Here is a 288,358-nt window from a genome sequence, read left to right on the forward strand (position 1 = left end):
GCTGCCACATATTCTGCTTCAGTTGTAGACTGGGAAATACAACTCTGCTTCTTACTCATCCATGATACTAATCTTCCACCAAGAAAGAACGCTCCACCGGTTGTGCTCTTTTGGTTGTCCACATTACCTGCCCAATCAGCATCGGTATACACTTTGAGATTGAAGTCACCATTATATGGATACCACAATCCATAGTCAACTATTCCTTTCAGATATCTAAGAATCCTCTTGACTGCTACCAAGTCAGATTCTCTAGGACATTTCTGAAAATGAGCTACTATGCCCACTGCATGAGCAATATCTGGTCTTCTATGCACCACATATTACAGCATACCGATCATTGACCGTTACTCCTTCTCATTCACCAATGCTGAATCATCTTCCTTTGTCAGTTTACAACTGGTCACCATCGATGTACCAACTGGTTTGCTCTCCTCCATGTCAAAAGTCTTCAATACCTCTTTAACATACTTGGACTGAGTAATAAGGATACCCTCTTTCATTTGTTGAATCTGTAGACCAATGAAGAATTTTATCTCCCCAATCAGAGACATCTCAAACTCTTTCTTCATCACATCTAGAAATGCATGGCTCATTTCATCATCTCCTCTAAAGATTATGTCATCTACAAACACTTCATAGATCAGAATCTGATCACCTTCTGATTTCAAGTAGATGTTGCTATCTTCACTTGTTCTCTCAAATCCAATCTTCACAAGATGAGAGTGTAAGCATTCATACCAAGCCCTTGGTGCTTTTTTTAATCCATATAGGGCCTTGTGTAATCTACACACCAGGTCACTATCTTCTGATAGGGAAAATCCATCCGGTTTCTCTATATATACTTCCTCTTCAAGGATTCCATTAAAAAATGCAGACTTCACATCCATCTGATAGACCTTAAATCCCTTAAATGCTGCGAATGCAAGTAGCATTTGTACACCTTCTAGTCTAGCCATAGGAGCAAAGGTTTCTCCATAGTCTTCTCCCTCCTCCTGAGTGTATCCCTTGCATACAAGCCTAGCCTTATTCCTTATAACTATACCTTCTTCACTCAGTTTATTTCTGAAGACCCATTTGGTACCAATGACATTCTTGTGTTCAGGTCTGGGTACCAAAGACCATGTTGCATTGTTTTCAATCTGGTCTAGGTCCTCTTCCATTGCCTTATTCCAATCTTCATATGTAAGCACCTCTTTAATATTCTTAGGCTCCAATTCTGAGATCATGCAATAGTTCTCCTTCACCTTTCTTCTCATGAGTATCCTTGCATCTTTATCTCCTATGATATGCTTTGGATCATGATGTAATTTCACATATCTAGGAATGAATCTAGCTGGTTCTTCTTACTTTTCCTCTTCTCCTTCTTCTCCTTCTTCTCCTTCTCCTTCTTCTCCTACCGCATCTTCTACTAGTACAAGAACACTGATATCTTTGCTTGTTTCTTTTGTAACTAGTTCCCAGAAAGCTATTCCCGGTTCACCTTCCACTTGCTCGCTGCTAGTTCCCTCAGATTTCTTAGGGGATTCATCAACCTTGACATTGATGCTCTCAACAATCTTCCAAGTTCTATTATTATAGCACTTGAGGGATTTTCTCTTAGTGGAATATCCTAAAAATATTCCTTCATCACATTTAGGATCAAATTTGCTCAAATGCTCACCTCTCTTGATATATCACTTACTCTCAAATACCTTAAAGTAACTCATAGTGGGAGTCTTCCTGGTCCAATACTCATAAGGTTTTTTATCTTTTCCGTTCTTGATATGTACCTGGTTCAATGTATAGATTGCAGTGCTCACCACTTCTCTCAAAAAAGTGTGAGCAACCTTTCCTTGGATTAGCATTGTTCTCATCGCTTCAACTACAGTCTTGTTATTCCTTTCTGCTATACCATTCTATTGTGGTGTCCTAGGGGCAGACAATTGCCTCTTGATGTCGTTCTCTTCACAGTACTTGTTGAATTCATCAGAAGTGAATTCTCCTCCTTGATTAGTTCTTACGCACTTTATCCTTTGGCCACTTTCCTTTTCTACTAATGCTCTGAAGGCTTTGAATTTTTTAAATGCTTCAGACTTGTCTTTCAAGAATGTGACCCACATCATTCTTGAGCAGTCATTGGTAAGAATCATAAAATACCTATCTCCCTGAATACTTCTAGTTTTCATAGGACCACACAAATCAGTATGCACAAGATCAAGTAAATTCTCTGCTGAAAAAGACTTACCTTTAAAAGTTGAGGAAGACATCTTCCCAAGTTGACATTCTCTGCACAAAGAATTCTCAGGTTTGTTCAGCAAAGGCAATCCTCTTACCACCTTGATCTTATCGGCTTTAACAATATTGTCAAAGTTCATAAGACAAAGTCTCTTATGCCATATCCAACTATCATCAAACTTAGCCATCAGACACTGACTAATCTTGGCATTCAACTGAAATAGATTACCTCTAGTCTTCTTACCGGTGGCAATAAGTTCACCACTCTTTCCAATTATACTGCAGATTCCACCTTTGAACTTTAGAGTGAGTCCTTTGTCATTCAGCTGAGCAACACTTAAAAGGTTATGCTTCAAGCCTTCTACCCAGTAAACATCATTTGTACTTCTTTTTCCATTCAGTGAGATGGATCCTTTGCCTTTTACCAAGCATGGTGCATCATTGCCAAATCTGACAACACCTCCATCATAATCTTCTAGAGATAGAAACTTTCTCCTATCACCAGTCATGTGTGAGAACAACCACTATTCAATTATCCACTCATTAGAATTGTCAATGCGAGACACAAGTGCTTTCTTGTCAGACACTTCTTCCTTCACAGCTACAAATACTATGTCTTCATTTTCTTCATCCTCAGATTCTTCATTAGTAACACCTTCATCCACAACAACAAGACATTTTCTTCTATTTCCTCCTTTATACTTTCTAAACCTCTCCGGTTTATCCTTATTATCACTGTTAGGACAATTAACAACTATATGTCCTATCTTGTTGTAGGAGAAACATTTTAAAGGAAGCTTACCTCTATATTTACCAGTTCCTTTCGGAAGTCTTTTAGTAAGAAGAGCTTCAAACTCCATCAAAATCTCTTCATCATCCATATCTCTGCATTATTTGGATTCATAACTGGTACTAGTTTCTTTTCCTTTTCTGGATGGTGTAACAGATGCTCTAAAGGCTGAATCAGTCTTCTGAACACTGGCATCATAGTTATTCAACTCATATGCAGTCAACTTTGCAATGATAGAGTCTAAGGATACCTTGGTTTTATCAATAGACCTTAGTTCCTGGATAGCATCAACTCTGATTGCATAGATTGGTAACAATGATCTCAAGACTTTACTAAGAATGGTGGCATCCTCAATTGTTCCACCAATGTTTTTGATATCTCCAACCACAGTCTTAATCCTAATGCCATATTGTTGAATGGTCTCTCCTTCAACCATCTTCAAATTTTCCTCTAAGGCTCTCTTCCTTATCTTTCTTTACATACTCAGCACCACCATAAATGGTTTCCAGTGCATCCCATACATCCTTAGGAGTTTCCTTGTCTTGTACATCAATAAACTCAATATCTGATAGGCTACTGATAAGGGCTTCCATGACTTGCCCATTTTCTTGAATCTCTCTCTTCTGATCATTGGTCAGAGTGCCAGTGGGAATCACATAGGCATTCTCAACATAGCTCCAGTGTTGAGCACCCATACTCTTGATGTAAATCTTCATTTTGTCCTTCCATATCTTGAAGTTATCTCTATTGAACTTAGGACCTTCCCTCTTCATCATTACAACAGGATCTTTTACCTCAAGCGGTTAAGCTTATATCACCAAGGACCTAGAGTTGCTCTGATACCAATTGATGAATAATGATGAACAAAAAATACCCTAATCGGTACTGATGGGGGGGGGGGGTGAATCAGTATAGACAAAAACTTTCTCAACAACTTATCAAGTTAAAACAGTACCAACCGGTTGTCTTCATCACTGAACTTAACCATGGCAATACTGGTTAAACAAAGTAAGACTTCAAACAACATAAACTGATAAGTCTGATCACTTCAAATATATTAAATACTTGATAACAAATTCACCCATAAACATATGCATGTGGTATACCAGTAATACCATAACCTATTAGCTCTGCATGCATAATCACTCAAACACAAAATACTTAATCATCGCATGAAAAATGCACAACTCATGACACATAGATTTTTCATGTGGAAACCCAAATGGGAAAAACCATGGTGGGGATGAATACCCACAAGCTTTTTTTGAACTCTTTTGAAGCTTGCTCTGTTAGGAGTCTCGTCCGGTTAAAGACTTTACAATATGGTTATGTTAGGAACTGATCCTGTTAAAGATCACCCGGTTAAGGGATGGTTGTATACACTATTAAAGGTTGAAACCCTGTTAAAGGTTACCTCACTAGAGGATTTGAAGAACTCAATGATCTTGAGTCACCCGGTTAAAGGATTTACAATAAGCCTATTAAAGCTACCTGGTAAAGGGATTTTCCAACTGTTGAAATGGTTAGAAGACAACAGGTAAAACTCTGATCTGATAACAACACTACATGCCAAGACAGATCCTTTTCATTTCCTCTCTTCTACAATCACACTCTGCAACTTTCCTCTTACTGGTCTAGCAAGTATCTCATCACTCAGATACACACACAACATTTTCCAATAACAAACAATAACAAACATTATCGACCTTATAGACAACAATTAGGTCAGTAGCATAAACCCTAAACCCTAAGCATTTAGGTTTACAATATAAGCGGTCCAATCCTAACCGTCCAAACACTTTGCATAGAGCAATACAATATCAAACAGATCAGAAGACAATCTGCATCAGTCATTCTTCACCGCATATGGGGATCAGTAACCCATCACGCTCTCTTCTCATACCACCAAGAAGAATGTTCATTCCCAAGGTAGACTTTTAATGCAATCGATCTTCACATGCAAGATCCTCAAGGAAATCCTTCATGCACACAAAACTGACGTGGCACATCAATTTCACCCTCATCTCTTAGCTAACTCATCAAAGAATGTCTTTGGTTGCATTGCACAAGATGGATTGCCAAACCAGAAACTCTAGAGCTGAGACTACCAACTGATAGTCACACTTAGTGAAACCCCAACACCGGTTCACTACATATCTTCATACCGGTTCACCATCTTCTTCCAATCTGCATATCAGTTCATTTTAACTTATTGACATCAATGACAACATACATTATCATCATATCATCATGCTGGTTCATTATATGCTAACAATATCCAACAATCACAAGCCTTAAATCAAAATGCACCTTTACACTCTTCAATATTTATGGGTTGGTCAAAACAAAGGATAAAAAACATCTGTGGGATGTTCTGATGGTATTTTTTGAGAATACAAATGGGAAATTCATAGTGGTTGGTGATTTTAACACTATTCTAAAAATTTAGAGGATAAAAATGGTGGATTGGGAAGGATTACTAAGACCCAAAGAGACTTTAGGAAATTTGTTGTGACCAATGGCCTAACAAACATTGTTTCAAAAAATAGGAAATGCACATAGAATAATCGAAGAGAAGGATTTATGAATATTGCAGAGAGATTGGATGAGTTCTTAGTTTTAGATGAATGGATGATGGACACAAATATCCCAATGACCCAAATACTGAGCTTCCCTATATCTGACCATTACTTGGTAGAATTAATGATTGAAGAAGAATTCCCTCCTCTGAAATGTCAATTTTGTTTCAAAAAGATATGGTTTAGAAGTTTGGATCTAATGGATAATCTAGAAAAATGGTTGATAGAATCAAACATATATGAGGGATCTAAAATGTTTATCTTTTGCAAATGAATGCAATTCATAAATCAAAGATCAAAATCTAGAATAAAGAAACCTTCAAGAACATCTTTACCAAGAAGGAAAAACTAGAAAAACAAATAAACTATCTCAGCGAAAAATTAATAAATCAAGGCATGATGAGAGAATAATACTTGGAAGAAAAGAAACTTATGGTCGAATATGGAGAAACCTCAGCAAGAGAAGAGTGTTACTAGAGGACAAAGTCTAGAGAAACATGGCTGGCAAAGGGAGACCATAATAGAAGTTTCTTTCATAACTCAACAAAGATGAAGAGGGGATGGAATAGATTTTCCCAAATCAGACTACTTGATGGGCAATTGGTAACTAACCCGCAGGCTATTCAAATGTGAGGAGTAGAATTTTTCAAAAACCTCTTAGGAGGGAACAATGTGGTAGAACAAATAAATATGAAAATCATGAATGATTTATAAAGGAAAGTATTAGAGGAATGTTGGCAATAATAATGCAGGAAAATCGAGAGGGGGGGTGGTGAATTAGTTTTCACCAAACTTAAACAAATTAACCTTAACTTTAGATCTTATCAAGAACAACAATAGCAAAGATAAACACCACATCAACAACACACATAACACACAAATTTTTGACGTGGAAAACTTGGTTAAGGGAAAAACATGGTGGGACCTACCCACAATAATATGATACTCTACAGTAGTATGTGAAAATATTACAATGGAGAATGCACATGCATTCAAGCACACTGCCTAGAGATCACTGCTCAAAAATGAAAAAAAAAGGGCTCCAACCCTGGGAACACACTGTCTTACAAAGATCGGACAACAATTAGGATTACATGAACTAAAAGAATAGCATCTCCAAATGCCTGATCACAATTTTAGTTAAGAACATTGTCTACACAACAACACTTCTTTGTTTTTCTCTTCTACCAAAAGATCAATTCTCTTATTCGCACATAAAATACTCTCAAAGATCACAGACACAACCGTAGACATAGAACTTACATTATTACAATAGTTATTTATACAAATCATCAACCTTAGCCTCAAGGTCGGCTCAATACATAAGACCTAATTACAAAATTACATCACACAATAAAAAAATCCATATGCGGACACATACAATGTTGAGAAGGACATATCATGGACCCAAATCAAATCTTTGAACATGTAACACCACCAAATATCATGCGAAGATCATCCGCAACACGCAAAAACCATTAGGTCGGCTAGAAAGTTGTATAACATGAAGAATACCACTAGACCAATAAAATATTCAATAACACGCACCACAATCAATGCGGAGCACAAAAACACATAGAACACAATCGAAGAACATCAACAGGAAATGTGAATTTCTTCGCAATAACCGCAACAAATCGGATATGTTGGCAATTGATACTCATTCGGTGATTTCAGATGACGTTCGGTAGTTGCATATTTTTCTAGGGTTGTCATTGATGGTAACTCTTCTTGATGATTCAATCCGGCAGTCATGATTCATTTTATTCAGAAGTTGGAGTTAAATGATAGGCAGTTAACTAGTAAAACATGGTATTTCAGTAATGTTTTGGTTTGGAATGATTTTCATTGATTGTGGTGTTTTTGGTGATTGTTTTTCTGATCTCGGTGATTGGGAAGACCATTAGGAAGAGTGTGATTATAATATTTTGGTTCGGTGCCATGTTTTGTTCAAGATTGAAGCTGACTTGGAGCTACACGTTACACTTCTCGAAGCCAACTTGAAGAATATTGCTTTTGTGTTAAGACCAGATATATAAGATAGGTTTGGCGATTGATTTTCGGTGTGTTAGAATTATGGTGATCCATTTTGGTGTGATTAAGAGTAGTTTCACATGCACACTTTGCTTTCAGACTGGTTGGTAGCCGACTGAGACAAAAATAGAGTATTCAGTAGAGAGAAGATAGTCAGAGATTCAGTGCTTAACTAAAACTCATTCTTGCATAGTCAGATGCTAATCGAGAGTTCAATTCATTGTATTTTCTCATTATAATCAAATTGTAAGTCAGTGAGACTTCCCTGAAGGTTGCAGCCTTCCAAGAAATTGTAATTGAGATGTGAGCTCTAGGCAGTGATCTTGAATGTGATGAATACTAACAGGGGGGGGGGGGGGGTGAATTAGTATTCCAAAAAAAACTAAACTCAAACACTTAAACAGTTTAGTAGTAAACCGGTATAATAGATTTACTAACCAACCAGTTAAAACAAATACAAACCAAACAACAAATAAGGAATTCACCCTCAAGAGCACAATCACCATAACACAAGAGGTTTTGATGTGGAAACCCAAATGGGAAAAACCACGGTGAGCTAAAACTCACAAGTAACTATCTACAGAATAGAAATTAGACCAGTTAAGATCATACAATGTTCTTCACCAGAACAGATCCTGTTAGGAATCTCGATCTCTATTAGGAGATAAGTCCAATTAAAGACTACCTTGTGAGAGGATTTTAGAGCCACAGTTGTGAACCACCTTGTTAGAGGATTTACAAAGGCTTTGCCAGGCCTACCCGGTTAAGGGTTTCAGACTTGTCGAAGATGTGAGTAATCAACAAGTGAGTGATCTAAATACTAGCACAGTATGCTTGGTTAGATCCTTGATAGCTCATTGTTAATGCATTTCAGCATTACTTTAGTCTTCAATATCTCCACACTCTACTTCTTCACATAGACCAAATCTTCTCTTCTATGATTGCACATACAAAAACCTCATCAACCACCTAAAACCCTAATGACTTCTAAAACCCTAGACATGATATCCTTATAAAGGAATCTGATTTCATGTCGGTCCAATAGGATTACATTGCAAGTTCCTAGGTTTAGTGCATCTAGACACATTTGGTAACATGACACAAAATCACCGCCAAAGTGTAAGTGGATGATAACTCATCACAAAAATACCGGTTGGTAACTCATCACAGAGTAATATCGGTTCATACATTTACCGATTACCGATTGTCAAAAATGAAGACTGGGAAAAATGATAAATGTCGCTTTAGTTCCTTCGTACCACTTGAGATCCTCGAACTGCCTAAGGACTTCATACCGCTTTGGGTCTTCATACCGCTTGAGATCGGTAAACACTTTTTGCAAAACACTGATAGTCTAAAGACTATAATTCATAATACCTATTGGAACAAATACCGGCTGAGCATAACTCATACATACAAAAAGTGATCTCAAAGAAAGTGTGTATCCATCAATGACAATCACAACATCATCATCAAAAATGCCAACAATCTCCCCCTTTGGCATTGATGGCAACACTTAGGAAAATTTTGACATCTAAGTGTTTTACAACAAAAATATGCCATAATCAAAATTACTCCCCCAAAGAATATACACTATCCCTTTTTGTAGAAAATACAATGTATACTACTCCCTTAAAGAAATAACATGGAAGTATACATAGCATTCACCAAAATTTTAAATACAAAATACTACTCCCCCTTTGCCAACAATGACAAAGTGTTGCAGAATAACCCCTGTTTCTCATTATTATTAATATAATAAATGTTAATGACAATAATAAGTGAAACTTATCAAAAATTGATTTAAAATCTTGCATAAAGGTCTTCATGGATAAATACCATGACTCAAGTAATGAGGTAGCCACCTCACTTTCTGTTTGCATCTGGGATACTTGTTCTTCCATGGCATCAATTATGCTCATCTCTTGAGTGACCATTAAGGCATCTAGATTGAGATAGCATTTCTGAAGTATTTGCAATTTGGGTAGTAGAACCAGTTGAAGTTCCTACAAATCTTTGGTCCAGTTGCTAATCTCCAACTCTATTATGGCAGGCTGGAGCTGAAACCAATGAACAGTTTTCCCATATGTAGTGAAGGAATCATAGGGCATATTAAAGGTGCTCATATATGCCTGCAAATCAGATTGCAGTTTTTCCTTATGTGCAAGCAAAACATCACAAAATAGATGGGGTTGGATTATCTTACTGAGCAGTAGTTTTCCCTCATCCATAGCATCTCTTATGTCCTTCTGTTCTTTCTGAAGTTCAGACCGGAGCTCGTTCAGTTTCTTCACTAAGGCAGTGTTTAGTGCCTTTTGATGCTTCTTCTATGCATTAGCTTTAGCAACCTCTTCCAGGCATTGTACCTACTCCTCCACAATTGTACATAGAAGTTTATTTGGGCCAGAGAGGAATCAGTACTGGTGAGGTTAGTACTAGGAATCAAGCTGGTAAGAGTTTCAACCGCAGTTTGAATAACATCTTGCTCCTTAATGCTTCCAGTCACTCTTGCGCAAGCTTAATTCTTTGGAGCAGCTCTGATTCATTTGTAGATTGGAGGTCAATAGGACTGGTGATGTAAGCCAGTTTGGCTTGACCACCAGTTTCCTTTGGGGTCTCCACTTGTGTGCTCTTTACCGCTTCCTTCTTGTCTTCGGCTCTTTGCTTTTCCCCTTCTGCCCCCTTTTACTCCTCTTCTTCTTTCTTTTTCTTCTCTTCTTCCTTCTTTCTATCTTCTTCTTTTTGCTTCTCTTCTTCTTTCTTCTTCTCCTCTTCCTGTTTCTTCTTCTCCTCTTCCTATTTCCTCTTCTCCTCTTCCTGTTTCTTTTTCTCCTCTTCCTATTTCTTTTTCTCATCTTCCTGTTTCCTCTTCTCCTCTTCCTATTTCTTCTTCTCTCCTTCCTATTTCTTCTTCACCTCCTCTATCTTCTTCTCCTCTTCTTTCTTCTTCTCCTCTTCTTCTTGTTTCCTCTTCTCTTCATTTTTCTTTTTCTTTTCCTCTTTCTCTGCTTGCTTGTTGTCAGCCTTTTCTTTGTCTTGTTTCTGCTTCTCTGCCTTTTCTTTATCCTATTTTTCCTTGTCTACTCTCTTTTTATCAGCCTTTTCCTTTGTTGCATCTGGACTGACATCTTCACCATCTAGAGCATCAATGTCAATAGTGTACATTTGTTCAGTAACCAGTTCTCCTTCACTGTCATATACCTCATCCGGTTTTCCGATTTTCCGGTTCTTGTTCAGCCTTCTTGTTGGCTTTAGACACTTCGTGCAACCTCAGAGCAGCTTTGGCATGGGAGTGTGTATCTTTCACCACTTCAGAAAATTTGCCTTCCAATAACAAGAGTCTTCTTCTTCTCATGAAGAAGAGACCTTTGTACTTATCCATGATTTCATAAAGCTCATAATTTGACACATCAAGAAAATACTATGCAAAGATTTCCTCTCTTATTTCCTATTCTTTTTCAATGGCAGTGCACCATTTATTATTTAAAGAATTGTATAAAGAATCCAGTGTCACGGATCTAATTTATGATGGTGACTGGTCATTAATACATAGATATTGAATAACTTCCTGTTCAACTTCCTCCTTTTCATTATTATTAAAATCATCAAAATGATCTATTAAATCACTTAGCACTTTTCTCCTAACATTCTTGATAGTCCTTTGACAATGTGTCAATGGTTTCTAAGAGGAAATGTCTATATTTATTGGTGCTGACGATGCCGATTCATTGTTGGTTGTCTTTTCTTTCTTCCTTGTTTGCCTAGTCTTTTTAGGCTGCACTTCAGGTTCTATATCATCAGAATCTGGTGAGTTGCTCTTAGTCTTCTGCTTTCTTTCAAAAACCTTGGCGAGTGAAACTTTCAGTTTCTTCTTGGCCGGTGACCGCTTGGTCACTTTAGGACTTGCTGAGGTAACCGGTGTCAATACCGATGGCACTACCTTTCCCTTCATCACTGAAGGTTCTTCAATCGGTGTTACCCTTTCCAAGTAGGTGTCGGTTCTCTTCTTCTTTGGATCATGAGGCGAGGCAAGTAGGGTAGAGGATACCCATCTAGCATGTCATACATCACCTCATATCCCATGGGTTCAACTTTTTCCTTTCTAGGCTCAATTGCCTCCATTATGCACTCATCTACTCTGATGGTAAAGCAGATGTCTTCTTCATACTTCTTAACAATATCGCCAGATATCCTCATCCTCTAGATCATCTCCCATTTGAATTCATCAAAGTATTTTTTCAAGACTTCAGGATAACTGGTTCCCACTTCTTGAAGACTTTCTCTGATTTGTTTGGTAACCGGTTGATCAGTAGACCATTGAATATCACCGAATCCTATAAAACAGCCTTGAAAGTAGAAAAACAAACCTACCAACAGTTGTCCAAATTTAAATCTTAAGGCATTGTCCTGTTTCATAGACTTCAAATTCACCAGAAGTTGCCTCTTCATATAGGTGCATAGATCAAATGAGGCATCTTCCATGATCATTCTGTAGGCGACATTTACCACAGCAACAAAGACAGAGTTAATTCTACTAGCATAGAACATCCGGTATCCGATCACTATGCAGGCATACTTGACCAAATCATCCTTGATGGTGTTGATGGTCATTCCCCGTTGGTCGCTCATAGAACTGGTGAGCTTGGTCATTTCAGTCTTGATGACTTTTCTTAGGGCTGACACTTCACCATTGTTTGAGAAATCGGTGACAACATGAATAGCTTCAGGCGTAATCTCATGTGTCCTCTTGAGATACATTTTGTCTCCATGCACTCTACTCAGGATGATGTAGATGTGATCTTTTGTGAATTATTCAAGAAAATAAACCGCATTGTGAAGTTTCTTCCTTTCCAGGATGCTGTATTCAGGTTTGATCTTTTTGTCATCCCCATAGAACAGACCTAGCTAGGAATGGATCACTAGAGATCCTAGGTCTTCCAATTTACAATCAATGTACCCTAAAATATCATCTTCCACTATGACTCCAGCGGGTATCTGGGATAGGGCATTGTATTTCATCTTTCGTTGGATAAAATCTGTTGAATCAATAGGTGCACTAGGACTGGAGTGCGATGCAGAAACCATGATTGATAAACAAGAATTTCGATAAATACTATTAGAATTTCAAAATTTAGGGTTTGTCAATACATCGTATACTTCACCACTTCGAATGTTTGAATACCTCTTAGTGTTCTTCACTGATAGGTTTCAAGTACCTCATAATTCTTCTGCTAGATTTGAATTCACTCTGAATCGCAAGTCGAATCACCTTTGGTCACTCTGCACTTGAAAATTTCTTCACTCGCAAATTGATAAGTGAAAATGACTTGAAAATCCCTTTTAAGAAAATTCTTCACCTACCATAATAAATGCTCCACCATTAGGTTATAAACCCTAATTTTGCCTTTTACCATTTTGGGTCTTCTGTCGATTGACAGGTAACACATACCGGTTAAGGTCTTTTACCGATGTAAACTGGGGGTTCGAAACATTTCACCGATTTGTTCCCCCTAAGATTTTCTGAATCTTAGTTTGCTGGTTCAGAGACTTCCACACTAGGTGCAGAAACCGGTTCTTCCTGTGATACTTCTTCAGATTTCTTCTTCCATGTTGTCTTCATATCCTCTTGAATAGTTTCAACATCAATCTTTCCTTTCGGAGTGACCGGTATATCATCTGATATGTTCTTTCTCATCCTGCAGATTCTAGTTGTGTGACCCGGTTTGTTGCAGTGATAGCATACCATTCCAGGTGCTCTCCATGGTCCATTGTTCATGTTTCCATTCTTCCTTCTGCATGTTGCAATAGTGTGACCTCTACCATGATAGATCATATAGGTTGCTCTCCAACCAGTTGTCACTTCATAGCCACCACCACTTGACTGATGGTCATAGGCATTATACCGGTTTGGATTCCGGTTCGCAGAGGATTCAGGAAAAACTCCTTGACTTGTTTGAGGATATCTTCTAGTGTTGTGCACAACATACCTGCATTCAAATGCTCTATGCTCAAACTTTTTGCATGCATAACAGTTTCCATTGAATCTATTGGATCTAGACTTATTGTTTAGAAAATAAGTAAAATTATTGTAAGCCTTATTTCTACACACATTAGCAGTATGTCCTTCCTTGAGACAATTAAAGAAAACAGGTTTAAACTTTTTCTTACCTTTATCCTTTGGTGCCAGTTTCTTCTTTGATGCTCCATCTTTTATTCCAGAGGTCTCACCTTCCTCATAACCAGAAAAACCAAGTCCAGTGTTATTCTTTACCGGTTTTGCTGATTCAAGCTTTTGTTCTAGCTTAACAGTACTCTTATTGAATTTGGAAAGTATTTCCTTTGACTTAGTGAGTTCCTTGGAAATAGAAGCATTGGATTCCTTCAAGGTTGAATTATCAGAGATAGCCATGTTTAGTTCACCTTGTATTTCTTTTTTTTCCATTTTACTCTTTTGGAGACGAGGGGTAAGTGAACTGTGTAGATAGGAATCTGGAAATCATCAAAGCAATAGCAAATTGGACTAGTTCAATCACGAAAACTAAAATGCAATGATAACAATCCTAAAAAAATTCAATGAAAACATGAAAACAAGACATTCAATATGAAATCTAAGCAAACCAAATGTAGATGTCTCCTTCATGTGGCTCCATTGTCCTTCTTTCTCCTTCAAATTGCTTTGTTTTGTGGATATCACCTACAAGTGCATACGCATGAGATGAAAGCAAGATTGACAAGATAACATGACAACATAAGGGTACTAGAAGCGTGATTGATTCGACCAGGGGCTTTGATTGAAGAAATTCATCCAATTTATAGACAAATTGGAGAAAAGACAAGATTAGCATGAAGAGATTTGAAAGGAAATTTCAAATCAAGAATGACAAATTATGACAAATTGACACTTTCTATGCAAAATTGATTGATTGGCAAATTATGACAAAATTGACAAAGTTGCTATGTCAAAATTGATTGATTGTCAATTATGACAAATTATGACAAATTTGCTATGTCATTCCCATGAAATTAGGAGAAAATTGAAAATTGGATGAATTAGAAATTAGGAATTAGGAAAATTAGAAAATGAGGAAATTAGGAATTAAGTGAATTAATTAACAATCTTTCATTTATTAATTTAATTCACAAAAGAGGGAGGAATTAGTTAGCCAATTAAATGAACATTTAATTGCGATGAGAAGACTTAGGATAAATAAACTATTTAACCTAGAGGGAGAAGTGACAAACAAGGTTAAATGAATAAATCATGAAACCCTAGAAGATGAATTAGAAATGCAAGGATGACAATTAGGTCTTGATGTAAGATAATTGATGTCGATTCGATTTGATCATGATTCTAACTGACAAAGGACCAATGTTGATAAATGATTTGATTGATAAATGCACCAATTGATGAGGAACAATGACAAACTGATCCAAATTGACATGATTGAGAAGGACGACGATCGATGTCAATTTGATCGCAAAATGACAAGATTGAAAATGACAACGATCGATGACAAATCGATCGCAAAACAACAAGATTGAAAATGACAACAATTGATGACAAATCGATCGCAAGATGACAAGATTGAAGACAATTTGATCGAAGGACAAGGATCGATGATGAATCGATCGCAAGATGACAAGATTGAAAAGAGGACAAAACCCTAATTAGGATTGACAATGTCCAAAATATGCCAAATGAGCACGCACATTGATGTGCCAGGATAAGATCGACCAAAATCATGACTGAAGATTGTTATCGACAAGACCATGCTTTTGAGTGCTTTTGAGTTGATTTGCAGGTGAAAAACCCAAGAAATAGGGTAATTCAGGGCTTTCTGGGCACTTCTGCGCCTGTGTAGGAGAGTTTTGCACCTGTGTCAAGCAATCTGCACCTATGTCAAGGACTTTTGCGCCTATGTCAAAGGGATCTGCGCCTATGTTACTGCATTCTACGCCTGTGTTACTGCATTCTGCACCTGTGTGAGACATTCTGTGCCTGTGTAAGGCCAGAAACAGAGGTAAAAAGTAGTGTTTTTACTTGCAAATTGCTTTGTTTTGCATTCTATTTCTTCTTTTTGGTTTTTCTTTGGTACTGATTCTCTATGCAGCACCTTGGCATTACGCATGGAGAAGACAAAAATGAAACTACTAACACATTTTATGCAGGTTCGCTAGTCAAAGACTAAACAAATTAAACTTCTGACTTGGTGATTTTGCAGGTTGCCTTATACTCCAACTAAACTTTGTGTTTGTAATTCATAATTAGGCACCTAGTATGATTGCTAAGTAGGATGGAATGAACATTTGTTTGCTTTGATTGTTGAGTTTGACATTGGAGTAGGAGAGTATGCTCTCATCCTTCTTAGGGTGATCAGAAATCCAGATCTTTGATACCATTCTCATGGCTCAGATTGTTTGTTACCTTTAGAGGGCCTGCCTTCCCGACCATTTGCTTTCTTTTGCAAGCAAGTGACAATCGTGAGAAGGGAATGACCCAAAGTGAGCACAGCCAGAGTACCCTGGCATTCTAACTCACTATAAATAAATACCTGATGGGCGAAAGCTTTGAAGGAAGGGTTACGTGGGAATTGCAGTTACTTGGGAAGTGATGACCCTTGAACTCTTTCTCATATCAACATCTAAGTAGGACCTCATGGTCTAAATCATGCTTGCACGACTACATTTGTTTGGTATCTTGGTGGGTTTAATGTCTCAATCACGCTTGTGTGACACCAAGGAGTAACGCTTAACATAAATCCTTACTAAACACCTTGTATTTAGAGGCCAAAAATCCTTCTAGTTGCTTGAGAAGGACAAGTTTGGATACTTGGAAGAGATACTAAGTTTGCCATGGGGAGATTTCCATGGGGACTGATGCTTGGCTGCCCTAAGAAGTGAGTGTCGTGGAGGGGAGCCCGTGGGGTCAAGCATCTATGTATTCTCCTTGAATCTCATAATGAGTCTACCTCTCAAGTACCTACTATCCTTGCCTACCATAAGAAATGTGTGAATGAGCATGATTGTCTTAAGTCTAAGTTAAAATATCTTGTCTTCTTTACTTGTCAAAAGTTGAGTTGTGTCTCATTTCAAAAACAACACAAATTGATTCAAAACAAGGTTAAACACAAGAGTATTTCATTCAACAAAGTTCAAAACACCTTCAAACATGGTTGTCAAACATTTTTCAAAATCTTGTCTCAACATTCATGTCACTTAGATTTAGGTTCATCCTAGGTTTGCATTTTGCAAATTCATTGTCAATTACCAAGGTTAAGTTTCACCTAGGTCATACTCCTTTGCATATCAATAAGGGTCATCCATTTTGCATGTGTCCTCTTGCATTAGAGTAATACCATTTCATAATTCAAACTTAGGTTGACATTGTCATACATTTGCATTTGCATACCCTAGGTTTCTTCATTAATCTTAGGTCATTATCATATCATATTAAGGTCACTTGCATAGTAATTGTCCCATAGCATATAGTGTCAAAACTAGGTTTTGTCATACTTGAGTAATCCAAATCTTTGATAAACCCTAAGTCATTGTTAGGAGGTCTAGACCTTATCAAACCTTTTCTCTTTTTGTCATCAATGTCATTTGGTCAAACCTAGCTTAGTATCCAAGCATATAGGGGAGACATTGTCATTTTGTCCTTTTTTCACTCGGTCCTTTTGTCCTTTGAGGTCTAGACATCATTTCAATTTCCTAAGGGTCTCTTTTTAGATTTGCATCCCTAAAGGTTTGTCAAAATCTCGAAAAGCAACAAAAAAACATAGGTTGCACTCTTGCCATAGATTGCATTTTCATCTATTTAGTTTGCATTTAGTTGCATATCATATATCATCCTTGAAAAATTCCAAAAAAATATTGCATTCGCATAGTGACATGCCTGTTGAGACAAGGTCAAAATCTAAGAAGATGGGCAAACCAACGTATCAACCCATTGACAACATATCAAGTTCACAATTTCAAACTAGTCAAATAGTACAGATTCAAGGTTCATCAAACACATCATTACCACCATATGGAATGGTTCAACTTGGACCACCTCCATTATATGAACCAGTGTTTGTACCCATGAAACCAGGACATGGGAGTGTTCCACCAACACCAAGGGGAAATGCACCTTTTGATTGGAATCAACTGAACCTACAACATGATATTCAAACTCAAACATTATATGAGGAACAAACTCTTTCACAAGGATTTGGTTCAGATCAAGGCATTCAACAAGAAACAAATCCAAATATTTTACCAAATTCTTCATCAGATTCTGATGCCTCTGATGATGTTGATATGTTCCTTCAAGATCCAAAGTTGACGAAAAAGATGGATAAATTCTTGAACAAGGTCTTTAAGATGTTCCCACAAAAATATCTTGACATGATGAGTAATGTGACCTCCTCAAGTGAGCAAATCAATGTGCAAAAACAACAAGGTGGTGAGCTGTTAAGTTTCTCCCTGCATCCAAATGAAGAACATGTGCAACAAGAAACTCAACCTACCTTGATGAGTAAATGTGCTTCAAAGGCATTGACAGTGACTATTCCTCAATAGTCACCATTTGAGACAATAAATAATCCATTATTTAACACAACACCTATAACACAAGATCAAATGAGGACCACACAAATATTGACAGCTGTCCCTCAACAAGAAGTGGTTCCTCACATGCATAAAATTGGATCAAACTCTAATATGCAAGAAAGCTTCACAACTGGAATGCCTGATCTCACCAATGTCCAAAATAATTCCACAATGCAACAAAGTTCCTATGTCCCACTAAGTTCAATATATTTGCCAAACACTCAAGTACCTGTTATGCAGACTATTGTGACAGATCCGTCGATAATGGCAACACAAAGAGCTACAGATAGTGGTTTGCACCAACAACAAATGTTGCAACAATTGAGTAATACACAAAAGATACAATCAAATGTGCAAACAAACAATGCACAACAACAACAATGCTGCATTCGACAACAAGTTGTAGTGCCCTCTACACCATTACAAGTTAATGCAAACTTGCAACCATCACAATGGATTGGACAAACAACACAGCAAGTCAATGCAAGTGCCATACCCCATCTTAAGGAGAAACAACAAAAACCACCCAAACAAAGTTTTTTGCAAATGATGGGATTCACACCGCGACAACAATTGGCACAAAGTCAGCAAATTCTGATTCATCAGCATCAACAACAACATGTGCCTCAATATGTGCCAAGACAAACAAGTTATCATACTTCACAACCGCAATTGATGCCTGTGCAATATCAACAACACCCTCAATTGCAATATCAACCTAGGATACAAACGATGATTCCACCACAAGAAGCACAGCAACAAGGTCAATATCAAGGCATGGCACAACCACAACAACAAGAGGTGTAACAAGAACATTATATGCCGAAGACACCAAAGATGGCAATTTCAGAGCATCAACAACCGATCGGAAACACGATGTATCAACAAAGAGTACCCACCAGGATTAATGATGGACCTCCAAAATCTGACACAATTGTGCCACAGCTTGAGAAGTTGCAATGACAAGTCGACGCATTAGAAACCAAAGGAACAAAGAAGTTGTACACAGATCAAGATTTATGTCCTAATCCATTTGACAAGAGCTTATACATGCCTCCCTTCCCTAAGCATTTTGAGGCACCTAATTTTGAGAAATATAAAGGGAATGACAATCCAAAAGATCACATTCGAGCATTTTTTGCGGCATGTACCAAAGTGAGTTATGAGGAAACATATTTAATGCGCTTATTTGCATGAAGTCTCACGGGACAAGCCATGGATTGGTATTCACATCTGCCAGGAAATATAAAGACTTGGTCAGAATTAGCTCAAAAGTTTATATCTCACTTTGCATTCAACATTGACAGTGATGTGACCATGTCAGATTTATGCAACACCAAGCAAAAGCAAGGTGAACCATTAGTGACTTTCTTGCAACGATGGCAAAGCTTGTATTGTCGTTCTTCCCTAGATATACTTGAAGAACAACAAGTGAACTTGTTTATTCATAATTTGGTCCCAGAAATGATGTATGAACTCAAATTGAAAAATCCCAGTACTATTGAGAAACTCATTAAGAAAGGGATGAACATTGAAACTACTCTTGTAGCTAAAGGAATCATTAAGCTCAACAAAGACAGTGACAACACAAACAATTCTGGGGACCGAAATAGATTTTGGTACAAAAACAAGAATGTCACTAATGATGGAGTTGTTGATGCAAGAGCAGTGAATGCAAATCAACCCTCGCTCACAATAAAGAAATTGAGTGCTCCTCATATGTCAACTATGGAACAAAATCAAACACCAGCGAGCAATGTTACTCAACAGCCGCCATATCAACAATACACTCAACAATATAATCAACAACAAGGTCAACAACAAAACCAGCAATGAAGACCTTTCCAATCAAGGGATGGGCCTCCTCGACAATTTACGCCATTGGGGGATCCTATTGAATCAGTAATGAAACAATTAATACAAGCAAAATTTATCAAGTTACCAGATATCAAGGCAGAACCATTAGTAAAGCCGCATTGGTGGAATGATAATGCATATTGTGAATACCATCGGTCAAAAGGACATAAAACTGCATCATGTTTTCAATTGAAACATATGATTCAAGACTTGTTAGAGCAAGGAGTAATTGAGGTAGATCCGCCCAACGTGACCTCTAACACTGATCACACAATTTTCAAAACTCTTTTGCTTGATCATGACAAGGGTAAAGCGTCTTCTTCAAACTCTACCCAAATAACAAATTATGCAAATACTGGTTATAACAATGTCGTCAATTGTTTTCGAGCATCAAATGAGTATGTTTCCACCCTAAGAATAAAGGGACAAGATCCTTCTTGTGCAGCCACCACTCGTCGATCCAAAATAGTCCTAAAAGGAGCTCCTGCAGTTCCTCCCAAACCAACTCCTGCAAGTCAATATAATCTCCCGGATCATCTGGGAAAGACACCTGCACAAATATCGATCCTTGAGTTGTTGAAAATGTCCCCTATGCATTGCGCAGTCCTAGATAAAGCTTTAATTGAGTCCACTGTCTCGACAGACATTGATGTTTACCAGTTTCATGCCCGAATAGGACATCTAGTTGTTTCCCAACACGTTGCATTTTCTTATAATGATATTTCACCTGATAAGCTCCCTCATAATGATCCTTTACATCTTGAAGTCTTTGTCCATAATTGCAAAATCCGATGAGTCTTGATTGATGGCGGAGCAGGTCTTAACATCTGCACCTTGAGAGTGGTCATTGGTCTTGGTTATACAGAAAATGATATTGATTCTTCCAGAAGAATAACAATCAAAGCATATGATGATGCTGAGCGCCCATCTAAAGGGATAATTACATTGCCTATCAGAGTTGGTCCAGTAACAGAAAACACTTTCCTGTAGGTCCTAGACCTCGATCTCCCTTACAATATGATTCTTGGCCGCCCGTGGATCCACGCAATGAAAGCAGTTCCATCGACTTATCATCAATGTTTAAAATATCCTTACAATGGAACTGAGATAACAATTCCAGGAGATCCTAATCCATTTCAATTTTGTGCTACTCTAAAGGACTCCCCACAGCAGCAAGTCCCAGTCAATAGAGAGGCCAAATCACATAGTTATGTGGATCCTAATGAATTGTTAGAAGCTGTCAAAGGTAAACTGAAGATACAGGACCAAGGATGCAGAGAGTATTCAATGGCTCAAACATTCCTCATTGGGAATTTACCAATATCTCCAAAATCACATGGCAAACCACATTTGTTACAAAAGGAACCTAAGATAGTCATTCAGTATTAGCCCCCCACTACATTTACAAGATGGGGTGAACTTGACAAAGAAACCTTGGATGACGATGTCATAGATTGGCTTTATAAGGATCCGACTGAGACCCCACCTGTCAGGTTTCCGGTGGAATGGTATGGAAAAGGATTTACTATGTTGCAGAAGAAAGGATATGACGGCTGCAGTGGCTTAGGCCCTAACAAGAAAGGATGGCTAGAACCTATTATACACAAGATGCGACCTCCAACTTTAGGGTTAGGTTTTGTACCATTGCAAATTGGACCCTCATCTACCAAAGTGACCACGCGTGGAAAGGGGTGTGACTCTGATGATGAAACAACACCTGAGGATACCCGACCTGAAACTGATTCCAATAAATGGGAGTGGAGTTCTTTTTCTTCTAGCTCCTATGCCCTTGACAATGTTTTCCTCGACCCTGATGATTTGCCCATGGAAGACAAACATGAAATAACTCCCCCTCCAAAAACATGTCCTAATGCTTGGATAGAGTCATTCTAGGACCCAAGCTCTGAATCAGATGTGAGCAGTTTGGATAGTGATACCATGGATGTTCACATCTTTACCATTTTGGCCCTCTCTCTCCTTAAAACCGATGATGACATACCCCTCATTTATCCCCATCTTATCCAACATGACCAACAAGAACCACTCACATTGGACTATTTTCAAAATGACGAAGCAATCACAGAATTCCTTGGACTACGGGAAGGCATACCACAAGGTGATCATAAGGCAGGATTTGTTATTGATCTAGATTCCACAACATATTTTGGGGAGTCAACTCCATCTTCAAGTCATCAAAATGAAAAAAGGAAAGAAAAAGTACAAAATCAAAAAGATAGGTCTTTGAGTGAAAACCGTAAGGCACTCTCTGATTATACAAAAGTAAAAATAAAAGACGTACCTACGGGTGAAAACCTCTCTGAGGTGCCCAAAGGTGGAACAGTGGACATACCCCTATCAAGTCAAGATAAATCAACATTGCTTGTGGAAATTACTGAGGAAATCAATTTGGGTACACTTGACAGCCCTAAGGTCATTGATTTCGCTGCTTCTTTATCAAAACAGGAAAAGATAGATTTTGTCAATTTCTTTCTTGAGAAAAAGATTAGCTTTTCGTGGTCCTATGCAGATATGCCTGACCTTGATCCAAAATTAGTCCTTCATCACTTGCCATTAAAAGTAGATGCCAAGCCTGTGAAATAGAAACTCAGAAAGATGCATCCCCAGGTGGCTCTTTTGGTCAAGGTAGAACTGAAAAATATACTAGATGTGGGCTTTATTAGACCCATTGATTATGCAGGCTGGATTTCAAATTTAGTACCAGTTAGCAAGGTAACTGGGGGCATCAGAATCTGTATGGATTTTAGGGATCTCAATAAAGTGTGCCCTAAAGATGATTTTCCACTACCAAATATAGACATCATAGTTGACATGACTGTTGGATATGAGATGCTCTCATTGATGGATGGTTTCTCTGGCTATAACCAAATTCGCATTGCTCTTGAAGACCAACATAAGACTGCATTCACCTGTGCTTGGGGTACCTATTGTTGGAATGTGATGCCCTTTGGTCTTAAAAATGCTGGCGCAACATATCAAAGAGTGATGATGACAATTTTCCATGATTTCATGCATACTTTGATGGAAGACTATGTTGATGACTTATTATGCAAATCTGTCACAAGAGATAGTCATGTAGCCATCTTGGGCCCAATCTTTGACCGAATGGAGACCTACAAGCTCAGACTCAATCCAAAGAAGTGTGTCTTTGGTGTCACAGCCGGCAAATTACTAGGGTACATTGTTTCTCACAGAGGCATTGAAGTTGACCCTGCCAAGGTTAAAGCAATAATGGATATGCCTCCTCCTGCTAATCTCCATCAGCTAAGAAGTCTGCAAGGAAAGCTACAGTCAATCCGCCGCTTTATAGCTCAATTGGCAGACAAATGTCATCCATTCCAGTATTTATTGCATAAAGGAGTCGCTTTTAAATGGACTGAGCAATGTCAATCAACATTTCAAGCTCTCAAGGATTATTTGCTGTCGCCGCCTATTCTAATGCCTCCTATAGAAGGAAAGCCATTTATATTGTATATTTCTACCACTGAGATGACACTAGGAGTTCTCTTGGCCCAACAGGATGAGAATGGTAAAGAGCGAGCTATTTATTATATCAGTCAGACACTAGTGGGCTATGAGTTGAATTATTCAACTATTGAAAGGGCATGTTTAGCAGTAGTCTTTGCAACATAGAAGCTTCGACATTATATGTTAAGTCATCAGACATTGCTAGTTGCAAAAATTGATCCCTTGAAATACTTGCTTAGTAGGGCAGCTTTGATAGGTCGCCTAGCAAAGTGGGTGATGATCCTCAGTGAATTTGATATTGAGTACATGGAGTGAAAGGCAATAAAAGGACAAGTCATAGTAGATCAACTTGCAGAGGCTCCCATTTATGATGATCATCCCATGTTGACTGATTTTCCGGATGAATCAGTCTTTGCTTTTACATCTTCTAATGAATGGAAGTTATACTTTGATGGATCCCATACCAAGTTTGGGTTCGGAGCAGGTATATTGTTTGTCACCCCTCAAGGTGATGCTATTCCAAAATCCTATAGAATAACTTTCCATTGTACTAATAACATTGCAGAGTATGAAGCTCTGGTCACAGGACTCCGTGTAGCGGTCCACTGGAACATCACACATTTACAAGCCTATGGAGATTCTCAGTTAGTCATCCGTCAGGTGAATGATGACTACGAAACAAAAGATGAAAAGCTTATTCCCTACAAGCACATGGTAGATTTCTTCAAGACAAAATTCACGGCTATCCATTTCAGTCAAGTTCCAAGAATTCAAAACAAGTCGGCAGATGCAATGGCTACGATTGCTTCCATGTTAAATATGCCCCACAATATGGACAAATGTGAATTTTTGGTCGAACAGTTGCTTGTCCCTTCTTTTGAAATTCTGACAGCAGATGTGATGTGTGTTCTTGTTGGCCCTAACTCCTCGTGGTACAATGACGTCTATCAATATTTAAAATCCCAAACCTTACCACCTAACCTTTCCACTAACCAACGCCGAGCCTTCATCCGACAGACATCCAAATATGTCATCATTGCCGACACCCTTTACTGTCGTTCCTTTGACCATACCCTCCTCAGGTGTTTGGATTCTGACGAAGCACAAACGGCTTTACACGAGGTTCACAATGGTATATGTGGGGGCCATTTCAATGGTTTGAGCTTAGCCAAAAATTTGATTCGTGCTGGGTATTATTGGCCCACTCTGGAAAAGGATGTTCATGATTTTGTTAAGAAGTGCTACAAATGCCAGATCCATGGGAACTACATTCATGCACCAACCCAAGCGCTTCATTCTGTCATATCTCCGTGGCCCTTTTCTCAATGGGGATTGGATCTTATTGGCAAGATTCACCTGACATCTGCAAATGGACACAAGTTCATCATTACAGCCACAGAGTATTTTACAAAGTGGATCGAGGCTATCCCCATGACCTATATCACTGGTGTGCAAATTTCAAAATTCTTACTGAATTATATCATATGCCGATATGGGGTTCCCCTTGCCATAGTCATAGATAATGGTCATCCCTTCAAGAATAAAGATGTCAAGGAACTCTGTGCAAAGTTTCATATCCAACACCATTTTTCCAGTCCATACTATCCACAGGGTAATGGTCAAGCCGAAGCATCAAATAAAACCATTATCAAGATCCTGAAAAAGGTTGTCAATGACGCTGGTTGAGATTGGCATGTACAGTTGAATCCAGCACTGTGGGCTTATCGCACTTCTATCCGCACACCTACTAGAGCAACACCTTATTCTTTGGTGTATGGTGCGGAAGCCATTTTACCCTTGGAAGTGGAGATTCCTTCTTTGTGTGTTTCCTTGCAACATCTAATTGATGATGAAATGCACAGAGTCTCTCGGTTGCATCAGCTTGAGATGTTAGATGAGAAGCGTCAGACAACTTTGACACATTTGCAAGCATATCAAAACCGTCTCCGTCGCTCTTATAATAAGAAGGTCAAAGGGTGACACTTTGAAGTGGGAGATCTGGTTTTAAAGGCAAACCCCAAGAATGCACAATCTACTGATGTCATCAATGGCAAGTTTGAACCTAATTGGGTTGGGCCTTTCATAGTGACTGTAGCCTATGGCTCGAGGGCATATCAGCTTGCCACTCCAGAAGGTGAACCTTTGTCTGATCTTGTCAATAGCATGCACCTTCGCAAGTACTGGGTATAATTTTGTATCAGCACTTTTTCAAATATGATCCTGAAAAAATACAAAAAAATCAAAAAGCTCAAAAAAAAATACAAAAAAAGTGAAAAAAGAGAAACAAAGAAAAAGAACAAAAAAGTAAAGAAAAATGATTCGCCCTCTAGTGAAAACCTGGAAAATAGGTGCTTTGGGCAAGTACCATGGTGAAAACCTGGCAATCAGGTGCCATGTGTAACGAGATCATTGCTCCATCATCTGTCATGACCTCTAGCTATGCTATCAGGTCTATATTTGTCATGACCCCATGTTCTGTTCCAGGCCTGTGATTGGTCAACATCATTGTCTTGCATACTCTGGTTTCTTGTGCATATGTTTCAGTCCTGGTATGTCTCTCCGATGTGCATTGGGTGCGTTCCCCTTGTCATGATCAATCACTGGAACTTAAAAAAATTGAAAAATGTCCTGAAATAATCCAAAAAAAAAAATTGAAAAATGTCCTGAAATAATCCAAAAAAAAAAACATTGAAAAATGTCCTGAAATAATCCAAAAACATTGAAAAATGTCCTGAAATAATCCAAAAAAAACATTGAAAAATGTCCTGAAAAAATCATAAACATTGAAAAATGTCCTGAAATAAATCCCTAAAAAGTCAAATAGAGTCCTGAAAAAATGAACACAAAAAAATTGTAAAAACTCGAAAAGCTAAAAAATATATCCCCTTTGTGCATAAGATAGATCACTGAGCATCCCTCCAATGACACACAATCACACACTGCGCTTTACTGTAAATCATGCATTAACAGATGAACTTTTTCAATCAAACCAGACATTCAAACTGATCAACATTGCCTTATCAATCAAACATCAACATCAATATCATTTGTCCTTGTCACTACTATCATGGGTCTTATACAGGGTGTGGTATACTTGAAACTAGACTGTGTCTTGTCTTAGACGGGGTACCGCATGTCCTGAAACCAGACAGCATGATCGTCCTATCAACACTTTCAACTTTTGACAATGAAGATCAAGATGTTTGTTTGACTTGTTGGAATTAGCGAGTCTTATCATTTATTGATTTATCTTCAATCATGTTCCTATGTTGCTTGATGATGTCACTAAGTGATTTAGAGTGACTGGGATGGTTCATGGTCCCTTTTTTTGTGGTGTTTGCTATTTGTGGAATGTTTGTCACAAACTGGGGCAACTATATCATTGGGTGTCTGTGATAAGTACATTTGCTTTGTGAACGCCGCACATACCTCGACCCTTGATGTATGCACCCTAGGATGCTTCACTCATTCCTTGTGTGCGATGTGTCTGTCTTTTGCAAAAAGGGTTGCATTTTAGCTCTGGCCTTCAATGACATGATACTCTACATCCGGTTTGCTACATTAAATAAAGGTTCTCACCTACAAAGTGCATTGGTGAAAGCAAGTTTTTCTTCGTCTCTACCTGTCCTCTGTCTAATTTCTTCCTACTAACATTTCTTCCGTCAGTTTGGGTAGTCAATTCGGTCTAGTGCTGTGATCTCCAAAAACATAAGCAGCATCCTGAATTCATTGATTAGTACATTTGCATTATATCAAGCATTTTATCCATTTCATATTATAAATCCATAAAAAAAAAACACATCAAAATATATCCATACATGTTCCACAATGGTACATAAATAGTGCATAAGCCATCCATACATGGAAAGTAAACATAAGCCATAACACATTGCATCCCATCATATAGCTGCATATCATATCATATATCAAAATAATATCGGAGTACAAAATTAGACTATCTGTCCTCAGTATGGCCCACAGGCTGAATACATAATGTTAAACTACATATGTCTCTGTCATAAGGAGCACATGCCTCTGTCACTGGGTGCTCCCTCTGTCCTCCTCATCCCTGCCATGTCTCAAGGATGATGTCCCTCCTATCCCAGGTCCTGGCTGTGATGGTCTCATAGGTCCACTCACTCCCATGCTGCTCACTGACCTCCGAGAACGTGCCCTGCTCTCTGTCCTTGATCATGCCTAATATGATGCTGCTCTCTGCTCTAGTGGAACTGCACTCTCATATAGTGTCCTCCAATGGCATATCTCCTCTCCGGTCTCTAACAACATCTATGCCATCTCATGTGCACTGGCATCCCTAATCAACCCAATATACTCAGTGACTCTCTGTTCTTCTCGCTATGCCTGGGCTATTGTTGTATCTCAAGCCGCTGTAAGTCTGGCTATCTCTGCTCTGAACTGATCATGCTCTATCCTCAAGATGGCATTCTGTCTCTCTAATGTCGCAATGTGATCATGCTGACTTGCTATGGTAGCCCTGAACATCTCCATCTCCTCTATGCTAGCTATCTCCGGCTCTATGGGTATATCCTGCAATGACTCCTGATCGGCTGAATCTAACTCATAATTGTCATCCCCCTCATCATCTCTGTCCTCATCATCCCCCTCATCCTCATCACCATCCTCATCATCTCCCTCCTCCTCTCCTGTGAGTGGGAAGTCCTCTTGTCTCCTCAGTACCAGAATATCAGGATCTATCAATGGCATTAGCTGTCGTTGTGCAAACCATCGCTCATACTCCTCTGTCGTCCTGACGTCCACCACATCTGATCTCCAATCCCACTATCTCTGCTATAGCTGTGTGAAGTCAGCATATGCTATGTGTGGCTGAATCATCCTCCCCCACTGACTCGTCTCTTTGTGAGATCGGGCAAAGTGTGCAGTCCCTCTCGGTACATCCTATCTCTCTCCAAATTTTCGTCTGACTCTCTTCGATAGGTACATCAGAGAGTGATTCACTAGTCGCCCAATCAGGTATCTCTCCTATCTGCAATACGATATCTCATCACTATCATCTGACCATCCAGGGCAATCAAGATATGGCCTCCATGTGAACTCTCTCAATCTGTCTAGCTCATGTCGCTAATGCAGTATGTATCCGAAAGGACCCTGTCTCAGTGCTCCCCCATAGCAGTACACATATGGTTGATGTGGTAATACCTATCTCTCTGCAATCGATCGACATATGGCTATGTGCTCAAATGCCCATACCTGTAGCAGTGTGACTCCATAGCTCAAAGTTTGCACTCCCTGATATGCTATCTGATGCAACTGAAAATATAGCATAGCAAGCATGCATGGTCCCCATGCGTACACAGTCCCCTCTGTCACCATCCGCTCTAGCACTCTTCCCCATCCAATAGGGAATCCATGTCCTCATCTGTCCCCTGCTAATAAGCATGCTATAACCAAGGCTATCACCACATATCGTCGATCGTACTCTGATGCCATGGTCTCCTAGCCAATCTCCCTCTCTACGATATCTAGACCATCTACATCGCACTCAAATAATCTACACAAAGTGTCTCTCCCTATCACTGGGTCATACTCTATCATCTCTCCATGAATCAGAATGCGGAGGATACACCATACATCCTCTAGTGTCACCGTCGCCTCTCCGGTCGCCAGATGGAAAGAGGAAATCTCTGAATGCCATCGCTCTGCCAATGCGGTTAGTAGTCCTATGTTTGCCGTAATCTTGGGCATGAATGTGATATAGTATATTCCAAGTCCTGCTAATGTATCTCTGTCCGTGCTCCTGAGTCTATGTCGTAACATGAAGCAGTCTGGTCGGTTCTCCCGCGTGATCAATGGATACTGTCGACTCTGCATCACAATTGGGGCACATTTTGTCAGTTTTAGGGTTTTCTCCTATGGGCTGCATTTCCTTGTTTCATGTCCAAATCAGGGTGTTTCTAATCTATTTTGACCTATCCTACCCTTATCCCCCCTTTTCGGATCATTCACATGTTGTTTTTGACCAAAATTGAGTTCCCAAGGCACAACTACGCCTGTGTGTTGTATCCTGCGCCTGTGTTGCATCAACTTGCGCCTGTGTACCCTACACAAGCATAGGATACCCTACACAAGTGTAGGATGCACCCACATAGGTGCAAAAGTCCTTTTCTCCATTCCCTGTGGGCCCCGCAATGTCCCGCAAGCAAGCCAAATTCATGAAATTGACAATATGGGTTTTTGAGATACATACCACTGCTCCCACATCATCCAGTCATCTATAGGTGTGTACATGTTCCCCAAGGTGATCTGCCATTGGAATGTTCGCCATCTCTATGCAAGGGTCCTTTTCCAGAGCAACAAATCCTCCACTTTGGCTAGTGCAAATGAGCTCTTTTCACTCTCTTTGTCTCATTTATAGATCTTTGTCAGTGCATAGATGGACGTGCACTCTCTCCATCTTATGCTGGTCATGGTCTTTTGTACCTTCAATTGCTTGTCATTTGTGTATCTGATCCCCGATTTTCAGTCTGTTTGCTCCTATCATTTTCTATCATTCTTATCGATAAATTAGCCTCTTTTCTGGATGTTTCTGGCCAATTCCTCGAGGGGGCATGCATATGTCATCGTTATTGTCTAGGGCATTGCATATGTCATCATTATTGTCTGGGGCATTTTCATTATTGTTCTTTGAAACAATGCTTAGAATCACATTGTCTCAAAGAGGGGCAAAATGTAGATGTCTCAAAATGGTCAATGCTTGCAGAGTCATACTTTAACATTTGCGCATTACCTTATTTTAGGGTTTTTGCGTCGCATTAACATTTCTTCTATGTTGTGCACTTGGTCTTTATCATTTGCGAGCATCGAGTCTCTCTTCTGCATTCTTCATCTGTCTCGCTTTCGAATTTGGTCTTCTCGATAACAATCTTCAGCCATGATTTTGGTCAATCTTATCCTGACGCATCAATGTGCATGCTCATTTGGCATATTTTGGACATCGTCAATCCTAATTAGGGTTTTGTCCTCTTTTCAATCTTGTCATCTTGCGATCGATTTGTCATTGATCCTTGTCCTTCGATCAAATTGTCATCAATCTTGTCGTCTTGCAATCAATTTGTCATCGATTGTTGTCATTTTCAATCTTGTCGTTTTGCGATCGATTTGTCATCGATCGTTGTCATTTTCAATCTTGTCATTTTGCGATCAATTTGACATCGATCGTCGTCCTTCTCAATCATGTCAATTTGGATCAATTTGTCATTGTTCCTCATCAATTAGCGCATTTATCAATCAAATCATTTATCAACATTGGTCCTTTGTCAATCAGAATCATGATCAAATCGAATCGACATCAATTATCTTACATCAAGACCTAATTGTCATCCTTGCATTTCTAATTCATCTTCTAGGGTTTCATGATTTATTCATTTAACCTTGTTTGTCATTTCTCCCTCTAGGTTAAATAGTTTATTTATCCTAAGTCTTCTCATCGCAATTAATTGTTCATTTAATTGGCTAACTAATTCCTCCCTCTTTTGTGAATTAAATTAATAAATGAAAGATTGTTAATTAATTCACCTAATTCCTAATTTCCTCATTTTCTAATTTTCCTAATTCCTAATTTCTAATTCATCTAATTTTCAATTTTCTCCTATATTTCTCCTAATTTCATGGGAATGACATAGTAAATTTGTCATAATTTGTCATAATTGACTATCAATCAATTTTTACATAGCAACTTTGTCAATTTTGTCATAATTTGCCAATCAATCAATTTTGCATAGAAAGTGTCAATTTGTCATAATTTGTCATATTTGTCATTCTTGATTTGAAATTTCCTTTCAAATCTCTTCATGCTAATCTTGTCTTTTCTCCAATTTGTCTATAAATTGGATGAATTTCTTCAATCAAAGCCCCTGGTCGAATCAATCATGCTTCTAGTACCCTTATGCTGTCATGTTATCTTGTCAATCTTGCTTTCATCTCATGTGTATGCACTTGTAGGTGAGATCCACAAAACAAAGCAATTTGAAGGAGAAAGAAGGACAATGGAGCCACATGAAGGAGACATCTGCATTTGGTTTGCTTAGATTTCATATTGAATGTCTTGTTTTCATGCTTTTATTGAATGTTTTTAGGATTGTTATCATTGCAATTTGAGTTTTCATATTTAGGAATGTTTAAAATTATAGAAAAATTGGCTCTGATACCAATTGATGAATACTAAGAGGGGGGTGAATTAGTATTCCAAAAAATACTGAACTCAAACACTTAAATAGTTTAGCAGTAAACCGGTATAACAGATTTACTAACATACCAATTAAAATAAATGCAAACCAAACAACAAATAAGGCATTCACCCACAAGAGCACAATCACCATAACACAAGAGGTTTTGACATGGAAACCCAAATGGGAAAAACCACGGTGAGCTGAAACTCACAAGTAACTATCTACAGAATAGAAACCCGACCGGTTAAGGTCATACAATGTTCTTCACCAGAACAGATCTTGTTAGGAATCTTGATCTTTGTTAGGAGATAAGTCCAATTAAAGACTACCTTGTGAGAGGATTTTAGATCCATAGTTGTGAACCACCTTGTTAGAGGATTTACAAAGGCTTTGCCAGGCCTACCCGGTTAAGGGTTTCAGACTTGTCGAAGATGTGAGTAATCAACAAGTGAGTGATCTAAATACTAGCACAGTATGCTTGGTTAGATCCTTGATAGCTCATTGTTAATGCATTTCAGCATTACTTCAGTCTTCAATATCTCCACACTTTACTTCTTCACACAGACCAAATCTTCTCTTCTATAATCACACATACATAAACCTCATCAACCACCTAAAACCCTAATGACTTCTAAAACCCTAGACATGATGTCCTTATAAAGAAATCTGATTTCACGTCGGTCCAATAGGATTACATTGCAAGTTCCTAGGTTCAGTGTATCTAGACACATTTGGTAACATGACACAAAATCATTGCCAAAGTGTCGGTGGATGATAACTCTTCACAAAAATACCAGTTGGTAACTCATCACAGAGTAATACCAGTTCATACATTTACCGATTACTGGTTGTCAAAAATGAAGACTGGGGAAAATGATAACTGCCACTTTAGTTCCTTCGTACCGCTTGAGATCCTCAAACTGCTTGAGGACTTCATAACACTTTGGGTCTTCATACCGCTTGAGATCGGTAAACACTTTATGCAAAACATCGATAGTCTAAAGACTATAATTCATAATAGCGGTTGGAACAAATATCAGTTGAGCATAACTCATACATACAAAAAGTGATCTCAAAGCAAGTGTGTGTGCATCAATGACAATCACAACATCATCATCAAAAATGCCAACAGAATGCAAGTGAATTCCCTATCTATGTAATATGTATGTACTCTTGGTCATAGTATATGAATATTGTGGGTTCTAGCCCCACCGCGGTTTTTCCCTTTCTGGGTTTCCACGTAAAAATTCTGATGTTGTGGATTTGTGTATTCTTTGTTGCATGTTTATGTTCTTTTCTATTATGTATTGCTAACTGGTGGATAAAGAATAAGTTTGAGGATTTGAATTTTGGTAGATCACTGATTTACCCCCCCCCCTCAATGATCCCTGATTCTAACAATTGGTATCAGATCCTAGTTCCTCTAAGGAAGCTTAACCACTTGAGGAAGATCCGGGAGATTGATTCAATGGATTTAGGTTTTTCAGAGACAACTCAATGTAGAACTTGAGGAACTTGATGCAACTAGAAGTGAGGTTTGTACCTTGAAGAAGAACCTAAATGTTGTTGATGAATCCATTAGTGAGCTAAAGGATCAAGCAAGTGTCTATAGAGAAAAGAGGAAGGAATTAATGGACAAATTGAAGGAGAAATAAGATCAAATCATGGAATACCAGGACAAAGTTGATGAACTTAATAAGCTTGAGAGAGAATGCTTATTTGAAGAATGAGATGCAATCCATTGCGATGAGACTGACTAAGAAGATTGAGGACTGAAAGAAGAATGAAGATAATCTAGCACAATAATTGAAGGAAAGAGATGATGAATAATTCAGGCTTACCTATGAGAATTATCATTTGAGGCTTGAGTTGACACAATCAAGGAACAATGGTCAAGAACTTGAAAGATAGGTTGCTACCTTGAGGGATGAACTTGCTATTGTGAATGAATACAAAGACAAATTCAAAGTTAGTTCAACAAGGGTTGATGAGATGGTGGAGAGTCAGAGACATGGAAAGGATATGCAAGGTTTAGGATTTGAGAAAGGTGAATCCTCTAGATCTGGACAAGGGAATGCTAAACCTGATCAGAAGAAGAGAAAGAATCCTCTGGTAAGATAACCTAATTCTCATAAATTCAATGATAGATGTTTTACTTGCAACAAGGTTGGTCATATGGTGAATCAGTGTATAAGTAGGATGAATAATGGAATGATGAACAATAACAATATGAATAATGTTCCTACCTTTATCGGTCAGTGTTTCATATGCAATAACTTTGGACACGAGTCAATTGTGTGTAGACAAATAATGAATAATTTTTCAGAACAGATGATGTTATTCTCGTGGAATGTTTGGACATATTACTAAATAGTGCAATGCAAGACAAAATCAGATGAACTTCAGACCTATGAAGAATAATGTTGTTTGCCGAGCATACAACAAAACTGGTCACATTGCAAAATACTACAAAAGAAAGAACACTGCTCTGGTAGACAAGAACAAATCAAATGAAAAGGGAAAGGCAAAAGTAAATGAGATCAGATATCAACATAAGAAGGCGTGGGTAAAGAAGGATGAATCTAAGGCATAAAATATATCTGTACCTTAATTTGGTGCAAAATATTCAACCGGTAACTAGGGCTTTATGCCTTAGGGGGAGATTTTCATGCATATCCTAAGAACCCCCTCTTTAGTGGCCTACAATTGATTCCAAAAGATTGCAGAAGGATTGAATCATATGTGCAGATGATACCTGAAGGTTCTTGAAGGATCTTGTGCTCCAGTATGAAATTTCATGAAGATCGTGATAACCGGTTGTTGCATTTACTACAGTGAAAAGTTAGGTTTTCAAAGGATAAAAGTGCATTTCAAGACTTCATTTGTCACAATGCGATCACGAGAGTAAGAGAAGAGCTAAGAGAAAAGCAACTTGGTGATCTCAACAACAATTTCAGTAACTTCTAAGTGAATTTTAGCACCCAGTTTTAAAGCAAGGTATCTATCAGTTCAAATTTTTCAGTTTTTCACAAACCCTAGGATTCAAAATGGCTTCAGTTTCTGGTATTGCGACTCCTCTAGTGGTTAAATTAAGGATCATATGGTCTTCAAGAAACATCCATTCAAATTGATTGAGGATGATCTGAAAGATGCATTCTCATCCATGCCCTATGGGGTGCTTCACAATGAAGATATCATGGCCTACATTCACTGTGACCTTGATGAGCTTGGGAATGCAGTTTGGGAATGCAGATATGTTGGACCTATACAACAACCATTTGGCCAATGGTTTGGGAAATCTCAAACCTGAATATAAGGTGTTGTAGGATAAGATTTTCCTGTAGTTCATACATTTTCCATTGTTTGATGAGGCAGAATGGATTCACTACATCCTTAGTTGCGTGCATGATGAGTTTATATGGCTTGATAGGCCTCACAAAATCACCAAGTAAGCAATCCATGATGTAACTGGTTTAGCTGAAACCAGTGATGTGCCCAGTCTGAGAAAGGTATCAAATGACACTACCATAGCTACCATTGGATCCAAATTTGGTAGCAGAGCCATGACTATAAATGACATTTTGGAGAATGATGTGAAGTTTGCTTCAATGGTAGTCAGATACAAGGTTTATCAGTCTAGCTGGTACAACTCTATCTCTGGTACTGCTATCTACTCTACCTACTAGATGCTCAAAGATGATAAGAGGTATGATCTATGCACTGCACTTCTGAATGAATTATTGAGCAATCTAAAGAAAATTAAGCAAGATAAAAAGAATACTTTAAAATATGGCACACTCCTTATTTTCCTGGCACTGTACTTCCTGAATGAGATACCCAGTATCAATGGTAAGGTCCAATGGGCCTATGATAGACCGGTGGCCATGAAGATCAAGGAAGGCCTATGGGGAATTGGTGATGCAACCATGAGGATATTTGTCCTTTGGGGATATTTTAAAACCTTCTAAGCAACAATTAAAAATAGGGAGAGGATTTTGAAGGATGTAGTTGAGAAATATGAGCAAACCATTTGCTTCATGGTTGATAAAGATAAATGTCTGATGGAAGCAGTGGAGACCTAGATAATCTAGATCATGCCCATGGGGTATGAAGTTGACTCTGCTACACTTGAGGCATATGCACAACACCTTCTGAGTCAACCAGTGGATCCCAAGGAAGGGAGATTTGGCACATTTAAGGAAAAAGACCTTACTTTACATATGTAGTTCACTGCTCCTACCCAGAAGAGAAAAGTCACTAAGATGGCAGAAGAAGTAGCCACTCAAAAGGGTTTCACCAAAGAGGAGGTGAAGAAAGCAAGAGAAAAATATGCTCAAAAGGAGGCCAAAGAGGAAACCAAGAAGCCCTAGGTTGATCTAGTTCCCTCCAAGGAAAAACCTAAGGCAACTAAGTCTACTCCTGCTCTGGTGGTACAACCTGCAAAACCAAGCCCATTCAAAAAGAGTGTCTTGAAGCAGAAAGAAAAACCCAAAAGAACCTATGTTGCAATATCTCTAGTGGCCTCAAAAATTGAATCTGATGAAGAGGTAGGAAGAGCTAAGAAAAAGGGAGAATTTGTCAGACTGGTGAGAAAGCCTCAATCCGGTGAAGCACAACAAAGAAAAAAGACTAAGTCAGATCCTGCTCCTACTAAAAGACCCCAAAGAGGCAGACAGATCAAAAGTCAACTTGACCAAGACCTTGAATCTGGCAATATAGAAGGTAAGTACATAATCGTTCCTCGACTATCAATAGATCAGTTGATAGATGAAATATTAATGGATGGAAATTTGAAGAATCTTGAAGCAAATTTTGAAAATTTTGATGATGGTGACCAAAGGAAGGTTGAGGAAGAAGTAGTATTATACCTATATAACTTTAGTAAGACATTAATTGAATTAGGAAAGCTCATTCCAAAGGACTTGTATAGCTTAATAAATGCTAGAAAAATGAATGCAAGCAAACATGTCAGAGAAAAGAAGGAGAGAGAGCTAGTAAATAGATGTACCTGTATAACTCATAGTGAAGTTAATAGGTTAATTGAAGAAGCAAATAAAAACAAATTCAGAAGCAAAAACATAATCAATAGATTAATGATTGGGAATGTTGAGGAGGTAAGGAAAGAGACGGAGGAAATACGGAAATAGATTATTCAGAATGGCCCTTTCTACAAAGATGCATTTAGACCATCTCAACTGGAAGATAAGCAAGGTGATTATGGAAGTTAGAAGGTTGAGACTCGGTCTGAAGATCAACCGAAAGACCAAAGAAATACCATAATTGATATTGAGACCGATGACAATCCTTCAGTGATAGATAGCTCTGCAGTCCCTATGATTCAACAGACTGATATTGGGGACAAGGGCAAGAAGAAGGATGTTGTGTCAGGGGAAGTTGAGGTAAATGAGGTGGAAAAAGGTAAAGGCATAGTTGATCTAGCAATGGCCACTTCTCTAGTTATAGGGATCCCACCTTAGATTTTGATCAATCTTGATGGCTCAATTGATCTTAGGAAAATATATCTTGTCGAGAAGCTAATGCTTGTTTCTATAGTGCAAGATCAAGCCAGTCAAGATCTGGTAAAATCAGAAAATGAAGACAAAAAGCTAATTTTGATGTCCATAGATATTTTATAGAAGGTGGCTTCCAATGTAAATTTAGATTCGAATAACAGCCCCTTTGGTAAATTATTACAATTGATTAACAGTGTAAATAACAATTTTGATTCCTTGGAAAAGACAGCTACTTAGAAAGTTTTGGATAGGTTTAAGGAAGTTAGAAAATAAACATTTCTAAAAATGATTGAAGATGATAGGGTAACGTTGAATAAGAACTTGTAGACTATTTCTGACAAATTATCAGAAGCCTATAAACTGTATAAATCTTGTCTTATTTTTCCCAAATTCACTACTGATATTGATAAACAAATAAGTGGTTGCTAGGGAAAGCTTGACAGTATCTCACAATCTTTTGACCCTAATGTAATATTAACCAAAAGTATTAAAGGACAAATTATAGCCTTAAATGATCAGATCTCAAGCCTTCAAGTGAATAAGGAGAAAGTTTTGAGGAAAGTGGGTGAACTTTGGAACCTGATTGTCATTTGGTTAGATACGATGCTAAGTATTAAGGTAGACTATATGAAGGAAATGGCCCAACATGTACCATCAGATTTGAGAGAATTAAAAACTCATGCTATAGTATTTAATGCATATATCACAATTTTTGATAATCTAAAGAGTGGGTGGGATACTCACCTGGGATTTTTGAAGACTACTTATGCTGAGCTCTTCAAGTATTTGTAAAATGTTTGTCATCTATATATCAATTTTGGGCAACACCCCATCTTTGGCATTATTGTCAAAGGGGGAGAGATGAGTTGAAAAATGTACAGACTAATTGTGTATAGAGTGTACAGTTCGGTGATGCAAATTTTTGGATTGTTGATCTAAGGGGGACTCTTATAATTATTTTATTCTTTCATCTGGTATACAAGTTTTAACACTTAGTCATTTTTTACAAGTGTTTCCATCAATGCCAAAGGGGGAGATTGTTGGCAATTAACACTCATCTGGTGATTTCAGATGATGTCCAGTAGTTGCTAATTTGTCTAGGGTTGTCATTGATGGAAAATCTTCTTGATGATTCAATCTAGCAGTTGTGATTCATCTTATCTAGAAGTTGGAGTTAACTGGTAGGCAATTAACCGATTAATTAGGGTATTTCAGTAATGTTTTGGTTCGTAATGATTTCCAATGATTGTGGTGTTTTTGGTGATTGGGAAGACCCTTAGGAAGCATGTGATTATAATATTTTTGTCCGGTGCTATGTTTTGTTCAAGATTGAAGCCAACTTGGAGCTACATATTACACTTCTTGAAGTTGACTTGAAGGAGATTGCTCTTGTGTTAAGACAGGATATATAAGATCAATTTGACAATTAATTTTTGGTGTGTTAGAATTATGGTGATCCATTTTGGTGCGATTAAGTGCAGTTTCACATGCGTACTTTGCTTCCAGACCATCTGGTAGTTGAATGAGTCAGAAATAGAGTATTCAATAGAGTGAAGATAGTTAGAGATTCAGTGCTTAACTAGAACTCATTCTTGCATAGTCAGATGTTAATCAAGAGTTAAATTTATTGTATTTTCTCATTATAATAAAATTGTAAGTCAGTGAGACTTTCCTGAAGGTTGTACCCTTCCAAGAAATTGTAATTGAGTAGTGAGATCTAGGCAGTGAGCCTGAATGAAAGTGCATTCCCCATCTATGTAATATTTATGTACTCCTGGCCATAGTATATGAATATTATGGGTTCCAGCCCCACCGTGGTTTTTCCCTTTCTGCGTTTCCATGTAAAAATTCTAGTGTTGTGGATTTGTGTATTCTTTGTTTCATGTTTATGTTCTTTTCTGTTATGCATTTCTAACTAGTGGATAAAGAATAATTTTGAGGATTTGACTTCCGGTAGATCATTGATTTACCCCCCCTCTAAGTGATCCCTGATTCTAACATGATAACAAGAATCATCATCATTTCATCACTGAAGCTCAAGAAGGCCAACAACAAACTAAAAGATATGCTTGTGAAGTTCCAAATCATGAACCATCCAAACTGAGGACACACATAAACATCCCAAACACTCTCCAAAATCTGCACAGCATAAAGAATCAATTCCAGAGCAATACAAATAAAAAATCATAACTCTGTAATACATAACCAACATAAAAACCAATCATCACACTGGATCACATAACTCATTCAAATCACCTTTTAGAACACTAAAACTCATACTGAATCAACTAGAGATAAGTATCTCAAAACCCATTAATCTGTATCAACACATCTGCAACCAAACCAGCTCAACTCTCTACAATACTGAAGCACAAGAACACGAGAATATGTTGACATCAATGACAACAACACATTCCAACAACTCTAATATCCAATAAGGAAAACAATAAATTCCTATTCAACCTAGTCATATTAGAGGAGGTACATAAAGTCACTTTCCAACTTGGCCCAAACAAAGTTCCAGGTCCAGACAAATTTACGACACTATTTTTCCAAAAATGCTGGCAATTCATGACATCAAACATTGTGGCAGTGGTGGAGGAATCATGAAAGAATAGGAAAACATTAAGATATATAAACAATACAAAGATCGGTTTGATCCCAAAAGGTAGTGAATGTTCATCCTTTGTAGATTACAAGTTGATTTCATTGTGCAATACAATTTATAAAATCATAACAAAGGTAGTGGTGAATAGACTATAGATCATACTTCCCAAAATAATTACACAAGAACAAAGTGGTTTCATACCTAATCGGAATATTAAAGAAGACAACATTATAACACATGAGGTACTCCATTAAATAAAGAAATTCAACCTCAGAGGTATGTTACTAAAGCTAGATATAAGAAAAGCATATGGTAAAGTAATGTGGTACTTCTTGATGAAAGTTATGATGCAATTAGGCTTCTCCAAAGAATGGGTGGAATGGGTTTTTGAATGCATTTCTAGTGTAAAATATTCTATCATAATAAATGGGGTTCCACGTGAACTTTTTGAAGAAGCATCAAGAATAAGACAAGGTGATACACTTTTGCCCTTTCTCTTCATTATTATGGCAGATACATTGAGTCATATGATTAAGGTGATGACAATGAATGGACATTGGAAAGGAATCAAAATCATAAATGGAATGGATCCATTCACTCATCAACTTTTTGTTGATGGAAGACTACTTTTCAGTGATGCAACTAAAATAAAAGAAAAAATGATAAAGGGAGTCTTGAAAGAATATACCAAAGTGTTTGAGAAAATTAACAATGAAAATAAATCGATAATATTTTGGTTTAATACAAGCAATGCAATGCCGAGGCGAATTAGAGATATACTAAAATTCACAGTAGGAAAATTGTTGGCCACATGTTTGGGGATTCTGCTTTTCAATAGAGCAACAAGAGATGCACTATGGAAAGACACCGTAGATAAGTATGAAAGGAAAACAAAATGTTGGAAAGGGAGGTGGTTAACAATGGTAGGAAGAATAACAATGTTAAAATTGGTTATCGCTGCTATCCCAATCTATATGTTGTCATGTATAGAAATCACGCATAGTATGGCAAAGAAACTTACAACCATTAAAAGAAGGTTCCTATGGGAGGGAGGAAATGAAAAAAAAGGAATTCCTTTAGTGGCTTTGGAAGAAGTGATAAAATCAAAAGATTATGGTGGAGTGGGAATAAGAGATATTCAAAGATAAAACAAAGTTTTGTGAGACAAGTTAATCTAGAAAATGTATAGAAATCCAAAGGCCTTATGGTGTAGAATACTCCAATGCAAATACTTAAACAACATAGATGCATCAAGAATCTTAATAGTTGCAGATATGTCTAATGGTTCATCTATTTGAAATTTTATGAGAAAATGCGAACCATTAATAACAAATCATCTCACATGGAAGATATCTAATGGCACCTATGCATCCTTTTGGAGGGGCTCCTGGAATGGGTATGTTCCCTTATAAAAAATTGATGGGTTACAAGAGGCTTGAATCCTAACAAAGACTATATATGGTAAAAAGGTCAAAGATCATATGGAGATAGACTAGAATGGGGAAAAACCCAGTTTTGTATGGAATTTTTTTGAAATGTTAAGAGATGACATGAGATTGCGCCTCCAACAGGAATCGAAAAACAAAAAAATATTCCTAGGCATAGAGGAAGACACAATAATTTGGTGTGCGACTAAGACAGGGGAATACTCAACAAGACTGGGATACAAATTATCTACATTGGATATTGGCAGGTGCACATGGCTGACAAAACTATGTTTGAGTAAACATATACTTGTTAATGTGAGGATCCAGTTAACACTGAGAGGGGGGGTGAGTAAGTGTTAATAATAAATTGTAAACTTTCACCAGTCTGAACAATACTTAACAAAATAGTTCATAACCAGTACTGGTAGTTGATCTAACAATTACTTAATGTAGATTTACCAAAACATTACCAGTAGCAACTTAAGTGTTCATCATAAAGTAAAGACGTTAAATGCATAATTCATCAATCCATCCACAACATGAACACAAGGATTTTTCACGTGGAAACCCAAATGGAAAAAACCACGGTGGGAATTGGTACTCACAAAATATACACTCTTTCGGAATGCACCCTGTTAAGAGCTTTACAGCAATGCCCGGTTAAGAGAAGACCTTGTTAGGAGTCACCCAGTCAAGGGATTTTACAACTTAGCTCTATTACGAGCTTTAGCCTGTTAGGAGTACCTTTTCTAGAGGATTTAAACTCAAGTTGTTGAGCTACCTGGTTAAGGGATTTTAACAATCAGGTCTGTTAAGACCTACCCGATTAAGGAATTTTAATTGTTGCTACAACTATTAGGAAACAACAGATAAATGATCTAATCAATGCACTTCTTTCTAATACAGATCCTTGTCAGCTGCAATCTACTTCACTCATGCATACATCTCTATCTAGTTCAAAAAACACACTTCTTTGATCACCGACACACTTAACCTTCTCAAACTTGACCTAAAGAGACTTTACAATTAGGTCAATTATAACATACTAACCTACAATGAATCTACATCGTCGATCATATCATATCATTACAAATCATTACAGATCAATAGACAGATCATTACAACAAATTACAAGACAATTACAGCCATTCAATGATCATAACTCATCATCGCATATCGATCTAATAAGTTGTCAAACCCTTATCACATTCTGCTAAGCACTTCACTACTTCCCAAGAAATTTGATCCTTGTACGCGCCAAAAAAACATCTTATCTCTTCACATGGATTTTAACACATCACCATCAACTTATGAAAATGAAAAGAATCACCGCCAAACCGTAAATCATCATCGGTCAAAGATCTTGATACCGGTTCTCAAACCCTAGCTGATTATACAATAGTAAATTACAAACATGACTTCTGGTTTTGCAAACATGATGTTGTTCATGTCATAGACTCGTTATGATGTGATAAGCACACATTTTAAACCACAACACCTAACTAAACATGGATCTCTACCGCAATCATCTCCTTCTTGATGGTATGATGAAAGAATAAGTATCCGGTAGATTATTGAGAGGGGGGGTGAATCAGTAAACTGAAAAACTGATACAAACTCCCAAACTCAAAATAAACTTATCAATCAAATAACTCTGTCAAGATAATATCTCAAATATTACCAACATCAACCAATATTAAACGGTTTGACTGTTATGAAAACTTAACAGTAAACAACTTCAATCTTGTAAACATCAACAATCCTTAATCATATGTCAACATATTCATCTTTCAATGCTTCCAGTTATCATGCCTTATCAGAATAGTTAAGTAGTTAATCAAATCAACAAATAAGATCATAACCACAAAAGCATTCACCACTTGACACAAATATTTATACGTGGAAAACCCAAATAGGTAAAAACCACAATGAGATGAGACTCACAAGGATAGCTATCTGAACTCTTCTCAAGTTCGCCTTGTTAGGAGCCAAGCCTGTTAAAGCTTTACAATAAGTCATGTTAAGAATTGATTCTGTTAGGAATCACCCGGTTAGAGGATTTACAAATATGCCATGATGAAAAGCACAATACCTTGTTAGGAGTAACCTCGGTAGCAGATTTGAGAATCCAAACTAATGGACCACCGTGTTAGAGGATTTAAACAGTAACCAATCTTGTTAGAGTTTACCCTATTAGGGGATTTCAATTTTGTTGAAATTGTTAGAAAACAATAGATTTTCTTGATCTGTTTGAATAGAACTACATCTTCTTGATCAAATGCTTCTTAACCTTCAATCTGCCTATACTCAAACTGCAGATCCATCCACTAGTTAGGCAACCTCACACTCAACTAGTTTCTGCCAATCTTGCCAACTTTGCCAACACTTAACAAAATAATATCATCAACCTTAAATACAAATCAACTAGGTTGGTAACACAACAAAAATCTAAATCTCATCATCAAGATTACAAACAAGTTGGTACAATCTTGACCGTTAGAAATCATAACAATCTCTTCACATTTAACAAGAAAATTCCAACTGCTCCATAATCACCGCTTCATCAGACTTGTAACTCATCATGCACTATGCATTTGAAGCAATCCAGTTTTCTCCTTTCCAAGACAACAAACATGCCAAAATAACTTGAACTTATCTTCATAGAATGACCACACGTGTCACTGTCATTACCGCTCAAAATTAAATCTTAAACCAACAAACTTTGATCGGTTAGGGTTTATCACAAACAATTGGTAGGGTTTACCTGTTACAAAACATAGAAAGGTTTAACCCTTTACATCAGTTCAACTTACAAACTACCATATACTGGTTTACAACATCTTCCACAAAGTTTTTCATACCGGTTACAAGACAATAGCAATAACAACAATAAGATCAACAATATCATGAATACCATTCACCGATGCAATTGACATAAATGACAACATATCATCAATGCAATCTATATGCAAAATGCCAACAATCTCCCCCTTTGCCATTGTTGGGAATATAAATATCAACGCCTCTGATTTGTTGTTGTGGATAGTGAATAGGAATCCTAGTTTACATACCAAGTATTCACCATGCTCTGTCTGTCATCATCCTGTCACTGGTTTACCTAATCAGACACATAATTCTTCTCCCCCTTTGATAGCAATGCCAAATGGAAAGTAAAATATGTAATTCCAAATTCTCACTGTGTATCAACAACATACTGCAACTTGATACTCCCCCTGTGGAATACATCCACTTCCACATCAATCCATGTAAGATTTTGTAGGTAACTCAGGGACTGATGCAATCAGCATCATGTTCAACTAACCTCATGAAGGGGTACAACCCCTAGTTGTCTTCTAAGACACTCAAATATAGTCTTAGGTAGAGGTTTGGTAAAAATATCTACAAGTTGCTCCTTGGTAGAAGCATTCTCTAAGATAACATCTTTACATTGAAATTTTTCCCTCAAAAAGTGATACTTCAATTTAATGTGCTTAGTCCTTGCATGAAAACATGATTCTTAGAGATATTTATGGCACTTGTATTATCACATAAAATATTTATAGGTTCTGAGATATTCATCTTAAAATCATCCAAAATGTGCCTCATCCAAATAGCTTGTGTGCAATTCATATAAGCTACAACATACTTAGCTTCCGCAGTAGATTGTGAAGTACAACTCAGCTTCTTACTACTCCATGAAACTAGCATTCCTCCTAGAAAGAATGCTCCACTGGTAGTATTCTTTTGGTCATCAACATTTTCTGCCCAATCAACATTTGTGTACACCTTCAAATCAAAATTTCCTCCATATGGATACCATAACCCTAATCAACTATACCTTTCAGATATCTAAAAATTCTCTTGGTTGCTATTAGATGTGCTTCCTTTGGATTCTTTTGGAATCTAGAAACTATACCAACTACATGGGCAATATCCAGTCGATTGTGAACAACATAGTGTAATTTGCCAATCATTGACTTGTATTCCTTTTCATCTACAGACTTAGATGCATCTTCCTTGGACAATTTACAACCTGTAACCATTGGAGTTCCAACTGGTTTACAGTCACTCATGCCAAAAGTCTTCAAAACTTCTTTCACATACTTAGATTGAGTAATGAAAATACCATTCTTCATCTGTTGTATCTGCAAGCCTATGAAATTTTTTATTTCCCCTACTAATGACATCTCAAAATCATTCTTGATTTCATCTACAAAATTGTTGCTCATGACATCATTACCTCCAAATATAATGTCATCAACAAATACTTCACTGACCAGTATTTCATTTCATTCAGACTTGAGGTAAATGTTGTTGTCATCAATGGTTCTTGTAAAGCCTATTTTCATCAGATGTGTATGAAGCCTTTCATATCATGCTCTGGGTGCCTGCTTTAATCCATACAAATCTTTTTGCAATCTGCATACCATGTCTTCTTTATTTGTCAATGCATAACCATCAGGCTACTCTATATAAACTTCTTCTTCCACTATCCCATTCAAAAATGCAGACTTAACATCCATCTGGTATACCTTGAATTTCTTGTGAGCTGCAAATGCAAGTAATGTTCTTATTCCTTCCAGTCTTGCTATTGGTGAAAATTTTTCTCCATAATCCTCTCCTTCTTCTTGCGCATAACCTTTGCAAACTAATCTTGCCTTGTTGCGAACTAGAACACCATCTTCATTTAACTTGTTTCTGAACACCCATTTAGTACCTATGACATTCTTGTTTACCGGTCAGGGTACCAGGGTCCAAGTGTTGTTCTTCTCAATCTAGTCCAATTCTTCTTCCATTACCTTTACCCAATGATCATCACCAAATGCCTCCTTAGCACTTCTTGGTTCAATGGTGGAGATCATGCAAGAGTTCTCTCTAACTCTTCTTTTAGTAGGTACTCCAGCATCCTTATCCCCAATAATCTTCTCAGGACTGTTATTTAGTCTCACATATCTGGGAATAACATGATCATTCTCTTTAGGTTCAGCTTCTTCATCATCTTCTTTCTTTGCATTTATCTATTCCAGTTGAACAAGTACATCAGGATTTGCCTTACCGGTTTCAGATTTAACTATTTCAGGTTCTAAAAGAAAAATCCAAGGATCTTCATCCTTTTTTTCTAAATTGGTTCCTTCTAAAATTTTAGGACATTCATCTACACGAATGTCAACACTCTCAACAATTCTTTGAGTCCAGTTGTTGAAGCATTTGTAGGCCTTACTCTTGGTGGAATAGCCAATAAATATGCCTTCATCACTCTTCACTTCAAACTTTCTATTGTAATCACCTCTTTTAATAAAATATTTACTACCAAATATCTTAAAATAACTAACATCAGGTGACCTCCCATACCAATACTCATAAGGTGTCTTGTCCTTACCTTTTTTCACCAGAACCCGGTTCATAGTGTAGATTGTTGCACTTACAGCTTCTCTCCAAAATGTTTTCACCACACCTCCTTGTATCAACATAGTTATAGAAGCTTCAACCATTGACCGGCTGTTCCTCTCTTCTATACTATTCTGTTGTGGTGTCCTTGGTGCAGAAAGTTGCCACTTGATACCATTCTCATCACAATACTTAGTGAATTCTGCATAAGTGAATTCACCACCTTGATCTATTCTTAGACATTTAATCTTTTTTCCACTATCTTTCTCAATTAAGGCTCTGAATGCCTTGAATTTACCAAAAGATTCATTCTTATCTTTCAAGAATGTGACCCACATCATCCTTGAACAATCATCAGCGAAGATCATGAAATATCTATCACCTGAAATGCTTCTAGTTCTTATTGGTCCACATAGATCTGTATGAACCAAATCTAAAAAGTTCTCCACTGAGAAGGACTTGCTCTTTAAAGTTGAAGAAGTCATCTTTCCTAACTGACATTCTTTACAAAGAGCATTAATCAGTTTGTCTATCTGAGGTAGACCTCTTACTATCTTAGACTTACTCACTTTAACAATATTGTCAAAATTTATATAACAAAATCTCCTATGCCAAAGCCATATATCATCTATATTTGCAATCAAATAGTTGCTAACTTTAGGATTAAGATGAAATAGATTACCTCTAGTCTGTTTTCCGGTTGCAATCAATTCACCTTTGTTTTCAAAGATTTTGCACATGCCATTTCTAAATTCCAGTGGGTATCCTTTGTCATTCAGTTGTGCCACACTCATAAGATTATGCTTAATACCTTCAACCCAATAGACATCATCAGCACTGCTCTTCCCATTAAGAGAAATAACTCCCTTACCTTTAACCATACAGGGTGAGTCATTGCCAAATCTGACAACACTCCCATCAAATTCCTTTAAGGAAAGAAATTTGCTCCAATCACTGGTCATGTGATGTGAACAACCACTATCAATGATCCAATCATCAGAGTTATCCATCCTAGACATTAATGCCTTCTGGTCTGATTTCTCTTCCTTAATAGCCACAAACACAATATCTTCACTAGCATCATCATTAGATTCATCATCAGTAATACCACAATCAATAGCTACAAGACAATCTCTCTTGCCTTTACCCTTATACTTCTTGAATTTGTCTCTCTTGTGTTCATTTTCACTATTAGGGCAATTGGTTGCTATATGACCAATCTTATTGCAAGCAAAACATTTCAACAATATCTTACCTCTGTATTTATTAGTGCCTCTAGGCAGTCATTTTGCCAACAATGCTTCAAGCTCCATTAAATTGTCTTCATCATCAGCATCTCTGCTAGATCTGGATTCATAGCTATGGTCGGTATCTCTACTTCTTCTCACAGATGGGTTAGAGACATAAGCTCTAAATACAGATTCTGATTTCTATACACTACCATCATAGCCATTTAGTTCAAAAGCAGTAAGTTTGCCAATGATAGAGTCAAGAGTTACCTTTGTTTTGTCAATGAATTTCAGCTCCTGAATAGCTGCAACTCGAATAGCATAGATTGGTAGCAGGGTTCTCAGTACCTTACTGATCACTATGGCATCTTCCACTTTCCCTCTTGCACTCTTTATTTCACCAACTATCTCTTTAATCCTTTGACCATACTGCTGGATATTCTTGCCTTCAAACATTCTCATGTCATCAAACTTTCCTCTTAAACTCTACTCTTTAGCAATCTTAACATGTTCATCACTGCTATAAATCTCTTCAAGTTTTTTCCATACTTCATATGCAGTTTCAAGACCATGAACATCTCCATATTCAACATCAAATAGGGAACTTATAATAGCCTCTAATGCTTGATGATTCTCTTGTTGTTCTTTCTTCTGATCATCAATCAAAGTACTAGTAGGTGCAACATATTGAGTTTCTACATGCTCCCAATACTGACTACCAAGACTTTTGATGTAAATCTTCATTCTGTCACTCCATATCCTATAGTTATCTGTGTTGAACTTCAGACCTTCCTTCTTCATAATGATCTACAAGATATTTTACTCAAGCTATTAGGCTTTAGGTTAAAGAGGACTTGAGATGCTCTGATACCAATTGATGGTATGATGAAAGAATAAGTATCTGGTAGATTACTGAGAGGGGGGGGGTGAATCAGTAAACTGAAAAACTAATACAAACTCCCTAACTCAAAATAAACTCATCAATCAAATAACTCTATCAAGATAATATCTCAAAGATTACCAACATCAACCAATATCAACTGGTTTGACTGTTATGACAACTTAACAATAAACAACTTCAATCTTGTAAACATCAACAATGCTTAATTATGTGTCAACATATTCATCTCTCAATTCTTCTAGTTATCATGCCTTATCAGAATAGTTAAGTAGTTAATCAAATCAACAAATAAGATCATAACCACAAAAGTATTCACCACTTGACACAAATGTTTATACGTGGAAAACCCAAATAGGTAAAAACCATGGTGAGATGAGACTCGCAAGGATACCTATCTGAAATATTCTGAAGTTCGCCTTATTAGGAGCCAAGCCTGTTAAAGCTTTACAATAAGTATTGTTAAGAACTGATTTTGTTAGGAATCACCCGGTTAGAGGATTTACAAATATGCCTTGATGAAAAGCACAATACCTTGTTAGGAGTAACCTCAGTAGAGGATTTGAGAATCCAAACTAATGGACCACCTTGTTAGAGGATTTAAATAGTAACCAAGCTTGTTAGAGCTTACCCTGTTAGGGGATTTCAATTTTGTTGTAATTGTTAGAAAACAACAGGTTTTCTTGATCTGTCTGAATAGCACTATATCTGCTTGATCAGATCCTTCTTAAGCTTCAATATGCCTTTACTCAAACTGTAGATCCATCCACTGGTTAGGCAACCTCACACTCAACTGGTTTATGCCAATCTTGCCAACTTTGCCAACACTTAACAAAACAATATCATCGACCTTAAATACAAATCAACTGGGTCGATAACACAACAAAAACCTAAATCTCATCATCAAGATTAAAAACAAGTAGGTACAATCTTGACCATTATAAATCATAACAATCTCTTCACATTTAACAAGAAAATTCCAACCGCTCCATAATCACCACTTCTTTAGACTTGTAACCCATCACGCGCTATGCATTTAATGCAATCCACTTTGCTCCTTTCCAAGACAACAAATGTGCCAAAATAACTTGAACTTATCTTCATACAATGACCACATGTGTCACTATCATTACCGCTCAACATTAAATCTTAAACCAACAAATTTTGATCGGTTAGGGTTTATCACAAACAATTGGGAGGGTTTACTAGTTACAAAATATAGAAAGGTTTAACCCTTTACACCAGTTCAACTTACAAACTACCATATACTGATTTACAACATCTTCCATAAAGTTTATCATACTAGTTACAAGACAATAGCAATAACAACAATAACATTAGCAATATCATGAATACAATTCACTAGTTCAATTGACATCAATGACAATATATCATTAATGCAATCTATATGCAAAATGTCAACACTCCTGTGTTCCTTCTTACTGGTTCACTGTCACTTGACAGTTTTTCTTTCCAACTCAATCTAATTCAATCCATTATTGGTTAGACTTAACTAGTAGAGTTAGATGACGTACCAATCATAAAAAAATATGGACAAATATGGTTGTCATCAATGACAACACAAATAATTGATCATCAAGCAACATATCATAAATATATCATCACCAACAGTTCATCAATATATCATTACCAATAGTTCTTTACCGATATACCATCATCTCCATCAGTTATGCCAACATGCCAACAATACTACCCAAAGAAGGTATCTTTGCATGGCTGATTATGCAAAACTGAGCTCTCACAGGTGATAGGATGGAAAAAATAGGATTCTCTCAAGCAATTTGATGTTCCCTTTGTAAAGAGAATATAGAAACAATAGATCATTTGTTTATTCAAAGTTCCTATGCGAACACAATATGAAAGAGTTTCAAAAAACATTGGGCTGGGAAGGTCCCCTCCCTAATACCATAAAGGATATTTTTCATAGCTAGCCCATTCTAAAACATAGCTCATTATGGGGAGGCTTATGGCTAGTTGTCCCGACAATAGTGCTATGGTTTATATGGAGAGAACAAAATGCAAGTATCTTTAAAGAAATAAAAATAAACATAGACACAGTTATAGCGAAGACAAATTAGGTTATTAGAACACCTTAACCAGGTTGTTGTGAAAGAAAAGTGAAAATACTATACCACATGGGATGATAAAATAATAATGAACTAGAAACGTCTCATTATTCCAAAAGGTGACTTTGTAAAGCATAAGATGGATCATTCAAAGGTGAAATGGGAATTGCCCCCGCTGAAAGATTAAAGTTAAATTTTGGTGGAACATCGCAAATGAACCCTGGCTAGTCAGGTTGTGGTTTCATAATCCAAAACCATAGTGGTAAAGCATTTTGGCTAGGGGTCATTAAGGATTCAGATGGGAGCAATAACTAGGCTAAATTTTGTGCTCTATACAAAGGTGTTAAATGGTGTTGCAGTGAGAACATCAAAGAGATTGAAATAGAGGGGGGTTCACTTATTATTGTTAATGCAATGATAGAAAATAAAGAAATAAGATGAAAATTATAGTTATGGATGACAACTATAAGGCAAATTTTGAATGACTTAAACTACTATTACATACATCGTGTATATCAAGAGACGAACATTGCCATTGATTTTCTGTCAAAAATGGCAATTCAAGAGACAAAGTATGTCATAACATCAAATTCGAATCGATGAAACGATATATGGGAGATACTTGAGGAAGACAAAGGTGCTATTCTGCCGACAGTTTGAATGATGGCAGAGAAAGAGGAGAATTTCATAATATATCCTACACAATTTGAAGGCTCTACAATTTGTGGTGTCTATTCGTATTTTTCTGCATACTCAGATGTAATCTCTTTTTTGATATCAATAAAAGGGAGCCACCCCCTTGGTATAAACTTACCAAAAAATGTATATATGTGTGTGTATACATATATATATATGTATATATGTACATATATCTATGTATATATGTGTGTGTGTAGATAAACACACACAGACACATATGTATGTTTATGTACATATATAGTATATATAGGGATGTTATGTATTATGAGTGAGTATCGCATCCACAAATTGACACAAGTATAAGAGATGTTTATGAGACATTTGTGGGAAGTGGAGAAGGATACTGCATAAGCCAACTTTCTTGTGTTTAAAATGTACAAATGATTTAATTATTCTCTATTTAATGATACTTTTTCAAAAAAAAAATTTGGTAATTCAAATGAAAGGTAAGTGGCCTATCTCATTGTCTTCGAATGTGTCATGGTTAAAATACTTCATTGGTGAAGCAACCACCAAGGAATTGAGCTCACATGCCTTGTGCTTTCGTTGGGCTATTGATCTTGCAGGTTTGATCAAATGAAGTGTGGGATGAGGTCCATTGTTTGTGGCTTCATGGCTTCATAGCTTCGGGTCAAAAACATTTCATGTGGAACTAAAGGGTATGTCGTGTTAGCATCACCGGTCACATTAAAAAGTTTACCAGGCATAGTTTCTTTTTTTAAAAAGTGGCCTATCTCATTGTATCATATTTAGAAATATATTCACATAAGTGTAATGTCTTTGTTATGAAAACTAGTGACATTACAAACTATTACAATCCATTACATATGACTAGGACCAACTATTGTTATAGAGGTCAAACCCCGTATCAACATAACTTACAGAAGGACTATAGATAAAATGAATAATATATAAAAAATGTAATATATTTAAAAATATATTTACATAAATGTGAAGTCTATGTTAGAAAAAATAATAACATTACAAACTATTACAATTCATTGCATGTGACTAGGACCAATTGTTATGATAAAGAAAAAACCCTATATCAACATAACTTATGTAAGAACTATAAATAAAATGGATAATATTTAAAAAGCTCTAAAGATACATTCACTACTTATAGACAATTTCAAGAGATCAATGAGAGAAAATAATTTATCTTACAATACACTTGTAGGATAGATATAAACCAAAAAAATAAAAATTAGATATTATTTGTATTGAAGAAGGATGAGTTATAAACCTATTCACTTGCTTCATGAACCCTACTCTATGCCATAGAATTTTGATTACCTTCATATCCTTAACAACATTATATTCTCTTAACATGATGAAACCATGACCTTATCACAAAGTGCCATAACCTACAACTAGGGTTTTTAAGGGCCCTCTAGCCTCTTCAAGAAATTCTACATGTTGGCCTCCCTGACCAATTCTATCAACCTTGATTCTATCCCTCACATTATTTTCATTGAGGCCAACTACCTAAACTCAAAACTAGAGAATGGGAGGGACATAATTTACATGAATGATAATTTTTATCAATCCTCCATGTCATGCCACAAATTCTCTCAAATGTTGTAGTAACCTAATTTCTTCATGATTTATTTGTTACTTGTGATAAAGAAGACATTGGAGGCAAACATTGAGGTTGTCTCCATATTGACCTGATGGTGAATTGCACTTTTGATATACTTTCTTGAGGACCTCTTGAATCATCTCCATTATATCTCATCCCTAGAAGAAAAATAACTTTTTCATTCTTGATTCTTTTATCTCACCTAAAAAGGTCACCTATCTTAGGATTTACTAAAGTTATATGACTCCATTGTTGCCCAAGTTGATTAGCACCTTGGTTATAGAAATGAAAAACTGTGACGCAATAACATAAAGGTTAGCAACATCTAACATGACTTCTCTAGAACTCAAGTTAAAATACCATGCATGTGTTTACCAAAGTGATATGACTCTATTGTTTCTCAAGTTGATTATGTTGGATTTATGAGGATATTATTGGATAAGTGCTGCAAATATGTGCTTATGAGATATCTTTGAGTGTTTGAGAAATGTGTTGTCATTCATGTCAACATATTTTCTTTGTCTAGTACAGTAATGCAGTGAAGTTCAGTTAGTTGGTTTATGTTGTATATTGATGATTAGTGTTTGTAGATTAAAGGTTTTGTAGAGTGATATCTCTAGTTGGTTCAGTGCAAGTGTCAGATGTCTGCTTGAATTTTTGAGTGATTTATGAGTATCTATGTTCTGGCCAGTTTTTCTATTGTTCAGTATTGTGAGTGTTCGGTATTTTGATCTACATTTCTTCACATTGTAATATCTTGATTTGCGGATTTGGAATTATGTTTGGAAAATTGATGTGTGTCCTCAATTCAAGTGGTTCATGTTTCAGAGCTCCATAAGTGATTTTTCCAAGTTGATAGTCAGTTCAGTTAACGTTCTTGAAGTTTGGTATGATGATAACGATGATTTTAGTAATTTGAGTTGGTGTGGATGTTGTTGTGGTAATTCATGATTCTTGTGGTTGTTTCTAGATTGTGTGTTATTTGTGTTGATGGTCCTCATTGATCAGTGAGCGTTTTATTGATGATTTTCTTTGGTCCGGTGGTGTTCTCCATGTTCTTGGTTGACATGATGTTTGTAGCATGTTGCAGATATTTGATGCATATTCTTGGAGGTGTTTCATATTCAAGGTGGTGATTTGAGTCCATGCTATGTCTTAGCCAACATTGTTTTGGTTCACGTGTGATATTGTAGCATGTATGGTTATATTGTTGCAATTAGGAGATATGTGCCGAGTCGACCTTACGATATTGATCCAAGGTTGATGTCATGTATAAATTAATGTAACATCTTTGTAATTGAGTGTGTCATTGATGAGTGTGTGTGCAAATAATGTATTAATCATTCAAAAGTAGAGAAAAAGTGTGGAGAAGTGTGGGAGATGTTATGTGCTTAACCAAAACTATAGCCAGGCATTAAGGATGCTATTTCTCCGTTCATGATTTTGTGGAAGTGATCTGAATCTGTTTGTAAGGCAATGAGCCTTCCCAAGGTTGTTTCCCTTTGTTGTTTTTCAGCAGTGAGCTCTAGGCAGTGTGCTTGAATGCATGTGCATTACCCATTATAATATTTCATATACTTCTAACAGAGTATCAACATATTGTGGGTAGGTTCCCACCATGGGTTTTCCCTTGATTGGGTTTTCCACGTCAAAAATATTGGTGTTATGTGTGTTCATGTTGTGTTGTTGATTTATGCTTTCATTGTTAATTATCAAATCTAAGATTAAAGTAAGTTGTTATAAAATTTGGAGACAATGGATTCACCCCCCCTCCCCCTCTCAATTGTCTACCCTCTTTTCATCAATTGGTATTAGAGTTAGTTCTTCCAGAGAAGTTTAACAGCTTGAGGTGATCTGGGATGGCCACTTACAAGAAGGAGAGTTCCAGATTTGATGGAATAAATTATTCTCCTTGGAATAACCAAGAGGTGTCACTTGAGATGCATTGGTGACGATTGCTAGAAACTTACTAAAGAGAAATATACTGTTCTTAAAAATGGTCCTTCAACTCCAACTGAGATTAAGGAAGTGGAATACAATATCAGGGCTAAGGAAGCATTTTTGAGTTCTCTAATTGATTCAAAAATCATAAATGTGATAGAACTGCAAACTTCTCATGAGATCTAGAAGAAGTTGGAAACCTTATATGAAGGAGATGTTGGCATTTTTTATGTTTATGATGTGATTGTCATTGATGGACACACACTTGCATTGAGATCTTCTTTATATGTATGAGCTTAAACTCAACCGGAATATGTTGCAACCGGTATGTTGTATTATAGTCGTTAGACTATTGAAGTTTCGTAGAATGTGTTTACCTGTCTGAAGCGGCATGTTAACCCCAAGTGGTTCAAGGATCTCAAGCGGTACGAAGGATAAAAGTGATAGAACACATACTTCCCAGTCTTCATTTTGTCAAACCAGCAATCGGCATTTTGCTTGAACTGGCATTTTGTATGAACCAGTAATACTTTGTGATGAGTTACCAACCGGCATTTTGTGATGAGTTACCATCCACTGATTTTTGACGATGCCGACACTTTAACAGTGCTTTTTGTGTCGTGTTACCAAGTATGTCCAGGTTCATTGAACCTAGGGAAGTGGATTGTAATCCTATTGGACTGACATGAAATTAGATTCCTTTATAAGGACATCATGTCTAGGGTTTTAGGTTGTTGTTGTGAAAGTTAATGTTGTTGCTAGGGTTTAAGGTGATTGAGGAGTTGGAGAGAATATGAATGTGTAGAAGATTGAAGTAATGCTGGAATGCATTAGGAATGAGCTATCAAGGATCTAATCAAGCAATCTATGCTATTAGCTAGATCAATCACTTGTTGATTACTCACATCTTTGACAAGTCTGTAGCCCTTAGCTGGGTAGGCCCAAAAGCCTTTTGTAAATCCTCTAACAAGGTGGTTCACATTTGTGGATCTAAAATCCTCTAGCAAGGTAGTCTTTAATTGGACTTATCTCCTAACAGAGATTGAGATTCCTAACAGGATCTGTTCTAGAAAAGAACATTGTAAGACCTTAACCAATCTGACCTTAACTGGTCTGGTTCCTATTCTGCAAATAGTTACTTGTGAGTTCCATCTCACCATGGTTTTTCCCGTTTGGGTTTCCACGTCAAAATCTCTTGTGTTATGGTGTTTTTGCTTCTATGGGTGAATGCATTATTAGCTATTTGGTTTGCATGTGTGTTAACTGGTTTGGTTGCCAAATTATTTTACCGGTTTACTGTTAGTCTTGCAAAGTGTTTAAGTGAAAATATTTTTGGCATACTAATTCACCCCCCCCCTCTTAGTATTCATCAATTGGTATCAGAGCCAACCTTTCTATAAGTTTAACCACTTGGAAAGAGATATGGGGGAATACACATTGAGGGAACTTACTCATCAGCTCACTCAGTCTGAGCAAGCCTATGATGATCTTATGGTCAAATACAAGGCATCTCAAGCAAAAATGAGAGAACATGCAGAAAAGCTGATGGAGCTATCTGAAAATAGTTCCTCTGATGAAGCGAACATGGAAGCCCTGATTCAAGAAGTAGAAAAGCTGAATGAATCCAATTCCAACCTGATAAAAGAATTGGAAGGATTGGCTATTCGAATGTGCCAAGAACTTGAGAACCGGAGGAAAGCTGAAGATCTGGTCAAAGACAAGGATCATGAAATCTCCAAGCTAAAACAAGAGATCAGTGCCCTAACTGCTCAACTCCATGCGAGCAAAGTGGAAAAGGAAGACATGCAAGGAGAACTAAACATTGCCATCTCTGAGAATGAAAACTTGATGGAAACAAATGTTGCTATTTCCAAAGAACTCTCTGAGTCAAAGGAAATACTTGCTAAGTTCAACAAGAGTACTGTCAAGCTAGAGAAAAAGCTTGAATCTGCCAAACTGGCAAAGAATACCAATGGACTTGGCTATTCTAGTCATGAGGAAGGTGAGACCTCTGGTACAAATGCTGGAACATCAAAGGATAAAGGTAAGAAAAAGTTTAAACCTATTTGCTTTAACTATCTTAAAGAAGGACATACTGCAAATGTGTGTAGGAGTAAGGCTTACAACAATTTTCCTTATTTCCTAAATGATAAGCCTAAATCCTATAGATTCAATGGTAACTATTATGCATGCAACAAGTATGGACATAGAGCATCTGAATGTAGGTCAGTTATGAACAACATTGGTAGATATCCTCAGAGGACCCAAGGTGTTGGTCCTGAACCTTTTATGAACCAAAATCTCAACCGGTCTAGTGCCTTCAATCATCAGCCAAGAAGAGGTGGCTATCAAGCGACAACCAGATGGAGAGCATATTGTATGGTTTGTCATGGTCATGGTCACACTACTGCAACATGCAGAAGGAAGAACAACAACATGAATAATGGACCTTGGAGAGCACCTGGATTGGTTTGCTATCACTGCAACAAACTGGGTCACATTGCCAGATTCTGTAGATCAAGAAAGAACATATCTGATGATATACCGGTCACTCCAAAAGGAAACATTGATGTTGACACTGTTCAAGCGGACATGAACAAAACCTGGAAGAAGAAACCAACGGTGTTACAAGAGGAACCGGTTTCTACACCTAGTGTGGAAATCACGGAACCGACAAACTAAGCTTCAAACAAGCTTAGGGGGAGCAAACAATGAAATGTTTCGAACCCCTGGTTTACACCAGTAAAAGACCTTAACCGGTATGCGATACCTGTCAATAGGCAGAAGACCAAAAATAGTAAAAGGCAAATTAGGGTTTATGCCCTAATGGTGGAGCATTAATTGCGGTAGGTGAGGAATATGTTTAAAAGGATTTTTCAAATCATTTCTCACTATCAGTTTTTGAAGCGAAGGAGGTTTTCGAGTGCAGAGCGATGACAAAGTGATTTGTGCTACTATTCTGAGAATTTAAGAAACCTTGAAGGAGATTCAAATTCAAATTGCAAACGGTTAAGTGAAGAACGCAAAGCGGTGATTCTGCAACCGACGGAGTGCGAGGTGGAGAAGAATCTGAAAGCCCTAAATTCATGTTTTTCGAAAGGTATTTTTTGAGTTTTCAGTTTCTATCATGGCTTCTGCATCCCATACTAGCTCTAGTACATCTGTAGATTTAGCAAGCTTTATTCAACGCAAGTCTAGATGTAATGCCCTATCACAAGTTCCAACTAGTGTGATAGTAGAAGAGGGAATCTCAGATTACATAGATTGTAAAATAGAAGACCTAGGGTCTCTAGCAATTCACTCGAAGCTAGGTTTGTTCTGTGGACAAGATAAAAAGATCAAACCAGAGTATAATATCTTGGAGAAGAAGAAGCTCCACAATGCTGTTTATTTCCTAGAGGATTTCACAGATGATCACATTAGGATCACTCTGAGCAGAGTTCATGGTGACAAGATGTACTTGGAAAGAACGCATGATATAACACCACAAGTAATTCATGCCGTCACCGGTTTCTGCAATACAGGAGAAGTGTCAGCCCTAAGGATGGTAAGAAAAACTGAAATGTCCAAGCTCACCAGTTCAGTGAGCGACTCACGAGGTATCACCATCAATTCTATCAAGGACGATCTGGTGAAATATGCATCTATGGTGATTGGATACCAGACATTCTCAGCTAGGAGAATTAACTTTGTATCTGTTGCAGTGGTAAATGCTTCTTATCAGATGATTAAGGAGGATGCATCATTTGACCTATGCACCGAGATGCAAAGGCAACTCCTATTGAATCTGAAATCAATCAAATAGGATAATGCATTGAGGTTCAAGTTTGAACAACTACTGGTTGGGCTATTCTTTTACTTCCAAAGCTATTTTCTAGGAGTAGGCGATGTCCAGTGGTCTACTGACCAACTGTTAACCAAGCAAATCAAGGAAAGCATTCAAGTAGTTGGAACCAGTTACCCTGAAGTTCTGAACAAGTACTTTGATGAGTTCAGACGCAAAATGAGTCAGAGGGTGAGACAATATCAGGTGATATTGTCAAGAAATATGAAGATGATATCTGTTTCACCATTAAAGTGGATCAATGCATAATGGAGGTTGTTGAGCCCAGATAGGAGGAAGTGGAGCCTATGGACTATGAGGTAATGAATGATATGCTGGAAGGATATGCCTCTACCCTTATTGCCTCACCGCTTGATCTAAAGGCAAAAAGAACCGACACCTACCTAGAAAGGATAACACCGGTTGAGGAACCCTCAACAAAGAAAGGAAAAGAACCTTCAGTGAAGAAGGCAAAAGAAGTGCCTTCAGCATCGACACCAGCTACTATAGCCAATCTTGCAGTGACCAAGTAGTCACCAGATAAAAAGAAACCTGAAGTGGCACCTGATAAAGTGTTCAAGAGAAAGAGGAAGACATGGAATACCTCTCCAGACTCTGAAGAAACTGTGTTTGAGGAAAAACCAAAGAAGACACGTCAAGCAAAGAAAAAGACAAAGAATGAACCGGCATCATCGGCATCGGTAAATATTGACATCTCCTCCTACAAACCTTTGACACATTGTCAAAGAACTATCAAAAACATTAAGAGAAAAGTGTTGAATGATTTGATTGATTGTTTTGATGACTTTAATGATGATGAAAAGGAAGTGGTTGAAAAAGAAATAATTCAGTATTTATGTGTTAATGACCGGTCACCTTCAGAAATTAGATCTGAGACATCAGATTCTTTGTATAAATCCTTATACAATAAATGGCCCATTGCCATAGAGTAGGAATAGGAAATGAGAGAAAAAGTGTTTGCTGAACATTTTCCTGATGTATCAAATTCAGAACTGTTTGAAGTAATGAATAAATACAAAGGCCTCTTCTTCATGAGAAGAAGAAGACTCCTATTACTTGAAGGGAAGGAAAAAGAAGTGCTCAAGAATACACACACCCTTGCTCTAGAAGATCTGAAAATGCATCAAGTGGTTGAAGCCAACTGGAAGGCTGAGCAAGAACCGGTAATAACAAAACCGGATGAAGCAGGTAAAGCCTTTCTGGCAAAAAGTTCTTAGGGCTTTAATGAAATATTTGACTGTGGATGGTAGATTTATGAAAATTTATAACTATCATTTTGCTATCCTGAACCATTTCCATCATGGGGCTAAAATATCCTTGCCCTTCTATTTAGCATCCTCTCTAAATGAGAGCCTTGTCGACTATGCTAAAAAGCCAAAGTCCTATCCTTTAGCTCACCAGGGTCTCATTCTGATAATATATGAACATATTAAGGCTAAGGCTAGGGCAACCAAGGATGATCCTTTGATCATTAATGCACATATATCTAAGAGAGGCATAGACTCTGACTCGAATGGGGATTAGCCCAGCACCCCTACCCATAAAAAAAGGAAAGCTGAAACAGAGCATGAAGAATAGGAGGTTCATTGTGATGAAGAAGAGGAAAAGGATAAGGACACTGATACTGAAATGGAGGTAAACAAGGAGGAGAACTATGGTAAAGGGGAGGAAGGGGGTAATTCAAAGAACCCTCACTCTAACCCTAAGGGTTCAGAAAGTGAGAATGAGGCTCTAAAGCCTAAGGAGTATGACAACCCTAATGCTGAGGAGACTGAACAGAGCAAGGACTCTGTGGATACCATCCTGGACACCCCCCGCAACTGCACTCTTGAATTCTTCAATTTCCAGAAATGGGTTTTTGAAAACATCACCAATATGCAGAGTAAGCAAAGGGAGCTGGAAGATAAGATCAATAAGCTGATTAAGATGTCTGATTTTGGGAAACAGATTGAGGATACAGAAAATAGTGAAGCGGAGGAGGAGATGGAGATGGAGGACTAGCTGGAGAAAGATCTAATAAAAGGGGACCTGAAACATTTGGAGGATGTTATTAGAACTATGAAAGAACATGTGGAGGAGGACAAAGACAATGACAATATCCAGATTGCCTGTAATGAGAGGGCATTGAAAAGCCTTATGAACCACAACCTCCAGGTCCTTAAAGTTTCTTCCTAGAATATGAATGCGCTGGTGGATCATTTGGAAAAGAAAAATCAGGAGAAGAACCTGGTAATTATAGAAGATGCTCCAACTTCCAGCCCTACCCATCAAAACCCTAGGCGTAGAACTAGGTAGACTACTGCTGAGAAGGACACCAAAATGAAAGAGAGTCAGATTGGATAGGAAAACAACGACCTGAGGGAAGCGGCCAAGGCGATGATGCTCTTGGTATAGAATGCTGAGGAAACTATGAAAAGTTTTTAACTTTCTTGTAATGCTGGGCTTGGGGTCAATTTCTTGCTGGCCTCTTGCTGTCCTTTTCTTTGTTGCTGGTTTTTTTGCAGCTGTCTTGTTTTGTTTCCTTCTTGAATATCTTTTGGATGTAATCGGGTTTCGGGTCCCTTAAAACCTGTTTTTACTTAATCAAAAACAAAACCGGATGAAGCATTTGATGATGAAGGAAACCCAGTTGTTGAACCTATCGACACTATTGATGTCGATGCTCTGGATGGAGAAGAAGTTACTCAGGTTACACCATCAGAAGTTATAGGATGGGAGAAGCAGGCAGAAAAGGAAGTAAAGCTAAAGGAAACAAAGGACAAAAAGGAGGAAGTGAAGAAGAAAGATGAAGAGGAGAAGAAGAAGAAAGATGAAGAGGAGAAGAAGAAGAAGGATGAAGCGGAGAAGAAGAAAAAGGAAGAAGATGAGGAGAAATGGAAACAGGAAGAAAAGAGAAAAGAATAAGAAAAGAAAAGAAAAGAAGAGGAAGAAGAGAAAAAGAAACAAGAAGATGCAAGGAAAAAGAAAGAGGATGAGGATGAGAAAAAGAGCAAGGAAGAAGAGAAGCGAAAGGAAGTAGTAAAGAAGAAGGAAGAGGAAGATAAGGAAGAGGAGAAGTGGAAGGAAATAGAGAAAAGGAAGAAGGAAGAGGAAAAGAGAAGAGAAGCGACAAAGAAGAAAACAGAGGAGGACAAGGCAGGAGAAGCGTCAAAGAGCACGCAGATGGAGACACCTAAGGCATTCGGTAGTCAAGCCAAACCGGCTGACCTTACCAGTCCTATTGACCTCCAGTCTACAAGTGAAATTGAGCTACTGCAGAGCATCAAGGTTGCTCAAGAATGCCTTGAGGTTTTAAGGAGGAAGAAGGAGGAAGATGTGATCCAAGTTGCGGTGGACACTCTTACCGGTTTGTTACCTGGTACAAACCTCCCCAGTACCGACTCATCATTGGCACAACTAAAGCTCCTATGCATAGTAGTAGATGATCAAGTGCAGAGATTAGAAGAGGTAGCAGAGGCAAATGCTAAGAAAGAGCATCAAAAGGCTCTAAATATTGCTCTGGTGAAGAAGTTAAATGGGCTCCAGACTGAACTCCAAAAAGCACAAAAGGATATAAGGGATGCTCTCAATGAGGGGAATCTTCTACTCAACAAGATTTTCCAACCCCATCTATTCTATGATGATGTGCTTGCATAGAAGCAAAAGCTTCAATATGATTTGCAGTTGTATATGAGTACCTTCAAGCTGCCATACGACTCTTTTACAACTTATGGGCAAACCTTTCACCGGTTTCACATCCAGACAACAAAAATGGAGCATGAGATCATCACTCGGTCTCGATATTTGTAGGAGCTACAACTGGTTCTACTACCACGTCTGCAAATTATTTAGAAGTGCTATCTAAATCTGGATGCCTTAATAGTGACATAGGAGATGAGCACAATTGACGCCATGGAAGAATAGGTCTCCCAGATGCAGACAGAGAAAGAAGTAGCCACCTCCCTACTTGAGTCTTGGTCTTTAACTATGAAACAATTCTTGTAAGACTTTAAATCTGTTTTTGACAAGTTTTATTCCTTATTGTCATAAACTTTTATTATTTTAATACCAAATGAAAACAGGGGTTGTTCAGTTGTACTTTGTCATTGTTGGCAAAGGGGGAGAAGTATTCTAAGAGGGAGAAGCATCTGGTATTTAAAATTTTGATCTATGCTCTGATATCTCTATGTGCAAAATAGTCATACATTGTATTGTTAAAGGGATAGTGTATATGCTTAGGGGGAGCAATTTTGCTAATGGCATGATTTTGTTGTAAAACACTTAGATGTCAAAATTTTATTTCCCTAAGTGTTGCCATCAATGCCAAAGGGGGAGATTCTTGGCATTTTTGATGTTTATGATGTGATTGTCATTGATGGACACACACTTGCATTGAGATCTTCTTTATATGTATGAGCTTAAGCTCAACCGGAATATGTTGCAACCAGTATGTTGTATTATAGTCCTTAGACTATTGAAGTTTTGCAGAATGTGTTTACTGGTCTGAAGCGGCATGTTAACCCCAAGTGGTTCAAGGATCTCAAGTGGTACGAAGGATCAAAGTGACAGAACACATACTTCCCAGTCTTCATTTTGTCAAACCGGCAACCGGCATTTTGCTTGAACCGACATTTTGTATGAACCAGTAATACTCTGTGATGAGTTACCAACTGGCATTTTGTGATGAGTTACCATCCACCGATTGTTTGACGGTGTCGATACTTTAATGGTGCTTTTTGTGTCGTGTTACCAAGTATGTCCAGGTTCATTGAACCTAGGGAATTGGATTGTAATCCTATTGGACCGACATGAAATCGGATTCCTTTATAAGGACATCATGTCTGAGGTTTTAGGTTGTTGTTGTGAAAGTTAATGTTGTTTCTAGGGTTTAAGGTGGTTGAGGAGTTGGAGAGAATATGAATGTGTAGAAGACTGAAGTAATGCTGGAATGCATTAGGAATGAGCTATCAAGGATCTAATCAAGAAATCTATGCTATTAGCTAGATCAATCACTTGTTGATTACTAACATCTTTGACAAGTCTGTAGCCCTTAACCAGGTAGGCCCAAAAGCCTTTTGTAAATCCTCTAACAAGGTGGTTCACATCTGTGGATCTAAAATCCTCTAGCAAGGTAGTCTTTAATCGGAGTTATCTCCTAACAGAGATTGAGATTCCTAACAGGATCTGTTCTGGAAAAGAACATTGTAAGACCTTAACTGGTCTGGTTCCTGTTCTGCAGATAGTTACTTGTGAGATCCATCTCACCGTGGTTTTTCCCATTTGGGTTTCCACGTCAAAATCTCTCGTGTTATGGTGTTTGTGCTTCTGTGGGTGAATGCATTATTAGATATTTGGTTTGCATGTGTGTTAACCAGTTTGGCTGCCAAACTGTTTTACCGGTTTACTGTTAGTCTTGCAAAGTGTTTAAGTGCAAATATTTTTGGCATACTAATTCACCCCCCAATTAGTATTCATCAGGAGATGGCTATGAGAAGATTGTTAAATTTCAAAGTCTGAAAGGAAAGTATGAGATGTTGAGGATGGGCGAAGATGAGAACATTAACTCTTTTATGTAGAAGGTAAATGAACTTGTGTGCAATATCAGATGTGCGAGTGGAAAGTTGGAAGAATTAGAGATAGTTGCTAAAGTGCTCAGATCCTTTTCTGCATCCTACAAACATAAAGTTGTTGCTATTGAGGAGATTTGGACCATGACTAATGTGACTAGAGACATGTTGATTGGTAAGCTATCAACCTTTGAATTAAATGATTTTGGTGATTCCCTCCTAAGACAGAATCTGCAGTCCAAGCCACTATTTTTCAGAAAAGACAAGCAAAGATTTGATCTAGGTGAAAGTTCTTCAAGGAGGATATCTAGATATGAGAAAGAGATGAAGGAAATTGAAGAGAGAGATATTGAGGAGCTTGAAGTGCTGATTTCAAGGAGATTACCCAAGGGAGCTGGTAAGTATGAAGGAAAGTTACCTCTTAAATGTTTCTCACGTAATAAGATAGGACATTTTGTTTCAAGTTGTCCGGAAAGAGTTCCTAAGAAAACCTACAAGCCTAAATTTCAGAAGAGATGTTATTATGTTGTTGATGAAGGTGTGAAAAATGATAAATCTGATAAAGGAAATTCAAGTGATAATGAATGGTATTTATTGCTATCAAGGAAGATGATCCAATGCCTACTAATTCTACTAGCTGCATTAATGTGGAAAGAGATTTGGATGCACAAGTTCAAGAAAAAGATGAATGGGTGATTGACAACAAATGCTCTCATCATATGACAGGTGATAATAAAAAGTTTGCAAGCTTGGAAAAGTATGATGGTGGTGTTGTTAGGTTTGGTGATGACAAAGATAGTATAGTTTATGGTAGAGGTTCTATTTCTCTTGATGGTAAGCATAATACTGATGATTTCTTGTATGTAGAAGGCCTAAAGTATAATCTTCTGAGTGTTGGACAAATGGTTGACAAGGGATATGATCTTCAATTCAAGAATGAGAAGTTTAGAATCTTTGAGTAGTTCCAGAAATGAGATTACATTAGGTACAAAGAAAAAAGGTAATATCTTTCACTTGAATGTTGTTGGTAAAAGTTGTTTGATTGCTCAAATTGATGAAGGATGTGTCATGTAAATTTTGATAGCATGATTAAGATAAGTTTTACTCAAGCAGTAAGAGATCTTTCTAAATTGATGAAGCCTACTAACTCTATATACAAAGAATGTCAATTGGGGAAGCAAACCAGAGTTTCTTTCAAAAGTAAAAACCATTTTTCTAATGGATTATTGGATCTTGTGCATACTAATTTGAGTGGTCCTTCTAGAGTTAGAAGTTTGCAAGGAGATAGATATTTCATGTTGCTAATTGATGATTATTCAAGGATGATGTGGGTTACTTTATAAGGGAAAAGTCTGAATCTTTAGAGAAATTCAATATTTTCAAAGCTATGGTTGAGACAGAGACAAGATTGAAGCTGAAGCATCTAAGATCTGATAGAGGGTGAATTAATCTCCGACGAGTTCAATACATTATGTGAAGAGCATAGGACAAAGAGACATTTACCTACTCCGAGAACCCCTCAACAAAATGGAGTTGCGAAAAGGAAAAAAAGAACCATTCAGGAAGTTGCTAGAACAATGATGTTTGACATAAATGTTTTGCATGTCTATTGGAGAGAAGTTGTGAGTACTGTTGTTTACACTCTTAACCGAGTGCATATCAAAGGTGATACTGGTAAGACTCCTTATGAATTATGGTTTGGTCATACCCCTACCTTTTAATATTTCAGAATTTTTGGAAGTAAATGCTATATCAAAAGGGATGAAGATTTAGGGAAGTTTGATGCTAGATGTGATGAAGGAATATTTCTTGGTTATTCTACTAAAAGAAAGGCCTAGCAATGCTATAATAAGAGACTAAGGAAGATAGTTGAGAGCGATAATGCCAAATTTGATGAAGGTATGGAGAGACAACCTAGATCCTTTGGATATGATTCTGATGATCATAGTGACAACTCTAAGCAAGTTTTGACCTAGAACCAAGTTCAGATTGTTCCGGTGAATCCAGTGACTCAAGGAGAAGCAAATAGTGCAATGCAAAAGAAAGAGCACAAGAGTTTGAAAATCAAGAAAACCCTAAGACTCCTAGGTATGTAAGATTAAATCATTCAAAAAATCAGATAATAGGTGATAAAAATAAAGGCGTTCAGACTAGGAGAAGAATTGCAGAAGATCAAGTTGAGTATCATTTGATTTCTAAGATTGAACCTAAAGATGTGAGTGAAGCATGTAAAGATGAACATTGGGTGAAAGTGATGGAAGAAGAATTGAATTAGATTGAAAAAAAAATACATTGATTCTGGTACCCAAACCGAAAGACCAAAATGTAATTAGAACCAAATGGGTTTTTAAGAATATATTGAATGAGCAAGGTGAAGTTGTTAGAAACAAAGCAAAACTTGCTTGAAAAGGATATTTACAGATGGGAGGAATTGATTTCGAGGAGACTTTTGCTTTGGTGATTTCAAAGTCTATCGGATGGATTTCAAGTCAATATTTCAAAGTCTATCGGATGGATGTCAAGTCAACATTTCTAAATGGTGAGTTGGAAGAAGTGTGCATTAAGCAATCGGATGGATTTCAATTGACTAATGAAAAAGATACGGTTTGTCAGTTGAAGAAAGATTTGTATGGATTGAAGCAAACCCCCAGAGCTTGGTATGCCAAATTGGACAAGTATCTGTTGAAGCTAGAATTCAACAAAGGTATTACTGATAGTAATCTATATTTCAAGAATGATCATGATAATATTTTGATTGTTGAAGTTTTTGTTGATGACATTATTTTTGGAGGGAATGATAGTTTGTGTGCAAGAATCTTGTTGATGAAATGCAGAATGAATTTGAGATGCCTATAATTGGTGAGATGAAATTCTTTTTGGGATTGCAAATTAATCAATTAGATTAAGGTACCTTCATATCTCAGTTAAAGTATGTGAAGGAATTGTTAAAGAAGTTTGGATTAGAAGATTCAAAGCCAGTTGGTACCCCTATGGTGACCAAATGCAATTTGACTAAGGATTATGATTCCCCTAAAGCAAATCAGACCAGATACAGATGTACGATTGGTGGATTGTTATATTTGACTCAAACTAGACCAGATATCATAAATGTTGTTTGTCATGTTGCTAGATTTCAAGTTCATCCTAAGGAATCTCAAGTTGTTGTTGTTAAAATAATCTTTAGATATTTGAAAGGAACTATTGATTTTGGTTTATGGTACCCTAAAGATAATGATTTTACTTTGAGTTCTTTTATTGATGCTAATTGAGCAGGAGATGTTGATGACCAAAAGAGTACCAGCGGTGGTGCATTTTTATTGGGTAAGAGATTGGTTTCATGGTTGAGTAAGAAGTATACTTCCATTTCTTTATCTACTGAAAAGGCAGAGTATATTGTTGTTGCCAATAATTGTACTTAGGTGGTTTGGATGAAGTAGGTGCTGAAGGATATCAGAATTGTGTATGATGAGCCTATTGCTATTTACTAAGATAGTTCAAGTGCTATTAACATTTCTAAGAATCAGGTGTTGAATTCAAAGACTAAGCATATATTTATCAAGTTTCATTTCTGAGAGAGAAGGTAAATGAGAAAGAAATAAGATTGGAATATGTATCCACAAAGGAATAGATTGCAGATATTTTCATGAAGCCTTTGCCTAAGGATACTTTTGAGTATCTTTGAGGGAAGTTAGGTGTGATTGCCATTCTTGATCATATCTAAGGTGCATTGGTATGCATCAGTCGAGTGTATTTCACAGTCATATCTTGTGATCTAGATTGATGTGGTAACAACTACTCAGAGAGAGTAGTCTAATGTTTAGATTTGTGAGATTCTGTGTTTGCAAATATGTGTCTTTGTCATCGATATCAAAAGGAGAGAGATTCATGTGAAAAATTGTGTAATGATTTTTGTAGATGAGAATATTTGTATTGGGAGAGAGCTATTTGAGAGAGTTGTTAATTTCTTTGACATTGATTGTTTTTCACATCATATGTTGCCAACAATGCCAAAGGGAGAGATTGTTGGATTTATGACGATATTGTTAGATAAGTGTTGCAAATATGTGCTTATGAGATATCTTTGAGTGTTTGATAAATGTGTTGTCATTGATGCCAACATATTTTCTCTTTCTAGTTCAACAATGCAGTGAAGTTCAATTAGTTGGTTTATGTTGTATATTGATGATCAGTGTTTGCGAATTAAAGAGTTTGTCGAGTGATATCTCTAGTTGATTCAGTACAAGTATCAGAGGTCCACAAGAATTTTTGAGTGGGTTATGAGTATTTGTGTTGTGGCCATTTTTTATGTTGTTCAGTATTGTGTGTTTAGTATTTTGATCTACATTGCAATATCTTGATTTGTGGATTTGAAATTATGTTTGGGACGTTGATGTGTGTCCTCAATTCAAGTGGTTCGTGGTTTGGAGCTTTGCAAGTTATTTTTCCAGGTTGACAGTCAATTCAATTAATGTTCTTGAAGTTCGGTATGATGAAAAAGATGATTCTAGTAATTTGAGTTGGTGTGGATGTTGTTGTGGTAGTTCATGATGTTTGTGGATGTTTCTATATCATGTGTTATTTGTTTTGATGGTCTGCATTGATCGGTGAGTGCATTATTGATGTTTTTCTTTGGTTCGGTGGTGTTCTCCTTGTTCTTGGATGACATTATGCTTGTAGCGTGTTGCAGATATTTGATGCATAATTCTTGGAGGTATTTCAAATTCAAGGTGGTGATTTAGGTCCATGCTATGTCTTAACTGACATTGTTTTGGTCCACATGTGATATTGTAGCTTGTATGGTTATATTTTTATATTTAGGAGATATGTGTTGAGCTGACCTTGATGATATTGATCCAAGGATGATGTCATGTATAAATTAATGTAACATCTTTGTAATTGAGTGTGATGTGGATGAGTGTGTGTGCAAATAATGTATTAACTATTCGGAAGCAGAGAAAAAGTGTGGGAGATGTTATGTGCTTAACTGGAACTGTAACCAAGCATTGAAGATGCTATTTCTTAGTTCATGATTTTCCGAAAGTGATCCAAATTTGTTTGTAAGGCAGTGAGCCTTCCCAGGGTTGTTGTTTTTTGTTGTATTTGAGTAGTGAGCTCTAAGTAGTGTGCATGAATGCATGTGCATTTCTCATTGTAATATTCATATACTTCTAATAGAGTATCATCATATTGGGGGTAGGTTTCCACCATGGTGTTTTCCTTGACTGGGTTTTCCACATCAAAAATCTTGGTGTTATGTATGTTCATGTTGTGTTGTTGATTTATGCTTTCACTGTTAATTATCAAATTTGAAATTAAAGTTGCTATAAAATTTGGAGACAGCTGATTCACCCCCCCTATCAATTGTTTGCCTTATTTTCATCAGATTAGCACCTTGATTATAGGAATGAAAAATGGTGAAGCAATAGCATAAAGGTTAGCAACATCTAACATGACTTCTTTGGACCTCAAGTTAAAATACCATGAATGTGTTTACCAAACTGATATGACTCCATTGTTGCCCAAGTTGATCAACACCTTGATTATAGAAATGACAAATAGTGAAGCACTAACGTAAAGGTTAGCAACATCTAACATGACTTCTCTAGACCTCAAGTTAAAATACCATGCATGTGAGGAGTAGTCAACATCGAGTGAGAAGTGGTTGAGGGAAAAATTGTTTAATTCTCAAAGATGAAACTAATACCTAAATTAATCAACACCCCTATCCCAAATCTCATTAAACCGAGACCACATTTTAACATATCACTAATGATGAGATCATTAATTCCATCAATGCCTTGATTGAACAATAAATATACTACCTTATAACATTCTCAATAAAAATAAGAGATTGTGAAATAGGGTAAATAATCCAATCTGCGATACACCTTTTGTAGGATATTATTGTATTTCCAATTAGAAGAGTGCCTCTTGTGGATGCATATGATTATAACATGCAAATCGCCTTCTATCTATATATTTCTAACACTACATCCATTTACTAATATGATACCAAAACAAAATGCTTCTACCTTCACATCATTATTACTACCTCATTGGAGATTCTTGTAGGTTTCTTTTATCAATTTCCTCTAAGAATCCCTTATTATACAGTCAACCCCTAACATGCCCAAACTATCATTGGAAGCACCATCCAAGTCCAATTTAAGTCCTCCTACTTGAGGTGGTATTCATTTGATTTGGTCTCTATCAATAGAGTGATGGTTAAATTCATGATACCCAAGAATGAGATGATGCTTTGCTAATTTTTCATCGTAAGAATTTCTCCTCATAGACTTTGTCAATTATTCTTCTACAAATATGCTTAAATTGCACTACTAATATTACTAGTTAAATGATCATCTAGGAAAGTTCTTAATATTCTAGTAACATCAATATATGCTTGAGAGCACTTCTAGTTGAAATTGCATAGAGAATTTTATACCAATATTTTATATCATAGAGTGTGATTCTAAACATTGATATAAATTCTTTAGATAGTTTCAACCAAAAGTACTCTTAAACCCTATTATAATCTATACACTTATAATATCTATGATAATAATTTTGTTGTCATTTTATGATCAAATATAAATCAAATCATATAAATCATAATCTACCAACTATTTTGATCATAAAATTGATAACCATATTAAAATAATAATTATTATTATTTTTTTAAAATCTGTTTTAATTACAACTTACATTCATCTGTCTCAAAGCTTAGCTAATCAAGTTTATTACCCAAGATCATTTATTAAACCTAAATTAATGTGGAGATGAGTTCTATTTCATTCATTCATTTATTAAATCTTTTATGCAAGATCCAAAAAGAAAGATCAAATAATCATGATGGTGACCGTCCGTTCACTTTTGATCTTTTATGCTTAATCGTAAATACTAACCATAAGCAATATATTTTTCACAATATTATTGTTAAATATCACTTGTACAATACCATATTTATATCAAATATGCACTTATCAAATTCTCATATTATATTAAATAATTAATGTTGTAATATCAATAATCATAAGCATGATACATAATGAGTCATGCATGGTTCATGTATGTGTGGTGATGGCGATTGATAGAGAGTTATATTATAGACAAAACAGTTATTTTATGTATCCCTAAGATCTGGTAAGAGATTAAGTCAAAGAAAGAACACAATATAATATTATGTTGTTGGCTTTCTTGTCGGCCATTTCTTTTGCTTCAATTAAATGAAGTCAAAGGAAGAACGCCCTATAAATAATAATAAAGATAAATTGAAATCTAATATTGAGTAGATGGAAACATACAAATATTATTAATTTATACACTAAGCAAAAGATAGGTGATGATTAATTTTGTTAGCACGATGAGGTGTGCATGCTATCACGTCGTCACAAAAGGTGAAGATTGCACACCTACTGTTTTTTTGTTTGTTTGGGATTTAGTAATATGATTATGCTTAAAATGATTTTGAGGGAAGCTTATAGTATATAATGGTTTCTAATTTTCAAATTAAATTTTAAATTTAAGTTCAAGTTGGTTTTCTTTTTATTAGTCATTTTTTCAAATAAAAAAAAATGATTTACATGTTAGATGTTATATAAATTCATTTATCTAATTATAAAATCTTTTCAAATAAGGTGTCTTAACTTTTGATAATTTCTATCATGATTTTTTATTTATTTCTTTATGCAATTATTTGTGTATATCTGAAGATGATGTCATTTTATAGGCCCCATTAAATTAAGGCAATGACAAAGTAAAAAATGGAAAGTTGCTATGATAGGTGCAAGTATTGCATGTGCATGTGTTTTGCATGCATGTAATATTGGAGATTTTGCTATGCAGTTTTTTCTATGCATCAACTTTGGAAGCTTGCTTCTTTTCATTTGTAAACTCTATAAATACATATGTTAGGACTAGAGTTGTATTATGAGATTACATGTAGGTATTGTTATGCTACCATAATTGTTCTAAAATTCAACACTTGTGTACTTTTGGAGGAAACACAATTTGCAAGTGTATGTAATTAGATTGTTTATTGTAATACATTGAGTGGGATTTTGGAGTGAGAGATTTTTTCTCTTGAAAGGTTTCCCCCATGTTCATCTTGTGTTGTGTTCATTTATATGTGGTGATGTTTTTTATATTTCCTATTATGTGCATTTTCTTTACAATGATTGTTAAAGGATCTTTAAAAAATGCTTAATCCTTCCTTAGTAGAGTGGTGTAAAAAATTGTTTTTGCATAGCTTACTTCCTTTCAGTTAATATTAGAGCCTTGTTATTCTTGGTGTTGTTGTTGGGTAAAGGATTTTTCGTAGCCTTCTTTGAGTGGGAGTTTTTTGTAGAGTACTTGGCGACTTTGTTGTAGTCCAAGGAGATGACTAGTACATCTTGAACAATAAAGATTGAAAAAATTAATGGAGGCAACTTTGAGCTCTAGAAGCTGAAGATGGAAGACATGCTTGTAGACCACGATCTATGGAGTGTTGTATCTAGAAAGGTGCCATCAGGTATGAAACAAGAAGATTGAGATTTGATGGATTAGAAGGCTAAGGGCTTGATAAAACTCTATTTGGTTGACATCATGCTTTTGAATGCCAATGAAAATTAGACTTTTCAATAAACTTGCTCAAACTTACCAGGCTAAATCCCTAGTATTTAATTTGTTCCTACGAAACAAAATGTATTTTCTAAAGATGGGAGGAGTATTTATTGCAAACCATACTGTAGACACCCAAAAATGGTCAACGCTTGCAAGGTCATACTTTAACATTTGCGCATTGCCTCATTTTAGGTTTTTGCATCGCATTAACATTTCTCCTATGTCACGCACTTGGTCTTTATCATTTGCGAACATCGAGTCATTCTTCTATATTCTTCAATCATCTCATCCTTGAATTTGGTCTTGTCGACAACAATATTCAGTCATGATTTTGATCGATTTTACCCTGTCGCATCAATGTGCGTATTCATTTGTCATCATTTTGGACATCGTCAATCCTAATTAGGGTTTTGTCCTCCTATCAATCTTATCATTTTGGACATCGTCAATCCTAATTAGGGTTTTGTCCTGTTTTCAATCTTATCATTTGGCGATCGGTTTATCAATCTTGTCGATTTATCATCAATCCTTCAATCTTGTCATTTTGCGATCAATTTGTCATCGATCGTGGTCATGTCTAATCTTGTCATCTTGCAATCTATTTTGTCAATTTTGTCATTTTTCAACCGATTTGTCATCGATCGTTATTTGTCTCAATTGTGTCAATTTGGATCAATTTGTCATTGTTCCTCGTCAAATTGGCGCATCTATCAATCAAATCATTTTGTCGCATTGGTCATTTATCAAATCAAAACATGATCAAGTCAATTATAGACCTAATTATCATCCTCGCATTTCTAATTCGTCTTCTAGGGTTTCATGATTCAATCATTTAACCTAATTTGTCATTTCTTCCTTTAGGATTAAATAAATTACTTATTTATCCTAAGTTTCCTTATTACAATTAAATCTTCATTTAATTGTCTAATTATTCCTCTTTGTGAATTGATTAATAAATGAAAAATTATTAATTAATTCACTAAATCCTAATTTCTAATTTCTTTCAATTTCTAATTTCCTATTTTCATTATTTTCTAATTTCCTAATTTCTTAATTCTTAAATTCAATTTTCTCCTATTTCTTTCCTAAATTTATGGCAATGACATAGAAATTTGTCATAAAATGTCATAAATTGTCATAAAATTCTTGACATAGAAATTTGTCATAGAATTTGTCATAAAATGTCATAAATTCTTGACATAGAAATTTGTCATGAATTGTCATAAGCCTTGCATAGCAATTTGTCATGGATATGTCATAATTTTGCTATTATTGATTTGAATTTCTATTCAAATCTCTTTCATACTAATTTGCTCATTTATCCAATTCTTCTATAAATTGGATGTTTTCTTCAATCAATCACTTCATGAATCTCGAATTTTTACCGAACTTTCGTTTCTAGTACTCTTGAGCCTTTTTGCTTTCAATTGTGTGAGCACTTGTAGGTGAGATCCACAAAATTATTGAAGAGGGAAGAACAACAATGGAGCCGCATGGAAGGAGTATTCAATCTTGAATCTGGTTTGCATAATGTTTTCTTTTGAATGCTTCATTTTCATACCTTCATTGAATGTGCTTTAGAATTAGGTTCATTGCAATGAGTATTTCTTTTGATTATGTTATCATGTCTTGTGTTTTTGATTGATCTACTTATTTTGATGATTCCTAATTTCTACGCTACATTAAATGGTGAACCCGACGTGAATACTAACCTTCTGATCATCTTACTGTGTTTTGGAGTCCTTCTAAGCTGATTTACAGGTCAAAACTCAAAAACAGGGCCGTGCAGTGCATTCTGGACACATCCTGCGCCTGTGTAAAGCATCTTGCACCTGTGTTGAAGAGTCTTGTGCCTGTGTCAAGACATCTTGCGCTTGTGTTTGACAACCTGCGCTTGTGTACTGTCTTCTGCGCTTGTGTAAAGTCCAGATCAGAGGGTAAAAAAAATGCAGTTTACTTGAAATTTTTGATGTTTTTGCATTCTGTTTTCTGTGTTTTGGATTTTGGTACTGATTATTTGTGCAGGATCTTGGCTTACGCATGACAAAGACTAAAAATCAAATTACTAATGTGTGTTATGCAGATTCGATGGTCAAAGACTATAAATCAAACTTCTGACATGTGTTTTGCAGGTTGCCTTGGAGAAACAACCAAATTGTGTGTTTGAGTTTTCTAATTAGGCACTTAGTGATTTTTTTAAATAGGTTGGAAATGAACCCTTGTTTTCTTTGTTTTCTAAGTATGACATTGGAGTAGGAGAGTATGCTCTCATCCTTCATAGGGTGATCAGAAATCCAGATCTTCAATACCATGCTTGTCTTGTTGATTGTTTGTTTCCATTAGAGGGCCTGCCTTCCCGACCACTTTGCTTTAGCAAGCAAGTGATAATCGTGAGAAGGGAACGACCCAAAGTGAGTACGGCTAGAATTCCTGGGCATTCTAACTCACTATAAAAAAATACCTGATGAGCGAAAGCTTTGAAGGAAGTGTTACGTGGGAATTGTAGTTACTTGGGAAGTGATGCCCCTTGAAACTCTTTCTCATATCAACATCTAAGTAGGGCCTCTTGGTCTAAATCGCGCTTGCGCGACTACATTTTTTTGGTATCTTGATGGGCTTAATGTCTCAATCATGCTTGCATGACATCAAGGAGTAATGCTTAACAGAAATCCTTACTACATACCTTGTTTTTAGAGGCCAAAAACCCTTCTAGTTGCTTGAGAAGGACAAGTTCGGATACTTGGAAGAGATACTAAGTTCGCCATGGGGAGATTCCATGGGAACTGATGCTTGGCTGCCCTGAGAAGTGAGTGCCGTGGAGGGGAGCCCGTGGGGTCAAGCATCTATGTATTCTCCTTGAATCTCATAATGAGTCTACCTCTCAAGTACCTAATGTCTTTGCCTACCCTAAGGAATGTGGAAATGAGCATGATTGTCTTGAGTCTAAGTTATAACATCTTGTATTCTTTGATTGTCAAAAGTTGAATGTTATCCCATTTCAAGAGCAAAACACATTGATCAAACATAAGATTTAAACACAAGAGACATTCATCCAACAAAAATTTAACAAGATTCAAAGATCATCTTCCTAAAACATGTTTGTCAAACATTTGTCAAAATCTTGTCTCAACATTCATGTCACTTACATTTAGGTTCATCCTAGGTTTGCATTTTGTAAGATCATTGCCAAGGTTAGGTTTCACCTAAGTCATACTTCTTTTGCATATCAATAGAAGTCATCCATTTGCATATGTCCTCTTGCATTAAAGTCATACCATTGTCATACATTCATATTTGCATATCCCAAGTCTCTTCATTAAGCCTAAGTCATTGTCATATCATATTAAGATCACTTGCATATTAATTATCCTTTCGCATATAGTGTCAAACCTAGGTCTTGTCATACTTGAGCAATCCAAATCTTTGATAAACCCTAAGTCATTGTTGGGAAGTCTAGACATTATCAATCTTTTGTCCTTTTGTCATCAATATCATTTCGTCAAACCTAGCTTAGTATCCAAGCAGTATCCAAGCATATAGGGGAGACATTGTCATCTTGTCCTTTGTCCATTAAGTCCTTTTGTCCTTTGAGGTCTAGACATCATTTCAATTTCCTAAGGGTCTCTTTTTAGATTTGCATTTCAAAAGTTTGTCAAAATCTTCAAAACAACCAAAAAAATAGATTGCATGCTCGTCTATCTAGTTTGCATTTAGTTGCATATCATACATTATCCTTGAAAATTCCAAAAAACATTGCATTTGCATAAGTGACATGCCTGTTGAGACAAGATCAAGATCTAAAAAGATGAGTGAACCAATGTATCAACCCATGGACAACATAGCCAATTCGCAATTTCAAACTAGTCAACCAGTGCAAGTTGAAGGTTCATCAAACACATCTCTACCACCATATGGAACGGTTCAACTCGGACCACCACCATTATATGAACCATTGTTTGTACCTATGAAACCAGGACATGGGAGTGTTCCACCAACTCCAAGAGGAAGTGCGCCTTTCAATTGGAACCAACCAAATTTGCAACATGACATTCAAACTCAAACATTATATGAAGACCAAACTCTTTCACAAGGATTCAGTTCAGACCAAGGCATTCAGCAAGAAACAAATCCAAATATTTTACCAGATTCTTCATCAGATTTCGATGTCTCTGATGATGTTGTTATGTACCTTAAGGATCCAAAGTTGACAAAAAAGATGGATAAATTCTTGAATAAGCTCTTTAAGAGGTTCCCACAAAAATATCTTGACATGATGAGTAATGTGACCTCCTCAAGTAAGCAAATTAATGTGCAAAAACAAAAAAGCGGTGAGTTGTTAGGTTTCTCTCCGCATCCAAATGAAGAACATGTGCAACAAGAAACCCAACCCACCTTGATGAGTAAACGTGCTTCAAAGGCATTGACAGTGACTATTCCTCAAAAGTCCACATTCAAAATAATAAACAATCCATTGTTTAATGCAACACCTTTAACACCAGATCAAATGAAGGCCACACAAATGTTGATGACAGGTGTCCCTCAACAAGAAGTGATTCCTCGAATACCAAAAAGTGGACCCAAATCTAAGATGCAAGAAAGCTTTACGATTGGAATGTCTGATCTTACAAATGTTCAAATTGCCTTTCCTTCATGCCAAAGCATTAATCCCTTGCCAAAATCCCCCATGCATATTCAAAGTCCAACCTCATGTCAAGAGGATAATTTAGAGCATGAAGAAATGAGTCCTAAAGAAGATGAAGATCAAGATCAAACTATATCATCCCATCCAATTGTTGACCAAGATCCCATTTCCCTAGACACTCACGATGATTCCCCTATTCTTGTCCATCCTATCCAAAGTCCTATTGACACTCCATTCCCCGAGCAAGATCAAGATATACCAGTCCATCCAATCCCAAACGATCCCCTTCTATTTCATGAACACAATGTCCTTTCAAATCCCATTGACATTCCACTTCCTCAGAAAGATCAAGATATCCCTTCCATTCTTTCCGATGATCCCATTGAAAGTCAAGAGCAAAGCACCTTTAAAGAGGATTCCAATGATCTTCCTCCTTGTCAAGATCAAATTATTCCTTTAGATCCTCCACAAGATCCACTTGTTCCTCCATCTCCTTGTCCTAATCCCGCATATCCACTCCAAGATCGCATTTCTTTTGATGATCCCATTATGTCTCCCATTCCATCTCTTGAAGAGCCTATCATTGAACCTAGTCCCCCTCATGATCCTGATACCCCTCATGATTCTAATGTGTCAGTGCAAGATGTTCATGAACCCTCAACATGCATAATGGGTTCTTCCACTTTGGTGCAATCTGATCCACTTCATGATCTCATCGTTTCCATCATATCACCTCCACCTCATAATGGACTAGCGTCTTCTTCCCAAAGAAAAGAGTATCCTATTAGTCAAAATATTCATAAAGGCAAAGGGGTAGATCTCCACAAGCAAGAACCACTTCATATCAAAGAGTATTCTAATGGTCATGGCTACAGAGTTCACACTCAAGGCGTTGGTATTCCTTCAAAGTCAAAATCCAAATGTCCACCTTCCCCATCATCGTTTCCATCCATTCTAGGTCCCTATATCCCTCCATCTCCTATGCAAGGTCAGCAAAGGCACACATCTTGGAGAACTTTCCACCAATCCAAAAGAACTCCATATCATTCCCATCCACACCAACATTCATTCCCTCCAAGCAATTTGGATGCCAAGTATAAGCATCATAAGTCTAGAAATCCACATGTATTCAAGGATCAACATGTCCAATCTAATCGACATGTCAAAACAAAGAGCAATATGATTTATACAGAAAAAGAAAAATACAAAAGGCCACAAAGGCCCACTGAGCAAAATAAAGCAAAGTTAAAATATATATGGGTTCCTAAATCCCTTGTGCAAGCAATGCACTCCAAGGAACCACAAAAGCATGAAAAATCAAAAACCATGTGGATCCCTAAGAAGCTCCTTGAAGCACAAAAAGAACAACCTATACTGGCATCCAAAATTGCTGTTTCTCCATCCAAATCATCCAAGTCTATTCCTCCATCACCTTCTTCATCTATTTTGGGCCCTTATGTCCCAAAATCCCAAGCTATTCCTCCATCAAAATCTCAATATCCAAAATACATCTTTCCTCCATCAGTCCATCACCCGTCAAGGTGTGTGCCAATGTCGATCTTGCCAACATTTCCATCCAGTGAAGCCCAATTCTTCCAATACCCTACCTATTATCCAATGCATATTTTCCATCCCTCGATCCCTTTGATCCAATCCTTTGCATAAATCCTGGCCTTAGTGTCATCTCATTTTCCATGTCTTTATCCTACCAACGTCTTTGAGCATACTTTTAAAAGGTCATGGTCCATTTTTTTTCAAGGCTACTATCCAAATAAAAAGACACTTGAGTCCTTCTTCCATCCCCTATCATGTGTCCATCTTCTTCTGAAAAGGTCAAAATACAAAAAAAGAAGAAAAAAACAATGAAAAGCAAAAAAAGTGAAAAAAAGAAAGACAAAAGAAAGAAAAAAAGTAAAGAAAAATAATTCGTCCACTGGTGAAAACCTGGCAAATAGGCGCCTTGGGCAAGTACCATGATGAAAACCTGGCAAACAGGCGTCATGCGTAATCGATGAACTTCTTGCACACCACACTTGGGGGCAGGTTTCCTCCTTCATATCTTATTGCCCTTCATTTATCCTATCATACCATGTCATTACCCTTCATATCCTATTGTCCCTCATATGCACATATCCTCTTTTTCACCTTTTGATCTTGACAAGGCTGACGATCTTCATGAGCATCACACATCTTGTTTGCAGCTTTTAGTCTATCATAGCTTTTGGTCATTTATCCATTTGCTTATTACAACCTTTCATCCATATTCCCTAGCTTATTGCAACTTTCTACCACTATCACGTATACTATCCCGACCTTCAGTCCATGTCCCTTATCCATTCTTGGTCTTGCTTATCCTATCCATATCTTATCACTATCCGTACACTCTTTCTGTCCCTTGATCTTGATCTGACAAAAGGACACAAAATTTAAACATGGTTTCAAAAACCTCTTGACATGTCCCTCATGCCATTTCACTGCTTTACATTGTCATATCCAGTCTCTTGTCCCATCACGCAATAGCCCTTGGAAATTGCATCCATATTGTCTCCATAATAAAAGACCTTTGCCTTCCCTCTATCCACCAACATTTCAGCAAGCCTATTTATTCACCTGTCATATTCCTTGCCTTGCTAGACACTGGGGGCAAAATAAGTCCATAAAAATCTTAAACAGTCCTGAAAAAATTCCAAAAAAAATCTTTAAAAGTCCTGAAAAAATTCCAAACAAATCTTTAAAAGTCCTGAAAAAATTCCAAAAAAATCTTAAAAAGTCCTGAAAAAATTCCAAAAAAATCTTAAAATGTCCTGAAAAAAAAAATTCATAAAAATTGAATAATGTCCTGAAAAAATCTTTAAAAAATTGAAAAATGTCATCAACAAAATTCATAAAAATCATATAAAGGTCCTGAAAAAAATGAACACAAAAACATTTCAAAACATTAAAATCCAAAAACAAGCTTTTTGCAATAAAGTATTCCCTTTATGCATCGACAGATCACTGAGCATTCCTCCAACGACTCGCAATCAAACATTGTGCTTTAATGAAATCATGCGTTAATAGATGAACTTTTTCAATCAAAACCAGACATTCCAACCTGATCAAAATTGTCATATCAATCGAATATCAGTATCAAAATCATTTGTCCTTGTTACTACTATCATGGGTCTTATACAGGGTGTGGTATACTCGAAACCAGACTGTGTCCTGTCTTAGACGGGGTACCGCATTTCCTGAAACCAGACAGCATGATCGTCCTATCAGCATGATCGTTCAACTTTTGACAATGAAGATCAAGATGTTTGTTTGTTTGTTTGAATTAGTGCATCTTATCTTTTTATTGATTTATCTTCGATCATGTTCCTATGTTGCTCGATGATGTCACTGAGTGATTTAGAGTGACCGGGATGGCTCATGATCCTTTTCTTTTTTTTGATTGTGATTTTTGTTTGTCTGTGATGTGTCTGTCTTTCGCAAATCGGGTTGCATTTCAGCTCTGGCCTTCAATGCCATGATGCTACGCATCCATTTTGCTAAATAAAAATAAAGGTTCTCACCTACAAAGTGCATTACTGAAAGCAAATTTTCATCATCTCTAATTGTCCTCTGTCTTATTTCTTCTTACTAACACTTCTTCCGTCCGGTCGGATAGTCAGTTTGGTCTAGTGCTCCGATATCCAAAACCATATTGCATCCTACATCCATTTGGTCAATGCATTTGTATTCCATTACATATTACATCACGCATTTTATACATTTCATATTATAAATACATCCAAAGTACATACAATGCATTCATACATGTTCATAAACCAGTACATAAGTCATCCATACATAGCAAAATCACTACATCAGTCATAACATATTGCATCCATCATATCGATGCATATCATATCACATATCATAATAATGTTGGAGTACAAAATCGGACTGTCTATCCTAAGTATGGCCCGCAAGCTGACTACATAATGTCAAACTACATAATGTCCACTGTCTGTCATATGGAGCACGTGCCTCTGTCACTGGGTGCTCCCTCTGTCCTCCTCATCCCTGCCATGTCTCGCAGATGATGTACCCGGTCCTGGTCCTGGCTGCGGTGGTCTCATCGGTCCACTCCCTCCTATGCTGCTCAATGACCTCCGAGAGCGTGACCTGCTCTCTGTCCTCGATCGTGCCCGATATGAAGGTGCTCTCCGCTCCGGTGGAACTGCACCCTCATATAGTGTCCTCCAGTACAGTCTCTCCTCGCCGGTCTCTACCAGCATCTGTGCCATCTCCCGTGCACTGGCATCCCTGATCGACCCAATGAACTCAGTGACTCTCTGTCCCTCTCGCTGTGCCTGAACTATGGCTGTATCCCGAGCCTCTGTGAGTCTGGCTATCTCCGCTCTGAACTGCTCATGCTGTCTCTCCAATGTTGCAATATAATCCTGCTGGCTCGCCATGGTAGCCCGGTACATGTCTATCTCCTCTGTCTTAGCTATCTCTGGCTCTATGGGAATATCCTGCAAAGTCTCCTGATCCGCTGTGTCTGGCTCCTCATCATCCTCCCCACCATCATCTCCCTCATCCTCCCCATCACCTCCATCAGCTCCGTCATCCTCCCCATCACCCTCATCCTCATCAGCCTCATCATCCTCCTCGTCCTCATCATCTCCCTCCTCTCCTGTGAGTGGGAAGTCCTCCTGTCTCCTCGGTACTGGAATATCCGGATCGGTCAAAGGCACTGGCCGTTGCTGTGCGAACCATGTCTCATACTCCTCTGTAGTCCCAGCATCTACCACATCTGACATCCAATCCCACTGTCTCTGCTGTAACTGTGCAAAGTCGGCATATGCTATACGTGGCTGAATCATACTACCCCACTGACTCGTCTCTCGGTGAGATCGAGCAAAGCATGCAGTCCTCCAAGGAACATCCTGTGTCTCTCCAAACTGTCGCCGAACTCTCTCTGGAAGGTATAACTCAATCACTCTCTGGCGGTTCACTGGTCGCCCAATCAAGTACCTCTCCTGTCTGCAGTATGGTAACTCCTCATGATCATCTGACCATCCGGGGCAATCTAGATATGGCCTCCATATGAACTCCCTAAGTCTGTCTAGCTCATGTCGCCAGTATAATATGTATCCAAAAGGACCCTGTCTCAGTGCTCCACCATAGCTGTACACGTATGGTCGGTGTGGTACAACCTGTCTATCTATAATCGGCCGACATATGGCAATATGCTCGAATGCCCATACCTGAAGCAATGTGACTCCACAACTCAGTGTCTGCACTCCCTGATACGCTATCTGATGTAGCTGGAAATACAACATCGCCAACACACATGGTCCCCATGCGTACACTGTCCCCTCTGTCACCATCTGCTCTAATACTCTTCCCCAACCAATAGGGAATCCATGTCCTCGTCTATCACCTACCAGAAGACATGCTATCACCACTGCTATCACCACACATCGCTGCTCATACTCGGCTGCCATAGTCTCCCACCGAATCTCCCTCTCGACAATGTCTAGATCCTCTGCATCACACTCAAACAGTCTGCATAACGCGTCTCTCCCTGTCACTGGGTCGTACTCTATCATCTCCCCATGTATAGGAATGCGGAGGATGCGCCATACATCCTCTAGAGTCACTGTCGCCTCGCCAGTCGCCAAATGGAATGAGGAAGTCTCCGAATGCCATCGCTCTGCCAATGCGGTAAGCAATCCTGTGTTTGCCCTAATCTCGGGCATATATGTGATGTAATACAATCCCAGTCCAGCTAATGTGTCTCTCTCTGTGCTCCTGAGTCTATGTCGTAGCATGAAACAGTCCGGTCGATTCTCCCGTGCGATCAATGGATATTGTCGACTCTGCATCACAATCGGGGCATCATTTTGTCAGTTTTAGGGTTTGTTCCTACGGGTTGCATGTCTTCATTTTCATGATCAAATCAGGGTGTTTTTCATCCACATTACCCTATCCTATCCTTCCCACCCCCTGTCAGGTCATTTGCATGCAATTTCAAGTCAAAACTAAGGATTTTATGCCAACTTGCGCCTGTGTTTGAGAAGCTGCGCCTATGTTAGATGAATTGCGCTTGTGTCTTCCTACACAAGCGCAGAACTCCTTACACAAGTGCAGGTTTAGCCTACACAAGTGCAAGAGACCATTTTGGTATCCCCTGTGGGCCCCGCAATGTCCCGTAAGCCATCAAAATTCATGAAATTCAAAACATGGGTTTTCGAGATACATACCGCTGCTCCTGCATCCTCCGGTCGTCTGAATGTGTGTACACATTCTCCAAGGTGATCCGCCGTTGGAATGTTCGCCATCTGTTTGCAAGTGTCCTTGTCCAGAGCAACAAATCCTCCTCTTTCGCTACTGCAAATGAGTCATTTTCACCCTCTTGGTCCCATTTATAGCTCTTTGTCATTGCATAGATGGACGTGCATCCTCTCCATCTTATGTTGGTCGCGGTCTTGTGCTCCTTAAATTGCTTGTCTATCATGCATCCGATCTCCGATTGTCAGTCTGTTTAATCCTATCATTTTCTATCATTTTTATCGATCAATTGGCCTCTTTTCTGCATGTTTCCGGCCAATTCCTCGAGGGGGCATGCATATGTCATTATTATTGTCTGGGGCATTTCGTTATTGTTCTTTGAAACAACGCTTAAAATCGCATTGTCTCAAAGAGGGGCAAAATGTAGACACCCAAAAATGGTCAACGCTTGCAAGGTCATACTTTAACATTTGCGCATTGCCTCATTTTAGGTTTTTGCATCGCATTAACATTTCTCCTATGTCATGCACTTGGTCTTTATCATTTGCGAACATCGAGTCATTCTTCTATATTCTTCAATCATCTCATCCTTGAATTTGGTCTTGTCGACAACAATATTCAGTCATGATTTTGATCGATTTTACCCTGTCGCATCAATGTGCGTATTCATTTGTCATCATTTTGGACATCGTCAATCCTAATTAGGGTTTTGTCCTCCTATCAATCTTATCATTTTGGACATCGTCAATCCTAATTAGGGTTTTGTCCTGTTTTCAATCTTATCATTTGGCGATCGGTTTATCAATCTTGTCGATTTATCATCAATCCTTCAATCTTGTCATTTTGCGATCAATTTGTCATCGATCGTGGTCATGTCTAATCTTGTCATCTTGCAATCTATTTTGTCAATTTTATCATTTTTCAACCGATTTGTCATCGATCGTTATTTGTCTCAATTGTGTCAATTTGGATCAATTTGTCATTGTTCCTCGTCAAATTGGCGCATCTATCAATCAAATCATTTTGTCGCATTGGTCATTTATCAAATCAAAACATGATCAAGTCAATTATAGACCTAATTATCATCCTCGCATTTCTAATTCGTCTTCTAGGGTTTCATGATTCAATCATTTAACCTAATTTGTCATTTCTTCCTTTAGGATTAAATAAATTACTTATTTATCCTAAGTTTCCTTATTACAATTAAATCTTCATTTAATTGTCTAATTATTCCTCTTTGTGAATTGATTAATAAATGAAAAATTATTAATTAATTCACTAAATCCTAATTTCTAATTTCTTTCAATTTCTAATTTCCTATTTTCATTATTTTCTAATTTCCTAATTTCTTAATTCTTAAATTCAATTTTCTCCTATTTCTTTCCTAAATTTATGGCAATGACATAGAAATTTGTCATAAAATGTCATAAATTGTCATAAAATTCTTGACATAGAAATTTGTCATAGAATTTGTCATAAAATGTCATAAATTCTTGACATAGAAATTTGTCATGAATTGTCATAAGCCTTGCATAGCAATTTGTCATGGATATGTCATAATTTTGCTATTATTGATTTGAATTTCTATTCAAATCTCTTTCATACTAATTTGCTCATTTATCCAATTCTTCTATAAATTGGATGTTTTCTTCAATCAATCACTTCATGAATCTCGAATTTTTACCGAACTTTCGTTTCTAGTACTCTTGAGCCTTTTTGCTTTCAATTGTGTGAGCACTTGTAGGTGAGATCCACAAAATTATTGAAGAGGAAAGAACAACAATGGAGCCGCATGGAAGGAGTATTCAATCTTGAATCTGGTTTGCATAATGTTTTCTTTTGAATGCTTCATTTTCATACCTTCATTGAATGTGCTTTAGAATTAGGTTCATTGCAATGAGTATTTCTTTTGATTATGTTATCATGTCTTGTGTTTTTGATTGATCTACTTATTTTGATGATTCCTAATTTCTACGCTACACATACTAATGCATTTAACATGTTTGTTACCCAATTGAACTATCTTGGTGTGAAGATGGAGGAGGAACGTTGCATGACTTTGTTGTGTTCATTGTTACATTCATGGGATCACCTGGTCATGATCATTGGGAGTACCATTAGCACCTTTAAGATGGATGAGGTGGTTGCATCATTACTTTTTAAATATATGTAAAAACATTTAGAAATGTCTAAGGAGGCCCTTGCTCATGGTATATTGAAGGAGAAAGACAAGAAATATACAATGCAAGAAAAATCTAGATCCAAATCTTGTGGGAGATCCAAGTCTCTTGAAAAGTCCAAGTCAAAATATTGATACTATGACAAACTAGGATAATTTTTGAGGTCAAACTCTTAAAAATGATGGATAGAATAGAGATAAGATGAAAACTAATTGATTGATTGATTGATGATAAGGAGGCTAGCAATGTTAACAATAAGGACAATGTGTACCCCAAGGATTGGGAATGATACATCTCTATGATAATAAATGGATTAAAGTGGATCAATGGATTATTAATGGATTTGGATCAGAATGATGGATTGCTTTGGGATGATGGGCTTGATTGCAAGATTAGATTGTTTGTATTAGGATTGATTGCAATTGGATGGACTGATTTGGGATTGTTAGATTGGAGGGATAAAGGAGAATAAATGGATTGGATGGGATGGGAGGAGGATAAATGGATTGGATAGGATGGAATGAGGAAAAATGATTTGATATGATATGAGGAGGACAATAAAAGGATTGGATATGACAGGATTGCATAGAGGAATGGTGGTTAGGATAGAGGAATTAATGGGAACCATTGACATGGGGGAACCAAGGCTTCGTAAATGGATGGAAGGATGGAGAGATTTCTTGGATAAGAGATAGATGGATTGAGTGGATGGATAGTGATAGGAGGAGGATTGTAGGAGGATGGAGATCCAAGAACTATGTTGCAAAGGAGTGAGATCATTTATAATAGAGGTAGTGCAATTAAGGATGGAAGGATTGTTGATAATTATGTATGGGATGAAAGGATGGTGCATAAAAGAAATGGATGAGAAACTAAGACATGTTATTTTCAAAAGAATGCATGGATATTTTTCTTAGCCTTATGAAGATCAGAGGTGGGACAGGAGAATGGGGAATATGAGATAGAGGATAAGGATAGGATAGTCAAGATCAAAGATAGGCAAGGGGATGAACTTAGATAAGATTATGTAGAGGAGATGGAGGATATATGGATTGTATAGTCAAGATCAAGGATGGGAAATGAGGATGCACTTAGATAGGATGATGGGTAGGAGATGGAGGATAAATGGATTGGATAGTCAAGATTGAAGATAAGAAAGGAGGATGGAATTAGATAGGGTGATGGATAGGGGATAAGGGATATGGAGGATGTGGATGGTAAGATAGCATGGATTGAGATTTCCCCCAAGTTTAGATTGCAAGAGGATGGGGGATTACACATGTCACTTGTTTAATAAGTTTTAATAATTGTACCTACCCAAGGTGCCACAAGAAAAGGTTTTCACCATTGGATGAATTCTTTCTCTTTACTTTTTTTTCTTTTTTATTTCATTTTTTTTAGTCCTTTTAGAATAGTTTGAATGGACAAGAATTATAAGTGGATTCAAAAGATAGCGGATGTGTGATAGTGATATGGTGGGAGAACTTTAAGCATCTGGGTCCATGGATATTATTGCTTAAAGATATGCTATAATGGACCAAGGTAGTTGGGAGTATGCTCATAGACATTGGTAGAAATGGGTGAGAAGATGGAATAGATGGGAGATGGAGGAGGGTAAGGACTTATGAAAAGGATTGGATTAAAGTAATGGATGGATGGGGAATGAATGTTGGATAATGGATGAGATGTTGGAAGACTTGTGGGTAAGTGAATCAGGATGTTGGGAAGATCATCATTGGAACACACCTTCAGGGGTGGTCGAGTTGTGGAGGAGACGCAGATTTTGAATTATATGGAGGATCAAATGTGAGTTTTGGGACATAAGGACCAAAAATGAATGAAGGAGATGGTGGACTTACGATAGTGGATTTTGGGACATAAGGGCCCAAAATGGATTTTGAAGATGAGGGATTTTTACATGGAGGGTTGGAGGTCTTATCAATGTAGGAAGCCTTTGGATTAGCAATCTTGAATGTCAATATGGATTGTTCTTTGAGATGCATTTATTTAATGAGTAGCCTAGGGATCCACATGTTTGTTAATTTTTTTTGGGCCTTTTGTGGCCTCTTGGGTTTTCATGGATATTTATCTTTATAAATTTTAGAATTGGCATCCAAATTGGTTCCAATAGTAATGATAGTGGTGCATGAGGTTGGATTATTTGGAGATTTTATGGATGGGGATGGAGGGATAAGATTAGAAGGAATTCATGGATGCGTGCCTTTATTGATCTTGCTTGATTTGAGATGATGAAGTGGTGGACTTTGAGATAAAGTTGATGGATGTGGTGGATGGAGGTATGTAAGGACCCAAGATGGATGGAAGGGATAGAGCATCTTGTTTTAGGATATAAGGGCCTAAAATGAATGTAGATGAGGAAGGAATGCATTTTTAGATGTAAGGGCCCAATATGATTTGAAATATGAGGGATGGTGGTATTTTTATTTATGTGAGGGGATGTGTAATTTGGGAGGGATGGAAGAAGTACCAATATCTTGAGCATGAGATTGGTATCCAAGGCCATATGAACTTTTATTTGATTTGATCTGAATGGTTTCCAATATGCCTTTCTTATGGAGGCCTAACCCTTTGCCTTAATAGTTCATGTTTTGACAAATCCTTTTTCCAATGGTATATTTCATGTTTTGAAAACAAGATACGAGTCCATTTTGAGGGGGATATGAGGTAGAAGGAATTAATTAGAAGTTATTGGAGGAAACCATATTGGATAAAGGTGGAGGAACCAAATTAATAGGTATTGGATTCATGGGTATCTTGGATAGGAATGATGGGATCTTGGGAGGATTAGGATCATGTGGAGGATTAGGATTGTGAGGGGGATTAGGATTGTGAGGGGGATTAGGAGGAGCATTGTGATCTTGAAATGGATCAGGAACATGACATGGAGATTAAGGGATGCTTTGATATTGACTTGGGAGGGGATCATGAGGGGTATTAGTAGGGATAACCAGATCTTGATATGGAAGGGGACCATGGGATGGAGTAGAGGTGAAAATTTTCTCTTGAAATGGAATGGGATTTACAATGGAATGATTTGGAACAATCTCTTGACATGTTTGGGGTTGTGTGGATGGTGTGGTGGAGGAGGATATAGACTCTTAAATTTGGGTGGATGGAGGGATGAGAGATTCATGAGCCCTAGGGGATTTAGGTTTGTCTTAATTTGGAGGTGATGGAGGTGGATGCATGATATCTTACACAAATTTGTTTGGGGGTGGGGATTTACTCTCCTTTACCAATAGTTCTTGGATAATTTCATGGAAAAGGGACTTTGAGGATGGGGATGATGTGAATTTTGATGTAGTGATTTAGGAGGATTAGGATTATATGGAGGTGTAGGATTAGATGGAAGATTAGGATTATGAATTGAGGGATTCAGATTATAGCTTAGAGGATTAGTATTATATGAAGGTGTGGGATTGGATGGAAGATTGGGATTATGAATTGAGGGATTTAGATTATAGCTTACAGGATTAGGATTATGGTTTGGAGGACTAAGATTATGGATTGAAGGACTAGGATTATGGATTGGAAGATTGTAGTGTAAGAGACTTAGATTGTGGGTGGAGGTGATGGACGGTTTACACAAAGATGGGGATTGTGATGTGGATAGGGGAGAAGATGGAGGTATAGATGTTGGATGGCTGGGATATGTAGGTGAGGGATAAGATGGATAAATTGATGAGGAATAAGATGGATTTCCCTTGTTAAAGGTAGAGGAAGGATGAGAAATGGGAGATGGATTGGGATTGGATATAATGAGTTGAGGTGGACTAGATGGAGTTATGGTAGATGAATATTAGGTTATGAGATTGACTTGATAAGTGGGTTGGGGTGAGATATTTGAATAGGTAGAGGTTGGATAGCTTTGAGACATGGATAAGCTAGGTTGGTATGATTGATGAGTTGGTTGCATTGAAGGTACGGTTTGAGGAATGTGGTTTGATATAGATACTTGGATTTCCATAACCATTTTGTTAAACTAATTCATGATGTTTGTATATAGGTTTTGGAATATGATTGGATGAGGTCTTGGTTGAGGATTGGAATTGGGAATTGATAGCATTTGGAAGGTGAGGTTTTGGGATTGATTTTAGATGGAGATAGAGATTAGAAGAATATGATAATGGAGTGGTTGGTTGAGAAATTTGGGTTTTTATTTGGAGAAGGAATTTAGATTAAGATAATGGTTTGGAAGAATTAAGATTGAAGATGACCGATAAAATTGGATTTGGGAAGAACAAGATGATGGATGAAAGGTTGTTTAAGATGGTTTTTTTTATTTTGGAGGAGGATGGTGTTAGCACCTACAAATTTGACACTTTTGTAGGTTGTTATGATGTCAATATCATGAAGTGAATCAATTTTCATTCCCTGTTAGAATAAGCTGACCCCCCAAATTTGACCATTAAAATTTCTTATCCTGATGATTGTTATGAGAATCCACTTGGCAAGGAGTTTTTGGGACTATTGTGAGTATGTCTACTTAGTTTCATGGCTCAAGGTATTTTTGACACATTTTTTAATACACGTGTTCATAGGCGCCCCAAAAAGATTTAGAAAAACAAGTTTCAAATTTTAGTATTACAAGGATGACCTAGATGTTAATGTGGCCTCGTTCACCTATGGTTACATCTTCATGCTAATTGGAGCTGTTTTTGATATGGAAACATTTTTAAAAAAAATTGACCAACCCACTTCCCCCCGTTGGGCCTTGTTAATATATGAAGTCATAAGTTTTTATTTGCCAAGCATGTGAAAGTCAAATAATAATGATTAGTGAATAAAAATATGGTGACGTTTGAAGGTAGTAGGAGCGATAGCGGTAGCAGGAGTAGGGATGCCAATATGTGAGGTTTGGGCATTTAGGCTGCGAAGATTCCAAATTAAAACAATGTCACTCCAAAGATTGGTTCATGGAGTGATGAAGCAGATATTTCCTTTCCCATTGAAGCGGGTAGGTTTCATCCCTCTCAGAAACTGTCTAATTCTGGGAGAAAAGACATTTTCCATGGAGACAGATATTCCAGACCACAGATGAACTATCGATATCCGTATTCAAGTGGCAACCAGTTCCCTATTGACTGGCTAAAATGGAAGCAAAATGGTTTCATCTGGAATAACAAAGGTTGGTTTCACAAGGCCAAGTATCCTGCTTCCAAGTTTCCCCGAAACTGGCAACCATTGCCTGAATCTAGCATCCTTGGTGCAGCAATCGAGCGAGCCAATCCACATTCTAAACCCAATTTGGTCCCTCCAAAATCTCATGGTAATTTCCAAAAGTGGAATGGGTGTTTCGGGCATGACAACTCTAGGGCAGACCATGCCAAGTTTTGGAGATCCAATTTTCATCCTAAAAATCAAAACCCTTGTTTGGATCGAGTGGGAAATACTGATTTCCAAGGATGGACCTTTCCCCCTCATCGTCCCCGTCATCCTAAACCGGTAAGAAAAACTTCAAGACCTACTATCTTTTGGATGAAAATAAAATTAATTCTGCTAGGTCTAATTTATTTGAGTTTTACTTTTTCATCAAGTGGGGAGGTGGAAAATGGGTTAAGGGTAACTTTGAATCCTGGTGTAGAGCATAATGGGGAAAGAATATTAACATCAATATTCTCCCAAATGACTTCTATATGATCAAATTTATGAGTAATGAGGAGAAATGGAAAGATAAAAACAAAGGTCCATATATCTTGGACAGTATTGAAGTTCACATCATTGAATGGCAGCCTAATTTCATTCCCCGGACTCATGTATTACTGGAGAGTAAGGTATGGATAAGACTCTATAACTGTCCCTCAAATTATTGGCATATTGATGTCATTAAGGATATATGCAAAGATCTTGGCACATTTGTATCGGTTGATGACATTTTGCAGGACAAAATATGGGGAAGCTTCCTCAGAATATGTATTTGCACAGATCAAATCACCAAGATTCCCGAAGAAGTTAAAATTATTGGTACAGGGAAGTTCTGGATCCAAAAGATTGATAAAGAAGATCAATTGCATATTTTCCCTAAATTATTCTCCTTGGATCATACCGGCTTAGGTTGTGATGTTTCGGTTATGATACATAAAAGTTATTCTTGTATGCAATTTCCTATTGAAGAAAATATGCAACCGGAACCTCCTATCTCCATTGATACTAGGGAGGATTTTAGAAATGATATTCATAAAAATAAGAATATTCCCTTGACTGAGGCAACTCCTTTGAACATAGCTCCTCCCTCCTCTGATCAAAGTGAGAGCCAACAAGATCTACTCATGCTTTTGGAAAACACTAAAACCTTACAGGCGGATATTGAAATTAAACTAGTGGATTCGCTACCATCCTCTCCTCTTGAGACTGGGAGTCAGCTGGTAATTGAAGATTGCAAAATTCATACTCAGGAAAAGGACGCTACTAGAAATCTAAGGGAGATAAGAATTTCTCTTCATTGGGTATTGAATTGGAAGATGGAGAAATTGAGTCTTCCTCTTCAGAGTGGGAAGAAGACTTTGAGCCTAACTCTGATCTTATATTGGAGGATTCCACTAAAGGTTTTGGGAAGTCGGATTCAACCATTGACAAACCAAAATTCAAGCCAAAAGGAATGCAGGGGCACAAGTCAAAAAAAATAATGCTAGCAATTGTTGGTGCAGCTAGTGGTCAAACCAAACTTAATTTAGGGAAGGGAAATGCCCTTCCCCAGGAGCAATGAAACTCTTATCTTGGAATGTCAGGGGAATCAATGCCCCTGACAAATGGCACTTGATTAAGTGCCAGATTGATGACACCAAAGGACATATTTGGATACTACAAGAGACTAAATGGAGTAAGTCTGAGATTGATGCAAAAATGAGAGTTTGGAAACAGTGGAATGGTCTATTTAGGCAATCGAATGCAACCTCTAGTGGCTTGGGAATCATTTGGAATCCCATGAATGTTAGGGTCTCTCTTGTTGGGGAAGACAAGTATTGGAAACATTGTTTGGTAACTATCCTAGGATGAAATGAGAATTTCAATCTTTTTAATGTCTACGGACCATCTTCTACTGGTGATAAACGTGCTCTCTGGGATCTTTTAGCTATCAGACTTTGCAGCATTACCAAGGGCAGTTGCGTGATTGCTGGGGACTTCAATGCAATCCTTTCTAGCAATGAAAAAAGTGGGGGAATGCAGAGGACTAGTACATCCCAGAAGGATTTTTTGGAATTTGTTGAGAAGAATCACCTAATAGACATTGTTCCTAAAAATGGAATTTTCACATGGATGAATAGGAGATCGGGTTTTACTAATATTGCTGAATGGCTAGACCGGTTTCTTGTTACTGGTGATTGGATAGGACAAAATCTTGTATTAGAGTCATCGATTCTCCCACTTACTGGATCAGATCACTAGCTGATCTGTCTGGAGGTCACCAAGGGACAATCAGAGGGAGGTATCCCTTTCCGGTTTGAGAAAATGTGGCTCAGAGTGCCTGAGCTATATGATCTTATATCTGTTTGGTGGAATGAACCACTTCTAGGGAATAATTCAAGATTATTCATACTCAACAAGAAGCTCAAGTATACTAAGGTTAAGATCAAAGAATGGAATATGAGCCATTTCAAGAATATTCATATGGAGAAATTAAGAATTAAGGCTGAGTTGGAAGAAATAACCAATTCTGTTATTACTTCAGGAATGAATGAGAATTTGTTTAACAAAGAAAAATCCCTCAAATCTGATCTAAATGAAATCCTTTGGTGTGAGGAAATCCATTGGTGAAAAAAATCAAGGGAGTTATGGCTTAAGGAAGGTGACAGAAACACCAAATTCTTCCATAGATCAGCCATTACCATTCACAATAGGAACATAATATCAGAGATTAAGAGACCAGATGGAAACAATGTCAAAAACTATGAGGACATTGCGCAGGAAGCTGTAATATTCTTTGAATCTTTAATGAATGGTGGTTTCCAGAATGATCATGAAGCAAGAGTCAAACTCCTTAACTCAATCCCATCCATAATATCTGATAGTAAAAATGCAACTCTCTTTAATCCTATTACAATTGATGAAGTGAGGAAAATTACCTTCCAGCTGAATCCTGATAAGAAACTTGGCCTTGATGGCTTCCCTGTGACTTTCTTCCAACAATTCTAGGATATCATTGCTCGAGATCTACACCTAGAAGTAGAATAATCAAGAAAGAAAATGACTATGTTAGGTGCTATTAATCACACCTTTTTGGCTTTAATCCCAAAAAAGCAAAACCCTCAATAGATGAGTGATTTTAGGCCCATTGCTTTATGCAACACAATCTATAAGATTGTAACAAAGATCATTGCCAATAGATTGAAGCCCCTCCTTAAACACATCATATTGGATGAACAAAGTAGATTTGCCCCTGGAAGATCCATTGTGGAAGGCATTATCATTGCCCATGAAACACTTCACATGGCTAGGAAAACCAAGGATTCCTGTATGATTTTAAATCTGGATATTCTGAAAGCTTATGATTTGGTGGAAAGGGGTTTCTTAATTGAAGTATTAGATAAATTTGGTTTTTGCAAGGAATGGATCACATGGGTCACGAGTTGTTTATCATCCCCCAAATTCTCTGTTTTTGTTAATGGCTCATCTCATGGCTTCTTTTCCATGTCAAGAGGAATACGACAAGGTGATCCAATGTCACCATTTTTGTTTATCATAATGGCTAAAGCCTTAGGTCAATCAATAAGAGCTCTTCAAAAAGATGATCAATGGCTTGGAGTCAATATGGCAATAGGGGTCGAAAAAATGACTCACTTGCAGTTTGATGATGATACCATTTTGTTTGGCTCGGCCTGTAGGAGAGAGAAAAGGACAATAAAATCATGCCTCGATGATTACTATATGGCTTTCGGGTAGAAAATCAATTGGAACAAATCTGAAGTGTTTTTTGTCAACACTCTGATTAACTTGCAAGGTATCTTATCAAGGATTCTTAATCTCAATGTTGCAAACTTCCCAGGGAAATTTCTTGGAACCCCCCTCTTCATTGGCAATAACAGAACTTGCTATTAGAAGCATCTTATTGATAACTGCAAATCCAAGCTTGCAAATTGGAAAGGCAAGTGGTTATCCTCTGCTGGGAAACTCACTATGATAAAATCGGTCCTCTCTGCGCTACCGGTTTTTTCCATGGCATGTCTGAGATTACCGATGGCAATTGAAGATGAATTGATCTCTATAATGAAAAATTTCCTATTGAATGGCTCGAATGACAAAGGAAAATTTCCTCTAATAGCTTGGAAAAAGATCTGCCAACCAAAAAAGGCAGGGGGTGCTGGCATTTGACGAATTTTGATTATGAATTTAGCTATGGGTGCTAAATTGGTTTGGGAAATTTGTAGTGGTGGTAAACAAAAATGGTCAAAGATTCTAAAACATAAATATTTGGACTCCCTGGAGCCAAAAAGGATTCTCACTATAAACAACCCCCCCAGAGGTTCAGCCATCTGGAATTTTATTGTGGAAAGCAGGGAAATCATAAGTGATCAGGTTACCTGGGATGTCAGGAATGGAAGGGATGCCTCCTTTTGGATTGATTCTTGGGTTGGTGAAGTTGCCTTATGTCTCAACCCTGCTCTGCAACCTATTATGGTAGAAACTTTTTGCCTTTGGGGTCACAATATTTGTGATTATGGTTACCCTATTCAAGAAAATGACATTGCTAAGTGGAAATGGAACTCCTTGTGTCCCTTGGACTTGGATTAGCACCAGAAAGACTGGTTTGCCAACATTCTCAGCAAAAGGGTTATTTTGCCTTCCCCTGATAAGGACATTATTAGGTGGTGTGGTTCCTCTGATGGTAAATACAAGGTATGTTTTGGTTACAAATTGAAAGAAGCGGCTATAGACAAAAAAGATTGGCCTGTTAATCTGTTTTGGCATTGATATCTCCTACCCAAAGCAGGTTCATTTGCCTGGTTGGCTTGTCAAAGAAAGATTCTAACTAAAGAAAGAATCCATTCAATGGGCATCCATGGACCCAGTAGATGCATTTTATGTCAACAACAAGAAGAGTGTGGATCATCTACTTCTCCACTACAAGTTCTCCAGTCACTGTTGGTGGTATTTCATGGGAAAATTGAGAATCTTTGGCCCCTTTCCATTAGGGATGGATGAGTGGTTTCTGCAATGACCTAAACCGGAAGGAAAGGCTATATTTTTTGATTTACTTTATATTTTACCATCTCTTCTGATTTGGGAAATTTGGAAAGAAAGGAATCGCAGAATTTTCCAGGGTAAAGAGATGAGCTTAACGACTCTATGTGGAAAAATTGAGAACCATCTGACTGAGCTCCTGAATGAGACTTCTCAATCCAAATCATTAAAGAAAAATATATATACGGACTAGGATTGGAATATTAAGCTAGCACTTCCAAATCTGCTCATTCCACCGCTTTTTGGCAAGGGATTCCCTGTGGATCAGGTCAATCCAAGATTGGGTGTTAAATGGGAAGTGTTAGAGCCTAGGTGGTTCAAGGTAAAATTCGATGTGCTTCTGCTGGTAAATCGGGTCAAAGTGGTATTGGATGTATTTTGAGGAATTCCGATGGTATTTGTATAAAATAAATCTCTGAAAAGATTGGAGTTTCTACTAACAACGAAGTTGAATTCAGAGCAGCTTTAAGAGGACTGTAGCTAGGGATGGAGCTTGGGGTGCAGAGAATTAATCTGGAGGGAGACTCACTAAATGTGGTTAATTATGTCTGCTATAACAACACCCTTAGTTGGCACCTTAACTAGTGGCTTCAACCGGTTCTGGTGCTACTAGCCATCTTTGATGAATTTTAGATTAGCCATATCTATAGGGAAGGCAATGGAGAGGCTGACAGACTCTCTAAAATGGCGATTGTCAATGGTGACCCCCCCTAGGCACTCCGATTGGGTCTTTCTAACTAGTTTGTTATCCCATATGAGCTTCCACCGGTTGATATGGCCTGATTATCTTATCGGTAATGGTGCTTTCCGGTTGAGTTTGTCAGTTGTGATCTCAAATGATTGTCTTCTCCTTCAGGCTGATATATTTCTCCGATTGACCTACCGGTGATGGTGCTAACTGGTTGTATTGCCTCCACTGGTTGATATGGACTCCCGACTATCTTACCGGTGGTGGTGCTCACCGGTTGAGTTACTTGTTGGTTGTGTTCTCCATTTATCCTTCTAGTTGAGATGTTTCTCTGATTGACCTACCAGTTGTGGCGCAAACCGATTGTATTGCCTCCCCGGTTGGGCCTCTATATTTTTTACTTAACCTAATGGTCGTGGTTCCCGATGGATTGATTGATCGATTGATTTGGTTCACCAGTTAAGGTTTCTTCTTGCCACCGAGATGTGGCTCTCTACCGGTATGCGAACCATGGCAATTGGACATGTGTGAACTTTTATTTGATATCTAGTTACGACTAGATCCTATCAGGATATGCATATAATTACTTGATGGATAAAGACGGTCAACATTAAGTTGACAAACTTTGTCTCAGAAGTTGATTAGACACTGTTATGTCATGCGTGTGTGTATTCAATAGGCATGAACTACTTGCCAGGTGCCTATATCCCCTGGTTTGATGTCTTGCTACTTAACAAAGTAATGCCCTCATTTCCCCATCAAACATTTGCATTCTTTGCTCGGTGACATGCAATGGAATCCCCAATTCTCCTTGAAGCTACTTGTCGATAGATGGCCTTCCTGGGCAAAATCACTGACAAACGTTTGCAGGAGGTCCTCTACTCTCGATACCCTCTTATTCTTCACAACCTTAAAATGATACTTGGGAAGGAATTCCTTATGGCTTATCACAGGTACAGAACCAATGTCGATATCCCGACCTTTTTCCTTGCAATGGTGATATACATGGGGACTAGCAAGCAAAGAGCGAATCTTTTAACTCAAATGGTGTTTAAACACCACCTGCTGGGGGAAATCAATGCCGCGTTGGACAATATTGATGGCAACCTAAGAATACTGCTTCCCCAAAATTACTATATGTCCTTGGGCAATAGGGAAGAGGTGAGAAATTTTGTGATTGTGAACTCTCTAGACTATGATGCTCTTCAAGAAACCTGGCCTGCCATCACTAGGAATATTGAATTTCTGTTTAAGGCGGTAGGCATTCAAAATGGCTTCATGTTGGAATGGAGGGAAAAATACCTTCGAGATGAAGGGTTAGTGGGTGCAGAAGGATTTGGCATTCTAGAGAATGGAGATTTGGTTGATGGCAATGTCTGGGGGTTTGGGCTTGGCGAGGAGTGGTTCCCAAATGACTATCGAATCCCTAGGGAGAAGGCTGAATCGACGGCTCACTCGACCTATGGCACTAAATGCCCAATAATCCTGGATGCAGCTCGTGCTCCTATGGATGATGACTCTGAAGATTCCCAATGATTCCGGTTGTCTCACCTTTCTCATGTTTCTCTATTTTATGGTTAATGTTTTTTGATTGAAGGCCTCTGGTCAGTCCTGTTATCTACTTCCAGTGTTTTTCGACTAGTGTTTTGTACTTGTCCAGCCTCCATTGCTGGTTTCTTCTTGTATGTGGAATAGAGCTAGGGTAAGGGTTTTTCTTCCTATTTCTTTCCCCCTACCGCTCTCACTGAACCAGGCCTTGTATTCTCCTATTTTGATTAATACAAGGGTGCTGCCCCTCTGCAGCTATTTACTTATTAAAAAAAAACTAACAATGATTAGTGCAATTGATTAGGCCCCTTTGTAAGTTTTCACAACCTTTAGAGACCATTTCCACTTGTAACACTATTTCCATCATTTATTTTGTGAGATTATTTAATTGTGAGAATTGCACTAAGTGTTAATGTTAAAATTTATTAAATCATTTTAATGATTTAATAGTTAATTGAGAGGGAAAATAAATGTTTAAAATGTTTTTAAATGTTTCCATGATATTCCCTCTTGTGAAATCAAATTTTCATGTTAATGTTTAATGTGAAAATGTTGAATTCATTTGCAAACTGGTAAACATTATTTTAACCTTTGAAAACTTGCCAAAAGAAATTCCAACATTTGGGCATTAGTTTTAACACCATTTGGCATTGTTTTTTGCTTCTCTCACCACCAAAAATGACCCTGAAACAATTAAAATGCTCATAAAACTATTTTTCATGGTATTTTGAATGTTTAAAGTGTTGGTGTAGATGTAAGACAATGATGAGAAGTGGTTATTCATATGCACAATCATTAGAGAGCATGTTGGGCACCATGATGCAGAGGGAAGGATGTTTTTGCTTTGTCATTGTTGCTAAATATAATGACTTATTATGATATCAAGAATGAAATAGCTTCTTGTAAAAACTACTTTTATTAACATAAAAATAATGAAATAGATTCTTATTATGTGTAGGAAAAGAGTATGTTGGAAGGTGCGGGGCAAATACAACAAATTTTCTTATTGAGTGGAATTTGTTGAATGAGTGAAGTGTGATTGGTATGTAGGTCAAAATTTGTTTTCACAGGAAGGGTTGCTCCAATACAAACTGCAAAGAATAAGGAATCCCAAACAAGGTGCACTCATAAATAGATCTTTGTCAATTATTTGGCAAAATGCCAAATTGGATGCAAGAAAGTAGAAGTAAATTGTAAAAGTTCTCATCAAAGTCTTTTTTTTCAATAAAAGTGGATTATTCCACCAAACTTTTTTACTAATATTTTTTATTTTTTACACAAGATTCAAAAAGCATACCGGAGGAAAGAACCCTAGGAAGAAAACCTTTTCTCACAACTCATAAAATAAACCTATAGTATCCAACAGATCAGTTTATACATCCTACCCAAAATCACATACAAAATGCGGTCACAACACATATAATATCAGTTTTACATAGAGCCCATATGGCAAATTGCAAACCCATTGGATAATTTTCAAATGTAAACTCCACAACTGCTATCAATGGAAGAAGACAAAATTTTCCAAAGCCTTGTGCCAAATCCCATGAGCCAAAAACCCTAGAAGGAATTTCCTCAAAACCCACCTCTCACTGATTAGCATTGCTATCAATGGCTAAATTTGCCAAATAATCTGCAATCTTATTAACTTCTCTGTAACAATGGGATAACAAAAAAGATTCAAACAATTCTAGTTTTTGTAAAATGAGATCAAGTATATACTACAAATTCCAACAATTCAATTTCATTTTCATAACACATTGAATAATCACCATAGAATCACCTTCAGTTATTAAGTCCTTAATTCCCAAAGAGATTGCCATATCCAATCCAAAAGACAAAGCATTAAATTCCACATAATTGTTAGTTTTAAAACCAATAGCATGACACTTAGCTCGAATAAAATTTGTATTGTGATCATAAATTACCATACCTACCCCAGCCGGCCCAGGGTTACCACGAGAGGCCCCATCAAAATTCAGTTTAAAGTGCCCCTGTGGAGGAGGTTTCCATCTAGCAAAGCATCTCTTACCTATTGCATCATTCTTTTTTAAAATTGAACCATGAGAGGGTAAAACCGACAACATCTTCCAAACTCTAGTAACTCTACTATCCCAGTGCGAAAAAGAAGTAAGATTTTCCATATTCTTATAAATAAATGACAAAGCAACCTCAGCTATTGAAGACTCAATTTTTAATAGAACCTCAGTCACAGGAGAACTTGTTTTTTTAAATATCATGTTGTTTCGCTCTAGCCAAACATTCCAAATCACAATAGATGGAGATATGGTCCAAAGGCATGCATAAAAAGATGAGGCAAATATAAAGGGCCAAGATCTAAAATGGGAAATGAGATCCTTACCAATAGCAAAGGATATATTTAACTTCTCAAACAACCACTGCCAACATTCATAAGCATAATCACAATGTAGGAATAGGTGTGAAGAAGATTCCATTTTTTTGTTACAAAGGACACAAGGGAAAACAACAGTAATACCAAGCCTGTCCAGTCTCATACCTGTAAGGACTCTATCCTGAACTGCCAACCAAGCAAAGGCTCCAGCTTTAGGAAGACAAGCCGAATTCCAAAACAACTTATAAGGCTAGGATGATAAATCTTTAGCAACCATAAGAGAGTTGTAACAATCTTTAATATTGTATTTACCAGAAATATTCTTTGTCCAAATAAGTTCATCCTCGGAATCAGAAAGAAATACAATTCTATCCCCCAAAATCTTCTCAAAATCTAATTTCATACTTTGGTCAACATCTAAGAAATCAATTGACTTCCATCTAGCTAGCTTAAGGGGTCCACTAGTCACAATTTCAAAATAATCTGCTACAAAAACACCCCAAAGGGAGGAAAGAATAGTGATCAGAGGAGACCAATCCCTAATATTCACCAGAGGTGTGTCTCCATTCCATACTTCATCCCAGAATCTGACCTTTCTACCATTATGAACGATCCATGAGAGATGAGACAAAATAATTGATCTACATTTACAAAGGAAATTCCAAATAGCAGAACCTGAAGGCAAATTTGAGACTTTAAAAATATACTCTCTCGATCCATTATTTAAATATTTGGCAAACATAATCTGTGCCCATAAGGAGCTAGGCTTGTCATATAGTTTCCAAACCAACTTAGCACTTAAGGCTAAATTATGATTCTCCAGACTTTGAATTCCCGTTCCCCCAAGTTCCTTAGGCAAACATACCTTATCCCATGCTATTAAAGGGAGTTTCTTCTTTCCATCTTTATTATTGTTCCAAAGAAAATCTCTAAGAGTATCCTGTAAACTAACAATAACTACTTTTGGAGACTTCAAAACAAACATGAGATATATGGGAATGGCATTCAAAATAGACTTGATGAGAATAATTTTACCCGCCAAAGTTAACCATCTATGATTCCATGAGAGAATTCTTTTAGAAATGACCGAAATAATCTTATCCCAAAAACCAATCTTATCTTGTTTAACAAAGAAAGGAATCCCAAGGTAAGTACATGGAAGATTTCTAGTCTCAAATCCCCAAAAGGATTGCAACCTATGTTGAACCAATTGTGATGTATTAAGGAAGAAAATCTTTGATTTATCACCATTCACTTTCTGACCAAAAAATGATGCATAATTCTGTATTATTCCTTTAGTCACTTTTGCCTCAACTAATGAAGCATGTCCAAATAACAAAGTATCATCTGGAAAGAGACAATGAGAAATACTTTGGGGAATATTCTAAATCCTTATACCTTTCCAAAGCCCCCCACTTTAGTAGCCCTAATAGCCCAACTAAAGGTTTTAGCTAGGAGAATAAACAAAAAGGGAGAAAGGGGATCTCCCTATCTCAAACCCCTGGAGGAAGTGAAAAAACCATAGGGAGAACCATTAATTAAAACCGAGAATCTGCAGAAGAAATACATGCACGAATCCATTTGACCCAGGCTTTGGAAAAACCTAACTTCTGAAGAACAATACATAAAGCCCCCCACTCTACTCTATCATAAGCCTTCATCATGTCTAGTTTAAGTATCATGGCCGGGGTTCTTTGGGTGGAAATAGAATGCAGCACCTCATGTGCTACAATTGCACCCTTTGTCATCTCCCTTCTAGGAACAAAACCACCTTGCTCCAATGAAATGATCCCAGGTAGAATTTTTGCCAACCTAAGGGAAATTGCCTTCGTAAATATCTTATACAAAGTGTTACATAAAGCAATGGGATGAAAGTCAGCAAAATTCTTAGTATCCTCTTTTTTAGGAATAATTGCAATCATTGTAGTATTAAGTTCTTTTAAAATAGACCTATTTCTCCTAGCTTCCTCAAGAGCCAATAAAACATCATTTCCCACAAAATCCCAACATTTCTGAAAAAATAAAAGAGTAAAACCATCTGGTCCCGGAGCTTTATCTGGATTCATGGCAAAGACAACACTCTTAACTTCTTCTAAGGAAAAGGGAGACATCGACATCTTATTGTCTTCCAAATATACTAAAGGAGGAATATTAGATATAATATCATTGTTGAGATTTCCATTTTCCAAAGATAATAATGACTTAAAAAACCTAACTGCCTCTGAAGTAATGTCCTCCGGCTCTGTCAATAAATTCCCATTCTGACATTGAATACAAGATATCCTATTCTTACATCTGTTAATCTTAGTTGAAGAATGAAAAAAAAATTTGTTCCTGTCACCATCTAAAAGCCATAACTCTCTAGATTTCTATCTCCAATAGATTTCCTCTCTAGCTAACACCTCCTCAAGCTATAATTTTAGTGACTTCAATTCATCAAAAACTTGTGGCACCATACCATGTTGAAGCACATGAGTATTAAGACACTCAATCATATCTTGAATCCTTTGTTTCTCCTGAAAAATGTTCTTAAAATGCGAGATATTTCATTCCCTAATATTCAATTTCAAATAACTTAACTTCTTAGAAATCTAAAACATATGGGACCCAGAACAAAAAGGAGTAGAATTCCACCATTTCATAAGAAGAGGCAAAAAGGAAGAATCCCTAAACCACATGGACTCAAATTCAAATGGAGACTTAAAAGAATCCCTATCCTCAATAACTGAAAGGGAAATTGGAAAATGATCAGAACCTGAGACTAGTAGAATAGAGGAAAAGAATTCAAAATATGAATCAATCCAATTCTCAAATAACAAAAAAATATCAATTGCAAAAAAAAGATCAAGATGGAGAAAAAAGTGAAATGGAATATCTCAAGGGTCAATATTTTTATCTGGAGAGGCAAAAATTGCAGTAAGTCAATTTTTTACTCATGGGCAATGTGTTTCATGGGAGCAGTCAGCGTAGAGGAAAAAGACAAGTTCTGGTTATGATTTAAAGTGTAAATAAGAAAAAACTAATGAAGGAGTGTATTCTCTAATACAAAGCAAGGGATGATAAGAGTGCCAAGTATCATCTATGGATTAATTTTGGGTCTCCTTCTATCCTTAAGAATATAATTTCTTTTTGTGATAATTTTGAATTTGTTGCTGGGATAGAGGTTTTCTTTGTAAAGGTGTGAAACTTCAATGTGTACGATAAGGTCATGATTTGTAAATTTATCAAAGTGCAAAAGAGATTTCATGTTTATTATAGTTGTTTTTAATACATATATTTATCATATTTTGAAATAAAATGATCAAGGGCTATTTGTTTCATCTCTGCAATTTTTTATGTAGTACATATATATATATATATATATATATTGTGTGTGTGTGTGTTTATCTTCAAGGAAAATATTAAATGGTTATGAAAAAAGTATTAATGTGGTGAATCACATGTGGAGGATCTCAAAGAAGAGCTACAGTAAATCCTACAAATACGAGGTATCAATGTAAAGCAATGATATACTCTAAATGCACTAATTAGAAATTAGGCTGCTAGAACAATGCATTTACTTGTTGTGAACTGACTTTGTAGCCTTGAGAAGCCACCTATGGCCAATATTGAGTTACCTTTCATGTTTCTTGGCACACTTTTGTGAGTGCATCTTTTGTTATATAATACCCTGACTAATACTTAAATGAATCAATTGGTATTGTTAAAAGGGTTACTCCCTAGGTCTTACGAAGCCTAAAGTGTAGGAAAGATGTGTTTATTATTAGTCTCCTATTCATTGGCCAAGTCCTACATTAAAATTGAGTATGATAAAATGGATAACCTTTAGGTTTTAATGATCTATTGATTTAGAAACCAACAATTCATCATTTCTTTGACTAATGAAACACTATGCAAAAAAACATGATTTATCAATACATTTCACCATTGTTTACATAGAAATTAAACGAGTTCATACACATGTCAGCAAGGAGGATATTCTAATCTAACCATCATTCTAATTAAGCACTAGATATTGCACATTCTTTACAATGTACTCCCTTGCACATTCTATCATGAATTTGTAATGGACATGATAGAGAACAACACTTAACATGAAACATGACCAATAATATCAAACATTTTTAATAGGCACCATGAGAATTTTAAAAAAAAACAAGAGGGATAATTATCAATTCCAACACTAAATCATAAAAATGTTGGCAATTTAAACATTAAATCAAGGGTGACAAGGGTGACAAAATAGATAGCTAGAGAAGTTTTCTAACTAAACCAAGCATAACAAAATTTAAAAATTCAATGCTCGTCCTTCCAACATGTGGAACATTTCATCAGTAGCTGAAATATAACATCAAACCTGTAACACTCATATAACATAGTGACTAATTGTTGGATATTATTGTTGGTATGGTGCAAATATGTGCTCTAATGATATCTGAGAAATGTGTTGTCATTGATGTCAATATATCTTCTCTATCTAGCACAATGATGCAGTGGAGTTCAGCTAGATGGTTTATGTTGTATATTGATGATCAGTGTTTACAGATTAAAGGGTTTGTAGAGTGATATCTCTAGTTGATTCAATGCAATTGTCAAAGGCTCGCATGAAGATTTGAGTGAGTTATGAGTATCTATGGTGTGGCCAGTTTTTGTGTTGTTCAGTATTGTTAGTGTTTAGTATTTTGATATGCATTGCTCCACATTGTAATATCTTACTTTGTGGATTTGAAAATATGTTTGGGACATTGATGTGTGTCTTCAATTCAAGTGGTTCATGATTTGGAGCTCTACAAGTGATTTTTCCAAGTTGACAGTCAGCTTAGTTATTGTTGTTGAAGTTCGGTATGATGATAATGATGATTTTAGTAATTTGAGTTGGTGTGGATGTTTCTATGGTAATTCATGATGCTTGTGGATGTTTATAGATCATGTGCTATCCGTGCTGGTGGTCTAGTGGTGTTCTTCATGTTCTTGGTCAACATGATGATTGTAGCATGTTGCAGATGTTTAATGCATAATTATTGGAGGTGTTTCATATTTGAGGTGGCAATTTAGGTCCATGCTATGTCTTAGCCAACATTGTTTTGGTTTGCATGTGATATTGTAGTGTGTATGGTTATATTTTTGTAATTAGGAGATATGTGTTGAGCTGACCTTGATGATATTAATCCAAGGTTGATGTCATGTATAAATAAATGTAATATATTTGTAATTGAGTGTGTTGTAGATGATTGTATGTGTGAATAATGTATTGATCTTTCAAAGGTAGAGCAGAAGTGTGAGAAGAGGAAATTATATGTGCTTAACCAGAACTATAACCAGACATTAGAAGATGTTATTTTATCAGTTCATGATCTTTTGGATGTAATCTGAATGTGTTTGTAAGGAAGTGAGCCTTCCCAAGGTTGTTGCCCTTTGTTGTTTTTGAGTAATGAGCTCTAGACAGTGTGCCTGAATGCATGTGCATTCCCCATTGTAATATTTCATATACTTCTAATAGGATATCATCATATTGTGGGTGGGTTCCCACCATGGTTTTTCCCTTGACCGAATTTTCCACGTCAAAATCTTGGTGTTATGTGTGTTCATGTTGTACTGTTGATTTATACTTTCCTTGTTAATTATTAGATCTAAGATTAAAGTAAGTTGTTGCAAGTTTTGGTGACAACTGATTCACCCCCCAACTTAGTTGTCTACCTGTTATCAAGTCATTTCATCACTAATATCAACCATATTTGAGGGAGTAACATATACATGACACTTGGTAATAGGACATACTAGGTATGCTTGAGAACATGTGCTACATGCTGAAATGAAATTAAGCATTTAAAAACAACAACTTAGCAGTTTAACAGAAAGGAAAGAATATAATTTTTTTTTGAATTACAATAACTGAAATGAAACTAGATATAACTAGGAGCTAGATATAAAACAAATCCATGTTGTAAGGAAGAATAGTAGATATGAAAGTAACTTAAAACATTTCATTTTAAGTGGAGGCGAAAGAGTTTAGAAAGTACATTTCTCTTGATGCTAACATTCTGAACTTCCATAACTTTATCAACAAACCAATGAGGAGGGAAAGTATTATCAAGGCACTTTTTTGCCCAACCATGGACTTACTAGTCCCCCATGCCTTATCTGACTGGATTGGCCCAACCCTTTGTAGGGAGGTAATGGGAAGTGAAACTTATGCCATCTCAGACTTGGTGTTTAGGACCTACAAAAACTAGTCGGTCATAAACTATGGGTAACTCCAAACTAGTATGACACTCATGACTAGAGGTGCATTTGGTTCTAGTGATCTGACGGTATCTTGCATTATGTAGCACCACCTTGCCCAAGGTTTTAAACATTAAAAGCACAAATAAGTGTGCTATCAATAATCACCACCCTTCTCGACATAGGTCTAGGGTCAAGTAGGTTCAACCAACAAGGAGCCATAACTGATCTCACTTAGAAACTATTAGACATACAATGGGTTTACATTCTTTTTGGTTATCAGTACTAATTCTCATAGGAAGTTTCTATTTTTTTTTTCATTCAAGGTTTAAAAAGGTATTAATAATACAACTAATTCCCTGGAATGGGAAGGTAAGAAGTTAAGAACTGCCTATTGTCCGTTTGATCCTTAAGTATGGAATAAACACCATGTACACCATGTCTCTTCTATCATTACAATTTTGAGGGTATTCTCTTTAAATGAGATGCTAACTGCATCATGGTACAATTGTACTTCTCTTACCCATTCCCTTCCTAGTCTAAGGTTTTAGTTTAACATGAGCTAGAGATGGTAAATCTCAAATAGATAGATCATCCTCACCGTTGTTATGATTTTTCAGACTTAGACAACTCTGAGACAACTCAATAAAGAGGGTAAATTCTTCATAGTACAAGTCTTGCGTATGCAAACCTTCCAAACTAAATGGTATATTTTTGTGCACCTCCTTACTAGTTATAATCTTTATGATTTTTAGATTATAGTTCAAATTGAATGGTGCATTTCTACACCTCCTTACTGGTTATAGTCTTTATGTTTGCATATTATAGTTCATACCCTGATTACTTATCTCCTCTCTCTCTCTCTCTCTCTCTCACACACACACACACATGTACTCATATACTTCATTGCAAATACATTTATACAGTTGCACATAGTTTTAAAATGGTTTAAAACCCTTCAACAAGGCTTAAGTAGATATTTAACAATTTGCATAGGACAATACATTCCAGCCATCAACATTTAAATAAGCAATTTTGCATACCCATAACATGGAATTCCCTCCTTTCTCATTAGGAAGACAAATTATATCTATAAAATATTAACACAAGTCACAATAACTAATTTGCATAACCTGCATACTAAAATTTATCTTTTAAGAATAAATTCTTCCTTAATATGACTCAGAATGAAGGAATGTATACTTTTTTTTTATTTCATACATTTTTTTGCATATTATAGTTCATACCCTGATTACTTATCTCCTCTCTCTCTCTCTCTCTCTCTCTCTCTCTCTCTCTCTCTCTCTCTCTCTCTCTCTCTCTCTCTCTCTCTCTCTCTCTCTCTCTCTCTCTCTCACACACACACACACACACACACACACACACATGTACTCATATACTTGCTTGCAAATACGTTTATATAGTTGCACATAGTTTAAAAATGGTTTAAAACCCTTCAACAAGGCTTAAGTAGATATTTAACAATTTGCATAGGACAATACATTCTAGCCATCAACATTTAAATAAGCAATTTTGCATACCCATAACATGGAATTCCCTCCTTTCTCATTAGGAAGACAAAGTATATCTATAAAATATTAACACAAGTCACAATAACTAATTTGCATAACCTGCATACTAAAATTTATCTTTTAAGAATAAATTCTTCCTTAATATGACTTAGAATGAAGGAATGTATACTTTTTTTTTATTTAACACATTCTTTTCTACTAACTCAAAAAAATGGAATTGACTGCAATATTTCCTTTTAGCTTATCCTTTTTACCAACTTAGAAAGAAAGAAATGACTGCAATGGTTCTATTTTACACATTCTTTCTTATCTCCTTTAATCATTATGGAAAGACAAAATATGTTCTCAAATTGCAGTGTTTGAGAAGTATATCATGACCTGAAGGAATGAAAATAAGAAGATGAGTTTGTACTACTCCACGCCTTCACAATGGGTTCCTTCTATATTCCACGTATCCAGAAAACCTAGCCAAAATGCATATTTCCAACCACAAGAAAAAGGAAAAATATGCATCGTTTTCTTCAAGAGCCGGCCTATATATTTACCCCAAAAAGTATTCCATGACCAATACACCCTAATACCAAGCATTCTTCCCTAATTTGCCCAAGGAGAGTCATGGGAATTTTTCCTACCCTCCTCACGCCATTTTCTTGCCTCATTGCTTCTTGGAGAAGACTCAATGCCTCATGCCCAAAAACCTCTTCTCTCCTTTCATCGAAGCTTCTCCAAGAATCATTTAAGGAAAAAAAAAACAATAATAAATGGTGTCCAATTTTATTTTCCATATCATTTCATATAATGACCGATAAAAATATTACATAGATATTTATTTTTAAGCATCCAATTTTATTTTCATTCACCTCAAATGAATTTTAAATTTATCAAGTAAACATAGAAGCCAAGGTTCATCATGCCTGATAAAATGTATCAAGGTCATGTGATAAGAGATGATTATTATGCATTGCGTTAAGGATGGGGTGAATGTTTTGTTTTATATCCTTATTTTATGCCACTTATACTATTAGTGGCTTAGGAATGATTTTAAAATTAATGTAAATAACAAGGCCCCCAGCTTCTCACACTTAGCTTTATTAAAAAATGCCAAATAGAGTTGGCCTAAGGTATTTTAAAAATGAACCTTACCTTTGCAAGAGTATTAGTATAAGATATTCATATATTTATATATGTGAATTTATACATCTTATGTATGTATGTTTGCGGGAGCACGTATACGGTCATGTATATGTACTCTCATATACATGTATTTGCATAATATATATACGTTATAAAATATGAGCCGTTGCAAATTTTAATTTAATTATTAATAAAATAATTTATTATAAATTAATTAATAATAAAAATAAATTAACTCGAAAATAAATCCATAACCTTGGGTCATGAAACCCAAAAACCTCTATACAGACCAGTTAGGGTTACCTGACGTGACGGGATGCTGTAATTAATCAAGGTCAATATGAGACTACTTGACTCAAGGTTAGGGCTTCCCAGATGGCATAAGTTATTCCCTCTCCTTACCTCTTGACCTAATGATACTTCCCCTCCCTTCTTGGAGGATGGCGATCTCTTGCACACACTTGGCCAGTTCAACCAATTAGATCAAAATCTTGTCCCACTCTGATATTTCAAATATGATTTATAAAAATGAAACATCATGTCATAATGTTATCTATCATGTCATCGATTTAACAATTATGAGTCATCAATTCGTTATTCTAAGCACAATTATCATCATTCAATTGTGCATATACATCTAGGGCACATTCATTCAATTTAAACATGAACATCTAGGGCATGCTTAATTAGTTAAAAACATGAAACATCTAGGGCACACTTAAACATCTTGCAAGTATATCATAGATCAACTAGGGCACACATATAACATGTCATAATCACAACATATAAAAAAACTAGGGCACAAGTGGGATGTGACAACATGCTCAAGCACACTAGGAAAATGAGTCTTCTACGACTTCAATTTTATGCAAATTTTAAGCATTGAACTGGGAAGCCATGTATTCTACTCAACTTGCAGAAATTTATGATTTTAAATGAAATTTTGTAGTCCCTCCTATGTTTTCAGTATGTCATCATTATTTTTGATCCATTTTCAATATTGTATATGGTATACTAGATTGTGCATATGATCATTCTTTTATATTGGCATGCACATGGTGCATCCTTGATATAGTTATATTATTTTGATCATGTGGATATTACATGCTTATCATTATAGTTGACTATACATGTTAGAATCGATGATTAATTATTCTTATGATGATGTTATGATATACTGACTATATTTATGATGTTGACCTTGATTGGGGAATTTATATGCACTTTGGATATGATGTATATGCATAGGTATTTCTGATGTTTTTTGAGTGAAGGAAGTATTAAGTATCGACACCAATTGGCTTCATAGGTCTAAGCGTACCCTTTCCTAGTAGTAAATAATAAGAGATAGAACATTGATCATTATGCCACCTTGCCTTACCCATTGTACCTCTTTGAGGATATTTTCCTTATGTTTATGATTTTATGCCCTAGCTACCAGAGTGGTAATGTCCAAAATAACCTATTACCCCCTTGTGGTCGACTAGTAAAGATTGATTGTGCATATTTTCTTATTTGCATTTTATCATTAATTTTAACTATGAAAATAAGTTTTAGTGTTAACTTAATGGCAATTTAATATTTAGTGTTAAAATGTGCCTATTGGCAAAAGACGTTGTTTTGGTGATGTTCCGACGAAGATTGATGATGTTAGATGCATGGAGATTTATTAGGGGTTGTCATTGATGGCAACTCAACCTAGTAATCTTATCTGGTATATGGAGATTGGGATTATCAGAAGTCTTAAGTAAGTTTTTCTATTCATACAACGTAAGTCTGGTTGGTGGAACACAAGGTATTGATCTAGTGAGCAATATTCATTTTTGGTGATGCAGTTTTAGTTGCGGTGATTGGGAATAGTTGATTGGATGTGTGAGTCATCTTATCATACAATTCTAGCCTTCAGTGTTGATTCTAGTGCAATTTTATTGGTCTGGTATCTAGTATTGCAAGAAGAACAGGGTTATTCTCATATTTGATGGTGTAGTGTGTGGTCTAGATTCCTTGAGATGATTCCAATGGACGTTGATGAGTTCGAGGTGATTGGGCTGACCTATGGAAAGCTTGTGATTATATATTTTACATTCAAAGTAAGGATTTGTAGAGGATTGAGTCGACATGAAACCATATGTTTCACATTTTTCTGTTTTGAGAAGTTGACTAGTTGAAGATCTATTTTGGTTGTGCGGATATATAAGATCAACTTGAATGATGATTTGGAGTGTGTGTGTGGATGTGAGATGGAAGTGACTGAGTGCAATTTCACGTGCGCATCTTAAGTTTTAATGATCAGGTACATGTAGCAGAGCAGTTTTCTTGAGTAGTGACAGTGGATCATTCTTAAGCCTAACCGGAACTGATACTTGGCATTTGTAGATGCTATACTCTAGTTAAAACATTGTATTTTCTTCTATATCTCATTTTTAGGATAGTGAGTCCTCTGGGGTTGTAACCCTATTTTGTAATTGAGCAGTGAGCTCTAGGTAGTGTGCCTGAATGCAAGTGTATTCCACTTTTGTAATATTGTTTTACTACTGGCCATAGTATAATAATATTGTGGGTACTCAATCCCACCATGGTTTTTCCCTTTTTGGGTTTCTATGTAAAAATTCTGGTGTTATGGTTGTATGGTTATTTGCTTTATGTTTTTGTATTATATCTTCTTTTCTTTGCATCTAGTAGTTAAAGAATCAGTTTTATAAATTAGTAAATAGCAGAACACTGATTTGCCCCTGCTCTCAGTGTTCATTGATTCCAACAATTAGTATCATAGCCTTGTGCCTCAGAAGAAACCTAATAGCTTGAGGAAGATCTGGAAGATTGAATCAATGGACTCCGCTTTGCAGAGACAGGTTAGTGTGGCACTTGATGATCTTGATGCGGCGATGAAGGAAAAGAGTAGCCTAAAAAGAAACCTGAATGCAACTGAAGACTTTATTAATACATTGAAAGATCATTTGAACACTTCAAGAGAAAAGAGAAAGGAGTTGATGGATAAGCTACATGAGAAAGAAGAACAAAGTGTTGACAATCAAATCCTACAAGATAAGACTGATGAATGTGAAAAGTTGTCCAGGGAGAATTCATTTTTGAAGAATGAGATGCAATCTATTGTCATGAAGCTGACTAAGGAGATTAAAGAGCGAAAGAAGAATGAAGAAGCCCTAACTCAATCATTGAATGACAAATATGATGAATTTTGTAGATTGACATATGAGAATGATCAGTTGAAGCTTGAATTGGTGCAAACAAAGAATGATGGGTAGGAACTTGAAAGACATATCATAATATTGAAAGAGGAGCTAACTACTACAAATGAATACAAAGAAAAGTTCAAAGCCAGTTCAGCCCAGATGGATGAGATGCTGGAAAGTTAGAGACATGGAAAACACATGCGAGGACTTGGATTTGAGAAAGGAGAATCCTTCGGTTTTGATCATAGCAATCATCAGCATAAGAACAAGAAACCTTTGGTAAGACAACCTAATGCCTATAAATTCAATGGTAAATGTTTTGCTTATGGTAAATCTAATAATATGGCAAATCAATGCAGAAGTAGGATGAATAATGGGATGATAAATAATATGAACAATGGTCCTACCTTTACTGGTCAATGTTTCATATGCAACAACTTTGGTCATAATTCAAATATGTGTAGAATGATGAACAATTTCTAGAATATGAGATGTTTTGCATGTGGGATGTTTGGGCATATCTCTAACCAATGCAGGTTGAGACCAAATCAAATGAATTTTAGGCCTATGCAAAGAAATGTTGTTTGTCATGCATGCAATAAGCTAGGTCATATTGTAAAACATTGCAGAAGCAAGAATGCACCAGTGAACAAGAACAATCAAGATGAGAAAGGAAAAGCAAAGGTAGATGAAATCAAAGATCACCATAAGAAGATGTGGGTGAAAAAGGAAGATTCAAATGTGCAAAATGGTTCCACACCTAAATCCAGTGATGGAACCTCATCCGGTAACTAGGACATTTTTGCCTTAGGGGACAGATTATCATGCAGATATTTAGAACCCCCTTGCAGAGATCTATAACCGGTCAAGGATGATTGCATATGATGGAGATTAGTTATGCAGTTGTCAACCAGAAGATTTATGGCAGTCTAATAATCCAGTGAATGAAATGATGAAAAATAGTGTAACCGGAAGCCTTTCAGATTGAGCATTTATTACAACTCAAAATTAGGTTAAAAATGGTATTTCAATCACTTTTTTCACATTACGAGTGAAGAGTAAGAGAAGAAGAGCAAGGCGATCGAGTTTGAGTTGTATTAATCAAGCTAGAAGTGTTCATTTAGAGATTTCTTGAGTCCAGTTGAGATCGAAAGAGGTATTTATCCATTTGCGAGCAATATTTTCATACCTTAAATTCGACATGGCATCTACATTTGGTGTTGCTACTCCTTTGGTGGTGGAATTTTTTGAGAGAGTTAGACTTGTATTCAAGAGGCATCCATTTAAATCCATTGAAGATGATCGGGAAGGCGCATTTTCTTCAGTCTCATATGGTGTGCTTCACAATGAGGATATTTGGGCTTATATCTATTGTAGCATTGAAGAATTGAGCGATGTCGATATGATATCACTCTACAACAAGCATCTGTCAGACAGTTTGGGAAATTTGAAACCTGATTTTAAGGCACTTCAGGATAAGGGTTTTGTGCAATTTATTCATTTTTCGGTGCTTGATGAAGCAAAGTGGGTCCAATATATTTTGTGTAGAGTTCATGATGAATTCATGTGGCTCGATTGACCTTACAAGATAACCAAGCAATCCATTGAAGCAATTACATGTTTGAAAGCAATTGGTGAAGTACCTAGATTAAGGAAAATTCAAAATACAATGCTGACAAAGATTACCAGATCTCAGTTTGACAGTCGATTAATGACTATCAATGATATTATTGAGAAGGATGTTAAATTTTCCTCGATAGTGATTGGATACAAGGTATATCAATCGAGAAGGTTGAATTTTGTCTTCGATATGACCATATTTGCAGCTTATGAAATGTTAAAGGAGGACAAAAGGTATGAATTTTGTACAGTGCTTCTCAATGAGTTCTTGAGAAACTTGAAAAAGATAAAACAAGATAAGAAACATGTCTTCAATTTTGCATCCCTAATTGTCTATTTAGCACTTTATTTCATGAATAATATCCTCGAAATTGGTAAAGTCCAATGGTCTTATGATAAACCGGTGGCTATGAAAATCAAGGAAGGATTGATGGGTTTGGGTGATAATGTAATGCAAAAATTAGCCTTATGGGGATATTTCAAAACTTTTCAAGCCACTATGAAAAGAAAAGAGAGAATTCCTAAAGATATAGTGGAGAAGTATGAGAAAACTAGTTGTTTTATGATTGATAAGGATTACTGTCATATGGAGCTAGTTGAGCCAAGAATTGTTTAGATCATGCCCATGGGGTATGAGGTGGATGCAGTCACACTTGATGCATATGTACAACACCTGTTAAGTCAACCAGTGGACTAGAAAGAGGAGAGATTTGACACTTTCTATGAGAAGGATTTGGACCTGCATAAGAAATTCACTGGGCCCAGAAGAAAAAGAAAAGTTAAAAAGGAAGTTGAAAATATTGCTAAACAAATGGGCATAACCCAGGAAGTAGTACAAAGAGCCAGAGAGAAAAACATAATGGAGGAAGATATGGTGAAGCCACAACATAAACTGGTTCCCACTCCTACCAAGAAAGATAAGGCTAAGAAAAGCAACTCTGCACCTACCTCTGGTGTATAGAATCTAGTCCCTCCACCTAAGCCTCAATCGACATCAACCAGTGGAATAGAAAAGAGAAAGAAAGAGAAACCTACAAGGAAGTATGTTGTAGCTGAGGAGGAAACTGAATCAGATGAAGAGGTCAGAGAGGTAAATAAAACTACTACATTTGCTAGAGTATTCAAAAAACCTCTATCCGGTGAAGCCCCACTTGCAAATAAAGATAAAACACAAGGAGAGAAATCCAACAAAACCAGGATAGGCAAGAAGAAATCTAAGATAGATGAAGCCCTCAAATCTAGTCATCTTGAAGGTCGTTACACTATTGTGCCCCCATTAAAAAAGATTATAGATACAATAGTTAATGAAGGGAACTTGACAAATCTTTCTATGTTTTATGAGCATTCTTCTGAAAAAGTCTGAAGAGCTATTGAAGAAGTAGTTGTATATTATATGAATTCTTTTAGTAAAGTATTGATTGAACTCTCATCCATGATCCCCAAAAGAATTATATGATATCTTGGATGCTCAGAGACACACAACTAGTCTTGAAGATGAAAAGTTAAAAGAACTTACCTTAGTAAAGTTGTGTCCTGATATAACAGGAGAAGAAATACCAATAATTTGGGACTTACTAAGGAAAATTTTCGGAGCAAGCACAGAGTAAACAAAATAATGTTTTGAAGAGTTGAGGAAGTAGTAAAGGATACAAAAGGTATTTTGAAGAAAATTTTGAAAGAAAACAATTATTAGGTTAATCCGAAGAAGGATGAATCCCAACCAGAAGGACAATCAAGTAAAGATACTTCTCCTCTAGTGGTCCATGTTCAAACAAAAGTTCCTCAGGATCATCCATCTATACAGATTGATCCGGTTGAATAGGAAATTGTAGATGATACCACTGATAATCAAGCAGTTGAAAACTCCAGTGAAGCTATGCAAGATCCTATAGAGATAGAAATCATTGTTGAGATGATAATTGAGGAGTTAGGTGAAGAAGGAAAGGGTGAAGGAGACAGCGAGAAAGCTAGAAAAAGATGCAAATACAGAAGAAGTTGAGAAGGAGAAGGGTGAAGAGAAAGCTGACAAGACTTTGGTAACCATGACAAAAGCCACCCATTCCTGATAAAGGAAAGCAGATTATAGAAGTGAGGATGACTTCTCTCATGGTCCGGTAGACTTCAGTACCCTATCCCCTCTTCAAGAACTAAAGTTAGCCATCCTTGTAGAAATCAAGGCAAGTGAGGACTTACTTAAGTCTGCATCTGAAGAAAAAGAGGTCATATCTTTGGTGACTGCAGTTCTGGAGAAAATTTTGCCTACCCTTCAGCAAGATTCCAATGATACACCCTTCAATAATCTTAAGGGTATGTTGAATAAAGTTAAATCAGATTTTGTATCATTAGAGAAAGCAACAGATATAAAAGTTTTGAACAAGTTTAATGAAATGAGGATCCAAACATTTTTTAAAACAATTGAGGTAGATAGGGCAATTTTCAAATCTGTGGTGAAAAGGGTTGAGGATTCTTTGGATGAAGGTGGTAAAACCTTCAAGTCATGTCTCTTTTTGCCTAATTTTTCTGTAGACACTGACAAGAAGATTAGAGATCTTGAAGGGCAATCAGCCAATATAGCACAATCATTTACCCCACATTCAATCTTTCTGAGTATTCTTGAAGCCCAGATAATGGATCTCACTGATAAAATAAAGGGCCCGAATAAGGAAAAGGAACAAATGATAAGAAAAGTGGGAGAATTGAGAAGTTTAATCACTCCTCAAATAGACACTTTACTTGGTGCTCAATAGGATGCAGTGACTGCTTTGGGAAAATATGTCCCGGTAGATGTTAAGGGCATAGAAGTGCATGCATATATGTTTAGCACCCTAATTAATGTTTTGGATTTTTTCCTAAGAGGATGGAATGAGTATCTGAAGGCCTTGAAGGTAACTTATGCAAATATTTTGAATTCATGTAAATTATTACATACATTCTTTTGTACATAAGTTTGGGTGGATTCCTACCTTTGCCATTGATGCCAAAGGGGGAGAGAGAGCAGTGAAAAATGGTGCACATTCTTGGGGGGAGTTACTTGAGTGTATAAATTTTTCGGATTAATTGCAGTTTTGGAGTGTTGGACACTTGTCATTTTTCATAGTGTTGCCATCAATACCAAAGGGGGAGATTGTTGGAGAAAGATACTATTTCGATGATGTTGTAGTGGAGATTGATGATGTTAGATGCATGGAGATTACTTAGGGGTTGTCATTGATGGAAACTTATCCTAGTAATCATATCTTGTATATGGAGATCGGGATTACCAGAAGTATTAAGTAAGCTTGGCTATTCATGCAACATAAGTCTAGTCAGTGGAACACATGGTATTGACCTGGTGAGAATTACTCATTTTCAGTGATGTAGTTTTAGTTGTGATGATTGGCAATAATTGATTGAATATGTGAGGCATCTTATCATACAATTCTAGCCTTCGGTGTTGATTCTATTGCAAGTTTCTTGGTCCGGTATCTAGTATTGCAGGAAGAACAAGGTTATTCTCATATTTGATGGTGTAGTGTGTGGTCCAAATTCCTTGAGGTTATTCTGGTGGACGTTGAGGAGTTAGAGGTGATTGGGCTGACCTATGGGAAGCTTGTAATCATATATTCTAGGTCCAGAATAAGGATTTGTAGAGGATTGAACTAACATGAGACTATATGTTTCACATTTTGTTGTTTTGAGAAGCAGACTAGTTGAAGATATATTTTGGTGGTGCGGATATATAAGATCGACTTGAATGATGATTTGGAGTGTGGGTGTGGATGTGAGATGGTGTTGGAAGCGATTGAGCGTAGTTTCACGTAGGCATATTAAGTTTTCATGATCCGGTACATGTAGCAGAGCAGAGCAGAGCATTTTTCCTGAGCAGTGACAGTGGATCATTCTTGAGTCTAACCAAAACTGATTCCTAGCATTTTTAGCTTCTATGCTCTAGTTTAGATATTGTATTTGCTTCTATATCTCATTTATAGGACACCAAGTCCTTTGGGGTTGCAACCCTATTTTATAATTGAGCAGTGAGCTCTAAGAAGTGTGCCTGAATGCAAGTGCATTCGACTTTTGTAATATTATTTTACTATTGGCCATAGTATAATAATATTGTGGATACTCAATCCCACTGTGGTTTTTCCCTTTCTGGATTTCCACATAAAAATTCTAGTGTTATGGTTGTGTGGTTGTTTGCTTTATGTTTCTGCATTATAGATTTTGTTCTTTGCATCCGATGGTTAAAGAATCAATTTTATAAATTAGTAAATAGAAGAACACTGATTCACCCCTACCCCCTCTCAGTGTTCATTGATTCCAATAGTGCCTTGTGAGTATACAATGTGTGGGCAATTGCATAATTTCACTAATGGGGTCATTTAGGAAATAAAAAATATGATTTAAACATTTATTATTATTATTTATTTAAAAAAGTGAATAGTAAGTGGGCTTTATATTATGAAAATTGAGTCATTTTCAACTTTTACTTATTTTGTATTTTTTTGCTTCAAAATCCCCCTTTAATGGGAGTTTGATTTGTTAATTAGAGGAGATTTAGTTGGAAGAATTTTGTGGGTAGGAGCTCATTGGATTTTTCTTGGGGGATTTTGCTTGCAAACTCAAAAGAATCATTCATTAAATTGGTGTGTGCAAAAAGATTCAAGTTTAAAGTTTTTATGATATTTTGAGGTAGGAGTTTGATTTCCCCTTTATTTTTCTTTCTTATTGTTTTAAAATGAATGCATTTGATTTGTATAATGGTTTCAATTATTTCCATAGTTCAAAACAAACCATTTCATGGATTCAATAAATAGAATTCTTCAAATTTTGAAAACCTTTTCTCAAGAAATGTTATGCTACCCAGTTTTTGATTGAATGGCTTAAATGTGAAATTTATTGAAAAAATGTGTTGTTGGGTGAATGAGATCCAAAAGGGTATTCTTGGATCTTTATCTTTTGCATTTTGATTTTTGGGTGTTCTTGAGGGTCCATTCATGGTCGAATTGCCTTATCCTTGGTTATTGGGATTTTTCATGATATGTTTTCAAAGTGAAACTTGGTGACTTTGATTTCATCACGATTTGATATTATGAAAGGGAATGATGGAATATGTAAATGAGAATTCAATTGGGGATTGTTTCAAATCCATTTTCATGGTGGTTTGGTTAGTTTACCATTCAAGCTTATAATGTGAATAGTGACACTATGTGATACTGTATTGAGTTTATTTTGATTCCTCATTCATGTATAACAAGATGAGCCTAGGATTAAGTACTAGAGAGGGTTTAGTGAGTGGCTCCCAATGTGTCCTCAATCCAAAATGACATGTTGGAAATAACGATGTGGGGAGTCTCATAATCAAGTGATAACTAAATAAAACATTGGGTAAAACATTAATAAGATAATTGGTGCTCCTTGCATTCCTTGAGGTCTCATATAGGCCACGGATGTCTTGGGAAGACATGCCTACACATGGAACAATGTTTCTTGTCATGGAGAGACATTCCCACTCATATAGTGTCTAATCATGTATGACTACATGTTCTCATCTATATGAGAGGATGTTTGGTTGTGTGGTGCCATCCCTCAATGCACACATGATGACACTCCCTATACTTATCATTCTAGCACATAAGATCTATTGTAGATACAAGTATATCCCCAACATGGATATATGGACATTGCACACTCTCTAGATTCTTGATGTTGCATTATTATATTATATGCCATGTATGCTTCATATATGGAGTGTGTGTAAGTCCACCTATCCCCATGTGTACAATGTTGCATAAGTGTTTGGGCTATGTGACTATCTTCACAAGAATGATGGGGTGGATCTAAGGGTTTCACATGGTCGGGTGACAACCACCATTAGGGATTGGTGGACTTGGCTTTCAAATATTGACATCAAAGGAACATAATCTCTCTCTCTCTCTCTCTCTCTCTCTCTCATGCTTTCATATTCTTCTATTAATGCAATGTAAACTATGTATATTGATATCAAAGTATTATAATATTGATGTAATTATATATTGGGAACTCCTTATGGATATTGATGTAATCTTGTGATAATGGAAATGGAATAGAGTAGTTTATGTGTGCTAGTGTTGGTATCAAATATGGTTTGATATGCTCTCCTTCGATATGTTCAATGTTGTAATTTGGCAATGTGTTTAGTAACACTTCATTTGGTGCTTAAAATGAAATTAGTAGCTGATGGTATGATGAAATAATAAGTATCTGGTAGATTACTGAGAGGGGGGGGGGTGAATCAGTATATAGAAAAACTGATACAAATTTCCCAATCTCGATTTCAATCACACAAAGTAAACTTATCAATGAAATACCACTGTCAAGATAAAAACTCATAAGATAAATTGATTGACTATTACAACAACTTAACAGTAAACAACATCAAACTTATAAACATCCAAATGCTTTATCATATGTCAAAAGACTTCATTTATCAATTCTTTCGGTTATCATGACTTATCAAAATAGTTAAGTAGTTAATCAAATCGACCATAAGATCATAACCACAAAAAAAATCACCACATGTCACAAGTATTTTTGTTGTGGAAACCCAAATAGGTAAAAACCACGATGAGATGAGACTCACAAGATAACTATTTGAACTCTTCTAAAGTTCGCCTTGTTAGGAGCCAAGCCTGTTAAAGCTTTCCAAAAGTCTTGTTAAGAACTGATCTTGTTAGGAATCACTCGGTGAAGGGATTGACTACAAATGCCTTGTTAGAAGCAATTACTCTATTAGGATTAACCTCGGTAGAGGATTTGAAAATACAAGCTAATGGATCACCTTGCTAGAGGATTTGAAAAGTAACCAAGCTTGTTAGAGCTTACCCAGCTAGGGGATTTTAGTTCTGTTGTAATTGTTAGAAAACAAATTGGTTTGCTTGATCTGTTTGAATAGTACTACACTTGATTGATCAGATCCTTTTTAAGCTCCTATCTGCCTTTACTCAAACTGCAAACACATTATCTGGTTCAGCAACCACACACTCAACTGATCTCTACCAACACTTTAACAAGACAACTTCATCAACCTTATAAATAAATCAATTAGGTCGGTAACACAACAAAAAGGCTCATAGAGATTACAAAAAAGTCGGTTCAAGTATGACCATTGGATTACATAGCAATCTCTGCACATTAATCAAGAAAGCCTTGACCGCTCTTTGATCACCTCTTCGATCTTTGTAACTCATCACACGCTTTGCATTAGATGCAATACACTTTGTTCATTCCCTAGACAAAAATGCGCCAAAAACATTTTGAAATTGTTTTCATACAATGATCATACATGTCATCATCATTACCGCTCATTATCAGATCATAAACCAACATAACCAATTCAACAACCTTAAATGGTTAGGGTTTAACAAAAAAACAACTAGTAGGGTTTACCAGTTACATCGAATAGATAGGGTTTAACCTTTTACCCTTTTAACCTTTTAACGTGTTACCAGTTACCAATTCAACTCACAAACTTGCCTACCGATTTACAATTTCCTTCACAAAGTTCATTCTACTGGTTACGAGACAATATCAACAATAACAACAATATCATTACAGGTTAATTGACATCAATGACAACATAACATATCATTAATGAAATCTTCATGCAAATGCCAACAGTAGCATCTTGTGGTGTCTTGGAGGGCATTTAAATCCTCTCTCATTGTTGTCTAGTAGTACTATAAGAATTCAAATGGGTTATAGTGGATTAGATTCAATCCAGGCCCATTTGGGGTACTCTAGAAGCATCTTGTAAAGTGTTGTAAAGCATCCAAGTGTTGTGTTTCACAGTTATTTTTGTGTTATATCTTATGGTGGGATTTTAAGTTATTTTGGAGGTGAATGTCTCCCTTCTCATCCTCTCCTTATGCATGTACGAAGTGCCTAGTATCTAAGGGACTAGTTTTTCTACTATGTCCCCAAGTTTTTATGGCATTTTTGTGTTCCTTGGGTGTCTCCAAGATGTTTAGTAAGCTCCAACATGTTTGTGATGTCTAGGTCATCGTACCCTAGCTTGGGTTCGCTCATTGGTTAGGATAGATGTGAATTGGGATAATGAAAAAATATTATACTTTTAAATAGAGATACTAGTGCCTAAAAAGGACACTAGCATACCCAAAGGACTAGGTCACGCCACACTATTGTCTTTTTGGCATACTGGTGTCCTAGTGGGGTGACATAGTCCCTTATGAGTGCCCCTGTCAAGTACAATTTCTTGATAGAGTCCTTAGACTCTTGGAGGGTTAGTTTGATCTCATTGAACATACATGCTAGGGTTTGGATTGTCTAGGGAGCCTTTGAGGGATCCCAAATATGTTTTTCGTAAGTTTGAGTGGTGTCGATGGTGTCAATTTGTAAGTTGTTTCTTTCTAGAGGTCATCCTTGGCACCTAGGGCCTAGGAGAAGCCCTTGTTTATTGATTAGTCTCTTGCAGCTTCTTAAAGGTGCTTGTATATGTTGAATAACTTTGTAGAACTTTCCCTCTTCTCGATAGATGTTTTGTGGTTTAAGTCTTCCTCTTATGAATTATCACATATCAACAAATTGTTATAAGTTTGAGGTTTGAGCTATTGTTCTCTTATGCATTTTATATGTTTAACTTAAATGTTTCCAAAAAAAGTATACCATGCATTCTTATGTCTTTTTAGGTCATATCTTTGGGGTTCCTTTGGTGGGGCATTACAAATGCAATTGCTTCATTAAACAAAGAGACTTATACAGGGGATTTCTAACACATTTGTAGGAGGTACACACAATGCATGGATTAGACTCGCTCAAATCACCACATTCACAAGGATGTGATATCAAGATCATCTTTATCACATGTTAACAAAATGAGGTGAAAGTAAAGTACATTATGATTTCAATTCAAGGGAAATTTACACATTAACTTATATAGGGGATGACTAACATGTGACCATTTAGCGGTTGCCCATGCAAGGGACTTACTTAAACTTACATCATGAATCACTTTCATTCGCTATGATACAATAATGTCCAAGAACTCAACAAGGTCAACACAACAAAGGCACTAAGACACATCAAAATGATGCTACTATGATGCAAGATACTCTTTAGAATACTTAATTGGATATTATGCAAGATAGAGACAACATGAAACAATGGACCACAATTGCATGATAAACACGATGCATCTATGGGCCTAATAACATTTTCACAATGCCACAAGGCAATAGGCCACAATTTCTCTCACATGAATATAATTAACAATAAACATTCAGGGACGTAAGTCATTGATCGAAATAATATATTATGCTAATTAAAACTTATTTATCCTACACACACTTCATTTTCATATGCAACAATGAATTCACATAAAGATTGATGCACATTTCACTCAATACAAGTACCACAATTTCAACATATCATGAACATGAATAAATTCAATCTCTTTCACATTTAAATGCAACAGTCATGTAATACAGTGCACAATGATTGATCAGGTGCCAGTCAATACATACAAGTCAATTCAAGTAGATTAATCAATCATGCCATCCTAGAAAGGAACACACGATAAAACAAGGCCACTCAAGATTGACTAAACATCTAGGCTAAGAAAGAATCAACCACTGAGGAGACCACCACACTAGAAGGCACTACTCAACACACATGAGGGTCTAACTAACCCTTAAACCACATACTCGCCAAACATATCATGCTAGATAAAATAAGGTAAAAAGAACAACTGACAATAGAAGCATCCACACATTCCAAACCACACAAAGATCCTATAAGATCTTGAACACAAGAAGTAATGCACCAACAATCGATCATTGGCCATCTCTAGAGGCTCTTAAAATGGGGCATCTCGCATTCCCTACTAGTTGTAGAAGGATCTGAGAGACACTCTTCCTCCATAGCATGCAACTTGGGTCGATTCACACTAAACTTACTAAAATGCCACAAAAGGTGCCCAAGCAAAAATCTGAACAACCAACTCACAACACAAGTATTTGTGCAACTATGCACCAACAACAAAAAATTTAAGGGTAATGGCATAACTAAAGATCCCAGTGTTCCAACATGGGCTCTGATACTAGATGTAATGCTCCACAAATGAACCCTTAAGGAAATAAGCCAATAAAACCTAGAATATTTATTTTGAAACATTTTAGATAAACTTAACAAATTTAATGACAAAGATATGACACCACATGTTGCACTTGCATGAAAATGTGCACACCAGTGTCACAAGAGAGATTATGACACAAAAGAATACTTGAGAAAGACCAAAACATCACACAAGAAAAATATTGAAGTCCCTAAACGCTAATCAACTACAAGGGAAGGCTTAGGATACTTTAGGAAAGGTGAACAAAGGGTTTCAACCCTAAAAAATATTCAAAAATTATCTACAAGACTTCACTTGGCCAACAAGGTTTTCTCCTTGGTCCTAGGTGTGATGATTGGCTTCCCATAGAAACAAAAACACAATTCGATGTGATTGACACTACTAAAAGTCACTCACAACATACTAGGACCACATCAAAGGTTCCCTTGACACTCTAAGACCAAACAAAAACTTCAACTCCCTCAAATCAACATTTTAAGGCTTTGGAAACCCTGTCAAGAAAGTGCTAAGGACTAAGGTGAACATATTGTATCTAGGCACCGAATCAAGACACATGCACACATAGTAGAAACTAGTGCAATTCTCCCAAGTACTCCTAGCATGTTGTAGACCGCCAAGCATGCTAGTGTCCTTTCTGGGTGTAGTGTCCCTAGAATTATTATCCCACATTATTGTCCTCTAAGATATGTTGGTGTCCATACTAGTGAGCGAACCAAAGCTAGGGTAAGGTGTCATGGAAACCATAGATGAATTAGAGTACATAAAACATTGCAAGGACACCCAAGGAACACAAAAATACCAAAAAGGTGCGTAGACAAAATTTTCAAGCAACACCCCTAGACACTAGGCACCACCAACACACAAGGGAGATGATGGGAGATCCCCAAACACCACCAAACTACCTTAAAATCCAACTAAAGGATCAAACACACTAAATCACACAAATAACCATGCCATACATACTTGGATGCTTTACAAGACTATCTGGAAGATGCATCTAAAGAGCCCCAATCAGACTCGAATTGACTTGAAATCACTCAAATCTACTCAAGTCACTAGAAGGAGGTATGAAAACTTTGAGAGGGGACTACAACACCCTCCAAGACCACTCAAAATTCCATTGAGTTCATTTTAAGCTCAATAGAAATGTTCTTATACACTTATCCATGTTATGAATTGAAAACATAGAGAAAGAGAGCATATAAAATTGTGCCTAATACCAACACTGACACATGTTAAAACTAATATAATCCATTATATACAAATTTATTACATCATTCTCCATGAGGAGTGTCTAATAGATATATACATCAATACATAACTTGGATTCAAACATCCATTTATTTACATTTACAAGAAATGAGAAAGAACATGAAAGCATGAGAAAGGAGAAGGATAGGATGAATTTGATACCATCTTTGAAGCCATGATCTCTAGTCCCTAACAGTAATTTGCAATGCTACTCAATCATGTGGAGCCCAAAGGTCCACCCCACCATTCTCATAGAGATAGTCATATGATCCAAACACTCAAGCAATGAATATACATGGGAGCATATGATTAAACACATGCCATACACATGTATGCACATCATACATAAATTAAGAGAAAACATCCCCAAAGATAAGAAATGGAAAATACCTTAATTGCAAACAAAAATATGCAAGAGAATTTAATAAACACAAATATAAGTATGCAAAAATTAACATATCAAAATGAGAGTGACACTCAACATCCGACCACGAGATGACATATAACATCATGGATCAACACACATGGAAATCACATGATCATCAATGAAACAACATGAACAAGAAAGAAAATACATCTTCTAACATGTTCTACTCAAATCTACAGGGCTAGGTACTAGAGAGAAAGAAATGGGAGTTCCATCATGTATCTTGAATGGATGGCTCATGCGGAATTGAGTAATCCTCTCATACAGATGAGGAGACTTATCTTACTCGATCTAGCGCTCCTTGAGCAGGGAGGGCTTCCCAAGTCATCCTTAGCCTATAAGAGCACTCGAGGCATGCAAGGGGCATCCAATTATCTTAGTTAAGTTTTGTTACCCATGTTTTAATTTAATCATCACTTTATTGAGTAACTCTCCACACAATGATTGCCAACATGATACTATGAGTTGGGGACACGTTGGGAACAACTCCCATCATTGACTCTACTACCTACCCTAGGCTCAACAAAATAAAAACCAAAACAAAAAATACAATGATTTAACTTTCCAGTTCATAAAACTTTCATCAAATTGAGCCAAATTCACATAATATGCACAATTGCTCAATCCATTAAAACAACATGAAAACAGATCTAGATCGATCCCAATTCAAAATTTCATATACATTTTCCATCATTCCACATAATAATTTTACATCAAAATCATAAAATTATACTTTTAATAGTGACACAAAATCCCCCAAACTAAGGAATAGTGAAAGTCGCCATTAAAGGATGTTGAAGAACACTAAAATTCAAAAGATAAAAATATCTAAAGATACCATTTTCAATCTTATCCAATCAAAAATTGGGCATGATAGCATTTCTAAGACATAGTTTTCTCATTTCTACCCATAACAATTCAAACATTCAATGAAATGGTTTGGTTTGAGAAGGACACAAGTTACTTTGGACTCAAATATTCAAATGAAACCAACAAAAATTGAAAAGGTCAAGCATAAAGAAAGTTATGTGTTCCTTGCCACTATTTTGTCTCAAAATTGAAAAGATGAAGAACTTAAAAACTCCACAAAATCCATAAAATCCAAAGAGCAGCAAGTAAAATATTCCAATACAAACACAACAAGCCAATATCCAGAAAAATATTTGTAAGATTTCCTCCCCAAATCAACAAATCAAAATTCACAAGTAGAACTCACAAAATGCAAAAAAAAAAAAGACGAGTGCCCAAAACAAACTTTTTCCCCAATATGAAACCCACTACAAAATACCTTTTTCAAAATAATAAAATAAAAGAATTTTAATCTCCCAACATTCACCCATAGGCCCTAACTGGGAAATTGCTAATAAAATGTATACTCATAAGGCATAATTAAATGCATAACATTTAAATTGCAATTAAAAACATGAAAATCCAATTCCACATTAAAATTGACAACAATTGACAATTACACGAAAAATGCATACACTCTTTGTTTTTCAACCACAAGAGAGATTTGGGGTATTCCAAACATTACCAACATGGTATTTGGGTCTATCACATGGGGAATCGTATTCGATTAAGTACGATGGGTGAGGTTCAATGATAAATTTGCCTAATGTGCTATCTCCAATTTAACCATTGTTAGGGAAAAGTATGATTAGATGTTTGAAGTTAAGTGGAGTTGATACCTTGTACTTACAACCACTCAAAAAACAACAAGGGTACCTATGCATATAATATAATGGCCGAAGTTAACATGATTTACCAAATGGGGTAAAATATCACACAACATCATCTTATTGTATTTAACTAATTTAATCACGTTATCATTTAATTCTATCATCAATATTAACATCTTGAAATATAGAAAATAAATTCACATTATTATGTTGGCTTGATGATGATTGTAATAACTTCATCATATGTTGTCATTGATGAAACACATACACACACACATGTTCATATTGTCTACCGGTGTGACTTCAAAGTTGTTTATATTACAACCAGTATACTAGAGGTTTATATCTAACCGGTACATGGTGACAACCGATATATACATGGAGACAACCAGTGGATATACATAACTCAGCATCAACCTGAAGATCCAATGAAGATTATCACAAGAGCATCAAAGGATAAACAGTTTATATGTTTAACTCCAACCAGTATTCATTGATTATGTAATGAGTTGTCACTAGTCGTGATGAGTTATCCTTACCAATAATTTTTGGTGGTATTTTTGTGATGAGTTATGATTGTTTGACCAGATACATTGCACCTAGGAAATTGTGTTATGATTTCTAGAGGCCGACATGAAATCTAAATGTCTATATATTGACATCACAATGAATTATTTTGTATGAGCGAAGATGATATATTATGAGATGATTTGAGCGAAGGCAGAAAGTGTTAAGTTGCAGAGTATGTTGGTAATGTAGATTTGAGTGTGCAGAAGAGGATCTATACAAGCAAGTTGTGCTACTACTAGATCACACCACCTATTTTTTTCTAATCACTACAACAGTCAAATCCCCTAACCAGGTAAGCTCTAACAAGCTTCATTGTACAAATCCTCTAACCAGGTGATCCATTAGTTTGGATTCAGAAATCCTCTATCGAGGTTACTCCTTACAGGGTACTACCTTTTACAGGGTATAGCTTTTAACTAAGCTTTGGGATCTTTAACAAGATTCGCTCCTACCAAAGTAACCTTTTGTAGACCTTAACCGGTTAGTTATCTATTACTACAAATAGTTAACTTGTGAGTCCCATCTCACTGTGGTTTTCACCTATTTGGGTTTTCCACGTATAAACACTTGTGTTATGGTGGATGTTTTACTTATTGTGGATGTTGTTATATCACTTTGGGTTGCATGCATATTGTTTAACAAACTTGTTAAGTATATCTACCAGTCAGTGTTTAAAGTAGTATCATTTTTTGTGTCACTGATTCACCCCCCCCCCCTCTCAGTGCTTTACAAGTCCATCAATTGGTATCAGAGCCTAACTTCTTTAAAGCCTAATCACTTGGAAGGAAACCCTAAAGCTACCATGGGGGATATGAGCTACTTTGAGATGACTAGAGAGCTTGAAGCAAGTAGGAATGAGCTTGAAACCCTAAGGATCAAACTAAAAGCTTCTCAAGTCAAAAGGAGAGAGCTAAATGAACAATTGTTAGAAATATCTAATAATAGTTCTTCAGATGAGGCCAATATTGATGCTTTAGCTGAGGAAGTTGAAAAAATAAACAGTGGAAAGCTAAATCTGAGGGGAGAGCTAGAAGGTCTTACTATTCCCATGAGTCAAGAACTGGAAGCTAGGAGAACTACTGAAGATCTCATCAAGGAAAGAGAACATAAGATTGCCAAGATCAAGCAAGATAATGCTACTTTGCATGAGCATTTGAATGTAGAGAAAGAAGAAAAATAGAACTTGCAGCTAAATCTTGAATTGGCATCATCTCTAAGAGAGAATCTGTCAAAACATAATGAAGATCTTACCAGACAACTCATTGAAGTGAATGGGAAGCTAAAAAATTTCAACAATTTTTCTACCTTACTAGATGAGAAAATTCAATCACAAAGAATGAAAGGTGATACTTCTGGACTTGGTTTTAACACATCTGAAAAAGGAGAATCTTCTAGTACCAAGAGCAACACTCATATTAACAAATCTACTCCTAAGACTAAAAAGCCTACCGATAAGAAGGTCTTTAAACCTGTTTGTTTTGTTTTCCATAAACCTAGTCACACTGCAAATGTTTGTAGAAACAAAGCTAATGGAAATGTAAGCTACAATACAAATGATTGGTATGTGTCCAATAAATTTGAAGGTCATTGTTTCACATGCAAAATGTATGGACATAGACTAGTTGAATGTAGATATGGAGCAAATAATCCAATACCACATATGCATCCAAGACCAAATGGCAACTAGATGGGAAATTATGATAACTGGGGTAACATGAACTGGCTGAGACCCTATGACAACTGGTTTAATCCATTTGAGATGGAAAAGGTAACGAATGTCATTTGCACCATTTGTAAAAACTTTGGTCATGTGGCTATGAATTGTAGAAGAAGAACTGGGAGAGGTAATGCAAGACCTTGGAGATCATCTAGAATGGCCTGCTATCATTATCATAAACCAGGACACATGGAAAAACTTTGCAGATCCAGAAAGAACAAACTGGTCAATCATTCTAATGATCAGAAAGGAAAGTAGAAAGTTAATATTGAGGAAACCAGAGAAGAAATGAATTGAATATGGAAGAAGAAGAGTGAAGATTTATCTGGAGAAGAAACTAACCCTTCACCCAGTATGGAGAATCCTGCATTGGTGAACTAAGCCTTTTAATATGGCTAAGGGGAGCATAATGGTAAAATCTACTTTCGGACCCCTTGAAAATAATGAGTGGTAAGAGAATTTGAATGCATGAAATTTTGATAACTTTGGTGAATCGGTATCAACCGGTTTTACACCTATTAATATTGTATGCATCTTTAAGAAGTGTAATTAGGGTTTGTAACCCTAACGGACGAGCATTTAATGCAGTAGGAAAAGGATAAAAGCAAGTTTCACTTTGTTATTTTTACCCAAATGCATTCGAGAAAGATTTTTTGAGCACTTGCAGAGCTAAGAAAGGATTGTTAGCTGATTTTAGTCGAAGTTGTATCGTGATTTGTGCGATCAAGAAAATTTGAAGGTTAGTGAAGACTAAACTGATGTGCACTTGAGTATTCAACCAGTAAACGAGGCAACGCTTGTAAAATAAGATATTTCTTTGAAAAATCTTGCTTTGAATCTTGTCTATCTGAAATGGCACCGTCTTCTAAACCAGTAGAGAAATTGATGATCACATATGAACCTATGGAAGTTGTAAAGGCGAAACAAATTGTGTCTTATAAGGCTTTATCACAAGTTCCTAGTGGTGTCGTAGTGAAAGGAGATTTGCCTAGCTACATTGATTGCAAGATAGAGGATTTAGGATCATTGTCGATATATTCTCAGTTGAAATCCCTTTGCGATGAAAATGGAAAGATTCAACCCGAGTATATTAGGGTTTATGAGAAAGGTTTTCATAATGCAGCTTATTTTCTTGAAGATTTTGAAGAGGAACATATCTGAATTATTTTGAGTTATGTTCATGGGGAAAACATGTATTTAGAAAGGACTCATACTATAACCAAGGAAGCTATTCAAGCTGTAACTAGTTTTTACTCAATTGGTGGAGTACCTAAGCTGAGGCAAATTTCAAAAGAGACAGTAAACACTCTAACCGGATCAACCTCTGATGGGCGTGCTTTTTTTGTCAATAACATCAAGGACCCATTGGTTAAGTTGGCAGCTATGGTTATAGGCTACCATATATTCTATTCTAGCATAACGAATAGTGTTCCATCTGCAGCAGTGCATACTACTTATAAAATGATAGCTGAAGATGCTAATTATGATCTATGTGAGGCCATAAGGAGCCAATTATTATTGAATCTTCAGTCTATCAAGAAGGATAGTAGTCAAAAGTTTAAATTTGGTTAGTTGTTGATCGGTCTATTCTTTCATTCCCAGAATTTCCTACCGGGAATTGGTGATCTTGAATGGTGTAAGGATCTACCTATATCTGCCCATATTAAGAACAACATCAAGGTTGTGAGGAAAACCTTCTCTGCTGTAATGAATAAATATTTCAATGAATTTCAGAAGAAAATGAGTATGAGAGTAAGATTGCCTGAGGATGTGGTGAAACACTTCGCTAAGGACATTATTTTCACAGTTACCACTGATTTCTATTTGATGGAGGCTATTGAGCCTAGAGAAGAAGAAATGGAAGAAATGAGCTATGAAGTCAACTATGACTTATTGATCGGTTATGCCAATAATCTGTTGGCATCTCTAGTGGATAAAAAGAAGGCAAAATTGGATACACTTGAAGTTCAAACTGCAAAAGCTGAAACCAGTAGTGTTCCAACCATAAGTGGTAAAGGTAAGATAAAGAAAGCTGAGCAAGCACCTCCGGTGATAAAAAGTACCAGAGTAACATGAAGTGTCCAAACTAAAAAGGAACCAGAACCTAAAGTATATGCAAAGAAGGAGACTCCATCAAAGAAAAGAGGTCAGAAACTAATTCTCCAAGCAGAATCTAAAGGTACTGATACTGAGGAGGAACCCAAGAAAATGAAAGCAACTGGTAAAACAACCAAACAAGTAAAGGAAGTTGCAAAGGCGACTGTTCCTATTGATGTCTCAACTTACAAGCCCGAGACTAACTTTGAGAGGACAGTGAAGACATTAGGAAGAAACATATTTGGTAATGTCAAAGATCATTTTGATTCATTCAATGAAGATGAAAAGGAACAAATTATTCAACAGGTAATCAATTATTTGTGCCATTACAATAGATTACCTCATGATCTTGAAAAGGATATCTCTAAATCCTTATATACTATTCTTTTGAATAAATGGGAGGAAGCTATGAAGAAGGAAAAATAAATAATTGATGATGTATTTGTACAATATTTTTCTGATTTATCAAAGGATGAGTTGAATGAATTGGTTGATAAGTATAAAGTCCATTTTGCTTTCAAGTCAAGAAGATTGAAGCTACTTAGTGGAAATGTGCAACCTGTTGAAACTGAGACTCATCATATTGCTCATAATATTCAACGGATTGAAGAGCTTATACATTCTTCTAAGGATGAGCAAGATACTATTGATCGACCTGAAATGGATGAGGAAGAAATTGTGCAAGCTGATGTTGTCTATCTTGTCAAGAAGAAGGATGACACTATTTCCAAATAAGTCATACTTGTTGATGATATTCAGGATACAATAGATCTATCTGGAAACATTATTGTACTAGATATGCAGCCACCTGAAATCACAGACTCACAGGTTACTAAAGTTGAGAAACTAGCAACTCAACCAAGATTGGATGTTCCACCTGCCAAGGAACAACCATTGAAACCCCAACTCCCACTGGTTTCACAGGCCACTCAGAAGGAATCCAATAGAAACGTTGATACATAGATTTTTGAACAAGAGAAGGGAAAGGAACAAGAGAAGGAAAAGATTAATAAGATAACATCTGCCAAACTGGTAAAAACATTAGTCATACAACAGACTGATAAAGACGATGATGACTCATTAGGCATCTTAGCGCCTATAATTGTTGTTGATATGAGTGCATCTGAAATGATGAAGATTGTGACTGCCATGCAATCTAGAGCACACAAGAAGAGACTTAAAGAACAAAGAATGGAAGAAGAAACCATTCAGAATGTTGTGAATATTCTGACAAGTCTATTACCGGAAACTGCTACAGGCCATCTGACAACTCCTATTAGAAAACTTGGTCAATTGGTTGTTGATGCATCTGACCAACTTAAGTCCCTAGAAGAAGAAATGTAAACTTATGCTAAGAAGAGTTACATGAAGAAGCGTGGAGAGAAGCTCATGAAAGAGATTGATACAGGAAAAATCGCTCTATCTCTTAATAAAGATTTATTAAGAAAAGCCATTGAAATGGGAGGGAAATTCCTTGCATCTACTTCTAATGTTTCATTCTTTTATTCTAATATCAATAACATGTGAATTGAAACAGGGCAAGAGCTAGAGAAGATATGCAATGCATATCTACCACTTCAAGATTCTATTTTTGCTTTTGGAAAATCTGTGGATGATTTGCAGAATAGGTTAGATACCTATGATCTTGAAAAGGCAAATCGACTTTGATCCCTGAAGAAATTGAAGAATCTACTCAGACCTCAAGTGGACATACTGCAAAGAGCCTACAAGAATGCAGAAGTTATTTTGGCTACTCCAGAAACTTGTATACTTGATTCAATGGAAGAGTTTCATACTCAGATTATGTCTACACTTGAGTTCACTGAGAACTTGCTGGAGACATGGGAACGTGCTTTTTCTCAATTGAAGAGAAACTTTAGTTACATTTTTATGAGGCTCGCAATGCATGAATCTTGATTCAAATTTTTCAAGTTTTTGTATATGTAAAACATTTTGATACAATTTTTTCTATATATATATATGTATTTTTCTTTTCAATTTGGCATTGGTGTCAAAGGGGGAGTAGAAATATGTGTGTGTTATGAAAATTTTGTATGTTGTATGTAGTAAGGGGGAGTATATGTATATGTGTATAAAAATTTTTTGTAAGCACACTTAGTGGTATTACTGTAAAATTTCTAAGTGTTGCCATCAATGCCAAGGGGGGAGATTGTTGGCTTGATGATGATTGTAATAACTTCATCATATGTTGTCATTGATGAAACACATACACACACACATGTTCATATTGTCTACCGGTGTGACTTCAAAGTTGTTTATATTACAACCGATATACTAGAGGTTTATATCTTACCAGTACATGGTGACAACCGGTATATACATGGAGACAACCAATGGATATACATAACTCGACATCAACCTGAAGATCCAATGGAGATTATCATAGGAGCATCAAAGGATAAACAGTTTATATGTTTAACTCCAACTAGTATTGTTGTTTCGACCAATATTCATTGATTATGTGATGAGTTATCACTAGTCATGATGAGTTATCCTTACCGACAATTTTTGGCGGTATTTTTGTGATGAGTTATGATTGTTTGACTAGATACACTACACCTAGGAAATTGTGTTATGATTTCTAGAGGCTAACATGAAATCTAAATGTCTATATATTGACATCACAATGAATTATTTTGTATGAGCGAAGGTGATATGTTATGAGATGATTTGAGCGAAGGCAGAAAGTGTTAAGTTGCAGAGTATGTTGGTAATGTAGTTTTGAGTGCGCAGAAGAGGATCTATACAAGAAAGTTGTGCTACTACTAGATCACACCACCTGTTGTTTTCTAATCACTGCAACAGTCAAATCCAGGTAAGCTTTAACAAGCTTCATTGTACAAATCCTCTAACCAGATGATCCATTAGTTTGGATTCAGAAATCCTCTACTGAGATTACTCCTTACAGGGTACTACCTTTTACAAGGTATATCTTTTAACTAAGCTTTGGGTGATTCAGAAAGCCACGTGGAATAGCATAACACAAGAGTACATCAAACCATCTCAAGAAATCAGGCACAAAAAAATACATGCACATATCATGATGCAATCACCCAATGACCAATGGTCCAAGCACATCATATGTCATAAAGAAACCCAAAACACAATGAAGTAGATCATAGAATGGGCACTCAAGAAAAAAGTATATGCATAAGTCAACATCTCCAAGATCAAGGTTGAAACATAAAGAGATATCTGAGACATTACAAGATTTTAAGTATGAATAAAAGAGGGTAATTTTTTACCTTGTTCATAATTTTTTTAAACTTCAATAAATTTAGTTAAGTGAACAAGTAAGAACATAAGATGATCTTGAATAGGTTTGATATTATAATAATTCTTCAATGTAGACATGATATTATGATTAGGTGTCTTGATAAATTAAATTTAATTAGTAATAATAATTTGTATTGGTCAAGAGTGCATGAAAAGTGTGTGCATTACTTGAATTCCTTAAATAATCCTTTAATTTAGGGGATTGTAATTGAAGTTGTCATAGGAGGGAAGGTGAATACTTCTTAGCAGTCTCTACTTATGAAATTTGAAGTTTGTCTTGACATCTTAAATTGATTTTTATAAAAATCACGAAACTTATAATTTTTTTATATTTAAGTATAGATTTATTTTGTTTTCTAAAAGAAAAAGATTTTGAAATCTCATTCCTATAATAAATACAAATCATATAAATTCAAAAATACGTATATGTACATATGAATATGTATATATGTACAGATATAATTATTTTAAAAAGAAATAAAAAATTATAATATTTTTTCAAATAAATTTTGATTTCAATATACAAATTTTTAAATTTTAATCTTCAAAACAAAATGTAAAAATTTATTTTCCAATATTTATTCTCCAAATTTTAGAAAACGAATTTATGCTATTGTAATTACATACTTTTTCTCTTCAAATCTTAAAAATATTTATGATGTCCCCATTCTAATGATTTGGAATATAGTTATAAAATAATAATAATAATAATAAAACTTTATACGGCGCGACCTTATCTGCGGATGAGAAACACACACCTTTAAAAAATAAAGACAAAAAAGACTCTCTTTACAATGTTTATTTCCTTTCATTCATATTTTTATGTAATGGACTTTCTCTTTTGATTTTTTGTTTTTCTTGGCTGGCTTTACTCTTTATTTAGAGCTTTTTTGTCTTGTGTAACTTTAATTCTATGTAGTGATGGGATTCCTTTTTATCTAAAGCACTTTCGTCAAATTTTTAAATTTAAATGTAATATTTTTTATTTTAAGTTTTTGGTTTAATTATGGGGTTATATATAGGAGGTCATGCATCTCTGTTCACAAAATTAGAAACAAACAATAGGATGATAGAATGATAAAATATTATTTAAGATAATGATTTTGAATATATTTAGTAATTAAAATAAATTAGAAAACATGTATGATTTTATTTAGGTTATCATTAAGATTAGAAAATAAGATAAGTTTTCTTTGTAAATTTTAAATATTATTGTAGATTTTAAAAGTAAGGCAAAATTTAGATAATCAAATAATAAAATATTGAACTAATATTTTATTTAAGATAATAACATTGTTTTTTTATCGGTAATATAGTAATTTTATTAATGCTTAAATTTAGATTTACATTGATATTAAAAGTTTGAGACATCATCAACTATAGAAACCCTAACCACCTTGCCACCATATATATCATATTGTTTTCTAATAGAATGTTGTTTGACACTCAACTCCTATACATATATACATGATATATTCTAAAGAGACATTATTGTATTCGACTTTCATTTTGACAATTTTGACAATTTTATTTAAATTCCAAGCATGACATTCACCCCTTATTATTGCATTTAATTACAAATTGAGAATCGCCTTCTAAATGCAAATTCATCACTGGCAATCTTGTGGCGATCCTCATTGCTAATCATGTCACTTGGATTTCAGCTTCAATATGTTAGAGTAATTGGGTCTTTACTTGATTAATTAAACAATATTTGTTTAATTCTTTAAGTTTCCAATTATCTTTTTACACTTAAGCTAACATTAGGTGCATATAATTAATTATTTTAATTAATTATTATGTGCAAGCCTAGGGTTTTCCCTTTTTAGGGTTTCTTGACCTATTAGAGGTTATTTTTCTTTTCATTGTATTATCTTTTTCACAATACATTTTCTGGTGAATTGGAGCTCTCTTTTTTGGAGAATATTTTTCCTGTGTTTTGTTTGTTCTTCAAATTTTGCTTCATTGCTTCTCCTTGTAACAGGTTATTCGGCTTGCAGAAGATCTTCAAGCTACTGTGGGGTTGTATTTCTCAACTCCTATATGGTATCAGAGCTTGGTCACATGTTTAAACCCCTTGCTTGTGCTGGGGGGGATTGTTGCAAGGTGTGTGCCCTTGGTCTTCTTGTGTTGTGCAATGCATCACTCGGGTTTGTGACATGGCTTAACCACCTCATGTGGATTCTTTAAGTCTAGTGGTTGTATCAAGCATTAACAAGTCGATCTTTTGGTGCAATGGCAACCACACTTGTAACAGGTCAATATTCATGCTATCCTTTAGCCTTTTTGCTCCAAAGGCAAGAACATTGTTGTCCCAATCTCTTGCCACAAACCCTTCTCCTAAAGGTCTCTAGTTCCCTTTCAACGCCCCATCAAAGTTGACTTTCACCCAATTTGTTTCCGACTTCACCCATTTATCACCAGACTTCACCTTGGGATCTAGATCAACCTGGATAGACCCATTAACAAGCCATTTAAGATTTCTTTGGAGATTTTAAATATTATTTTATATTTTAAAAGAAAGAAAAGAATTTAGATAATAAAATAATAAAATATCAAAATAAAATTGATATATGGATATTTTTAATTAATTAAAAACAATTTAGAGAATATGGTAATATTTTTAAGGTTTTATTTAGGTTACAATTAGGATTAGAGAAGAATATAGTATTTTAATTATAGTTAGTGTCTAATTAGGGATGAAATTATAGTTCAATTATGGTTGTGATTTAAGTTCAATAAGGTTAGGATTTGGATTACACTTAGTGTTACTGCTCAAAAAGGGATAATTCAATTAGAGTTATATGTAAGATTCATATAGTACAAGTATTATAGGTAAATTAGGTTATAAAGTATACAAACGATAAAATCATTTTTTTTTCTCATAACATTTTTATTGTGGAGTAGTTTAATCTATAGAAAATTTTAAAATTAAAATAACTCTTGGAGTATGAATAATGTCAATAAAGAAAGAGCAATTTATATAAATAAAAATAGGCGTTTCCACAATGATATTCCTTGATGCCTTTTACATAGTATTTTCTAAAAAATGATATGATAGTGAATGACATAGAATTATAATATGTATTAGATATAAGTCTAAATCTTAACAAATTAGATTTGTCAAAAAATATTATATTATTAGTTATAATTAGTATGTCAAAATATAGTAAAATAAGTAAAATATTTAATTAATATTAAAAATATATAGTTGAGTATCTAGACATTTGATAAAGGATCTTAAGCATTGTTCTAATCAATCTTCACATTTTTCTAATTTTATCCACAATATTATTAGAGGCTATAAGATTTTTAATGTAGGCTATGGTAGGAGGCAAACAATAGAGAAATAAGAGAAGGGAAGAATGAAATAGATCAAAAGGGGAACTCACCACTCATACGGAAAAAAATTTCGTTAGGAGAAAAAAAAATATTAGATCAATAGTAGAGTAAACTTCTAATTTTTTTTTTCTTATTGGTTATTATTTCATAGGGTTGTTTACAACATGGATCCTTGGGTAGGGGCATAGCCTTGGATTCATGGTATTTTGTGATTTTGTAAGTTTTTATTTTTTATTTTATTGTTTTTCCCTCCTAATATAAATGGTTGAGTATGAAATATAATGGTGCAAGTGGAGAGAATTTTCTTTTATTTTTGCTTGTTAGGCACTTATAATAGAGGTCGTGAATTGAAGCCCTTCCCAACCATCATCCATCTTGTCTTCATAGGTTAAAGGCAACAAGCGTGAGGGGTGACCAAAGGAGGCCACCTTTCTTTTTTCTTTGCTCACATATATTTCATTGTTATTATTAGAATTTATGTTTGTATTCTTCTTAAGTCTACTATTCAGTAGGACATTTCTCTTCCAACCACCTTATGAATTTGTAGGTTGTGGTTTTCTAATAAAGGGTAGTTCTAAGGGTTTTACTATTTTGAGATATCATTCCTTAAGCTAGGAGAAAATACATGTAGGATGATTTTGGGCCACCATCCCTCAAGTTGTTTAATTATGGAGGTGAAGAATTACAATTTTAGGTTGTTTTATAATTATAAAGAACTTCATATAAGGCCTTGCATAAAAAATTTATCTACGAAAACAATTACATTATTCTCTCTTTTTTGAAGAAGGTAGTCACATATGGCTATAATATGGTTTTTAATCAAGTATATCTTACAAAGGTATGATGAGAAAATATGTAGAATATATTATTATAGGTATTTTATGTATATGCCAATCTCTCTAAAGAATTTCTTACCTAGGTTTGTTTTCCAATCTTGTAATTATTTTTTATATTAAAAAGTAGAAAAACAAGGGTGTTGTCCCAATAACAACAACCCAGTGGGTGTGAGTTTAACAAAAGGAGAATTAGTAGCACATTAACAACTAATTAACAACTAACTCTCAACAACATATAACAGAGCTAACATCTTTAGCAATCCTAATAAGAGTCTTAATATCAGACCACCCATGGCCATAAACATAAACAGTATCAAAATATGAAATAGTCTTAACAGAGGGCCTTATGTGGCCAAACTCAACATTAGTAGCATCAAAAATAAAATTTAAAGATAAAACACCCCTAGCTACCATCCCTAAAACTTGTAGCCTACATGATGGAGAACATTAGACCAATCCTCGGTAAGGAACTTAAAAGTCTTCTTGTAGTTTCCCTCCTCTTCTTCATCCACTCCCAAGATCTTCTTCTATATTAAACATAAGGTTGTGGCCAATCCATGCATAACCCATAGACTGAACTGGGAAACACTCCCCAATTTACTTTCAAGCTCAGAGACCTTATCTTTAACCTTCTCCAACTCCATGGCATTTGACTTACATCCAGAACAAGTCCCTTCATGTTGAGAGTTATAGGTCCCTTCAGCTTTCGGTTTATCCATCTCCATTACATCAAGTGTCAAATCCTCTGTGAGGTAAACTGGGCTCTCTAAAATATAGGTGAAGCTATCATCATTTGTAGAGATTTTGATGCAGGAGTATCCCTTGTTCTTGGCAATCTTGCATCAATCAAAAACATTTTCTTTCAGTTTGTTTCATGTTTTGGAGTTTCAGTATTTCATACTGTGTTTCTTTGCATTTGGTCACCAGAGCTAGATTTTGTTTGTGGACATGTTCATTCAGCTTATCTCAAGTCCGAGGGACATTTGGATCTTTTTTCGGCAAGTTATCGCTTCCAGAATCTAAGACAATTTTTTGGCTTAGAACACTGGAACCGGTTGGACCTATTTGGCTATTGGCGGATATTGCAGATCACTTTCGTAGCTTGCAGAGATTAAGTTCATTGTTTCCAACATTCCTTGGTGTATGCTCAACCTTCCCTTGGATCCGCACTTCATTCTATGATTTTTTTGGAAGGATCTCTTTAGCGGAGGCCGACCTTGTTGTTTTACATGTTTCATCTCATTCTTTGGCATTTGTTCCATCTTGGGCCAACATGGATCATTATTGATCATATAAATCATTGTAATCGTGCATGTAGTAATAAGTGATTAGAGCATGGAAGAATAATCCTGAGGTTACGAGGTATGGAGTTGGCTTGCATTCTTGCTTGAGCCCAAACATTGCATAACACACATGTTTTGTACTCAGGCCTGTGAGCCGAATCTTGAGATCTCGCATGTTGTTGATAGTTTATAACTAATTTTCATGATATAAAATAGTTTGTTTCTACATTGCCTCCATCACAGTGAGTTGTTTCTATTGTGTAACTCTTGTTGCACAGTCCGAACTATTCTCTTTGAGGACTCTCCCGTCGTGACTGCACCAAGTGGTATCAGAGAGAGAATTTGTTTTGGAGATTGTGTTGTCCTGTAAGATTTTGTTGTAGAGTGGTGGATTGCAGATCTGACTTAAAGTTGTAGAGGACTTGCATGAATATGGCACGAAGAGGAAATATAAATGGTGGAGCACATGGAAATGCAAACCCTATTGTGATGGAAATGTTGAGAGGAATTGCAACTTGATTAGAAGCTATTGAAATGACCCGGAGAAGAGGTCAACATGTTGTAGATGTGAGTGATGATGAGGAAAAAGAAGTGGTTGGAGAATAAGGAGCAAATCCACTGATGAACAATCCAAATGAAGAAAGGTTTATAAGAGCATTGTCTGGAGTGAATACCAGACCACATTTTACCCCACCAAATTATGATGGAAAGTTGGATTTGGATGAATTGTTAGATTGGATCATAGAGATGGAAAAGTATTTTAATTTTGAAGCCATCGCGGAAGATAGAAACATTTATAGGTAGATAGATAGAGAAGAGGTAAAGAGAAGATCAAATATTGGGAGCAGATGGTTAGTAAGTTAAAATCAAAGTTTATGCTTGCTGATTATCAAGTGAATCTATTCCAAAAGCGTTGAAACAAAAAGAATCTAGTGTGAAGGAGTATACCGAAGAATTATATAAGTTAAATATCATATCCGGACATACTAATGATGAGATTGAACAAGTTTCTAGGTACCTTAATGGATTGTGGATGTCTATACAGGATGAACTCAATTTAATCAAGTTGCAAAGTGTTGAGGAAGCCTATCAATATGCCCTGAAGGCAGAAGAAAATTTGAACAAAAGACATGAGTATAAGTAGAGAGGTAGAGGTGGAAGGTTTTCTAGAGGAAAATTTCAAGGAGGAAGGAGTTATTCCAAAGGAAGAGGACCTTGTGTAGATTAGATTAAAGACAAGGAAGTTAGTAGAGATGGTAGTTCATACCAGAAGGATGATAGAAATTTTAATCAAAGAAGAGAACCTGATGGGTACCAAAATGAGGGTCATGGAGACAGAAGACAAGATAAAAGAGTGTTTAAGGGAACCTGCTTTAACTGCAGTGGAGAAGGACATCAAGATTTTGAATGTAAGAAGATAGAGAACACTGAGAGAGAAACCTTGGTAGAAGAAGACCATACCAAATTAGCTAATAAAATGGAAGATGGAGAGTTGTTGGTGATGAGGAGAGTTTTTTGTCATACTGGAGAGGATGAAGAGTCCTTGTAGAGGAGGAATTTGTTCAAAACCAGATGTAAGGTATCCGGTAAGTGTTGTAAAGTTATAATTGATAGTGGTAGTTCAAATAATCTTGTTTTAGAGGAGATGGTGAACAAGCTAAATTTGGAGAGATTGAAGCACCCTAAGCCTTATTAGATAGCATGGATTCAGGATTATCATAAGATACTAGTAAGTGAATAATGTTTGGTGAAATTGAAGATTGGATCTTATCATGATGAAGTTTTGTGTGATATTATGCCTATGGATATTTGTCATATTTTTTTGGGAAGACCTTGGCAGTATGATAGACAAGCAATACATGATGGAAGGAAGAACATACAGACTAATGTTACAAATGGGATGATGTAGACCTTGTTGCCCTTGGAGGACCTTTGAAGAGTGAAGTTTGTACAAGTGCTAGAATTTGTTTGGTAGATGGAAGGAAATTCCTGGACGGGATGAGACATGAGAATGTGTGTTTTTCCTTGGTTCCTAAGAAGACTGACAATCTAGAGCATGAAGAAGAACAACAAGAGGAGATAAAGGAGTTGTTGATAGAGTATGGAGACATCATTTCAGATAATGGACCTAATGGAATACCTACCTATGAGAAGTATCAGTCATTGCATGGACTTGAATTCTAGAGCTAGATTGCCTAATAAAGTAGCACATCAGATGACACTGATAGAGAATGAGGAGCTGAATAGACAAGTGCGGGAATTGTTGAGAAAAGTTTTGATCAAAGAAAGTTTGAGTCCTTATGTAGTGCCAGCAGTGCTAGCACCTAAGAAGAATGGATAATGGAGGATGTGTACTAATTCCAGATCAATAAACAAGATCATAGTGAAGTACCAATCTCCCTTGCCTAGGATGGATGACATAATGGATTGTTTGAGTGGAGCCAGATACTACATAAAGATAGACTTGAAGAGTGGATACCATAAGATCAGAATCAGAGAAGGAGATGAGTGGAAGACAACATTCAAGACAAATGAAGGACTGTATGAATGGCTGGTGATGCCTTTTGGATTGACTAATGCACCGAGTACTTTCATGAGGTTGATGAATGAGGTATTAAAGAAATTCTTGGGTAAGTTTGTGATTGTGTATTTGGATGACATTTTGATTTTCAATAAGAGCAAGGAACAACATATGTTGCATTTGAGACAAGTTTTGTAGAGGTTGAGAGAAGAGAAGTCATTGATAAACATTAAGAAAAGCAGTTTCATGAAGGAAGAATTAGTATATTTGGGATTTGTGATATCTGTAGATGGATTGAAGATGGATCTTGAGAAGGTAAGAACAATTATTGAATGACCTACACTAGAAAGCATTGGAGAGGTAAGATCATTTCATTGATTGGCTAGTTTGCAACACTATGATAGAAGGAATGAGAGTAGATAAAAAGGATTTCATGTGGACAACCAGGGAAAATAAGAGATTTGAATTGTTGAAGTAGAAGGTGACAAAGCAACCTATGTTGGCTTTACTAGATTTTAGCAAAGTATTTCAAGTGAACTGTGATGCAAGTGGGAATGCAATTGTAGCAGTGTTGAGTTAGGAAGGAAGACCGATAGCTTATTTCAGTGAGAAGTTGAATGATGCAAGAAGAAGGTATTATGTGTATGATCAAGAGTTTTATGCCATAATTCAAGTATTGAGGAAATGGAGACATTATTTGTTGCCTAAGGAATTTGTGTTGTATACCGATCATAAAGCTTTGCAATATTTGAATAGTCAAAATAAGTTGAATCAGAGACATATGAGATGGGTAGAGTTATACCTTTGATTTGAAGCATAGGAGTGGAAATTCAAATAGAGTTGTAGATGCCTTGAGTAGAAGGAGGAACTTGTTGATAGAGATGAGAGTGGAGGTATTAGGTTTTGAAGAATTGAAGAACTTGTATGAGGATGACCCAGATTTTGCAGAAGCTTGGAAAGAATGTAAGGAACCAATTATGGTGGACAAAAGTAAGTGGTTAGATTATTTTATTCAGGATGAGATGTTATTTAGAAGAGTTCATTTGTGTTTACCTAGGAGTTCTATGAGGGAGAATTTAATAAAGGAGAAGCATAGTGGAGGATTAGTCGAACACTTTGGTATTGACAAGACAATGACATTGATTAGTGAGTATTACTTTTGGCCTCAAATTCATAAGGACATCAGGAAATTTGTGTAGAACTATAGAATTTGTCAACTTGAAAAAGGTAGTAGTCAGAATGTTGGATTGTATAAGCCTTTGACAATTCTAGAGAGACCTTGGGAGGACATAAGCATGGATTTCATACTTGAATTTCCCAAGACACATAGAGGAAATGATTCTATATTTGTGGTGGTGGATAGATTCTCAAAGATGGCACATTTCATATCTTGTAAGAAGACAACAAATGCAATACATATAGCTGACATATTTTTCAAGGAAGTGGTGAGATTACATGGATTACCTAAGAGCATAGTTTCAGACAGAGACACTAAGTTTGTTGGATATTTTTGGAGTACACTTTGGAAGAAGATGAAGACATATTTGAAGTTAAGTTCTACTTTTCACCCACAGACTGATAGACAAATTGAGGTAGTGAATATGAGTTGGTGAAATTCGCTAAGATGCTTAGTTGGAGATAAAACCAAAATTTGGGACTTGATTCTGGCACAAGCAGAATTTACCTACAATAATTCAGTGAACAAGAGTACCGAAAGAACACCTTTTGAGATTGTTACCAAAGCACACCCTAGAGGCATATCCAAATTGAGAGACATCAATAATGAAGACAAAAGGAGTGTAGAAGCAGAAGAATTTGTAGAGCATATGAAGACAATACATACTCAGGTTAAACAACATTTAGAGGACATGAACACTAATTATAAGGAGAAAGCAGATAAGAAGAGGAGACATAAAGAATTTGAAGTGGGAGATGAAGTGATGGTGTATCTAAGAATAGAGAGATTTCTAGTAGGAACCTATAAGATGAAGATGAGGAAGATGAAGAAGCTTGGGGAGATGGATTTTGTTGGTGGACATATTCATTTACCTTATCTTAAGTCCATGGGATGTTTGGATCTTTTTTTGGCAAGTTATCTTTTCTGGAATCTGAGATAGTTTTCTGGCTTAGAACAATGGAGCTACTTGGACCTATTTGGCTATTTGTGGATCTTACGGATCACTTCCATAGCTTGCAGAGCTTCAATTCATTGTTTCCAATGTTCCTTGGTGTATGGTCGACATTCCCTTGGGTCCGCACTTCATTCTATGAATTTTTAGGAAGGATCTCTTTGGCAGAGGCCAACCTTGTTGTTTTACATGTTTCATATTGTTCTTCAGCATTTGTTCAATCTTGGGCCGACACAAATCATTCTTGATCATATAAATCACTATAATCATGCATGTAGTAATAAGTGATTAGAGCATAGCATAGAAGAATAATCCTGAGGTTAGGAGGTCTGAAGTTGTCTCATATTCTTGCTTGAGCCCGAATGTTGCATAACACGCATGTTTTGTACTGAGGCCTATGAGTCGAATCTTGAGAGCTCACATGTTGCCGACAGTTTGTAATTGATTTTCATGATTTAACATAGTTTGTTTCTACATTACCTCCATCACATTGAGTTGTTTCTACTATGTAACTCTTACTGCATGGTCCAGATTGTTCTCTTTGAGGACTCTCCCACCGTAAGTACACCAAATTTCCCTCTCCTCATATTTATCCCTTCCTTTGTCAATTTCAACACTCTTCCTTTCCTCCCCCTCTTTGCTACCTAGTTCTGCCTCATCATTAGTTTCATAATCCACAATGTTTTTTGAATTTATCTTTTTAGTAGAGTGGATGGCCAACCTAAAGGATTATCTAGGGGTATTTTCACTTTTACTTAGGTCTTCCCCCTCTTCTTCCTCCTCCTCACTAACTTCTTGTATAGACATTTTGATATTTTTAGTTGGGGGGTAGTATTTTTACCTTTTTTGTTGCTAGTAGAAAAGGGAAAGGCTTTGCCTTTGCGGTTTTCCTATTCACTCTCAATCACTGAGGGAGATTCTGGACACCTAGGTTAAGATACAATTTCTCCAGCACTTGGGGAATCTGATGCATTTTTTTGAACTGGGGCTAGGGATATCAATGGGTTGGCCTAGGAAAGAATGACAGGGCCAAGAAATTATTGCACAACAATTTTCCTAGGGAGGCACAAAGCTAGGTGAAAATGGTAAAGGCAAAAAATCAAGCCTTGATGGATCAAGATTGGCTTCTTTTTCTGGCTCTTGTCACTCTCAACAACCTCATTCACTGAACATTCTATGAACTAATGCTATGATTCCTAAACTGATTAAGTAGTGGTGAGTGATAAAAGTAAAAGGTTTTAAATCTTCCTTCTAGGGTACAATACTTCATGATCATAAGACATACGTGGTTCTAGGGGGACGATAGTTTCTCTCTGTAAAACCCACCACGCAGCTTGACAAGGCTCTCGTTTCCTCTGAAAAACTAGTTGAGGCTCTCATTGTTAGAGACATAACTTATTTTTTTCCATTTCTTGCCCATAGTTGTCAATCCCATAGTCTAGATGATGACCTCTTCATTAACCTCAAAGGAAATTCACCCCATTTAAACTCTTCTATCTACCTAAGAAGTAGAAAATTGAACACAGAATCCCTCACCATAGTTAATACTCTAAATAAATTGAGACACGCCACCCTCATAACAAATGTGCTAGACCATGACATCATTTTTGAACTTCTTGTGTTTGGTTGGCTATATTCGAACCTTGTCCCCATCTATTCTATTAGACTCAATCATAATAGCAAAAGGCACACACAATTTTCAAGAAAACCCCAAGTCATATTGCAAAAGAAGAAAAACGTAAATAACTAGAAAAGCTTATAATCATTAAAATTTGTGCTAACTTTGCCCACCATACTCTTCATCTTTCTAATAAAATATCGCTCGAATAGACAACACTTTCTTTTATGAGTAATCAATGTGGCCCAAATCACCAAATCTTTCCTCAGCTTTCCTAAATTTAAAATGCTTTTAAATTTTACCTTTTTCATCCTATCATGATGCCAACCCATCATTGGGGCCTCTTTCAATATATTCACATGGTCTATGTGTTTCCAAGTTATCCACCTCAACATATTGCATGGGGACCCCTCCACATAACCATACCCTATCTCAGGCCCTTGCCACCTTTCAATCCATTTCAAATTCCTACTGACACCATCATTTTCCCATCTTTGCCCTTTTGGTTCGTTACCAAAATATCCTATTCAACAAAAATAATATGTAGAATAGGGTAGTCCATAACCAAGAATTTTAAAACTACATTTAGAGAATTATTGGCCTTACTCTCTTCCTCTAGGAGAGTTTTGACATGTGGTGGGATACAATTGATGTTCCTCTAACACTTAATACCATCAGTTTCAATACCCATAGCTGCCAAAGCATCCAAAACCATGTTACCCTCTCTATAAGAATGAACAATGTCAAACAAGTCCAACCCTAGGATGAGTTTCATAATATCTTGAATGATTCCTTCCATGGACCAACATGGTCTATTTAAGCCTTTCACCACTTCAATGATAAATTTTGAATCCCTTTCGATAGCTAGAGCCTTAATACCAATAGAGAGAATAAATTTCATTCCCCACAGTAGGTCCATCCTCTTAGCCTAATTGTTGGTATGACCATTTAAATTACCAATAAATGCAATCACCAAATCCCCATTGGTAGACCCAATGACCCCACCCACAACAGCCTTGCCCCTCCTAGCAGCACCATCAAAATTAAGTTTACCAACCTGGGACTGGTGGTTTCCATCTAGTGTTCCTCCTTTTGAATATTTTGGAGATGTCAAAATTAGCATAAGTATTTGATAGGTCCCAATTTCTTTCCATTTTGTCATGAAAGGGGGTAGGGGGGTAGGATGAGCACTTCCAGGTAGTGACTAATAAGTTTCCCTTGAGCATCTTACAGAGGATTCTAAAAACAATCTCAACTGAGTTTTCCTCCCCCCTAAAGATTCTATTTGTTGTTCCTTTCCTTCCATAAGCTCCATCCCATGTGGGGGGGATCAGCCTCCAAAGTTGTTTGACCAAAGGGTTGTGGGTAGGTACCCACCATTTAGTGCCAAATTTTTGAAGGGAACTATTCCAAGTCCATTGAATCTCCAGCTTCACCATCACTTTTTGCCAAAGCTTGTGAGCAAAATTGTATTGGAGAAAAATATGAGGGATAGTCTATTCAAGTTGTCCTATGTTAAGATTTTATTATGCATGGTCATCGACCAAAAGAAGTGTATTTTGGGGATCAACTAAGGATTCCAAATTCTCCCCCACCACCTTGAGGAGTTACCATCACTTGGCAAAAGATTGTAAGCCGATCTAACTAAAAAAAATCCTTGTTGCTCCTTCCTCCAAATGAAGTTGTCCTCTCTCAGAAAAAGAGGGAATCTAATTTTCCTTAGGATCATTTATAGATCCACTAACTTCAGAGTAAAAAAGGGTTGGTTCCTGACAACATTGAGTAAGATCCTTCCAACCATTAAATGGGGTAAGATAATCTACAACTAGAGTATCGAAAAACCTTCTAGCATTACCATAGAGGCACTGGAAATATTGATTAGAAGTCAAAGGAATGTCCCCAATCTAGACATCCCCCCAGAATTGGATTATGCACCCATTCCCAACCTGCCATTAATGAGATTCCTACACTTAAGAATGTTATTCCAAATTTTTCATCCACTTGGGAATCTAGTGGTAGAGAGGGTTCTGAAAAAATTCTCAGAGTTAAGATATTTGGCTCCCATAATTTTGCACCAATCAGAATTGTTGAGTGTAAGTTTCCATCCCATCTTAGCAATAAGTGCTTTATTAATAGTGGTTAATTTTTTTATTCCTAGCCCTCCCAGATTCTTGGGTTTGTAGACCATCTCCCAATTGACAAGAGCCATTTTCTTTTTTTCCTTCATACCTATCCAAAGAAAGGTCCTCTGGATTCTTTCAATTTTTTGTACCATGGAACCAAAAATATTAAAGAGAGATAGAAATCAAATAGGTATACCCTAGAGCAAGGTTGTAAGTAACTGGAGTTTCCCAACACTGCTAGAGAGTTTTCCTTTCCACCCCGCTAGCTTCTTTTTTAATCTTTATAAAATAGAAGTCCAAAAGGTTGGGGTCACATCCTTGTCAATTAGAGGAAGACCTAGGTACATTCCAAGAAGGACCACACTCTGACACCCAAGGATGGCTTTGATTCCTTGGAATAATAATTAAGAAAGGCCCTCCATTTTCTAGCTTCAACTACTGAAGACCTTCCAAATAGAATAGTACCATCCATAAACTACTGCAAAATAGTAGGAGGGATGGTGGAGGCCACTTTAATAGCTTGAACTCTTCCCAAACTCACTAGATTCTGGAAATTCATGCCCAAGTGTTCAACTAAGATGATAATTAAGTAAGGGGATAGTGGGTCTCCTTGTCTAATAGCCTTGGCCCCTCCCAAAAAACCCCTTGGCACACCATTAATCATAACTGAGAATCTAACAATTTCAACACATTATCTAATAAGATTGATAAGCCTCTCTTGGAATCCCAATTTCATAAGAAATTTAAAGAGGAATTACCATCGAGCCCTATCCTAGGCCTTCAAAATATCAAGTTTGAAGACTGTACATAGGAAAATGTGGTGATCAAAGTGAATAAATTGAGATCAAATGACCTACATACCAATAAGACTCTTAGTGAAAGTATAAACTAATTTAAACTAGTTTAACTTCCCAAGGGGTGTCCCATTGTTTTCTATCTCAAAGGATCCCTAAAGTCAATGTTTTGCTCTCATATTATTGAGCAAATGACTTAGGAATGACAACTCCAAGAATGAGTGATATTATGATCTATATGCATGAATGCATTGTAAGATCTATATGATATGTTAAAAGCTATGATGATTAAGTTAAGATGAAGATAGTGATATGATAATGCGATTAACAAATTATCCTAACATGATATACTAGCATGAATATTCTATGATATGAAATGAAATGCTTCTAAATGTTTATGATGATATTTTAACAAAGAGAGGCTAAAATGCTTAGTAAATTAGACTATAATATAGATGCATGAAACTTGGATATGGAGAATGAGGAATGAGAGCTCTATTTATAAAGAAAATAGGGAAATGGATTGTTAAGATTGAATAATCTCAACAAGGGCTAGGATTGAAAGTTACTCAATCCATGTTTACAATTTTCACCAGTGAAATGGTGACAATTGTCAATAGGAAGTGGCTTGACAGGAGATGCAAGAGGCATTAAATGCTTGAGGAGACATGAAGGATACCTTAGGAGGTAAGGTTATGGTTAGGTTAGGGTCATCCATTGGATAAAGCTTTTACCCAAGGGGTAAACTGTTGTGCAAGGGTTAATAGGATAACCAAGGTTAAAGCCATGGGTGCTTGATAAGACCCTTGGGTTAGATGAGGGTGAAGTTAGAGAGAAAGTCTCTAACCATGAGGGGAAGGTTGAGTTAACCATTAATGGTTTGGAAGACTTTGAGGATAAATTTGTAAGAGTCCTTCCAAATTTGGGGGAACTTAACAAGTTATCTTGTTGAAGAAATATAGCCTTAAATACATTTGGAAGACTTTCCTCCAAACTTGAGAAGTGACTTCCTCAAATTTAGGGAAAGGACATGATTAGGAGTTGATTAGGCCAATTAAGATAGTTTAGAAGAATCTAGAAGGCTCTAGAAGAGGTTTAGGAGGTAAGTGGGAGAAGTAGGAAAATGCAAGTGGGAGAAAAATAATTTTAATTAAAATAAAATGTTTTATTTCAGCTAAAATAGATACAACTTACATAAATACAAGTGGGGGGATTTAATTAAATGTAAATTTAATTAAAAGGAAGAAAGGGGAATTAATAAAATAAAGTGATTTATTTAATTAAAGGCTAGAAAAGGCTTAGGTGAATTTAATTAAATAAATTCAATAATTTATTTAATCAAATAGATGAAAATGAAGAAATTAATTAAATAGGATTTAATTAATAGGGGGGATGGGGTTTAAATAAATATTAAATATTTATTTAAGAAAGTGGTCAGATTTATACGTCTACATTTTGCCCTTCTTTGAAGTGACGTGTGTGCACATGTTGATTCAAAGAAAATCACAGGATATGCTTGCCAAAATTTGATCAATATGATGTCGTGTGCCAAAATGTTTGATATGATGCCCCAGATGTAGATTTGATTAACGATATTGATGATGCCTCCTCGGGAGATGAATCAAGGGTTTGGGTGAAATTTTGTAAAATTTGTCAATTTTGTGGTCATTTTGAATTGATTGCGATATAAGAATATTGATTGCATTGGATACACATTATTGATTCATCTCCCAAAAAAAAATGTTGATAACGTTAATAATGAGAAAGTGGGAGTAAAATACATGCCCCACTTATTAACCCTTTGATTTACCCTATTAAAATGTAAAAAGTGATTTTGAAAAATCATTTGCACACTTGTCTTCTTTTGATTGTGACATTTGGAGCTCTAACCACGATGCCAATTCCATACTCATCTCATTGATTCAAGCATATCAAGCGATACCGGAGACCCGCCGCATATGGCCCACCAGTAAGTGGCCAAAATCCCTCTTTTTTTGATTAATTTTGTTGATTTTTGTCACATTTTTTTTTTTTTTGGATCGAATTTTGTCATTTTAGGGTGTAGGGTCAGTCTCATAGCGCATATGAAATGAATTCTAGCATGTAGAAATCCCTAGGTTAGGTTTAGCATTTGGGTGCCAAATGTTAGCGCGTCCAGGGGTTAGTTTAGTACATCAGCTTGTTTTAGCGCATAGGGTGCATATCGTAACACATAGGATAGGCTAGATAGTGTGTAGGATAGGCTTAGCGCATAGGGTGGCCAATCTAGCACATAGAAGCTCTGTTTTAGCACGTGATGATAAAAAAATGCATAGGGATTGTTTTATATCACATTCATGGAAAATATTAGCCCATAAGTGGCAGTTTAGTGCTTTGAAGCTCTATTTTAGCGCGTAGGTCAAAAAAGTTGGAAAAATTTGTGTTTGAAAATGTGTCGTGAGTCTAATGGATTAGATAGCTTGTGTAGATGCCGATATGGGTCTATCGGTTGCCTTATATGGGTTGTGATTCGACATGAGTCTTGTTTTCGTTATGATGCCTAATTCTGATATGTTGCTGGATTTTGATATGAGCTTGTGTTCAATATGAGTCGTTTGTCAATATGGGTCAATTTTTGCAATATGGGTCAAGTTTTCGATATGAGTCACTTTGATATGTCATTTGTCGATATGAGTCCTGATATGAGTCACTTGCCGATATGGGTCAAGTTGTTGGATATGGGTCAGACTGATTGCATTATGATGCTTGATGTTGATATTCTTCTGGATTCCAATGTGATTCTCGATTGATTGAATGATCTTTGATATGATACTTGTGTGATTGATATGAAATGTAATTTCATTATGGGTCATTGATATGGATCACTAATGTTGTTTTATTGATATGATATTGTGTTTTGATATGGTTCTTGATGCCTTGATATGGTTCATTGATTGATTGACGAGTCCTGGTATGATGCATTGATATTTTGTTGATATGATACTTGTTGATATGATTCGCATTTGAGTTGATTTGGTTTTGATAAATTTGATTGAATCAAGAACTGATGATGGATATGTTGTTGATTTGCAGGCAGATCTTGGTATGTTACAGTCTCGAGAGAGATTCTCAAAGTCGTGGACACTTATCCCATGCTTATCACAAGCTAATTGAGATGTGATTGAGAGATGTGGTTTATCATCCTTACTAAACATGCCCTGGTATACCATTAACTGGGTTTTGTTGAAAGCATTGGAAGAGAGGTGTCATAGTGATATGAACACCTTTCATTTGGCAAACGGTGAGATGACAGTTACACCAGAGGACTGTTATCGGATTTTGTGGATTCTTGTGGTAGGAGATTTGCTACCATATGAGCAATCCAAGGAGGGTGGCACAAAGGCTCTCCGATGGGTATTGCATGATGATCAGATCAGTGGCTATGAGATCCATTTGGAGGAGTTTTTGGGTTTGGGTTACGCTCCTCTATCATCAGTACTAGCAAGTTTCATCAGTGGTTTCCTTTATCCCAACCGTAGGTCGAAGGGGCTGGTCATTGGATGGGGATTGGTCCTAGAGGAGATGGTGAAATAGGGACACAGGTTTGCATGGGGTTCTTACATGTTGGCCCACCTATACAAAGATCTCCACCAGGTAGTATATTTGGGATACACTAGTCTATCAGCCAGGGTGACTTTATTACAGGTGTGGGCCTGGGAGCATATACCAGTGTCAAGACCACTTGCGGACAGAGATAGGCCAGTTGGTCGAGCATATACATATGGTTATACAGGTGTAGTTATCTAGCATAAGCTGGGGAAACTAGATCACTAGCGTAGGGCTTTAGATGACATCGATACGGTCATCTAGAGACCATATATGGATTGAGAGGTGTGGGCTAAGGATGGGCTAGAGATGCCCTATGTATATCTAGGTACTTGATTGGGCAAACGCCCTTTATCATGGAGAGATTCCTTCACAGCCGCATTCATCGATAATATGATAGACATCAAGGGATGCCACCGAGAGCCTATTTGTATGCTCATCAGCGACAGGATGTTTCAGAATGGGGGCCTATCCTAGATAGTGCAGTAGTCATGGATGAGTACATGACCCTAGCAGGATAGATCTGAGATTATGGGGTTGAGGTAGTGGATGTTGGGATGATAGAGGAGTTCTTAGCTTACTTCTTGGCACATGTAGTGGCTCATATATATGATCTGACATAGCTAGTGCTAGCTTTTGATGATGAGGAGGAGGAGCGGCCACATAGGTGAGGGGATCTTATGTGGAGAGAGGAGGATGAGGGAGAGGAGGGGAGAGATGGAGGTGGAGGGGGTGGTGGACGTGGGGATGGTGGAGGTGGAGGGGGTGGTGGTAGAGGTGGTCTCATGCTTGGTGCGAGTGGGGGTGTGGGGATAGGTACAATGTTAGCTACTGTGGGAGGCATGGAGGGTGATACGAAGGGTGGTAGGCGACCCACTTAGAGCAAGAGATCCAACATTGTGCCTCCAACAACACCTCAGATAGAGATAGGTGCAGCTAGGACCATGACACAGGTACCTATTTAGATTAGGGTGCTAACCCACCAATAGGATGCTCAGATTAGGGCACTACAGGTCTCGATTCAACAGTTGTAGGAATAGGTTCTAGTGCAACAACGACAAATTATGGAGCTACAGGTAGAGAGGGAAACAACAGTAGAGCGTTAGGACTGAGAAAAGGCCCTTACTGATAGGTTAGATAGATCCATCACAGGTGCTCCACTATGGGACACACTGAGGGAGATACAGGCATTTGTACGAGGATATGGTCCCTCGAGAGCATAGAGTTCCTAGCTACGCTACAGTGGCATCTACTTGTTCCAGATGTAGTCATTCAAGGACGGAGAGCAGAGGCGTTATGGGGCCAACACGACGTGATCCATCTGGTGGAGATCCAGGAGCTGGGACATCTGCTGCTAGACCTTTTGCCTCAAGAGATAGTCACACTTGAGAGACCTGCTCTATTGTATTGATCACCTTTGTTGTACTGATAGACATGATACTCATTTGTACATTTTGACAATTTTATGAGATATATATGATATATGGCATTGATTGTCTTTGATCCACATATGATGTGTTATTGATGATGATTGATTTATGATGTGCTTGATTTGATATGATGATACTATGAGGATGATTAGATGCTTAGATAATAATGATGCTCTTGATCTTTTAATGTTGATTATTACATGATAATGTGAATGCATGGTTCATGATGGAATGGTTGATAATGTGATGATGCATTGCTATGTTATTGATATGTATGGTGTTTATGTTGATATGAGGTGATTTTATCTGAATGGTATGATGTGAGATGTATCTTGAAAATGAGATGTAGATGATAATGATAATGATATAAGATGTATAAATATAGCTAAATGAATGCAACTGAGTATGAAATGCCACTAATGATCATTGTAATCTTGTCGTTGTCATTCCTTTTAGTCACTTGTTTGTGCTCTTTTTGTCATCATTGAGCTTTTGATATGTTGAAAGTTAATACACGCATCATGGTATAATTAAACCATTAACTTGAGTATAACTTACATGATTTTTGATATTGCAAGATGATACAAGTGTCGAGGTATAATTAAACCAAGACGACCTAAGTGTTGCTTGCATAAAATAGACAAGGGTTAACCATTTTTATGTGCAAAATGGAAAATATCTTCAATGATATGTTTCCAATCATGTCTCGATAAAAATTTGCACCATACGAATGATCACCTCATAGACAAAATACCAAAGAAAATATCAAATTCCTTCGTTGCTTCTCTAGCTTAGTGCATCCTTGAGTAGCTCAAGAGATCTAATGATTCAGAAATCAAGATACAAATAGTCAAAACTTTATGCTAAATGTAAACAAAGCATAATTTAGAATATATCATCCATCGTGTGTGTGTGTGTTGTAGTTGTAGTTGGACACTGATCCTATTTTCTAGTTCGATGAGTAGTTTTCACATTGGTTTCCTTAGTATGTTGTGATCCTTGTTTTTTGTCTAACTATTAAAGTGAGATGAATGCTGCCCCCAGTTGTGGACACTTATCGATGTGGAATATACATTGATCACCAAGCCATGGTGGGATATTATATGGATAACTGTTTAGATAATCAAGGATAGTGACTATGCTAAGTATGTCTAGGATAATGTTGCGTGTATAAGTGTTCTGCGATGGCTATGGGCTTAGATCAGATGGATTAAAAATATGATGTGAGTACCAATAGATAGAGGATTTGTTCTCTCACAAATAACACATATTGCTAGGTTTTCACCACTTATTTGTATTGCAATTTTTGATTTGTTTCTCATTTTTTTGTATTTTTCTATTTTTTTAGTTTTTTGTGTCACAAGGTGCTTGTTTGCTAGCTTTTCACTATTGTAACGATTTTTGATACTTTTATATTTGTTTTTTGCTTTTTTGCTTGATTTGTGCATTGGAAGACTCAAGTGTAGAACTTCTTCAGATGGATGATGTTAGTTGGTCTGTCGAGCATGTCCCCTTCTGAATTTGATAACTGATATGCTCCTGATCCATGGGCTGATATGATGACAAAGGGTCTCAACCAATTAGGTTCAAATTTCCCCTTCTTTTCCCGAGCTTGCTGATTTCTGGGATTTTCTTTTAGAAGTAGATCACCGATTTTGAAATCCGTTGGGATGACCTTATGATTATATCTTCTACACATTCTTTGTTGATATGCCTTGAGATGATCGAAGGCATGTTGGCGATGTTCATCAAGCAACTCTAGCTGTTGTAACCTGTTGACTCAATATTCCTCATCTAGAATGAGGCCTTTCAAGGATACTCGGAGTGATGAAATCTCTACCTCAATAGGTAAAATATCTTCTAATCCATACACTAATGATTATGGTGTAGCTCATGTAGGTGTGAGGATACTTGTTCTTTAGGCCCAAAGTGTAGGATTGAGTTGCACGTGCCAATCTTTGCCAACATCATTCATGGTTTTCTTGAGGATTTTCAGAAGTTTTTTGTTTGAGGTCTCTGCTTGACCATTCCCTTGCGGATAATAAGGTGTCAAAAAGTGATGTTGGATATGCAATCATTCACAAATCTCTTGGACATCTTGATTTTTAGAGGGTCTTCCATTATCTATGATAATGGAGCTAGGGATGTCATACCGACATATGAGGTAACTCAATATGAAGGAAGCAATCTACTTGCTAGTCAATATAGTCAATAAAATTTCTTCAATCCATTTGCTGAAGTACTTAGTGGTCATGATGATGAACTTGTGCCCATTTGATGAGGAAGGATGGATTTTTCCCACTACATCAAGTCCTCATAGATAGAAAGGCCATGATGTGGTGAATGGTTGCAACTCTTGCGCTGGTGCATGTATGAAGTTGGCATGAATTTGGCACTTAGGAAATTTCCTAGCAAACTGATAAGACTCTCTCTCCATTGTCGGCCAGTAATATCCCATCCTTGGGATTTTCTTAGCAAGAGTAGGACCACTTGAATGCGTACCACAAATACCTTCGTGAAGGTCATACAACGGAGTCAGATTCATTACAATCGAGGCATCAAAGAAGAGTACCATCAAGACCTCGGCGATAAAGTGTGTTAGTGGTTAAGGTGTAGCGAGTCGCTTGTCGAATAAAGCTTCTTTTTTGGTTGTGAGATAAGTCAAGTGGGAGAGTAATTTCTTTGAGATAGTCATGTATTTTAATGTATAGAGGGGAATCAGAACTAGTCAGGGCACATATAACTTGGGGTTCTGAATTTTCATAGGCTAGGAGAAAAATTGCTCCACCAGGAATTCATAATGATTCTGTTTATTTGGAAGTTGTAGGAGCGAGGCGATAGTGGCCATTGCATCAACTGCTATGTTATCCAACCTTAGAATCTTCTCGAAGGTGACGTTCACAAAATACATATTGAAATCATCCATCATGCGTTTGTAGGGCATAAACTTGTCATCCTTTATTTTATAATCATTGTTGACTCGATTAATGACTAATTGAGTGATGGGATGGGGTTTGGGATAGACTAGCCTAGTCTATGCTCCTAGATCCTTCCCTGGGATCACCTGGTGTTCTCTCCACACCCTAGGGTCTCTAGGACTTCCCTTTGGCTTGAGGAATCCCCTGACCTTTCCCAATCCACCCACCAATGAGTTGCTATGTTGCTCCTAAGGCCTCACCTACTCATGAGACTCAAAATCCCTTACTATGGCTAATGAGGGCTAGTCTTGTTCCACACTCTCCAAGGTATTAGCAAGGATAAATCAGGTCTTAAACCATGTTTTACATCCCTCCATGTGCCCCCAAGAAGTTGCTACCTTCATCCTTTCTACCGATTTCACTGTTTTGTGTTTTTGCTTGCAAAACAGGGCTACAAGGATTAGGACCAATTAGGCCTCCTAACCGGTCTTCTAGGGCTCCCTCTCACAAATGATGCATAGACAACCCTAACTCCCGAAATGGACTACCATTCAATTGGCAAGGGCTCAAGGATTTTCTAGGTTTTGGGCCTCCAAATGGTCGTACAATGCCTAGGGTGAATTTTGGGGTTTTTAAGGGTTTTGTGGTCTACCTAGGTCACAGTGAAGGTTTTGTGTGTTAGCCACCTTGTTTGGATTTGTGGAGGCTCCTCCTTCACACCAATGTTTCTTCTAACACTCCTCTACACCTCCCCCAAAGGATGCACTCTCCTTTATCCAACCTTGCTCTCCAAGACCTTTGTAATCTAACCTCTCCTAACCAGGCACTGTCCAGTCTCGCCTAGGAGTAGGTCTTTGCTTGGCCTTCTTGCATTTTCAAAGGCCCTTCTTGTTTTGAAATATGGTACAAGGTCTTCACTCTCATTTCCCATGGTTTCATGGTGGTTCCACAATGGGGAATGGAGTTATGTAGCCATTTACACAATCCTGTCCAAAACTGGACAGTAAGAAGACAATTTACAAACTATTTACAAACACACTCAATCTGGAAGTAAAAACCTAAACTAATTGCTTGAAATGAAATTATTTACACCATGACAAACATTCCACATAGATTCAGATGTTTCTCGATGCATTAACTTGCTTGATTTCTTCTTACAAACTGACTAGTAACAGTTTTACAGTCTCAGTCTGATCTTTTTGCTAGGGCCGTACAATGTCTGACATCCAACCCATGAATTTAGGGTTTGCAAGTACTTATACTACATTTGTCTTGGTCTATGTGCCCAAACTAGGGTTTTCCATGCTAACCTAAATAATTTGACATTATGGTGGAAAAGTTGCTTGACAACTTTTAAAAGTTGTCATGCAACTTTTGCAACTTTTGAGCAACTTTCCCAATGTTGCTTTTTATGACTCCTAGACCCACATTGGGCCAACCTAAGGATACCACCATGTTATAAAAGACCCCTAAACACTTCAAGAACACACATACCCTCCATTTTCAAGAATATCACAATCTTGACTCATGATCCCTAAGATCTCCACTAGGACCTAGTCTAGCACACATGAGCTCATGGCTCTTATTCATGTACAATGGATTCATAAGAAGCATAACACAAAAAAAAAAAGAAAGAGAAAGAGTTTGGAAGGGTGATCCTACACCATACTCCCCCTCTACACAAAAATTAATAAATAGAAGAAGAAATGAGAGTCAGGTCTATTCCAAGTGCCTTGAACCTGCTCTCCTCCACCCATGTAGCTTCAGATACTGGTTGATCTGCCCATTTCACTAAGTGCTCCATGTAGACCTGGTGTCTAGTTGAGTTCTTCACCCTTGATTCCAAGATCTCCTCTACTTTAGGCTTCTTCACCTGTGGTAAGACATTAACATCAAGGTCCTGCAGTACCTTGGCTTGGTTCTCAGTCTGCCTTGCTATCTCACCCTTGTATATGATTAGGTCAGCTACATTAAAGATTGGTGATATAGCTAAATCTGAAGGTAGGTCAACTTTGTAGGCATTCTTACCATATTGTGACAGGATTCTACAAGGTCCTACCCTTCTCATCTGCAGTTTGGTAGGCTTACCTCCTTGCATCCTAGCTTTACTCAAATGTACCATCACATAGTCACCCACCTTAAACTGAACTTCTCTCCTTTTCTCATCCACTTTGGCTTTCAGTTTTTGAGTGGATTCAAGGATGGCCTTCTTAACTTGCTCCTAAACTTCCTTGATGGTTTGAGTGAAGTCTTTTGCTTTCCCACTCTTCATTTCCAAACTACCAAGGTCTCTCAACTCACATACTCCTCTTGGATGTCTGCCATAGACAACCTCAAAAGGACTTCTACCAGTGGTTCTATTCACACTGTCATTATATGCATACTCTGCTTGAGAAATGATTAGGTCCCATGTTTGGCCATATTCCTTAGTTAAACATCTCAACAAGTTACCTAACACCCTATTGATGACTTCAGTTTGACCATCTATTTGTGGATGGTAAGCTGAGCTAAATGACAAGTTGGTTCCTAGTCTCCTCCATAATGTCTGCCAAAAATGACACATGAACTTGTTGTACCTGTCTAAAAAAATACTTAAAGGGAGTCCATGAATCCTAACAATCTCTTTGAAGAAGAGATGTGCAACATAGCTTGCATCATGTGGAGTCTTACATGGGATAAAATGACTCATCTTGGAAAATCAATCTACAACCACATAGATGCTGTCCATACCCATTTTTGTCTTGGGAAGTCCTACTACAAAGTCCATGCTTATACATTCCCAAGGTCTATTAGGGACCGGTAATGGTTGATATAAACCGGCATTGCTTGATCCACCTTTGGCTCTTTGGCATACACCACACTGTTCTACATATCTTTTCACATCCCTTGGCAACTTTGGCCAATAGTAGTACCTTTGTACTAAATCCAAGGTCTTGTTGATGCCAAAGTGTCCACTTAAACTACCATTATGTTTCTCTCGAATGAGGTTCTCCCTCATGGATCCTGTAGGTACACACAACTAGTTACCCTTGAACAAAAGACCATTTTGGAGAGTGTAATCTGCATACTCACCATGGAAATGGTTCTCAAACTCTTTGCAAACCTTGTAAGCTATTGAGAAGTCTTCATCTCCTTCATAGAGGTCTTTGAAACCTTCTATTCCTATGCTCTGCAACTATAACTCTTGAACCATCAACAACTTCCTGCTCAATGCATCTGCCACCCTATTAAGTTGCCCCTTCTTATGCTTGATGGTGAAGGTGAAGGATTGGAGGTATTCCATCCATTTCAGATGCCTATTGCTTAGCTTCTCTTGAGTGTTTATGTAACTCAATGCCTGGTTGTCTGTGAACACTACAAATTCTTTTGGAAGTAGGTAATGCCTCCATTTTTTAAGAGATTGCACTAATGCATACAACTCTAGGTCATAGGTTGAGTACTTTTTCTTTGCTTCATTAAGCTTCTCACTGAAAAATGCCACAGGTCTTCCCTCTTAACTCAACACACTACCTACTACAACTCCACTTGCATCACACTCCAAAGTGAATACCTTATCAAACATAGGTAGGATAAGGATAGGTTTTGTGGCTACTTCTTGCTTCAATAATTGAAATTCTTTGTCTACCTACTCAGTCCATTCAAACTTAGTTTTAAGACCTCCTTTTATGGTGTCAAGGACTGGTGCACATATGCCACAAAAATTCCTCACAAATTTCCTATAGAATTGAGCTAATCCATGGAAACTTCTAACTTCAGTCCTTGTTTTAGGTGCAGGCCAATTCAAGATTGCCTCCACTTTGCTTGGATCCATCTTCAAGGTTCCTTTCAACACCACAAATCCTAAGTAAACTAGCTCTTTCTTCAAGAAGTCACACTTCTCAAGGTTGATGGATAGCTTCTCCTCATGCAACCTCTCTAAAACTAACCTCAAATGCTCAAGGTGCTCTTCCTTGGTTCTGCTATAGATGAGAATGTCATCTAGGTACACTACCACAAATCTGCATTTGAATTCTTTTTACACCTCATTCATCAACCTCATGAAGGTTCTTGGAGCATTAGTAAGCCCAAATGGCATCACAAGCCATTCATACAATCCATTTGTGGTTTTGCAAGCAGTCTTCCACTCATCACCCTCCTTAATTCTTATCTGGTGATAACCACTTTTAAGGTCTAGCTTGGTAAAATACATAGCCCCTCCTAAATAGTCCATCAAATCCTCTATTCTAGGAATAGGAAACCTATACCTTATGGTAATCCTATTGATTGCTCTTGAGTCAATGCATAGTCTCCACTTACCTCCTTTTTTTGATGCTAGCACTACCGGGACTGCACATGGGCTGATGCTCTTCTTAATCAGTCCTTGTTCCAATAGCTCCTGCACTTGCCTTGCTACTTCCTTATTCTGATCAGGTGTGAGCTTATATGCAGCCTTGTTAGGTAAGGATGCACCGGGAACAAATTCTATTTGATGACTTATAGACCTTCTTGGTGGGAGTGTTGCAGGTGCTCCATCACTCACTATATCCTTATACTCTTGCAACATTTTCTTTACCTCCTTGGGTATTACTGCCTGCAACTTATCTACTTTCTCCTTTGGCATCACAAAGATGGCACACTTCACTATCTCTTCCTCATGTAGCAAACTCAAGAATTCTTTACCAGTAGCCATTAAAACACTAGGTGTTTTTGAAGTGCCCTCTTCATCCTCTGTCAAAGACTGAATCTTGAAGGTCTTGTTGTCCTTCTTGAATGATATGGAGTTCTCCTCTCCATCGTAGATCACCTTCCTATCAAATTGCCAGGGTCTTCCTTGCAATAAGTGACATGCATCCATAGGTAACACATCACAAAGGATCTTATCCTTGTATCCTCCAATAGAAAACTCTACCCAAGTCTGCTCATTCACCAGCACACTCTGTCCTTTGTTCAACCAAGTCGCTTTGTAAGGATTGGTGTGGGGTATTCTTGTGAGTTTCAACTTCCTAATTGCCTCTTCTAAGATGATGTTGTCAGTTGAGCCTATATCAACTATCACCTTGCACACTTTACCAAGAACTTTGTACCTCACCCTAAACAATGCTCTCTTATGTTTGGGTTCCTCCTTAACCGGCTGTCTGATCAAAATCCTATTAAACATCAGATTCTCACCAACTTCTGATTCAATCTGGTCCACATCCGGTGTCTTGTTGCTTGAAGAGTCTTCTTGTGCATATGCAACCCTCTTTCCACTATTTGATGAGGTAGGCTTGTCAAGGCATCTATATGCCGGGTGTCCCAATTGTCCACAATTGTAACACTTCATAGTTGCAAAATAGGAGTTACCTCTGCCAGTACTTCTACCCCTATTTGGACCACCTTGTGCACCTCTTCCTTTGGAATGTCCTCCTCTGAGATTGGTTTCACTACCATTCTCAGTCAACTTGGCTTCTCCTTGGTTTCTTGGCTCATTTGTCTTGCTTTGGTAACCACCTCGATGATTCACTTGGTCTCTACCTCTGCCTCTACCCTTGTTATTGGAGTCTCCTTTCCTTTTGTTCCTCTCTTCCACCTTGATAGCAAGCTGATGACATTTTTGAACAGTAGTAGGAGTCCATAGGCTTATCTCCTCTTGTATGTTCCACTTTAGGCCGCTTAGATACCTAGCCACCTTAATAGATTCAACTTCTTGGACCTTTGATCTAAGACAAAGTTTTTGGAACTCTTCGGTGTAGGAGGTTACATCAAGATCTTTCTGCTTCAATCCTTGTCTCTTCTTATGAAGCTGGACTTCATAATCCTCTGGTTAGTAGTTCTCCTTAATCTTACTCACCATAGCCTTCCAATTTGCAATAGGTAACTTTCCCATGCTAACCCTTTCTTCTTGAGGGTACTTCCACCATGTCAAAGTTGCTCCCCTTAATCTTGATTTGGCAACTTTAACCTTCTAAGCCTCTATCACTCCTTCACACTCAAAGTGGTTTTCCATGCCCTTAACCCATTCCATAATAGTGTCTTTGTCCTTTCTTCCACTAAAATGTGGCAATCCTTCAAAAGCCTTGGTGTTCAAAGCTTTAATAGCCTTCACAAAAGGTTCTTCATTGAACAAGGGATTTGGTTCAAGAATTATGTCATCTATGTCTATAGTTCTCTTGCCTTTACCCTTGGTGTCTTCATCCCAAGGTTCATGTGTTCTCTGATCCACCACTTCCTGCAGTTTATCCCTTATCTCACTCATAGTTTCTTCAAGGAGTCTATTTTTCTCCTTCTATTCTTCCACCTCTCTAGCCAACTCTACATTAGTAACCATTTTTCTCTCCCCTATTGATTCACCAGTATATAGAGACATACACAGTCCAACAAGTCTTTCACTTTCTCTGATACCAATTTGATGGGATGGGGTTTGGGATAGACTAGCCTAGTCTATGCTCCTGGATCCTTCCCTGGGATCATCTAGTGTTCTCTCCACACCCTATGGTCTCTAGGACTTCCCTTTTTCTTGAGGAATCCCTTGACCTTGCCCAATCCACCCACCAATGAGTTGCTATGCTGCTCCTAAGGTCTCACCTACTCATGAGACTCAAAATCCCTTACTATGGCTAATAAGGGCTAGTCTTGTTCCACACTTTCCAAGGTCTTAGCAAGGTAAAATCAGGTCTTAAACCATGTTTTACATCCCTCCATGTTCCCCCAAGAAGTTGCTACCTTCATCCTTTCTACCGATTTCACTGTTTTGTGTTTTTGCTTGCAAAATAGGGCTACAAGGATTAGGACCAATTAGGCCTCCTAACCGGTCTTCTAGGGCTCCCTCTCACAAATGATGCATAAACAACCCTAACTCCCAAAATAGACTACCATTCAATTGGCAAGGGCTCAAGGATTTTCTAGGTTCTGGGCCTCCAAATGGCCGTATAGTGCCTAGGGCGAATTTTGGGGTTTTTAAGGGTTTTGTGAGGGTTTTGTGGTCTGCCTAGGTCACTGTGAAGGTTTTGTGTGTTATCCACCTTATTTGGATTGGTGGAGGCTCTTCCTTCACACCAATTTTTCTTCTAACACTCCTCTACACCTCCCCCAAAGGATGTACTCTCCTCTATCCAACCTTGCTCTCCAAGACCTTTGCAATCTAACCTCTCCTAATCGGGCACTATCCAATCTCGCCTAGGAGTAGGTCTTTGCTTGGCCTTCCTGCATTTTCAAGGGCCCTTATTGTTTTTCAATATGGTACAAGGTCTGCACTCTCATTCCCCATGGTTTCATGGTGGCTCCACAATGGGGAATGGAGTTATGCAGCCATTTACACAATCCTGTCCAAAACTGGACAGTAAGAAGACATTTTACAAACTATTTACAAACATACTCAATCTGCAAGTAAAAACCTAAAATAATTTCTTGAAATGAAAGTATTTACACCATGACAAACATTCCACATAGATTTAGACATTTCTCAATCCATTAACTTACTTGTTTTCTTCTTACAAACTGACTAGTAACAGTTTTACAGTCTCAGTCTGATCTTTTTGCTAGGGCCGTACAATGTCTGACATCCAACCCATGAATTTAGGGTTTGCAAGTACTTATACTACCTTTTCCTCGGTCTATGTGCCCAAAATAGGGTTTTCCACACTAACCTAAAGAATTTGGCATTATGGTGGAAAAGTTGCTTGACAACTTTTAAAAGTTGTCATGCAACTTTTGAGCAACTTTCCCAATGTTGCTTTTTATGACTCCTAGACCCACATTGGGCCAACCTAAGGACACCACCATGTTATAAAAGACCCCTAAACACTTCAAGGACACACATACCCTCCATTTTCAAGAAAATCACAATCTTGACTCATGACCCCTAAGATCTCCACTAGGACCCTAACTAGGACCTAGTCTAGCACACATGAGCTCATGGCTCTTATTCATGTACAATGGCTTCATAAGAAGCATAAAACCAACAAAACAAGAAAGAGAAAGAGTTTGGAAGGGTTCTCCTGCACCATTGAGAATCTCCATAGACTTTCAATTCTTTGACTCTCCATTCCACAGCTATTTTGATACCAGTGACCAAGGCTTCATACTTGGCAATGTTATTCGTGCAGGAGAACATTAATCTGTAGGATCTTGGAAGTGTGTGTCCCTATGGAGTGATGAACAAGATGCCAACACCTAATCCATGTTGGGTATAGGATCTATCAAAGTATAGGGTCCATTTCTTGGGTGTGATAGTGAGCACGTCTGTATCTGGAAACTCCACTTGTAGTGGATTTTTGTCTGGTAAAGGTGCTTCTACTAGTTGATCTACAATCGCTTGTCCTTTGATGGCTCATTGTTCTATGTATTGAATGTAAAACTCATTTAGGATCATAACCCATTTAGCTAACCTCCCCGTGAGAGCCGCTTTGCTAAGTAGATATTTTAGTGGGTCAATCTTTGCTAATAGCTTGATTGTATGGGCTAGCATGTAGTGGCAAAACTTTTGAGAGGCGAACACCACAACCAAACAAGATTTTTCAATGAATGTATAGCTGAGTTCATATCCATTAAAATTCCTACTAATGTAGTAGATAGCCCTTTCCTTTCCCATTGGATCTTCTTGTGCCAGTAGTGCCCCCAGTGACACTTATGTTGCCGATATATAGAGGATGAGTGGATTTCCTGCTATTGGTGGTACCCTAGTTGATTCATCAGATATTGTTTGAGCTGGTGGAATGATTCTGCACATTTGTCTTCCCATATGAAATGTACATTCTTATGAAGCTGATGGTTGAATGGAAGATATTTATAGGCATTTATATGAGGATATGGTCCCTCAAGAGCATAGAGTTCCTAGCGTTTAAGAATTGGATGTAGTTCAATCTTTCTTGTTCTGTGAGTGATTCTGCCAGATGTATGATTTTGGTTGTTGCTTCAGTTTTGATGTTTATTGATTGAGTTGGTTCAAACAATATTGGTGACCACTCCTGGTAATGTTCAGGAAGAGTGTCAAGTCTCCCATCCTCAGGTGCCTCAAAGAGGTTTTAACCATTAGATGCATCCTTTGTTTTTATTTTTTTACGAGCTAATACTGCCATTAAATGCTTTTCACCATTAGATCAATTTTTAATTTTGTTCTTTTTGCGGCTGCGATACTTGGCACTCCCTTGATTGGAGATATCGTCATGTGGTTTGCTAGTGGAGCAAGTTTCCAGATTAATAGAGAAAAGGTATTTAACAATGGCCTCATCATTTTGGAATATGGGTATATCATGTTCAAGTTCTTCCCACTCTATGAGGTCAGGATATATGAGTGGTAGGGAGTCATTTGGTGGGTCAAGATTATCCATTGTGAGGGTCATGATGGAGACATTGTCATAGTTGTCTCCAGTAGGGGTAAGATATATAATACTCTCAAGGTTTTTGATGGTACTCTCCTCGTCATTGCCTCTTTTGTATCAAAGTTGTTCATTCTCACTAGCCTCATAGATATGTTGTGGTCCGAATTCAAATGATCTAGAGCTCGAGTCTTGTTCCTCAAAAGGAATGGGTGTGTATGCATGGAATTTATCCACCTCAATATCCTTAGTAACATCAGAATAGGTGTCCCACTCATACTCATTGGAATATGTTTCAGAATCGCTATCCCAGGTGGCTTCACTAAATCTAATAGGTATGTTGTATGGTGAGAAAAGATCACTGATGATTGACACAAGTTTGGTAGCTTGTTTTGATTTGGGATCGGTTTTTTCTTGTACTCTTTGAATTTGTTCATACACTATTTCCTTTCTTTGAGTAGAAATTTCCTTAGGTCGTGGCTCGGACTCAGCTTGATCAGGTTCTTGTACATGATGTATTTTTTTATAAGAAGCTTCCTCCCTTTGGATAGCAAGTTTTTCTTGTCACTTCTCTTTTTCTTTACACTCTTGGTATTTTATTCTCTTTGTAGCTACTTGATGTAGTGCTTATTGATATGAATCTTTCTTATGTTTTATCTTTTCTTTCCATTGAGTTTTTTGATGGTGATCTCGCTTTTTCATAGGCGGAACATGTTGGCCATACCTAAGTCCTATTTTTTGTTTTACAAATTGTGAATGCGGTCGTATGGGTTGTATGATACCTTCTTGATGCTTGCAAATAGGACCTTTTCTTTTGTAACCCATGCACTTCATGATTCTAAACCCATTGCCATACAGTTCTGTTGGAATGACCACTTCTAGGGTAGCAACTTTGATTTATTCCTCGTCTTTGTCTTCTGACTCTTCTGCTAGTGTGCCTATTTGTATAAATTTACAATCAAACTTCTTGATGCGTTGTGCCACCTGATGTCTTGATGTGGAAGGTTTTCCATGAGACCTTGGTGAATTTGGTAACTTAGATAGACATAGGGGTTCAAAAGAGTACTCCCCCATGCCTTGGTCTTTTATTTTCATCTTTTGCTCAAATTTTATGGACAATGATTTGAGTTTTTATTGATCTTGAGATGACAAATAAGCTTGGGCCTCCCTATTGTGTGGAACCAGGATATCTTGAGCTGCCCCCATAGCATTGTAGTATTGAAAAGGGTTAGTATCTACAGGTATTAAAATCTCTTGTGCATTGTAGGGGAACTTGAGACATTAATGGTACGTGAAAGGTACAACTTGCATTTCATGGATCCATGGATGAACTAATAGTATGTTGTATGTCAAGTCTATGTCCAAGACTTGGCATAGTGTGTCTCTTTGCACAAGCCCTGCCTGAATGGGTAGTACCATTGTTCCTTTAGATGACCTTTCTTCATCATCATAGGATTTGATGGTGATCTTCTTTTTGGGATCAATAGCTTGCTCAGAGAAGCCCAATGCATGGATAAGCTTTAGGGTAAATATATTGAGACCAACGAGTACTCTTTTCACTCGATGTTTGTAGACTAGGACTTCAATATGGAGCGGGGTGTTATGTGGATGACTCAAAGAGACATCATCATGTTCAGAAAAGGATATGTTATGTGGAACCATCATATGGGCCACCATGACTTGGAATAAATTTACATCCAGATCATTTGGAATGATTATTTCGACAAGAGCTTGCTCCCAAATATCTTTTTGTTTTGGTGAGAGTTTGAGCAATTCAAGTATTGATATCTGAGTGGGTGTTCTCCATAGTTGGTCAACCAAGTTATATTGAGTCTTGGGAAGAGGAGTTGTTATTCATGTGTTCCCCTTAAAGATATATTTTTGAGCCCTTGTTGTCACATTTATCAATGCATGTTCTTGTTTATCTTTGATCTTTATGACATTTATTTGATTGTCATTTGCTAATATGTGATTGATGGTGGTTTTATATATGGTATTGATACGAGCTCCTTTGTTGTTGTTTGATGTTGATGCTCCTCCTTTGTCGTAATTAAGAAGAGGATTTTTGAAAGCTTCACGATCATCATTGGTTTTATGACCATCTATCATTATGTCACCATTAACGATTAGATCTTGAACCAAGTTCTTCAATCTTAGGCAATCATTTGTGTGATGCCCTTTGTTTCTATGATATTCGCAATAGTGTGTATTGTTCCACCATGCTGGTTTGATTTGAGTGTCAAAATCTCTTGTATTTGGTAATGTAATGACCTTATTTTCCAATAGCTCTCAAAACACAGATTCAAGGGTTTGTCCCAAAGGTGTGAAATTTCGTCAATATGTTGTTGGTTTCAGATTAGCGTTATTGTTATTCCCTTGGTTGATATTGCCTTTATTGTTTGTTCTTGGTTTGCTGGTTCTTTGTTTGTTGTTTTGAGAATTTTTTGGTGGAGTAATGCTAGATAGGTTTAACACTGGTAGTTTTGTTTTAACGTTGTCTACCACACCATCATTAACAGTGTTTTTATTCCTTGTCCAAAATTTGGACTTGTCTGAGTTGTTATTATTTTGGTTGTTGTAGGTTTTATTATTTGATGAACTAACACCTTTTGTGAAGAACTTCAAGGTCCCTTTCTTGATGGAGGCTTCCTCTACTTGGATGTCATTTGTTATCAACTTTGCAAAAGTAGGAAGACATTGCAGTTTGAGTTGATAACTCATTTCACTATTTAAGTTGTCTATGAAGATCTCCATCTTTTCTTTTTCAGGTACATTGCATGGGTACCTTGAGACCACAAGTCTCCATTGTTGCAAGAAAAACATGAACGTCCCATTGTTCTTTTTCTTTGTGTTGCAAATGTCAAGCATGGTGATTTCATGTTGGATGTTGTAGGAGTATTGTGTAATGAATTTGTTTACCAACTCATCAAATGATCTGATGGGAGGTGTGAGTTTTGACAACCACTCCATTTTTTTCCCTCTCAAATTTCTTGGGAATATCCTCATCATGTATGTATCATTGTGATCAAACTCCAAGCTCATAGTATAAAATTCCTTGACGTGATCATGGGGATCACTTTTACCATTGTATTTATCATACTTTGGTATATTTGAATTTGGCAGGAAAGGTATCATGTTTAGCCTCCTGTCAAAAGGGTGAGGACAAATATCCTCCAAAGAATACCTCATTGTAGACCCTTGTCTCATATCTTTCATTTATCGTTGGAGTGTTTGGAGTTGTTGTGTAAGAAGAGATAGGTCCATATTTCCTTCTCCGGACCTTCGGTGAGGAACATCCCCTTGTTCAGTAAGGTTGTCATGATCATGGGTATTTTCTTGATCATGTGTGTCTTTCTCTGTCAAATTCTCTTGATTTTGGGTATTGTAAGTATAGGTCCTTGCCCTTATTTGTGAGTTTCTCTCATCAGTATCTCTTAAATTGTCTATGTCAAAATCTGCAAGAATCCTGACTCCTTTAATAGTTAGCATGAGGAAATACTTTTGCTTATTTGATTCTATAAGCCTTTCCATGAGTTTTTGGATAGAGGCACTCTCGTCACATTGTTGGAGAAGTTCTTTTGTGATCTTTTTTTCCCCTACATTCACATATATTCATCAAAAGGATTGGACTCTATTGGTCATGTGCTAATTCTAGTTGTGGATCCTTTCCTTTGTTTCTTTGAGATCTAGTGACAGTGGGCATCAATATATCTATATAGTGGTGAATTCCTCTTCTTCTATTGGGGTTATTGGCAGGGTTGGTGGTTCAAGTCAAGTTTCATTGTAGGTGATAAGAAATTTTGGAAACAAGGCGGGATTGATCCTTCCTCCACTGTTAAGGTGTTCATTGAAACGCTGCCTTTTGAATGTAAGCCTTTCTTCTCAAAGGTTCTTTGTCAAATTCATTGGTTTTTCCTCGAAGATACAACCACATATGTTCCAAGAATTCACGATGTGATTTTAAAAGTTGACGATTGATATAGAGAAATTTACTCCTTTTCATAAGTGCGTTAAAACTAGGCTGTCTCTTCTTCCACTTAGTCTTTTGATGAAGACTTCTTCTTCTCAAAATATGGGGAGTGGTCATACAAAATGAGGAATTTTGATGTTGATGGTTGATGGATACTTTGTTTTGGATACTCAAACTTACTTGTCAAGTAGAGGTTTAGTTCAATAGGCACCTACGACAAAGTGTGCCAAATGATATGAGTCAAGTTTCACGATGTAGAAACTTAATTTGACAACTTGACAACCTAACTAGGTATTGTTTTGGTAAGATTTGTCAAATTGTGGAACCTTTGATCACTCTATTTGATACTCCTTAATTTTGTTGGATGAAATATTATCTCAATGTAGTTGAAATTTGATATTGTTAGGTCCCAAAGACAATTGAGAGGGGGGGGGGGGGGGGGGGCGGGTGAATCAGTTGTCTAATAAATTCAAACCAAAAACTAATTAACCAACTTAATATCGGTAAACCAGTTAAGTATGCCGGTAGATAGTGTTAATAGTAAATTGTTATACTGGTAAAGATTAATGCATGAAACATAAACATAAAGTCATCCACAACACATAACACCAATATTTGTATGTAGAAACCCTATAAGGGGAAAAACCATGGTGGGAAACCTTACCCACAATCAGATGATACTACTACAGATAGTAAGTGTACATAAATGGGGTCTGCACATGCAAAAAGGCCAACAGCCTAGAGCTCACTACTCAATCACAAAATGGGAGTCACATTGACTACAGTTGGATGGTTAAATCCAATAAGAATGTACAACACAAAATAGCATCTTCATATGCTAGATTCAATACCGGTGTAATGTTGATATGCTTATACAAAAACCTAACTTCACCTTCAAATGATGTCTTTGTGTATATCCCTGCTTGATCTTGCATATACCTTCACTCAATTCTTTTTTCGCATTCCACACATGATCTTACAAATAAGATCTTACATTTATACCATACCCTAAGACCAATTTTAGTAGGTCGGCTCTACAAGATATTACAATAAAAACATTTTACAAACAATATAATATCGATGCAATAACCGATTAAACATGTCGGCTTAATGCATTTACATCAATAATAAATCATCTCCATAGCGTGCCATGCTGATCTGGAAAAGATAAACCTGCCGGTGTAACCCTAGATAACCTGGACCTATTTTCCAATAAAAGCAAATATGCAAATATGAATATACCAATGATTAATTCTTCAAAACAAAGTGTCCACATGATGTCTTTGACATTACCAAGTGTCTTCCATATCATTCCAGGTACCAGTGAACATTATATCCTGCCGGTTAACCATATACCAGTAACTGTTGCACAGTTTACTTGCTTGTCGGTGAATGTATTCAGTAGGTGTTGACATCAATGACAAAACCATACCAAAATACCAACAATCTCCCCCTTTGGCATTGATGCCAACACAAGATGGAAAAACCATCAAAGTGCCAAAATAGAAATGCCAAATACAAAAACAACAATCTCCATTTCTCCCCCTGGGAGTAATATGTGTTTATCCAAGAATTTATTTTCAATACCAATCCCTCCTTAAATGTGTTTTTCAAAATCTCTCCCCAAAAAGATAATGTGTTTTTCCTTAGATATCTCTCCCCCTTTGACATCAAATGCCAAAGTCAATTTCATACAAAAATACCAACTACTCCCCCTGAGAAGTAGTTTCCTCATCAAATATCGGAATAAAAGATTTGTCTTTTTAATTCTGTCGGTTGATGACAATCATCAACTATCTAAGTCTCTACTGGTGGTGGTATGACTCCAAGCTGGTCTGTAAGATACTCAAAAGTCTCCTTAGGATACTCAAAAGTTTCCTTAGGCAAAGGTTTTGTGAAAATATTTGCAAGTTGTTCTTTAGTATTCACATAAACCAGTTTAATCTCCTTTTCTTCAACTTTTTCCCTTAGAAAATTCAGTTTGATAGAAACATGTTTAGTTTTAGAATGTAATACCAGATTCTTAGATATATCAATTGCCGCAGTGTTATCACAGTATATAGTAATGGGTTCCTTGCATTTTACCTTTATGTCTTTCAACATTTGCTTAAGCCATAATACCTATGTATAGTTAGTTGTTGCTGCAACATATATTGATTTGTTGTTGATAAAGATGTACAACTCTATTTCTTACTTAACCAAGAAACTAATCTCTTTCCAAGAAAGAGGGCTCCTCTAGTGGTGCTCTTTCTATCATCCACATCTCCTACCCAATTTGCATTTGTGTATGCACATAGATCAAAATTTTCATCTTTAGGATACCATAATCCAAGATTTGCTGTGCCTTGTAGGTACCAGAAAATCCTTTTTACTGTCGATTCATGATTTTCCCTAGGATTACTCTGAAATCTAGAAACAATACATACTACATTCATAATATCAGGCCTAGTTTGTGTCAAATACAGTAAACCTCCTATCATAGATTTGTATCTAGTTGGATTAACAGGTGTAGATTCATCCCTTTGAGATAATTTGTCATTTGTAGTCATAGGTGTGCTTACCGGTTTAGAGTTCTCCATCCCAAATTTCTTTAGTAATTCTTTCAAGTACTTGGATTGACTCAAAAATATACCTTTATCAGTTTGAGAAATCTACAAACCTAAAAAGAATTTTATTTCTCCAATCATAGACATTTCAAATTCTTGCTGCATTTCAAGAGAAAATTCCTTACATAATCCATCTTCTCCTCCAAAGATTATATCATCAACAAATACTTCAATAATCAAGATGTCATCATTAGTTATTTTGTAATATAAATTGCTATTTGCATTTCCTTTAGTAAAACCAATCTTCAAAAGATACTTATCCAACCTTGCATACCAAGCTCTTGGGGCTTGTTTCAATCCATACAAAGCTTTTCTTAACCTACAAACCATATCATTGTCATCTGTCAAAGAAAATCCATCAAGTTGTTCAATATATACTTCTTCTTCAAGATCTCCATTCAAAAATGCACATTTAATATCCATTTGATAAACTTTGTAATCCTTGTGAGCTGCAAAAGACAAAAATAATCTAACTACCTCAATTTTGGCTACCGGTGCAAAGGTTTCATTGTAATCAACTCCTTCTTTCTGAGAATATCCCTTACACACTAGTCTTGCTTTATTTTTGACAACCTTACCATCTTCATTAAGTTTGTTTCTGAATATCCATTTGGTTCCAATTACATTTTTATCTTTAGGTCAGGGAACTAATGTCCAATTATTATTTTTCTCAATTTGTCCTAATTCTTCTTCCATAGCTTTAATCCAAAATTTATCTTCACATGCCTCATTGATAGATGATGGTTCAATTTGAGAAATAAGACATACCTCTTCATTTGCCAATCTTCCTCTTGTCATAACTCCCTTAAATTTGTTTCCAATTATCTGATCTTCAGAATGATTCAATCTTACATACCGGGGTGTCTTAGTTTGCTGTTGTTCTTCAATTACTGTGGAATCTTCTGATGATACCAAGGTAACTGGATCTTCATTCTGTACCGGTGGATTCAGTATAGGTTCATTTGTCACAATTTCTGTTGCTAGTTTAGAGTCTATATACCTTGAAGTTCCTTTGAATTGTTCATCAATCTTTACATTTGTACTTTCAACAATTTTTTGCAATCTCTTGTTAAAACATCTATATGCCTTGCTCTTAGATGAATAACCAAGAAATATTCCTTCATCACTTCTAGGATCAAATTTGCCAATATACTCATCTCTTCTATTATAACATTTACTTCCAAAAATTCTGAAATACTTAAGAGTAAGAGTATTACCAAACCATAGTTCATGAGGGGTCTTACTAGTTTCACCTTTGATGTGAACTTTGTTGAATGTATAAACAACAGTGCTAACTGCTTCTCTCCAATACACATGTGGTAGATTTTCTTCAGATAACATACTTCTTGCTACATCCAAGATAGTTTTGTTTTTCCTTTCAACAACTCCATTCTGCTGTGGTGTCCGAGGTGCTGATAACTATCTTCTGATTCCATTCACTTCACAGAATATATTAAAGTCCTTAGATGTGAATTCTCCTCCTTGATCTGATCTTAAACATTTGATTTTCTTACCAGTTTTATTTTCAACCATTGCTTTGAATAGTTTGAACTTTCCAAGTGCTTCTGATTTCTCTCTGAGAAAAGTAACCCAACACATTCTAGAATAATCATCAATAATTAGCATGAAAAATCTATCACCTTGTAAGCTTTTGGTTCTAGCTAGACCACATAAATCAGTGTGAATTAAATCAAGAGCATTATTGGATTTTTCTGGAATACTTTTGAAACTAGCTCTAACTTGTTTTCCAAATTGACATTCCTTACAAATTGTATTCTGAGGTTTCACAATTTTAGGTAGATCTCTAACTGCCTTAGAAGTACTGATTTTTACCATGCAATCAAAATTTACATGACATAGTCTCTTATGCCACAACCAACTTTCATCTATATGTGCAATTAAGCATGCCTTTTCAGTGTTATTCAAATGAAAGATATTGCCTCTAGTCTGATTACCGGTTGCAATTTCCAAACCAGTTCTATTCATGATTTTGCATTTTCCATTTTTAAATTGTAACTGAAATCCCTTCTAACCTAATTGACCAACACTGAAAAGATTATGCTTTAATCCTTCAACATAGTAGACATTGTCAGTGTTATGCTTACCATCAAGAGATATTGAACCCTTACCTTTGATTGAACAGGCTTTGTCATCTCCAAATCTTACTAAACCTCCATTGTATTCTTGAAAGTTCAAGAATTTACCTATGTCTCCAGTCATGTGATGTGAGCATCCGGAGTCAATGATCCATTCATCCTTTGTTTCAACTTTAGCTGCTAGGGCTTGTTCTACCAGTGGAGCAGTAGGTGCCAATTGATCTTCTGTTATAGCAACAAAAACCCATCCATTGTCTGTTGGATCCTCATCAGAATCATCAGTCACACCTTCATCAACAATGTAACAAGATTTATCTTTGTTCTTCTTAAATTTGTATCTCTGATATTCAGGATTAGGCTTGTATGTTCTTCTAGCTTCTTCTCTTAGTCTAGCATGTCTATCAGGTCATCTTGAAGCCATATGACCAATCTTATTGCAGTTAAAACATTTAAAGGGTGCTTTACCTTCATACTTACTTCCAATTGGACCTTTTGGCATTTTCCTTGCAAATAGTGCTTCAGGTTCTTCAAGCTCTTCATTCTCCTTTCTGGATTCTTCAAGTTCTCTTGCATAAAAGGCTCCCTAGTCTGATTTGTCAAATGATGGAGTAGATGATGTTGATGCTTTAAAGGCTAAATCAGTTTTTATAGTAGCAACAGGACCAAATTCCTCAATTTCAAAGGCTGAAAGTTTTCCAATCAATGTATCCCTAATTATTGATGTATTAGGCATTGTTCTCAACTCATTTATAGTAGTAACCTTCTTTTTATATGCCGGTGGAAAACCTCTTAAGATTTTTGAAACAATTTCATCCTCACTCAAGGTTCCTCCACAACATTTAATACCCAAAACAATTTCATTTACTCTTTCCATAAAAGCAGAAATCCTTTCATCTTCTTCCATTTTCATATGTTCATACCTGACTCGGAAGCTTTCAAGTTTTGCAATTTTGATTGTGGAATCTCCTTCATTCAGTGTTTCCAAATGATCCCAAATAGCTTTAGCAGTAGACCTATCTAATAATCCCATGATTTGTTGATCTGATAATGCACTCAAAAGTGCTTCTCTTGCTTTGCAGTCATTTTCTTCATCTTTAGCTAAGGTAGTTGGAGCAGTCTGACCAACTACAACATCAGTATAACCATTCTTAGTAACTTCCCAGATGTCTTTACCAATGCAATTTAGATGTGTCTCCATTCTGATCTTCCATATCCTATAGTTGGTTCCATCAAGTTTAGGACTATCCTTCCTGAAATAATTAGTAGACATTGGATCTCCTCAAGTTATTAAACTTCCACAAAAGAGGACTAAGCTCTGATACCAATTTTTAGGTCCCAGAGACAACTGAGAGGTGGGGGGGGTGAATCAGTTGTCTAATAAATTCAAACCAAAAACTAATTAACCAACTTAATGCTTAATACCGGTAAACCAGTTAAGTATGTCGGTAGACAGTGTTAACAGTAAATTGTTATATCGGTAAAGATTAATGCATGAAACATAAACATAAAGTCATCCACAACACATAACACCAATATTTGTATGTGGAAACCCTATAAGGGGAAAAAACATGGTGGGAAACCTTACCCACAATCAGATGATACTACTACAGATAGTAAGTGTACATAAATGGGGTCTGCACATGTAGAAAGGCCAACAACCTAGAGCTCACTGCTTAGTCACAAAATGGGAGTCACACTGACTATAGTTGGATGGATAAATCCAATAAGAATGTACTGCACAAAATAGCATCTTCATATGCTGGATTCAGTACCAGTGTAATGCTGATGTGCTTATACAAAAACCTAACTTCACCTTCAAATGATGTCTTCATGTATATCCTTGCTTGATCTCGCATATACCTTCACTTAATTCTTTTTTCGCATTCCACACATGATCTTACAAATAAGATCTTACATTTATACCATACCCTAAGACCAATTTTAGTAGGTCGGCTCTACAAGATATTACAATAAAAACATTTTACAAACAATAAAATATCCGATGCAATAACTGATTAAACATGTCGGCTTAATGCATTTACATCAATAATAAATCATCTCCATAGCATGCCATGCTGATCTGGAAAAGATAAACCTGCTGGTGTAACCCTAGATAAACTGGATCTATTTGCCAGTAAAAGCAAATATGCAAATATGAATATACCAATGATTAATTCTTCAAAACAAAGTGTCCACACGATGTCTTCGACATTACCAAGTGTCTTCCATATCATTCCAGGTATCGGTGAACATTATCCTGCCATTTAACCATATACCAGTAACTGTTGCACAATTTACTTACTTGCCGGTGAATATATTCAGTAGGTGTTGACATCAATGACAAAACCATACCAAAATACCAACAGATACTTCTTCCTAAAGATACTAGTTGGGTTTGTAAATTTCTTTCACTTATGATCCCTCTTTGTTTGCTACAAATTTTTCCTTTTTGTGTTGGATGTATCAGAGGACCTAAAAGGGTATTCGAAACTGTTGATGAAAATTACACAAGGTTGCTGGATTGCTCTCTTTTTTTTGCCAGTTTTGATCATGCGTTAAAAAAGAGCCCTGATGTGCTAAAGGATGACCTCAAAGTGCTATAGAACATTCCATATGCACTTATGATGTCCTTAAATGCACTATTTCTTACTGTTTACTATCAAAAAGCTTGAAAAGGTTATGCACTAATATGTCCCTCTAAAGCGCTAATGTTTGGTTTAAATACGCTATACTATGGTTCAAATGCGCTAGGCTGATGTTACAATGCACTGCAATGATGTTGGAAAGTGTTGTCTAAATTTTCACCAAAATTATACTAATGATGCGCTAATGTGTGTGATGGAAGTGCTAATTGTTGTTTGAAATGCGCTATCTGATGGTCGATATGCGCTAGGGTGTTGCTCCCATGTATTAACTGTCTTGATAACTTTGATTTGATGACTTTGCCGAGATGTTGAGAAATGATTTATGTGTTTTGATGGATGATTTTCTAAAAAATTACTTGAAAACATAGTAGACAAAATAGTAACAAAATGCCTATGCTAAAAAATAGTGTATGTTCTTTTGAGGATGTTTTCAAATCCCCGATGTTTTCACTGGTTTGGATTACAAAGAAGATATATCAAGAAGACTCTTTATTCAAAGGTCATTAACAATATCATAGCCCTCTAGTCTTGATACTCCGTCAACTCAAATAGCCTTGTCACCCCCTAGGGGCGCTCATTTTTTTGCCTTTGTCTTGAAATTAACCCAAAGTGAATTGCTTCACAATTGGGTAGTTATCTTGGGAGATATATGGTGAGTAATCTTGGGGGCCGATTCTTCTCCACCCTTACACTATGATATTGCGAATGTTTGGAAACTGACTCGGCTCAAAGTTTCTACTTCTTTGGTTCGTAATTAGGCTTATGTTTGGTTTTCAGTGATAATTTCCCTCAGGAGGCTTCCCAACCTTTAGAAAAAAGGCTTTACATATCTTAAAGATACTGAGGGAAGACTAATCACTGAGAAAAACCGTTCGAGGGGATTTTTGTCAACCTCCACATTTGATTATAGTGGGTTGGAATACTTGGCGATAAAGTCATTTCCCACTTGGGTTGTACCCTTCACACTAGCCCTTTCGAGGCTTCAGGAAGGAAGGCCCTCTAAAGGATGTAAAATGCTTGAAGCAAAGAAAGCATGAAAGAGTGGATTTGGATTTTTGATCACCCAATTAAGGGGAGAGCATATGCCTACCAATTTTGAGACATAGAGTACACACTTTCTTTTTATCCAATATTGCAGTTGTTTTCTAAAAATCTATCTTGGAGACGTTTCTCCAAAAAGACATGTGGTTCCTTTTAACCCAAGATAGTAATGTGTGAAGGTAGTAAAACTTTAAAATTTTGAAAGTAAACCCTTGTCAACAAAATGAATCACCAATGTAAACAACAACGATCTTAATTTTGAAAGCTTTTGAAATGGAAATGTGAAGGTTGTGTTTAAGCTTCCAAAACAAAGGTGAAGTTTGTTTTAATAAGCAACAAGGAATGTAATGTTCAATTTTAACTTTGTGCAAAAATTGGAAAGTTTGTTTTGTTCCTTTTAAAGCTCAAAGAAAGATGATCCTACATCTACAAAGACCATACCTGACATGCAACCCCTATCCATAGAATGCATAACCTCATGGGTAGTAATAGCTCAGCATCCAAAATTTGTCTCCATAACACAAAACCTTTCTGATTATAGTTGATAAAACCTTCCAGAAAGGGTTTGATTCTATTCACTAGGACTTTGGAAAATATTTTATAGATTGTGTTGCATAAGTTGATTGGTCTAAAGTTTGTAAGTCTCTTAGGCTCTTGATTTTTAGGAACTAAAACAATGAAGGTGTTATTGAACTTTTTTTAGCTATTTTCTAGTTCTAAAGAAATCATTAATTGCCATAGTAACATTGAATTCCACAAAATCGCAATACTCTTGGAAGAATGTTAGTGGGAAATTATTAGGGTTTGGTGCTTTAAAATAACCCATAGAGAAAATAATAGTCTTAACTTCATCCTTTGTGGCTAGGGCAAGGATTTGGTCATTATCAATAGGATTGAGTGCCTTAGGGAGAAACTGAAGGAGATTCTCTTCAAGACCAAAAAATATTCCCCCACCACAAGCATTGATAAAATAATCCACAACCAAACCCCCCAATTGAGAATCCTTTGTAATTTCTTGGTTTAAGTCATTCCTCAAACTCTATATAGAATTTCTCCAACTGTGCTTGCTTACTCACCTATGGAAAAAACCAGAGTTCCTATCTTGTTTCAACCATTGAACCCTTGATATATGTTTCCAAAATATCTCCCCACTTCTTAATATTTCATTCCATTGTCCTCTAAAATTCTCTTCTTTAGAATGGGTAATATGGGAATGATCGCCCATAGCAATTACCTTTTGGATGGATTCCAATTTTGAGCCGACTTCTTTCTTTTGGGTGAAGATATCCCCAAAAGTAACCTAGTTCCATCCTTTCACCTACCTCTTAATGAGATCTAATTTATGTGAAACACGAAACATAATCAAGCCTTGCATAGGAGTACCCTGCTAGTTTTGAACACAACTATTAAAATATAGGTGGGAGGCCCACATATTCTTAGGGGAAAGGGCAAGGTCCACTTGGGGGTCTATCTATCCAATACAAAAGCATAGGATTATGGTCTAACATAGTCCTCAAGAGGGAATTAAACATGGAATTACATCCAATGTCCCAATTGGTAGATGCAAGAAATCTATGAAACTTAACTTGGATAAGACTATTCCCTTTATGATTGTTAGGCCAAGTGAAGGGTTGTCCTATCAATTCAATATCAAAGAGGTTTTCCCTATGAATGAAGTTTGCCAGATCGGCCATACTATCAGAGTAATCTATGAATCCACCAAGATTTTTTAGAGGGTAATAAAGGTGAGTTAAAGTATCTAGCCACCATCCATAAAGAATCCTAGTCATTTATAATAAAATTAAAAATCTCTTCCCACACCAGTTTGTGGCTAGAGTGGGTGTTAGGGGCATAAATGTTGAAAAGGTGCAATGAGCAGTTTTTTGAGTTGAACGAAACCACCAGATAATTTGGTGAAGAGGAAAGGATATCCCCTTTCAGTTTTCTAGGGTTCATATAGTAGCCACTCCCCCAGAAGCTTCATTAGTATTAGTAATGAAGACGACAAACCTTGGCCATATGGTGTTAGAAATAGTGGAAAATGTTTCCATAGTCATGTTCACTTCCTGAATTAAAAAGAATCTCAATCTTCTTCTCAAGAATATAGTCCCTCAGCACAATTGTTTATGAGGATTGTTCAACCCCCTCATATTGCATGAGAGGAACTTCATTTCTTACTTTTGGATGAAAAATCAAGGGTCCTCTACCTCCCATTGGCGATTTCCCTTGCTACCTATTTATTCCTTCAAAACCTTTGTGATGGACAACTAGTTTTATTCTCCACCTCCACATCAATCTTCTTAGCTCTATTTTTCCTTTTTGAGTTGTGCATTCTTCATCATCTCTAGGAAGTTGGTTAATCGTTGTTGCACCTGAGGATAAGGGAGTTTTTCTAGAATTTGGGGTCTCATTCTTCAATGAAGAGGGGTAAAAAAAATTCAACATCACACCACAATCATGGACAGTAGTGGTCAATTCACTACATTTTCCAGCATTTTTCATGGAGACAATATCTCCATCCTTCAAATGAACCTTCTTTTCATGGGACTTGACCTCCAAAACAATAGGTGTGACAACCTTCATGAGAGAAATGATGTCTTCCAAAGGAGGGATTGGATTTATTTGGAGTTTCCATTAATTTCAGGATTCCATCTGTGAATGGACAAACACCAATCCCTTCCTCTAATAATTCCTCATCAATTTTATGTTCCTCCACCGGTGGGGAAGATCATATCTCCTTAAATTTTAGTTTTTTCTCCAGGGGGGCTTTGCAATCTAAGATAATATGTCTTGATTTAGAGCATTTTTGGAAATAAATAGTGGCATTTTCATATACCAGAACTTGGGTCCATTTTACCATATTTGATTGCAAAGTTATAAAATTTGGTAAAGTTTTTTTAACAACATTAACAAAAAAACATGTATATACTAACCTTGATTTGTCCTTAGTCACATTATTTGTAGCCACATAATGCCCGAATGTACTTCCAATCCACCTAAATATTTTCTCATCCCAAAATTCCAATGGAAGTCCTAGTGTTCTCACCCACATAGATACTTTCTTGTTCAAGTCAACCGTAGGGTCAAATCCTAGTTTCCATCTACATATGGATAGGTAATGCTTTCCATAAGTTCATGACCTAGACAACACCATCAAAAGGTCCTCCTTAGCTATAAACTTGAACAAAAAAATACCAATAAGCATGGTGCTCGAATACACACTTCCCTTCAATTACTACCTCACCACAACCCATCTTCTCACCATATCAATTGTTGGTTAGAATGAGAAAAATTTCCACAAAAGTGTATTGTTCATTGAGGAGACAATATGGTAGACCACAAAATTTGGGAGTCTAGAGGTTATTCCTCATTTAGTAGGCATTTTAGAATAATATGATGGGCTAAATCCTCATGATTCCCATCCCCTAACGCACCCTTCTAGTTATTGGGTTTTCTTTTTGGTGTGCATGCTTGTCCTTGTTTGCAATGTTGCAAACCCCATAATCACCAACAACTGAGGACACCATAGTACCCTCTAATTGAACACCTTGTGAAACCAAGGTAGGGCCCTTAGAAGAAATGACAATAGCATCAAGGGGAGGGTCCACAAGTAGAGGGGCAAGGCCCCCTCCATTGTCAGCAACCATGTGCAGGTCAACATTTTGAATTATTTAGAGTGGGAAGTTGCAAAGCTCAAAATTTAAAAAATGATGTTGATAATTAACCTACTATCATGATATCATTCTTTTTTGTAGATACTAAAAAATGGTAATGACCCACATTCTCCATTTTTTACTAGATCACACATATGATCTTTATTACTTGCATGATCCTGTCCTATTTCACCTTTTCCATTTTTGTCCAGATTATTTCATTTTATTCCCATTTCAATTTTGTGATTTTATTTTATCCTCATCTTCATCCCCTTAGTGTCAATTCATTCCCTTTTCATTTCCACAGTGTCGGTTTACCTAAACCCCTGTCTCGATTTAGAGTTTTTTGCTTCCTTTTTGATCTTGTTGCTTCCCACTTTCCATTTTCAGTCTCGTTGGCTTTAATTTTTCCCTATTCCTATTTTTTAATTTCATTTTGACCTCTTCTCCCACCCATGGCGTTGCATTTTTCCCTTTTCCATCCGTTGACTTGCTTTGATCCGATTTATCCTCTTTTACTTGGTTTTACCCAGTTTGTCCTAATTTTCCCATTTTTGCTCAATTCTTCCCATTTTCTAACCTTCCTAATTCTTTCCAGTTTCACCTAATTTGACTAAAACTGACTTAATTTGACCCATTTAAGGTTTTTGGACGTTAGTTTGACCTAATTTGCCCTTTTTTGGTTTAATTAATTCTTTATTTAATTAAGTCCCTTTTTACTAATTAATATTCTTTTAATCTTTTATCATTTAACCATTCCCTTTTAATATTAATTAAATAATTTATATTATTTAATTAATTTTGATTTACACTTTAACTAAATGATTTAAATTATTTAATTAAATGTTCAATTTTTATCTCCCATAATAGAATAATTTATTTAAATTATTAAATTATCTAATTATGTCATAATAGAATAAAGATTTTTATTTATTTAATTATTTGTCCTAATTATCCTCCTAATTTTTTTAAATGGCAATAATATCTTGGATATTTATGAGATTTCTCTTTGATTTTTGAAAAACCTTCATTTTTGGGAATATCTCGTTATATCTTAATTTTAAATTCAAAAATCAAGTATGCATCCTCAGAAAATCTACTTTTCCTTTTTCTCCGCTTTTTCCTCACCTTCATCCTTCTTCAAATGGCAACTTTTTTGTGTGCTCAATCAGGTACATCCGTCTATTCAAAAATATTTTCAATCATGTCCATCCGTCGAATTTTGAGTTTTCTATAAATTGAGAGCTCTTTCTTTGTCAAATCATCTAACTTTACGTTTTAATCTATTGAAATATCTTAGCAATCTAACTTTGGCATTATTATTCTATCAAATTGTCCAGTGAATCAGCTTTTCAAGTAATTTCATTTTGTCTAATTTCCTAGCAATCATCCATTTTAGCATTAGCATCATAATCACATACTTCAAGTAAATATTGATATCATATCACACTTTCTTTCGTTGTATTTGTGTATCCTCACATACAAAGAATGGAAAATCTTCATTAGAGATGAAAAAAGAAGCAACGAGGCCATGTTGAAAGAATGCATTGGTAATGATGTTTTATTTTGTGTTTTTTGCATTTGGTTTCAACATCTTTGTTGGTTAGAATAGGGTGAATGCATGTATGTTTGAGTTTGTGATTAGCTTAGATAGGACATTCATGCTTCTATTTTGGTTTTCTAACCGATTTTCCTCGATCTACATCTGGTGAACCCGATGTGAAGTGTGAGTCTTTTATGATGTCTTTGTGAGTTTCTGATCATATGCAATTACCCGAGAAGTAATTTTCCATCAGAAATCAAGATTTTCATCTTTCATGCATCTAGAGTTAAGACCTACGCACTTGGCACCCAAACTTGTGCACTTGGTCAAGGAAACTATGCACTTGGTCATTGAAACTATGCACTTGGTCAAGGAAATTGTGCACTTGGTTAGACTATTTGATTTTCAATATTGATGACTAACATGCATGGTTTTTTATATTTGAATGTATTGGGTGTAGAAAGTTCATTAATTAGGGTTTGTACTTGCAGATTTTGGAAGACCTAACAAGTGCATGTAGCTTAATTGATTTCAATTTCATGCAACAATATTCATCTAGATCCTAATTAGGAGGTTAATAGATTTTTTTTAAGTTCACAATCATCTTCTAGATCCTAATTAGGAGGTCAATTGATTTTAATTTCAATTTATAATATTCATATAGATCCTAATTAGGAGGCTAATTGAACTTTTAATTCAAGTTACAATCTTCATCTACTTCTAATTAGGAGGCTAATTAAAATTTCAATTCAGTTGCAATCTTCATCTAGTCCTAAATATAGGAGGCTAATTGAACTTTTAATTTCAAGTTACAATCTTTTCAAGCTTCAAAATTAAGACCTATGTAGACAACAAGAACAAGAATGAGAACAACAAAGACAATGAGAACAAGAATGACAACACACTTTTCAACCAAGTCCCACACCTCCTCAATAAGATTTTACACTTATTTTTCACTTATTTCATGCTTAATTTGTAGTTTTATTGTACTGATTTGTGAAATTGAGTGAAATTTCTTTGATTTGTAGAAACTATACACTTCGTCAAGGAAGCAGTGCACTTGGTCAAGGAAACAGTGCACTTGGTCAAGGAAACAGTGCACTTGGTCAAGGAAACTGTGCACTTGGTCAAGGAAACAATGGAGTTCATCAAGGAAACAATGTCATTGGTCTCTAAAGTTCTGTAGCTAGCAAGTATTGAAAATTCACAGATTAGGGTTTTGTCAATTAATTTTAAAGGCTTTCAATTTGATTTGGTCATAAGTTTCAGGAGTTACTAATCAGTTTGTGTAGCATCTTGGCATCCGTGGGAAAAAGATCAAAGTTAATCAAACTACTAATTTGTTTGGTGCAAGATGATTGTCAAAGATTAAAATCTCAAGAAAACTTATGTGATTGATTTTCCATTTGAATTTGATAACTCAATGATGAACCACTAGTACCAAACTGGTACTGGGAGGGGGGGGGGGTGAATCAGTATAGACACAAATATGCTGAAAAACTGGTTTGACAACAAACACTCACAATGACTGATAAACAAAGATACCGGTAAAAGAGAGTGCAACCGGTAGCATCCAGTATAGCTCAATCATTCATGAACTGGTCATTCACTAAGCTTTTCTCTTAGCTCAATACCACATTATCAAAATATTCACATGCATGAACTAGCAGACTTTAACTATCAAATCTTCACAACAGGGAGTTCAATATGTTTTATAGACAGGCACAAAACATAGAAACTTCAAGTGCATAATAGATAAAACAAAGCATCACAAGACAAAAGCATTTCACATGACACACATATTTTTCACGTGGAAACCCAACTAGGAAAAACCACGGTGGGGATGAATACCCACAAGCTGCTTTTTGAACTCTTTAGAAGTCCGCTCTGTTAGGAGCCTTGTCCGGTTAAGTACATTACAATAGGTTCTGGTAGGAACCGATCCTGTTAGGGATCACCCGGTTAAGGGATACCCGGTTAAGGGTTAAACCTGGTAGGGTCACCTTGTTAGAGGATTTTAAGAACTCAATAGCTGAAAGGATCTCCTAAGCTTTTCTAGCTTCTCAGAACTCATTAACTTTGAGTTACCCAGTTAAGGGATTTACAACAAGCCGGTTAAGACCACCCGATTTAAGGGATTTTGAATCAAGCTAGTTAAGGCTACCCTGTTAGGGGATTTTGCAACTATTGAAGTGGTTAGAGATCAACAGGTATTACAATGATCTGTTAATAGCACTTAATACTAATACAGATCCGTTTATGCTCCTCTTTTCCTTCTGCACATACACTTTGCAGGTATCTCTTCTCTCCTATGGTCTGACAAGAATTTTGTATCACTTTCGTAGGATACACACTCACAACTTTTGCCAACAACTTTAGACAGAAACCTAACATTGACCTTATAGGGAACATACAGGTCAGTAGCAAAAACCTTAAACCCTAAACCTGTTAGGTTGAGCAATTCAAACGGTTCGATCCTGACCATTGAAACATATTGCAGTAAATGCACTAGTCTTGAGTCGATCTCAAGACATTCTCCATCGTCCATTATCCACTGTTTTCATGGCGGCTAATAACCCATCATGCGTTATCACCATTTGACAGACTTCGCACATTCCCAAGGTAGATAGGAATAGTCTTCTTTATGCAAGATCCTTTACGCGCACAGAGCCTATGTGGCAACACAATCTGTCCTCCATCATACTGCTAACTCATCACACAAAGATCACCAATTGAGTCACATAGACTTGAGATACTCCAACTGGAAACCCCGAAGTGGAAGCTGCTATACCAACCGGTAGTCATATAGTGCTTCCATGTTTTGGTTCCCATAACTGCATGCTGGTTCACTTTGGCATATACCGGTTCACACATATGCCGGTACCTCTTTCTTCACTTATCCTATGTGCCGGTTCACACTATGTCTCATATTGACATCAATGACAACATACAATATCATTATGTCTTCATGCTAGTTTACATAAGCCTCATGCCACTTCACATAATGCCAACAATCTCCCCCTTTGGCATTGATGGCAATATACAAAAGATATCTTCTCTGCTTCACATCTTCTCCCCATTTGTTGCAGATATCTTGTCGCTTCACTTCTTCTCCCCCTTTGACAACAATGCCAAAGTGGAGGTACAATCATCACTATTTCCTCATGCTGCTCCCCTTGAGGAGTAGCATCCTTAAACACACCAATCAACCAAAGATTTGTCTATCCAGTACCTAACTGATGTGGAACAACCACTTTTAGTTCACCTCCTGAAGGGGCAATACCCCTTTTTCACCTCTCAAATTCACAAATGTTGTCTTTGGAAGAGGCTTGGTGAATATGTCTGCTAACTGCTCCTTACTGGACACATGCTCCAGTGCAATCTCTTTATTCTGAACCTTTTCCCTCAAGAAATGATACTTAAGCTCAAAATGCTTGGTTCTAGAATGTAAAACCGGATTCTTTGATATATTGATAGCACTTGTGTTATCACAAAATATACTTACCGGTTCAGATACAGGGATCTTGAAGCCTTCCAGTACATGCTTCATCCAGATTGTCTAAGTGCAGTTCATGAAAGCTACAACATACTCTGCTTCTGCTGTAGACTAAGAGATGCAACTCTACTTTTTACTCATCCATGAGACCAGTCTACCACCGAGAAAGAATGCACCACCGGTTGTGCTCTTCTGGTCATCCACATTACCGGCCCAATCAACATTTGTGAATACTTTCAGATTGAAATTATTGTTGTATGGGTACCACAATCCATAGTCAATTGCTCCCTTCAGAACCTAAGAATCCACTTGACTGCACTCAAGTGAGATTCTCTTGGACTCTTCTAGAACCTTGTAGTGATGCCAACTGCATGTACAATATCCGGTCTGCTATGCATACATAATGCAACTTACCAATCATTGATCGGTATTCCTTCTCATCAACCAGTGCAGAATCATCTTCCTTTGTCAATTTGCAACCGGTCACCATCAGTGTACCAACCGGTTTGCTATCTTCCATGCCAAAAGTCTTCAACACCTCTTTGACATATTTGGACTGAGTGATGAAGATTCCATCTTTCATCTACTGGATTTGCAGTCCAATGAAGAACTTGATCTCCCCTATGAGTGACATTTCAAACTCTTTCTTCATCTCATCAGCAAACTCATGACTCATCTTGTCATCTCCACCAAAGATGATGTCATCAACAAAAACTTCACAGATCAGGATCTGATCTTCTTCAGACTTCAAGTAGATATTGCTATCTTCACTTGTTCTCTCAAATCCAATCTTCACAAGATGGGAATGTAGGCACTCATACCATGCCCTAGCTGCTTGCTTTAGACCATATAATGCTTTGTGTAGCCTACATACCATGTCACTGTCTTCGGATAGGGTAAACCTATCTGGTTGCTCAATATATACCTCCTCTTCAAGTACACCATTTAGGAATGCAGATTTTACATCCATTTGATATACCTTGAATCTCTTAAAAGTTGCATATGCAAGAAGCATACAAACTCCTTCCAATCTGGCTACAGGAGCAAAGGTTTCCCCATAGTCTTCACCTTCTTCATGAGCATATCATTTGCATACCAGTCTGGCTTTATTCCTAATCACTGTGCCATCCTCATTCAACTTATTTCTGAACACCCATTTGGTGCCAATGACATTTTTATGCTCTGGTCTGGGTACCAAGGACCATGTACCATTTTTCTCTATTTGGTCAAGTTCTTCTTCCATTGCCTTGATCTATTCTTCATCATTATGAGCCTCTTTGAATGATTTAGGCTCAAATTCAGAGATCATACATAAGTTTTCTCTGATCTTTCTTCTAGTAAGGATTCCTGCATCCTTATCACCTATGATCTGCTTGGGATCATGATTTAGCTTGACATACCGAGGAATGGTCTTAATTGGTTCTTCTTTCTTTTCTTCTTCATCCTTATCTTCATCAGTATCAACATTCACCAGTTCAGGAACACTATTACTGGTGCTTGGTTGACTGACAACCGGTTCCCAGAAGGTTGCAACCGGTTCATTTACCACTTGCTCACTGCCGGTTTTCTCAGTCTTCTCAGAGGATTCATCAACTCTTACATTGATGCTTTCCATAATTCTCTGAGTCCTATTGTTGTAGCACTTGAAAGCTTTACTCTTGGTGGAATATCCTAGAAAAATTCCTTCATCACATTTAGCCTCAAATTTTCCCTGATGTTCACTCCTCTTGATGTAACATTTTCTACCAAAGACCTTAAAAGAGTTTACCATGGGGGTCTTACCGGTCCAATACTCATAAGGAGTTTTGTCCTTGCCCTTTTTGATGAGTACCTGGTTCATAGTGTAAATTGCATGCTCACCACTTCTCTCCAAAAGGTGTGAGCAACCTTTCCTTGGATCAACATAGTTCTAGCAGCTTCAACCATAGTCTAGTTATTCCTCTCTGCTAGGCCATTCTGCTATGGAGTTCGGGGGGCAAATAGTTGTCTCTTGATGCCAAATTCTTCACAGTACTTATTGAATTCACTGGAAGTGAATTCCCCTCCTTGATCAGTTCTGAGACACTTGATCCTTTTACCGCTTTCCTTTTCCACTAATGCTCTGTAAGCTTTGAATTTCCCAAAAGCTTCAGACTTGTCCTTCAAGAATGTGACCCACATCATTCTTGAGTAGTCATTAGTGAGAATCATGAAGTACCTATCACCCTGCACACTTCTAGTTTTCATAGGACCACATAAATCAGTATGCATAAGATCAAGCAAGTTGTCAGTAGTGAAAGATTTACCTTTAAAAGTTGAGGAAGACATTTTCCCCAATTGACATTCTCTACACAAGGTATTATCCGGTTTTCTCAGCACCGACAACCCTCTAACTGCCTTGATCTTACTAGCCTTCACAATGTTGTCAAAGTTCACATGGCAGAATCTCCTATGCCATATCTAGCTATCATCAAGCTTAGCCATAAGACATGTACTTATATTAGCATTTAGATGAAATAGGTTACCTTTAGTCTGCATGCTAGTGGCTACCAATTTACCATCTTTACCTTTGATTCTGCAAACTCCATTCTTGAATTGCAGAGTGAGTCCACTGTCATTTAACTGGGCAACACTTAAAAGGTTATATCTGAGACCATCAACCCAATACACATTGTCAGCACTACTCTTTCCATTCAAGGAGATGGACCCTCTACCTTTGACCATGCATGGTGCATCATTGCCAAAGTGAACCACACCACCATCATACTCTTCTAATGATAGAAACTTGCTCCAGTCACCAGTCATATGGTGAGAGTAGCCACTATCAATGATCCACTCATTGGAATCATCAAACCAGGAGACAAGAGCCTTCTTGTCTATCACATCTTCCTTTACAGCAATGAACACAATGTCTTCATTTTCTTCATCTTCTGATTCCTCATCTGTGACACCTTCATCAACTGCCACAAAACAGTTTCTCCGATTTCCTCCTTTGAATTTCTTGAACCTTTCCGGTTTGTCCTTGTTGTCACTATTAGGATAGTTCATAGCAATATGTCCTATCCGGTTGTAGGAGAAACATTTCAAAGGTAGCTTACCTTTGTATTTACCAATTCCTTTTGGGAATCTCCTAGCTAGAAGAGCTTCAAATTCCATCAGAAACTCTTCATCCTTCATTTCTCTGTTCTGACTAGGTTCCCCACTAGTGCTAGCCTCTTTTCCTTTTCTAGATGGTATAGTAGAAGCTTTAAAAGCTGATTCTAACTTTTGAACACTACCATCAAAGCTATTCAGCTCATAGGCTGTTAACTTGGCTATGATGGAGTCCAAGGATGCCTTAGACTTGTCTATTGATCTCAGCTCCTGAATAGCGGCAATCCTTATTGCATAGACCGACAACAGGGATCTTAGGACTTTACTTACCATAGTGGAATCTTCTATTTTGCCACCTGCACTCTTTATTTCTCCAACAACTATTTTGATTCTTATTCCATACTGCTAAATGGTCTCTCCTTCAACCATCCTCATGTCTTCAAACTTTCCTCTCAAGCTCTCTTCCTTGGCCTGTTTTACATGCTCATCACCACCATAGATATTTTCAAGAGCATCCCATACTTCTTTGGGATTTGCCTTGTCCTGAACATCAATAAACTCAATGTCAGATAGACTACTGATGAGGGCTTCCATGACTTGCCCATTTTCTTGTATCTCTCTCTTTTGGTCATCGGTGAGAGTACCGATAGGAACAACATATACATTTTCAACATAATTCTAGTGTTGAACACCCATGCTTTTGATGAATATCTTCATCCCATCTTTCCATATACCAAATTTTTCCCTATTGAACTTGGGACCTTCCCTCTTCATCATTTGGCTAGGATCTTTTCCTCAAGCGGTTAAGCTTACAACATAGTGGACCTGGAGAGCTCTGATACCAATTGATAACTCAATGATGAACCACTAGTACCAAACCGGTACTGAGAGGGGGGGGTGAATCAGTACAGACACAAATATGCCAAAAAACCGGTTTGATAGCAAACACTCACAATGACTGATAAACATAGATACCGATAAAATAGAGTGCAACTGGTAGCATCCAGTATAGCTCAATCAGTCATGAACTGGTCATTCACTAAGCTTTTCTCTTAGCTCAATACCACATTATCATAATATTCACATGCATGAACTAGCAGACTTTAACTATCAAATCTTCACAACAGGGAGTTCAATATGTTTTATAGACAGGCACAAAACATAGAACCTTCAAGTGCATAATAGATAAAACAAAGCATCACAAGACAAAAGCATTTCACATGACACACATATTTTTCATGTGGAAACCCAACTGGGAAAAACCACGGTGGGGATGAATACCCACAAGCTACTTTTTGAACTCTTTAGAAGTCCGCTCTGTTAGGAGCCTTGTCCGGTTAAGAACATTACAATAGGTTCTGGTAGGAAACGATCCTGTTAGGGATCACCCAGTTAAGGGATACCCGGTTAAGGGTTAAACCTAATAGGGTCACCTTGTTAGAGGATTTTAAGAACTCAATAGCTGAAAGGATCTCCTAAGCTTTTCTAGCTTCTCAGAACTCATTAGCTTCGAGTTACCCAGTTAAGGGATTTACAACAAGCCGGTTAAGACCACCCGATTTAAGGGATTTTGAATCAAGCTAGTTAAGGCTACCCTGTTAGGGGATTTTGCAATTGTTGAAGTGGTTAGAGATCAACAGGTATTACAATGATCTGTTAATAGCACTTAATACTAATACAGATCCATTTAGGCTCCTCTTTTCCTTCTACACATACACTTTGCAGGTATCTCTTCTCTCCTATGGTCTGACAAGAATTTTGTATCACTTTTGTAGGATACACACTCACAACTTTTGCCAACAACTTTGGACAGAAACCTAACATCAACCTTATAGGGAACATACAGGTCAATAGTAAAAACCTTAAACCCTAAACCTGTTAGGTTGAGCAATTCAAACGGTTCAATCCTAACCGTTGAAACATACTACAGTAAATGCACCAGTCTTGAGTCGATCTCAAGACATTCTCCATCGTCCATTATCCACCATTTTCATGGTGGCTGATAACCCATCACATGTTATCACCATTTGACAGACTTTGCACATTCCAGAGGTAGATAGGAATAGTCTTCTTTATGCAAGATCCTTTACGTGCATAGATCTTACGTGTCAACACAATCTGTCCTCCATCATACTGCTAACTCATCACACAAAGATCACTGATTGAGTCACATAGACTTGAGATACTCCAACCGGAAACCCCGAAGTGGAAGCCGCCATACCAATCGGTAGTCATACAGTGCTTCCATGTTTCAGTTCCCATAACTACATGCCGGTTCACTTTGAACAAATGTGTTGCTTCACTTTGGCATATACTGGTTCACACATATGCCGATACCTCTTTCTTCACTTATCCTATGTGTCGGTTCACACTATGTCTCATATTGACATCAATGACAACATACAATATCATTATGTCTTCATGCTAGTTTACATAAGGCTCATGCCTGTTCACATAATGCCAACAAAATTTCTTAATGAAATTGACATGGATTGCCTTTTGTTTATCTTATCTCACAACTAATTTGTTTAAAAGGAATGAACCTTTGTCCTCTATGTTTTGAGCACTTTCTCATTCCATAGGGTGGGCCCATTGTTGCATCAAGTACCTTTCCACCCATGTTCGAGGTCTTGGGAGAAAGGGAAAGGTGATAATGACACCCACATTTCTTTTTTAGTAGAGGGATATCTTTGATTGGGGATTTCATCACCTCACAAGGGTATTTCAAAATAGAAATAGGTCTAGGGATTTCATCACCTCTTAGCAATTTCCAAGTAGTATCTCTCTTTGGGTTGCTAAATAAAAGGCTTTGCTAAAAGGTTTCTTGGGGCCGGAGTTCACTCTGAATTCGAGTCTTTTGATAACAGTTATCAAATAGTATCTTTCTTAGTGAGATCTACATACTAGCTTTGTTCCTCAAAGAATTACTATGAACCACTATTTTTAGTATCCCAAATACCTTTTCTTGTTGGTGTAGGAGGTTAGACCTTCGAATCTACCCCACATTACTACTATTCATTGTAGAGATAGATGTCCCTCGGTTCATAAGGTCTTCAGATCTTTGAGGTATGAGATTTTGGTATGCTCGAGTAGTGTGTATCATGTAAGGGGGAGCCAGTGCTACCAAAATCTCTATCTGTTCACATTGTTTTAGTATTTGGATAAATCTGAGTGGGGACTCAACAAGTAGTATCCTCTTTCTAGCCTAGATAGTGCATGCTTCAAAAGTGTTTTTAAATACCAGTGAAATATGGGCTAATATAGGCCCCTTTTAATGTCAACTCTAGTGTGTTTCAGAGTTAAGTCACAAACAACCATTTATGTCTTCTTTGTCTTCTATGAATGTTCATGCTAAATATTGCCATTTCAAAAAATTGAAAACTTGTCCAAAAGAGTCCAAAGCAATCCAAAAATCATGCTTTTCCAACAACCTTGAAACATTGAGAACCCAAAATGATATCGAACGTTGCAAAATCACCTAGGAAACTTAAAAGTGTCTCAACTTTGCATTAGATCCTTATCTTAGTTTCAATTTCATTTTTCATTGTCATTATCCTTATCCTAGATTCATTATCATTATTCCTAATCCTAGGTTCAATTATCATTGTCATTATCCCTAGTCATAGGTTCATTTATCATTGTCATCATCCTTACCTTAGGTTGATATCATTGTCATTATCCTTATTTTAGCTTCATTATAATTGTCATATCATTAGTCAGTTAGCACATATCACCAACTTTCTCCATATTATTTTCTTAGTGTCAATCTTCTTATTGCAGTTAGATCCTAAAATTAGATTTTTGAAAATCCCAAACAACATCAATTTTTAGATTCACACCTTGTGTTATTGTCAAAGAAGTAAATACCTTGTCAAAATTTTGTTCATCATCAATCACTATCAAATCAAACCCTAGCTCATTAGTCTAGCAATGAGTGTGACTTTGTCCATTCTCATTATCTTGTCCTTTTGTCCTTCAAATTACAATTTCCTAGGGTTACAGCTTTTAGACTTGTAGTCTCAAATATTTTCAAAAATCTAAAAAATCAAAGCAAAAAAATAGGTTGCATTTGTCATCCTTAGTTGCATTTGTCCATTTTCCCCAAAAATCTAAAAAATCCAAAAAAACAATAGGGTTACATTTGTCATCCTTAGGTGCATCTCATTTCATTTAAAAAATATTAAAGATTTAATGAAAATTCAACAAAAAAATCAAAATAGCAGCCCAATATCATCATCAAACATCCTTGATCTTTGTCCAAAACAAGCATAATGATTCAACATTACTAGTATCGTAGAGAAGACAACCTTCCAATGGAAAGAGAATCATCCACATATCAACCTTCCTAATCCCATGGGACCATGTCATCAACCAATCAATCGTGTCAATCTAACATGCACATGTCCCAAAGCTTGGATAAAAACTATCATGACCAAACAAATGTCATCCATGCCTATCCATCGCTTGAAGAAAAACTATCTCGAGAAATAGAGATGTTAGAATACAAAGTATAAAAAATTAAAGAGACTAGACCTTGGAGACATCCAAACTATTTCAATTATTTTAAGGTCCCAATACAAACTTAGAGCTAGTGGATGTACAAGCTCTCATTGCAAAATTCAAAATACTATCTCTCCTCTCACAAATAAACACGAGGAACTAATTTCAAACAATGAACACAAATCAAACCTTGTTCAATCAAGTCCCAAATAAAACCCCATACAATCAAGTCCCAAAACAAACCTCATTTAATCAAGCCTTATTGGACCAATTGTCATATCAAACTCCATTCAATCATATCTCAAATGAACTGCAAGTAGAGTTTGGGATAATTCAACAAGGGCCACCATCAAAGGTTGAACCAATTTTTATTCCAATACAACCAAGTTCTCCTCAAACAACAACACAGCTCCTAGTGCCACAAGTAATTGCACAAACAAGTCAACCCCTACCAAGGTCACATACAATTACACAACCAACTTCACCTCCAGCTACATCACATGCCAGTAAATATCCTCTTATATCCTTAAATACACTATCAAGGGTGTCCCAAACAAACACATGTGTAGCTATGAAAATGCCACCCTTTGGACATTAACCAAACGTAGTCAATGTGTCACATATTATGCAACATGGTCAATCAACAACTACCCTGCAACACGCAAACATCACAGTGATATCAAAAACAAGACCACCCAAACAATGAAAATGCCAACCTAAACTTCTCAACAGTTTGCTTCAACAAGTAGATTGTAAACAAGAGACTATCTTTGAACATGATCATCTACCCATGTCTAGCAATGATTCATCCTTCCATCAAGAAATTGAATCTTGAGTAGCCTTCATATCCACCACCATTTTCACATCTCATAAGATTTCACAAGAGACATCTACACCATCTCCATGAAATGGCACATCCAATGATGCAGCCTCCCAAGGGCTATCTACAATAGGTTTCCAAGATAATCCAATTCATGATGCAAGTCCCTTTCATGCTTCGTAAATGCAAGACCTAATCACACCATATGCTCCCATTCTAAAGAGTTCCATGCAAATTCCATCACCTTCATGTCAAAATATTGATTCCTTCCCAAAATCCCCCACACATATTCAAAATCCTAACCCATATCAAGAGGATGATCCATACAATAAAGTAATAATTCCTGGAATAGATCAAGTTCAAGAACTTAAATATTTCACGTTGCATCCAAAATTTTACCAAGATCTCATTTCTTTTGATGATCCCAATATCCCTGACCATCTTATCCAAGGTGATCCCTTTTGACCCCAAGAACACATTATCTTTTCAAGCCCTATTGACATTCCATTTCCTGAGCAAGATCATGACATCCCTACCATCCTTCCTAATGATGCCATTCAAAATCAAGAGAAAAATACCCTTAAAATGGAGCTCAATGATTATTTCCAAGTCTAGATCAAAGTATCCCTTCACTTTCATATCTACCACAAGATCGCATTATCCCTCTAGATTCCATCTCACTAGATGAACCTACCATTTCTTCTAGTCCCCCTCATGATCCCAATGCCTTTGCACAAGTTGTTCATGAACCCCTTATATATCAAATGGGTTCCTCCACTTTCATCCGATCTGGTTTACTCTATGAGCCTCTCATTTCTTACATACCATATCCTTCTCAAAGATAACTCACATCTTGTTTCAAAAATGAAAGTACCCCATTGGGCAAAGGGTTAGTCCTACATGAACAAGGCATTTTAGAACCCCTCCATATCAAAGAAAATTCTAATTGTCATGGCCTTGGCTGCATAGCTCACTCTCAAGGCATTGATACCCATGCTAAATCTCACATCCATCCAAGTTAAAACATGAATATTCCTCATCCTTAAAATCTATTTTGGGTCCTCATATCCCAAATCAAAGCCTACATCCCTTCCATCCATCTTAGGTTCTTATATTCCTTCGTTCCCTATTCAGAATAAGCAAAAAAAACACATCTCTGAGAACCTTCACACCATCTGCTTATATCAACCCATCCATAAGACCTTCATATCATTCCTATCCATTAATAAATTCCATTCCATTTGGAAGCAATTTAGATGCCACGCATAAAATTCATAAGTCCAACAATCCACATACATTTAAGGATCAACATGTCCCATCTAATCAACATGTAAAAACAAAGAAAAATGTGATTCAAAAAGAAAAAGAAATATTCAAAAGGCCACAAAGGCTGATTGCAAAAAATAAAGAAAAGTCAAAAGCAATATGGGTTCCTAAGTCCATTATACAAGCCATGCATTCCAAGAAACCACAAAAGAAAGGAATATTAGAAACTAGGTGGATTCCCAAGCGGCTCCTCAAAGCACAACATCCCAAATAAAAATCAAATTTGGCATCCAAAATTGCTATCCCTCCTAAACACCTTCAACCTTTCAAATCCATTTTGGGTCCTTATGTCCTATAATCCATAGCCATTCCTCCATCCACATTGCAAAATCCAAAATTCACTTTCCCTTCATTACTCTGCTACCCCTTAAGGTGTGTGCCAATGTTGATCTTGCCAAAATTTTCCTCCACTCATGTACTAGTATTGCAATATCCCATCCATTATCCAACACCTATTTTCCATCCTTCCATCCCTCTTATCCAACCCATTGCATAAATCATTATCCTAGTTCCATCCAATTAAACTTCTCATTATCTATGTTGATATCCTACCAACATCTTTGACCATACAAGCCATGGTATAATGTAACACATGTTTCAAGGGTACCATCCAAGAAACAAGAATCTTGAGTCCTTCTTCCATGCCCTATCATGCGTCCATTATCTTCCAAAAAAAATAAAAATGAAAAAATTGAAAAATGTGTTGGCAAGAGATACTTCATTGATGATAAAATGTTTTTATTGATGGAAAATGGAGTTAGATATCCAATCCACATTTCATGATTCATTCATACCAGAAGATTGTTTGGGGTCCAGTGAGGTCCGGTGAGAAGAACAGGACATCCGACAGAGTGTACAGTATCTTGGTTGACAAATCAGTTGTGTTGAGTATTTGGTGTTGTAGATATCGGAGATGCATTATGGTCATGTAGTATGCCTTATTCCTAGTTTTTGGCCTCTAGTGATTGAGAGTTGAGTGATTTGGAAGATCCGGTAGACAGTTTTATGTTAGAACAGTGCTTATCAGTAGTAGCATGTGGAGATTCATTGTGCAGATAGTGCGAAGTGATTTTGGAAATTGTTTGTGTGTTTGAGGATGTTGATCCGACATGTGGGAAGCATGTGGACAATTTTTTTTGGTTTGTGTGGTTGTTTTTGGGTCGAATTAAGCCGACTTGAGTAACACGTTTCATTTGTGTGTTATGCAGTTTTTGGGTCCGACAAGAAATAAACCTAAATTGATGTTGCAGATATATAAGACCGATTGATATTATCATTTGGTGGATTGATGGTTATGTGTGGTGTGTATATGAGTGATTGTGCACAATTGAAGGATTTGTGCTTCAGAATACAACAAAATATCAAAATAGAGCAGTGTTGCACAATAGGGTATTTTGTGCTTAACTGGAATTGTTTTGACATATGTAGATGTTGTTTATCAGTTCAGACATTCCAATTATTATGTGTAATAATTTTGTAATGTAGTGAGAATTCCAGGGTTGTAGCCCTTACTTGTAATTAAATAGTGAGCTCTAGGTAGTGTGTCTGAATGCATGTGCATTCCCCTTATGCAATATTTTATACTTCTAATAGAGTATATTAATATTGTGGGTTTGAACCCCACTGTGGTTTTTCCCTTAATCAAGTTTCCACGTAAAAATCTTGGTGCTATGGTGTTGCTGATCTTTGCTTTGTATTTATCCACTTTACTTTTATTCATTTGTATTAAGTGGTTGAAAGAACAGGTTAATAAAGTTAAAAATTGTAGAACACTGATTCACCCCCCCTCTTAGCGTTCCTTGATTCCAACAATTGGTATCAGAGCCTAGTTCCTCGAAAGAAGCCTAACAACTTGAGGTGGATTTGGGAAGGTGAATCAATGGATTTTGGTATTCTTAGTCAATAGTTGGTTGTTGCTCTTGAAGATCTTGATCATGCACAAGATGAGAACTAACAAATGAAAGAAAATCTTAAAGATATTGAGGAATACATTGAAACATTGAAAGATTAGTTGAATAATTCAAGGGAGAAGAGAAAGGATCTTGTTGATCATCTTAAATAGAAAGAAAGTCAAAGCATTGATGAAGAAGCCTTGAAGGAAAAGATAGAAGAATATGACAGACTTGCTAGAGATAATACAGTCTAGAAGAATGAGATGGAAGCCATTGACAAAAGAGATTGAGGAAAGGAAAAAGAATCAGGAGAAGCTTGCTCGGTCCCTTAAAAATAAATATGAAGAATGTGGCAGACTTGAGAGTGAAAATAGAGAACTGAAGATTGACCTGGAAGGCTCCAGACAACATAAGAAAGATCTTGAAAGCCAAATCATTCTTCTTAGATATGATCTTGATGTTACAAATGAGTACAAGGAGAAGTTTCAGGTTAGCTCAGCCAAGCTAGATGAGATGCTTTCAAGTTAGAAAAATCCTAATGACACTCAAGGTCTTGGATTTGAGAAAGGTGAAAGCTCAAAATTGGCACAATAGAAGAAAAACTCAATAAAGCCTCTGATAAGGCAACCTAATGCTCATAAATTCAATGGTAATTGTTTTGTTTGCAATAAATATGGTCATATGGCTAGTGAGTGTAGAAACGAGATGAATAATAATGGCTCATCTTTTACCAATCAATGTTTCAAATGCAATAAGTATCATCATAAAGCAAATGCATGCAAAAGTGTGATGAATAACTTTTAGAATAGGAAAAATGTTAGATTTTATGCATGTAGTAGGTTTGGACATGTTGCTAATCAGTGCAGATCAAGAGGAAATCATATGAACTTCAGACCTATGCAAGGAAATATTTTTTTCTATGCTTGCAACAAATCCAATCACTTTGCTAGGTATTGTAGAAGCATGTGAATAGGAGAGGTTCAAAAGACAAAAACAAGAATGTGAAATCAGATCAGAAGGGTAAATCAAAAGTTGAAGAGATCAGAGATCAGATGAAAAAGACTTGGGTGAAGAAGAGTGATGTTAATGTAATGAATGGGTCCACACCTGATTTTGATGCTGGAACCTCATCTGATAACTAAGCTAAGGCATTCAGCCTTAGGGGGAGGTTTTTATGAAAAACCTACAAACCCCCTATTGGAGATTTGTGCCTAATTTTGGCAGGTCGCAGAGGTATATGTTATGATCATACATGTTTATGATGGATTTTTGGAAGAGTTCGAGCACATTTGAAGATCTGGAGAAGAATTCCTGAGAGACATAAAGTATCTAGAAGTATTAGGGTTAAGTGCATTTATTTCAATGAAAAGTTAGGTTTGCGGTGAATAAAATGTGACTTAATAACTTCATATGTCACTTTGCATTCAAACCAAAAGAGTAGAAGAGTGCAGTGCAAAATAATTTGCAGAGATTCCAAGCGATATCTAGATTTAGTGTGTGATATTGCATCTGATTAAAATGTATTTAACAGTGAAACCCCTTTTCTGATTGAAGTTTGAAATTTGAATTTCATAAGATGGTTGCATCTAGTACTGCAACTCCTTTGGTTATTGAAATCACTAAGTGAACAACCTAACTTCAAGAATCATCCATTCATTTCAATGTTAAATGATCCTAAGAGTGTGTTTTCCTCAGTGCCCTATGGAGTACTACATATTGAAGATATTAGGCTATATACACATTGTCCCATTGAGGAATTAGGAAGCTCTCAAATGTTGAATCTATATAATAATCAGCTATACGATAAGAGTTTTGAAACCAGAATTTCAAGAATTGGAAAACAAGAGTTTTGCAAAGTTCGTTAGGTTTTTAATATTCTATGAACAAGAATGGATCCAATTTATACTGAGTCAAGTACACGAAAAATTCATATGGTTGGACAAGCCCCACAAGATCACCAAGATAGTTATTCAAGTTGTAATTGGATTATGTGCATCCAGAGAATTGTCATCCTTGAAGGCTGTGAAGAATGGCATTGTGACTAATGCAACCGGGTCAAAATTTGATAAACGTGTGATGACAATCAATGACATCCTGGAGCATGATATCAGGTTTACATCAATGGTTATTGGCTATAAGATCTATTATTATAGCAGAGAAAACTGGGTTTTCGGTACTGCTATATATGTCGCTTAAGAGATGATGAGAGAAAACAAGAAGTGTGATCTTTGTGAGTTGCTCCGGAGTGAGCTTATTAAGAATATAAAGAAGATCAAAGAAAATAAGAAACATCCTTTCATGTTTGAAACATTGCTTCTATGTTTGTTTTTCTACTTTTCAAAGGAGGTTCCGGGTGTTGGGCAAGTGCAATGGACATTTGATAGTGATGCAGGAACATCCCTGGTTCATAGCAATCTTGCATCAACCAAAAAAAAATTCTTTCTATTTTGCTTTTTGTTTGCAGTTTCAACTTTTCTTTCTACGTGTCCTAGTTTTGGCTAACCAGATCTTGTGGAGTTGGATTCTACTTGAATACTTGATCATATTTCTGATTTCCAGATTGCATCGCATTTGGATAATTTTTCAGCAAGATATCACTATCGGTTTCCTTGATAGTTTCCTGTTACCTGCCTGGACCTATTTTGGTGATCTACCAGAACCCCTTCTAAAGCTTGCAAAGCCTTGGGCATTGATTTTGATGTTCCTTGGTGTCTGGCTGACCTTTTCCCATGATCTGTGTTTCATCCTTTGGGTTTTCTGGAGGAATCTTTTGGTGGAGGCCAACCTTGTTTTTTGACACGTTAGGTCTTGTTCTTCGGGTTTTGATCCCTTTTAGGTTGACTAGATCCTTTGGATCACATATATAATTATAATTGCGCATTAGAATGTAATCAATAGAAGAATAAAGTAGTGAGACTATGCATAAATGATAGATCCCAAGGTTCAAGGTCCCGGTTGTGACCTATTATGTATGTTCTACTAGGCCTGTGAGTCGGTTAAGTTGTAACTCGGTTGTTACCAGTTGGATGCAATCAATTTTAATAAAATAAAACAATTTGTTATGCATTGCCTCCATCATATCTTTGTGTTTCTGTTGTGTTTATTCTTGTTGACTGGTCCGGATTGATCTCTTTGAGGTCCCTCCTTACCGATGACTGCTTCAAGTCTGATGTAGGAGCATCCTCAGTTCATAGCAACCTTGCATCAACCAAAAACATTTTGTTTTTGTTTTTCTTTCTGTGTGTCCCGATTTTGGCTCACCGGATCCTGTGTAGTTGGATTATACTTGGAGACTTGATCATCTTTCTTATTTCTAGACCGCATCACATTTGGATAATTTTTTGGCAAGATATCGCTATTGGTTTCCTTGACAGTTTCATGTTACTGATTGCCTAGACCTATTTTGGTGATCTACCAGAACCCCTTCCAAATCTTGCGGAGCCTTGGGTGTTGATTCTGATGTTCCTTGGCATGTGGCCAACCTTTTCCTATGATCTACATTTCATCCTTTGGATTTTCTAGAGGAATCTCTTGGCAGAGGCCGACCTTGTTTCTTTTACACATTAGGTCTTATTCTTTAGGTTGTGATCCCTTTTGGGCCAACTAGATCCTTTGGATCGCATATATAATTGTAATTGTGCATTAGAATGTAATCAATAGAAGAAGAAAGTAGTGATATTGTGCATAGAAGACAGATCCTAAGATTGAAGGTCTCGGTTGTGACCTATTTTGTATGATCTACCAGGCCCGTGAGTTGGTTATGCTATAACATAGTTGTTACTAGTTGGATGTAATCAATTTTCATGAAATAAAACAATCTGTTCTACATTGCATCCATCATATCTTTGTTTTTTTGTTGTGTTTACTCTTGCTGACCAATCTGGATTGATCTCTTTGAGGTCCCTCCTCACTAGTGACTGCTTCAAATAGACCTTTAGGAGTTCAGATCTGGGAATGCTTATACAATTTTGATGACTCTAAGGACCAAAATAAGAATCTATGGGGTTATTTCAAAAAATTCCATAAGGGAATGCATGAAAGGGAAATAATTCCTAAGACCATTGTGGAAAAATATCAAGACACTATCTACTTTATGGTAGATACAGATTAGGTTTTTTATGGAAGTCGTAGAGCCCAGATGATATGGATTATGCATATAGGCTATGAGGTGGAAGAACATATTTTGGAACTATATGCACAACATATGTTGACTAAACCAGTGGACCCCAATGAGGAGAGGTTTGGTACATATAAGGAGAAAAGCCTAAAATTGCATCAGCAATTCAAGAAGCCTGCAATACAAAAGAAGGTAAGAAAGGAGGTAGAGGCTCTTGTAGAAAGCATGGGGATATCCAAGAAAGCGGTCTGGAAGGCTAGAGAGGAAAAAATTCTTTGAGGAGCAGTTCGTGAAGAAGGAATATAAACCAAAAGTGCCTAAGCCTAAGCCAAGGTAATCTAGAAGTGTTCCTCCCTCCTCTAGTCCTACAAAATCTTCATTCAAGGCATGTGGTTGTGATGAGAAGAAGAGGAAGATAGTGAGATTTGTGACTGTGGATGATGAGGAGATAGAGTCAGATGAGGCTATACAGGAGGTGAAGACTAAAGTTGTTAAAGTCACTAAAATTGCAAAAGAAAAACCATCTGATGGAGCCAAGCCTGGTAAGAAATATAAGACATCATAACTTTATGAGGCATTAAGGAAAGTTAAGCTTGAAGTTAAGCCTCCGATATCTTTGAATGAAATTGTGAAAGAAGTTGTTAAGAATGATAACCTTAAGCCATTAGCAGATTGGTATGAAAATTTTGATGAATCCGGGAAAAGAACTTTGGAAGAAGAAACTATAGAATACTTAAATGTATATAGTGAGGCTCTAATTGAACTAATAATAGTCATACTCAAGAGAAGGTATGACATTTTGGATGCTAGAAGACAAACATCGAATAAGCAAGAAGGTAACTTGAAAGAATATATATTAGTCAATTTATGTTCAGTTATTTCTAAGGAGGAGATTGATGGATTACTCCAGTTAGCAAAAAAGGAGTTCAGGAGTAAATACAAAGTAAATAAAATCATGTTCAGAAAAATTGATGAAGGTGCAAAGGAAATGGAAAATATTTTGACAAAAAATTTGTTGGATAATCAATATGAAGTTAATCAAGTGAAAGGACAAGAAGAATCCAATCCAAAAGTGTAGGTTGATGATCTGGGTGATGTTAGGGTTGAGGATGTTGCAGGAGATAAGGATCAAATAGGTACAAATGATGCAAGGAAGGCAGATGAAGGAGAGGAAAAGGTAGACAATCCTTTGGTTGATGTTGTTAATCCTCCAATTCTTAAGAAGGATGCTGAAAAAGAAAAGGTAGAGGTTAAAGTTGAAGTCAAGACTAAGGCAAAAGACATTGCAAAGACAGTGAAAGGAAAGCAAGTCATTGATGAGCTTGAGTTTATTCAAGGTCCGATTAACCTTTCTTCTCTGTCTCCAATTCAAAAGCTTCAACTTGCATTATTTTCTCAAGAAAAAAACAATGAGGATCTTTTGAAATCTCATACAGAGGATAGTATGTTACTAACCCTAGCAAATGATTTTTTTTGAAAAGTTGATGCCCTCGTTTTCAAAGGATACTTCAGATATTCCATCTGGGAAATTGAAGAGTTTGATTGATTCTATAAATATATATTTCGAGTCTTTTGACAAGTATGTGGAGGAGAAGGTCAAAAATGAATTCAATGCAAAGAGGCTCCAGAATTTGAAAAGGATGATTGTCAAAGACAGCCACTTTAGATTCCTATGTGAAGAACATGAAGGATGCATTGTCCGAAGGTGGGAACATATATAAATCATGCTTATCTCTAACCAAGTTCACTTTCAACATTGAGAAGTCTAAGGTACATGAAAATGAGCTTGAATTCATATCTCAGTTAGTTGATTCCCTATCAGTATCATTGAGCTGTCATGAAAATCAAGTAATATAATTACTTGAGAAAATTAGCAATTTGAATCATGACTGTGAGAGAATAATTGGCAGAGTTGGAGAAATTAGGAGTCTCATTACTCCTAAGTTGGACATTATGTTGAGTGCTCTCAAGAATTCTCAAGATGCTCTGGCAAACAATGATCCAAGAGAACTAAAGACAGTAAAAGCGCAAGCTTATCTATTCAGTATCTGATAACGATGTTGGAGAATCTGCAGAAGGGTTGGGACAACCACTTAGAGACATTGAAGAATTCATAAGAAGACATATTCAAATTTTAGTAAGCATGTAGGGACTGTGTGTACATATGTAGATAGCATTTTTGGCCTAAATTTTTTATTTCCGGAACCCTACGTTTACAATTAATGTGAAAGGGAGAGTGTATAGCAGTAAAAAATGTTGACCTTAGGGGGAGTTATTGATTTTTGGAGTCTAGTAGTTAGATTCTTGTTGCAGTGTACATTATTTTGGTTTTAGTCTGACACTTAGTCATTTTTCACTAAGTGTTGCCATCAATGCCAAAGGGGGAGTTGTTGGAAAGAGACACTGTATTAGTGATCAAATGTTGTCATTGATGGCAATTGGAGTTAGATATCCAATCCATAGTTCATGATTCATTCATACCGGAAGATTGTTTGAGGTCCGGGGAGAAGAATAGGACATCCGATAGAGTGTACAGTATCTTGGTTGGCGAATTAGTTATGTTGAGTATATGGTGTTGTGGATCTCAAAGATGCATTGTGGTCATGTAGTATGACTTATTCTTGGTTTGTGGCCTCTGGTGATTGAGTGTTGAGTGAGTTAGAAGATCTGGTAGATGGTTTTATGTTAGAATAGTGTTGATCAATAGTAACATGTGGAGATTCATTATGCGGATTGTGCAGAGTAATTTTGGTGATTGTTTGCATGTTTGAGGATGTTGAGATGACATGTGGGAAGTGTGTGGACAATTTTTTTTGGTTTGCATGGTTGTTTTTGGATCAGATTGAGCTGACTTGAGTAACACATTTTATTTGTGTGTTATGCGGTTTTTGGGACCGACAAGAAATAAGCCTAAATTGATGTTGTGAATATATAAGACCAACTAATATGATCATTTGGTGGATCGATGGTTATGTGTGGTGTGTATATGAGCAATTGTGCACAATTTCAAGTGTACAATTTAAGGATTTATGCTCCGAAATACAATAGAATATCATAATAGACCAGTGTTGCAAAACATGGTATTTTATGCTTAACCAAAACTCTTTTGGCATATGTAGATATTGTTTATCAATTTCGACATTCCAATTAATATGCGTAATCATTTTGTAAGGCAATGAACCTTCTGGGGTTGTAGCCCTTACTTGTAATTGAGCAGTGAGCTCTAGACAATATGCCTGAATGCATGTGCATTCCCCTTATGTAATTTTTTTATACTTCTAACAAAGTATATTAATATTGTGGGTTTGAATCCCACTGTGGTTTTCCCCTTAACTAGATTTCCACATAAAAATCTTGGTGTTATGGTATTGTTGATCTTTTCTTTGTATTTCTGCACTTTACTTTTCTTCATTTGCATTAAGTGGTTGAAAGAACAAGTTAATAAAGTTAAAAATTGTAGAACACTAATTCACCCCCCCTCTCAGTGTTCCTTGATTCCAACAAAATGATCCCAAAAAAAAATTAAAAAGTGAAAAGGGATCCTAAAAACCAATTAAAGAGAAATGATTTGTCCATGGGTGAAAACCTGGCAAATAGGTGCCTTCGGCAAGTACCATGATGAAAACCAGGAAAATAGGCATCATATGTAACCCTTCATCTTCTTGTGTTCCATACTTGGGGGAAAGTTCCAATAATGCTATCCTAGTGCCTCTTATCTAGCATTCCCTTCATTATCCTTCATCCCTCATATCCATTATCCTATTTGCATCCATATTCCCTTTTCCACCTTTGATCTTGACAAGGCTAAGGATCTTCCTAAGCATCGTATGTCATATTTGCTTCACTTTGTCCACATCCATTTTATCCATATCTGTTCCCTTATCATGCCCTCATCCTATTCATATCCCTTATCCATTTTGATCTTTCTTATCACATCCATGTCCTATTATTATCCCCCTAATCTACCCTTGATCTTGATATAGAATAAGGATGTAAAATGAAAAAAATAATGGTTTCAAAAACCTCTTGGCATGTCCCTTCATATGGACCACATGCCATCTAGAGAACCATTCTATCATCTTATCTTGTCATGTCAAATCCCTTAGCTTGGCAAAAGAATGTTATCCCATCTTCGCATAGTCCTTGGAAGCCAGCTCATCTTTGATTCCATAATATGCTTCCTTTATTTCCTGTCTATCCATTACAATTCCATTAGTTCATTCATCAATTCATAACATCCCTTCCATGATAGACATTGGGGGCAATTTTATGAATGTGGTCAATTAATGGAATCCTTCTTGCTACAAAAGATTGGATGATGACACATGTACATTGCATAATGTCCTAAAAATCCAAAAACATGGCAAAATGTCCTGAAAAAATATCAAAAACATCCAAAAATGTTTTGAACAAAAAACCAAAAACATTTGAAAAACATCCTAATCAAAAGATTCAAAAACATTCAGAAAAAGATCTTGAAGAATTTCCAAAAACATCAAATAACCACAAAAACCCTAAAAATTTCAAAATCATAAAAAATCCAAAATCAATCCCCTATTTTGTCCATTTATAAACTTGTCCTTTGCAACATATAGACATTTGAGCAGACACAAACAGTAAACTCGCAACATATTGCTCTTATCAAATCATGCATCAACATACAACCTATCAATCCCATCAACAATCAATCATATCAACTTGTCACATCAATTAATCAATCAACAATATTAGTCATTTATCAACTATCATGTGTCTTATACAATGTGTGGTATACTCAAAACCAGAAAATGTTCATCTAAATAGGGTACTACATTCATGAAACTAGATAGCATGATCATCCTATCAAACACAACCTATGAACTTTGACAACATGAACATAATGGTTGTTGGCCTACTTGGTCTAGTGAATCTTATTTTTTTCATTGATTTATCTTTAATCATGTTCCTATTCTACTTGAGGATATCCACAAGCGATGAGAGTGGCCAAGATGTTTCATGATCTTTTTATTTCTATTTTCTTCTTGTAAGATGTTTTCATGATATTTTGTAGCAAGCATGTCTTTGGGTGTCTGTGTTGGTAGGTTCACTTGGTGGCTCACACATACCTCAACCCTTGACACACCCCCCCAACATTTCAAGATGGATTGGAAAATTCTTTGTCTATTTTATGTTAATTTTTTTGCAAAGGGATCATATTGTCACTTTGACCTCATATGTCAAGACACTATGTATCCATTTGCCATATTAAATAAAGCTCTATGTTGCTAAAGGTGTATTTATGAAAGCAAGGTTTCATCATTAGTAATTATTCCTCATCCAATATTTTTATTTCTTACTAACCTTTTTTCTCTTTCATCATTTTCCTCTTTCATTTAGCATTCATCTCTTCTTTTGAGAGAACATTCATTTATTTCATATATAAACAATCTCTCGATGGGGAAACCTACCTCCATCCCTCGGTTTGCATCCCTTGCTTTGCTGGGGCATTTCTTTTTTCAATTTTCTTTTAAACAATGCTCTAAATCATATTGTCTCAAAGAGGGAAAAATGTAGATGCTAAAAAATGTAATCACCTGCGTCCTCCATTTTTAACTTAATCGCGCATATGATCTTTATTACACACATGATCCTATCCTATTTCACCTTTTCCATTTTTTGTCTAGATTATTTTATTTTCTTCCCATTTCAAGTTTGGGATTTAATTTTATCACCAAATTTATCTCGTTGATGTTAGTTTGTTCCCTTTTCATTTTTGCAATGTTGGTTTACCTAAACCGTTGTCTTGATTTAGGGTTTTTTGCTTCCTTTTTGGTCTTGTCGCTTTCCATTTTCAATCCCATTGGCTTTATTTTTTCTCTATTCCTATTTTATGGTTTAATTTTAATCTCTTCTCTCACTCCATGGCATCGTAATCGTCCCTTTTATGTTCGTTGACCCACTTTGACCTGGTTTACCCGCTTTTGCCTGATTTTACCCGACTTTACCTAATTTTCCCATTTTTGTTGAATTCTTCCCATTTTCTATTTGAACCTTCCCAATTCTTTCTAATTTCACCTAATTTGACCAAAATTGACTTAATTTGACCCATTTAAGGTCTCTAGACATTAGTTTGACCTAATTTACCCTTTTTAGGTTTAATTAATTAAGTCCATTTTTACTAATTATTATTATTTTAATATTTCATCATTTAACCATTCCCTTTTAATATTAATTAAATAATTTATATTATTTAATTAATTTCAATTTTACACTTTAAATACATGATTTTAACTATTTAATTAAATGTTTCATTTCTATCTCCCATAATTGAATAATTTATTTAATTTATTCAATTAGCTAATTATGTCATAATTGAATAAATATTTTTATTTATTTTATTATTTGTCCTAATTATCCTCCTAATTTTCAAAAATAGCAATAATATCTTGGATATTTATGAGATTTTTCTTTGATTTTAAAAAATCCTTCTTTTTGGAAATATCTCATTATATCTTAATTTTAAATTTGAAAATGAGGTATGCATCCTTGAAAAATCTGCTTTTTGTTTTTTCTCTGCTTTTTCCTCATCATCTTCATCTTTCTATGAATGACAGCTCTACCATGCGCTCAATCAAGTCCGTCCATCTAGTAAAAAATCTTTTCAATCCTATCCGTCTATCAAATTCTGAGTTTTCTATAAATTGAGAGCTCTTTCTTTGTCAAATCATCTAACTTTAGGCACTTTTATTCTATCAAAATAACCTAGCAATCTAACTTGAGTATTGTCATTCTGTCAAATTATCTAGTGAATCCACTTTTTGAGTAATTTCATTATCCAATTTCACAATCATCCATTTTAGCATTAACATCATAATCACATACTTCGAGTAAATCTTGATATCATATCACACTTGATTTCCTTGTATTTGTGTATCCTCATATATAGAGAGTGACAAATCTTCATTAGAAATGAAAGAAGAAGCAACAAGGCCATGTTGAAAGAATGAGTTGGTAATGATGTTTCATTTTGTGTTTTTCGTATTTTCTTTCAATGTCTTTGTTGGTTAGAATAGGGTGAATGCATGCATGTTTGAGTTTTTGATTAGCTTAGATAAGACACTCTTGCTTTGGTTTTGGTTTTCTAACTTAACTCAATTTTCCTCGATCTAAACTTGTAATTGTTTTTCTTGAGAGAAAATAATCTAATTCATTTATATATTTACTTTATACTTGAATTTTTACTTACTTTAGTGATCAATATCATTTACATCTTATGACTACAAGTTACAATTTAAGAATGTTTTGCCAACAAAAGAAAAGAGCAAGATATACCAGAAAGATAGGAAAATGACACATATAAAAGTAATATTAAAAACTTATAAGTCATTTGATAAGGTTGTTTTAGAAAAATGATATCTCAACCTCGCAATTACATAAGGTTACTATTTATAGTAAGTTTATATTCGAGCATGAATTGGTATAATAATTTCTCCAAAGATATGGATTAGCTAAATAAGCATGACAGTAAATTTTTATTGGAAGGTCGTGTCTAGATTTGAAGATATTAAAGTTTCCATTTTTAAAAGTTTCAAAGTCAATTTTGAAGGCCTTGGAAGCATTTTGTAATGCCCTGCCAAGAAACCCTAGAGGTGTCGGCATTTGCATGAAGATTGCATTAATGATATGTTATGTTGTCATTGATGTCAAGTATTTGGTAATGATATTGCTGATATTATTTTTATTACTGACATTGTCTCGTAACCGATAGGAAGAGCTTTGTGGAGGACATTGTAAACTAGTATGTAAGTTTGTGAGGAGAACTGGTAACCGGTGTAAAAGGTTAAACCCTATCTATGTAATGTAACAAGTAAACCCTATCGGTTGTTTTTGTTAAACCCTAACCGATTAAGGTTGTTGAATTGGTTATGTTGGTTTATGATATGATGTTGAGCAGTAATGATGGTGACACGTATGGTCATTGTATGAAGACAAGTTCAAAATGTTTTGGCATGTTTGTTTGTCTAGGGAATGAGCAAAGTGTATTGCATCTAATGCAAAGCGCGTGATGAGTTACTGAGGTCGATGAAGCGGTAATCAAGGAGCAGTTGAGGCTTTCTTGATTGATGTGTAGAGATTGCTATGAAACCCAATGGTCATACTTGTACCGACTTGTTTGTAATATCGATGAGAGAATTAGGTTTTTGTTGTGTTACCAACCTAATTGATTTGTTTATAAGGTCGATGATGTTGTCTAGTTGAGTGTGTGGTTGCCGAACCAGATGATGAGTCTACAGTTTGAGTAAAGGTAGATAGGAGCTTAAAAGGATCAGATCAAGCAAGTGTAGTGCTATTCAGACAAATCAAACAAACTCATGTTGTTTTCTAATAATTATAGCAGAATTGAAATCCCCTAACTGGGTAAGCTCTAATAAGCTTGGTTACTTATTAAATCCTCTAACAAGGTGATCCTTTAGATTGGATTTTCAAATCCTCTACTAAAGTTACTCCTTACAGGGTATTGCTTCTAACAAGGCATTTATAGTCAATCCCTTAACCGAGTGATTCCTAACAGGATCAACTCTTAACAAGACTTTTGTAAAAGATTTAACAGGCTTGGCTCCTAACAGGGTGAACTTCTAAAGAGTTCAGATATTATCTTGTGAGTCCCATCTCACCTTGGTTTTTACCTATTTGGGTTTCCATGTCAAAAATACTTGTGTCATGTGGTGAATGTTTTTGTGGTTATGATCTTATGGTTGATTTGATTAACTACTCAACTATTCTGATAAGGCATGATAACCGGAAGCATTGAGAAATGGAGTATGTTGACATATGATAAAGCATTTGGATGTTTACAAGTTTAATGTTGTTTACTGTTAAGTTGTTGTAACAGTCAACCAATTTTCTTATGAGCATTGATCTTGACAGTGGTATTTCATTGATAATTTTACCTTGTGATTGAGATTGAGATTGGGAATGTTTGTATCATTTTTTCTATTTACTGATTCACCCTCCCTCTCAGTAATCTACTGGATACTTATTCTTTCATCATATCATCAATTGGTATCAGAGTTTATCAGGTCCTCTAAGATCTAAGCCTAATAGCTTGAGGAAAAGATCTGCTAGATCATGATGAAGAAGGAAGGTCTGAAGTTCAATAGAGAAAACTATAGGATATGGAGTGACAAAATGAAAATTTACATCAAGAGTCTGGAAAGTCAGTATTGGGATCATGTAGATACTAAGTATATTGCACCTACTGGGATGACTGATGATCAGAAGAAAGAACAACAAGAAAATAATCAAGCATTGGAGGCTATTATCGGTTCCTTGTCTGATGTTGAATATGTAGATGTTCATGGTCTTTAAATTGCATATGAGGTATGGAAAAAACTTGAAGGGATTTATAGTGGTGATGAACATGTTAAGATTGCTAAAGAGGAGAGTCTAAGAGGAAAGTTTGATGACATGAGGATGACTGAAGGTGAGAATATCCAGTAGTATGGTCAAAGGATAAAAGAGATAGTTGGTGAAATTAAGAGTGTAGGAGGGACTAAGAACTCTGCTATCAGTCTATGCTATCTGAGTTGCAGCTATTTAGGAGCTGAAGTCCATTGATAAAACTAAGGTAACTGTTGACTCCATCATTGGAAAGCTTACTGGTTTTGAGTTAAACGGTTATGATGGTAGTGTACAAAAATTTGAGTCTGCATTTAGAGCTTCTGTTTCTAACCCACTTGTGAGAAAAAGTAGAGATACTAGTCATGGTTATGAATCCAGATCTAGCAAAGATGCTGATGATGAAGACCATTTAGTGGAGCTTGAAGCATTATTGGCAAAATGGTTATTAGTAAATAGAGAGGTAAATTGCCTTTAAAATGTTTTGCATGCAACAAGATTGGTCACATTGTTGCTAACTATCCTAATGGTGAAAATGAACACAAGAGAGATAAATTCAAGAAGTATAAGGGTAAAGGCAAGAGAGATTGTCTTATTTCTATTGATAGTGGTATCAATGATGAAGAATCTGATTGTGATGATAGTGAAGATATTGTGTTTGTAGCTATTAAGGAAGAGATATCAGACCAGAAGGCATTAGTATCCAAGATGGATAAATCTAATGATTGGATAATTGATAGTGGTTGTTCACATCATATGACTGGTGATCATAGAAAATTTCTTTCCTTGAAGGAATTTGATGGTGGTGTTGTTAGATTTGGCAATGACTCACCCTGCATGGTTAAAGGTAAAGGAGTTATTTCTCTTAATGGGAAAAGTAGTGCAGATGATGTCTACTAGGTTGAAGGACTAAAGCACATGTTTTGAGTGTGGCACAACTTAATGACAAAGGATACCCACTGGAGTTTAAAAATGGTATGTGTAAAATCTTTGACAACAAAGGTGAATTGATTGCAACCGGGAAACAAACTAAAGGTAACATGTTTCACCTTAATTATAAAGTTAGCAACTATTTTATTGCAAAAATAGATGATAGCTAGCTTTGGCATAGGAGATTTTGTCATATAAACTTTGATAACATTATTAAAGTGAGTAAGTCCAAGACAGTGAGAGGTTTGCCTCAATTAGACAAACCGGTTAATGCTCTTTGCAAAGAATGTCAGTTAGGAAAGATGACTTCTTCAAATTTCCAAAGCAAATCCTTTTCAATGGAGCACTTGTTAGATTTGGTTCATATAGGTTTGTGTGGACCAATAAGAACAAAAAGCATTCAAGGTGATAGATATTTCATGATTCTCACTGATGATTGCTCAAGGATGATGTGGGTCACATTCTTGAAAGATAAGACTGAATCTTTTGGTAAGTTCAAGGCATTCAGGGCCTTAGCTGAGAAAGAGAGTGGTAAGAAGATAAAATGTCTGAGGACAAATCAAGGCGGTGAATTTACTTCTGAGGAATTCACTAGGCATTATGAAGAGAATGGTATCAAACGATAGCTTTTTGAACCAAGGACACCACAACAGAATGGTATCATAGAGAGAAACAACTGGTCTGTTATTGAAGCTGCTAGGACAATGTTGATACAAGGAGGTGTAGCGAAAACCTTTTGGAGAGAAGTTGTCAGCACAGTTGTCTACACTATGAACTGGGTTCTAGTAAAGAGAGGCAAGGAAAAGACTCCTTATGAATATTGGTATGGAAGATCACCCAATGTTAGCTATTTTAAGATATTTGGAAGCAAATTTTTTATTAAGAGAGGTGATTACATTAGCAAATTTGAGGCTGAGTGATGAAGGTATATTTCTTGGCTATTCCACCAATAGTAAGGCCTACAAATGTTTTAACAATCGGACACAGAGAATTGTTGAGAGTGCTGATGTTCAAGTGGATGAATTTCCTGAAGTCTCAGAAGGAACTAGTTCAGAGAAAAAGGATGAAGATCCTTGTATTTTGTTTTTGGAACCAAAAACTATGAAATCTGAAATCGGCAAATCAAATTCTAATGCACTTGTTCAACTAGAACAAATAAATTTAGAAGAAGATGATGATAACAAAGAAGTTGAACCTGAAGATAAGGATCATTTTATTCCTAGATATGTGAGACTGAATCACAATCCTAAACATATTATTGAAGATAAGGATGCGGGAGTACTAACTAAAAGAAGAATCAGAGAGAATTATTGCATGATCTCCACCATTGAACCAAGAATTGCTGAGGAAGCATTTGGTGATGATCATTGGGTTAAAGCAATGGAGGAGGAATTGGATCAAATTGAGAAAAACCACACTTGGACCCTAGTACCCCGGCCGGTAAATAAGAATGTTATAGGTACTAAATGGGTATACATGAACAAGTTGAATGAAGATGGCGTTGTAGTTCGCAACAAGGCAAGATTGGTTTGCAAGGGTTATGCACAAGAAGAAGGAGAAGATTATGGAGAAACTTTTGCACTAGTAGCAAGATTGGAAGGTGTTAGAACTTTACTTGCATTTATAGCCTATAAGAAGTTCAAGGTATATCAAATGGATGTTAAGTTTCCATTTTGGAATGGGATATTGGAAGAATAAGTATACATAGAGCAACCAGATTGTTATTCTTTGACTGATGAGAAAGACATGGTATGCAGATTGCATAAGGCTTTATATGGATTAAATCAGGCACCCAAAGCATGGTATGAAAGGATTCATACACATCTGATGAAGATAGGCTTTCTAGGAACCAGTGATGATAGTAACATATATCTCAAGTCTGAAGGAGATGAAATACTAGTCAATGAAGCATTTGTTGATGATATCATATTTGGAGGTAATGATGTCATGAGCAACAGTTTTGCAGATGAAATGAAAAATGAGTTTGAAATGTCTTTAGTAGGGGAAATAAAAAAATTCATAGGCTTGTAGATACAACAAATGAAGAATGGTATTTTCATTACACAATATAAGTATGTAAAAGAGGTTTTGAAGATATTTGGCATGAGTGACTGTAAACCAGTTGGGACACCAATGGTTATAGGTTGCAAGTTGTCTAAGGAAGATGAATCTAAGTCTGTTGATGAGAAGGAATACAAGTCAATGATTGGAAAATTGCACTATATTGTTCACAATAGATTGGACATAGCTCATGCAGTTGGCATAGTTTCTAGATTCCAGAAGAATCCTAAGGAAACACATCTGATAGCAACCAAGATAATTTTTAGATACCTGAAAGGTACTGTTGACTATGGGTTATGGTATCCATATGGAAGAAAATTTGATTTGAAGGTATACACAAATGATGATTGGGCAGGAAATGTTGATGACCAGAAAAGTACAACCGATGGAGCATTTTTTCTTGGAGGAAGGCTTGTTTCATGGAGTAGTAAAAAGTAGAGTTGTACTTCACAATCTACTGCTGAAGTTGAGTAGGTTGCTGCTTATATGAATTGCACATAGGCTATTTGGATGAGACACATTTTGGAAGGTTTTAAGATGAAGATTTCAGAACCTATAAAGATTTTATGTGATCATACAAGTGCCATAGATATTTCCAAGAATCCTATTTTGCATGCATGAACCAAGCACATTAAATTGAAGTATCATTTCTTGAGGGAAAAAGTGCAAAGAAAAGATGTTATCTTAGAGAATGTTTCTACCAAGGAGCAGCTTGCAGATATTTTTACCAAACCTCTACCTAAGACTACATTTGAGTATCTTAGAAGTCAACTAGGGGTTGAACCCCTTCATGAGGTTAGTTGATCGTGATGTTGATTGCATCAATCCCTGACCTACTTGCAGAATTTTACAAGGATTGGTGTAATAGTGGATGTATTCCACAGGGAAAGAATCAAGTTGCAGTATGTTGTTGATGCATAGTGAAAATTTGACATTACATGTTTTACTTTCAATTTGGCATTGATGTCAAAGGGGGAGAAGAATTATGTGATTATGGGAAGGAAAACTAGTGACAGGTTGAAGACAAAAAGAGCATGTGAATACTTGGTAATGTAAACCAAGATTCCTATTCACAATCATAGCAACAATCAATGCTATTGATATTTGTATTGCCATCAATGCCAAAGGGGGAGATTGTTGGAATTTGCATGAATATTGCATTAATGATATGTTATGTTTTCATTGATGTGAATTATCTAGTAATGATATTGTTGATATTGTTGTTATTGTTGATATATTCTTGTAACTGGTAGGAAGAGCTTTGTGAAGGACATTGTAAACTGATATGTAGGTTTGTGAGGAGAACCGGTAACCGGTGTAAAAGGTTAAACCCTATCTATGTAATGTAACCGGTAAACCCTACTTGTTGTTTTTGTTAAACCCTAACTGATTGAGGTTGTTGAATTGGTTATGTTGGTTTATGATCTGATGTTGAGAGGTAATGATGGTGACACATATGGTCATTATATGAAGATAAGTTCAAAATGTTTTGGCGTGTTTGTTTGTCTAAGGAATGAGCACAGTGTATTGCATCTAATGTAAAGCGCACGATGAGTTACTGAGCTCGATGAAGCGATAATCAAGGAGCAGTTGAGGTTTTCTTGATTGATGTGTAGAGATTACTATGTAATCCAACGGTCATACTTGTACCGACTTGTTTGTAATCTCAATGAGAGAATTAGGTTTTTTTTGTGTTATCGACCTAATTGATTTGTTTATAAGGTCGATGATGTTGTCTAGTTGAAAGAGTTGGCAGAAATCAGTTGAGTGTGTGGTTGTCGAACTGGATGATGAGTCTACAGTTTGAGTAGAGGCAGATAGGAGCTTAAAAGGATTTGATCAAGCAAGTGTAGTGCTATTCAGATAGATCAAGCAAACTCCTGTTGTTTTCTAACAATTACAGCAGAATTGAAATCCCCTAACCGGGTAAGCTCTAATAAGCTTGGTTACTTATTTAATCCTCTAACAAGGTGATCCATTAGATTGGATTTTCAAATCCTCTACTGAGGTTGCTCCTTGCAGGGTATTTCTTCTAACAAGACATTTGTAGTCAATCCCTTAACGAGGTGATTCCTAATAGGATCAATTCTTAATAGGACTTTTGTAAAAGCTTTAACAAGCTTGGCTCCTAATAGGGTGTACTTCTGAAGAGTTCAGATATTACCTTATGAGTACCATCTCACCGTGGTTTTTACCTATTTGGGTTTCCACGTCAAAAATACTTGTGTCATGTGGTGAATGTTTTTGTGGTTATGATCTTATGGTTGATTTGATTAACTACTCAAATATTCTGATAAGGCATGATAATCAGAAGCATTGAGAAATGGAGTATGTTGACATATGATAAAACATTTGGATGTTTACAAGTTTAATGTTGTTTACTGTTAAGTTGTTGTAATAGTCAACTGATTTTCTTATGAGTATTGATCTTGACAGTGGTATTTCATTGATAAGTTTACTTTATTTGACTGAGATTGAGATTGGGAAAGTTTGTATCAGTTTTTCTATTTACCGACTCACCCCCCCCTCTTAGTAATCTACCGAATACTTATTCTTTCATCATACCATCAAGAGGATCTATCTAAAATACTCAAATAAGAGTGAATTTTATTTTAAACATTGAATAAACATTCAAAACATTAAAAGGATAATATTTCTCTATAATGCACAAGCAAAAGACTACTGCAACTTCTCCCCTAAGGTTTCTCAACGTGGTTACTAAAATGGTGAGGCTATTGAGCTTTTTAAGCATAAATATGATGAAAAGTTTGGGGAGATTAGCCTAAAAATGCAGAAAACTGAGACTGCTCTCAAGAAGATCATGGAGAATAGTGTGGATATGTTGAGAGTGTCTGCTACCAATATGTTGGCAATTGTGGCTAGATTGGAGAAGATGCACAATGACATAAACTTTGTGGATCTCGAGATGGATGTTGGGGTCTCTAGCTCCAAGGATATCCTTCGCTCTATGAGGAGGACCAAACAAAGCACCAAGGCTATGGAGGTACCTATACCTTAGGATCTTCTCAACCTCAAGGAAGCTGCAAAGACCATGATGATGCTAGAGATAGAGGCTACTGTTGGTCTCAATATTTTCATGTAACTAGTCGTGTTTTTTGTTACTGTGTTTCCTAGCACCTCGTTGGTTTTTTGTTGTTCTTTCCTCTGGCTGTTGTGTCTCTGTTGTCCTCTCTTGCAACCTGTTTTGTTTCTTTGTTGTTAATCTTGGTCCAGTTTCTTTAATGATCTATCTTTGGATTATGATGTAAGGGGTTTCGAGTCCCCTCAAAACCTATTTTTGCTTAATCAAAAACATAGTGATTCATACAATTACATTGCATCAAGTAAGTATTTCTAAAGCTATGTTCATTGACAAAACACAATGAGATGAACATGAACATATTTAATTGCAAGATCAATGTTTCCATGAACTAACATAGAAAACCTATAATCTAAAACTCATTCCACTTACAAAAGATTATATCATCAATACATCAAAATTATATCATAAGTACATCATAATTGCATCATGATTATATTATTTCCATGAATGCATGTATACACATAGGTTACATCTGATACACATAAGTACAAATGATAGAAACATAAGGTCACCATCCGAACTTTGATCTGACCGAATCCAAGAGAGCAAGCTGGAACAAATACAAAGCCAAGCTACACAACACTAGTACAAAATTCTCGATGGAAGAAGGCAACTACCACCTGACCATGTGGATCCAAAAGGCCCACCCCTCGTGCTAGGAGATAGACATAAGGCCCTCAAGCAATCAAACAATGAACACAACACAAGGGATAAACACTCATCCATTAGGTAACCACAAGCAAGATACACATAATAGGCTAAACTTTGAACAAGAGTACTCAAAAGGATGCAAACACAAAGGTAGAACACCAGTTCCTAGAAGGGAAGAGTGTCATCGCATAGCTTGATATGGGTTATCCTAGCAGGTCTCCATAGGCCCTGACCCCCATTCTGGGTTATCTTGGTAGCCTCTCTCGACCCTCAGCCCCCATTTTGGGTTATCCTAGTAGCCTCTCTCGACCCTCAACCCCCATACAAGACTCATGCAGACCCAACAAACCTTTCATGAGGACAAGGTAGTTGGTTTTTTCATTTTAGGCCTTCCACACCTCATCTTGAGCCTAAACGAGCACTCAAGTCATGAGTAGGGCATGCAATTATCTTTTTTAATGTGATTAACTACCCAAGCACCCTAATACATTAATTAGGTTATCACTTATTAAGGAAACTTCCAATAGGTTATCCTGGCAGCCACTTTGGGCCCCAACCCCCACTTGGAAGCCACTCCCCCTTATGACACAAACATACTCCAAAACAACCATCATCAAATAAATCATCTTAAAATAGTCACATGAGTCTCATAAAAAGATCAGAAGCACCATTAAACCATAAAGTGAGTTTCCAATCAAATCTGGAATAACATCACATCTCAATCCACATAAGCACCAACTACATAAGTTTCCATCAAAGAGCTCAACATAGCTCAAATCCAATAGGATAGTAATGCAATAATACCAAGAGATTGATAAGCCATCTAAGTCAATCATAAGTAGAACCCACATATAAAAAAAAAACATAATACTACTGCCAATAAAGACAAAGCTCAAAGACCAACCTTTGGAGCCCCCAAAGACATATGAGCCAAAACAACATAAATGATGCAAAACCCTAACACCTGTCGGTTTAGTTACTATAACATAATGGACTTAAGGGATGCATTTAAATAAAAACCTAAAGAAACAATTTAAATAATAAAGTTGTTATTAAATTACAGACTGGGTATCAATTTAAGGAACATAAATATAACACATAACAAACTAATATGGTTCAAACAAAATTGTGATTGGATCACCTAATAATCCACATTCCAAACAAAAGGGCACTAAGGGTCACATACGTAGATATATTTTAGACCTACTACTACTATCATAAGTTTAGGTTACTAATAAAGTTAATAAACATAACAAACATTTGATAAGCAATCATTAATCTTCATTACATTAACTTTACGCAAATCAAATAATACTATTACCTTTTAAAGAATATACTCATAAATATTTCAACTAAACATATTTAGATATACTTAATTTTGTTATCCAATGTTTATTATAAACCCAATTAATTAATTTTATTTATATGATCATGCAATAATAAAATAAATAAATTATGTAATTAATGTCAACATATCAAACAAAGATTATATATTACAGGAGTAAATGCATAGGTAAATACCAACTTCCAAACTCAATAACATAAGAAATAATAATAATCAACCAAGAAACATTCATTTCTAACCTTACAAGCCAAGAAGCTTAAGACTTTATTGCCAACTCTCCAAACTAGCTATGCAGTAAATAAAATATTAACATCACAAAACTCACTGCAACCAATGCAAAACTCTAAAATAATTACAACCAACCAAACACATTTATTAAAATTAAAATTTAAACCAAATACCGTAATAGATTGGCTGGCAACTTAGCTACTAGAGTGGGTGAATTCCCTAGCTAAATACATACCTCTAAATTAAAAAAAATCAACCCTAAAATCTAAAATCTTTATTATCAAAACTATATGCTAGGGGAGAGGTGCCAATACGTGCGCACCCTAACTTTGGGGGTCGCCACGTGGACCCAAAGACCAACTTTGACCCTCGCCCAGCTCAACCGGTGACTTGGCAACCTGAAATCATAAGGTGGAAGGCCAATCATTTGTTTTTCCATGTGTCTGGTGCACATTGGTCTGAGGTGGTGAAATAGTGTCGTTTTGTACCCCCAACCGGAATGTTGGCGGGCCCACCCCATTAATTGTCCACATCTTCTACCAGTCTCAAACGTGGTTTACACGTGGCAAATTTGTAGACGAAAACCCATTTGACCAAGCTCTCCCTCCAAAAATGTCACTGCCACTTTCAAACATTCCAACCTGCCACATTAACTCTGCGTCCACTCACCCTATGTCTAGCTGCCCCATCACATTTTTGAGCAGAGAGGCATTCATGGCGTTCATCTCCTCGCATTTCACTCCTACGAAAGGTCATCAATTTTATGCGCTTTCTCCATTGAAGGGTTTCCATCACCTCACCTCTTGTTCACCATGGCATGCAACCAAATCGGCAAGGACCCAGAACGTGCACACCTTTGGTCAGGTAAAGGATTTGTTTTTCTCCTTCGAATTCTAGACTTTGCTAGAATTTTTTGCCCTCCTTTGACTGTTTGACATTTCCTTTGGTTTTTGCAAGGTTCGACTGTGACAAGGACGCGTTGCGGTGGCTGCGGTAGACCAATGACGACTCCCCCTTTGATCCAACTAAGGAAATGTCCTCACTAAGGCATGTTGATTCTGGTTTTTTGTTTCAAGGCTACTTCCCTTTGCTATTTCAGTATTTTTTTTCTCATTCTCTGTCTTTCTGCAAGTCTATGTTTTTTAGCACAACACAATGTGTTCTTGAACACAATTACATGCCAAAAGGGAATCATAATCCTATGTTCAAGCTCTGTTGTTCTTTTTTTTGCTCACTACTGTGACAAGATGAGTTTATATTTCTTGCATCGTTGTTTGTATTGATGGCTTCTAATCGATGTCAAACTGAATTTTGTTTGGGGGTTTGAGGGTTTGAATTGATATATGTTGGAATTATTACAATGCTTTGCAGAGTTCAATGGTTTTTGGTTGGAAGGGTTTCATTGATTGAATGTTCAAGGGTTTCAGTGTTTCAAATGTTTCAATGTTCCAATTTCTCGAAGGCTTTTGAATTCCCTCACTGTTTTAATGGTTTCAATACTTGAATGGTTGCAGGTATAGGCTTTTTGGGGTTTCCTTTGTTACATGGTTTCAATGCTGGAATGATTTGGAGAGTTCAATGCCTTCGATTTCCAAGGGTTTCACTATTTCACTTTTCAAGAGATTGATTAGGGTTTCAATGGTGCAAATATTTCAATTTGTCGAATGTTGGAATTTTTGAGGGTTTCTAGGTTTCAATGGTTGAAGTGAATATTTGAATATTCAAATGTTTGAGTCTTTGTGAGTTTCAGGGTTTGTGGGTCTGTGGGTTTGAGGGTTTGAATGCTTTCAATGGTTCAAAGCGTTTCATTGTTTGAATGGTTTCATTGTCTCAATTTTTAACAAGTTTTAATACATTGCTTCAATGCTTAAATGCATATTCAATTCTTGAATGGTTACATGTCGGAGGGTTTACACTCAGTTAAATGAAGTTTATTTTGTTTATTGCGAGTTAGCTGTCAAGATACTTTTACTACTCTTCTTTCAATGAACTCATTAATGGTTGTCATTTTTCAATATTTGTCATGTTTCAATAGTTTCAATTTTGTTAAGTTTCAATAGTTTCAATACATGTCATGTTTCAATAGTTTCAATAGTTTCAATAGTTGTTATGTTTGAATAGTTTCAATTTTTTGATGTCCCCAATGCTTTAAATTATTCAATGGTGCAAATAATTGAATTTGTTGAATGTTGGAATTTTTGAGGGTTTTTCGGTTTCTCAGTTTCAATGGTTCAAGAGAATATTTGAATATTTGAATGTTTGAGTCTTTGTGAGTTTCAAGGTTTGTGGGTTTGAGGGTTTGAATGCTTTCAATGGTTCGAAGGGTTTTAATGGTTTCATTGTCTCAATTTTTAACAAATTTCAATTCATTGCTTCAATGCTTAAATGTACATTCAATGCTTGAATGGTTACACGTCTAAGGGTTTACACTCAATTAAATGAAGTTTATTTGGTTGATTGCGAGTTAGTTGTGAATATACTTTTACTGTTCTTCTTTCAATGAACTTATTAATGGTTAGCATGTTTCAATAGTTTCAATATTGTCATGTTTCACTAGTTTCAATACTTCTCATGTTTCAATAGTTTCAATGTTTTGATGTCCCCAATGCTTTAAATAAAATTTTGAATGTTCACAAATGAAATACTTAATACTTGTCATGCTTCATTGTAACTAGTATTATTTCTTTCAAATAATGCATAAACAGTAAATTAGAAACCCTCAAACCCTTAGACATGAATAGTGGCATGTATGTGCAAATGTGTATGCACATGTGTATGTATTTACACATGTCTATGCACATGTTTATGTGTGTACACATGTGTATGTACATGTATGAATCTACATTACTTACAATTGGAACAAGAAGCCTCCAACTTTATAGAAATTATACAAGAACCTAAGGACCTTACTCAATTTGAAATAGTTCTCAGGCGGATTGAATAATTAAGTTCAAACAACTTTGATCCTCTATGTGTTGCATTCACAAAAAATACCTTTATCTTGTTTTGCACTTCTCTTACTTCCAAACAATGAGGACATACCATTGTTTGAAAACATTTGTACTCTTCAATTATGTTGCTCCAAAACATTCATATTGAATGGTCCACGCATCACAATTCAAAAGTATTAAGATTTTGAAACATTTGTGTGTCCTCGTTGGAGTACCTGAATGCATGGAAGGTGACGTGAGGCATAGTTAATGGAACTACAAGGAAATTTTCAAAGTGGTTAGAGGAAGTATGGAGGGAGAGCTTGGTGGATTGGGTGGCCGTGTAGAAAAATGCCACGCGACGACCTCGGTCGATGGTACAAAATGACACAATTTCAACACCTCACACCAATGGAAAGGTTTTTGAGGTGTTCAATTGGCAAGGTTTTGATTTGGGTACCCAACTCAATTGTGCTAAATTGATACATAAAAACTATTTTCATAAACATCATTCAATAGATGAAAACTATAGCATGTAGTTGTTCACACCTTTTCTCAATCATCCCATTACATGTGAATTGTACCAATATATCAAACTTCCCTTTCCAACCCAAAACCATTGGACTCTGTAAACCATTCAAGCATTGAATATAAACATAACATATGAAATCATTTGAGACATTGAAACATTGGAGCGCTTGAACTATGCAAACCAATTAAGCATTGAATGTACATGTAACCATTGGAAGCATTTGAGTCATTCAAACATTGAAACCATTGAAACACTGTAACCCTCAAACAATTGAAACCATTAACACATAATAGAGTATTCAAATTGGAATAAAAAGTCATTAATCCCATTACTTGTATGTCACCAATCAATATATCTACCAATGTCTCTATTACATCAATTTCCACACATTGTGTGTAAGTATCAATCAAAATTGAACAAGAACTATTATCCAAAATGTCTTCTTAAACTTCAATTGAAAAAACGAGGCAAAAAATTTCTTGGCCTTGATCCTGATGGCCTTGGTGTTGCAACAGGTGCCATGTTCTCATCAACATCAATTGACTCACTGGTACTCAATTCAAGTGGCATTGGACTGCAATATCCAGGGCTGGCAGCATAAGGTGGCAGCCCTACAATATATTTCAAAGTACCAGGAAAAGTAGGCGATGGAGAAGTAGGTGAATAATTCATGCCTGTTGGAAAGTTGGGCAACATTGTGTTATTTAGATCTTGCATAACAGGGTGTCAGTCGGGCAAAGGCATGGACAGAATGGACTCACTATTCAACAGCTTCTTTCTTGCCAACTCATGGACCTTCTCTGAGATTGCCCTTTCCTCAGCCTCATGTTCTTTCCTTGCATTATCTCACTGCATTTTTTCAGCCTTTTCCTTCTTCTCTAATTCCTTCAACCTTTCCTTTTCCTATTGCAAGATCGCCTTCTCCTTTCTCAACCATGCATTAGTTTCTTTGGCCAACAAACTTGTTGCCTTGTTTTCTTTTATCTGCTCTCTCTTTCTTTGTTTCCCCTCCTCTATTTCTCTACTCCTCATCTCTACAAACTTGACACCCATGACGAACTCATCAGAAGTTACCAACTACCCTCCCGACACTAAATGGATGCCAGTCAAAGCCCCCCGACCACTTCTCTAGTTCACAATGTGAATGCGTAGCTTTAAGAATTGTGAAAATGTATTTAGCTATTGTGACTGAGGCATCTCACTTACTTGTGAATTTACGATCTCCTCTTCCACATTACAATCTTGTGTTGCTTCTTGCGTCAAAGCTGCATCGTTTCTGTTGTTAGAGTCACCACAATCTACATATTAATGCACCATTTCTGGAATGACACTTTTTGGTGGTGAAGGCAAGCTAGATGCCCCCCGTTCGTCTTCATCTTCCAACTCAACACCGAAATTCGCCACCCCTTCCACCACCTAGGATGGTGCAATTTGGTCAGATGGAAGGCCAAGAATCTCATCCAAAGTGTCAACTGCAACTTCATCTATGTTGGTGGCTTCTTGTTCCATGTCAACTTGTGCAGTTTAATCCATTTGACGAATGGCTGCAATGTTTTCTGCAACCACTTCTGGGGAGACATGGACTCCCGAAAGGCTTAGCATGTTTTGCACTGCATATGCATCTTCCCCATCATTAATGTGTAATGTGGTACTGAGCTACATGTCTTGGGTGAGGGCATCAGGATTGAGGGGCCATATCCCCATCCTTGAATCCCATAGCAATGTTTGAAACAGTCAATGCCTTGGCCAAAGACTTGCTACTCAATTCTGCTAGTTCAGCCATCCTGATTTATAGATTGGGCAACCTTGCTATCCATGCGGCTCTTTCCAATTTGAAGTGTGTTTTGAATAGATAAAATACACTCACATCGAGTGGTTGCAATTTGTGTGAGCTGGCAATGTTAGCAATTCTATGCCCAACCTCCTTGCCTCTTGGATGGTTGGAAATGCAACATGGTTGTCATGGCCATCAAATATCAACAACCACTTGTTTGTTGGTGATATACCCTCAAGGATGAAGCACTTGAAGTGGTGCAACTAATTCATGAATAGTTCCTTGGTCATCCATGCATGTTGTTGCGATGCCATGCAAGCACCATGTTCGCATTTAGATATGTAATTCTATAACTGCATCTTGCCTTTGAATAGGTTGAACCCTAGAATGCTTTGTCCAGAAGAATTAATGTAACAAAGAATTGTGATCCACTCATGACTCTTCAGAAGTATATAAGACACGTTTCGGCTTCATTTCCTCGCAAGCACCCTCATTGCCCCATTTCTGGCAGTCATAACTCCGGTTTCATCATAGTTCCAAATGCAGGCATGACCATATGGATTAGCATCATATGCTTTTGATAATGTCTCGTAAAAAGAAGAAACAACCGTTGGTCTAAGACACAATTCCCGGTCTTTTTTGAAGCCTTCGGTCATTCGCAAGATGAGTTCACAATGTCTGGCCTTGAATCTAGACCATCATGAGTTGCTAGACGTGCCATCCTTGAAAGGCATTGGTCTACCCTCACAAATCTGAGAGACAATTGCCTTCAACTTTATGATTTCAAGGCCATGACTAGAGCCAACCATCTCTTGGCACCATTTCACAATCTCCTCTTCTTCTTGATACGTGAGGATGGTTGGTGGACCTTTCTTGGACGTGGTGGTTAGACCACCCAACCATTTTGACAACGTTGCAATGGGGATGCCCCACTTCCTTGATGCACCCCGTATGGACATGTCATTTTCCTCAACATCTTGGAGTGCACCTTCCATGTTTGCTTCTGACCACAACTTCTATTGTATTGTTACTTTTCTTGAATTTGAAGGTGGACTAGGTTTGTCCACCGTGGTTGGGATAGGATGTTCATTTGGATTGTCTGTTGCTGGGGGTATAGGGTCTACCTTGGTCTGAATAGGAGGTGGGGCTTCTGCTTCAACATTGAAAGTGACACCCCTTTTTTGTGAATGCAGCCTTGTGCATGTTGATCTCTTTGAAGCATGAGGAGACATCTTGTCTGCATAGAGCAACATGAACATGAATGTTAGCCATGGAAACAACGTTAAATAAATATAGGCCACCATGACTGATATGAATAAGTTTATGTTAGCCATTCAATCTTTTATAAAGATTAATATCAACTATACTCTTTTGAATCCAAATACTCTAAGATCTAACCAACTAACTATGTCATTTTGTACATCGATGAGTGCTTATTAGTGCCAACAATGATGCTTGATATGGAATGAATGTGAAATTACAAATTGAATGACAACAAGGTGCAACAAGTCAGCGGAGCTTGAATAGTAGGACTATGGTTCCCTTTTACGAAACTCAAAATTTTAGCAATTGTTTGATTGTTTTGTGTATTGGATACTGGTGCAGGAGCACCCTTCTAAGGACTCCCACCATTTGATTTTGTTGGGATTTTGCTTCTTTAAGAAGCCATGTAAATGTAATAAGAGCCAAGAGCTCATTGGTTTTGTTTAGGTCCTAGGTTCACAAGTATAGGTTGAGTTTTCTCTTGGAGTTGAGGGTATGTGTGCCTATTGGTGAGTTTGGGGTCCTTTTAGCATGGTTGTGTCCATAGAATAGCCTAATGTAGGCCTAAAAGTCAAGAAAAGCAACATTGCAAAAGTTGCTCAAAAGTTGCAAAAAGTTGCATGACAACTTTTCAAAGTTGTCATGCAACTTTTCCACCAAATAGGTCATAACCTTAGCTTGGCATTGGGAACCCTAACCCTAGCACACAAATTGAGGCTAAGACATTATAAATTGTTGCAAACCCTAAAATGATAGGTGGGGATGTCAGATTGTACGGAAAAAGGAAAAACTCCTTGATTGTGACTGTGTTTTTGTTGCCATTTGCCACAAATGGAGCAATGAAGGGTTGTTAATGGATTGTTCTATAACTTAAACCATATGGGGAGTCTTGTTGAGTGTTGACACATTCATTTTGAGCATTTAGATTAAGTTTGTTTCGCAAGTTTTGTTGTGTTTGTAAATATTTTGTAAGTTTCTTCCTTACTGTCCAGTTTTGGACTATTTTGTGTAAATGGGTTGACAACTCCTATCCCCATTGTGGAAACACCATAAAACCATGGGGAATAGGAGTGCAAACCCTGTATAGTATCTTAGAGGAAGCAGGGCCCTTGAAGATGCAGGAAAGCCTTTCAAAGACCCACTCCTAGGCGAGACTGGACTATGCCCGGTTAGGAAGGGTTAAGGTTGCAGAGGTTCGTGAGAGCAAGGAAGGACAAGGAAGGAGGAACCCTATGGAGGAGTTGTAGAGGGGTGTGTGGAGCATCATTGGTGAGAAGGAGGAGCTTCCACTAGTCTAGACAAAGTGGTGAAGACACCAAACCATAACTGTGACCCTAGCAGGCCTAAAAACCCTTAAAAACCCTCAAAAACCCTTAAATTCACCTAGGGTAGTGTACGAACACTTGGGGTCCCAAAACTAGGAAAATCCTTGAGCCTTGGGAAAATGAATAGCAGTCCCTTTGGGGAGTTTCACAAGTTTTGGCATTGTTTGCAAGAGGAAGCCCTAAAAGTCTGGAATGGATGCCTAATAGGGGCTCATTCCTTGTAGCCCTATTTTGTAGGAAAAAAGCAAAATTGTGAAATCGGTAACAAGAAGGATTGTCAAAACCTCTTGGGGGCACATGAGTGGTTGGAGAAACATGTCAAAGACCTATCCTATCCTTGCTAGGACCTGAGAAGGTGTAGGAAGAGTTAAACCCTTATTAGCCTATGTAAGGGTTTTTGAAGCTTGTGAGTAGGTGAGAGCTTAGGACAAGAATCACATGTTATTGGTGGGTGGATTGGGCAAGGTCAAGGGATTCCACAAGAAAGGGAAGTCCTAGAGACCCTAGGGTGTGGTTGGAACACCTGGTGATCCAAGAAGAGGATCAAAGAGCACAGACTAGGCTAGTCTATCCCAAGCCCTTTCCCATTAGATACTTGTTTTATTATTTTTTGTATTGGACACTTATTTCGGTATGGATTCATGGTCGAAACCTTCTGGGTCTTGTAGATGTGGGGGTGTAGCTAGACCATGTTCTTTCCAAAGAATTACTTGACTGTATAGACGGGAAGGGGTGCTTAGCTTACAATTAGGTTGGATGTATATTTTGGTAAAAATCCATGATGGGATTTGTTCATCCACGTACGAAGCAGGCATTGCCAGGACAAGTTTTGAGAGCATTCTCAGACCTGAGGACCATAGTTTTCTAAGAAAAATCTATTGATATAGTTGGTTTGCCATGATTGGAGGCTGAGTTTGAATAATTTTGAAAAGAAACAAGATTTTGTGGGGAAGACAAGATCATCACAGTGGTATGGACAAAGAAAGAATTGGTCAACATGATGACCATGCCTAGCTAACCACTCTTGATGTGCTTGGATTTGAGGATATGGGATGTTTATAGGCCATTTTGTGGGTGGAATAGCAGAGTGTTATGTGGGAAAAGTTTCATGGAGATAGTTCAGGATTTCATAATCAACATCGTCTAGAGATAGGGTTTCGACGAGACCTTCACTTGTTAGAATCTCATGGACCTTGAGATAGTTTTGCCTCTCATATTGATAATTTTTTACAATTTGATAGCGTTGATCTATGTTTGACATTTCCATGCTCTGTTGTATCCATGTGCGTTGTTTGGAATGTATCATTGTCAATCTGCATCATACTATATATTACAAACTTTGCATGTGACCTCAAAACATTACTTTAATCTGTATATACATACATGCACATTATCATATGTATATACATACATGTAGAGTAATTGGCATGCATTTCTACATGTTCTTTGAATTCAAATATTATATTGGTATGGAATTGCTAAACACTTGTACATGTCTGTGAATGCAAATATTGAATTGGTCTGCAATTGCATAGTTAGTCATATGCCATTCTACAGATTGACAGACATATATATGTATGAATAGTGATGCATGCAGTCTCACACACACACACACACACACACACACACACACACACACACACACACACACATAAACTCTCTCTCTCTCTCTCTCACACACACACAAATATACTCACAGACACATATATACGCAAATATGTTTCAATATATAAATGTATGCATATATATCTAACTTTATATATAATCACATATGTCTGTGTGTTATTATATATACTCATTTGTATATATATAAATATATGTGTATATGTGTATGTGTGAGTGTGTGTGTGTGTGTGTGTGTTCTTAAAGGTATTAATACATAATTGGAGCCCATATATATGTGGACCCCATAGAAAGGTATTCATACATATACAACCCACATATATGTGTGTATACACCTAAAAATGGTCTAAAGATAATTAATTAAATAAGCAATTATCTAATTAATCCTCCTTCCCAATTTAATTAAATTCACTATGTAATTTGATCAAAATTCTCCTTTCATCTACTTATTAATAAATCTAAGGATTTATTAAATAGATTCATTTCATCCCTTTAATTAATTAATTCAAATTAATTAATTCCCTCCGTCCAAATTCATTTCTTCTAAATCTCCTAATTAATTAAAACAAATCAATTATGAGTTGTTGAGATTAATTAGCTCTTTATTTGAATTTTTAAATTCAAATTCTCCTAACTTCTACCACTCCTAAACCTAACCCATTCTACCTACCACCATGTCCCCTTTCATCCAACATCTTCTAGAACCTTTGTGACACTTGTCACTAAGTGTTCCCTTTCATCCATCCCCTTCTAGAAGCCTCTTGACACTTGTCACCATAGAGATGACAGATGTTCCCTTTAATCCAACCCCCTTTGCCATCCTCCTCCAATTTAACCATTGATATCTTCAGATCAATCTTGACCGTTGATTCTTGCCACATCACCCCTAGCCTTGGAAAATCCTATAAATAAACCTCATCTTGGAGCAATATTGGTCTCAATTTCATATCCCAATTTCATATCATGATGGATCCCATTTCATTTTTCATCTTATGCAGTGTTATTATAGGCATCTAGCTTCTAGTTTATCATTTTTAGCAATGTTATCATGCTCAATTTTAGCTTAAATCTTAGCTTAATCATGATAGATCAATCATTCATATAGTTTAATCATGCTATTCTTGCTAGATCATGCATTTTCTTCATTCAAATCCTCCATCTAAGTGTAGTCAAGTCACTGGATTTTGCATAATCCAATTTGAGAGCCTTTTTCATACTCACATTTACTAGGAGGCAATAAGTCGATTAGTTATGGTTTTTCATTTCATTGATTCAATTTACTAACCATTGCTTATAATTATTTATTGAGTGCATTGTGGTTGCAGGTATAGGTACACTTCACAGAGCATGACATTTTGGCGCCCACCGTGGAGCAGAAATCATCATTTTCGGCCTCTCAATCTTTAGCAAACTTCATCTCTGCCGGATCAGAATCAGAATGTCGTACAAGTTGATTTTCCAACTCGTACGAACTACCTTTTAGCCTAGGATGACACTTCATCCTGACTCATACTAGGTATAATTCTGACTCGTACGAGCTTTTACATTGAAAATTATTTATTCGTTCTAGCTCATTCCTGTGTCGTACGAGTTGATTTTCACTGTCGTACTAGAGCTAATTCTGTTTCGTATGAATTTTTGGCTTCAAAATCTTATGTCGTACGAGTATGCTTTTATTCCTGTGTGAAATCTCATTTTTTGTCATACTAACTAGAAAAGAATGTTGTACGAGTTTCTGCATCTGTGATTTTTTGAAAAACTGCAAATTAGAATTTTCAAGTTTGTCTATACGTTGGTAATTTGCATTTTTGAAGGCCTTCTGGTCATTTTTAGCCCTTGAAAGCACTTGCATTGGGTTTTAAAATCTCATCAAAAACTCTTGGAGACCTTTCCAATGAGTTAAACGATTTGTAATTTTGAGTCCTGAGCAGAAAGTTATGCCTATTTGAAGTTAGGCTAAAATTTCATATAGTTTTTTTTGAAAATTTCATATTTCGGATCACTAATGCTAATCTTGTTATGTCTATGAGATATTTGCAGCCTAACTCTTTTCTGCAGGACACTTGTCAAAGATACGCTTGGCAAAGACAAATTCAAAACACAATCATGACTACTAATGGATCTTTTTTGTAGGTTGCCTAAGGATTCAACAAAAACTTTGTGTATTCTTTAAGATTTTAAGGCACACTTCAATTTGGGCTTAAAGAAATGAACAACTATGTCTTATGTGCTTGTGATGATAGGCGAGTATGCTCTCAACTTTCTTAGGTGATCAGAAAGCTAGACTTATCTTTTTCTTTCATTAGTGCATTTCTTTAGCAGGCCTGCCCTCCTGAGGAGTTATTAACTCTTAGCCCTTAAGGCCGGTGAGAGGGGAACGACCTAAGTGGAACGGCTAACGCCAAGTAATCCAACCCACTATAAAATAAATGTGCTTTTGATGAAAATCAAAGCAACAACAGTGCTCGGGAATAGCTCTCCTTCATACCTTCGGGTATATCAAACCTTGGTTTTCAAGGCTAGGAGACCTTTTAATTGAGTTTATACCCCGACGCGTCGAATGGATCCCTTACTAGTGCTGGTTAAAATAGAAGCTACCCGATTCACCTCCGAAAGGGTGATAATCTTTGTGCAAGAGAGATAGTAACTCTTCTAAGACACTTGCCATATCATGCCCCCATTAGTGTTTGGAGTCAGATAATACGGTGTTGAGAATCCATTGCATGAGACTCAGCGGTCATATTCTGATTAGCTATTGGGTGTGTACCTAAGTCAGCAAGCAAAGGTTTTCATTCTCAGCCAACTTCCTTAGGGTTTAGCTTGATTGGAGTCATTTATCACATCATGTGTTTGCTATGTATTCATCCCTAAATTGAAAAATCAGACACTTAAAACTAGAAAACCAAAGTAAAACATCAAAATTCAGTGATCCAAACTCAAACAAGCAAACAATTTTTATCACTGTTCAAATACCTATCGTACGAGTCAGAAGTCTCTATCATATTTCTCGATCCCCTGTCGTACGAGTCAAGATATTCTGTCGTACTACTTGATCTTTTGTCGTATGAGTCAAGTTTCTATGTCATACGAAACACTGCTTTACACATGAAGTCACTAGTCTGTCATTCTATTTTGTATCTCTTGTCATTCTATGATGCATAATCTGTCGTACGAAACTCTGCATCTGTCAGTCCAGAACTGTGTCTTGCATGCCTATTTCAGATTTATCATTTCTGCCTAATCAATTTGCAGTAAGCATAAACACCTGTTATCTGTCAATCTGTGCTTAGATTGTCTGCTTGGTTTGCTTGGTCAAGTTATCATTTGTCAAAATCAGACTCTAGAAGATAAACACCCCAAGATTTTCAAAGTGTTCACCGCCAACAAGTTTAAGATCTAAACATCTCAAAGTGCATTATCACCCTCTTTGATATATTGATCGCTCAGCCAAAGTTTCTCATTAGGATCAATCATCCTTTATCATGAAACTGAAACATTTGGTCAGGATAATCTTGTCCCACATCATAGGATATATTGTTCCTACTGGACCTAGTTCTTATCAAATCACCATCATTGCACTCCTAAATCGAAGATCAAAAAATTTGCGAAGTTTTAAACACTTGAATTCTCTTTTAGTGTCATATCACTCTATTGCCTTGAAATTGACAATTGATCACTTACCCAAAACAACATTTAGACAACTGAACCCCTGAAATGGAAACAGAAAAAATTGAAATAGCTGAAAATCATATCAACATGACATACCAAAGCAAAACACAAAGAAGAAAACATGACAAACCAACATATCAGAGAAATCAAACAAGTTCAAAATCAAAATCCAACTATCACAAGGATTTAAATACATCCCAAAAGAAAGGTGGCTCTTTTATGCACCTCTTAAAGAGATCCCTAAAGGATTTGGCTAAAGAAGATCAAAATCATATACTTATGTCTAGCAATGATCCATCCATCCATAAGCAAATTGACTCTCCAAAGGCATTTATTCCTACACCTCTTGAAAGCTTGCAAGAACCTTCCATAGCATCCTTGCCAAGCAATGCATCCAAAGATAAAGTTCCCCAAGCAATATCCATAATGGCCATCAAACCCATTTCAGAGGATCCTATTCAAAGCTCATCTCCAAGAATTGATTAATTGCAAAATCCCCATAACGCTTCCTTGCAAATTGAAGTCCTCATTCATAGAACGCTTGTTAAATGTGTCCTGATAGATGGGGGAGCTAGCTTGAACATTTGCTCTATGAATCTTGTTCGTGCTCTAGGCTATTCAGAAGATGCAATTGATCCCTAGAAAAGGATAAAAATCAAAGCACATAATGAAGAAGAGCATTCATCTAAACGAATGGTGATATTACCCATCACAGTGGGACTCTTGCAAAAAGATACAACATGTCAAGTTTTAGACTTGGACCTACCATACAATATACTCTTAGGGAGACCATGGATACAGGATATACAAGCTACTACATCAACCTATCATCAATGTGTCAAATTTCCCTATGAGGGATAGGAAATCACAATATCAGCAGACTCAAATCCATTGCAGTGTTGTAATAATCTAAAATCAGCTCAGGAGATCATTGTTCCACATAACAGAGAGGCAACATCTTCAAGCACACAATCCAAGGAACAATCATTTGCATCAATTTTGTCAAACATGGAAAAAAAAATGCAGCTAAGAGATCAAGGGATCAGAGAATATTTGCTATCATGGAAAAACAAACAAGAGCAACTTCAAATTGAGAGGGATGAAGAAGCAGATATAGAAGTCGATGTAGTTCACACGTATGCAGGACAAACGTTAGGAACTAGCCTACTTGAATCAGAATCACATTTGAGTGACATGGACTTAACCGAGGATGATCAAGATTTTCTTATACGAGGTCATTCTGACGAGAGTATCGTTCTAGACATGGAAATACATACTGAAAGCTCTAACATCTCTATCATGACCCCTAATATCTTTGAAACTATTCAACCTGAAGATCCTTTACCGTTAAGCTATCCTGAACCTATGGACTGGGAAAATGAAGGACATACTGCTATTGATACCTTTCTAAATGACCATGCCATATCCTTATATCTTAATGAAATCAAACCCGCAACAACTTTCACCAGGGATTCCGCTAACGTATCTTCAAGTCAAATGGATGTCAAATCTCCTAGTCGCAAAATTGAAAATCAAGAAAACAATATTAGGTCTAATGCTGAAAACCATTCATTGGCAACATTAGATCGAGAAAAAGTAAAAACAAAGGATGCATCCAATGGTGAAAACCTCCTCGAGGTGCCAAAAGATGGGAGATTTGACACCTTACCTAAATGTTATCAAGAGAAGTTATCTATCATAATAGCACTAGCAAAGGCAACTATCATTAGCACAACTGATCTACATCCAGTAGCAATCTCTTTATCAGAACCAGCAAGGCAAAAATATTTTGAACCCTTCAAAAGGTGGCAAATCAACTTTACCTGTTCATATACAGACGTTCCAGGGTTCAATCCATATCTTGCAATACATCACCCGAATATCAGTCCAGGAGCAAACATCAATAATGGAACACATCATGGATCAAGAGCAAGCATCAATAAAGGAACACAACATAAATCAGAAGCAGACATTCTATTCATCAAAATGGCTATAGAATCAAACATTAAACAACTTCAAGTCTTTGGAGACTCTCAGCTTGTCATTAATCAAATCAATGATGACTATCAAACCAAAGATGACAAACTAATGCCTTATAAAAAGATGGTGGATGATATCAAGAAATACTTCGTAGAATTAACTTTTGAACAAATTCCAAGAAATGATAACAAAGCAGCAGATGCCATGGCTACACTTGCTTCTCTATTGTAGACACAAGAAAATCAACAACATTATGAATTCCTGGTAGAAGAGTTGTTTCATCCCACCTTTAATTGTCCTGATTCCCAAACCATCTATCAACTTATTGGACATGATTCCTCCCGCTATGGCCAAACTTACACATACCTAAAAGACAATATCTTACCTCCCAACTTATCAAAGAATCAAAAGAGAAACTTTATTTACCAATCCTCTCATTATACTCTCGTCGCAGATACCCTATATAAACGAGGTCTAGATGGTACTCTCTTACGATGTCTCGAAAAAGAAGAATCTGAGAAGGCCTTACATGAAGTCCATAACGGCATTTGTGGCACTCATTCAAGTGGTCTTACCCATTCGAAAAAACTCATACGCTTGGGCTACTATTGGCCGACTATGGAACGAGATTCTTTTAAAATAGTAAGAACATGCAACCAATGTCAAATCCATGGGAATTTGATCCATGCACTAGCACAAGAACTTCATGCTTTAGCAATATCTTGGCCTTCCTAAAACTAGACATTCTGATCATGTCTTATACAGGATGAATCCTTCCTGAAACCAGACGCTTTGATCATCGTTGTCTTATACAAGATGAATCCTTCCCGAAACCAAACTGAATCTAATCAATCAAGATTTTTCAATCTTACCAATCTAAGCAATCAAGCTAATCGAAGAACTCGCACTTTCATCAAACACAGTTCTAGAAATCAAATCAAATCTATCGAGATATCAATCTCGCAAAAACTCCAAAGGTCAATTATCTCAATTGATCTCCCGAGGGGGTATCATCATACCGAGATTTAGCAATCAAGAGCTGGGGCATCCTATCAAACCAATATCATCATCAAAATGAGATTATTTTTTGAATCAACGTGTCATCACACCTCGCTTCAAAGAGGGGCAAAATGTATACACCTAAAAATGGTCTGAAGATAGTTAATTAAATAAGCAATTATTTAATTAATCTCTCATTCCCAATTTAATTGAATTCACTAAGCAATTTGATTAAATTTCCCCTTTCATCTACTTATTAATAAATCTAAGGATTTATTAAATAGGTTCATTTCATCCCTTCAATTAATTAATTCAAATTAAGTAATTTCCCCCATCAAATCATTTCTTCTAAATCCTTTAATTAATTAAAACAAATTAAAATCATGAGTTGTTGAGATTAATTATCCTTTTCATATTATTTGAATTTTTAAATTCAAATTCTCCTAACTTCTACCACTCCTAAACCTAACCCATTCTACCTACCACCATGTCCCCTTTCATCCAACATCTTCTAGAACCTTGTGACACTTGTCACAAAGTGTTCCCTTTCATCCAACCCCTTCTAGAAGCCTCTTGACACTTGTCACCATAGAGATGATGGATGTTCTCTTTAATCCAACCCTCTTTGCCATCCTCCTCCAATTTAACCATTGATATCTTTAGATCAATCTTGACCGTTGATTCTTGCCACATCACCCCTAGCCTTGGAAAATCCTATAAATAGACCTCATTTTGAGCAATATGGATCCCATCTCATTCTCATCTCATGCATTGTTACTATAGGCATCTAGCTTATAGTTTATCAGTTTTAGCAATGTTATCATGCTCAATTTTAGCTTAAATCTTAGCTTAATCATGCTAGATCAATCATTCATGTAGCTTAATCATGCTATTCTTGCTAAGATCATGCATTTTCGTCTTTCAAATCCTCCATCTAGGTGTAGTCAAGTCACTGGAATATGCATAATAAGATTTGAGAGCATTTTTCATACTCGCATTTACTAGGAGGCAATAAGTCGATTAGCTATGGTTTTGTCTTTCTTTGATTTAAATCTTCTAACCATGCTTGTAATGATTTATTGAGTGCATTGTGGTTGTAGGTACAGGTACATTTCATAGAGCACGACAATGTGGACCCCATCTGTTGATAGGAGGGAGCCAACTCAGCTGCATACATGGCGAAGGGTGAAAGCCGACAGCCACCTTGTATACAATTGTGCATGTATTAATTGTATACGCCTGACAATTGCGAAGGGACACAATTATTAATTGCTCAATAAATGAAACAAGACGGAGGGAGAGAATAAATTTGGAGGCAATTATTAAAAAAACATGTAAGCCAAAGTAGTATAGTTGCTATTTAATGTGTTGGTGGGATATAGTTTCAGTTAATTAAAAAAACATTCCCTGCATAAATCCAGAAGGTTTCTTCATCTGTGCACCCAATGTGTGTAGTGTTTGCAGAAGACATGGAAGCCACCTTCACCCTTTACACAACGAAACAATAGTTGGCCTTTAGGGGCAAGATCACTGATAAAATTTTGAAGGCCGTATTCAAGTTCGGGGATGATAGATTTCTTCGATACTTGAAATTGTTTCTGGGTGACTGTTTCATGAACATAGATCACCAATACTGAACGAATGCAGACATCGTGGCCATGGTGGTGGCTTGGGCTTGGCAGATAGGGAAAAGTTCAGAGAAATTTAAATGGTTGTTGAAAGAAATTGTGGATGATGAACGACTGCTCAATTGCGACCTACTTGTCCTAACGATTGTTTCAGGGCTTCGGTTTGAAGTGCGTAAGCGAGAACCGGGTCGTGGGGGTCCTAGTTTTTTCCCCTTCCTTTGATGGGAAGTGGGGACAAGCCACAAGGCAAGGTCTGCTGAAACCACACTCAGATGTACGATGTTGGAGATGTGGCTCATTGAGAGGAAGAAGGTAGATGAAGGAACATCAGGTGGTGTAGGTGAGGCGAGAGGTGAGGGAACGTCGGGAGGTACAGGTGAGGCGAGAGTTGAGGGAATGTTAGGAGGTGCAGGTGAGGCGGCAGGAGAGGGAACATCGGGAGGTGCAGTTGAGGCGGGAGGTGCAGATGACACTGGTTATTGGTATGACATACCAGAGGTTCCTGAGGAGTTTGATGACGACGGAGACTACATCCCCTCACCCAAGCAAAAGAAGCAAATGTGGAACTGTGTATATGTGACACATTTTGGTAAGCATTATATTTCTCAATGTTTTTAATTTAAAAGTAACAAAATACGTAAATTTTAGTGGGAATGGTTTCTGGAATGCCTGTCAATACTTGAGAATGGTTTCTAGGAATGCTTGGGAATGCTTCAAAATGTTTCAGATTAAACGTTACAATTTATACAATTTGTAAAGGAGAAAATGTCAAATAACAGTGTGATGTAGAAAAATATGTATGGTAACAAGAACAATACCCGTGTGCTTTTGTTGAATCTGGTCAACTAGTGTGCATGTTTGTCACTCCGTTTTTTTGCTTTCTATTTTTCTCTTGCACTGTATTTCTTTCAAATCCGGCTCTTGCAATGAGATGACAATTTTTGTTTTATACATGGATTGCGTGGTTTCCCCCTTTTTAATGTGTTGTTTCAAATTTGAGATTTGAATTTGCATTGTGTGTCCATTGAATCTGCATAAGTAATTCATTTAAGAATGATTTGATTGTTTTTGGCTGGAATTTGGTGGCCTTACACGGCTTTTGTCGTCATTGCAGGTGGGAGTTGGCGTGAAGAGACGACTAAACATGTTGGAAGCAACATGAAGGAGACGGGACAGGCTGTATACAGGCGAGAGTGTTGGGTACTATGCAAGGGAAAGGAGATGTTGCGGCGCCAACATGGACCCAAACCAGCCAAAATGTGTTGTGTGAAGGGTCGCGGTTGGGTCCACGCGTGCCGTGTTGGCAATATTAATTTTTATGTTATGCTTGTTTTATTGGCGACTGAGGCCGCATAACAAAAACTTGGTCATATTTAAAATTTTTACAATGACTCTTTAATTTTGTTAGAGGGGCCCACTCTTTGGCATGGTGGCACGTGAAAGTGCCCACATTGACATATGTTTATTTTGTAAATGCGTGTTTTAATATTTCCCACTGTTATGCAAAGTTTTATGTTTTTTTAGTAATGGATACATGTATGGCATGAAAGATGTTATGTTTAATGTGAATATTTATGCGATTTTTTTCGTTATGTTTTTGGGATGCGGTTGCACAATTTTTCCTGGTAGGACGGTCATGTGTGGGGCCCACGGTGCGCATGTTTTATATCACCTTCTGAACCTCGTACCCTGTGCATGTATTGGCTCTTCTCCTCTAACACCCTATAATAATCATATGTTGTAAATTCTGCAAATATAATTTACCAAACTCTAAATCCGTATTATCAACTCAAACATATATCATGAACAACCTTATAGAGCCGCACAGAATATATAATTATTGGAATTCAAACTCTAAACTAATTATGAGAAGTTACTTGGTAAATCGCTGTTATTGCCATCACCCAAACGCCAAATCTGTAGGTGTGAGACTTGTATCCATAAAAACTCATAGATAGGTTCCACTTCCAACTTCCCCCATACATGCCATTCGTTCCATTCGTTCCCCCATTCATGCCATTCGTTATGCAGATCAACTCCGACTTCCTTCCATCCATCGTAATAGCTCCATATGTTTTTTTGGCTTGCTTAACTATGTTGATTGCTCTTCCTATTTCAGTTGCATTTAATTGTAGATTTAAGTTGATACATGGAAGCACTTTCGTGATAAACTAAAAAAATATATAATTTCCAACTTTTAAACTACACTTCCTCTTATGCCACGTCACTTTCCTTTCCATAAGATAAGGGAGTTTCTTGGTTTATTTTCTCTAATTAAAAACTTTCTATTTTCCTCTTATCTAAAAGAATACCATAGTTTCCTTTATAAATGAAAAACTTAGCTTTTTCTTATAATTCCTTACTAACTTAACTCACTTTTCCTTATTAAAAAAAAAAGTTTTTAACAAGAACTTTATTTTATTTTATAATATTAAATTAATTCATTTTTTGAATGATAATTCTTAATTTATTATTTTTTTAAGTTTTTATATTGATTTATTTATTTAAAACATTAATATTAATTTGTTAATTAATTATCAAATTAATACTATTCAAATATAGTAATATTTGTATTTATATTTTATTTAAGATACACAAGTAAATATATTTAAATTAACTCATCTTAAATTTAAACAAAACTTTATGATAAAATTTATAATTAAATTCTATCAAAACAATAAGACAAATTAAACCCACATGAACACAATCGAAGACACATACACAACATATGGTCAAAGATATTAGATTTTCGCCTATGTGGCAATCCGATTGGGTTGACACAAAATAGAGAACATTGTCCTAAGATCGAGTAGGGCTAAGGGTATGGACATCGAGCCTTATGCTATCTCCCACAACTTCCATCGGGATTATGTAGGCACGCTCAGACCTACGAACCAGGTGGAGTCGATGTCTTGTACTTGCAACCCTGCATCATCGAGAAAAGTACATATACAAATAACATACATATAACCAACAATTACATGCACACTGGTGAAGGGGAATCATGACATTCCATGTCTCTCCAAAGTGAGTGATAGAAGATCATCCCCTCACACCCAATACAAAATCAAACACGTAACATAAAATCTAATACATGATACGTCTCACAAATATGTCAGTCCATGGGTCAGTACACATAAGCAAAATCCAACATCTAATTATCCATAAAGATAAAGTGCACAACCAACATATGTTAAATCAAAACATTATAGTATAGTATTATGATAAAATTCATTACCACATAGAGTATCATCCAACCACATAAACAATAGAAAAAGTCAACCAGAGTCAAACTAGGTTAAATAGAGTTTGATCAAGGGAGGGGCATTACACATTTTTTGGAACCAAAAGTGGTTATAACCAATGTAGCATGTTATAACCTGATAGACAATGCACAAGCATTTTGATTCTTTAAACGATTCATCCATCAGACTCCTAGATCAAAATTAATGGCCTCCAAAAGTTGGGTGTCTTGAAATGGGAAATATAAAAACGTGTTGGACAGATAAATGAGTTATAATGGGGAGTTACATGTGTTGGTCTATGTTTTGACACATGATAGAGCATGCTGGATTGGAGATAAGTTGGGCACCATTTTTTGGGGTAGTTTTAGTTCATGGTTTTGTAATGCCATTTGATAGTTTCAACATCTGCTATATAATAGGTGCATGAGATAGAAGTTGTGTGTAAGATCCTTATAACTATTGAGTTGCCTCTAGATCTTTGGTTGGTGATAAGCTCATGAGAAGACTTCTCTACAAGTATATTGTATTTTAATATTGATTTCTAAATGATATATTGGATGGCTTTTTGAGTGTGGGGTTTTTCTCTCAAAAGGGTTTTCCCCACGTAAATTACTATTTTATGGCATGAATGTTATTTGTGTATAATTTTTATAATTGTTGGAAAGATCTAAAACAAATTTGCATAACCCTCCTCTCAAGATTAGTGTAGGAAGTTGCTCTTCTACCTTAACTTCTTTTCACTAAGATGAACATAAATATGGAACACATAGATACATTCATCCCCTTACATTTCTAGAATATACACCCAACACACCTCAATAACATATATATATATATATATATATATATATATATATATATATATATATATATATATATATAAACCAATCAATTTACAATAATAACCTTTTTTACAACCAAGTTACTTATACATCCTTCCAAGGTTTGTTTACCTACTTCAACCACAACAATATAATACACCCAAATGAGGTCACAGTTCACAATCTCACCCATGGCTTACATAACAGAATTTCAATAACTGTAGGTGTTCATTATTGTAGTGTAGTAAATTGTATACATCTACAATTTCACACTCACTTTTGACTCACTTCCGTGGTTGTGGTTAATGTTCTTGAATCATGTTTCATTGTGCTCAATTTTAGGACTATTTCCTAAACCTTAGTCATTCCCCTACTCAAAAAAATTTGTTTTGATCCTAAACTGCTAGGACTAAGGCATACAATGCCCCTATCCTAGTGGGTTAGGTCACCTAGCACCCCTATCCATGCAATTTGGCCCCAAATTTGACAATAGTCAACTTTACAAGCAGTGGGAAAGTGCTCCTTGATGTCGGTCTTCTCAAAAATTAAATCCAAAAAGGTGTAAGTTGCATAAAAATATAACTCCCTCTCCCATTTGAACTCTATCTATCAACAATTATGAATTCTAGTTGAGCATTCAATAAAGCATATTCAAGGCAATTGAACACAAGTCTACAATCAAGGATTCAAGCATTCAATTTTTAGTAATCATGATCAAGTTTTATGTGTTCCTCCATGATGAAGGCATGCATTAACATCGATCAACCAACATCAAGTTTTGTGTGATACTTCAAGGTAAGGATTTCATAATAAAGGCAACATTGATCATTTTAGTCATTTTCATAAAATTTTGAACCTCTGTCCTTTTTAAAAACAAGGTTGGTTTTCATCAAACATTGTTATAGTGATCTATAAACATCAACATGAGGTTTGACTTGGGAAAGCCCCTATACATCACAATGTTTTTCCTTCTTTTTATGTGCACAAGCATAAAATTGATAGTAGATAGGGGTATGAGAGCATAAAGTAGACAATGACAGGTAGCTTAGACTTTGGATAAGTAGAAACCCTTGGAATAGGACACCCTCCAATCATGTCTAACACTTTTTAGCTAACTTTTAGAGAGATGGATATACAAAGCCTTATGATCTAGAATCTAAAACCTTTTATTGATGAAGACATCTTTAAACTGGGGCACCCAATAATTGTGTCTAGTAGTTTCCACTCTAGGTTGTAGGTATATGTTCTCTATCTCTTATTTCTAGATTTGATCTTTTGTGTTGATTTCCAACTTTGTATCTTACCATTTATGCTGAAAGTTATCAATTTATTATCATTCAACCTAGTTCTTTTGCATACACTTCATAATATCAAATCTATTGCAATAAAGGAATTATTAATCACATAGTGTTTTACTCTCCTATTAGGATTGTAGCTAAACATAGTTTATGATTCCTAATGATATGCCATGGAAATTTGAGAGTTTAATTTGCATACATAGGCTAGGATCTAATTTCCTCACCATATCAATTACAACAAAATATTATTCCATGTGGGTACTCTTACCTATAAAATATCTCCCCAACAAGAAACCCTACTCTCTATAGCCCAAATAAGGAGTCATTTCATCATTTGGGAAAGCATACTCCAATCAACTCAAAACCCCTAACACATAAAAATTTGACAAACAAATCATTGACAAAACACTATTATAAAATATAACAAATAAAAAATGAAATACAACTAGCAAATTTCTTATTTCAAGGGGTTAAAAAGGGGATATTCCTAACTTGAAAACTTCTCAACACTAGCAAAAGGTTGATTCAATACACATACAACATTATATTTTCCGTTTCCTTAAAAATTTCATTTTCACTCTCAAGGATATCATCCTCATTCTCAAATTCTCGAATTTGGTTTTTAGTTGTAGATTGTCCATCCTCAAAGAAGATGAAAGAGACAAAATGTATGTAAAATTCCTTACCTATACATCTCTTAGTGTGAAGGTTGTTGGTTATGGAGATTGATCTTATTGATTATAGATCAAAATTCAGTGTGGGGGTTGTAGGGGATATTCCCCTTGCGGGGTTTGGGGGCAAAAAATCCCAAATCCACAATTTATATATTTTTCTTATTATAAATATGGACAATTGATCATTAAGTTAAAGATCTAATTGATAGGAAGATAAGTGTGGAATAATGCTTCTAGTGCTAACCAAATAGGAGAGTGAATGGAAAACCTTTTTACAAACCTTTAAACAATTACATATTAGATCACGCACATATAAAATTTAGATTTAAAAAAAAAACATAACATTATATTTATGTGCGAAAACACTTTTAAAAAAACTCACACTCCAAAATAGAGCTCAATTATATTACACCAACAAATGGTTACAACAAAATCATAGATCCAATGCAATGCCCACCACAAAACCCTAGAGAAATCTAACACATAATCTAGAAAAGTAGATATATATATTTATAAATATTAGAACAACACGTCAATCTTGACTAGCTCAATAATCTCATTATGAATTCCTCATACAATTTAAACATGGACCTATGAAACTAAAGTACACAAGCGGAATAATCATATAAACAGTTAAACATATAAACATCCTTTACATACTTATCTTCATTACATTCTTTACATATATTCATTGCACTCTTCCCTAGGGCATCACAACATCATTACTTAACCACAAAATTATTAAGGTAATATACAACAACTAACCTCGATCAATGACTGATTTTTCCTAATAACACTATTACTCATTTCACCATAAACAACACAGAGAAGTAATCACACAAATTTCATTAAAAACCTTTGATACCATGAATAGAGAAGTAATCATATAAATGCCATTAAAAAACTTTGACACCATGAATCCATTAAATATCAAATAATCCTAAACTAACAACACTAATATCCACTTATTACATAAGTCACATTACATATTACTTCATGTACAAGAGATCATTACAAATACACATCATCTATTGAAATTAGGAAGCCATGACATACAACTGCTCCAAGAATCCATAGTACAAGAACTGAAGAATAGTATAAGCATCCATCACGCTCACAAACATCTAATGTAGAGAAAATGTCCTAATGGAAGAAAAAGGCATCAACCACCCGACCATGTGGAACCAAAAGGAACCACGCCCTCTACCCAGAGAATGATATAAGGCCCCACATACACTAAGATTAGACTGACACCTAACTCCCAAAAACATATCTAGGAAACATAACAAATATTTTGCCAACACAAGACATAGGCTCAAATAAAACAAAGACAAATGTTAGAGACTTCCATGAAACAAGGCTAAGACCATGGACACATAGTTAGGGAAAGTATCATCACATGTTGTCAGATAGACCTCCAAAGAACCTCTTGGTAGGTGACACTCATGCAAAACCAACTCAACCTCTTATGAAGACAAGGGATTACAGTCATGCCATCAAGGCCTTCTAGCCTAAACTAACACTCTAGGCCATGAGAGGGGCACCAAAACATATTATTATATTCTTATTGTGAATTATACCCAATCCCCTAAATAAATTAATTAAGGTTATCACTTATTTAGAAAACAACTTCCAACGAGATCCCCAAGCATCCTTACAAGGAACCTCTTAGCAGTACCCCAAGCATCCTTACAAGGAACCTCTTGGCAGTGACCCTGATACTCGCTTGGAAGCCACTTTCCCTAACATGCTCCTAAGGGGTAAAACACAAATCAATAATCACCCATAATGCATAATCCAATGGTTCCCATATTACAAAATCGAACCATTAAAAATAACTGATTTTCCATGCATAATATTATTTCCAAGAGAGCATACCATACGCAATATCAAGAATATCACAAATTCCTCCAAAAGCCCAATAAATCAATTTTGGAAAACCATCACAATAATCTCAAGCCCAAAAAAAAGTCTCTGGTCTAACTCAGATTGGCAAAAAAATCCAAATCTTGAAAAATACTAAAAATTACCAAAATAGCTAGAATAGCACATTTGACAATACTTATAGTGCATTAATATATTCTTTCAACACTTTCACAAATCTATTTAGCCCATATGAATTAAGAAATAGTGTTTTTGCATTAAGACTTAGCGCTTCCATTACGCAGTCTTGCTAGAATTTTGGCCTCAACATGTTTTTGTTACTGGTGATCAACCTGTCTCTAGTCAGAGCAAGTTGCTTAATTGGTCTAACCTCTGCATTCGCATATACAAAAAAAAAAAAAATTGATGCAAAAACATATCAAATCCAAAATTCGACACTCAGAATCACAAACAGAATTTTCAAACTTAATGCAAATGATACGAAAAGACACATAGTCTGAGCAAAGAACAAATAATCAATCTAAGTGACAAAAAATAATCTCATGGAAAAAATCACAGCATAACCCGAAAATCCAAACTCAAAATATTTAATTACAGAATCTCTAGATACACAGAGAACGTTGATTCAATCATGGAAAGAACAGTACCAAAACTCTTACACAACATGGGGAAAATTAACACACAAGAACTTAAATCACAACAAATTCCCAAATTCTTATAAATATATAGTAACGGGAAAAAATCTGATAATATAATTAATAGTAATTTACTAATTTCTCCCAAATAATCCTGAAAATAAATTTTAGATACAATGTAAATAATCTTTTCCTTTTCAAAAATAAAAGATATAAAATAAAATTCAGGAAATAGAAATCTCCAACCTGGATTTTAGAAGAAAGGTCTAAATCTGAGAAAATATTTGAAGATGCAACCATAATTCAGAATTTGCCAATGCAAATCCATAACGAACAAATAAATCTCCCAATACGCAATTCAAAACAAACAATTCCATGCGTGGAGCAGATTGTAGCAGACAAGGTGGACGGTTAGGTTTAAAATTCAAACTTGGGGAGCGGCAAACCTGAAGCAGTATCAAGATAGCAGGCGGCAAGCGGTTCAGGGGGCCCTGTGAAGGGAACAAAATCTAATGGGAAGGATCTCAAGACTTTGAATTTAGGGGACCTAGATGGGGGCCCCAGATCGATTGGACACATTGGTAAATGGTCCTTGCTACTTGGTATCAAACCCAAAGGTAAGTCGTCCTTGCCTCCAGTTAAAAATACTTTGAATGCTTCTCAGGGAAAGTTCGCCATTTCCATTTCGGATCAAATTATAGATCAAAATATTGCTTGGATGGAAACTACTCTGATAGGCAAATTCTTTGGGGGCGAGACCTAACATTGAGGTTGTTTGGGGATTTTCCAAGAGAAAATGGAATTTGAAAGGTCAGGTTGATGTGGTCGCTATGAGTAAAGGATGTCTTTCCTTTTCTTTTTCATGTGAGGAGGACCATAGACAAATCCTTTGCAATGGTACTTGGGCGATAAGTAAATATTTAATGTATATCCAAAAATGGTACCCTAATGTGGGCATGGATGATAAGTTTGTGGTCCAAGTTCTGGTCTGGATAAAGCTACCTGGGTTTCCTATGGAATATTGAGAGGAAGATGTGTTTGCTAGGATAACCAATTCTTTTGGGGAGCTTCTCACCATTGACCTGGCCACAACATCCAGAAGAAGACTTATTTATGCTAGAATCTGTGTAGGGATTGGGCCTGAGACGGATATGCCAGAGGAAATAGAGATAGAATCTAAACTAGGCAAATGGATGCAGAATATTGTTTATGAATCAATCCCTTTTTCTTGCTGTCGCTGTAAGAGAGTAGGGCACTGGGGTAAAAAAAACCCAAGCAATGTGGCCAAAACTCAAACCCAAACTAAAGTTTGGAAAAAGGTGGATAACTCTTTGAAAGTTTCTCCTTCTGATTGTTTGGATCAGGAGAAACAGTCTTAGGTAGGAAGGACGGAGGAGTTATTAGTCAGGGAATCAAGAAATGAAACGAAGAAAGGAGAGCATGATAAGATCTCCCAATAGGAAAAGGAGCAGGAGAATAGTGGAAAGGATTCTAACGATGGAGAAAGAAAGTCACTATTCAGCAGTCAAAACAATCAAAAGGATATGAAAGAACAAAATTTAGCTCAGAGTGAGACATGGGCTAGTAGTCAGATGGATAAGGGAGATAGTCAATCCAAAGATAACAAGGAAGAGGGAGACAATTTTAACTCAGTAGGAAATTTATCCAAGTTAGAAAATGGAGCAAGCTGGATCCAAGATGCACAACTTGACAACATCTTTGAGCAAGGGCTCTCAGAAATATCATTAGCCTCCCCAGCTCAGGTCAAATTGACTTTCCCGAAGGAAAATGAACCAAGATGGGGAGATGAAGAAGATATAAAAAAGTCTTTGGGAAAGAGTGGGACTAAGCAGGAGGAAGAAGAAGTAATGGAGGATAAAAGAAAGAACAAGAACAAAATAAAGAATAATAATAGCAACAACAATAATACAACCACCAGAAATACTTGAAACAGACTAGGGGATGTGGGAGCTCAGCACACATCATGAGGAAGATATTCAAATACAAAGAAGAGGACCATGGAAGCAAGTAAGAATCTAGCAGATGGGACTCAAAGAACCATCTTTGAGGCAGGTATTTCTAAAAAGCCATGAAGATTATTTCCTAGAACATTCGAGGATTGAATAATCCTCACAAACATGATTTAATAAAAAGTATGATTAGAGACAAAAACTCAGATATTTTTTTGATTCAGGAAACCAAAATGCCTAAGGATAACATTTAATGTTTGAAAATGTTTAGTAATAGAGGAGTTAGTGGTGGTAGTTCAGAAGGGGCATCATGAGGTATCGCTACTTTCTGGAATAAAAATAATGTAAAAGGAGAAGTGTTGATTCAAGACAACAATTTGGCCTACATTAGATTTAAGCATCTGAAAGAGGGTAATTCTTGGGTCTTGACTAATGTTTATGCCCCAAATACCAAGACTAGTAGAAGTGATTTTTGGAAAATCTTATCTTTGTTTAGAAGTAAGTTTGTTGAAGATAGCTAGATTATTATGGGGGATTTCAATACCCCTTTGAGGGAAAATGAGAAAAAGGGAGGGAGCCAAACCAATCCGAACAACAGATTGGATTTGATGGAGTTCATCAATAATAAAGCTCTCCATGATCTTGATTTGCAAGGGGTTAAATATACCTAGACTAATAGAAGGAGTGGTGAAGACTTAATTCAGGTCAGGTTCGACAGAGCTTTAATCTCTCTGGATTGGTTTAATTCTCATTTCTGTTCTTTATCAGCTCATATCAAGGTAGGGTCTGATCATTATCCTATATCCTTTACGGCTGATACCAAGAAAGGAAGAAGACACTTCCCTTATAGATTTGAGAGATTGTGGAAAAAACACCTGGATATGGAAAGCAAGATCAAGGAATGGTGGCAGATAAGAATTGAAGGAAATGCTATGTATAAGGTGGTCAAAAAGTTGAAATTTGTGAAAGATAATGTTAAAATATGGAATAAGGAATCCTTTGGGAACATCTTTGCTTCCAAAGCTACCATTCTCTTAGATCTAAAAGATATTTAGGATGAGATTCAGAATAGTGGCTATACCAAGTGTATACACCTAAAAATGGTCTGAAGATAATTAATTAAATAAGCAATTATTTAATTAATCCCCCTTCCTAATTTAATTGAATTCACTAAGCAATTTGATTAAATTCCCCCTTTCATCTACTTATTAATAAATCTAAGGACTTTTTCAAAAAGTTCATTTCAATAATCCCCTTTGATTAATTAATTCAAATTAATTAATTTCCCACCATCAAATTCATCATCACATTCATTTCTTCTAAATCCCCTAATTAATTAAAACAAATCAATTATGAGTTGTTGAGATTAATTAGCCTTTTCCTATTATTTGAATTCTTAAATTCAAATTCTCCTAACTTCTAACCACCTAACCTAACCCCTTCTAAACCTAACCCATTCCATCTGACCTTGGGTTTAATTAACCCCATCCTAGCTTGCACCTCCTAACCACCATGTCCCCTTTCCTTGGACACTTTGCTCTCTCATGAGCAAAGCTTCTTGACACTTTGTCACCATAGAGATGACAAATGTTCCCTTTCATCCAACCTCTCTAGAAGCCTCCTGACACTTGTCACCATGGAGATGACATTGTCCCCTTTCATCCAACCCCTTCTCCTACCAACCTCCAAATTTTCCCTTTCATTTAACCTCTTCTTCAACCTCCTCCAATTTCACCATTGATATCTTCAGACTCAATCTTGACCATTGATTCCTGCCACCTCACCCCTAGCCTTGGAAATCCTATAAATAGACCACATTTTGGAGCAATCTCGAGTCCCATCTTATTTGCATTAAAGTATTGTTACTATAGTCATATAGCTATTAGCAATATCATTTTAGCATTGTTATCATGTTCAATATTAGCTTAAATCTAGCTTATTTTCTAGCATAATCATGGAATCATGTAGCTTAATTATTATCATTCCTAGCTTTAATGCATCATTTATCATTTAAATCCTCCATTTAAGTGTAGTCAAGTCACTGGAATTTGCATGACTAGATCTGAGAGAAAAATTCATACTCGCATTTACTAGGAGGCGATAGATCGCTTAGCTATGGTTTTATCTTTCTCTGCTTTAAATTTATTAACCATGCTTGTAATGATCTATTGAGTTTTTTGTGTTGCAGGAACAGGTGTACCCTTCACAGGCATGAAATTTTGGCACCCACCATGGGGCCGAAGTTATCATTTTTGGCCTCTCAAGCTTTATCAACATTCATCTCTACCGAGTCTGAATCAAAATGTCATACGAACTCATTTCTAGCCTAGTACGACATACTTTGTGAGCTGGAGCAACAAGAAATTTTGTATTGTACGAGCCTTTAGGAAAATTTTAATGTCGTACTATCTCTCATCCTGACTCGTACGAGCTCTCATCTTGACTTGTATGGTCTCAAAAAGATACTCGCACGAGTGGGTAAGGTGTGTCGTACGACACTCTACTTCTGTGGTTTTTTAAATTGACTGCATGTTAAGGGTTTGATGCTTTAATTGATTACCACTAACGCTAACTCTGTTTTGTTTATGATATTTTTGGCAGCCTAACTCTTTTTTGTAGGATGATTGTCAAAGATACGCTAGTCAAAGACCAAATTCAAGACACATCAATGACTACTAACGGATTTATTTTACAGGTTGCCTACAAGAATTCAACAAAACTTTGTGTATTCCTTAAAAAAATTTTAGGCACACTTATCTTCTACTAAAGGAATGAACAATCATGTATTTTGTCTTTGATGATAGGCGAGTATGCTCTCACCTTTCTTAGGTGATCAGAAAGCTAGACTCATCTTTTAGTTTCATTAGTGCATTTCTTTAGCAGCCCTGCCCTCTTGAGGAGTTAATAACTCTTAAAGCCATTACGACCGGTGAGAGGGGAACAACCTAAGTGGGAACGACTAACGCCAAGTAATCCAACCCACTATAAAATAAATGTGATTTGATGAAAATCAAGTCAACGACAGTGCTCGAGAATAGCTCTCCTCCGTACCTTCGGGTATAGAAAACCTTGGTTTTCAAGGCTAGGAGACCTCTTAATTGAGTATTATACCCCAACATGCCGAATGGATCCCTTACTAGTACCGGTTAAATTATAAGCTACTCGATTCACCTCCAAAAGGGTGTTAATCTTTGTGCAAGAGAGATAGTAACTCTCCCAAGATACTTTCCATATCGTGCCCCCATTAGCATTTGGAGTCAGATAATACGGTGTTGAGAATCCATTGCTGGAGACTCATCGGCCATATTCTGATTAGCTATTGGGTGTGTACCTAAGTTTACAAGCAAAGGTTTTCTCTCCTTAGCCAATTTCCTTAGGGTTTAGAATGCTTGGAGTCACTTATCACATCATGTGTTTGTTGTGTATTCATCCCTAAATTGAAAAATCAGACATCTAAAACTAGAAAACATAAGCAAAACAACAGAATTCAGTGACCAAAATTTGACCAAACAAACACATTTTTCTCTGTCCTGTCCTTTGTCGTACGAGTCATTTATCTTGTTGTATGGTTCAGAAAAGTTTGTCGTATGATCCTGTTCTTTTGCACATAAAAATCTCAGTTTGTCGTATGGCATTGTATCTTTTGTCATTTTGAAGTTGTGTAGTTTTTCGTACGAGTCTCTATTTTTGCTAGTCCAGAGCTGTGTCCTGCATACCTATTTCAGATTTGTCATTTCTGCTTGATCAATTTGCAGTAATCATAAACACCTGTTATCTATTGTTCTATTCTTGGATTGTCTCCTTTGTTGGCTTGGTCAAGTTATCATCCATCAAAATCAGACTTTAGAACATAAGCACCTCAATATTTTCAAGTTCTCACCCTCAACAAGTTCAAGATCTAAACATCTCAAAGTGCATTATCACCCTCTTTGGTAAACTGATCACTCAAACATAGTTTCTCATTAGGATCTATCATCCTCTATCACAAAACTAAAATGTTTGGTCAGGATAATCTTGTCCCATATCGTAGGATATATCGTTCCTACTGGAGTTGGTTTTTATCAAATCATCATCATTGCACTCCAAAAAATGAAGATCAAAAAACTTACAAAACTTTAAACACTTGAACCATCTTTTCGTGTCATATCACGCTATCACATTTACCTTGACAATTGATTACTTATCAAACAAACTTTTGGACAATTGAATCCTAGTAAAATAACACACGTGTATGCCCGTTCTAACTAGAGCTCAGAGATGAAGGATCGCAAAGACGGAAATCAAAACATTAGAAATAACTGAAGAGCATATAACCATGGAACATGAAGAGGAATTACAAGTTGAAGGAGAAATAACTGGACAAAGATCCTCAATTTGACAAATTTATACAGAAATTATTGGAGGGAGAAAAAGAAAAATATTTCCTAATGTTAGCCAAACCTGGTGCTACACTCCCCCAAGATTTTCATATGAACAAATTGACACAAAAGAAAAGTGATCCTCCCCCTAATAACAAATAATACAAAGATATTTTTGGTCTCCACATGAATGACACATCAATCCCCAATAATACCAGAACCAATGAAGAAACCTCCATACCCAAAAGAGATGAAGTAGAAATTCTGAATAACATCCAATCTAATGAAGATACAAGAAGGACTAGAGATGACACCAGACGAGATCCAGATCCTCCTAGAATGCAAAATCATGGTCATGCAAGAACAAATCATGTTGATAATCCTATCACAACTCTCACACAACAACTACAAACACTGCAAACGCAAATTCAAGATATGCAGAGAGGGAATGTTAGAAGATACTCACTACAAGAAATTTGTCCTTATCCATTCGACATAAACCTAAACATGATACCATTTCCTATAGGTTTTTAAAGTCCTAGATAAAAAAATATGATGGAAGAACTGACCCCCAAGATCATATACGAGAATTTTGCACAAGAGTATAGAATTTGCACATGAGGATACCTACTTAATGAGATTATTTTCGTAAAGCTTAACTAGGCTAGCTATGGAATGGTTCTCCAAAACTTTCACCTGGAATCAGATCATTTTCAGATCTAGTGGATAAGTTTGTTTCACAATACTCTTACAATATACAACATGAAGTAACAATGCTATACCTATGTAATGCCAAACAAAAGAGTGGAGAACCTTTCATGACATTTTTACAATGATGGAGACGGTTAGCTTCACGGTATCCTCGTATAGTGCCAGAGTATGAAAAAATGGACATATTCATCGACAACTTAAATGATCAAATGAGTTATTACTTAAAAATGCAAGGAAATCAAAGTTTCAGAAAAATGGTCGATAATGGAATCAAAATGGAGGAAGCCATGATAAAGAAAGGTGAGTTGAAAATATACAAAGGAGTCCATCCACCTAACAACAACAATATCAACAACCACAATGATAAACCAAAGTTTTGGAATAGAAATCGAAATATCGTCAAAGATGGAATAGTGGATAAAAACAATGTGAAACCAAAACAACCAATTTTTAATTTATCCACTCACTCAACAGCGGCTCAACAAAACAAAAAGCAACTATCAAAACTTTCTTTTGAAGATAATTTACAAACATTGGTGAACCCATTGGGTTAGAACTAAAGACACTTCTCACAAACAAATTGATCACTTTTCCAGAAGAAAGGAACTACGAACCTCAAATAAAACTAGCTTGGTGGAATGATAACCATTATTGCAATTTTCATTAAAACAAGGGACATCACACAGATAATTGTCAGAATTTGAAACATATCATACAAGATATGATTGATAATGGAGTAATAATAGTGGAGGGACATACAACAAATTAATCTCATAAAAAATTTAAAACTCCACTTCCAAACTATGAGAAAGGCGAATCATCAACAATAAACAATGGTAAGGATAAAGCGAAAGTAAATTACGCTCATACATATGATAATGTGGTGAACATGATTGTAGTTAAAGAAAAACAAAATCAAGAACATGCTCATGCTCATGCTATCACAAGAAGCAAAGCCAAAGTTGTTTTGCCAGGTCCTACAACAAACACATCATCCACTACCAAACAATACAGTCTAGTGGAGCAATTGCAGAAAACACCCACACAAATATCCATCTTAGAATTGTTAAAGCTTTCACCTACACACAAAGAAATTCTTGAACGAGCATTAGTAGATACAACAGTTTCAAAAGATCTTGATATCGATCAATTCCAAACCATGGTGGGACACCTCACAACCCCTCACTACTTATCATTCACTGAAGAAGATGACATGTCCTTACAACATCCCTACAACGCTCCTTTACATATTGAAGTCCTCATTCACAAAATGCGCGTTAAACGTGTTCTAATAGACGGTGGAGTTGGCCTAAATATCTATTCATTGAGTCTTGTTCATGCCTTAGGATATCCAGAAGATGTAGTTGATGTCCGGAAAAGGATCACCATAAAAGCCTATGATGAAGAAGAATGTTCCTCCAAGGGAATTGTGATACTACCCATCAGAGTGGGACCTTTGCAGAAAGACACAACATGCCAAGTTCTAGACTTGGACTTATCATATAATGTACTCTTGGGAAGACCATGGATACATAGCTTACAAGATGTCCCATCAACATATCATTAGTGTGTAAAATTTCCCTACAATGGGCAGGAAATCACAATATTTGTAGATTCAAATCCATTTCAATACTGCAGAAATCTAAAAGTGGCCCAAGAAGTCATTGTTCCTCATAACAGGGAGGCATCATCTTTGAACACACAATCCAAGGAACAATCATTTGCCTCTATTTTATCAAGTATGGAAAAACAAATGCAACTAAGAGGTCGAGGGAATGAAGAATATTCAATATCACAATTATCACTCTCTCCTAAATCCTTTGGAAAACCATCAAACTCTAAACAACAACCAATTGTAAAACATCTTCCGATATGTGATGGAGCATTTGTTAGTGTTGGAACCTTATCAGAGGAAACAAAAGACAAAGATGTGCTACAGTGGCTATACAAGGATGAAGAATGTCAACAAAAGATCAACAATGTCAGAATACCTACTGTAGACACCCAAAATTGTCCAGTCTAATTAAATAAATATTTATTTATTTAATTATCTAAGCTTAATTCTTCTATTAATTAAATAAATCTTTATTTATTTAATTAATTCATTTATCCTCTTCTAGCCTTATTTCTCATTTAAATAAATACATTTTTTTATTTAAATTATCCTTTTCCTAAATTAAATAAATATTTATTTATTTAATTATCCCACTTCTTCTATTAATTAAATAAATCTTTATTTATTTAATTAATTCATTAACCTTTTCTACCCATGACACATGTCATTCATCTCTTAATTCCTACACTACCTACCCTTTTCATTATTTTATTATTTCTTTTACCTACCCTCTAATCATAGCCGACCCCCTTTTACAACTCTCAATCTTATCCCTCCATTTCTTATTGTGTCTTCTATATAAGGAGATGCTTCCTTCATTATCAAACCCTAATCATCTTTTATGCACTTGACTATATTACGATCCTACTTGCAACCACATTCTGTTCTTTGTTGAGCTCTTGTGCACATAAAATCTGAGAGCAAATACATCAAACAAGACCAATGGACATAGGAAGAATGGAGATCCAAACCCTATTGGACATGTGATGGTATAATCTTTGTGATTTCATTTGATTTGCATTGTCTTAGGTAACCTTCATATGTTATGGTGGATCTTTGTTGTTGTTAGGATAGGGTTTTGTGGTTGAATTCATATAGCCTTTCAATATCGTTATTATTGTTATCCATTTTCACCATATACATTTTGGCACGCCCGGTGGGACTCTTGTCCCTTTTGTATTTAACATTTTTGTTACAGAACTTGTGTTTTGAAGTTGGAGATCTGACGTTTTTGACAACATTTTGATATTCCTGTGTCTGTGCACTTTCGGATTGCGTTTTTGATTTTCTGGCGCGTCTGCGACATTTGGAATCGCGTCTGTGTTATTGGCAGTATTTTATTTTGCAGGTTCCGAGAAAGAGCGTTTGTGTTATTAAGTTGTGTCTGTGGTGTTTTTAGCCACGTCTATGTCCAAAAGTCGCGTCTGCATTCTGTAGCCACGTCTGTGTCTCACAGAACCGCGTCTGCATCACGAAGTCGCGTCTGTGTTCACCAGTTTCAAATTTTGGGTTTTATTGATTCAGTTTTGGATTTTGCATTTAGGGTTTCAGATCTGGTTTATTTGGAGCTAACATTTTTAGATCTAGCTAATGAAATTGGTGCAGCTTGTCTCGAAAGCAAAATCGTTTGATTGAAGGCCCCTATTTTCACAAAGTCTTTTGGATTTAAAATTTACCTAACTTGTGTGCTTGCAGGAAGGGGTGATTATTTGAAACAATCCAAACTACTAATAAATCTTTGTTGCAGGTCCTTGGCAAGGGTTTTTGGATTTTTATTGTGTGCTTTGTTTTCATAGACTAGCAAACACTTCAATTGGTGCACTAAAATTGAATCATTGTCTTTTGTGTCTTGAGCAATAGGCTTTTTTTGTTTAATCTTTAGAGGGCCTATCTTCCCATGTGGTCATTAGGACTACTAGTGAGAAGAGAATGACCCAAGTGGTAGCAAAAGAAAAGCCATCTTCTTCCAAACCACTATAAATAACTGTATTCATGGTGAAAACTATGAATAACGTGTGCTGATTAGTTCATATCGACACTATGTCTCCCAATAAACCTGTTTGATCAAATTTATTTGATCAGTTGTAGGGCATAACCCCTACCGGCTGGGAGCCTTCTGTATTTACAGAGCTGAAAGTGCCGCATGTATGGCCACACGAGCGAATGCCCTTACTAGCACCTTTTTGTTTTAGAAGCCAAAATCCTTCTAGTTGTTGGGGCAGGAGGTCAGACCTCTGGTAGTGGCCCACACACATATGGTTCTTAGTAGAGATACAAAGTTCACCACGGGGAGTTTTCGTGGGGACTGATGCTTGGCTGACCTAAGAAGTGAGTGCCGAGGGTGGAGCCAGTGAGGTCAAGCATCTAAGTATCCGCTCTGAATAGCGTATCCTTAGGGGTAAAACCCCATGTGGGATCAACAACTATTGTCTTGGCCAGCCATAAGAATTGTGCTTGACTTATTTTAAACATTCAAACCATTCAAGACCAAACAGCAAAACATTCTGTCTTTTGTGTCTTCAAGTGTATGCAAAACATTTTTTACATCAAACAACACACTTTTTATTGGATTCATTTTGAGTCTAAACACTTGCAAACATTGAGTCCTCTTGTCATGAAAAATAGTCAAACATTCAGATTTGGTCATAACAAAATGACTTCACATATTGGAAAAGATTGCACAAATTTTGCAGAAATGCGTCTGTGTCTGACATAATAGCGTCTGTGTTGTATAACCGCATCTATGAAGGGCAGAAACGCGTCTGTGTTTACAGAATCAACATTACATTTTGCAAAAAAATCTCAGAGGTGCGTCTGTGTTGAACAGAGCCACGTTTGTGTCAGGAAACCGCGTTTGTGAAGTATACAGGCGCGTCTGTGTTTAGAATTGAAAAATTGTTACAGTCCAGCAAACAAACACAGTCAGTTTGGAATTCTTGAGCTTCCTAGGTCATTTCTCCAGGGTTTCATCTAGCATTCAACCTGTCTTTAGGTCTCACAAAGTCCATCATTGCTTCACATCTCACTTTACATTCACAATTGTCTAAACTTGAGTCAAAAGGTCACTTGCTTGTCCTCATCATACTTTGTCAACACACTACATACAACAACACTTTGCTAAGTGGTCCCTCATCAAGGTTTCTTACCTTTGGGTCTCATTTGGTCTTACTTAGAGCCAAGGTTAACTTACCTCATCAAGAGAAACTATCCTCTCTTTGGAAGTCACACCTACTCTACTACATACATACTTGGTCGTACACTTTGGACATTGCAAGTACACCTCAGATTCATTTACATTCCATTCTTGGTCTTCTGTACTTTTTCCATTTTCATCTAGTTTCACACATCTTGGTCAATACCTAGTTCATGGTTGAAACCCGTCTTCAAAAATCTAGGAGAGAAACTAAAGAGGCTCAAGAGTCTGCAAACATGAGTTCTTATGAGTATGATAATGATATCTTTTTCAATTCCGATCATACTACATTACCTGACATGGATGCCTATAGAAACATTCCAAATGTTGAGAACATGGACACTACAAACAACAATGCTGCACACAATGACAATATGGACAACTTTTCCATACATTCAGCAGATGTGGAAGAATCCATTATGAATCCCCATTTCAATCAATTGGTTGAGGAAATAATGAGGAGGGATAGACAATACTTCTTACAAATGATGGCACAAAGTGGAGCCAAGATACCTCATGATTTTGACATGTCTCAAATAATGGAAAATCGACCTTTGCAACAACCTCACTCTAACATGGATCAAAGAAGGCCTAATAGTGGAGGCAATAGAGGACCACATATGGTACCTGAATCACCATCATCTTTGTTTCAAAAACCAGAGGTCCCATACACACATGGTCAACCATATGATACTCACCTTCGCAGACCATTATGGAAGTCTTATGCAGATAGATATGCTCAATCACATACCAATGCTAAGGATCAACCACCAAAGCAATTGGATATTCAAAGGCCTGCTCAAAATTTGGACACAAGGAAACCCCGTGTCAAATTTGGGGGCAACACATTAGATCATGACATGCCTGTAGAGTATGGTATACATGAACAAAATAGATATGGCATTCCTCAACATGAATCTATACCAAGTGGTCCATATACGCAACATCCCTATAGACCTCCTCCATATGAACATGTGTATGATCAATATCATCCATATATGCAACATGCTCCTCCTCCAATTGGTGCCTCAAGCATGGGGTATGGTCAGAGAAGTCGATCTCCACCTAAGAGCAATTTGGAGCAACAAATCAGAGACTTACAAAAGAAAATGGAGGACATAAATACACCAAAGCCAACATACACAATGAGAGACATATGTCCCTATCCATTTGACAAAAGCATTCCAATGCCTCCATTTCCTACACACTTTGTGACGCCTAAGTTTGATAAGTATAGAGGAAAAGGGGATCCTAAGGCACACATAAGATAGTTTTTCACAGCTTGCATTGAGGTAGCAGCAGAAGAGACATATTTGATGAGATTATTCCCACAAAGCCTAGGTGATCAAGCTATGGAATGGTTCTCCCAACTTCCACCTAGTATTAAGTCATGGGGTGATCTAGCAGAGGCATTTATTCAACATTTCTCATACAACATAGAGACAAACATATCAGTCACTACTTTGTGCAACACCAAGTAAAGGGATGGAGAATCTTTTTCATCATTTTTACAAAGATGGAGAAATCTAGCCAACAGGTGCTCTTGTGAAATTCCACAAAAACAAATGGTAGAAATATTCACCCAGAATGTTAACAAAGAGATTGGTTATGACTTAAGGAAAGCTTGTTTGTCCACCTTCAAGGACGTTATTGAAAAAGGCTTAGTGATAGAAAAGGTCCTAATTGAACAAGGAGTCATTAAGATATTCAAGGAAAACAAAGATGACTTTAAGGGAAAAGACAAACCGAGATTTTGGAACAAAAACAAGAACATAGTCAATGATGGTGTTGTTGACACCAACACAGTGAGACCCAAATTCATCTTTTCGGGATCAAGTTCTACAAATAATCAAGTTAATACTCAAACAACTTCCAGATCACGAAGGAAGTATACTCCATTGGGAGAACCACTTGAGTCAGTTTTCAAAAAGCTAGTGGCAAACAAGGTAATAACAGTTCCAGATTTTCCTCCATATGAACCAAAGGTCAAACCAAATTGGTGGAATGATGATGAGTATTGTGAATTTCATAAGAGCAAGGGTCATAAGATAGGAAATTGTCATCGACTGAAGAACATCATACAAGATCTCATTGATAGGGGTGACATTGAGATTGAAGGGCACTCATCCAATCAAGAACATGAGATGTTTAAGGAACCATTCCCAAAACATGACAAGGGAAAAGCTAAAGCCATAGATGACCAAACCAACTATACCAGAGCAACCTACAACTATGATTCAACTATCAATCACATCTCGATGGACAATTATGTCTCTATCATTATCATCAAGGACAAAATGTCTGAGAATTCTACCAGGAGACCCAGGATTGTCTTAAAAGGTGTTGGATCTTCTTCCGAACCTACCTCTGAATGTAATGTCACAACCCGCCGAGGTAAATTTACTTTGCAAGGTGCTCCAGCCAAGAACACCACTTCCTCATCAACCAAACTTGAGTATGACCTTGTAGAACAGTTAGGGAAGACACCTGCGCTCATCTCCATCCTTGAGCTATTATGCATATCCCCCACTCATAAAGCGATTCTTGACAAAATCTTGAGAGACACTGCCATTCCTATTGATTTGAACGTGGACCAGTTTCAAGCCATGGTGGGATACCTTTCCATTCCACATTCACTTACATTCACAGAAGCTGATGACGCCTCCGTAAGTCAGCCACATAATGCACCACTACATGTTGAAGCCTTCATACACAAACATCGAATAAAACAAGTCCTGATAGATGGAGGAGTTGGTCTAAACATTTGTACATTGAGCACAATTAAACAATTGGGATATTCTGATAAAGTTGTGAATTTTACAAATCAAATCACCATCAAGGCATATGATGATGAAGAACATTCGTCCAAGGGCACAGTCACCTTACCTCTCAGAGTTGGGCCAGTTACAAAGGATGTGGTTTGTCAAGTCTTGGATCTAGATCTCACTTATAACATATTGCTAGGACATCCTTGGATTCATGAAATGAGGGTGGTCCCATCTACATACCATCAATGCATTAAGTTTCCTCACAATGGAGTGGAAGTAATAGTTAACGGTGATCCTAATCCATTCATATACTGCAATAACCTAAGATCAAAGACTGAGACCATCATTCCTAGTAATCATGAAGTTGTTCCTTCCTCGGCATACATTGATCCTGAGTCATTAAAACCTTCGACATCAAAACAAGGTGAGCTTAAAGGCAAGTTTCAAGACAAAGGCATAGGGGAATACACTTTAAATCAGACCATGTACTTACGACAAGTCATAAGTTCCCCAAAAGAATATGGAAGACCACATCCTAACAAGCAAGTAACCATCATGATACTCAAATGGGACCCTACTACCTTTCAAAGATGGGGCGAACTAGAAGAGGAAGATCTATACAAAATGCTTTACAAAGACATTGAAGATGACACACAAGATCACATCAGTCTACCATGTGAGAAATATGGCAAAGGCTTCAAAATTCTACAAAAATTTGGGTATGATGGAAAAAGCCCTCTTGGGTTACGAAAGGAAGGCATCATTGAACCTTTACAACCTGAATTGACTTTCAAAAAGGAACGCTTGAAAGGACTTGGTTTCTTAACTTCCAAGGTCCACACCCAAAGGATAGAAGAAGCCTTACAAATCAAAGCTGCCAAAATTCAACAAGAGGATCGTTCTTCCACAGACTCCAATGAATGGGAATGGGGCTCAGATAAATCCTCCAGTGACTACGAGCTCACTGAGACATTTAGAGAGCCAGATGAACCCACAGAAGAAGAGGAATTTTATAAAAGATTCAAAGTTGGTCAAAAAATAACTCATGAGGATTCCACACAGTCCTTGTCTCAAGGTTCTAGGTTGAAATCACATAGGATGAGAACACCTATCCCAGAATGCACTACTAGTGATGACAATTTGGATTCGCTCACGATCCAGACTGATGAGGAGAGTGCCATCGATGACTTTGATAATTACCTTGATATACCCGAATATAACTGCATCTTCACTCTTAGCCCCGCTAACTTCGAAGACATTAAAGGCCTTCCCCTTGTTCACCACCAACTCATTGATTGGGATCATGAAGGACCTGCACAGTTTGACACATTCCAAAATGATGAAGCTTTTATTGATTATCTGGGCATACAAGATGATATTCCTCCTGGGGACCATAAAGTGGGATACACTATAGAACTCAATAGCGTGGCATATTTTGGTGAGGGTGTCGGACCTTCCAGTCGCAAAAATGTGAAAATAAGAACAAACCAAGGGTCTTATGGTAAAAACCACACTGTGGCGCTGTCTGACCCCAAAAAAGTAAAAAGAAAGGACGTATCTGAGGGCGAAAACCTCTCTGAGGCACCCGAAGATGGAAGGCTCGACATTCTCCCAGCATCATATGAGGAAAAGTCATCCATGTTGGTAGAGGAGACTATCAAAACAAACATTGGTACAGAAGAGGTTTCACACAACATATTCCTAGCTCAATAGTTGATAGAGTTAGAAAGGTCAAAATTCATAAGTTTCTTCAAAGAACGACAAATCAACTTTGCCTGGTCATACGCTGATATGCCTGGATTAGATCCGGATTTAGTAATGCATCATTTGACAGTTAAACCGGGGGCAAAACCAGTGAAACAGAAATTAAGAAAAATGCATCTACAGGTGGCATTACTCGTCAAAGCAGAACTTGAGAAATTATTGGATGTTAGATTCATACGCCCAATTGATTATCTTGAATGGATCTCCAACTTGGTGCCTATCAGTAAACCAGATAGTAGCATCAAAATTTGTACAGATTTCAGAGACATCAACAAAGCTTGTCCAATGGATGACTTCCCATTACCAAATATTGACTTGATTGTTGATCTCACAATAGGTCATGAAATGTTATCATTAACGGATGGATTCTCTAGTTATAATCAAATAAGGATCGCACCCAAGGAGCAACACAAAACATCATTCACTTGTCCTTGGGGAACTTTCTGCTGGAATGTCATGCCCTTCGGGCAAAAAAATGCAGGTGCTACATATCAAAGAGCCATGACTACTATCTTTCATGATCTCATGCACGTAACAGTGGAAGATTATGTCGATGACCTCTTGGGCAAATCAATAGACAAAAATACACATTTGGACATACTTTCAGTTGTCTTTGATTGGTTGGAAAAATACAAAGTAAGATTAAACCCCAAGAAATGTGTCTTTGGAGTAACCTCCGGAAAGCTCTTAGGATTCATTGTATCCAAAAGAGGAATCGAAGCTGATCCAACAAAAGTCAAAGCTATCTTGGAGATGCAACCACCAAGAAATATTAGTCAACTTCGGTCTTTACAAGGCAGACTCCAGTCCATATGAAGATTCATAGCACAACGTGCAGATAAGTGTAATCCTTTTTAGCACCTGCTACATAAAAACATCAAATTCAAATGGGATGATAACTGTCAATAGGCTTTCCAGACACTCAAAGATTATCTTCTAAATCCGCCAGTTCTGATGCCACTAGTTCCAGATCAACCTCTGTTACTATACATATCAGCTACTCCAACAACACTAGGGGCACTCTTAGCACAACAAATTGCGGAGGGAAAGGAAAAAGCAGTGTACTATATCAGTCGCACATTGGTGGGATATGAGCTAAACTACACACCAATTGAGCATGCATGTCTCACAGTGGTCTTTTCTTCGCAGAAATTATGACATTACATGCTCACTCATAAGACTAAGTTGGTTGCAAGGATAGACCCATTGAAATACCTTCTCAATAAAGCAACACTTACTGGGCGATTGGCCAAATGGGTAATGATCCTGAGTGAATTCGACATCAAATATGTGTACAGAAAAGAAATAAAAGGACAAGCCATCACAGATCAATTAGCAGATGCCCCCATGATAGATGATGTTCCTCTAAGTTTAGAATTTCTAGATGAATCCATTTTAACAATGTCACATGCAAAGCCATGACAATTGTACTTCAACGGCTCATACACACAACATGGGGCAGGAGCTGGCATCCTCTTTATAACTCCTCAAGGGGATTCTATACCAAAATCATACCGCTTATCATTTCCTTGCACTAACAATATAGCAGAATATGAGGCATTAACAACTGGATTACGGATTGCAGTTTAGTGGAAGATCCAGGAACTTCGTGTTTTTGGGGACTCTCAACTTGTAATCCATCAAGCAACTAATGATTACCAAACAAAAGATGAAAAATTAATGCCTTACAAAAAAATGGTGGATGACCTAAAACAACATTTCACAAAGATAGACTTTGAGCAGATACCAAGAGAGCATAATAGAGTCGCAGATGCCATGGCTACAATTGCTTCACTGATTGATCTACCTCCAAATGAGACCCGCTATGAGTTCTTGGTGGATAACCTATTGGTTCCTTCATATGAAATCATTCCTACTGAGGTGATATGTGTCGTCGGTCCCGAGTCCCAATTATATGGTTCCATTTTCATATACCTTCGTGACAATACCCTACCTCTTGATCTATCAAATAACCAACGTCGCACTTTCATTTGCCAATCCTCTCGATATGTCATTTTAGCTAATATGCTATACCAGCGAGGTCTAGATGGCACTCTTCTTTGATGTGCAGAAAGCGACGAAGCTCAGATTGCGTTACGTGAAGTGCATGAAGGGATATGTGGTCCACATGCTAGTGGTCCTACCTTGACCAAGAAACTCATCAGGACTAGATATTACTGGCCCAATATGGAAAAGGACTCATATTAGTTTGTCAAGAAATGTAAGCAATGTCAAATTCATGGAGATCTCATACATGCGCTAGCACAAGAACTTCAACCACTTGCATCTCCTTGGCCCTTTTGTCAGTAGGGACTCGATCTCATAGGCAAGATTCACCCTCCTTCTTCCAATGGTCATAAATTCATTATCACTGCCACAGAGTATTTCACAAAATGGATTGAAGCCATGCCTCTCACACAAGTCACAGGAAAACAGATTTCTACATTCATCCTCAACTATATCATTTGCTGATACGGTATTCCTGTTTCCATTATCACTGATAACGGGCGTCCCTTCAAAAATCAGGATGTTCGTGAACTCTGTGACCACTTCCATATTTCCCATTGCTTCTCCATGCCATATTACCCCCAAGGTAACGATCAAGCTGAGGCGTCTAATAAAACAATCCTTAAAATCCTAAAGAAGTTAGTCGACGACGCTGGCCGTAATTGGCATATCCAACTTAATCCTACACTTTGGGCTTACCGCACAAGTGTCCGCACACCTACAAGAGCTACACCCTATTCACTTGTCTATGGCGCTGAAGCCAGCTTGCCTATTGAGGTCGAGCTACCCTCTTTACGGGTCTCTTTGCAAAACATCATCAGTGATGAAGACTATAGGGTCTCTCGCTTACAAGAACTAGAACTACTGGATGAACGAAGACAAACTGCTTTTAATCATCTCAAGGCTTACCAACAACGAATGAGTCACAGCTACAATCACAAGGTCAAGCCTCACACATTTGAGGTAGGTGATTTGGTTCTCAGAGAAAATCCCAAAAATCAGCAAGACAGAGAGAAGAAGGGCAAGTTCGAACCAAATTGGCTTGGTCCTTACATCATTACAGTAGCATATGGATCTGGGGCATATCAGCTCTCAACTTCAGAAGGTGAACCTTTGGAGGATCCTATCAACAACATGCACCTTCGCAGGTTCTACACATAGCTCTTCAAAGTATCCTAATTCAAAAAATACAAAAAACTTTCAAAAATACAAAAAAAATCATAAAACATAAAAATTGTTACTTGGTGAAAACCTGACAAACAGGCACCTTGTGACACAAAAAACATTGAAAAATCAAAAAAAGTAAAGAGAAATAATTTCGTCCAATAGTGAAAACCACTTCTGTGGCGCCCTGGGCAAGTACCATGGTGAAAACTGGGTCACCAATGCCATGTGTAGAGACATTGCTCCTCCCTCTTTTAGGATTCCATTTCATCATTTCATTGTGCACACACTCACGACCTATTCATCCATAATAAACATACACATTCCCATCATGGCTTGTTATTGATCTACCCAAGGTTGGTTCATCATTCATAATAAACCTCCTTTTTCACCTCCCTTTCCATCCATAATAAATCAGATCCTATATGTGGCTAAGGCAAATCCTATGTCTAGTAATGGGTGTGGAACTAAGAACATCACATGTTTCGAGGAGTACAGTTTCTTCCAGCTTCCTTCAGTCTATCCGTGCACAATCCGCAATAAAGCAGCATCTGCATCACCAATCCGCAATAAAGTTTCATCTTCTCCGCAATAAAGTATCAGTTTCATGGATTTAGTCAGTTTCAGATGAGACACAATAGCAACAATGGGCTTCAACAAATCAAATCTTTCAACAGACTTAGACAACTTTATGGTTCAGTGCTATCTATCCTTTTTGTGAAAGTAAACATTGTGACCACAATCAAATAAGACTTATACAAGTGACAAGAGACACTAAACTTGAGGGTTACAGTGGATGTTGGTGTCGAGTCTTCATTTTCTTTTGATTTCATCTTTTTTGGTGACATGTCTTTTAGCTTTTCTGGGATGTCTCTGACTAGAGATTCTATCTCCAAGATGTCTTTGACTAGAAAGGCGAGGATGGGGTATCGTCACCTATTTGTATTTGTTCTCTGTGGATTGTCTTTTAGTAATGCTATGACTTGTCCAAGGATATGAGGACACTGTGCGTCTAGTGTGAACTGGGGCATTCCTTGTTTATGACTGTCTTATCTCCATGCAAATGGGTACAATGACTTTCTGGGTCAAACATATGCCTCGATTGTCATAACCTATTTTTCCATAATAAATCTCAATGATGATAACACACAAGAAGCTCTTTCACTTTCATATCTTCTATCTTTCATCCCCCTTTCTTGATTGACTTCCATCATCCTTCTCAAGTCCGCGTAGCCTGCTATCACATGACTGAGTATAATGACACACCAAAAATATTTGCATTTCATGTAGTTGCACTTGCATTATCACATATTAGCATTTCATACATACATATAGATATCACAACTGCATCACATCCTACACACAACACCTGTTAGCACAATCTACATTTGCATTATCATATTCATCTGCATTACATACATTCATATTTACATTTGCATACACATATAAAACATAAAAGAACAAAAATATTGCATTGCATCATGTACATATTTGCATCCATATCATAAGCATCACATAAAACAACATCACATAAGCACATCTCATCACATAGGTACACATGCATATAGCTGCCGCAAAGATGAATCATCTCATATATATAATCATAAGTGTCATGATACAATGATGTCAAAATCATATGGCTACAATCACCCGAAGGTGTCTACATCATCATACAAAAATGGTACAATACTGATACATAGGGAGCCCTCTATGGCTATGATGAACTCCCTCCCTCAGAGCCACCTGGCCTCGACAGAATCTGAGCCCCTGAAGGACCCGCCCCAGGATCATCCCCTCTGTCCCCTCTATCTGGTGGTGGTGGAGGACCCATAACCCCACCACTCGATGCCTGTCTTCTCTGGCTCCCTCCCGTAGCTGTCGCTATTCGTGATAGTCTATGGAAGCTCCTCACCCGTTGATCTACTGGCATTGCACCATAATAGAGATCCCACCAGTAGGAAATCTCCTCCCTTGCCTGCAGAACATAAGCATATCTGGCCCCTGTGTCCTCTGCTGCCTGTCTCCCAGCCCTTAGTGCTATCTCAGCCTTTGTGTAGCACTGAATGGCCTAGTCTCGCTCCCGCTCAATATCTTGGAGCTGCCTCCTGAGCCTATCCCTCTCCCTCTTCAACTCTTGGATCTCATCTGCCTGTCCCTGACAGATCTCCCTCAGCCCCATCAGCTCATCCTCCTCTGCATCAGCCCCCTGTGGCTCTGCCTATGGCTCCCCCTGTATGGGTGCCTGCCCCTATGCTTGTGCTTGTACTGGTACCTGTCCCTGTATCTATCCCTATCCCTATAGCTGCACCTATCTAGGACCCTATGCTACTGACACCTGTAACGGCAATCCACCGCGACCCCTCACCACCTGAGTCTGCCTATCCTCTCCACCCTCCCTCCGCGGTGCAACCCTCCTCTCTCGAACTACTCCCCTCCTCCTCCATCGGCGTCTGCCCCCATCAGCTCCACCATCATCATCATCCCCACCACCATCTCCATCTAATGGCTCTCCTTGATCCATCAAGCGTGGGAATGGATGCTCGACCCAGTATGCTATGTACTCGGCATCCATGCCGACATCCTCAATCTCTGGCCACATGTCCCAGGGTAGGGGCATCATCTCTACCAGCTGCATAACAGCCTAATCATATGATAATGGGGGCCCAAACTGTGCCTGATCTCTCACAGTCCGTGCATACATGTCTGAACCCCATGGCATCCGCTGAATCCTGCCAAACTGCTTGCCAACCCTGTCCACTAGCTACCTCTCCAGGACATAGGGCACCCGCCCAATCAGGTACCTGCTTCGAAAGGTGTAGGGAAGCTCTACCGCATCGTCCTCTCACTGCTCGCATCCCAGGTATGGCCTCCATATGACCATATCGATGTCATCAATCACTCGCCACCAGTGCTCTAGCCTGCCAATCCGTGGCTGCGAAGTGATCATGTCATACAAATGCATGAAACTACATCCATGACCTCTGCCCCTGAAGTGTATCAGCCTCGTCACTAGTAGATGCTCATAAGCCCACACCTGCAACAATGTCACCCCGCAGCCTAATCCCACTGATCTGTGGTATACAAACTGATGCAGCTCATAGTACAGGTGTGCCAGCACACATGGTCCCCAAGCATATCTGGTGTGTTGTGTCACCAGTGTCTCCAGTGCACCTCCCTAGCCTACAGCCAACCCCCATGTCGCTCTATCAGGACACAGGAACCCACTGATCGCTCCTCCTATCACTACTGGTAGCGCCAATCCTGTAGCTGTCATCGTATCCCAAGCCACATGTCCAACCCTCATCTCCAGTCCTGGGTCCTAGAACACTCGTCTCAGGGCCTCCCTGTCTCCATCTTGATCATAGGGAATTAGCTCCCCATCAATCGATATCCTCAAAATCCTATATACATCCTCAAGGGTGACTGTCATCTCCCCCATCGGCAAATGGAAAGTACAAGTCTCGGAGTGCCATCTCTCCGCCAGCGCAGTCAATAGTCCCATGTTCGTCCAAAACTTAGGCACATACAACACATGTCTAAATCCCATAGCCTCGATAGCAGCTCACTCCTTGGCTGTCAGCTCAGGTCGCAATCTCTGAGTCGATGGGAATCTCTCCCGTGACTCCAGCATAGGCAAATACTTCTGCAGTTAGCCAAATCAATCATGTCAGTCATCATGGCATTCCCTGTTTACCACAAAATGCTACTTTTTATCTAAATGCATATGGCTATCTATCCTAGTGACACTCACTGTTCATCACAAAGTGTTGCTTCTATCCTGGTGGTACTCCCTATTCATCACAAAGTACTACATGTGTTTGCACTCCATATTCATCACAAAGTGCTGCTCACATTTGCACTCCCTGTTCATCACAAAGTGCTGCTCACATTTGCACTCATTGTTCATCACAAAGTGCTGCTCATATTTTAGTACTCCCTGTTCATCACAAAGTACTCTATCTTGGTACTCACTGTTCATCACAAAGTGCCTTGATCTATTCTAGTCTTCCCTAGAGGACATGCTTGAGTGTATCCTCTCAGGAGCTTATTCAATCGACAGCGTATGTTCATCACAGAACTGCCGATTTGACCTAGAAGATATAAATTCACATTTTTTTGACACAAACGCGCTTACTTGACATAAACGTGCTTAAAGATTGCATAGACACGCTTGAAAAACATAGACGTGCCTATGCTCTGCATAGACGTGCCTGGGCAACATAGACGTGCCTTCTTGGCACAAACGCGCCTACACATCACAAATGTGGCCGCATTTGGCATAGACACGGTTTCCATCATAGACGCACCTAGCACAAACACAGACGTGCTTCGCGAGCACAGACGCACCTGGCACCAACGCAGACGCGCCTAGACATTTTTGGACATTTTTTTGGACCCTATTCTAAGTGCATTTATTGCCCAATCTACCATGCATTAATGACAATAATAAATGTGTCGAAGTACGAGGAGGTTTAGTGGTACTTACCGACTCTCTTGCCTCTGTTGGCCTCTAGAATCGGCGAACGCGGTCGAATCTATGAATGAAGGCCATCGCTGCTAACTGCTGCTGCTCTATTTTTTCTCTGCACTCTGCTCTCATGGATGTGTAGATGACAATGAGGATGTATTTTCCCTCGTGGTCTATCTTATAGACTACCCTAGCCCTAGCCCTCGCCTCCCGAGTCAGTCTTCGTTATCCTGTGACTTTGTCACTTTATCCGGTCAGTCCATTCTAGCCTCTCTTTCTTATCAAGAGATTGTCTGCAATCTTCTCAGACATTTTCATCCAATCTCTCGAGGGGGCATATCATTCCCATCTTGGGGCAACTCTGTATCAGTTCATCTTATCTTCTTTGAAACAACGCGACAAGTTGCATTGTCTCAAAGAGGGGCAAAATGTAGACACCCAAAATTGTCCAGTCTAATTAAATAAATATTTGTTTATTTAATTATCTAATCTTAATTCTTCTATTAATTAAATAAATCTTTATTTATTTAATTAATTCATTTATCCTCTTTTAGCCTTATTTCTCAATTAAATAAATACATTTATTTATTTAAATTATCCTTTTCCTAAATTAAATAAATATTTTATTTATTTAATTATCCCACTTCTTCTATTAATTAAATAAATCTTTATTTATTTAATTAATTCATTAACCTTTTCTACCCATGACACATGTCATTCATCTCTTAATTCCTACACTACCTACCCCTTTCATTATTTTATTATTTCTTTTACCTACCCTCTAATCATAGCCGACCTCCTTTTACACCTCTTAATCTTATCCCTCCATTTCTTATTGTGTCTTCTATATAAGGAGATGCTTCCTTCATTATCAAACCCTAATCATCTTTTATGCACTTGACTATATTATGATCCTACTTGCAACCACATTCCGTTCTTTATTGAGCTCTTGTGCACATAAAATCTGAGAGCAAATACATCAAACAAGATCAATGGAGATAGGAAGAATGGAGATCCAAACCCTATTGGACATGTGATGGTATAATCTTTGTGATTTCATTTGATTTGCATTGTCTTAGGTAATCTTCATATGTTATGGTGGATCTTTGTTGTTGTTAGGATAGGGTTTTGTGGTTGAATTCATTTAGCCTTTCAATATCATTATTATTGTTATCCATTTTCACCATATACACCTACAGAAAAGTATGGAAAAGGATTTAACATTCTCAACAGAGTGGGATACACTGGAACAGTTCCTATAGGAAAAAGAAAAGAAGGTATCTCAGAACCTATTCAACCTTACACTTAGCAGACTACAGACAAAATAGGCTTAGGGTATGGATAAGTCACTTTACCGGAAGACACATCTTTTAGTCAACAACAAGAGGAATATGAAAACAAACAAGAACAACTGGCAATTGAAAGAGAAGAAACATCAGCTAAGCAACAAACACAAGCAAACATGAAATGGGAAAAGAAGCAAGCTTCAAATCAACAAGAGAAACAAACTAAAAGCACCTCTCAAGCAGCATTAAATCTCAATCAAAACAAGAAAGAAGCTAATATAAATCTAGGAGAACTCATAGAAAAGTTGACAAAACTTAATCTCAGTCCTGAAGAAGTTGAATATGAAAGAAGAAAAGATATAGCCAGAAAAGAAGAAGAAATGCTATATGACCAAATCTGTAGATTGCAAGTTGCAAGTAATACAAATTCTAATGAATGGGAATGGGATTCTTATCACTCTGAATAAAATTTCTTTTTAGGAGATGTAGGAGTCGATGTCATTCACATGTATGCTGGACAAACATCAGGAACTAGTTCATTTGAATTAGAATCACATTCGGCTGACTTGGACCTAATCGAGGACGATCGAGAATTTATTATGCGAGGTCATTCTGATGAGAGTACCATTTTAGACATCAACATACATATTGAAAACTTTGATACATCCATCATGACCCTTTAAACCCTCGAAACATCCCAACTTGAAGATCCCCTATCTCTAATCCACCCCGAGCTTATTGATTGGGAAAATGAAGGACATACCGCCATTGATACCTTTCCAAATGACCATGTCATATCTATATATCTTAATGCAATCAAACCCATAACAACTCTCACAAGGAATGTCAACAATGCATCTTCCAATCAAGTGGGTGCCAAATCTCCTAGTTGCAAAAGTGAAAATAAAGAAAACAATATCAGGTCTAATGTTGAAAACCATTTATTGGCAATATTAGATCCAGAAAAAGTAAAAAGAAAGGATGCATCTAATGGTGAAAACCTCCTTGAGGCATCAGAACATGGGAGATTTGACACTTTACCTTAGTACTATCAAGAAAGGTCATCCATTTTGATTGAACCAACAGAGGTAGTTAACATTGGCACAACAGAGCAACCAAAGATTCTTCATCCAATGACTTCTCTATCAGAAGAAGAAATGCAACAATATGTGGAATTCTTCAAATGACGACAAATCAATTTTGCTTGGTCATATGTAGACATGTCAGGGTTAGATCCAGAGCTTATTATGCATCACTTAAATGTTAGTCCAAGAGCCAAACCAGTCAAATAGAAGTTAAGGAAAATGCATCCGCATATCGCTCTCCTAGTCAAAGCAGAACTAAAGAAATTACTGGATGTAGGATTCATCAGACTTATAGCTTATCCTCAATGGGTATCCAACATCGTTCATGTTTCAAAACTAGATTAAAGCATCAAAATATGCATAGACTTCAGAGATCTTAATAACACATGTCCAAAGGATGACATTTCTTTGCCTAACATCAACATCATTGTAGATTTAACTGCTGGACACTCCATGTTTTCTTTAAGGGATGGTTTCTCTGGATACAATCAGATCAAAATAGCACACGAAGATCAAGAAAAGACATCTTTCACATGTCCATGGGGTACCTTATGTTGGAACATCATGCCTTTTGGATTAAAGAACGTAGGTGCTACATATCAAAGAGCCATGACAACTATATTTCATGACATGATGCATACATTCATGGAAGACTGTGTGGATGACATATTGGCTAAATCATACAACATAAAATAACATATAGAGATACTGGAAAAGATATTTGACAGGTTAGAACAATACAAGCTAAGGCTAAACCCTAAGAAATGCGCCTTTGGTGTTACTTCAGGCAAGTTATTGGGATACATTGTTTTAGCTAGAGGTATCGAAGTGGATCGAGCTAAGGTAAAAGCAATCATGGAAATGGCATCTCCCAAGAATATCAGTCAACTAAGATCACTCCAAGGAAGACTCCAAGCAATCAGAAGATTTGTTGCTCAACTAGCAGATAAATGTCAATCATTTACTCATCTATTGCACAAAAATGTTCATTTCAAGTGGGACCACCAATGTGAGGATTCATTCAACAAGATCAAGGCTTATCTCATACAACCACCCATCGTAATGTCACCAATTCTAGGAAAGTCGTTGTTACTTTATGTATCAACCACTGAAGCATCATTAGGAGTTTTTCTTGCAGAGTAGGATAATGAAGGAAAAGAACGTGCCATCTACTACATCAACAAAACACTAGTAGGATACAAGATCAACTATTCACAAATAGAAAAAGCATGCTTAGCAGTAGTTTTTGCTTCTCAAAAATTATGACAATATTTACTATCCCACTCCATCAAGTTGATAGCTAAAATCGATCCTCTAAAATATTTACTTAGCAAAGAAACATTAACAGGAAGACTAGAAAAATGGATCATGGTCCAGAGTAAGTTTGATATTGAGTATGTTGACAAAAAAGCTATAAAAGGACAAGTCATTGTAGATCAACTAGCAGAGGCACCACTTCAAGATGATCATCCTTTACAAATTGAATTTCTTGATGCTGATATCCTAACAATCACCACAAAAACATGGCAATTATACTTTGATGGTTCATATACACAACATGGTGTTAGGCCCAATATGGAAAGCTAATGTACTGAGAGGGGAGGGGTGAATCAGTACTCCAAAACTTTTCTTGAATAATAACTTTATTGTTATGCATAAACAGAATATTGCAGTAACATAAAATAAAGTTAAAACAAATAGATAACAATCAGACATGATTCACTCCATAACATAGATATTTTGGTTACGCATAAACTCTTGGTTAGAGAGAAAAACTGCGGTGGGGATGGCACCCACAACTTCACTACTGCAATAATAAAGAATGCTTGGTTAGAGCTACATTTAGCTATTTCTGATAGCTTACCCTATTAGGAGTAACAAGATCTGTTAGATCTACCTTGCTAAAGGATTTTACAACATTTATTTTGAATGTTGCACCTGGTTAGAGGCTTTACAATTTATAGACTTGATTAGAGTCTTTTACCCTATTAAAGGTTTCTCTTTCAACTTCACAATATTACAATAAAATCATTACAAATATCTGCAACTTTACATCTGAAATGTTATAGCAAATTCTATGTGCTCAGAATAGATTACCTTGCTTATAGCATACCTCGATAACCCATATAGTAACTCGGTAAACCCTTCTGTTTACTCTATTCTTTGACTGTTCTGTGAAAACCTTCTCGATGACCTCTGTGTCTCTGTAACAGTCTTCTTTTTCCTTTTTTCATACACTTAACTCATGCTGTATAAATATATCTCTTAAAATGGTGATCCAATTCATTGCTTCGATCTTACAAACAAGATTCCTCAAATGAATAACTAAACAAAATATTTCATTGGTTAGATTGTTCTCAAAATCATACACAATCTTTTGGTGCAATTTCCAATGTAATAATAGTTATATGTGCCTCGATCTTGTAACACGTTTTCATATGCATGTCCAAGTTCAATGTATCTGGTAACACGTTTCACTCGGTGAATATCAACTCAGTGTGTCATCTTTACTGCTCAGTAGTCATAAAAAGATACTCGGTAGACAGCTCAGTGTGTACTGTGTTCTGTGACTGCTTTCTGCTGTAACCAACTAGACTGTGCATACCGACTTCTCTATGTATATCGACTGCATGATTCGGTAGTGCTAACCGACTAGAATGTATAGTATGACTTTGAATATAAAAACTAATGGCAACTTGATAAGTAGTAACAATCTCCCCTTTTGACATTAGTTGAGATGTTTGACAAAAACTACTTTCAAAGTCATAACTCAAAAATCTATATACTTTGCAAAATGACTATACTTGACAATATATACAATAGTCAATGAAATAGTATATTCAGATATACTCCCCTTATCATTATTCTGTACATAACTCTGATTTTGCATGCTTGGTTTTGTGCTTGTGTGCTCTGCTTGCTCTGCATACTCTGCTCGATATACTCCCCCTGTATACTATACTCCAAATACTCTATCAAAACTATATCACAAAAACTATATCACTCCCTCAATATATTATATTACTCCCCTTATATAGTATTACTCCCCCTTTTTGACAAACATCAAAAACTTAATTTCCATCCAGGGGTGGTAACTAATCAAAAATAGATTTATACTTCTTTCGGGCATTGGTGAGAGCGACTGAGAGTGCATCCTTTACACTTTCCATTAAAGAATTTTATGCTTGAATATTAGCCAATAGTGATATTAAGCCATCAAGAGTGCTTCCCTCTTGTGTAGTAGATAGGCGTGTAGCTCGGTTAATCTATTCTTGAACTAATGAGAGATGAGGAAGGAATAATGTCTAGAGTGTCATTATATCCATCCTAATCTTATGTTCTTCATTTCTGAGTTCTAACTATTGAGCCATGAGCTATTGAAGCTTGGTATAAAAATTCTGAACTGAATTTGGCTCTGTGGTCAACTTAGTTGAGAGATCGGTGATCTCTTTCTCAATTGCATTAGTTTTATTCTTGAAATCTTTAATGAATAAGGAAAATGTACAAAGTTTCTAAAATAAATAAAGAATATGCTTGAGTTGAGGGGACAACTCAGCAATGAATTTGACAAGCTTGACTTTTCCAATAGCTAGAGCTTTTTGTACCTCTTCTATCATTTTTGCAATAAGCTCTTTGTCTTTTAGCTTGCTCAAGTAATCAGATGCATCAACTCCAGATGTTTCTATTTGATTAAGGAGTTCATCCAATTGAATGTGGATGGCTGCATCGGTTGACACTGTAGGTGAAGGTAGCATATCTGTCAGCAATGTCTTTACCTTCTGTAGTACTTTATTCTTCTTTTGAATGGCCATCTATTTTTCTTGTTCGGCCTTTGCTTTGCATAGTTCACCGAAATCAATAAGTGCTTGCCCCTTTAATTTTGAGATATCCACATTGGGCAACACTATTGGTTTAGTTAAATCAACTTTAAAACTATGCTTTTTCACCTTCTCCTCTTTACCTTTGGTCGGCTGTACCAAGACAATAGCTTGTGAGGCTTGCTAACCCTTAGTAGGTTGCTTGGTGGAGGCAACACTTTGTGCGGTTCCTATAGCCGTTGTGGTGTCCTTTGGTGTCTCGGTACTGGGTGTCTCAGCTATAACATTTTCAGTGCTTGATGGTGCTTGAGAGGTCTTTTCTTGAGTTGTACCTTCTATTGCTTCAGACTGGTGACCTTTGGTGCCTTGTGCTGTATCCTTAGGAGCTTTGGTAGAGACAGGTGGCTTGACCGATGGGTAAGGCTGAACTTGTTCTAAAACAGATTCACTAGATACAAGTTTTGCATAGGTAGTGCCTTCGATCATTTCTTGCTCCGGTGCTTCTACATCCATGACATCTTCATCAATTTGAATAGTGTCAGCCGGGTCTTGCTTGGTAGCATTAGGACCTTGCTCAGTGATATCAGGATCTTGTTCGGTAACATCAACAATTTCAACTTTAGATTGTTCACCGACATCTTTTATTTTGAAGATTTCTTGCCACTTTGCTTTGTCTCATTCTCTACATCAATATATAGCCCATTCATCAATTTTAAGGCTCTCTGTTTGACAAGAAATTTAGAATTATAGGTTGTCAAATGCTCCTTTATTTCTACTATAGACATATCAGGAAATAGATGGACTAGAATTCTTTCTCTAATTTGTTTCTCTGAGTCCATTGCATATTTCCACCTATTATCAATATGCAAGTAAAGTTCATTCGGAAGTGACTTTACTAGTTCTAATGGAGCTAGCCAAAACTTTAGAAGTGTGCAAATAACAACTTCTTCAATTTGTCTCTTCTCATCATTATTCCTAGTCTCATACTTGACATAACTAAATCCTGCAAATCCACCATATTCTTTTAGATTGGCTCAGAAGTTTTCAACAATATGAATATTTACCTTCTTGCTTTTTACAATCTGAAATTTGTTTGCATCATCAGATTCTGTATCAGTAGATTCTTTTGCCAGAATGAGTCTCTGAGTAGATTTCTTGTAGGTCTTGGTTACCTTGGGAGCAGTAACACTCTTTTGTTTCTTACTCGGTGATGTAGCTGATGCTCTAGTGTTAGGTCTCCTTGTTGGTGGAGTCAGTAGGGCCTTTGCAGTGTCTAGTTTCTTTCTTTTTAACACTTTACCCTTAGGCAACTCAGTGCTCAACGTTATTGCTGCCTCTTGAGCTTTAGATTCCTCTTCAGTAATGGCAAGAGTGCCTTTGACAGGTGTAGAGGAGGATTCTTCTCCGAATTTCTTAGATAAAACCTTTATCATCTTTGTAGCCTTTCTTATAGCTTTGGGTACTACAATGCTCATTTTTACCTTTTCCTTAACTTCTTCATAAGTTCCATATCTTAGCTCGGTAGCATGCCTTGGTAATGAAAGATAGGCATCAATTTTCTATTGTGTGATATCATAGTCAATCTCGTAACCCATTGGTGACAAAGATTGAGTCCTCAGTTCCATAGCATTCACATAACAGTAATCGGTGTCTACCTAAAAGCATATATCATCCTTATATTTCTCTACCAGTTGTGGTGGAATCCGGTACCTGTTGTGCATCTTCTCTTGAAATTTTCTGAAGTAGTCATCCATGATATCATTAAAATTATCTCCCAACTTCTTGATAAAATCATTAATTTGATGGGTGATTGGTCGGTGTAGCTCCCAAACTACTTTACCAACTGAGGGAAAGAACTTCTCAAAGTAGAAAAACATGCATACAAGAAGTGAACCAAACTTCAGTGTATTTGCCAAGTTGTTCTTTTTCAGCTTCCTTATTGTGTTCAGGTTCTCAAACAAGTTCTTCAGTAGCACTTCACATAAATCAACTTTCATTCCCTTTTTCACTATTTTATAGCCTAAGTCAACTGTGGCACAGGGTACACTATTTTCCCTTGTAGATTGGAAGAAACAGTAACCAATTACTCTAATTGCAAACTTAAGTTCTGCATCAGTGACATTATTCAGTTTCAGTCCTCGATAATCAGATTCTACTCCAGTCAAACTGATTAACTCCTTCTATGATATCATCTTTTGTGCTCATGTAGGATCATAGATAGGATACTAGGTGATCACATGAATGATTTCCTTGGTGATTTTGAATGGTTTCTCTTCTAGCCACATGAAATCATCATGAACTCTACTCAAAACAAGCTTAACCCACTAGGGTTTGAACACACAAGGGTAGGTTAGGGCTTCAGTCAATCCCTTGATTCTGATGTGTTCATACTTGCTATCCATTTTGCCATCGGTACTAGCTCATCATATGTGTCACTAATCTCAACATGACCGAGTTTTCAACATGACATTTGGTGAAGAATCTAACGTCTTCGACTAACAAGACTCGATCTGGGATGAGTGAAAAGGCAGTTTTGTCATCCAGTTCAGAGGCGACTTTAGGAGTCAAAGTGTATTTTAGTGAGGGCTTCTCCACATTCTTGACAACTATGGGATCTTGGATCTTGGGCGCCATTGTAGATTTCAGATAAAACTAGCAAACTATCCTTAGGGTTTGATGGTTTACAAACGACAGACGCTTCACACTCGACAGATAATAGCAATTTGATAAGATCAGTAAACTAGCTTGACAATGCGATGTGATTTGATGTAAATACCTTGAAATTGGCTTTGAATGAAGTTTGATCACCTTGATTCGCTCTGCTTTGCTCTTTCAAAAACTTGATGAATATAAATGACCACAAAAATACTTTTAAGTACACAAAATACCTTATCGGGCTCCGTGCGGGTTAGGTCAAAACATTAAATGCACTTAGTTTACCTTTAACTAGTTTACTCTCTTTTTCTATTTTAACCGAGTAGCCAAATTTCCTTCATTTACTGACTTGACAGGCTTCTTGTATACACCGACTTGACAAGTTTCCTGTAAACACCGACTTGATAGGTTTCTTGTAAAGTACTTTTGATAGAATTTCAAACTTACTAATGCATCTTAACTATGCAGATTTTGAATTTTGTACATACTAGAATAGGAACTGTTATGATTTTAACTTTCAGAGAATGCAGTCCCTTCATACCTTTTCATGATTAATTTGGAATAGGTGCACCTAACTCGGTAGGTAAGGTGCTTTCTTCATTTGACATGATTTCCTTCTTTTTCCAAATCATCTTGAATTTTTCTTTTATCTCTTTAGTGTCTCTTCTAGGTTGATCTCTGTAATCTCCAGCTAAATGTCCAACTTTGTGACAATGAAAACATGCCATACTAGGATTTCTCCATGATCTTGGGTTGTTCATTACAAACCTTATAAAACAGTTGGCACTAATATGTCCATATATTCCACAACATTCACACCATATCCTTGTATTGTAATCCCATGGTACTGCTGCATATTGTCGGTAAGGATTTGTGTGAGTTCGGTAACCTCTAGTGTTTGCTTGGTGTGCAGACCACATGTGGTTCTTTTGCTTAAGCTAGCACTTCTCAGTACTATGTCCATATTTATTGCAGTTTCTACAAAACCCTTTGAATTTTGCTTTCTGATAGTTGTTAATAGACTTTGTCCTACATTGATTAAATGTGTGACCATATTTATTGCAATTGTAACAATAATCATTGGACTTAGAGATATTCAGTTGCTTACCTTTTCTGATTTGGCACATGTTGGCAGTATGACCTTGATTTCCATAGTAGTAGCAAATAGGCTTCTTCCTTTTGATGTTATTCCTGTTTCCAGTTTGCTTTGATGATTCTCCTCTCTCGATAGTATGAATTCCTTTCTCAGTAGAGTCTTTTACTTTGTAACCGAGTCCTGCATCTTTGTTGGGTCTTCTTGTATTTAGTTGCTCATCCAACATCTTTGATGCTTCATAACTCTTCTTCAGTGTTTCTTTGGATTTCTTCTCTATTTCAAGTTCATCAGTCAACCTTGATACTTCAAGTTTCAATGCTTGACTCTCATCATTCTTCAGAATTGCTTCATGATGTGCATAACCTAGTTGATCTGTCATATTTTGTTGAATCCCAGTCAACCTTATGATTTCATCATTCTTATCAGATACTAAGACTTCAAGTTGTTGTTTCTCTTTCTGTAGATCTCTTGCTTTATCCTCAATTGTCCTCAATGCATCTAGATTTTCAGTCATCTGTGTAATGAAATGTTCATGTTCTCTTTTCATTGCTTTTAGTTGATCAGCCAATGCCTTGTTCTTTTCTTTCAATACTCCAATCATTTCTTCAGTCTCTTCAGATATACTATTCTCAGATGATGTCTCAATTTGTTCCACTAACTCTCGAGAATCCTGCAAGTCATCAGATAATCTTCTTCTTACTTTCAGAGATTTTTGCATTTGCCTTTGCATGTCTGCAATCACTTGATTAGCATGATCCAGCTCTTCTTGCAGATATACAATCCTCCAAGATTGTTTATAGCCTTCCATTGATAAGATCTTTCTCTTTAGGTAGTTAAACCCTTTTCTAAGATTCAAGCTCTGATACCAATTGTTAGGCCCAATATGGAAAGCTAATGTACTGAGAGGGAAGGGGTGAATCAGTACTCCAAAATTTTTCTTGAATAATAACTTTACTGTTATGCATAAACAGAATAGTGTAGTAACATAAAATAAAGTTAAAACAAATAGATAACAATCATACATGACTCACTCCATAACACACATATTTTGGTTATGCAGAAACTCTTGGTTAGAGAGAAAAACTGCGGTGGGGATGGCACCCACAACTTCACTACTGCAATAATAAAGAATACTCGGTTAGAGCTACATTTAGCTATTTCTGATAGCTTACCCTGTTAGGAGTAACAAGATATGTTAGATCTACCTTGCTAAAGGATTTTACAACATTTATTCTGAATGCTGCACCTGGTTAGAGGCTTTACAATTTATAGACTTGATTAGAGTCTTTTACCCTGTTAAAGGTTTCTCTTTCAACTTCACAATACTACAATAAAATCATTACAAATATCTGCAACTTTACATCTGAAATGTTATAGCAGATTCTATGTGCTCAGAATAGATTACCTTGCTTATAGCATACCTCGGTAACCCATATAGTAACTCGGTAAACCCTTCTGTTTACTCAATTCTTCGACTGTTCTTTGAAAACCTTCTCGGTGACCTCTGTGTCTCTGTAATAGTCTTTTTTTTTCCTTTTTTCATACACTTAACTCATGCTGTATAAATAGATCTCTTAAAATGGTGATCCAATTCATTGCTTCGATCTTACAAACAAGATTCCTCGAATGAATAACTAAACAAAATATTTCATTGGTTAGATTGATCTCAAAATCATACATAATCTTCCGGTGCAATTTCCAATGTAATAATGGTTAGATGTGCCTCGATCTTGTAACATGTTTTCATATGCATGTCTAGGTTCAATGTATTTGGTAACATGTTTCACTCGGTGAATATCAACTTGGTGTGTCATCTTTACTGCTCGGTAGTCATAAGAAGATACTCGGTAGATAGCTCGGTGCATACTGCATTCTGTGACTACTTTCTGCTATAACCGACTAGACTGTGCATACCGACTTCTTTGTGTATACTGATTGCATGATTCGGTAGTGCTAACCGACTAGAATGTATAGTATGACTTTGAATATAAAAACTAATGGCAACTTGATAAGTAGTAACACATGGATCAAGAGAAAGCATTCTATTCATTACACCACAAGGTCATACAATCCCAAAAGCATACAAATTAAGCTTTCCATGCACCAATAACACAACAGTGTATGAAGCTTTAGTTACAAGTATCAAAATGGCTATAGAATGGAATATTACACAACTTCAAGTCTTTGGAGACTCTCAACTTGTCATTAATCAAATCAATGATGACTATCAAACAAAGTATGAAAATTTAATACCTTATAAAAAGATGGTTGATGATATCAAGAAATACTTTGTAGAAATAAATTTCTAGCAGATTCCAAGAAATGACAACAAAGCAGTAGATTCCATGGCTACACTTGCTTCTCTCCTTCAGACACAAGAAAATCAACAACGTTATGAGTTCTTGGTGGAAGAGTTGTTTTATCCGCTTATAATTGTCTTGATTCCCAAACTATCTGTCAACTTGTGGGGCATGATTCCTCCCGCTATGGCTAAACTTACACATACCTAAAATATAACACCTTACCTCTCGACTTATCGAAGAACCAAAAGAGAAACTTTATTCGCCAATCCTCCCATTTTACTCTCGTTGCGGATACCCTGTTTAAATGAGGTCTAGATGGTACTCTTTTAAGATGTCTTGAACAAGAAGAATTTGAGAAGGCCTTACATGAAGTCCATAAGAGAATTTGTGGTACTCATTCAAGTGGTCTTACCCTTTCGAAATAACTCATACGCTTGGGCTATTATTGGCCAACCATGGAATGAGATTGTTTTCAGATACCTAGAACATGCAAACAATGTCATATCCATGAGAATTTGATTCATGCACCAGCATAAGAACTTCATGCTTTGGTAACATCTTGGGCTTTTTGCCAATGGGGTCTTGATCTAGTAGGAAAGATAAATCATTCTTCATCTAATGGTTGTAAATTCATCCTTGTAGCTACAAAATATTTCACAAAATGGATTGAGGCAGTACCTCTCATAAATATCACAGGGAAACAAATTGCTACATTTATCTTGAATTACATCATCTGTCACTATGGAATACCAATGACCATTATCACTGATAATGGGCGACCTTTCAAGAATCAAGATGTACAAGAGTTATATGAGAAATTCAAGATCCAACATAGATTCTCCACACCCTACTATCCACAAGGGAATGGGCAAGCAGAAGCATCAAACAAAACTATTCTGAAAATCCTCAAAAAGATAGTGAATGATGCTGGAAGAGATTGGCATATCCAATTAAACCATGCTCTATGGGCCTACCGTACAAGTATTCGCACACCAATAGGTGCTACACCTTTCTCTTGTTTATGGATCAGAAGCAATACTGCCAATAGAAGTAGATATACCTTCTCTATGAGTATCATTAAAAGGTCTCATCCCAGATGAAGAACAACGTGTATCTAGACTACAAGAGTTAGAACTGATCCATGAACAAAGACAAAATGCCTTTGATCATCTAAAGGTATATCAACAAAGAATGTGTCAGAGCTATAATCATAGGGTCAAACCATGAATCTTTCAAGTAGGAAAACTAGTACTAAAAGAAAATCCACGCAACCAAGCAGATCGAGAAAAGAAAGGAAAGTTTGAACCAAAATGGTTAGGTCCATTTGTGATCACAACAGTATTTGGATCAGGAGAATATCAACTATCAACACAAGACAAAGATCAGCTCGAGGAACCAATTTATAGCATGCATTTGAAGAAGTTCTATGTCTGAAAAAGCAGAAAAATACAAAAAAGTGAAAAAACAGAAAAAATCCACAAAAATAGTGAAAAAGCAAAAAAATAAAAAACAAAGAAAAGCAAAGAAAATCCAAAAAAAATCAAATCTGAGAAAAAGTGCAATAAAAACAGATGGTGAAAACCTAGGAAACAGGCACTATCTGTCAGCTAGCTCTTCCATTTATTAGTTCATGCATCATTTCTCTTGCATTCATTCATTTTCCATCAGTGCTGTTCATATCCATCATAAAGCTTTTGTACATATGCAGGCATCGCAACTTCTCTCTCACCATAGTTTGGATCATTGGGTATATCATACCAAATTTGTTTCTAGGCTTGGGGTAAAATCTTGCACTTAGCTAATGACAAAACTTTGGATCAATTCTGAGCTTAATCAAACAGGTAGAACAAATGGTTAGACAACTCTTATCAAGCGCAAACTGAGAGATATCCAACATTACACACGAGATCAAATTATCAACCATCAAACTATCACAAAGTGAGTCTAAACACATGGATGATATCTTTTGGATAATGATTTTAATATGATTGTTCAACTTTTATTTGCTATATTGATTTTTGCTATCATGATTTTTGAGTGACTCCAAGATGTCTTTGACTAGAGAAACAAGGAAGAAACATGATATTTTTATTGTCAGTTGTCTGAAAATTGATCATTAATATGTGAAAATTTGTCTCAGGACATGATCATTAGAGTATCATTCAAGACATTTCCAATTTGTATATTGAAATGATTAATACTACCTATTTTACGCAAGCAACACTTAGGTCATATTGGTTTAATTATACCTCGATGCTTGTGCTAACTTGCCATATCAAAATTCAGGAAAGCAGTGCTCAGGTCGTCATGGGTTAATTATACCATCGATGTTTGCACTCACTTCCCACATTCAAAAAGCTCAATGATGACAAAAATGCAATAATCCAGTGGCTGGTCCGATCGTAGCTTTGCATTTAGCTTCCATTTCATTCTTGCATGGGATCCTGCATGCTCCTTTTATCCAAGGTTAAATCTATCGCAGGAATCATCAAGGTATTCTCACAAGTGTATACGCAATTAGACTAATGACTCATATCTCTCCAGATATTGTCAACCCAATGAAAATCTTATGCTACCCTCTCAACAGAACCAACATCAGCATATATAAATATTTCTGCAACTTGATATCAACAAACTGTCAGTTCTTTATCCAATCAATCTTATCAATTCTATCAATCAATCACATCTAAATTGATTTTCTCATGTCTTATACAGGATGTATCTTTCTTGAAACCAGACGTTCTGATCATGTCTTATACATGATATATCATTCTTGAAACTAGATGCTTTGATCATCTTTGTCTTATACAGGAGGTGTCATTCCTGAAACTAGACTGAATCTCAATCTTATCAATCAAATCAATCAAGTTTTTTCAATCATCAAGAACTACATTACCATGATCATAGAACTTGCATTTCCATCAACCACAGTTGCAGTCATCAAATCATTTCTAATCGGGACATCACTTTCGCAAAATTCAAAAACTCCAAAGATCAATTATCTCAATTGATCTCCCAAGGGGGCATCATCGTATTGCAATCTATCAATCAATAGTTGGGGCATCCTATCGAACCAATATCATCATCAAAATGAGATTATTCTTTGAATCAACACGTCATCACACCTTGCTTCAAAGAGGGGCAAAATGTATACACCTAAAAATGGTCTAAAGATGACTAATTAAATAAGCAATTATTTAAGTAATCCCCCTTCCTAATTTAATTGAATTCACTAAGAAATTTGATTAAATTCCCCCTTTCATCTACTTATTAATAAATCTAAGGATTTATTTAATAGGTTCATTTCAATAATCTTCTTTGATTAATTAATTCATATTAATTAATTTCCCCCCATCAAATTCATCATCAAATTCATTTCTTCTAAATCCCCTAATTAATTAAAACAAATCAATAATGAGTTGTTGAGATTAATTAGCCTTTTCCTATTATTTGAATATTTAAATTCAAATTCTCCTAACTTCTAACCACCTAACCTAACCCATTCCATCTAACCTTGGGTTTAATTAACACCATCCTAGATTGCACCTCCTAACCACCATGTCCCCTTTCCTTGGACACTTTTCTCTCTCATGAGAAAAGCTTCTTGACACTTGTCACCATAGAGATGACAAATG

This window comes from Cryptomeria japonica, chromosome 2 (assembly GCF_030272615.1).
Source record: "Cryptomeria japonica chromosome 2, Sugi_1.0, whole genome shotgun sequence".
Taxonomy (NCBI): Eukaryota; Viridiplantae; Streptophyta; class Pinopsida; order Cupressales; family Cupressaceae; genus Cryptomeria; species Cryptomeria japonica.